Below are 221,312 nucleotides of genomic sequence, written 5' to 3' on the forward strand. Positions count from 1 at the left end.
CCTTCCTCCCCTGCAAGCCCAGGGCTGGATCCAGGACCTAGTTCAGACCCAGTGACCACTACTGGACATCTGTGTGCCCACCCAGCAATCCCAGGTGGGGAGAGCCTTGCAGTACCACACCAGGCTCATCTACCTTCCACCTTGCACTCGTGATCAGGCAGGTTCCCTGCAGCCAGGAGCACGGTGGTGGACCTGGGAACGCTGGTGCTGCGGGCCGGCCGTGGGCCTGGAGGTCTGCAAGGGATGGGGCTCAGCCACTGGGTAATGAGCCTCCCTCATTGCCCCACTGAGGCTGACTGGGCTTGCTGACATCCAAGCTTCCTAGCCCAGAGGATTAGGGACTAGCACTGCTGGTGACTTCTCCTGTGGGTTTGGGGAAACATCTCAGGAGGATTTTGGTGCCTGCCTGGCAGCTGGAGGCAAGGGGAGAGAGATGGTTTCCAGGTCACTCGACTTGGCCAAGCAAAGCATGAAGAGGTGTTTGACCAGACAGTAATTGAGTCTTAAAATGTTGGACATGAATAAAGAAAGGACATGCACTGGGGCATGGTGAACCTGGCAAGAAAAAACATCAAACAGGTGGGTTAGGAACAAGACTAAAGGAGTTACTGTAATTTTTCTGGTTTCTCTACCAATAGACCATGGGGTTTTGTTAATAAGTCATAGATCTGCAGAAAAACAGAGGCCGGGCAGGAGCTCTGGAGCTGGGACCTCTGGAGGCTCCTCCTCCAACTCCTGCTGGATCAGGTTGCTCTGGGCCAAGGTTTTCATATCCCAAGAGAGATATTCCACAGCCTCACTGGGCTCCATTGTTGGATCACTCTCATGGAAAACACTTTTTTTTTGCTGATATCCAACTGCAATTTCTCTTCTTCCACCTTGTGCCCATTGCCCCTTGTGTAATCTCTGAGAAGAGCCTGGCTCCGTCTCTGCTCTGGCATTTGCCTTTGCTGGACTTGGTGAGGTTCATGATGGACCATTTCTAGGGCTGTTATTGTCTGGTCTCCTCTCTGGATAGCTCCTGTTATTGATTATGGGGGAGGAATTTAAACTACTGACACATCTTAATACAAAATCCCAGATTATGACAACAGGGAATGTCTTCAAGCAGTTAGGAGACACATGCCTATATACACTAGTTTATGCTTCATGCAACAAGATGCACAGAATTCTAGTTTTTATTTTGAAGTTTAATAGCAAGTTTTAAAGCAAGGTTAGTTTAAGGTAACATTAGAATCTGAATGAGAAGGGAAATACATGATATTCTCATGGAACTGAACAGCAGCAGAAGTTTAAGGTGAAAGAGAAGGTTAACCCTTAGTTATAGGGTGATTTAACCACAAATTAGAACAGTTAATTTATCTGCGCTGAAAATGTCCATCTCCTATCCCCACCCATCACAAAAATAATTTGGTTGCATACTTACTTAACAACCCCCTCTATATCTATTTCTTCCACCTGCAATTCTGTATTAACCACGTGCTATCAAATATAATGAAGAAAAAACAAGAACAAAACAAAATCTGAGCTTCCTTCTAATGGCTACCGAGTTTATTAACACACACACATTAATCCCTGAGGCAAACAAGGAACAGAAATGCACAGGAAAGACCTACTGGCATCGTTCAATGCTCTGTTTGTCCAGCAGCCCTTCCCTTCCATGTCCTGGGACCATGCCCAGGCTTCTGCAGCAGCCCCAGCTTTGCAAAACTGTCTTCCCACCAATGTCCCCTCCAGAGAGATGACTTTTTTTTCCCCTGTTCACCACATTTCTGAGTATTTTTTCTTGCAGTTACCCAACCAGTTGGTTTCTGAGGGAAAACAAAATCTATGCTCACAAGCCCACATGCAGCAGCACAAGGGAGTTTGTCCCAGAGAGGGAATGGTGCTCTTCAGCCAAGCCCTCATCCTGCAAAACCTGCAAAACCAAGCAGAAGACCAACCCCAGTGTGTCCACATGATCCTTTTTCCCCCCTTGAACGGCATAAAAAAAATTCATTTCCGTTTTATTTCTTGCAATGGTTGTGCCCCTTACTGGCAGACCACCAGCCTCCTTCCCTGGCACATGCAGTGTTTGTTACACGCACCACTACTGGAGTAAGGAACAAAATATCACCTGTTTTCATGCATAATAAAAACCTCTCAAGGCCACCAGATCTTTTCTGGGGCCATGGTTGAACTGGCAGAAGCCTATCCCTTGATGGCAGTGCTGCCAAGCACCCTGAGGGTGGATAAGCCCAAAGAGCCAGTGGTGAACTCCAGGTTTTCACGTCCTCAAGTGCTGCCTCTGAGGGAGCTGGCAAGAACAAATGGGAATCACTGCTTTGCTTTGCTTTGCATTAGTGGGCTGCAGGCTGGGGTGACAGGATTGGGAGGATCCAATGGAAAGCCACAACCGAAGCTGCTGCATCCCAAAATTTCATCGTCAACGTGAGGCTTCCTGACAGCCGAACGCCTCCCCACAGCTGCCTCTCATCGACACAACACGTGGTGTGAGTGCCGCCTTCCTGAGGTCACGCTGCAGTGGTTTCACACAGCAGGGATGAGGCATCCTTGTGGGATTTGGCAGGCTCTTGCTGGACCAAATTCAGGATGGCCTCAAGCCTGGAGCCGTGGCTCCATGAGGCTGTCCTGCCCCGGGGAGAAAACTGCAAAGAACATGTGGTCCTGTTGGGCCCCCCATGTCCCTTCAGGTGCTCATAGTTAGGGAGATTTAGGAGGAAGGCAGGGAGTGCCAGCTGCTAACCCATTTCAAGCCACAAAGTTATCAAGGACTTGTTGCCTTCATTTTGGTTTAATTTTAGACCTGCTCATTTTGGGCACATTCTCTGAAAATACAGTCCATAATAGAAAGGAAAAGATCTTGTATTTATTGCTAGAAATGGACATGTTTTTTACCTCCTCCATGTTCTAGCCAAGTCATCCACTGCCAGGCAAGGTCCCTGGAGCCCCTTGGAAATGATCTCAAGGACTTCTGTGGTAGGACAGTGACTCCCCACAAAGCCTGCCCTGCGCTTCTACCCCTTCTCCAATGGAAGTGGGTGGATTTCATCCCTTTAGTTCTTGCCTGCTGCACACTGGACTTCCCAGCCCCATCTCTGCTGAAACAACCTTTATCACAGATTCTCCTGCTTAGTAAATCCTCTTACTTAAGGCCATGTTTGCTTCCCTTCCTTAGTTAGAGACAAAAGACTTTAGCTGGAACCCCTGCTGAAATGTTTTCTTCATGCTACTAAATAGTCACGGAGAAGCCAGATTGAACATCAGAAAACAATTTATTTCTAGTGTCCACACCACTGCACATCGGTGTCCCTGCCCAGTGAGGGGGAGGGTTGGAACTTTAAGGTCCCTTCCAGCGTCAACTGTTCTTGGATTCTATGATATTGCCACCATAATCCCATTTTGGTGGCAAAGTCAGAATCTCAGATGCTTTTGGATGACCTCACAGCTGTTCAGGCTTTGCTGGTGGCAGCACAAATCCTCTTGGAGCACTATCAGCTGCCATCCTTTCCAACCAAGATGGGGGTGGAAGGGGTTGAAGTTTGCCCCCAACACTGTTCTTTGAATGTTGGATGATAAATCTGTTAATTGTGAAGCATGTTTAATGTTTTGTCAATTTCCAAGGACATGCTTACCCAAGTGCAACCCATGCCTTCAGTGAGGTCCTGAAGGCTTCCTGAGGGCAGCCATGGTCCATCCTGGTGGGCCAGGCTGTGGCAGCAGAGAAAACACCTGGAGAGGAGCAAGCGAGCAACCTCATGCCACAGAATGGGTCTCTTCTCCAAACCAAAGTCATCCAGGAGGTCTCCAGCAAAAATGGGTAGAAGTGAGGCACAGTTGTACCTTGAAACATCTTGAGAGGACACAGTGGCACCTCCCCAGAGAAGGGATTTTCCATTTCTTGATCAGAAATAGTAACTCCAAGGCTTGTGAGTCCCTGCCATGCTACTCTAGGCTGTCTGAGGCAGTGAGGGAGGGGATGACATCTACGCCCTGGTTGTCAGGCAGCATCATGTCCTGGGAGGGCATCAGCACTGCTGGAGGAGACTCAGAGGGGAGTGGTGCATACTTGTCCCATTAATCGTTTGCCACACAGTGATGGTTCCTACAGCAGCAGAAGTGAGTGGTCCCAGTGCACATATTTTGGTTTTCTGAAGCACCTTTCTGAGCAGAGGGACTTTCTGCCTCACAGTGTGTGAGTAGGAGGCACTGAAACCCATCCAGGCACAGATGAGCCCTGTGCTACAGCCTGAGTCCTCCTGGTCGGGGAAGCTGCTCTCGGGCTGGTCTTACTCATCTGGCTGCAGCAGACCTCTGGCAGCTTGTAGAAAGCCATCCACACCTCCATTACCCAAATTCATGAGTGCGTGTCCATGAGGAGGTCCTTACAGAGCTTGTAGGGGTAGCAGTGAGGGCTAAATCTCAAGGTCCTGGCTAAGCTTCTTACCCAGCAGTGAAATTGTGCCTTGAGTGCAGCCATGAAGGGTGAAACATTGCAAACATAAAGCCAGACCCTTCTGTCCTGGGTACATTTTCATAGAGGAGGTGTCCTAAAATTTTCAATCCTGGTCAAGTTTCCACTGGGGTTGGCACACAATGAGCCCCGAAGATCCTTGCCCAAAAAATCCCACAATGAGTAATTGCTAAGGGTCACTGCTCAGGACCTCAGAAATAGAGCTCAGGCTAGGAAAGGTCTCTGAATGACAAGATGAGGCCAGGGAGCAGCCTGAGCAAACAGCCTCATTCCAGCAGCAGAGAGAGCCACAGCTGCTGAAGGACAGGAGACCTAGGCTGCCTCCCCTGCCTTGGGCTATGCTTATTACCAGGAGCATGCAATGCCATGTGCTCCAAGAGCTGTATTTTGCCCCATCAACAACCCCTGAAAGCCAACAGCTTTTCCCATTCTGCAACTAGGTCCTGATCAAATTCCTCCAAAAATATTTAATGGTTGGATTCAATGACCTTAGAGACTCACTGATCTTTTCCAATCTGTGATTCTGTATGAAGGTGGGTGCTTCAAAGTCAGGCTTTTCTCCTCAGCTAAACCATACCTGACCTGTCCAGGAGCACTTTCCCTTTTTTCTCCCTAGTTTTTTTAAACTCTGGGGTAGAACATGAGTGAGTTTTATCTTCTGCTATGTGTCTTTGCCGGAGAAATCCAGAAACAGCCAGAAATGTTTTACAAGCTTATCAAAGGCAATAACTGTTCTCTGCTTGAGTGAAGAGGCTTTCACAGGAGTTTGGCTGCACTGATGGGGAACTAGCTCCACAATACAGGCGTGGTCCCCGAGCTTTACCCGTAGCTGTGGGAAACGACCTCACATGCTGCCAAGTTCAGGCTGTGCAGAGACGGCAAAGGCACCACCGCATCGCAGGGTGCGAGGAGCCGGCGGGAGCAGGGGGCTCCCGCAGAATACAAATTCCACTGAGAAGCCAAATCCTGCAGCTTCAGCAGAAAAGTTTGGGAAACTGTTAGGAAGGGCACGCCACGGGAGCTGCGGTGTTGCCAGTTGGAAGCCGCAAATAAGGCAAGCAACGAGTTGATTTACTGTGATGGCCAGCATGCTGGGCCACACTCCGTTGTGTGGCAGGAGGGGACGATGCTGTCGGCTTTGTCAGCCACAGAGATTTGACCCAGTGCTGGGAGGCTGAAAGTGCTCTGCGTGTATTGTAGATACAGCTATATGTATAATATGGCCAAGCTAGCCTGAGCTTTGGCATCTCTAGTCCATGCTCCACCACACTGGGCTTTGAGACAGGGTTTGTCATTTCTGCCTCTTCGGGAAGTTTGGGACTGGAAAGAAAGTTTAAAAAAAAGACATTTTTTTCATGCAAAGGGGAATAGGCTGAAAAAATCAAGATCAGAAAGTCAAAAGGCCATGCAAGAGGCTAAACCGGCAGGTACTACCTCTCCAGGGGACGTGGCATTTTTGCTTGGCGCTGTTCCTGCTGAGCCTGGAGCTCAAGGGGCTGGTCCTCAGCTCGTGGCAGCTCTGCCCAGCCCAGCACAGGTGCCAGCTGTCCTCCTTGCCCTCTGTCCCAGTGTCAGCGCTGAGGTGGCTGTGCTCCAGCAGCTGCATGGCACCACCAAACCCTGTCTCCAGCTGCAGAGCCACCACCCTCCCTTGTCACAGCCACCTCTCCCTGCCCCCGGGTGGCTCCGACTTCCCGGGAATGCAGTGGGGTGCTGCGGTCTCCCAGCAGGCAAGAATCCGCATGCCAGACCGTTTGGAGAGCTCATCCCTGAGGGAGAAACGTCCCAAAAGCTGGCATGGCAAAGCAAGAGCTGGTTCAGGCAGCCTGCAGGGCTGTGGGAGCACCACCCTGTGCCCCTGCTTGCCTGGGGTCCCTCTTTTAGGGACTTCCCATGAGGAATGCAGTTATCCCAGCCAGTGATTATGGGCAGAGAATGCCTGCAGTCCCCACCACACCCCAGCAGCCCCTCACAGCCCTAGGACCAAGGCTGTCTGCCCTGCAGGGCTGGGCACAGCAGCACCCTTGCTGCTACAGACAATTTTTTACCTGCCCAGCAGCAGCACTACCTTGCAACAGGCATTAAAATCCTGACTTCTCAAGTGAATGACAGCTCCAGGATCGGGCTGTAGCTTCTTGGGTCTCCCCTACCATGTGTTGGTTGCAACTCTGTGGGACAGTAGATTTCATCTGACTGTCTGGGAAGTGGGGACACAAAGCCACCGAGCTGGAAACACGACAGCTTGTCAGGAAATAAGCACAGGACTTTTTTCCGGAGATGGAAGTTTGATGAGATCAGCTCATGAATTCAACCAAAGGCACAGAGCAACTTCTGCATTTTTTAGAGTCCTGGAAGATTAGAAGCTCCCATAAACTTTAATGAGATACTTCTGCAAAACCATTAGTAGACGCTGTTGAAAAGCAAATTATAGCCATTTATGGGGACCTGAGAAACTCCCGCAGCTATTCACTCAACGAGAGCTGGCAAAGCAGCTTTCCTTTCAAATTTCATAGTCCCCTTTGTCAAAAACTTCTCCTTTCTCTTGTCAGGCTTTAATTAAATTTGCCCAGAATGGATACATTTTTCCTCCCATGCCACTTGTCCAGGGGCCAGCCTGGAGCTGGATTAGCCAGGCAGATCACCCGCTGCACTCCAGGCACCATAATTCCCTGGGGAAAACCACGGTCCTGAACAAACCCAGGCCTCACCTGATGTCTGAAAGGATGATGTACCAGGTGGCCTCCAGGAAGCCCAAATGATGGGCAATTGGAACTTTTAAAGCTAATTTGGCAAGATTCCTGATCTAATCAGAAGAGAGGTGGATATGGCTTTTGAACATATCAAATGGCTTTTAATGCCTTTAATGAAACCTGGGGAGAGAGTAAATTTCTTAGCTGCTTGACTGACCTTTTTAAAAAAGGCACAATACATCTCAGCCTTTCCCAGAGAAGAGAGCAACTCCAGCATGTCACCCTTCACCTTCAAGATTTGTCTGCAGGGCTGTGTCGTTACTGCAGCTAATTAGAGACTTCAAGCTGATTATGAGAATTGCAGTAAGTGGAGTTACAAAATCCCTGGGCCTGATACTCCTTAATACAAAAGCCACTTTACACTGACCCAGCCTTAAAATACCCTGTGATGATGCAAAGTGCTCTTAAAGCAATTGGGATCTCCACATGCATTCCGAGGGACTGGCACACATCGCAGACCACCAGCAGACGAGGCTGATGGGGCTCTCAAAGGCCCCATCTGCCCCCAGGGTGAAATGAAAGTGTCTTTCTGGTCAAAGAGAGTCAGGTCTTTCACCACAAACTAAAACAAAACAAAATATATTCAAGCAACTACCTGAAGAGCTGACTGATATGGACCCAATAAAAGCAGAATAAAAATGTTGCTGAGTCCATTTGCAGGTACCTCTGGGGGTGTCTTAACCTTAAGAAGCCAGTAAAACTTCCCCTCTGAGTCGACTCTGACGAACTTGCATCGTTGAACTCTCCCTAAACTTCAGATGTATTTTGAACTGGGTACAAACCTGGAAAGAAGAGCTCAAGTTTTCCATATTAGTGATACTGAGAAAGGAAAGGATCATCCTATGTTGTTTTCAAATAACTCAAAGCAATAGATTGTCCACAGAACAACTGTTGAACCTAAAGTGCCAGGGATGCACCTGTGGCCTGGAAGTGACCATTTGGGTAACAAGGTGCCAGTGCATGGCCCTAACAGGGAAGAGCCACCCTCCTCACAACAGGGGGGATCCTACCAGCCCCAGCAGCCCCATCCTCACGCCTTGGGATCTCCCAGAAGCTGCCAGTGCTGTGTACCAGGGCAGAGGACTGCACACACGTGGCCACGATATTTGCAGAGAAAGGAAGCTGCAAGGGAAGCCTTATCTCTGGGCTAAGCACAGCTCCAAAAATATGACAGCATATCATGAGGCCCATGACCCCGGTCACCAGATGTAAGGTTACTGCCGTGGTGACATTTGGATTACAGCATCATCTATCACAGCGTTGAGTCAGCAAATAAATGCAGCCAGTGGTTTACATTTCCCTGCCGATAAAATAATGCAGGAAAAGCATTTTGCTGCCAAGTGTGTGCCATCCAACCCCAGCCCCCCCTGGGCCCGTGGGGCAGGGAGGGAGGGAGGGAGGGAGCTGGGGTCTCTGAACATGCGGGAATGACACCTCTACTCACCCTGAGCACCTCGAGGTCCTGAGTACCAGCATCAGGGTGGCACAGGAGCTTACACAGAAGAGCCAAACTACTGCATTCCCTCCCACTCACTTCCCAGGGCAGATCAGCCCTGTCCTGTGCAGAGGCAGCTCTTGCCGCTTGGAAGTAACCTCTGATACATAAAGGAACGTGAAAATCCAGACAAACCAGTATCTCCAGCTGGCAGTATCGGGGACCTCGACCCTGATGGAATGGCTGGTGGAAACTGGGGCTCCATCTCCTTCAGACCGGGCGTCCTGCTCTTTCCAGAGCCAGCACTTCGGGCAAGGGGAAACCTCCGTGGTCACCTTTGCTCAATGGCAGATAAAAATCTTAGGAAGGACTTTTCTCCTGCAGTGGGAGGTTCTGCTGGGGAATGGGTATGAGCTGTGGGATAACACAGTGCCAGCCCCACACCCAGTGGGTTAGTGGAGGAATGGGATCAGCCCCGCTCCCTACATAGGCAAAACCAGGGCTTTATTGATGCCAGGGCTTTCAAAGGAAAAATTATGGTTAAGTGGGATGAAGAGTTGAGAAGCAACCTGTTTTTGCATGGAGGGAAGAGATGCTTGTGTATAAATAAACACATTTATGTATGTGTACAAACATTTTCCAATTTAAATAAAAATACATGTTTACATGGCTTAACAATCTCATATTAAAACAAATAAAAAGATGTAAAGATTTCTTCATGTCCTGAAACCTTCCTGTTGCCCTCACCTGCCCAAATATTTGATCCAGAAGAAATGTTCCAGGAGAGAGAGACAGAGTACGCCAAAGGACAGGCACAGCTGGATCTTGGAACACTTTTGGATCATGTCCTGGTCACAGCCAATACAAAAGATGCACGTTGACAGACCTTCCTGCAATCACTTTGGTGACCTGTAGTTTCCTACTTTCTCACATTCATCCCTCACTTTTCTTCCTAGGACTTCTGTCTGCAGATATTTCCCACTCTAAACCTAATTTTTCCCTAACCACTGTCTTCTGCCATGATGTTTTCTCCCGCTTTCCTTCTGTTTCCCTTGGGTAGCTCCATCCTTTTCAGCTGCAATGCCTCTTCCCTCTCTGTTCCCTCTGGACCAGCTAGAAGGATGATGGTCCTGGACCCCTTTCTTGTCCCAGATGGAGGAGGATCATTTTGGACCATGAACAGCTCAGGGAGCACTTCCAGGTTTGCTGTATCTTTGTAGGAAGGCTGTCCCTAGCAAGCTGGACCTCAGCTCAGCTATCTACCCCTCTGCTTTATGAAGAGCAGTGTGTCTAAATTCAAATCCATGTTTTTCCCATACATGAGGTGCTCAGAGCCTGATCTGGGATTTCTTCTAAAATAAGGACCCAGCTGCTTCTTTCTGATCCAGCTCCTCTGAAGCTCAGGAGGGCTTAGATGGAGAGTCCACATCAAACCAAATCCAGAGACATCCAGCCATGTGCGAGTTAGCAAGCAGAGAACACGGAAACAGAATTTAAATTATCAGGGCTGTACCTTCCACTGTTGTAAATCCTGCAGTTCTGCTGTGATTACGTCTGCAGCACGGGGAGTGGATCACTCATGACTTCAGCACAGCCCTTCAAAGCATCCCAGCCCACAGCTCGGCTGGTGACCTTCCTCCAGGGCAGCTGGGATGTGCCTGGGGGCTAAGGAATGAATGTGTTTACAACTTGCTCTTTGCGACTTGGCCCCCAGCACCAAAAAAACCATCTCAAATGCACGTTCCCAGCTTGGACAGGATGATTGTGGAGCTGTGTCTAACAAAAGCATGAGGAAAAGGAGCTGCAGAAATACTCTACAACAGCTTCTGGTTTCCCAAGGCGAGGCGATGCAAGCTGCCAGCTCCCCTTGACAAGAAAATGTCTTTGCAGGAGGAACCACTCCATCAACCCAGTCTGGACCCAAAATTCCAGGAGGAAAAAGTCCAAAACCTCTACCCTGGACCCACAGGCTGTTTTTACACCAGCATATACTAACTCACACTGCAGAGGTGGCCAGGGATATTCCCAAATGATCACCCCTGTAGTTATGTCGTACCACAGCCACGACAGTTTCAGCCAGGCCAACCCACCCTGTCCCAAACCATTCCCAGCACCCCTTCTAGCTCTGTGATGGGAAAAGGGGTGTCTGAGTAGAGAGGGCATCTTGTGTAGGGAAGAGATCCCTGGTGCCTTTGGTGGGGGCACCTAAGGAGAAAGGCAGACATGGCTGGAACTGCCACAGAGAGAAACATGCTTTGAAAAGAGTCATCTGCAAGTGCCAAGGTGGAGCAGAAGCAAAGTGAGAAAAGAGGCGTTTTTCTCTCTGGCTCAATTGTACCTTTGCATTTGCTCTCACAAGTGCACCAGCACCCAGCTGAGCCGCCATGGAGGAGCCAGCACGGAGGAAAACCAAGCAAATCTCTTCTCCAATAAACCCTGTTCAGAGCAGAGCTGCCACTGTGAATGCACATAAATAATAGTAAACCAGCATGGGAAAAATATCTGTGGTTGCCAGGCAAATTAATGTCCCAGCATAAACAGCAAATATAAATTAGCTGAGGGTGCACACACAGGAACACAGCCTTTGTGGGGCCATGGGATGCTTCAGAGCTAAACACCAGGCAAGGCAGCAATACTTGTTGTTAGAAAAACTGGGCTGGGAATGAGGGGTTCTGGCATGGGAGGAGTTTAGCGGTGCATGGCTCCCATTAAATCTTTCCCACATGTGTTTTAGGTGGAGCTGTAGCTAGCTGGGCTGCTCTGTACCTTTCTTCAAGCATGTAATAAGGTAATGTCTTGTAATTCCTCATGCACAGCTTTCCACAACTTCCAGGTCAATCCAGCACTCCCGTTTTGCTCTCCTGGAGCAGGCTCTGGCTGTGTCCCCTGTGGTGTTTTGAGGCCAGGCTGGTCCCATGAGGAGATGGTTAAAAGGCACCAGAAATAGCAGGGGCTGTTGAAAAGGCAGCTCTGTGCTGGGAAGGCTGCAGACGGACTTCAGGAAGGGAGGGAAAGCTGCATTACAATCCTGGCATTGATGGTCCCTCCTGCTGAGTGCTCCTTTCATAGCTGGCTGCAGAGAAGGGAGACAGGGAAGGCTTACTGAGCCATCCCACATCCCAGTCCCACCAGCTCCTGTGGCATTGGTCTTCTTGTACCCCTTTCAGGTGGGGAGGAGAAGACAATTCTGCTTTTTTTCCCCCTTAAAAATACATCCTTGTTGGACTCAGCAGCGTGCTAGGACTTCAGTGGAATATTTTCAGTGGCTGTGAGTTGTCCTGTGGTTAAATAACAAACACAGCAGTAAAACACCAGTACATTTTCCTAGTGGAGGAGACAGAGCATCTATTGTCATCAGTCCTTAAGAAGTGCTATTCTTATTTGCGGTCCCTGACCTCCTTTGTTATCCAATTGTCTGTTCCCCAAATGCTTTATTGGGAGCAGATGCCAAATATGTGCCATTAATTCTTACCATATATTGTTCTTTTGATATTCTGCAGTTGCTGTCAATGAAATGAGAAGTGGAAATTAGCTGGCCAATGCTATTCAGCTAAAGAGATTTCATTTCCTAATCCTCTGAAGAAGGGTATAAGCAGGCGACTGTACTCATAAGAGCAACATTTGGACTGAAGCTGTAAAAGTGGATCCTTCATAATTAATTCTGTGCCTAAGTGTTAAAAGGAAAAATGCACGGAAGAAATTGAACACCAAGAGGAATTTAAGTTTTAAAATGCTGCGATGATTAAAACTCTACATTGCCTCCCTGAATTGTACAATCATAGAATATCCTGTGTTGGAAGGAACCCACAAGGACCAAGGAGTCCAATGCTTCCTTCCAATAATTCTAACAGGAATTTTTCTGTAAAATACAATTTTTTTTCTGAGACTGACTTGTAAATTCGGACTTTAATGAGACCCACTACAGGATTCACCATTTTCATGGGAAATTATGGGGCTAGGCATGTCTGGACTTTAAAGTACCCACAGAAAACTGCAAGGAACGCTAACCAAAATCTGCTCCACAGGGGCACACATCCAGCTGGTATTAAAGAACTGTGTGCTGCTACCAAGGGGCAGCAATCCCTGATGAAGCAAATAAACCCATCTGTAGTGTCCTGCATCCCAGTTCAATGACAGCACACGTGTTTGACTATGCAGAGACAGAATTTGGCATTTCACTACCATCACATGGAAAACAACTTTAGTATGATAATTGTGTTGATGCCAAATCCAGACAGAGGGTGACTTGTGTTTAATTTTCCCAGTATAACTCAGCAAACTTCTATCCACGAGGCTCCACATGACTTTTTTCATTAAGCTGTACAGCATGTACCAAGCCCCCTGTCTTTAAGGTGACATTTCAAACCCCTGTGGAGGAGGGACAGTTGTCAGGGCTGTGATTAAAATAGATCCTTGTTTGTTGGCGTGATTTTTCCTCAGCTCCCGGGAGATGTGGCAGTGAGCCCTGCCACTTCTCCCAAAATGAGAGATGACCCAGATGGAGGCACATATAACATCCTGCTGCATGCTCTCTTCCAACCTGCCCTTGTTTGCACTCACTATTTGGGCTGGTGATCACCTGCAATCGCCTTTCCACTTTTTCATTGCACAGGAAGCAGGCAGGAGTGTCCGGCAGGTTGGCACAGCCCTTCCACCTGCCGCGGGCAAACCCAAAGACCTGGTACCACACAAGGCCAAGTGCAGTGGTTTCATGGGAGCACCAAGAGCAATAATTCAAGGTCCTAAGGGTGCATTTGTTTGCGTTTACGCAGTTCAATGTCTTTTGGAGGACTGCAAGGATTTGTAGGGAACCTCAGAGGCTGACGTCCCACATCGTGTCCATTACTTGGCGCAGCCCTGGTGGTGAACTCAGCTATAAATAGAGCTGAGCCTCCAAGGCTGAGCCCACTTAAGCTGCTCTAATGCAACACCTGCTAATCACTGGCCCCGGGGTGAGACAGGCATGTGGAGCTGCCCTGCCAGAGTGGGTTCCCAGAACTAATGCTGGAAGACAAACCATTTTCCAACGTCACTTTTTCAAACAGAATGAAAGGGATGAGGCGGAGCAGCTGTGGCATTTGTCACATTGGACACTGAGACCTTGAAGATGCTCACATGCTGGCAGAGGCAAGGCAGAGAAGACAGGAATTTTGCAGGGGAAAATGAGGCAAAAAGATTTAGTGACTCTTAACCATCTTCTTGAAAAAGCTCTATAAGAAACTCCAGCTATTTGCTGAATTAGAGCTGGAAAAACAATGTAAATTCCCTTAAAGCAACAATCCAGGATGTGTCCCACACTGTGGAGTGGATTGCTCCTGCGCTATAAACTTAAAGGACAGACTTTGTTGCCACCCTTCTCCATAGATGCTTTTTCACCAAATCTCACTTTGACTTTGGTCAGCTCCTGACAGGGATGTGACATCTACCATTGTCCAGACCTCCTCAGCTTGCAGTTGCCCAAGTGTCTCAAATCTCCTCTTTTTTATCTTGTCATGTATCCCCATTGGGTCAACAGCTTCCTTGGAGAACAAGCTATAAAAATACCATCTCCTTTCTAACATTATGTCTTCCACCTGTCACCCACTCCTTTTCTAAATCCTCAAAAGTCAGGACCAGTATTTTTGGCTGAGGTGGCAGCAGACAAGACCCGTGACTCCGTCACACGTCTCCTCTGAAGGTGAGAGCTGACGAGGGCTGGGCAAATGCCAGCGCTGGAAACCAAGGTTGGCTCAGCCCCAGCTGATCTGCCTGTCCCAGATGGCCATGGATGACTACGTCTGCCCATCACCTGGCAGCCCTGCAGAGTGGAAGGCCAGGTGAAATAAACACAAATCAGCTTAAATATTGCTTTAGAAATTCATTAGGTAGTTAGGAAGAGTGGGTTTTTTGATTTTTGCAACCAGGGAAATTCCTGGTTTTTCTTCAAATCCAGCTCATTATAAAGTGGGACAACAGCAGAGAAAGCAAAACTCACTTTTGTTAGTGATTTTTCTAGGAACAGCAGCTCCCAGATTAACTGAGTTTCTGTTATCAAAGGGACTTTGATAAGTTTAAGGTTTCATTCTGAGTGGCACCAGGGCAGTGTGTGTACACTGTGAACAGAGGACGCGCTCCCCAGCTCCGGCTTGTGCCAGAGGGCTGGAAAACTCCCGGTGATTAAATATTAACATTTATTGCAGTGCCTCCACTTTGTTCTAGATCCAAAGCAAGCTCTTTCTCCCAGGAATGCGGTGGTTGTGGTGAGCTGAGCAATGTGGGAGCTCAGTTATTATGCACGGTACTGATCACGAATAAAACCTTCAGTGGGGCTGAATCCATCCTACCATTTTGGGTGGGGTCATTAGCTACAGAAATAACATAACAACATCTAATCTACCCTTGCAGCTCTGATTTAACCTTGAGATTGGTTTGTATGCTTTTTTTAATTACAGTTCTCTTCTGTCTGCTCTCTGGCTGCTTGGGAAAAGTTGTTATGTGTCTTTGAATGAAACTCTCCAGGCAGAGAGACCCAAACCATTCCTTTCTCCCGAGCTGGCGTGATTTCCCTTAGAACTCTTACAAAGTGCTTCATTGGAGCATCACTTCCAGTTTTATGTATGGCAAATAAAATCTGGGTTCACCTGTGAAACAGTCACTTCTTAAATGATGCAAATTTGGAATCAAGTCATAAAAAACAGGAGAAAGCCACATAAAAAGGAAGGGCTGGTAGATACTGGATGCATTCATAGTTAAGGTCTTTCTATCTTATGATCTTCTTCTCATTCCTCTGCTCTGATGAAAATTGATGACCACTTCAAGTGCTCCAATGTAGTGGCAATTATACAGCTACAAAGAGAGAGGATGTTAAAATAGTTATTGAGGGCAAACAAGCAGAGCAGGATTGTGCAAATTCACCTCACAACCCTGTTATATCTTCCATGGCGTGACAAGACAGAGGTGGGGATGGTGTGGATTAATAATTTGCTTTTTCCTTTCCTCCCTCATGTAAATGTAATAAATCTCTGAAAAACCTGTGCTCATGTGTAAAATCTAACACAAATGTGTTCACCCCAGGGAGTCTGGAAGGGAAACAGTGGTTTGGCCAGAGTTTGTATTTATGCTATTGATTCTGTCAAAGCTGCATAAATGGAAGAGAAGCCTTTCAGTCTGAGTACCAAAGTGCAGCCTCCGTTTGATATAATGAGCACACATTTTCTGGAACTGTGGTACCCTGGGACCTGCCTCCTTCCCAGTCTTCTGGCAGGTCAGCTCATGGGCTCGGATGACCCTGCCTAAAGGATGGTGGCCTGAAAGGCATTGCAACATTGTGCTTTTGTGTACCCAGTGTACCTACCACAGCAGGATATGAGTCAGGAGAGAAGGTGAGGCACGTCCTGATTGCTCCACGTTAGTTAGGTGTTCAAGAGCATGATCTGCCTTAGACAAGCAAGGGTAGAATATCACATGGGAACAGCATGGATGGCTTGAAGCTACTTTCTCCAGCTCAGACTCTAGCCTCTTCCTGCGTTGTCTTTTTGCTGCAGGTGGGGGTTTGGCTGGGTTTCCAAGCAAGCCACAGCCCCGGGGTTGCTGCAGGACACACCAGGCATTCATGTCTCAGAGAAGGATCCAGCTGGCATCTGCTGACCTCCAGCGCCTCTGCACACCTGGATGGAACTGGCCATTAGATACTGCTGGCTGGCTGCTGAAACTGTGCCCAAAAATGGAAGAAATGCCTGTCCCCTGCCCCTCCAGACTCTCACCTTGAGCTGTGCTGGACCCCTGCTAGGTCCAGAGGAGGATCTCGCTGCAGAAAGGGCTGTGTGGGAATAAGGACAAGAGCCTTCTCCAGCACAGAGGGTCCCTACAGACCCCAGGTGCTCCTTACTGAACCAAAAGAGCTGGCTCAGTGGGGATGAAAGGAACATCCTCTTTCATAGAATTTTGGGAAAGTTTTGTAAGCCCTGCCCCAACTCTGTGTCATTTCCAAGTGCAGGCTCTCCTGCTGTCACTGCCTCAGTCTTGCTTTTTAACCTGCACAATTTCCTCCTCAGCCTGCCCTGCAACCTCCATTGCTGGCTTTTGCCCAGACTCCTCCATGTGAGTGTCGATTGGAGTTGTCCAAGCAACACTTTTCCCTCTGTCTCTGCTCCCGTGCTGTGACTCCAGTGAGGCAAGGCACCACAACCCACCCCCCCAGCCATGCTGGCTGCCATCTGCACCCTACTTCTTTCCTGGCTGATTTCGTTTGCCTTGCCAGCGCCCAAGCAAACACAGCGGAGGCACTGCACGACAGGGACATTTCCCCTGCCACGTGCTCCCGCAGCTGTCTCCTTGTGGCCTTTGCTGGGGCTTGGTGGCCACCAGCCTCCCTCAGAGGTGTGCTGGGTGTGATGCCACTGCTGCTCATCTCACACCTGCCGGGTGGGTCATAAGTGGGCCAGGTCATAAGAGGGACATCATCCACCTGACACCTCCACGTTCTGACCTCTTGTCTGTCCTACTTCCATCTCCCACTAGCACCTTGTGTCCCATCTCATCGTCTGCTTTCTCCTTACCACAGGGCTAATTCATCCTCCTCCTCCATTTCCCTAAATTCTCTCTATTTCTGTCCATATTCCCCTTCTCCCAGATTTGGTAGCTTTTGGGATTATCCCTCAAACCAGCGTGGGTCTCTTCTGGCTCCTCTCATTTGTGCTTAATCAGCTCCTCCTAAGTTGAAGTGACGTCCTCATCCTCCTGGCCAGGTTGTCTTTCTAACAGTGTCACATATTTCTTTTCTGTGTCACCTCTCTTTGGGGTTCAGCTAGTGTTTTTGTGAGCTTCAGTCACTGGTTTCTTTGAATCATCTACTTGTTTTCTCCCATCTCTTGAAATCCACACTGTTAATTGCTGTTTCTGACTAGCTTCCTTCACTTTGCTTTCAAGAAGTTTGTTAACCTGTGCTACAGCCAAAAGCATGCCTTCTGTTGAGACAAAAACCAGGGAATTAATGAGCTCACACACACAAGGTTATTCTTATCACATTCTAAGATGGGGGGGAAAAAAAGAACAGATCTTTTATCTGGAGTAAATGAAAGAGGATCAATGCAAAAAGACACGATGCAAAAAGAAAAGGAAGGGTGCTACAACCAAAAATGGGGGGTGTCATTACAGATAAGTTGTTTGGACAGTACAGTGTTACCTACTGGAAAGGCGAAAAGTATCTTAAGACAAAGCTCATGAACTAACCAGGGGAAGATAAAAACTTGTCATGATGAAAAATACCAGGTGCTATCAATAGCATATAATGGACTGAAAAATACGTGGGAAAAGCAACACTGATTTTGTGTCTGGCCCCGCTTTTATCAAGGTCCATAACCAAACCCAGTCAAAATCAATAGCAAAAGTGGCTGGGAAACCACAGGGCAGGTTTGATCAGGTTGCATCTCTGTGGCTTTGATTTTCAGGTTTTGAGTCACTCAAACTGCATTTCTTGACCTTTTTCAGTTCGACATTCTTAAAAAATATATCCAGGAGTCCCTTTGTGCCGTGACACCCCAATGTTTGCCTTGCCAGTGAAATAAAAAAAAACAAACAAAAAACAAGACAAACATTGAGTAATCATTTATTTTTTTTTACAGCTCCTTTTTATTTAGTTGTTTGCCTGAGGATGTACGTGATTTGGGTTTTTGTACTCACTTCCCTGACCTTTCCCTCCTGCTTCCCAGCAGTGCTGCCACAATCTCAGGCAGAGGAGCACCACGTAGGAGCCACGTGAGTCAGGTCACAGATTATTTGCTCAGGTATCACTCCCTTTGCCAAGAGACATTTTACCCCTGGGTAGGTGTGGGCTTCATCACCTGCTCTGTGAACACACCATGAACCAGGTGACTCATGACATGAAAGAAGTGTTTGCAGTAAGAGTTGGGAACGTGGCAGCCCTTCTCTCATGGATGAAGTGTTTGGGGATTTTATGACTCGTACTTTTCACAGTAAGGAAAACTTTGCAGGCAATATTTCTGACCATTTTTTCCCCCTGTAGAATTCAAGCAGTTTTTCCATGATTATCTGTGTTGATGAATGTGTCAAGGGAGCACATCACTGGGAAGTTTCAAGAGGGGCAAGTGTCAACTCCCAGAGGTTTGGCAGTGTCACTGGTAGCCGGGCATTTGGAAGAGGAGCTGCAATAACCCCTTGGCTGTGGAGTACCTCCCCACAGCTGATATGGGACAGCAGTAAATTTGTGTGCCCCCTTCAGCTCCCTGTATTCCCTGTCAGCAATTTCCATGCCAAGAGCTAAGATAAGCCCACTTATCCTGTGGCCAAGGTCATTACCCGGGTTACAAGACCAGGTTGAAGGACCACAGACTTTGAGCAGAGGTTACTCTGAGCCTTGTCTCAATGCAGGTAGCATTTGGAGAGACCTTCCAGTAGGTTTTTTTTTTTTTGTCTGTTTGACAGCCTTTCCTTCTGTTGACTCCTCTAGTCTGGAAGGGAAAACAATCAGTGCTGAAGAGCACCACCATCAGCCAAACCCTGTCTCCTGTTTTAGCCTAACAGCCTCATTCAATTAATAGCAGGAAGGGTGGCAGGCCCGATAGTCAAGTGTAAATGTAGAAACTCTGAGGCACTTTATTTTCCCCCCCACTCACCAAAAAGAAATGAAATCCCTGGGGTTTTATACCATAATCAAATGTTTCTCTGTGCACTAAAATGAAGCATGCCATTTCTGTGCTTGGGTGAAAAGAAAGGAAAGGCTGGTTTCACTGGTTGGGCTTTTGGTTTTGTCTACCAAACAGCTCAGAGCTTCACAAAGGGCTCTTGCTTCTGCTGTCCTCTCTGCCCGAGAGGATTTGGGCTGCTCAGAAAAAGGCACAAATTCTGCATATTTTGGGACACAAAGGGAACTCCTACTAATCTCACCTTGTAGAAATAACCTTACAGCAGCAAGAACTGGTGCCCTCAAGACCCATTTGCTGTCATCTCCATAAGGAGTTAATTTGCCTTAATTAGCCCTAATTAGCCCTTTTGCTCTCTGGATGAAAAGACCAGGAACGAGGATGGACACTTTCTGTGTCAAAATGATCACTTTTGGGGAAGTTACTGTTTGGCCAAGAAGCATCATTTCTCTAGATCACTTCTGTGCCTCTGTCTGGCAAGCACACTGAGAACAGCAGAGCCGTGGGACCAGAGAAGGACAAGGAAAATGGAACATCTGCTTTCCTCTATACCTACATTGCACCTACTCCAGCTAGTGGTCCTAGGGAGACTGGGAAAGATTGAATCTTTTTCTCTCCAAACGGAAGGGGAGCACTGTTTCTAGCATAAGCCAAAAAACCACATTCACCACTAAAAACTAAAGAAAAAAAAAAAAAGGAAAAATAAAAAGAGTCAGAACTTCATGCCCAGCCCAGCAGAGATGTGTCTTCTACTGTGGCTTCCCTCCAAGTCGTCCCCAAGGCCGTGCAGCTGCCCTGTGGGGACACCTCGTGGCTCAAGTGGCACCTTTGGTTTGCCTTAAGGGATCACCTCTTCATTGCACCATGATCTGTGCAAAGTATTTTAGCTGCTAATGCGACAGCTGGGAGGAGAGACATGAAGTAAAATTTGGAGGTAGGAACTACAGGGGGCAGGTCTAGACCAACTCTTTTAGCGATTTTTTAGCATCTAGTGAAATTATAAGTGGCTGAGTTTCTTTCACCCTTTCAGATGCCCTTGACCAGCAGTGCTTGGCTGCTGTCCTCTCCTGCTGGCCACGAACGGCAGCCCAGCCCCACAGAGGGCAGGGGATGGAGGCACTGCGCAGGTGCTGCCAGGGGTTCACTCATGCGGATTTGGTTTGTGACGGCTGAGATCAAACACTTCACCAGATTTCGCTGTTACCAGCCTGGGCACTAACAAGAAATTTAATTTACCCCATGTCTAGTTTCAGAGTGATGCAGCCAGACAGGAGTATAGCATACAAGGAGCTGGTATTACTTATTTCTCTGTTTGTGCAACATGCAGAGGAATGGCCTGGCACTTGCCAAGAAAAGCCAACCTCATCTCCTTTGGCTTTGCAGAGAGAAATGGGAATGGCTGGTAACCCTGTTTGGCTCCTCCCTGCTCCAGATATTTTCATTCAGTGGTATCAACAAGCCCTAAACCCACAGAGGTGGCCTCTGGCTCATCTCCTTCATCTCTCCTCAGGAAAGCAGAGCTCCTGGTTCTCAGGAGAGGCAGATATTTATCGTGCTCTGCTCTGCACCAGCACCAGACCACACCAAAGAGAAGTAGAGAAGTTACCAAACAATGTTTGAGTTTCTTGTGATGGTATTTCATAACAAGGATTTATGCTTTTCTCTTGAAAGCCCACAAAAGTAGCACAGCCATCTTCACCTGGATTTAGCTTCTCCAGTTAGAAGTTAATGGGTCAGGATTACTTGTCTTGTGGTTTGCTTGCTGATGAAGAGATGGCTGAGTTTCCTGCTCCACTTTCCTCTCAGGCCAGTGTCATCTTGGTGCATAGCCATCCCACCTTCTCCAAAGCACTTGCAAAGGAAACTCTGACCTTGCCCTGAACAGCACCCTCCAGCCAGGGCTTTCAACTCCATTTGCAAATATCTGCTGCAAGAAGCTGAGGGGAAAAGACAGGTCATCTGGCTGCTGTGGGCTCCTGCAGAGCCAACAGCAGAACTTGTTTTCTGAATTTATAACTTGACCTCAAGTGCGGTATCTGCTGGGGAATGGAAGAGAGGGAGGGGCACCAGCAAGGGTAGCACCAAGTGCATCCAAAGGTTATTCTCCTTGTCTTGGAGAAGTCACCTTTCATGTAGACATCTCAATGGCATGGAGACAGGTGTCCACACTGGTGGGAACGTGGGTATTTCACCAAAACCTTCCCTCTCCTGTCCAAGAGTTTCCTGAGCCCCCAGCCCCTTGCAGAATGGGACTTGTTTGCTTTCGCATGGACAGGTATTTATTCTCCAGGCTCACAGGTTGAGGGGAAAAGTTCTCCCAGTGTGACTCCCTCTCTGCTAGCTCCATCTGGAGGCTCGAAGAAAACTTGCATGGTAAAATTATTTTTATTTATATTTATTTATTTTACTATTTATTTAGGATTTAAGGTGGTCTTAGCATTGATGGTTAGCAGAGCTGAAAAAAGAAAGCATCTGTGCAATTAAGTTTTTACTAACAAATAATTAAAGATTCTGTAAAACCAAAAAAATTTCTGGCTAGAAGACTGCATCTCTAGCTGTTCACTTTTCTATTTACCTGCAGTTACAGTGTTTTATTTTAAGCAGCTGACTGCTCAGCCTCTGTTCTAATTCAGCAGCATTTATCATGCAGCTATGCAAAGCTGCCACTTAAAGAGCTGTTGGAATGGGTTTTTTTAAAAAACCCATGACATTCTAAACTTAAAATATCTGCTCTTTAAGCTGCAAATAGTTACATTTATGTAACTTCCTCTTTTATTATGTAACTTCCTCTTTTATTACTACTGAGGTATAGCTATCCTCTAGGACTTGCTATTTGGAATTCAAAATGTATCTATAAACATAAGAAAGACCCCAAACTACATGAAATGAGGTGGGTGGGGGGGGTGGAGGGGAAAGAGGGAAAAAAAGAAGTAATTCTAATAAACTTATCCAGGACATCTTTTCTCTGTTTTGCAAATCCAGTGCTCTGAAAGCACTTGCCTGAGAAGTTCTCTTGGCTTCCCTTGAGGAAAGTGAGATTCAAACCTATTGATTTGATATGATGTGATGCCTTATATCTCCAGCCAGGGGCAAAGCTCTGTGGTGAGCATCAGTACAATGTTGATTTAGATTCATTTGTTAGATCTGGAGTTTCCAGCTTCACCTGAGTTACTGTAAGAAATAGCAGGAACAGCTGTACTGGGAGAAGAATGATGATGCAAGACAAACTTGGAATCAGTTTTTTGTTAATTTTGGGAAAAGCTTTATTTCTTCTCCCTCTCAAAAGAATTCTTGCTGAGAATGGAAAGAAGCACAGAAAAATCAGATTAGCAGCCTGCCTTGTGCAGCTTTCAGGAGCATGAAAGGAGGATTTAGGATGCAGGGATTTGGCACTCTATGACCAATGCCAGCCAGGCTGAACACTTTCCAGCCTTCCCTGGGAGCCTTTCTGCTGACACACAGACTCAGTCAGGAGCCCTAATGTTCTCAGCTGGTCCATCTAGAAACCTTCCAGAAGTGGATCTGACAATTCCAGCCCTAATTTCCCCCAGGATTTGTTCCTCAAAGAATGCTTGAATGTGTGCACAGGATTTGCTGCTTGAAGCCCTAACTTTTGTTCGCTTGGAGAACTAATCAGCAAGTAAAGAATGGATGTGAAATCCCTCCCTGCACAGGAAGTCTTTATGTCCTGAAAATACCTCATCAGTAACTGGAGAGTAACTTCCAATACAAGGAATATCCACCACGTGGTAGTTTGTAAGTAGCAGGATGATAAAGCATTTGGACCATGAGCAGATGAGAGATTTCCTGTTGAACTGGTTCATGGAAGTGTGGAGGGAACAGAAACAGTGCTTAAGACAGCCTGGAGTTACATGTCAGTGCAACTGTTAACTTGGGTTCAGTCTATCAGGAGAGAGAGATACTCTTATTCAAGTACTGAGATTAACTATGCAATTGTTCTGATAGAACAGTTAGTTAGAAGTATTACTTTACAAGAAGTGAGTTGTCTCCTGCAGAAGGCTGCTTTAAAATAGACATCAAAAAACCCTGAAGAGCCAGATCTTCCAGATTTTCTTTCTTAAAGCTTATTCCCTATATGGTGATGCCACAGTAGGTATGGCACAAAGCACACTGCACACCAGCAGCATTTATCATCCCCTATTTATGTTTATCAGGCCTGGATGTGCACTTTTTCCTTTACTTAGCCTTTTCATACCAAGTAACAGTGTGCAGTGGAGCCATCTCCTGTAATGTTCACTGCAAAACACCTCAATTTAAAATAAGATGTAGCATGATAATTACTGCAATGAATTCCTTTGATCCCTGAGCTGATGTTGAAATGAGATTTTACTGACTTTGCATGGAACACCAGAAGGCAGTCAACACATCAGCAGCTTTCCTTCCCTCCCTCATTTCTGCAGAAGTGCCCAAACTGTCATGAAAAGACAGATGTATGAAATTTTCTCCTGATAACTAAACTCTAAGAGGCTCAGAGGAATGAGAAAAACAGGGAAAAAATACAACTGTGTATACTTCCTGTCTATTCCTAAGACTGCAGAAATGTGTAAATTCTTGCAACAGCTGCTTCATAAGCATTCACGGCATTCACTCACCGTGCCCTGTCCCAGCTGTCCTGTGCTGCAGCACATTCCATTTTCTGAAATGCTTCTCTCCCCTTTCACCTCTATGTATAATAAGTCTCTGCTGCATCATTGTCACTGTACTTAATAGGTACAGTAATATTCTGAGAGCAGACTTATTTTTATGAATAAGCCTACTGATGTTTGCTGATTTATTTTATATTCTGGTTGGTAAATCCTCAAAGAAACCATTCAATTTGCTTATAATTCAGTTTAACCTTTCCTTTTCTGGTCAAAGAAGTTCTGTTTTTAATGAAAACAAACCAAAAAAGAAAGATGAGATGACTCCAGATATGACAGACCAAGATTTACTTTAGTACAAGGCAGTTCTATTAGAACAGGACAGACAATAACTCGGACAAAGGGAAATGCTAGTCATCATGAAAGCTTCTTAAAACTAGTTTCCCTCAGTTTCCTAAAATAGGCTTTCAGGGTTTTTTTTATCTTGTACTATCAAACTGTGTTAGTTACATAACTAAAACAAGCAAATAAAGCGCAACAGACTACTATTAGCCAATATCTGATTAAGCAACTTTTAATATTTTAACATTGTAAGCATAGCCAGAGTGAAGTGTATATACTTGAAGTCTGTCCAGTGATAGACTTGAGTCACTGAACTACTGGTGCAAGGAGAATTACTGGCATTCTAACTTCATTTTCAGTTAAGACAGAGGATGCTGAAGTAATCACGGACTAGGACGCATTCCAATAGTGCCAAATTCTAATCAAAACTCAGATTGTGCGTTGGTAGCCAAGGCTGAGGCAAACAATTATCCTGTACCATACACAGAAAGCAACTAGCATTGAACAGACAAAAAGTTTGGTCAACAAACTAGTTTTACTTCTTTAATAACATTTTGCTAATAACTCAAGAGGCACAACAGTACCAGTAAGCATATGAATTTTAAAATGCACAATGGCCACTGACAGTTGACTTGGATACAGTAATAGTGTTTGGTAGCAGACCTACAGACGGCTTTTCGATTCTTCCACTCTTAAATGATTTTGTATTTCCTCCTGACCTAGTCATGCACTGGAGAGGAATTCCACAGCAGTCTCCTTCTCTTCAGCTAATTCCTTAGCAGTAAGATCCATCTTCTCACGAGAAAAGTCATTAATAGGAAGACCCTCAACAAACTTCCAGGTCTTGTCCTGAGTGAAAACAAACAAATAAAAAGCCCTCCATGTAAGAACAGGCTCCATTCAGTCTGCATGAAAGAAACTTCGTGGCACAAGAACAAAGTTTATGGTCCTAAGAACCACATCAGGCAGCAGTTAATTTTATTTCAGATAAAGAATGCAACCAGCACCAGCTAGTCATGTCAGATTCTACTTGTCTACCAGCACTTAGCTGACACTCAAGTTAGCTTAACTTGGTTAATAAGAATCCTCTCTGTGAAAGACTGCTAAACCCTCACATTCCAGCAACTGCAGTCCCACACTGCTGTTAACAAGCTCCCATGACAGTTTAATAGGTCTTGCAGAAGATACATGGATTTAAATTCAGCCTAGTTACCTTGATCACAACAGGGAATGAATATAGCAAGTCTTCAGGAACACCGTAAGAATTGCCATCAGAAATGACTCCCATCGAAACAAATTCCCCCTGAAACCAGAAAAGAGACAGATACATTTTCATTGCTAGAAGCAAGCAAAATTTTCATCATTTTCAATATCCTTTATCTCCTATGACACAACTTACTCAGAAGAGGACAAGATTCTTTCCCCTGAACACACATACACTCAAGGTCAGCGAGGTGGGCACACAATCAAAGCATTAGGCAAACAAGCACTTACTCAAGAGCCACAGCTTACCGCAGGAGTGCCAAACCAGATGTCCCTCACATGATCACAGATAGCTTTGGCAGCTGACATAGCACTGGACAGCTTCCTGGCCTTAATAACAGCTGCTCCACGTTGCTGAACGGTCTGCAATTAAGAAAAAAACCAACCATAACTAAATTGTAAAGCAGCAAATCATGGCTTGGTCTACAGGCTGCTAGTAAATACCATCAAGAAAGACCATTGTATGTAATTATTTAATTTTATCAGTGAAGATGAAGCTCTTTCACTAAACAAACATGGCATACAATTCAGAAATACAATCTAGAAGAGTTTTGCCAACACAAGAATGTAACAGGATGTTTCAGAGGCTCATTCCTTAGCTTTACAGCTAGCTGACTTCCCTCATACCAACCAGATGTCTCAAGCTTTTCCCACCAGGAGATTTTGTGCATGTCAACAGTAACAGATGTCTTGAGCAACACAGTCAATTAAGGTCTTGTACTGAATACCAATGTGAAATACTTGGTGGTCTCAATCCTACAATACTTAATGCATACAATTCATTTAAATCCTGAAGAGTTGAATCTACCTCACCATACTCAAATTAATAGTTTTTAATTTTAATAGTTTTGGTAAAGCTTTATTCATCTAGGGCTTTAGTAACCCATTTCCCTCCATATTCCGCTTAGGTAGCCTGTGCTCTCGATCTATTAATACCACTACTTTGTTTTACTAACCTACATTATTATTTATTACCACCCTAAGACATTTGCAGGCATTTGCTAGATTCAGATTCCTTTTAAGAAATGATGCTGATGATGCCACAGATTAAGAACTGGAAAGTGTGTGTGTGTGTGTGTGTGTGCACATGCATGAGCAGGGAAAGAGTTGCTGGCCTTTTCTGGTGGGTGGGAAACAGCAAATGGATCATCCCACTTCATCTACAAAACTACCCCAAAAAGTCACCACAGTGAAATGGCAATGGTGCTTCTGTGTCACACAAGTTTCACCAGAGCTGTGATCAAAACTCTTTGCTGAATCATTTTAGCATTCCAACTGGATTTTTCTAGCAGGGTTTACATAGGCTTTCCTGCCTTGAATTTTACAACAGCAAATAACTGATAGCAACAAGATACCTGAAGATAGCTTATTCTAGTGAGAGAAAAGAGCTGCTTCACTAAGTCAATCAGTTACATTGTGAGCTTAGGAGAAATCAGACGGACAGAATGACCATTAAAAAAAAAAAAAGAGGTATCTTACCAGGATAAAGTCTCCCTTCAGCCAGCTGTCATCTTTTATAGCTTCATAGACTCCAACTTCCTTTCCTTTCACATTTACCTTCGCATGGTTAACATCTGGATATTGAGTGGAGGAGTGGTTGCCCCAGATGATTACATTCTTCACATCATTAGCAGTCACACCAAGTTTCAGAGCAATCTAATTGGAAATTAAAGATGTCCATTGCATTGACTTCAGCTTCTCAATTCACAGGCTTCTTTGAAAGCATTGCTCTGTTTGTATTTAGCAGAGATAACAGAATAGGCCCTTTTTACCTGAGATTTGGCTCTGTTGTGATCCAAACGAGTTAAGCAGCTGAAATTTTCCTTTGGTATGGATGGGGCTGACTTTGATGCAATCAGGCAGTTAGTATTTGCTGGATTCCCAACAACCACAACCTAAAAATGAAAAAACGAAAGATGAAGTAGGTATTGCTGCAAAACAACTCCCTCCAGTGAAATACATTGCTTGGCCTTCAAAGAAGCTATATAAAAGTAAAGTTTTCTAATCTCTTGGTTGTCTTCAACAAGATTGTTTTCTTAGTGCATCAGTCATAGTCACCCAATTTTCTGTAACTGCACAGAAAAATATTTTCCAGGTAGGTATTTTCTTTAACTTGACATCCAATGTGAAAGGGAACCAGACTTCTAGGGAGATCTACTGTACACTGATCTACAGCCTGGCTTCAAACCTCATGCTACCAGATACAGGGAAAGACAGACATGTGCACACTTTTCACCAACCACTTTTAAACACTTTCTGGACTGGCTGCCACTGCTTTATATAATTGCTTCATAATTAAGAATGCCAGAACAGTTACTTATCTTGATGTTCATAGGCAGTTAGAAGTAAAATACTGCCTCAACTCAGATCAATTTATTACTATGCAAAACTGATTTTTATTCATCCTTCATTTGTGCCTCCAATGCCTTATGTCAAGCTCCATATACTCTAAATCACACAAGCTGATCTGCAAACCTCTCTTTGTATTTCCCCTTTTGAAAGTGAGTTCAGTAAATTTTCCACTACTCTGCAATAGTTATACTGAAAGTTTTTATTCCAACTGTAAAGAAGCAAACACATCTTCAGAAGCAGTAGGAAGTTCATCAGCAGAGGAAGCAGACATTAAAAAGTCAGTTACAAAGCACAGTCGGAGTCTGGGTCTGAGATTAAGAGCAGTGGGAGAGCAGCCACATGATCCCATTAACTGTGCTGAAGGAATCTGAGAGAGAACAATTAAAATCTTCCAATGCTCCAAAGAATAAGATGCAAACAACCTAAATAAAGCTGATTTTTGTGCAATTGTAATTCCATATTGATACTGAAGTTAAGGGTCATTATGGTAAAGGACACAGATGGATATGAAGTAGGCAGCTGCATGTAGATAATTCAGTTCTCCCAGAGAAGAGAGGTAATGACCAAAAGACTGCTTTTTTTTTTAAATACAGTTTTATGGGGTTGTTTTTCAAATTGGAGGTTCAGCAGTTCAGGGTATGTGTGGAATACAGCAATACAATGTAAGACCCACCTTTTTCACCATAGAAATTAATGACTAAATCAATCCACCTATTTAACATTCTGTTTCTTATCTAGCCTTGACTGTGGTCTATTTTCCAGGGCATAAGGAAAGGAAAGCCTGCACTGAACAGGCTCCTGCTTGTGCAATATTCTTATACAAAGCATCCAAATCTCTACATAACAGAGAATTAATGTTTTAAATTCAGTTCCTATATTCACCTTGACAGTCTTTTTGGCATACTTGTCCAAGGCTGCACCCTGAGACTTGAAAATTTTCACATTTGCTTTGAGTAAATCCTTCCTCTCCATGCCCTCTCTCCTTGGCATGGAGCCAACCAGAATTGCTATGTCAAGATCTTTGAATGCAACTTCCTCCTTGTCTGTTGGAATGACCTCTAAAAAAAAAAAGGAAAGGGGGAAAATAACTCAGCAAGATAAATATTCATGGCGTAGTGTTAACGGGAATATTCTTTTGTCCATAAACAGTATATAATCTAATCTGACAATAGCACCACCTTCCCCTTCCAAAACCACCAAGTATAGTCATTTGGCCCTACCTCCACAGATTAACTACTTGCCAGTAAATGGGCTTTACATACAAATATTTATCTAAAGTGGAAAACACAGGAGAAATCTATGAAAAAGATACATTTCATGTGCCTCTATCCAAAAATGTATATATAAGTACATATGCTTTTCTTCACTTTTACAATAAAATTTCAGTGGCAAGTACCAACACAATTTAAGTTTTCCTGCCCCTTTCACAATTCAAAGCAAAGAAGGTTTGATTTGTACAAGAGCTGGTACCTACATACTTTTTTTGTCACGTGTTACAGTAATTACACTAACACCTACTTGCTCCCTTTCTTCTGCTTGTTTAAACTATCAGAACTCAGCTTGTTTACATGGCTTGAGGAGTGATTTTTTATTTTGTGTCCTTATACAGAAGATACTTGTAAGACTAAATTAGTTTATTTTTTTAAATTTAGCAATAAATATTATATATATATAAATAATATATTATTTATTTCACAGCTGGGCTAGAATACAATGCACATATGCACAAGTATCTGACAATTTCATGTCCAGGCTGAAACCCCAGGATTAGATGACATAAACCCAGGTATCTGCACTGGCAGTTCTGTTCAAAAAGGCTATACAATGTCATTCTTCCTAGCTTACAGGCTAAGTTAAATTGATTATATTCCACAAAATACAAAACCAAGGAAGGTTCATCCAAGATTTTCTTCTGCCTAACTTCCTGCCAGGGACTCATAAATGCAAGAATTGTACTGCAGCATCTTGTAGGTATGAGAAAAAATTGTTTTGGCCACCTCTGAGCAGCGGCAGAGCACAGTCCTGCAGCTCCATCACCACACCTTCCAATACCGTCATCATAGGGGTGATGTCCAGCAGCACAAGAATAAGAGGCTAGAAAGAAAGAAAAGGTTTAGTGCAAGCTGGGCACAATCTGCTTTGAAAATGAATTTGTCTTGTACTTGGCTGTTACCTCGTGCAAGATTTAAAACCCATTTGCAGAAAACAAACAACTTCAGCACAGCCACCAATTGAAAACTGGCGTAACAGAGCAGGACTCCCATTTTCCCCACTTAAAGAAGAAATTACTTGCATATTGGTAAACCATTCTGAGTGTCTATGAGGAAACTAGTGTCAGGCACTGCAGTTCTGACAGTCATTTATTCCCGTGCAATTCAGTGTGAGAGTTACCTGGTCTTTGCCGAAGACATCGCCCTTGGCAATGCTGTAGAGGAGGGAGTAAGCAATCTGCCCAGCAGCTCCAGTCACCAGCACTCTGACAGGTTCACCCTGCAGACAAGGAAATGACACAGCCTCATCCACAGCTCCACACCTCAGCCTCACACTTGTTAAAAATTAAGTTATTGCAGCAATAACGTTATGATTATTTAACCTGGATGAAAGCATGTGCCTAAAGGCGGATCAGCCCCAGCTCCTGGGATCACATTTCTGATTCTGCTAGAACCACCAGCAATTTCTCTGCTTGCTTTTACAGAAACAGACCAGAATTGCACAAACAACCTCAAGAATTGCTCCTGGAAAACTAGCAAAATGCCAGGAATAACAATGGATTTGAAAAACTTTGCATTCCCTTTAACAACATTGCCTTGTTAATGTAAGACAATACAGCATACACCCACCCATTCATACTTGAAATTTACTACAGAAATTTTATGAGATGTGACACTTGACTGGTTTTTAGATTCTTTCAATTTTGAGGGCTGTTCCTGTTAAGTATTTTGAACGCTTATTTGCAACCAAAGACTTATTAAATGCCAGAAACCAAAGAATCTAGTGGACTTAAAACTACTGCCTCACTAAACTGTTAGGCAGCAATTTAACTAATCCACAGACAAAAGCTACATTATGAACAAATACAGACACTACTATCCGTAATACAACCGCCTATTGTCAAACTGACCCAAAACTCCAAAAGACTAGGATAAGACTGCCAAAATGCTACTATATTGCAAATAAGAAGGGAAAAATTACTTGCCCCATAGCAAAACGCCACTTTGTTAAGCAGAATCAGGACTTGGAGAAATCCAGAGGTTATTCAACATTGCAAATTAAAGGCTGAAAGAGTTTGGCTTATTCAGTCTGGAGAAGAGAAGGTTCCAGGGAGACCTTATGGTGGCTTTTCAGTACTCAAAGGGGACTTATAAAAAAGATTAGAGCAAACTTTTTAGGAGGGCCCATTATGAAGTGACAGGGGGCAATAGTTTGAAATTAAAAGAGGTCAGATTTAGATAAGAAAGAAATACTTTACAATGAGGGTGGTGAAACAGTGGCACAGATTATCCAGATTAAGTGGTGGTTGCCCCACCCCTGGAAACATTCAAGGTCAAGTTGGACAGGGCTCTGAACAACGTGGTCTTGTTGAAGATGTCCCTGCTAAATGCAGGGGGGTGGACCACTAACCTTTAAAAGCTTGTTCAAACCCAAAGCGTTCCATGATTCTATCAAAATGGAACACGCGCTAAAGGACATTCATAACTCAGTATTTTGTAAGCCTGTTATTTGTATTTCCCTTTTTCCCTAGAGGCAATAGGGCTGGGGCAGATTGCGCTAGGACAGGAACAAGCAGACTGACCAGCCTGCTGGAATGCCAGGCCTGCTTTTTCAGATAATTAAAAGATGATCATTTGAGATACAGACAAAACACCAGGCATAACTGAATGTGAAAGAAGTGATTTAATTGCACTCTGGGCTACATTACGAAAAGCCTAAGCTGCAGAGCAAAGACAGGCCTTGCACTCAGTGCTGGTGATGTTGCAGATGGAATACTGAGTCCAGTTCTGGCAACCTGAGTTCATGGTCTGCAAGATGAGGCTGAGGGTGCTAGACATAGACTGGAAAGGTAGAGGATAAGGGGGTATCTAACAGCAGCCCACTACACCTTCACAGAGTGTTACAAAAATAACATTGCACCCAACACCTCTCAGCAGTGGCAGAACGGGCTGCAACAGCTACAAATCAGGAGAAAAACTCTGGATTGTGTGGTACTGCTACAGCAGAACAGGGTACCCAGAGAGCCTGCATAACCTTCACTCCTGGCAGCCGTCGAGACCCAGACCAAAACACCTATGACTTGATCTATCAGTGGCAAAAGTCTTGCTGTCAGGCTGCACTGGACAACCTCCAGACATGGAGCAAGAAAGAGGGCAGACTCTATGACCTCTACAGATCCTTTCCAACCAGCATTCCTCTCACTGATATTTATAGGAAAACCATGTGGGACTCTGAGTGTATTCTCCCTGCAGAAGTGACCAGCCAAGCACAGCTGCATCACGCTAGTGTTAGATACTTAAAAAAATGCAGCCACTTACCCCATTTTATCACATAGTACATAACACCAGAGCATACATGAGGAAGTTAAACTACTGAACTTGCAGATTTAGACCTGGCCTTCATTACAGGAATGATCTTTTAAATATCTCGTTACATGATTGCCCGTTACACGGTGTGGAAGTGCATTATTTTCTTTTGAACTTGTCCTGCTATGAGTCACACCCCTCCAACTTCATCGAAACTCCACTATGAGGGGGAAGGAGAGCAGACAATCAATTCTTGCTGGTTTAAATCTCAAAACTAGTTCTGGTACTCTACTCTTGAGCAGGGAAATGTACCATAACATCTGAATGATGATGAGAAGCATGGATTAAGATGCGTATTAAATTTTAAAGCCAACTTTTCAGCATGTTTCTAAGAAGAATCTACATTTTATTTATATAAATGGAACAACACTCTTTTAAGGCAGCTAACCACACTACTTAGTAAAATAAGTACTGGAAAGTTACAGGGCTGCAAAACCTTGGCCTTGCAAAATCCCCATCATATAAAAAGTGATCCCGTGCTAAGCTATTCCAGAACTCACACAAGTAGCAGGAGAACGCGTTTTCTTTATATTATAGGGGATCTGAAATCAATTGTGAATTGATTTCTGAATTTCCAGTGAACAGAAGAAAGATTTTAAAGGCTCTTTCTTCTAAAGTAGTGTCACAAAAGGGGGAAAGGAAAAGAGACTTTTTTTTCCATTCTGTGAACTTTGTAAGTCAGTCTGATTTAAACACAAAAAATGCCAACCTACCTACTAGCATTATGGTGAGTGTTCAGCATAACAACAGGAGACGGAGGGAGTAGAAGATAAAAAGGTAAGAGATAGGACTACTTATTATTTTTTTACTGAGACAAATTTAGCAAACAGCCTCTAAAAAAAACCCCAAACCTTCAATCATGACTCAGCTCCACCTTCTCAACATAATTATGTTTGCTTACCACCATCCTTCCTCTTGTCCCCCATTTGGGGCTGGAGGAGGAAAAAACATAAGCTAAAATAAAGTGAGGAGTGCTGCCTACTTGTTTTTCCTCTTCAAACCTTCAGTACATTGGATTCAGTACATTTCCCAGACCCTCTTAACCCTGCACCAGTTGTGAGCATTTAGCATCCAAGAAACTTTCATGTTCTCTCTTAAATCCAGTAGCTAGATTAACAAAGCAAAAATGTTGTGCTTCTTACAAAATGTAGGTAACTCTCACCATAAAACCTTACATCTCATATTAAAATTGGTGTCACTGAGTGTCTGAGGCTACTTTTAGAGAAATGAGAAGCTCCCCAATAGAAGTTGTAGGTTCCGGACATTCATCTCCAGGCGCTTTAACCCGTGACTTGGCTCCTGCAAGTCCTTCATGCTGTGGCAACTACAGGGGTGACCTTTAATCACTCTCAGGTATACAGGAACTAGAGGACAAATTAAGCAACAACTAACTGAACTATTTTGTTCCAAAGCCTTCCCTACTCCACATTCAACCGATGTATAATTGAAGCACTTCAGGAAAATAAAAGAGTAGCAAAAGAAACGATGAGAAAAAAAAAAGGATGAGGAAAAAAAAAAAAAACATCAATCCCCAGGTATCCTTCTTCATCTAAGCCAGCAAATGTAGGATTTCTCCCCCTCCTAAACTATCACAGATAAAAGCAAAGCCTCCAATATCAAGTGAGGAAGTCGCGGTCTTAACACCCTCCGCACACACCCTGGTTTAAGAACTCAGTGCCTCAGTTATATCTGTGATTATAGCTGATAGCAGCAGACCTAAAATATTAGCGCCATACCCGCAAACAGCACTGCACTGCAAAACTGATTCAGGAGGTTACAAAGGTAAATAAAAGATAACTCACAACCTATCAAATGTTGTGACAGGAACATCGTGACTGCACAAGTGATAGACTTTGCATTGCTAATTACAGATATGAGAGACCGCTACAAAAATTATTGCTGATAAACTTGTCTATAAAATACTATCAGCTTAACATTATTTCTGAATATTATAGCCAACTAAGCTATCCCACCTTGTTTTACAAGAATGATTTAATCATTAAAATAAATTTTTATCTCTTCCAAAGTCTAGAGTCTGCCTAATAAACTTTCCCTTTGCTCTCCCTTCTTTAGAAGGGAGATATGGTGACAATAAACACGTTTGGAAATGTACTAGAAAGTATCAGCAAGGCAGCCGTGCACTTGAAGAACAGCACCAGTGCTGCGGTTCAGAGACCAAAGCAATTCCAAAGGTACTCCTTCCTTAAGAAATGACCTTGACACAGGTTCCCCTGAAAAACTTTTTCCATTTCATCGAGCTAATGGTGGTTGCATTGATAGACAGATGATTTTATTTCAGAAATTTAAAGCCTCTGCCCAACACCACATGCATAATTTGAACAGCAAAGGCAAGATAAAAACAGTGACATTCTGAAAAGTCTGGACATCAAAAGGAGTTATAACCAACAGCTATAACTCTGTGAAACCAGCCTATTAATGTCATCAATGTTTTGTGCTTTGAAAGCTCAAATACAAACTAAAACTTGCTGCCATGTTGTCACTCCCATAAATCCATATTTTAAATAGAAAGAGTGGAAAAGTAGGATAAAGTTTACAGATTTTGGTATTTTTTAGGGTACAGCTGAAATAAGCCACGTTTCAGAGCATGCAAGCATCCTTTCGGTAGCAAAATACTAAAAGCGAAGTTTTGAATAACAGGGTATTGAGTCCAGAAAAACACAGAGATATTTTCATGCCTAGAAAGGAAAGCAAGGTCTCCGTGCAGGTTTGTCTATCTATGTATACATCCTGCAGAAAAGCAAAGCACTGCAGTTCACCTGTGTAACCTCACGGCAGAACTACAAGGATTCCTTGACAATCTGGAGAGTCTGAACAAACAGCTGGATTTCCGACAGCAAGCAGGGATGAACCAATAAAGCCATTTCACAAGCACTTTCCCTTGAGCTAACACAGAAGCGCACCAAAACCTTTCACGCCTCATGAACGAAGGCGCTGGCAGCCCTCATCTCCCGAAGGCAATGCCGCCAACCGCGGCGCCGGGAAAAGGCGCGATTACCCCTCTGGAGTGCCAGCCCCAGGATAGGGAGGTTCACTGCGTTCCGACGGGGGCACATCCCGACCTCCCCCGCACGGCCCTGGGGAGAGGCAGAGCCGCCGCCAGGCCGGCACCGACCCCACGTCCCCGCCTGGAAGGTCACCGCGGCGAGGCCTCCGCGGGAGCTGCGGTGAGCCCTGAGGCGCCGCCAAGCCCGGCTCCTCCGGGTGCCACGACCACTTCTAGGTCACCCCTGCCCCCCACTCCCCGGGCCCTCCCAGGAGCAGCGCGGCCAGACGGGGAGGGCGACGCCTTTTCGGGGTCACCTCCGGCCTGCCGAAGCCCGCTGCCCCGACCTGAAGAACCCGAGGGGAGGGGTACCGCAGCGGGCCGGGCGCGGTACCGACCATGTCTGCGGGAGCGGCAGATCCTGCTATTCGAGGTCACCTCTGCGGCGCGACTGCGGCCGTGGCAGCGCTGCGCCGAGGTGCCGTGGGAGGGCGGGGCGCGCGGCCGCACGCGGCCGCCTGGGGGCTGTTAGTCGCGACTGCCACCGGCCAGCGCTGCTCTGCTGCCGGAAGAACTACAACTCCCAGCGTGCTCGGGGGCAGCGCGCCACGCCCTCCCGCGCCATTAGCGGTTGCCGCTCCCCGCTCGCCCCCATTCATTGAAGAGCCCCGCAATGCTGGAGGGGTTAGGCCGTTAGGGGGCGCTGCGCGGATCCCTTCGCTGCGCGTGCGCGCTGTGGGGGGGGCGGGGGCTGCGGCAGCTCGGCTTCTCGGACCGCGCCGTGCGCGCTCGGCGGCGAGGATGCGGGGGGGGGGGGGCGGTGGCGGCGCATGCGCAGGGAGTGGCGCGCGCGGTTGCTGCGGGTGACGCGCGGGACAGGCCCCGGTGGCGCCGCTCCTGCGCCCGCCCCGCGAACTCGGAGCGCTCGGTGGGTGCGAGTGCGCGGCCGGGCCCTGCCCTGCCCTGCCCTGCCGGGCATCCCGGAGCCGCCCGCAGCCGCGAGCCCGGGGCGGGCAGAGCGTTCCCCTCGCGTTTCCCGCGCGTTTCCCTCCTCCCCGGCCTGTGGGGAGCTGCCGGCGCGTCCCGGCGCTCCAGCGCCTTGCCCTGGTGTGCGTCACACTTCATGAAATCCTGCCATTCTGTTGCTTGGTCCTTTTCTTTTTATTTTCAGGGAAAGCTGAGAGGTTGCCTGTGCTATTCCGCTGGTAGAACTGTGTGGCTGAACTAGCGACCTCTTGTACAAAAATAAAGCTGCTCGTTTACTTGTATTTCGAATTGTTGAGTGAAGTAAATTCCTTTGGTCTGGCTGACAGGGAGGCTGGTACTGGCATAAATACATCAGCAAAATACAGCTTCATAAACTGTGTTGTTAGGGTGTAAAAGAATGTCTTGGATAGCACGGCTGATTTTTCTTTTCCCTCCGATCCGGACAGGATTCCTTATTAGGTTAGTCTTTAGTGAAGTCTTACTTGTCCCGGTATTTTTCTGCAGGATTAGTTTTAAATCTTACTCTAGTCCTTAGGAGTAGTAGTATTTTTTTTTTTTTTTTAACAATCTAAGCAGCATGTGTACTTAGGAAATTTCTTCTTCTGTCCCGCGACAGAAAAAAGGAAGTTACTCCTTGAGGGCAGTGGGTGTAAAATGTAAATATTGATGCTTATCACGCAAAGTGTTCTCATTTCAGTGAGTCTTGTTGTCAGTCGTGCTCATGCCACAGCTCAGAGCGTCCCGTGCCTTGAACGAGTCTTTGAGCACCTGACAGCTCCTGCTGTACGGCAAACTGCAGGGGCAGAGTGGAGGAGGTACAGTAGCACTGGGTTCGTTTAAAATGTCGAGTATACCGAGTTATATCGGTTAATAACCATACGTTTTTAATATGAATGAAGACTGTACCCAAGTTCCCTTCTGGGGATGAGTTTGAAAGCCAAATAGCTGCAAGCAGAGCTGAGGGCTGGCTTGCTGTGAAGTGTAGGGAAGCTTGGTAAGGAGGAGGGAGCTTGTTTAACACAGTCAGAGTTTTCCAGAGTGTCCTAAGATGCTTTACCCTGGTGACCCTTAACCTTCTCTGCACCTGGACGTTGTACAGACTTAATTAACACTATTTAAGATTGTTTAAGATTTAAATATACACAAAACCTGATATGGACCCACATAAGGTAATTTCCACTGACCATAATTGGTTCAGCGTAAATTGATTTCTTATCAATTTTCAGCTAAATCAATGTTAGCAGGCTGTAAACTGATTTATCTGTGTCAGCATAGCAGATTGTATTGATTTAATGGATTTCAGTTAAGAGCTTAACTTGAAACTTTCAAACTTTCTTCTATAGGTGTGACTCTTCTTATTCTTTTCTGCCCAAGCTTGTGCTCCTTGAATTATTTGCTGTCGGAGATAACAACAAATCTTGTTACTTTGTGTTGAAAGTGATTTGTTGTGATTCAAAGCCGTGTGTAAATGTTTTTGTTTGTCAGAAGCATGTTTATCACTGTATTTTCAATCCCAGTATAATTAGTCTGAGGTGGACTGAACTGTCATCTGTGCTGATTTAACTAAAGATACTGTAAAATGTTGCCTCTTATGAATGTGGTGTAATTTTTAAAGTCAGCAAAACTTAACAATTCTAGTATTTCCTTCCTAAATTTTGTTTCTACTTGTTAAGCTTTAAAGTTTTCCAAGCAAAATTTAAATGTAGTTTCAAAAAATTTTCTTTAATGCTTCCCAATGTTTCATTAGTATGAGTCTTTCGTGTAGCACTGTTAGCCAAAAGGCTGCATAAATAGAAACATTGTGTGCGAATGAAGTAATGGAAATTTAGTGTGCATGTGAATTGGGCTCTTGGCTAACTCTTCAAATACACTTTGCAATTTTTGCACTCAAAAGATACTGAATTACGTGGAAATCGGTAATTAAACAACACACTGAAGTATTAAGATGTTTTAATCTCCTTTTTCTGGGGATTAAGTATTATATTTCAAGGCAACTAGTAGTTTTGATGAGTAGTCTGCCAGAATTATCTCCTCATTTTTTTTTTTAATATTTTAAAATGAATTATTCTCTGTTAACAGCTGGCTGTGTTCTTTTACTGTATTTTGGATGGGATTTTCTTTTACTTCATTGCCACCTATAGAAACTGATGAATATTTTTAGGTAAGTTTTTACACTTAATTTTCAATAATTTGTGAAGTTTTCTTTTTATCATCCTCTCTATGTCTAGTACAGGTTTTTTACTTACATTTACTTGCATTTACTTAGAATTGTTACCAAGTCATGTCTCTTGTAGTTAAGTGTGTGATATAATTAACATTTAAAATGCACAAGACTATGTAAGAAAGATTAACTATATAATGGCCAGGTTCAATCCTAGAAATGCCAGAATTGAAATAGTTGTCTAAATCTCTTCTGGATTATGGTCCAAGGGAATAATAGTAAGAGATTTTTCAGAAATAAAGTAAAATGTTGCAAAAAAATACTGAAATAGAATTAAGAGGATCAAAAGTTATTTGTGAAGTATGTGAGAAATCTATAATAGAATTAAAAAAAGATAAAGATATAGATATGAGCAAGAACTATTAAAATAGTAATTTAGAAAATTAATATGGGGTTGGGGGTTTTTTTTATTCCTAGTGCTGATGTCCAAAACATAACTTTTCACCATTCATTTCTAAACTTCAGTCGTGTAATACTGCATGGACATTACATGTCATGAAGAAACTGATCTATAAATTCCATTTATAATCCCAGTTTTCTTTTTGCTGTGGTGAAACCTTTCTTTCTAAAGGAGAAATTTTACTTTCCGTGTAACTGGTTTAATTTTTTCTGATGGCTTATTCTTTATTTCTTAATGGTTTAGTTGGTTTTTAAATTAAAGTTGGGTAATTAATCATTAATTGATTTCTGCAACCTTCAGCATGTTTTTAATAGGTAGCTAGGATGCAATAACACATCCTGTACTCATGTGCCTGCTGCCTATGAAGAGACACAAATGATGTATAGCTTGCTTGTAATATGTAATAGTAATCTTTATGAACTATTCATGAGTCAAATCTTAATAAAAATTGTGAACAGAAAGTTCTTTTTTATTTGTTTTTCCTAAGTAGGTTGATAGTTCAAGCAGATATTGTAGGTTTGGCAGCGGACACTGAGAGTTCAGGCCTCCTCTGGTGTGGGTGCATGGTCAGATCTGAGGTGGGTGGTCTGGTGAGCAAAAGAGCTCAGGGCTCCATCACTGACCAGAGGGGGTGGTGGCTCAGTGGCTTCATAATGGCACTCCCAAAGCTGAGGGACCCTGGAAGATCTCTCATCATCTACCACCTGAGCACCTCTTCTGGAGGGTTTTCTTCTCACAGTTGTTGCAAGGTCCAGGATATAGAGAATCCCTGTTTGAAAACAAAGCCAAACAAAACCAACCCACAAACCAAACAACCACAATGGGCACGCACGCTCGGCACAAAGACTTCGGCATATTGGCTGTAAATTCAGCAAAGTTATCTCTGAATTATTGCAGAGAACAGAATTCCTGGTGCATGAGAAGTAGCATTACTGGGTTCTTCTGCCTTAACACAAATATTTCTCTTGGTTGAACAGCAGTGTGTGGGTTTTCTAGTCACTAATGTGGCTGTGTGGAGGAGAAGAGGCAGGCTGGTATTCTGAAGAAGAGATGACCTGTGTAACAATGCAAGTTCTACCAAAGCAAACCTTGTACTCTTAAAGTTAATTTGTTGCAACATTAAAAGAAACCCAACCTGAACACCACCGCCCCTTCCTCCCACTAGATGTAAACATTAAGCTGATGTCTTCGTGAGTTTTTTAAATGAGGTGAGCATTTAGTCAAATGGGGAAACAGCTCCTACTGAAAAGAAATGTTTGCTTTTTTCTCTCATAGGACTTTCTTTTGCATTTGTTCATTATAACCTGATAATCAAGTAATACATTTTGAACAAGAAGTTAGCAACCATAACGATGACTTTCCATTTTCTAGGCTCAGCACAGAGGGGTGAATCCATCTGCTTCCTTTATCCATCCTTTCCATGTCAAAATGACTGATGAATGCTCTTCCAAGCCAAATCTCTTGCATAATTACAAGAGTTTTTCTTGTTAGGCTTATTTCTATGAATTATGGTCTCATAGTTTGCTTAAAATATTTCAGCTTGTTTTACAACATCCAGGTGAATTTGTTTCTGTACTTTCACAGAACTAAGTGCTTAATAACTGCCACTATACAGACTAAATTTTTCTCCTTTTCTTTTCCCCAAGAATTGAATACTGTTTCAAAGAAAATATCCCTAGAAATACGTGGGGAAGGAGAGTGATGTGTTATGGTGTTGAGTTTTTTGAAGTTAATTGTATAAAATATAATTCTGTACAGAAGGAAAGTACTGAAAAATTTTTATCTTAATGGCATTATTCACGTGTGAAACATAACTTTCAAACATGAATTTATCAGTAATAAGTGTAAGAGGCAACTAAACACTTTGTTTCCTGTGTGGAGGTTTTTCTGCATGTTTAACAGATTCATTTTGGTATCTGGCCTGCTTTTGGAAACCTTATCCAAACTGATTTTTAGGCAGCAGCAAGAGTCTATGGGTGGCTTTAGTAGCATATATGCTTATAGTACTGACCATATTCAGTGTCTGCTGATATTTGAGTAAAGAATGGATAAAGAAAATTTCTTCTTTCTGCTCACATAAACACAAGTACACTCTGCACATGCCTGTATTCATTCAGTTGCACACTGCAGGGCTAAACTACCCCATCTCTGAATAAAAGTGTAGGCCCCTGATTCGAGCTGTGTGGACTCCATTGGCCATACCAGTGCTGCATAACTTGGAGTTTCCTGTTTCTCAAAAACAGGCATGCACATATTTTTTTGTTGTTTTTTTTAGTTCAGTGTTGACAAGGGTTGTGTTGGAACCCATGAGAACGGTCCTCAGGTTCATGCTCTAAGAAAATGTTTGAAACTTTTGGACCTGTCCTGAAGTCCTTTAGAATTGTCCTGTCAGGCTGGGATGGTGTTGAGGAATTAGTTAATTTGAACTCAGGGTAGTCCTAATGTCTGAAGCAGCTTTCCAAGCCATTCTGAGCGGGGTTAGCAGGCTTCCTGGAAGAGAGAGCTAAGGAGTGGGTCTGCATGTTCCCAGTATGAATGAGAAGGGAACCATGGCCATGGAAAATTGGGAAATTGACTGCTTATATCATGACACAAATGATGGAAAGGTGCTGCATCTTTGGATGAAGGAGGCTTCTCCATGAAGAAATCAAGCAACAGGAATCATGATTATAGTTAGTGTTTTTCTAGTTTCTTTTTAGAATGATACAACTATGCCTTTTTGCTCAATTTGCCATCTACCCTTACCTGTAAAGAGTAGCCATGGTAAAGCACTAACACAGGTATGATGAAAAATATTGGACCTTAATTGGATAAAAGCCTTTTGAATGTTTTGAGTCCTATTGGAAAGGTGTTACTCTTGCCAATATAGTGGAATATATACTTTTAATAACTCGTGTGCGTTTGTTTCATGACCAGTAATCCCATTTATTTACAGTAATGGGCCAGATACTGTTTTTCGAGTTGCTTGCTGTCTGACTTGGGAGAATATAAAATATTTCTCTGAAATGGCCTTTTCCTTTTATAGCTGCCTGACATCTAGGGTCTGGCCTCAGTGTATATTAGGCAAGGGAGTTAGAAATACACCACAGTTAAATTACGGGTTTGCATCTCCAGGTGGTGCGTGAATTCATGGTTGAAGACTGAAGAAATTAATTTTGCTAAAGCAAGAAACAACAGGACATTAAGCTACTATGCCAGCTTTAGATGTACGCTTAAAAATTTTTTGCTGCTCAGCATTATTCAGTAATCTTTAACTCAAATTGCAGGAAATATTTGAAATTCCATTCTAACAATATCCAACAGAGAATATTAAAGAAGCATTAAATTTCAAATGCCTGAGGGAAAATGTTCTCTTGCAACACCGTGGGCATTTGGATCTCACTAGTATATGCAGTATTATAGCCTAGTATTATGCTTCACTTGGTCTAAAATGAAAGCGCAATTTTAATTCTATCTCCAAAAACTTGGTATACTGCAGTGAAAAATAATTTATTTGAATGGTTTTTTTTAATACATTGCAACTAACTTTAAAGCTTCCTCATATAATACTCCCACTATGGCTTTTTGTAATCTGACCCTTTCATTAAGACTTCAAATATATTCCCAAGGACTTATCTCAGTGCTTTCTTTGCTAATTTACAAGTTATAAGATTCCAAAGTTACCGATGAAGTTTCTCTCATTCTATGCAATTTTTCTCTTAATGAGACGAAACTTTAGAGTATCTTTGTAAATATATAAAACACCAAACAGAGGAACTAATACACTCTTAAGAAACAGGTAATATGCAAACTCAAAATCAGGTTTAAAAATATATACACACAATTCTGGGCTGGGTAGTTTGGCAGACCCATTAGTGAACTTATGTCAAAAAAATGCTAAATAAACCTGTGGGGTTTTATAACCTAGATATGCTGTATTTGATAGCAAAGCTATTTTGGAAGTGAATCCTCAGTTTACAAGCTTTGGGAGAAAGAATAAAAATGTATCTAAAAGGTTTATAAAATCACTAGTTGAACATATTTCTTACCACCTAAGAATTTCAGTATTGCCAGAGCAAGGAGAAGTGCTGCGTTTTTGTTGGAAAAATAAGATCTGTGGTCATTAGAGAAATAGTAGGGCTCTTTTCCACCTGCTGCTGGCTTTTTTTTCTCTTTGCACTTGACTGTCGTAGACAGGTATGTCCAGGAGAATGTGAATATTGTGATATTTCATCCCTTCATGGAGTTTCACAAGAGGCAGGTTTTTAACAGTGGTGGGTCAGCTGCCTGTGAAATTGGACTACTGTGACTTGCCTGACAAACTAGACTGGGGGGAATGTGATTTAAGGACTTGAAACCTGCAGAAAGAATTCAGAAGAGCAGCAGAATGCAGATCGTTTATTTGTTCAACATAGCCGTGTGGGACATAAATTAGTGAAGTTTCATTAGCAGTATCATTTGTTTAACTGCGATGCTAGGCTCTGTCCTTGCCAAATGAATGTCACTGATGTCTGTAATGAAAGCTGGGACTCCACTGCAGTGCTGGTGGACACCAGCTTGCCTGCTGAGGGCCACTGGTGGGCTCTGAATTGCCACATTCCTTTTCATGGGAGCTGAGACCAACTGAAGGTTGATGAAGTGCCTTTTTTTCCATTGTAGTTGGTCCCAGGCAGTTGTACCTGAACTTCTGAGTGAGTAGAGCGATACATTATCTTGTACTGTGTAAAATCTGAGAGATGATTATCTATTTGAATGGGCCTCTGAGAAGGCAGGAGTATCCACTGCACTGTAGTAACACCATCTGTTTGCATAATTTTTAGATAGAAAAGACTAAACTTTTAAAAACTGCACTTGTAAAGAACAGTCTGCATTTTTGAAGGACACTTAGGTGGTTTTGTAAATATTGAGCCTGTCTTGCTTGAGTAATGGAAACCTTGTAAAATGCATTAGAAGTACATGGTGAAAGAATAGGTCTGTATGGATTTCAATATCAGTCTTATTGCATGGCATTATTTCCAATTTTATTGTCAATTTTTAAAAATTGTATTTCTGTCTTAATAGTTATATTGATTGTTCTTTAAATAGTAGTATAAAGAAAAGTAGGCACAAATATATAGCTTAATGTACAAAGCTCTTTCTGCTCTTTCTCACCTGAGCTGTGTATTTAAGTAGATGCTTCCCAATCCATTGTTTGGCCAGTTTTTGTTCCAATAACTTGATCAGATGCAGTGAATTGCAGTGAGTTGGCTGTTGCTTTTATCACAGAATGGTTTGGGCTGGAAGGGGCCTTTGAAGTCCAACACACTGTGAACGCCTTCCACTAGACCTGGTTGCTCAAAGCCTCATCCAACCTGGCCTTGAACACTGCCAGGGTTGGGGCATCCACAGCTTCTCTGGGCAGCCTGTCTCAGTGCCTCACCCCCCTCAGAGTAAGGAATTTCTTCCTTATATCTAATCCAAATCTACTCTCTTTCAGATAAGAACTTGGTCTTGTCACTTCAGACCCTCATGTAAAACGTCCCTCTCCCCCTTTCTGATAAGCCATCCTTTAAGTATGAGTAGGCTACCATAAGGTCTCCCCAGAGCCTTCTCCTCTCCAGGCTAAAACCCCTCTAGTCTCCCAGCCTTTTAAAAAAGGGGAGTTGTTCCTTTCCTCCAAACTTTTTTGTGGCTCTTTTCTAGACCCGTCTCTAACAGGTCCATATCTTTCTTTGCCGGGGGCCTCAGAGCTGGATGCAGCACTCCAGGTGGAGTCTCTCTAGAGCAGAGTAGAGAAAAGGAGTCCTCCCCCTCGACCTGCTGGCCATCTTTCTTTTTATCCAGCCCAGGATACAGTTGGCTTTTTTTTAGATATTGGAAGACTTCCTTTGTAAATGTAATTAATACATTGAAATTGAGACAAAATTCATAATGATGTGATGTCAGTGAATGAGGTGCAGCTTGTGACACAATTTATGTGAAAGCTCAGAATGCTCCTGGGACACTGCTAGCAAAGTCCCCTACCTCTTAGGAGTGCTGTTAACTTTGTTACTCTTCAACTGGTGGCAGAGGTCTTTTCCTGTGGAATTCAGTCTGAGAAAACTTGTACTGGAAAACTTGTAACAAAGTGTCATTCTTGTGTTAAAATACAAAATCAGGACAGCTGTGGAACAGTGACAAGTGACACTGGTGGCAGTTTCATTTGAAGAAATACTCAGGTAGTAAGCAGACCTTACTCCTTGGGACTATTTCAGAATAACTTGATTAAATGACTTTTCATTAAACAGCAAATGAAATATTTAGATTATATAGAGATCTAGCTAGAGTAGCTTCTTTGGCATCTGTCAGTGATGATACTTAACTCCATCAACTTTTTCCCCTTGCTTAGAGGTTTTTTGATTTGTTTTCTGGGTAGAATTTTTTATATGTCATATTGGGAAACCCCTTAAGTGTCTTTTTCTGTCTCTCTCCTTTGTAATATGTCGTGTCCCTGTTTAGTAAATCACTTAATAAATTAATTCCACTCTGTCATGCTTGTTTTCTGAACACGATTACCAAAACTGCAACACACTCAGCTTCAGTGCATGGCTGAACTCCAGTGCAATGACACACGATGTGCAGGTGGTTGAATATTCCTTAAAAAGCAGCCTGTAAAATATGCCACCCATAATGCCAGTGAATAAATGACAACTTCAGCATGAGTGTTCTTTTAAAATGTGCACCTTGCTGAGGTTATTAGTCACTCTGAATTCAAGGACATGTGAGTGCAGACTTTGCATAAAGCTTGGGGAGTGGCATACCTGTGAAGTGCTGCTGCTTGATTTTCAGAAGATGGCATGCTGTGAATTTTAAAACTCCCTCATCGTGGATGAAATGCAGCAAATGTCATTTTGTAATTGAGGCCATGTAAGTTAGTTATTCTACATGTATTTCTAACAATGAAGTTTCAGAAATCTCTTTGTTGGGATCAAAGAAATGTTATCATCATGGAAGGAAATACTGCAGTACTTGCTGAATAGGGCAAGGAAACAAAATAATGAAAATTCTGCATCTTTTCTAACATATATATAGTTGTCATCTGTTTCATGGATTAGTGTGAAGATTATGCTGTTGGCCTTCTGTTTAAAAGTAGAGGAATAATGATAATAGCGAAAATATTTCTGCTTCCCTTAACATGAATGTGGATGAAAAGGAAGCATCACACAGAATTGTAGCAGCAGCTGTGACTTTAATTTGAGCAAACCCAACTCAGACAAAGATTTCAGGAAAAGAAATCCACAGATAAAAGTGAGGCAGACCCTAATATTGTATCAGTCCTAAAAAGACTTATGTAAAATAAAGGCTTGTGTAAAATACAGAAAATACTTAACTCTGCTTCCCCCAGCTGCAGCCACTTAGTTGTTTTGTTTTGCTCTGCCACTTGGGGTAAGTTAATTTAGTTGTATCTTTTACATATGTGAAAATGGAAAGAGCCAAATGTTGCAGCTAACTGGAATGGTCAGTCACAGCTCTCCTTGGAGAGAAGATATCTCCACATTGCTCAGAATTTAAAGCATTTTTAAACAGTGTTCATAATAAGTGAGAGATCCTGGAGGAAGTTGTGGTGGGGTGACCCTGGCTGGACACCAGGTGCCCACCAAAGCCACTCTCATTTCCCTGCTTAGTGGGACAGGGGAGAGATAATACAACAAAAGGCTCCTGGGTCAAGATAAGGACAGGGAGAGATCACTCACCCGTTACTGTCACGGGCAAAACAGACTCAGGGAAATCAGTTTAATATATTATCAATCAACTCAGAATAGGATAATGAGGAAATAACTATGTTATTCCTGAGGCAATACCATCAATGCTGCTAGGCTCAGTCTTGTCCAGCAGTGCATCCCTCCTGGACCCATCTGGCATTGGCTCTGCTGGACATGGGGGAAGCTTCCAGGAGCTTCCTCAGCATCCTTCCCTGAAAGCCCCTGCTACCAAAACCTTGCCATGCAAATCCAAAACAGAAGTGTTTAAAATGAAAGAAAGCAAAAAGGAGGAAATATTATCTTTGTGCTGGAGATTGTAGTCCAAAATTTGTAAATGATAAAAATTTCTTTGGAATACATGGAATTATAGAATTGCAAAAGCTGATCTATAATGCAGTCAGAGAAATAATGGTAATGGGTAACTGCTATGATTTTTTAAAATTTTTTTCATTCTTCTAATATTTTTTTTTAAGCTTCATGAAAGCAGGTTATTTGCCGGTGATTGACTGTTGCTGTAAAGGCATCCTTGCATGTCCATCTGCAGAATAATTGTCAAGTACTAAGTTGTGTGCTCAGTATCACTGTTTCCATTACATTGCCATTTACCTGTGGTGTAAGTTGGAGGCTCGTGAGAAATGAGTTGGTAGAAAGAGGGGGTCAAACTGTGAACTGATTAATAATTAGAAGATCCGAGCACACCACTTGAAATTTTTTGAAGTTGTCTAATTCCTTATTATTTCAGTTTTAAAATTTTATTATATACTGAGGTAGTCAAGCTTCTGTGAGATCTCATATTTTGAGGAAAGGAATAGAGAGAACGTGTACCATTTCAGTGGCTCTTCATAATTTGGGGCTGCCAAACCAATGCTATTCATGCTGACATCCTGTCTTTTCAGACACTTAAGTAATGTATATTGAGGTAATTAAAGACAACTGCTTGTAATAGCAGAAAATTATTATAATCATTTTGTTTTCCAGATAACAATGCAGATTTATAATTTCTGTGACCACATCCAGTGTTTTACTACCAGAATTGACAGGGAAACTATAAATAGTTGTTATTCCATTATGCTAAATGTCAGGGGTATAAATCTAACTCCATTTTATTTAAAAATCCATGAGGACAGGTTTCATCCGTATTTTAAATGGATCCACAGCAGTTAAACCTAAGCCCATTCTTGGTTTTCAAAAACTTTTTCATGTTTTGTCACACTTGTTGGTCACAAGTCATATATACAGCTTGAATGAGAATGAACACTCTTTGAAGGTTTTAAAATAAAACTTTAATGTCGAAGTGAAAGAAAAGCAAGTTTCAAAACGCTTCCATGTTGCAGTGATTACATCAGCTAGCTCCAAGCTTATTATCAAATTTGGTTACTTGTATGCTATTCCCTCATGCTCTGTGACATTTACAGGATTCCTATAATGGCATTTTCCCCTCCAAAACTGGGAGGGCCTTTGCTGGCAGAAGCTGTTTTAAAAACTATTAAACAAACAAATTAAAACACATCTTTCTTTCAACAACATAGCCTGGGTGTGATGCAGTCAAGAGATGCATTTAGTTGTCAGTAACCGTGGAAGGTGTAACAAAATGTGCAACTTGGGCTATACCGGAGAGTTTCTGTTCAATTAGACTTCCTTTTTCTTTGTTAATCTTTGTGGCCGAAAAGCTTCGTCAGGGTGTAAAGACCAGTCATTCATACAGAGGACATTCATATCTATGATTGTTAATCTTTGATGATGTTACCTGTTTAGAGGTCATACAGACATAGTGAAGCTGTATATGCTGTGTTGAGAGTTAATGCAGATTATTCTGATACTGTTCACACTAATTGTACCATTGCCAGTTTCTTTATTATGTTATGTGTTGTTATGTTTTCCCTCTGAACTACTGCAGGCTTTGTCAGTGTAAATTTTGGTTATGTACATAATACTGCCAGTTTTAAAGACATTTCACTCATTACTTTAAAAACATAACTTTTTAAAGTGATGTAAAAATATCTGGGTTTTCTAAGTATAATTGCAGGGGTTTTATTTAAAGCATTTTAATCATCTACAGTTTTGCCTGTTAGCAAGGTCCTTTTATCCTAAGAAACTAAAAGTGAAAGACAAGCAAATGGTTTGAGATTATATGGATAATTAAGTTAATGGTCATGAAATAGAACCTGAGGAATCAAAAACTGTGGTAGAGGAGCATTGAGATGGTTTTCTAAATGCTGAAGGGTTTGGATAGGACGTGCAGCTGAGTGACTGAGGGAATCACAGCCTCAGGGGTTTACTCTCTGTCTTAAGCCAAAGCTGAAAGCACAGCAAGGAGAGGCCCCACCTTGGCCCATTGTGTGCAGCCCTCTGACCACAGAGGTAGTGCAGGTCATTGGCCTCAGAAAGGACCTATATTGGAAATATTAAACAGATTCAATTCCTGAACATCTGTCCCTGGTGAGGAAGCTGCTTCTCTGTCCTCATCTCCCAAGTTTCCTGCTGGGCTTTTGATGCTCTTTTTGCAGGTGTTAAGTTGCCGTTCATGGGGCCAAGTGCTTACGTTTAAGTCTTGGCAATAAGCCACAGGACAACCAGAGTGCGTGTCACTCAGACAACTCCTCCTTCTTTTGAAGTTATGAAAGCATAAATAGGGTCCCCTTGAAAAAGGCACCTGAACGGAGTAGCTGTTCTGACAGAAGTTGCTTGGTAGAAAGAAGGAAAAGGAAGGAAACGAAGTCAAGAGGGCTGGGAATGTGGTGCATTAACACCACCATGCACTAGAGGGCCCAGCCTCCCTATACCCATTTCCCAAGAAGGAAAATGGGAGTAGGCTGAAGGAACTTCTGAGAAATTACAGTAATATTAGGAGGAGAAAGAGCTGTCTGAAGCCAAGAGGGCTCAAAACAGGACTGAATGTGGAGAAAGGTGATAGAGTGACAAATGCATTCAACCTGAAAATGTAATCAGACAAGCATGTTCCCCTGCTGGAGAAGGGATTTAGCAACTTTGAACTCAAAATCATGTGATTTTTCTTCCTCCTCCTGGCTAGATTAAAAAGGGGAGTGATGTTTTTAATATTATATCATGCTTAACAAACCATTGCGTGCTGTGTCAAGTTCATTTTCCCTATCAGCTCTGGCTAAAACCCATTGCTATCTGTAGTCTAGCCTGAAGGTGACAAGAGATTTGAATCATTGTAATTAGGCACTCATCATGCTGCAAAAAGATACAACTATCTTGATGAATCAGTATGAAAAAAAAAAAGCTGTGGTTTTTTTTCTTTTTTTTCTTTAACTGCCGTTGGTGCCTGGGAATGTGAGAGCAGAAATGAGCTCGGCAAGAACCGATGTAGTTTCCTCAGCACGGCAACTATTGTCCTGCTCTCTGTGCTGAAAAAGTTGAGTGGTTTTTGCCCCTCCAAGTCCTGCTAACACCTTCAAGTGTTCTTGGACCTCTCCCAGGTTTTACTTGACAAACATTTTCATGTGTGCCACTTCTTTCTGATTCTGAGAAGTTCACAAAAATTCACTTTCCACACTTAAGCAAGAGCTGTGAAATGAGTTATTGTTTGCCTTTTAGTATTGTTGCTCCAGGGCACACTTCTGCTGTGAAGTATAAGTGATGAAAAAGTGATTCTGCCTAGGTTTGTGGTTGGATATGGCAGACACGGGGTATAAGGAACTTTATCCCTCTGGGGAAAGACATATGCATGCACACCAAAATGTAGGTTTTGTGACACTTATTACAGCTGCTTTGTATTAGTAATCAAATTTTGTACTCATTTTTGCCTATGTTTAAGAAAAGGTGCAGAAAAAAATCCTGAAATGCATATGGCTTTCACCAGATAGAGGTGGCATTGCTATTTTCACCTTTCTTTTCTGGGAACAACGAGTTACCCTTCATTCTTTTTCTCTGAAGATAACTTTTTCTTATCAGTCATCCATGCATCTTTCCTCAGAGCTTGGATAACATTCCTTTTGATTATTAAGATGTTGCATTGTTCGAAAATGAATCAGGGAATGCCGTTTGTTGCCCAGTAGCATGCCTTATGGACAGTGGAGTCTTGTCATAATCACAAAGTGTCAAAATTCAGGATTCTAATGCCAATTTATAAGTGCTCTAGTTTTCAAAAGTGAAATGTGACTATGGATTTACATACTTATTTCAGTAGTGGCAGTTGAAATGGGATAACATACTTTGGGAGGAGCAGGGAGCAAGCCGTATGTCGCTCACCCTACATGACTACCCTGTAATAGATCTTTCAGAGCTTTGAAGAGTGGGTGTTTTTAATGTCTATGTTGTATCATTTAATGGATAATTTTAAAAAGTTACACACTTTTTCTAGTCAATGTTAAAGCTAAAGAGATTTGGAATGTACCAAAAACAGATTTCAAGCTGGGGTTTGTAAAAATTTACTCTTTTGGAGTGAGCAAATACTAATTCTCTTGGTCATAGAAAGTGTGTCTTTGTCTCTATTGAGATTGTAGTTAAAAGCAGTTAATACAGTACTAAAATATTTTATATATATATATGTACACATGCATATACAAATATACTAGAATTCATTTGGCTTTGCAACCTTAGATATTTAACAAGAAATGCACCTGAGAGTGTTCATGTCTTCAAATGATGAACTAAACACTTAAAGTAGCAGCCCTAATTTCCAGATAGACAACAGATGCATCTATATTCAGAACACTGTTATTTCCCTTCTTGTTTTTTTATCACCTGACTTATGGAAGTAAAATCTGCTGAGTAAGGACACAGCATTTTTCTTTTATTACCTGAAAAGACAGTCTACCTTTCAGTTCCCACATTCGTTTTTGGAGCTTGTTGGCTGATTTGATAGATTTGGTGAATGAGGTAGAGATCTTAAAAGCTCCAAATGTGAATGTGTTTCTTTAATATTTAAGGAAATGGAAATTGGTGTTCCCTTCCCCAGACTGCTCAAGAAAAGACTGTGACCTGTAGTCAAGGATTTTTTTCAATCTGACCTTTGATATCAGTCATTAACTATGCAGGTCCTGATGGTTGAGAAGGCTCCAGAGCAGCCAGAGTGTGCTGCTTTGTGCTTGGCTGGCACCAGAATTGTGTGTAGTGGCAGAGGAGAGGAAGGAAAAGGGAACTGAAGGGCATGGCTACAAAGAAATGAAAGAGCTGAATGTAATGTAGATGGAATTTGGGAAACTAGAGGGAAAAGTGAGGAACCTGACATGGAGGTTTGGGAATATGGGGTTGGGCTTGTACGTCAAACATATATAGAAGATCAGACAAGCTGCAGTGCCCCTTACTGTTTTGTCTGTCCTTTGGATTACATTTTGTGGCATACAAGAACACTGAAAATAAATTTTTAAGTAGTGTGTAATTCTTGTTGCCATTTTGTTTTCAGTTTGATTGCTTATTCATCATGGGCGATGTTTCCCTTGTTTTCTGCTGACAGAAGAATGCCTCCTTGTTCTTACATGTTGATATATGGCTTCATTTGAGGGAGAATGTTGGTGTTGCCTTTAGCACAAATGATGTATGCATTTGCATTTCTGGAACACTTTTAGAGTTTCCCATTTTCTTTTATCTCCTTTACAGAATGAGCAACTGTTTTCTAGTTTATCTTTTCTGAAGATCAGCATAGATTGTTGATTACAGAGTGCAATAAATTAACTTGTCGACTTTTGCCACATTTCATGTTTATGTTATATATCTGAACAATGTTGAAGATTTATAGAAAACTTTAAAAATTAATCCGAGATGTAAACGCTTGAGAACAAAAGGGTTTTTTTTTAAACTGGATTTTATTTCTAAAACCTGCTACACAAAATTGCATGTCTCTATCTAGAACAAGCTTTTAAATTTTAATTGCTGAAGGGGTTTTCAAGTGATTTATTAGACATCTGACTGCAAAACTGAAAGTGGATAATTGTAATCCTATTGTTGTCTTTTGTTTTGCCTAAACCAGAAAAACCCAGAATTTGAAAATACAGTGTTCATTAGAGTAAAAATTACAGATTTTTATCATATTGTGTTCTTCAGTTTGCTTCTAAAGGAATTTGTTTTCTTACTATATTGTAAAATAGACTTGAAAAACTTCACTGTAGTCACAATGTAATTTTTTTTTTTTTTAATCCAAAATTACTGAATGTGTGGGAGAAATTTGTAAATTTTACTTTTTCAGTAATGTCAGGTGAATGACTCTCTTATCCACTTGTGGGCAGCATTATTTTGTTTTCCAGTTGCAATATATGGAAACAGTTTAGTTCTTGCCTCTCTGTTCCATTTTGGCCTTCTAACCAGAACGAACACTTTGGACGCATCAGTGTTCTGAGCTGGAAATATTTACCAAACTAAGCCTTTTTCCCACAAGTTTTTTGGAGTGAATTCTTGAATTCCAGAAGAAGAGAATTAGGCTAACTACTTTTAGCAGACAAATTTTTGTTTTTCATAAAGAATAAACCATTCCCAGTCAAGTCACCCATTTCCCTTTTTTTTCCAAATCTCTTGGTCTGAGGTCTCAGAGGAAAATCCATGGAAATTTCCTTCATGGTTTCAAGGGACCATAAAGTAATTAAAAAAAAAAAGCACAAGAGACAGGCATTTAGTTCGTAGTTCCATTTTTTCGTGTGTCAGTTGGTTACATGTAGAATTTCAGTTTTATCCTTTCAGATTTGAATAGATTCCCATTTTTCGTCTTGAGTTCTGTTAAGCAGTAACAGCCCCTGAATTCTACCAAAAATCAAACAAGGCCTTTTAACAACTTTCTGGGAGGAAAGGTAAGGGTTCTTCACCTGGTCTCCCCCTGCCCCACTGCCTTCCCCCAAAGAGAGCCTTTCTTTTGCCCTTGGGCAGTTTTTTCCCATTCCTTTACCATATAAACTTGATGACATGTCTCTGGATGCATTTTAAGGGATCCCTGGGCAAGGGGCAAGTCAGACCTGAAAAAGGAAAAGCGTTCTTGCTCCCTAGAAATGAATTTGGAAGTTTACCTATTATCTCAAGGTGGTTTTTGTCTTTTAAAAGCAGCACCTAACTTTTTCTTTTTTGTAGTCTTTCCATCTCTTCTGGAATGTTCATTCCTAAATAACTCATAAGTTTCCTTGCCTGTTGAAATTTCAAGAACTCTGCTAACTGTGTTTTCTTTCTTAGTGGTGTTTATTTCCCGATGGCTACCTTTGCTTAGAATTTGTCTTGAATTTGGACGCATTTTCCAAGAGCTTAGTTATCGGATTTTTACTGTGGGTAAGATTGACAGCCTGAGGTTCTTTACCATAATTATTTCTTGAATTGTCCCATAAGTTGGAGGTTCCTGTGTTTTGGCAGGGAAGAGATCTGTGTCAGTACCTCTTCTGCATGTTGTTTGGGTTTGATGTATTAGAAACTATCAAATACCTGAGTTTATTGTGGTGGTGTTAATGATGCAAGCTGAGAATTCAGCCTGTCTTGTTTTGGAACTGTGGCTTTCAAGGTTTTTAAGTGTTTTTAAGGGTAATTTTAAGTGTTGGAAAGAAGAAAAAATAGCAATTACCTTTTAATGGACACTGGGATCTCTCCTCCCTGTTTGCATTGAACATGAGTTACCACAGGCATGGCTCTGGGAGATTGGGAATTACCAGCAAAATCCCAGCGATGGCTGCTATGGAAGAACACAGGTACATAGGAACATTGTAATGCATTTAAGAATTATTTCCTTTTAATCCATAGCAAAGGTCACAAGTTTCATAAGTAGAATGGTAAGAACTTCCCTGAAGTGATGGTGGGGTTGTTTTTTTTCTTTCTTTTTTAAATGGCATGTGTTGACTCAGGTTGAGCAAAAACCTGGGCCTGGAGGAGAAAATTGCAAAGTCCTTTATGATGTAATAGACTTTTTCTTTCTATTTTTCAACATATAAATTCCAGATATTCTTGTCTGCTTAGGATTGTCTTGATAACAAATAAGCTGTACAGTTCTTGGTCATCTTTTTTTCAATGCTGTTTTCTTGTACCTCACTTGCTTTATGCAGCCCCTGTGTCACTTCTGTGAGAGAATGACCGTGATTATTTTAGCAAAGTTTCTAAACTTGGTAAGGGTGGACTCCACCATTTATTATGAGTCCCTCATTTGGAACATCCTCTTCAGGGCATTGCTGATGAAGTACAATCCAAATTCTTTGTCTTTAGTATCATGAGCCACCAATGCAGCCTTTGTTCTCCCAGTGTTGCTGTGTGAGAAGCCTTCCCAAGCATAGTGCTATGCCTCTTCCAACAAAGTGGATTTTTGGTGGGCTTTCCCCACTTTCTATCTGCCTTCACAATATTTTCTCCCTCTTCTATACATGATTAGTGAGAAATAGGAAGATTTGAGCCTTATGGAGAGGGAGTCAGGTTGGCTGGAAGTGAGAAGTGGCATTTGCATTTACAGTGTTTGTTTACTGCCTTGGGACGACATCCTGGAAGTTTCCCATCTCCGCATGTTTGCTGACATATGTACTGAGTTTGCTTAAAAAAATGGTAATAAAATAGAACTTCCTTATACAGATCTTTTCACTTCAGGTAAGTTTTAATGGCATCTATATTTTTGCTCTTGTTCTGGTGACAACAATGTTATCAAGAAATTTCATAATATCAAGAGCTACAGAATATTGATTATAGTGGAATAAATTTTTAAGTTATCTTTGTGTTGGGAATAATTTCTATTTAAATTGCATGAAAGTCAGTCTTTATTGTAACTTGGAGACAGAAAAAATATATTGAGAAAGCTTTGAACAGACTTTCTGATGCAGGGCCAGCTATGTCAGTTTGTGATTAGGTGAAGTTCCATGGATTCATTAATGGGACTGGTAAGAGGACTATTGTTATGGCAATATTGAATTTAAACTTTTATCTGTTCTCATTGGGCAAAAAATTATTGTAGCAGATTTGAAAATGGGAATTTCACCCTATGATTTTGTTTTATATAAATATAAAAGTGTGCAGGTGTTTACAGGCCAGCAAATGGGTACAACTGGGTCTCCATATAAGGTGCTGGTTTATGAGAGATATATCAAGAACTGTGTAGTATGAACGGGTGCTTTGAGGCTTAAACTGCAACCAAGCAAAAATGTGCAGCCTTCCCCTTTTGTCTATAATAGGGTCGACATTGGGAACCATGATCCCTTTGATCTTTACATAAAACAGATGAAAATGCATAAATTGCTTCTAATCAGAGATGAATTAAAGGAAAATAGCCTCCCGGAGGACAAAGCACCCCAGGCACCCATCAACAGCCTTACCAAATGACAGACCTGGAGGAGACTTCAAAGCTGCAAACACAACTGCCAGTGAAATCCACCAAGAATCAAGATGCCATTTAAAAAAAAAATAATAATTTTCACAGTTTACAAGTGCCCAGAACTCTCTCTCTAAGAAAAAGTGACAGAAACACACTACATGGACTTGCTTTTTAAGCCACTAAAGGTTCTTTTTCTTTTAGGAGACTTGGTAAAGGCAAGACTTGCTTGTTTAATTTAGTCCAAAAATGTGCTCAGACATGACAAACATTGGTAATTTTAGTGTCAGGTAGGGTTTATTCCATTTGAGTGGCATATTGTTTAGAAGTTGAAGTATATGTTTTAGTGGAAGCAGATCAGGCGTTTATTGTAATTGCTTCCTTGGTTGTCATCTTTATTTGTCCCTGTGAACACAAGCATGGTTAACATTCCTCAAATTGCACAAGAAGGAGGAAATGTAAATATCAGGTTTGATTTTGGAGGGGAGGGAAGGAAGATTTGAAGCAATAATTTTATTATGAGCATTTTCTCTTTGTGAAACAAGGAATAACTTTATCCCGAGTTAAATCAGAATTCAGATCCTCTTCTAGCTCAGGTAATTTATTAAAATATTATTTAGATAGTAATATCAGTAATGTTAAATATAAGAAATAGGCTTGAATAAGGAATATTGATTGCTGGTTTGTTTCAAGAGAGATAACCTAAACATAATTTTTTACAATTTTGTTAGCATTCTGTTTATGAGAAGATACCAAAACTTAACATTTTTGAAGATAGAGACTAACCACAATTTTATGGAGTACTAAAATACCACTTCTGATAAAGACTGATGTATTTCCTACAATATAAATATTGTTTTAGGAAGGATTTTACCTGCTGCTAATTGTATACTTTGCTTATTTGTTGTGTACAGCATAACATCTGTATCCAAGCCCACATAAATTTCAGAGTCACTTAGTGGCATAAAAAGAACAAATGACATTTCCAGATATGTCACTGACAATGAAGATGTTCAGCGGGCTGAAGGATTTGCTGTAGGTGAGATCAGAAAGGTTGCCTAATTCATTTTGTAAGAACTTACTTTCAGTTGCTTCTGACCTTAATTACTGTAACAGAAGTATGTTATGTTTAGAGCTCTTGATTTTTGGAAGAAGTAAAAAGATTTTGCCAGTCTGTTTAAGGATGAAGCTAGGAAAAATTGCTGAGGACTTTCTTTCTCTTAACATTTTTAAAGGTTTTCTTCTTGAACACACTGATATCTCTGTTCCTTGGAGCAGACATTTTAAATAGGTTTTGAAAAATTGGAGTTTGTCTTTGGCTTGTGAGACCTTCACCAGTTAGCTTTCCAAAGCTTGCATCTTCAGTGAATGCACTTTTCTCTCTTTTGGGCCACTGACCCACCTGCACGTGAATGAGCAGAAATTGACTGCTGGCAAAACAGGCATAGCTGGACTTCCTTCACAAAGACTGATCCTGACTGATCCTATCAATAGCTGCACTGAAATGGCAGAAGGCTGTAAGGCAGAGCAGGAAGCCTGCCTTGTTCTGTCAGGTGGGATGAGAGCTACAAAGAGAAGAAAGTGAAGTCTGAAAATGAAGAAAAGAAAAATGTCTTGAATAGAGAACTTGATGGCCTGTAACACTGCAGAGCAAGAGCCTCTCTGGTTATGGACTTTTATGAAAAAAGAGGTCTTTGCCACAGCTTACACAGAGAACTGTCCCCTTTCCCTTAGGTTTTGCTGTTTCTGCCTGACAGCAAAACCATCTCTTATATTGAGTCACACTGCATTGACTGATCAGCATATAAAGCCTGAAAACAAAGTCAATCATTCTTTCCCTTCGTGAGTACCTCTAATATTTTTGCAGATAATACGCTTCAGCGCTGCTGTTTGTTTTTCCTATCTTAAACTTTTTATCATTTTGGATCCTTTGAATTAGACAGGGCCTTATGTTGTTGGGACTTCCATCTGTGTCATAACTTGGCAAAGAGAAATCTCAGTTCACCCTGAGTGAAAGTGGGTGTTGGAACACAGCAATAGTGTTTTCCCTCTGTGCAGCATCAGGTGGCACAGGTACAAATTGCTACTGCAAGGCAACACAACAGTTTACCGGGCTTTTTTGTTTTTTAAGAAGGAACTAATTTCCTTAAATCCCCTTTCTGAATGCAAGGGAATTTTTACTATTTCTTTCATGTTTGCTATGTAAATCTACTTGGAAAGGAAGGATCATGTATGATCATCTGCATTAAGCAATCAGCATGATGGACTCATGAAACTCTCAGCAATATCTTCAGGCTCCCCTTAAGGTGGGTTGTATGTGTTAATCAGCCAGTGAGTGCCAAATGCTGCTGCTTCTAGACTGGGCTCACAGGGGCATGAGATGCCTCAGGGACCTGATGCACAATCTGGGATGATTTATCTTGGGATGGTTGTTGTGGTTCTTGCACTGCCTCTGCTTTGAGAACAGTTCAGTTGCTTATGTAGCAGCTCCACAAGGTACAGTTGGCAAACTAAGGAAAACTGAGGTTGGTGCAAGTGCACCATTGGCACTGAGCTGTACCTTGCATCAGTGCAGGGCTGTGAAATCCCAATTTCACAAGTAGCTTAGCCACGCTGCAACAGGGTGAGAACCCCTTTGTCGCCAAGGAGAAGAGAATTAGGGTACAGCTGGTATGAGCTATTGCATTTGTCTGGTGATAATCTGCCCTCCTCAAGAACTGGCACACTGAACTAGAGCAATTGTATCCTTTAGCCTTTCCCTCAATCTTTTAGTATTCACATTCAAAAGCAATGTAGACAAAGAATAAATGATTTAAGACCTTAAGTACTGCAATGTTTGGCTGTACAGAGAAGTCCAGTTCACCTTCTAGATACATCCTCCAGCAGCAAAGATATTTCTGAAGGAATTTTTTTACAGGATTTCTCTACCTGCATGGAAATCAGGGTTTTTGCAATTGGGATTTTTCTGCTTCTAAAGGACCCAAACAAAGAGTTCTCAAAAACTTCTAAACTTCTTCAGATCTAATAAGTTTCTTTGTGTTGAAGAGGAGTCATGGCTCTGGCATGGATGCAAATGCAATTGCATTTTGCATGCCATCAATGGCAGTTCTCTCTGATTATGATAATTTGATCAAGAATATGTATTCAGTTTTTCTGCTGTTCCATATTTACTTTAGGAATTGGATAGTGGTAGTCTAATGTGAAAGGCCTTCATCCTGGCATGGATGTGTAGTCACTGCCATGCTTCTGGATTTCATTGTAGGAGCCCAATCTTTAACAGCTTTTAGTATATCTGCCTGTCAAAATACCATTCTTCTTCTTTTTCTTCATCATAGTCTTTGTCATCATCATCAACTTGGTTAGGAATTTGTCACCTTTATGGCCTTTCAGTCTACAGAGATGGAATGGTTATCGTGTGGCCTTGTGTTCATTTGTGCCTAAATTTGCCTTTTCATTTTCGTTGGACACAGTATGCCTCATTTTTCAAGATTGTGACCAAGCAATGCAGTGAATTTAAATTTTTCAGATTCCCTGCAATCCCATTTTATCTGGGAAGGACAAAGATGTTTGTCAGAGTCTTCAGTTTGTTCACTCCTTTGCCTTCAGCAGCTGAATGGATAGCTATAACTGTTGATAACCATGACCACTGATAACCATAGCTCTGTCCCCAGACTTTTCTTCAGAGAGAAAAAAAGACTAAAAAAACCTGCTGTTTACCTGCCTATAACTCACTGCAAGATATCTGGGGCATGCTGAGGTGCTGCTGCTGTCTTGGCCTCCCAGAGGAGCTGGCAGAGGGAAGGTTGTTTCCCCTTCTGACCATATGGAGAAGAGAGAACAGGCAGAACAGAAGAGCAAAGCCTGCAAGCATGGGTTGGTCTGTGAGGAACATGTCACTGTGAGATGCCTCTCATTGTTCTAGCCTCCACTGCTTATAAAAACAAGTTGAACCATCCCAGATTGTAGTCTGGCATATTAATGTAAACTGGGACTGGTTGGGGTTGCTCTTAATATGCCAGGCTTGTGCTTGTTCAGCAGCTCTTATGCAATATCTGTGGTACTGGGATGCAGGGGGCTGAACAGTGGGGAAAAGGAATGAGTTCAGATGTCTCAGGGTAAATAATTGGTAGAAGATAGACTTGCTAGGTCACACTGTCCACTCAACTTCTATTGCTGTACTGGGGAGAAACAGGACTGTTCCAGGCATATTCTGAGGTATCCTCTCCTTGTAGAACTGTTGTGCCTAGCTGACTCCAGCTGAAAAAGCCTTGCCCATATCAGTGGTTCCCATTATATCTCTCCTGAGAATGCAGTTTTAAGAGGCATCTTTTTGGCAGCCCTGCCAGCTGACACAGCTCTCATTCTGTCCTTGCATCACTAGCATAATTACACTGGCAAGCTGTTTGTAGGGTTGCTTGGTGAGCTGGTTCATGGAATTGAACTGGTTTTAAATGGAACCTTTTCCTTTGAATGCCTTATAAGCATAGCTGAAGGAAGATCAGCAGCTTTGGCTTTTTTAAGAGACGTCTGTTGTCAGGACCTTGAAACTCCTGGAGATCCTTTTAAGGTATAATGCTAAAAAATTTTGGCAAAAGGTGTGCAAAAGCCTGCACAAGAAGGTTCCAGAAAACTGGTGTTTTCATGATATTGGTGACTCAAGAGGATGTGTAACCATCATATCAGGAGCCTCAAATCCTGTGCAGTGGAATCTCTTGCAAATATCTGAGGAAATATGTAGGTATTTTTGGACAAAATTTACCTTTATAAATTCTGCCTTTGTTTATATTGAGAAAATGTAACTTGAGTAGAGCCAGTAATATAAAAGATACAGCTGGGGTTTTTGTTGTTGTTGTTGTTGTTTGGTTGGGTTTTTTTTTAATAAATTACATTAAAATGGAGAAGAAAATAACAGGTGGAAGAGTAGAATAGAGAGAAGGATTGCACCTGAAGCAAGGGTTAGGTTTGTGAAGAGGAGCATATGAGATGTAGAAGAACCATTAACCATTTAGATCGGGAAAAGTAGGTTATTCTGAATCCCAGAATCCAGTGTACATTGGATTAGGCCTGGGAATAACAGGATGCTTTTATTGGAAATGAGGAGCCTGAAGAGCATGGCGCACAATGCCTTTAGGAGAGGGCTCAAAGGATTAGGTACTGCCAAATCAGCACTGAGAACAGGGACACTGGAGCATCCTAGGTAGAAATGGAACTTTTGTGGATGTTATTTGCTAAATAACAATTTTTGATTTCTTCTACTGAGCAGTTGTGAACAACATGGTTGTTTTTCCCAACAAAGGTCACAGATTTTTTTTTTTAAGGTCCAGCCTAGGTATAATAGTGGTGTGTTTCAAAGACCCTGTAAAATGTAAGCAACTGAACCATTTTTTCTGCAAAATTACCTCACTTTCCACTTCCAGAAAAGAAAAGTCAGCCTGGTGAGGCCTTACTTGTATTTCAGCTCACAGAGCTGAAGATTTGCAAAGTTGTTCACAACTTTAAGTAGAGTTGTAAGATTAATAAGGTGGTTTGCCACTTCTAAATGGCAAGACTGCCACCCTGGCCATAACAATAAAAATTTGGGCACTGGATGACACATTTTTCTAATACTATAATGTCTGCCTTTAATCTTTTAAGTAAACATTTTTTCAAGGCTTATATTTTTGAACTATCTACTTCTTGGGTAATGGTTTAAGATACATATATGTGTAGCTTGATTTTATTTAACCAGGCAGGTAAATCCTGCTTTAGAGACAATTTAATTGACTTTGACCCCAAAATAGGTCATCTATCAGGATCTAAGCATTTTTTTGTACATAAAAAAATCAGGGACTAAATTAAAAATATACTTGCAGAGGTTGTATTGTACATAATTTTGGTCATGAAAGCCACAAATTTAAACTGGCAGAAAATGGGATGAGTCTCATTTGAAAGAAATAGTTATATTGTATCATATATTTATATATTACAAAATAACATTAAATATTTAATCACCGTATTTGATATGTTTGTTTTGAAATAAGTTTAATTTTCATCCACTGTGAGTGAAAGGCATGAAGTTGAGGTCAGTGTAAGGATTGGAAATTGGTATTTGAAACACAAGGTGGTGCCATTGTGTAAAGTTGTGCTTCTGTGGAGTTTCTGAAGGCAGTGAAGGTGAAAACGGTGTTTAAAAACTTGTGATACATGTGTACAGAGAAGTTAGCAGTTTTAAATGAAAGATTTGTAGCCCAGGATGAAGGGGAGTGTGCCTGGAGTTCTGGTTTTGTGACATGCGGAAGGAAAAGGGATCTCTCAGGGAAGAGCTGTGTGATAAGTTGGTGTTTTATTTTGACTTTAAGTCTGCTTGCAAGTATTTTCCTTTTTTGGTTTCAAAGGGGGAAAGAGAACTTAACTCTCAGTGTGAATCTAGGAACCATCTCCTAGCAGCTTTATATTGTGAATATATCAAAACAAGCTTCCCTTGTGTTACTTCAAATACACCCTAAAATGCCTTAGGATTAAAGCAATCATCTGTAATACAATATCTGTGGCTCATCGTTGATTGGCTCAAAACATGAAATACAGCTTTTCTTTCTTGGAACAGTCAGTGTGTTTCCTTCATTGTCTGCTTTACCAAAATTCTGCATTCCTTGTCTAATCCTGAGATATTAAAATAATTAAGTGGGATAGTCACAGTTTCACTAATGAAGCATAATTGAGCTTTGGAATACTTTGATATTAAAATTAAAAAGAAAACATAAAAATGGATTTGCTGAGCATATGCACATTATTCCTATATATTGCTCCCTGGTTTGGGCAGTAACTGTGGAGCTGGCTTGCCTAAGGACACTATGGCTGTCCTGCTAACAGTTTTTTCAGCCTGCAAATCTTTATCACAAAGTGTGTGCAACTCTGCTTATTGCATCTGTGAGAAGAGTTAGCTCGAACCAAAGTAATCATTATAACTTTAAGGTGTGAAAATTTGATTGCATCAGTGTTTATTCTTTTAGGTAAAGTGGTCAAAAGAAAATCAAAGTTTTGCAATAGCTGTTCAGATCTGGTTGCTGTATGTAAATGATACATATTTAATTAATTTGTTGGAAGAAATGTGTTTGACTTCATTCAGCAAATGCTATAGAATGATTGTTCCTATTGAGTCAGATAAAATGTTATTTAATGTGCTTTGTTACTTAAATATATCAGGTCCTAATAACAATTTATGTGACCTAGAAAACACCAAAGACTTGGCATCAATTTTCAAATTACTTCTTTCTTTCAGACCAAGAATCCTGTACTGTAATAATGTCTTACACACAGGGTTGCTTATTATAGATGTTGCATGCACTTTAACTGCTGTGCAAAGCACCTCTCCCATGTAATTACACAAACATATTCTTAATTAATATGACTTGTGTTAGCGTGATCGAGCAATGGAATATTTTTTAGGTGTGTGTTTTGCAATCCTGAATGAAGGCTGACAAATGTGGAATGTAGTTACTAAATATCACACATCTCATGAAGAAATCCTTGGAAAGGACAAAAGCCAGGACAGCTGTGAGACTTCATGGCAATGAACTACCTTTAGAAGTCCTCAAACATGTATTGATGCAGGAATTGCAGTGTCCCAGGCTCTTCCTGATCCTTAAGGATCTGTATAGAAAGGTGTTGTCAGATATGAAGAGCACTTGGGGAAACTGGAATAGTTTGTTTTCTCCATGTGGAGTAACTTGACTCTGTCCAAGTGAAATGCCTCTCTATAACTTCAGTGTGCTGGAGTGATGTATTTTGTACTCCCTGCTTTTGTAATTTAACCATGGGGTATCCTGGAGGTAGGGCCTATCGTGCAATGTTGTGCTACTCAGTTCCATGCTCTGGATCAGTTGCGCTTTTTTTATGTGTTTATGCAATTCTTCATATGTCGATGCCTGGAATACTTGCAGAAACGTTGGAATTGGGAATGAAGCTGGAAAATTTATGGTTCATTTCCCCCTGTCCATTAATTTTGCCGTTCCATTTTGAACTGCTGTAAGGCAGCACAGAGCATATGTCATAGATCACGATAATCATTAATGGAAATGAGATTGCGTATGTTTAGTCATGTAGAGAGATGCTTTTGGGCATGTGATTTCATAAAACTTTTGAAGTTATGGCCATACAGCTACCGAAGGAGTAGGAGCAGGTAGGTGAAGAGAGTAGTTCCTTCCCCAGGACGTTTATCAGAAGCCACTTTGTTTAGTGGAGCGCTACTTTAGGGATAGATCAGCTAGTTGCTGATATACATGAGGAAGCAGTGTAATGATGCACAACTGGGATGACCAGTGGTGGAAGCAAAAATTCAGTGTAACACAGGCCACTGACCATCTCTGAACTCACTCCAGTGAGTTAGGTAGACAGGGGAGCTCCTGGCAGTGCCAACAGGCATTTTGCCATTCCCATCTGAAGACTCCCTCAGTTGCAAATCAGTTGAATATTGAGAAACAGCTGTTGGGACTGCTGTGGAAATTTCTGATGCTTTTAGGGAGGAGGCTGCTGTGAAATGCAACAGCAGTGGGGATGTTTCATAAATAGAGTGCTCAACAAATCTAAGTGATACCGGGTAGGCAAATATGCCTATCTTCTCCCCTTCTCCCATTACCCTATGCAAACAAAAATCTTGATGGGAAAAAATATTTTATAGGATGCCACAAGCAGACATGAACAAGCAGGTATGAACAAATATACTTAAGGCCTCCAGCTGATACTGCCCATGTTCAGAGGAGAACAGATGTCAGCAATTTAGTCGCTATGGATAAACCTGTGCAAGGTGTCTTGATACTGCAGTATGTCTTGAGGCAACTTCCAGGAGATGGTAAAGACTTGTGTTCCGAAAACCACTGGACAAAAAAAATTGAGATAACAGTGCTGCTGTTTACCAGGATGGCATCCCTCTCTGGGGAGGCAGCCATGGAAAGGGAACACCGATTGTGCACCACCAGGAAGGAAATGCTGGACGTGGCAGTAGGCATGCCAAAGTCTTTGCCTTTTGTTTTCTCATGAGCTGAAGGTATGAGAAAGATGTGGCTGCTGTAATGTCTGTGTTTCTCATAGTACTGAGAAGACACATTCCTGCTTGTCTTTAAAGAGAGGTTTCAGCAGGTCTACATAGTCTTGGAGGGTGCACAGGTATGGATACAAGACCTGCTCAGATGTGAAGCAGTGCAGTGAGTGACAGGCTGCCTGAAGAGTAGGTAGGAATGTGCCTGTAAAACCAGAAAACTAACAAACATGCTCTATAAAATTATTTCTTTTCATTTACAGTGACATAAAACATCAAAAATTTAGCTCAATTAAAGTATGAGGACATCACTTCAGGGAGGTCAGCTTAAGTGCCCTATCTGTTTGAATGTCTTTTTTTAGACAAACCCTGTGTTCTGGTGATTGCCCTTCCTCATAGATGTATGGCTTCACTAGAGCCATACTCATTTGGCTGAGTTTTCCCATGACTGCTCAATAATAGTACAGAGGGAAACCCACAGAGAATTAATCCAGTCATGGTTGTGCTAATTTCCAAAGAAGCAACTGAAAATAAGGGGAGTTTGTAATAAATGCAATATAAAACCTGTTTACATGACTAATTCTCCTCCCCACCCCCACCAGTCTGACCTTACCTCATTCCAGATTTCCCAGTTCGAGCTGAAAGCATTTTTGTGAAGAATGCTACCAGGAAAATTCCCTTTTTTATCTTGGCTATGAAAGACTTGTATGAAAGACCTTTCAATGGAAAGGGAGAATCTGTCTAAATGTGTTGCTGTTGAAAGAGGATTGGTTTATGGTCACATAGTTTGATATTCTTAGGAGGACTATACATTTAATCTTTGATCTAGAAATGATTTCAAGAGTCTGCTCATAAGCTAAAAGAATTTCTATCTAAATGTGCCATCTTCAGCTCCAGGTATAACCAGAAGAATTGTATTTTTTTCTGAGTGAGTTTTCTCAAATATGGTTTCACTGGATAATTTCAGGAGGTTTCCTCTATCTTCATTTAGCTGGTATATTATTTTCAGATAAAACAGTTTGTACGGGCTCCATGCAAATGATTTTTTGGTTCTGTATACAGGGAGGAAGTAGACTGTCCTCTTTGAAATTATAGTGGCAACACCAACACACTGTTTCCAGGGCAGATGCATAAAATTGGGTATTATACCTGATGTGTTCCAGTCTGATCTCCAAGAAATGTCATTTTAAGGAAGGTAAGGTAGATCTTTACGTATGAAAAGAGTGTTACTGAAGATTTATTCCAAATTTTAGCAAGTGAATATGATTTGAAGCACTTGTTTTGGTTCTTTTTTTTTCTTAAGCTGTCGTGGATCTTGAAATGATGAGCTCAACTGGGAAAGTAAACTTCTAAATTAATATTTTAAAAATAGTAAGGGTATATTCTTGCAAATGGGAGTAGAAAAAATGATAGCAATATGTCCCCCACCCCTGCTTTTCAAAAACAGAGGGCAGCTGCTGGTTTTGGTCCCAGAAGGCCTTCCCACCTTTATATTTTCATAGTTAAGGTAACAAACATCCTCCACCATCTTTGCACAGTGCCTCAGTCACTACTTGCAGAGACTTCTGTTGGCCCAGTTGTATTTTGGCTTTTTGGTAGGGATATAGGATAATTTCCAATTCTTTCAGACTATTGGCTTTCCTTAATAGCCTGTATATTTAGTATATATATATTAATAGTATCCTTTCCTGTATATCTTCAGAAATATAAGTATAAATACATGCTGTTCTCAGTGACAGTGAATACTGTTCAACCAGTGTTTGTTTAATGATGAGAAAAATCCAATTCAATCTATATATTATTTTTGGAAAATATGCAATTAACTAAACTCAGCTTTTATGCAGTAAACATGCACTTTGGATAATCTGTTCAATGAGAATAATGCATCCTGATATGTAGAAGATGATCCATGGGGGGAAAAGATACATGTGCATAAGTCAATTATTTGAGAATAGAGTCCTTAATTTCTTCAGGCTCTATAAAAAGAATTTTGGCATCTGCACATATTTATTTTAGAGATATAGGGGTAAATCTTCAGCATAGAGCATGGGGAGTTAACCATGGAACATTCATTAATGTTAATGGGATTTCTATGGCTAATTCCCCACACTGAAAATTTAGCCCAAAGAGATTTGAAAAGTGATGTTGAGAAGCAAGTTGGTCGGTTAGTCTCATTACTCTCATGTTATTAACTGCTCTATCTGCCACTGGCTTTGTAAGAGCACTGAGATATTACACTTAACAGTTAATAATAAGGGGCTGTATGCTAAGTACTCATTCTAGTGTGGAGCTAAAATAATGCAGTTATATGAGCAAATTTTGGATATTTTCATTTAAAAAACCCCTGCAAAGCCATAGGATAAAAGGGGGAAAATACCTATTAAGGCATATTTTTAGACAGCAGAAATGGTTTAAATTTCTAGTACAGCTTTAGCACTAAAACGATTTTTTATTTTCTTACATTGTATTTTACTGTTGGGATACAACTTCAGAGCTGGCCAAGTTGAGCAGAGGATTGAACCCAGTGACTTCTATGTTCCTTCTAGCATAAATTAGTGCAAGATTTAGACCTAGTATAACATTTTTCTTAAAGCCTTTTTGGACTAGTTTTCTTTTGTAAAAGTTAATTGAGATAAGAGGGGAAATTTAGTTTCTGTTTAAATTTTGAAGAATGGTTGGAACATGGGAAAACATAAAAAGCTATTTCATCTACTAAATGGACAACATTGTTTTAAAAGGAAATACAGGCTCCAATGAAAAAAAGATTCATGATGCTCTTTTTCTGTGTTAAGGATATGCAACACAGAATGTATGTGAAATGCGAATATGTGTGTGTGCATACACATATTCACATTTATCTTTTTTTTTTTTTTTAATCTTACCAGTTTCCCTTGCTTTTTAGGGGAGTTGTTAAATTGCTCTTCCAGTTGTTATTCAGAGCAGTCAGGAGCCAGCCATTAGAGGGTGCTTCTGCACCAAGGAGCTCTCTTTCCTTGAAACCCAATTTACTTAACTTTAAGTGTTTGTAGATTTAACAAGGAATCATTTTATGTTTCCTAGAATTACCCATTTTCTTCTTTAATTTGCATTTCTTCATGAAAAACTGTTCTTGGAATTCAGAGGATTAAGATGCAGATAACTAAAGGCGATTGAGAGAAGGTGGAATTATTCAAAACAGCAAAATTATAACATTTCATAATTGTTACCGTTAAAAGAAAATACACACGGACCCCATGCAAGTGAAAAATGGGCTGGTCTCTTACCTAATTAATGACAGAGATGAGCATCTGTACTTTATAGCATTTGCCACATTATTACTGCCTTGTTTAGAAATAGATTCGTTCATTATAACTCCACTGGATATATTTGCAGCAAGAGTAGTAAAATAGATGCAGTTTGCAAATTTCTGCCATTGCTAGTAAAGATTTAAAAATAAAACTCTCAGTACAATACAGCTGGGGCTTTTTCTCTAAAATCATCATGATTCCTCATTCAGTAGCAAACTTAAAAATGCTCTGTCTCTGCTGTAAGAAAGTGCAGGCAGCAGAGTAGGGAACAGGATTTATAGCCATTTGTCCTAGGAATACAAATTTAAAGCCTGCGCTTCTGACCCAGGACGTTGGTGCAAGGTGAGTGAAGGAGAATGGAAATAAAAAGATTTCTAAGAGAAAATTCTGCTGTTATGGAATCAGTTCCTAAGACTGATTGAATAAAAGCCATTAAAATTCAAAAGTGGAACATAGCACAAAGCAGTACATCTCAGTTCTATGCCCAGGAATGGTCACGAGCACTCAGCAAAGAAACCTGCCACCTGCAAGTCTTTGTTAAAGCCAGCCCGTGGAGATGGTGATTCTGAAAATACTCCTCCCAGAGAAGCTGATACATCTTTGCACTAATTTTCAGATTCAAGGTAAGGATTTCTGATATCCAGCTGCTTTTGAAAGCTGCCCAAACTTCCAAAGACCTTCTCGACTAAAATGTTGGTTGACAGCTGGAGGAACTGGCACAGAGCTTGGAAAGGAAAGGAATCAAAGCCTTCCTCAGGAGCTTCGTAAGGAGCCATGTAGCCTCCTAAACCTTAAAAAGGGTAGCCAAATGTCCGTTCAGGTGTAAGTGTCCACATCTTTATTGCGCCAGTATATGCTGATATGCTCATAGTAGCATATTTATACAAAGGGCTGCTGGTACTGCAGTCTCCAGTTCTACATGTACAGCACATGATACCTTTTCTGAGATTGTGAGGACCTTTCTTCTCAAAAGGCAATGTTTACATTGCAAAAACACATAGAATTAAAATGGGTGAATCTCCCTGATGTCATATTCACTAACAACTTGGGAATTTAGTATTTGCATATATATTTAAGTAATGTGAATTTCAGCATCAATGGGTGTGCTTTGTCAAGCTGACATGCATTGTTGTATAACTAATTTAATTCTAATTCTTCCAAGAGATTATTTGATACTCATTTATGTTTCCTTTATCTGTTAAAGGGTGCACATTTTTGCTTTAGTGTCTGCACTGTCTAGTTGTGACTCAAGTAAATTTTTTTTCAATTTGAGAGTGGAACCTAGGCAAAAGTAAAACATCTTTCTTTAGCATGGACTGAACAGTTGGATACTGGGAATTACTGGATATCCTGTTCTTTCTATTTAAAATTTGGACCTTCTGAATGAATACACAGGTAACTGGAAGCATGTGAGTGCTTTAAAGGTATTGGTCATTGAAGTTTATGTCATGTGTCATTTTAAAGGTAGTTGTTCATAGATTTTCAAAAACATTTTTAGATGAGACCTATGAAAACAATATAAGAAAATACTAAGGAAATCTGTAATGCAACAGTTTATAATGTTTGCCCAGCAAACTTCAGCCCTGATCTGATGTGTTTGGCACTATCCTTGTGCAAATCAGAACAGTATCATACCTTGGAACAAAATATTGGTGTACAGGCTCCTCTCACAAGGAGCTTGGACCATTCAACCCAGTAGTAGTTTTTCTTCTGAGCTGAATGATAACAGGATCCAATTTTAAGTTACAAACTTTGAAAGTGAGCTACATGGATTTTTCTGCTGGTAGCATATTTGAGTAGCTGTTGTAAATCACTGGTTGAGTTCACAACTAGTATTTTAAAATCAGAACCAGGAAGCAATGATTGAAAACAGGGAGTCTGTCTAATCTTACAGTTTAGTAAGTTAATTACACCTTCTGTTATTATGCCTTATCATTTTAACAGGATTGATTCCTTCAGTAAATATTTCTCGTATTAACAAGAGCTGCTTCATATGACTTTTTTTTCCAATAAGTACCATCAATACATGAGTTAATGATGGGAGTAGAGAAAATAAGCATTGTAATGAAAAGAAAGGATAGATGAACAAATATACTGGATATTCTAAGTTGTGACTAAAGATAGTAAGGAGACACATATTCTATTTCTGTGTATCTTGTCTCCTTCAAATCTGTCCACTAGAAAAACACCCTCAATATACAGCTGGACCAGTAAGACAATAGGCCTGAAGCCAGAGAACACATCACCAGTATTACCTGAAAAGATAGGGGGAACCCTATTCACATTTCTCTCTATAATTTGACTATATGTTGGGAAGATGCTGCCAGCCAGCTGGTTGTTTCTGAAGTATTAAGAGTTGCCTAAAAATCCATTTTACATTTCAATTTTCGTTTAATATATAATACCTACAACTTCCACCACGACATTATTTTACAGAAGCTAAGATGGGCTACTGGTTCATACCAACCAGAAGTTAGAGCTCTTGCATACATGAAGCTGGGGCTGGTGGTTGAAATTGCCTCTCCATCAGTATCAATATCTAGTATACCAAGTAAAGTTACTGTAGTGTTCTGCTTTTTCAGGCAGATGAAGCTAATCATAAAGTGGCACCTAACAGTATTTATCCAATGGTGATAGTACTACTACCAAAAGGAAAGTTTTCCTTAAAAGTGTGGATGCTATCCGTTATCTGTGTGATCTCTTGCAGATCCTAAAACTCGATTTCTCTTTACTATAGATACTCAGATTTATAGGAATGGTGCTGGAAGTTAGTAAATCTATTGTCATTACATTGTAGGACAGCTTTGAGACCAAAACTGTTTTAAATACTGAGCAAAGGCAACTGCAGGGATCTTACTGACAGCTGGTCTTACTCTGCTCCCATAAGAGGTAGAATGAAACTGATCTGAGCTTTTGACCATTTTGGACCTATCTTGTTTGCATTTTTAATGAGGTAGTTTTCTGAAACTAACTGTACTTATAGACTGATTATTTTACCATCGTGGTTCTCTCAAGGGAGGTAGAATAGTTTATAGTTCAATATTAAAATCTGTGTATTTTAGTTTATATACAACCCCACTGCTCAACAGTTTCATTGTAATTATGAAAATGCTTAAACAAATGCATTTTTTTCTTCAAAGTTATTTTCCCTATTGCATATCTGCATAATTAGAACACAACATAAACTATACTGTAACATTACAATCAGGAATTAATTATTGTAACATGAAATTTTCTTTTTTTTTCTAACTGCAAAGGTGAGTATGGCTTAAAATTGAAAGAATACTAGTCTTTTTCATAGAAACTTGTTTGAAGATCATAAGAGTACAAAAGAAGAAAAGCTTTTTGTTTGTGTTTGCAATCAAATCTTTCTTAAAAGGAAGTCTGACACACAGGCATTGTCGTTCTTTTAATATTACATTGAAGAAACCAAGATACAAGTCTCACTGGATTAACTAGAATTCAAGTATAGGAGAAAAAAAACATTTAAAAATAAATGCTCACAAACAAGAATCTCAATGAGCCTTGCAAAAGGCTATTCAAAGGTGATTTTCAAATATTAGTAAAGCTTAATTTATTGCTTGCCTAATTTATTGTCTGCATCTAAACAAAATAGGTCAACATAAAATAGCTACTGGAAATTATTTAAATATAAAAACATTCTAAAAAGGAATGCAAAAACCAACATTTAAAGATGTTGTAGATCTAAAAATAATCCATTTGTTCTAGTAAATTTATTCAACTCACAATATACTCAGAAATACATTTCTGTTTTTTAAAGGCAGCTTGCAAATTTACAAGATTTATAAATTAAATCAATGTGTTTACCGATGTTCTTTAGACAATTCTTTAAACACATACTCAGTGAATATGAATAAGGGCCAGAGCTGTACAGTTCAGCAAGAAATTGGTACAGCACAGAAATGGAAAACTAAATAGTTGTTCATGCTGTATTTTCAAGTCCTGCTCTGTAACTGACATCTGTACAGATCTGGTTAGCTGTGTGATAGCTAAATCTGAAATACTGCATAAAAATATAGAAGAATTTTATTTGTTTAGGTGCAAATATAGTTAAAATTCAGCCCGAACTGTGGTTTAACCCATTGCTTTGGACTTAATGTTGTTCTGATCACTGTTTATTTCATAGCAGCCCACGCTGCAAGGCAGCTGATGAACTAAGATGCCAATGCATAGTGGCATAAATGGACAGAAACAATTTAGATCTGCTGTCTGCAGCACTGCTGTAAACCCACATATTTATATCATTAATTTTCAATGAGAGCTAGTGTTCTGAGTTTAAATACCTGCCAGTATAAACTTCCTTGCAAACAGGAATTGCAACAGTGTTAGGGCAGTGGAGCAAGGACTTTTCCTGTGCTTGGATTATTTGCAGGCCCTTCCACCTTCTTTCTGCTTAGCTTAAAAAAAAAAGATATTTTTGTTTTCTTCTCCTTTGGCTGATGATAAGAAATAACTGTTACAAAATTTTATGACCTCCTGACCTTTAGTATTGAAAAATTGGGTTATTTACAACAGCAATCACTATCTAAAAGATTGTCGTAAAACAGCTTGACATTCACTACTTCTGTAATTGCCTTATGTCATGTGTCAGCACTGGATATCTGTAGTTTGGATCACTTATCTATTATCTGGTTTATATAAAGGCCTTCAGGGTCTTTATCAAAATGTGTATATGAACTTTTCACTCTGTGAAGTAAAAACCCAGGTCAATTATATCTATTTTCTGTGACCTTCTTAACTTTTCACACCCACTCTGTCTGAGAGTTCTTACAGATTGTAATACTTGCCTGCAGTATCAATTGGAGAACGCTTCTTAGCTTCATTAAGGTTGTCAGAGGTGTGGCTGATACATAAACTCAAGTGTCTTCTTGACAAATGGCATTACCTCCCTCAAATTAATTCTGCTTCACCGTTGTTAATCTCATTATCTGTTCAGTTAATCAATAGCTGTCTTTCGAAAGAGCGAACCAATAAAGTGTATTGGAAGTGTGTTTCTGAACGCAGGAGCCACGGCAGTGTGGCAGGAGAATTCAGTTTCTGCTCCTGTCATCTTCTACTTGAGTGATAACTCAGCAAAAACCGAGCCTCAGTTTTGACACATGAACAATCAATTTGGTGGCAACAAGTTACCCCATATAGATTTTCTGTAGAATTTTTGCACGTGTTCTTGAACTTCAGCACCCTCTATCTAGTAGACAGAGTTTTTAGTTCAGAGCTCAGAGGACGAACTGGACAGCTGTCTAAGCCAACAATTCCCGTTCTGAATAATGGCCTGTGTGCCTTTTTTTCCCAATTAATTGTGCAAGAAATAATTGATATCAGCTGGAGATAAAATGTTTGTTCTGTTTTACAGAACATTTTTTACAACATTTACAGATTTTCAGTGTTCTTACTTTGTGCCAAATAATCTTAATGTTCTTTAAGGAGCTCTACGTATATTTTATAGTTAAATATGTAAATATATTAAAGTATGAAAACTCAGTAAATAGAACTGTCATTGCAAAAAAGAGGATTATTTTCAGGCTCACAAAACAGTAAAACAAACCTCACAAAAAATAATTTAATGGAACATGATACAACTTCACAGCATATGGGAATAAATTTGCAATGTATAATTTTCATGCCAGAATTCTTGAGTTATCAGATAATGTATTTCCTTTCCATGATTATTCTGCAAGCCATATTTAGGCCTTTCTTACAATAGAAGTTTCACTGTGTATTCAGATACAGACTGCTCTTGTGTGTTATTCACCCATCTACAAAATAGTTTTCCTATTTAGATTGGGGAAGTTAGAAAAATTAAAAGAATTTGCTTCATTCATGTGTTTGGCAAAAATATTGAGTCATCAGAGTCTGAAGAGAAAAAAAGTAGCAACAGTAAATATTTGCCTAGAGATTCAGGTGTACAATAATTGATCAACTTTTTATTTGTGTTTGTTGAAAATATTCTTAAACCAATATTGTACTATGAACTACTATGCACTGAATAGATTTATGGAAGCATGCCTGTATTTCTACTTCTTGAAATCAGAGGTTGGTCTTAGTGACAGGGGATCTGATTTTCATTTATAGTACAAAATCTATACTTCCTTTCTCAGTGGAAAAGGGATTTAAAGGAGAAGTAAATGAGTATGAGAATGAAGCCCACTGTGCTGCTGAAGATAGCCAGGATCTTGGGCAGGGGGTTTCAGTGCCAGGAGCAGTAATTGTGAGAAGGGACTGGCCTAGCCTCAGAAAGAAATAGCTGCAGGTGAGGGGTTAGAGCTCAACAAGCCTCTGAGAGAAAGGGAGGAAAAGGAAGATAAGCCCAAGCCTGCTTGTGCCGGGGAAGGTGCAGTGGGAGCAGAGGTATCAGGGAGCCAGCACAGTGTAAGAGTGGGGACTACCAAAGCCAGCTTGCAGTTGCCATTACAGAATGGATTAATAGCCCGTTTGATTCAAATTTGATCAGGTCAGGCTTTTGCTTGGTGTAGTCATGGTTTTTGATCTGATCAGGAGTGACAGACCAGCATTCACTGTTGTGCTTAACCACAGTCCCACTGGAAATGAGACTCCAACCCGGGTGCTGTTTGTGAGGAACTGCAGGGGTCCAATGATGGTACACACATCTCAGGCTTTGCCACTGCAAAGTGAAAGATGGAGACTAGAACCTCTACTTACCAGAAAATAAACCCAAGCTTCTGCAATTAAATGAATGAAACATTTAAGAATGCAGTACCAATAGCTTATTTCCTGCATAGGTGACAGAATTACTGTCCCTGAAATCCAAAGAAAGGAGGGTAGATCAGAATGCCATCTTGGCACCCATTTCACTTTTAACGTAACTAAAATTATGTGTGCTATTTCTGTGCTATTTCTACAATGCCTTATATCCAACCATTTGTGGAATTTAAAAGTGGTGTGACTAAAAATTCAGATTACCAGTGGGCCCTTGAGCCAAGGCCTTACAACCTGGTTGGACTCCTGTAGTTAGTAAATTTCTACACAGGAGCAAGGGACTGTTCACATGTCGCAGATGAGAACTTTGCTAGATCATCCAACAGGGCACAAAACAGCATTCCCCAGTGGGTGTAGAACTATGGAAGAGCAATCAGGGCCTGAGCTATCCCTGCATGTTCCTCAGTTCTGGTCCAAAGAGTCTTTCCTTGTGCACATCTGCAGACTGGGTCAGCATTTTCAGGAATTACATATTTTTGATAATTTCTTTTGTGAGAAAATAAATCAGATTACTTCTGGCTAATTTAGATCAATGGATTAAAAACTGAAAAAGGTTAGACAGACACACAGACATAAGCATCATTTTCTTAAGAAACTAGATTAAAACTATCAATATATGTGGATAAATTAAGCGTTTTCCTGTAATTGCTGTGCTGCTGACATTTGGTGTATGAACTTGTAGCTGTGAAGGAAGAATCTGGATGGTTTCTGCTTAGTGCCAGACTACAAAATGAAGTTTTAAAAATTCTCATGATTTTACTAACTTTATTTCAGTATGTGTTTTATTATATATCAGACAGGCTGTGGCTTCATACAACTATAAAAGGCTGAAGCCTGCCTTGTAAGACTGGGAGAATATTTTGCATTTTTTATTTGTGGGAACATGATAGAGAAAAAGTTTAACTGGTCTATTTTTAAATGAATAATTACACTAAATTTTAAGTTGATGTAGCTAAAAATGTAAAAGATAGTATGTCTAAAATTTTATTTTATGTGTTTTACATGAAGAAATTGTATCAACATAAAGCATACAGCAAGTAGCTACTGATCTAATGCAGGTAGTTCGAGAGTTTAGAGTTCTAAACTCTAACTTCCAGAGTCAAATACTACATTTTTGAATCATACTTGTGCTGCATGGAGTTTCTCTCCTTGGTGAAGGAGAAATTGGTCACAAAGAGGAAGAAAAAACAGGCAGTGATTTCTACTCCAAATATTATGTCACAGAAATAGGGAAGTTGTTGTAGGATGACTTGATGACTTACCTTGTTTGTTGAACATTAGATGTCTGAGTTAAAAATTAGCCATTGTGAGTGAGCTGTAGCAATGCCAGAGGTTGGATGTTAACATTTGCGAGGTGGAGGAAGAGAGACAGAGCTAAGATTGAGAGTAATCTGCTCTGGCATCTATAGCTAGTAGAGCTATCGTGTAATCAATCCAAAATCAAAATCAAATTTAAAAATATGTATTTTTGTTAATTCATTGGAGCTATTACATTTTCCATTTCTCTGAAGAAAATTAGACCTATGGAACATGAAAGCAATCCGGATTCTGCACCTGGGATGGTGCAGCCCTGGATGTACAGACTGGGGAATGAGAGGCTGGGGAGCAGTGCCGTGGAAAGGGACCTGGGGGTCCTGGTCCATGGCAAGTTGGATATGGATCAGCAGTGCCCTGGCAGCCAGGAGGGCCACCCCTGTCCTGGGGGGGGCATCAGGCACAGCATTGCCAGCTGGGCAAGGGAGGGAATTGTCTGGTACTCTGCTCTGCCCTGGGGTGGCCAAACATAACAAAACATTAACCTATTAAAGAGTGTCCAAAGGAGGGCAATAGGATGGTGAAGGGTCTGGAGGAGAAGCTACTGAGGTCACTTGTTCTGTTCAGCCTGGAGGAGACTGAGGGGAGACCTTAGTGGGGTCTTCAACATCCTCATGAGGGGAAGACAAGGGGTAGGCGCTGATCTCTTCTCTGTGGTGACCAGTGACAGGACCTGAGGGAATGGCCTGAAACTGAGTCAGAGGAGGTTTAGGTTGGATATTAGGAAAAGGTTTTTCATCCAGAGGGTGATAGGACACTGGAACAGGCTCTTCAGCCTGCCAGAGTTCAAGAATCTTGCAGGGCCAGGAGTTGGACTTCAATGATCGTTGTGGGTCTCTTCCAACTCAGGATATTCTATGATTGTGTGATTCCATGGAGTAGGAGAACACAGAAGGGCAGCCTGTGACGATTTTTATAAAATAATTCCTGGTACTGTATTATTTGCCAAGAAATTCTGATGCCATGTAAGTAGTGAAAATGGATTCTGCAGTATTTTCTTTTATTTGGCCATTTTGTCCTGTGCTCAACCCCTCATCTGAAGCACCCCATCTAGTACATGTACAGATGCCATTGCAGCAGTTTTGTGACTTTGCCATGGCATAGAGGGACCTGCTCCTGACTAGCTTTGTATTTTACCTTGCTTCCACTCCTAGGAGTGTGCCCCAAACGACATCAATATTTTGGAGGGAATCTCCCTTGTTTATTGCTCTTTCACTTGGAATGCTAGGTTTTGGGAGAACGTTTCTGGGCCCACCTTCAATGGAGTAGGCAGATGGTCATCAAATGCTGCCTTGTATCCTGGCAGCTGTGGGGTTTACTCTTCAAGGGACACTTCAGATAATGTTGTCACATTATCTGCACGTGAGGGGAATGGAAAGAGCGTCACGTCCATCCCGATCGCGTCCTGCTGGAGCTGCTCCAAGGGTGCTAAGCAAACACGCTTGGACACACTGTGACACCATAGCTGATGGATACTCGCAGCCACTCACACACACACAGAGTCAGACAGCTTCTGCAGCGTCGCGGGGGTCAAAGAGGTGGGAGGGGTCCTTTGTACGGAGTTCTGAGGGGTTTATTGGGGTCCCCGCTTGAAGGGATCCAGGGACAAAGAACGCAGAACACTGCAGGGTCTGGGGTTTTATCCAGATTGGCACCGAGGGAGGGGCAGAACATCAGAGCCAATCCTTTCAGGGCCAGGGGGTGGAGAGGATGTGGGGTGATGGGACAGTGACCAGTGGGGAAGGCGAGGGGTGGAACAAGGGATTCAGGAACCAGTGGAGCATCAAGGAAAGGGGAACCATCTAGAACATGAACTTAAAAAGGGTAAAAGGGGGTGGTCTTAGACCTCTGAGCCTGCCCACCAGCGGACCTCCACTGTTTTGGGGCTCTGTGGCTTCTTGGTCATTCCTGCAGTGTATTCAACCACTGCAACAGTCACACCAGGCCATGCTTCTGGTACATGAATTGCAAAGTTCAGATGGTCTGTTATAGTCAGCATCTCCTGTTCTCTAGCTCTAGGTTACTCCTAGTATGTTTTCAGAGGTGTTTTTGGGATGCACTCACCTTGGGAGCTGAGCACTGCCTTTCACAAGTACCCCACTCTCCCAGATGACTATGGAAAGAGAAGAAATCAGCACCAGCACCTGGATCACTCAGACAGTGCATAGTTTCTAATTATTTGTCACAAGAGAACCTGTATTGGAGGTGTCGGAGAGGACTCCTGATATCAATTTCAGCATTTGTTGATGTTATAAAGTGGCCGGGCAGTTATTTTCTGGATGAGTGGTTACCAAACTGAAGATTTTTTTAAACAAAACAATCCTCACACAGATACTGGCACAGGCTGACCATTGCCAAACATCTCCATTTGTCAGTAAGCTTTTGCAACCACTAAAATATCCCTGTTGTTTGTGGTGACATTGTGAAAGCAGACAGTAAATGTTGTGTGAACCAGAGCAAGAACCAGCTGTTAAACTGAATTCCAGTTTTACCTTAACAGGGGAGTTATTTCAACCCCTTTTTCCCAAATTCTAATCAATTTTAAAGAGGGAGGGATAGAATCCTTAAAGCTCAATGGGAGGAATTTTTGTATGTTTTCACACCTACCTTCTTTGCAATAGCAGGGCCCAGCTCATGGAGTAAAAGGAATATTGTAAATTCTGAGAGGCACTTTTCAAATACAAAAAGATCACTTTGTCGTCATCATCTTCATTCCCATTGTGCTGGAATATAATGATGTGGGAAATGGTAGATGTAGTTGCACAACTCTGAAAGTTGGCATGTATTCCTTCAAAAGGAACAAGAAAGAATAATTCCTCTGAACAAAGTATTCAGACTTGACAATGCCATATTGTGTTACAAAAGCAAATTTTCTCTCTTTTTTTTTCCCTCTGTAGAATATAACTAATCAGAAGGTATTTCAGATTAGAGTTTGTTAGACTGGATAAGTATTTTCGGGCAGTTGTCCATTCTCACTGGCACAACAGTAACAAGCATTCCAATAATTAGCTGGTTAGTGAGTGCTCAGAGTCCAAGGAAAGGGAGAAGAAAAAATCTCAACTCTCCAAGATTCTGGTAATTGATTAATCTCTTCTGCCTTTTTCGGTACATGGAGAATTTTGCTTCCTCTTGGTTATTCAGTGTGGAACTGACAGGCTGTTCTTTAGAAGTCTGGGTTTTTAACACTTTCTTACAACATTTCTTTTTTTCACATTTTTGAGGACTAATTTCTTAAAAGTATGCATCTTGAACACTGAGTATTTAGTGCCCATGTGAAAACTTGCTTCTGCTTTTTTGGCAAGTTCCCTCTGTGTGTCTGACAGCGAAAAAAAGGACTTGAAAGTCCTTTCTGACTTTCTGTTGGGAAGGCACTCAGTAGCATTAAAGCATTATGGGATGGCTTTATATTCAATAGGAGGAGGACACAACTAAAAGTGTCCATGGAGCATATATACAAGAGCTTTGGAATAGTTTGGGGATTTTATGATAGATTATCTGTCATGCCAAAGTCTTCTAGTCTTACCTTGTGTTTTGGGTTTGTGCAGCAAGATTTTGGTAGTGAGGGGAAGAGGGGCTGTAGGGGTGGCTTCTGTGAGAAGCTGCTGGAAACTTCCCCCATGTCCAACAGAGCCAGTGCCAGCCAACTCCAAGAGGGATCCACTGCTGGTCAAGGCCAAGCCCATCAGCAACAGTGGTAGCACCTCTGGGATAACGTGTTTAAGAAGAGGAAAAAGTCACAGTGCAAGAGCAAATTCCAGGCAGAGTGGAGTGAGAATATAGGAGTCAGTCCTGCAGAGACCAAGGCCAGTGAAGAAGGAGGGTGGGGAGGTGCTCCAAGTGCCAGAGCAGAGCTCTCCCTGCATGGTGAGGCAGCTGTGCCCCTGCAGCCATGAGGGTCAACAGGGGAGCAGAGATCCACCTGCAGCCCATGGAGGACCCCATGCTGGAGCAGACAGCCTTAAGGAGGCTGTGGTCCCATGGAAAGTCCGTGCTGGAGCAGGCTCCTGGCAGGACCTGTGGCCCTGCGCTGGGAGGAGCGCACACTGAAGCGGGTTTGCTGGCAGGAGTTGTGATCCCATGGGAGACCCATCCTGGAGCAGCCTGTTCTTGACGGACTGCACCCCATGGAAGGCACCCACTCTGGAGCAGGGGAGGAGTGTGAGGAGTCCTCCCCTGAGGAGGGAGTGGCAGAGATAAAGTGTGATGAACTGACTGCAGCCCGCATTCCCCATTCCTGTGTACCACCAGAGGAGAGAAGGTAGAGAAATCAGGAGTAAAGTTGAGCCCAGGAAGAAGGGAAGGGTGGGTAGAAGGTGTTCTTAAAATTTTATTTTATTTATCATTATCCTGTTTGGTATTAAATTAAGCTGATTTCCCTGAGTCAAGTCTGTTTTGCCCATGATGGTAGACAGTCAGTGATCTCTCCCTGTCCTTATCTCACCTTGCAGCCTTTAATTCTGTTTTCTGTCTCCTGTCCCACTGAGCAGGGAAGAAGAGCAGTTTTGGTGGGCACCTGGTGTCCAGCCAGGGTCACCCCACCTCACCTTGCTTCAGGGCAGATGTACCTTCTCTCCTGCTGAACAGATAATCTGCCCTTCGAAGGTGTGTGGGTTTTGTTTTAGTCAAGCCATGATAGGATTTTGAGAAGCTCACTCAATTTGATAACTTCCTGTTAGTGAGAGATTCTAATCTAGTATCTATGGGCCCTGGGAAATGCAAGTTTTGTTTCTCTTGCTAAAGTAAGTAAGTACAAAATGAGAAAACAGATAAAATTACAACGTACAATCTCCTTTTACTTTAGTCTACATGTAAAAAGAGGGGCTGCCCTCATCTATATTTGTACCAAAAATTATTCTCTTGTTCAACAGACCACCATGCTACTAATCCTGCATTTTTTTCCAGACCTCATTCTCACCTAAGATGAAGGTATATTCCATTTACTAGGTGTGTGTTCTGTGTTGTGAGCTTTTTTGTTTGTTTCTGCTATTTTGTTTTTGTGGGGTTTTTTGATAGAACTATGGGATTTACTAAGTCAGCAAGACTTTTTGTACATTTGAGGATCAGTGGAAAGAAAATGCTATTTCCACTTGGTGCTATTTCAGTGGATTAGGCAGTTCTTCAAACACACACGTTAGCTTGAGTGATAATACCTCAAGGTCTCCCAGCTTCCTTGGTGCTGCCCGAGATTCGTGCACATATTTTTCATCACAGCACTCTTGACATAAAGGTCTCATCCTCTATGTGATAGAAATTCTGCAATCATTATCTAAATTGATTCATTTTCTAAGGGGCACTCATGGGAACCAAATGAAGATTCTACCTTAAAAAAAAAAAAGTTTAAATATAGTACCATACTAACAGTGGTTCTAAAGGTTGCTGCATTGTGTGAACACCCCTGCCCAGTCCAGCTTTCAGTGGATCCTCAGGTTTAACAGAAAAAGTGGAAGTAATTGTTCTGGTGGCCCATTTATGACTGCTGGAAATCACTCAGGACAGTCTGCTGGTTACTGTGTCTAGGAAGACTCTCAATGCTGCTTTGAAACACAACATGTCCTCCATCGGGAATAGTCAGATGGATTGTTCAAAAAAACTTAGCAAGCATTTAATAATAATGTGCATGATACTTCAACTCATATTCTATATGCTTCACATCTGTCGTTTTGTCAGTTCTAATTGATGTATTCTAAGTGGTTTGGGTTTTTTTTTATTTAGAAAGGCATAATTTGTTTTGATACTATAACTAATGCCTGCAAATATTGTGTTCAAAACTGTTTCTTGACTATATCGACACTTCCCAATGTACAGAGTTTAAAAAATTTGGCCTGAAAGTCAAATTCTCATATCTAAACCAGATATTTAAGTAGTGGATTCAGTTTTGCATATGTCAGGGTAATAACCATACAGTAAAAATAGATGATAATGTGTATATTAGAAGCATCAAGCACAAAGTTATTTGCTTTATAGTGAGAGCAGTTGTACATTTAAAGAAATGTTGATTTCTCTCTGTGTATGATGTGTATATATTCATATTACATTACTTAGCCTATTTTTTCCCATGCATTATTCATTTTAATTGCGATTAAAAACTACAGCTTACATATAACAAAATATCATTGGTGCTAGGTTCTTCTAGCACTTAGATTCCAAAATATTTGCAGTTTCACTGGTGATAGAGGGTAAGAAATTGGCTCATGCAGCTTCTTTCCTTCTTTTGCTAGTGCTAAGGCTCCATATGTCACCAGATGTCCTTCTGCCTGACGGAGATGTTTCTGTGGTCTTTGAAGACCAACTTGCATATTAGAGGTGAGCTGTTACCTGTTACTAAAACAAAACATCGAAGCTTATTGATGGATATTAAACTAATATAAAATTCTGAATACTCAAATGAAGTGGTTTTTATACTTAGGAGAAAGAAAATCAGCAGCAATACAGTGTTCGAATTCGGTCAGCTTCTTTGCTTTTCTTGTCATAGAACTGGAGCATTGTTTCAAATAAAAGATGTTAAGATTATATTTGACTGGATGTATTTCCCTTCTCAGGAAGCTGTGGCCTGCTTTGCTGTGGGCTTCAGTTTAATGACCAGTTTGGGTCAATGGTCCACAGTCAAGTGAACTGCAGAGGCATTGTGATTTGTACTCAATGTGAAAATAAAAGAATACTGCATGCTCTGGGTATTTTACATGATTACTTGAAATCTCATACTTACAAGGATATATTTGTCTTATTAATTGATTGTTCCAAAAGACATGTGACTAATTACTAGCCATGTATAAATTACCTTCATTCATCTTGCCTTGCTATTCCTAAAATATAGTTCTAAAAAAACCCCAGTGGTTTATAAGTGGACCGCATCAAAATATTATTTATGACACATCATGTCAATTGTACCATACAATAATTTTGTTGAAATATTATTTTGAATGATCAATTGATATTCAGCTGAATGTTATTATTCAAATATTGACTCAGTGTGCCTTGACATTCCGTCTTTGTGTGAGAACTGTTCTATGTCAACAATAGCATCAAAACATCAAAAGCTCTATTTCACAGAAAAATCTGATGGTTTAAGTAAAAACACAGTTGTGATTTATTGTAATTAAAGCTCTGCTGTGGAGTACTGTGCCTATTTTCCACTTTTGACTTTCTTGCTTCCATTTATTCATTGCCTAGGCACCTCATTCAAAAATTCGGAGGCAGAAGGGAGGATGATGTCCTGGTTTAAAACCTGCCTGCCATTTCAGTACCTTCCCACATTTTTTTTCCCTGTAAGGAATTTCTCCCCATGGAATATTCCTGTCTGACTTTAGGAGGACATGGATGCAGTGACTAATTATTTTTAAATGATGCAACATAATGCTATACTTGGACCTACCCAATGGAGCTTGCCAAGGCACCCCTAAGTCTTTACATGTCAGCCACATCAGGAACTGACTGGTGGAGTTGCAGTCCTTATGCAGCTGAAACATCCAAATTTCTTTGCCACAGGAACCAAGTAGACAATAATACCTGTAGATTAGGAATATTGAATCCTTTGAGAGAGCGGCTTTATGAGTTCTTGAATCTTAAAAAATACCCCAACCTGTTGTCTTTAGCTCAGCTGTGTCAGGCATCAGAAAACATTTTAAGTTATTCCAAGATACACTTTTCACCATGATCCTTACCTTTCCTTCTGAAAGAACACAAAATACGCTAATTAGGGAGGTGGTAAAAATACTTTTGCATGTGTGCAGCTGGAAGGGAATCAAAGTGTATTTAAAGGAAATCACAGCTCCAAATAAATGTAAGGGCTTGTCACATCCTTCTTCATGCCTTGTCTGCTGGTTCTTGAAAGTCCTGGTGGTATTCAGGCTGTATACTGTGCTTGTGTTTTAACACCTAACACTGCTTTAGCTGGCAAAAATTGAGGTGCTGAACTTTGCTTTCTAAGTTGCATTCTGTTTCTAGTGTCACATCCATAATTTAATGTATTTACATTTAATTGTACAGATGAAGACATTGGGATCCACCAGTACTATGACAAGAAAGAACCAGGTAAAATATAAATAACCATAACTGAAACTAAACAAAACTTCAAGATGTTCAATTTTTGACACCAACTGCTTGCTCTTAAAAATGCAGCTTCAAATTTCTTGCTAGTATATGCCTCTGTATTTCTATGGGGTAAAGAAACACAGTTTTTCTACCCCAGCTTACATAGGAATATTTTAAAACTTTTTAAACCACAGAAGAAAAAAAAAAAATAAGGCAAAAATATTCACATAAAACAAACCGTTATGTAACTAGAAACCTCACTGGGATTTCACACCCTGAATTCTTACAGATTTTAAGATATTTCGTGTCGTGTGGAGCCCAGTGCACGGCCGGGTGATCGCCGGGATCCCAACAGAGGGCATCTCTGCCTGCTCTCCGGAATGGCCATTCCGGGGCGAGCGATCCCTTTCCTTTATCTGATTAATCATGGCAATCCTGCAAGTCTCCCCACGGGCCGAAGGGGCTGTGGGGCTGGAGTTCCGCCCCCTTTTCGCCCGTCCGAGTGCTGTGTTTCACACGCGGCTGTGCTGACGGACCGACGGACCCGGCTCACCTCGCTCGGTGCGCGGCTGTGGCAGCCTTTCTTTCACTGCGAATTTAAGATATCTGACTTGCAGGGTGAAAGCATCGGGACTGCCTTGATTGTTTTGGAAATTTCTGTGTTTTATCCAACTGTGCTAGTCCTCTCTTTAATATTAATATTTGCTGACAGCAGTTGTAAGGATTAATTCATCTCTTCATCCTCTTTCCTTTAGCATCACAGATGAAGCACAGTTACTTAGAAGAGAGGCAAAAGCTAGCAGAATGTAAGGATATTTTCTGGGTTTCTTCTTACAGTAAGACCAAATTGCTAATTTGGATTAGTGATGCCCCTGGAACAGCATTAAAATAAACTCAGACTGCTTCCAATGTAACTTTCTGCACATGTCATCTAAGACTGACGATCACAGAACTACACAGCCCAAAACAATTGAAAAATTATAATTATTCCATCCTGGTATATTTGCGATCTGTTTGGTTTCTTCCCGTCACTAAGGATGGTAGTGTGTATTGCTTTTCAAGTCTATTGTCAAAAGGAATCACAAAAATAATCCAGATTTTTCTTTATGAAATTTACTTAGCAGATGAGCAATAAACATTTTCCAAATCATCTCTTGACTTGCAACACCAACTGCCTTAAAACTGAAAATTGTAACTAAAATACTTTCAGCCAAAATCAAATTCCCGATTAATAATCAGCTGCCCTCAAAGAACAGTTTTAGCTTTGAATCATTTACACTGTCCCTGCATTACGTGGTTAAAAGCAGTTTCAGTTCATGCTATCACACAGCAGTACTGTGACAGTTAAAGATTTTTATAGTAGTACAACTTTTCTTTAACTCGAGTTTTACAACTTCTGCTTTGCTCAGAGCTTTCATTAATGTTCAAACATTATTACATGACAACTCTGAAAAATCTAATGATTTTTTAGACAACTTCACAAAGCAATGTCTATGCTGTTAGTTTATCCAAATGAAAATTCCCATGGAATTGTGCATACATATGAAGGCGAAATGTGATCTGCAAGGATTAGTTCTTTCCAGCACTGCTAGGTGTGTTTGGAGCAGGTTGGAGCCCCGCTGGGGATGGGTGTGAAGGTGCAGCCATGTGGCAAATCCACACCCGCTGCAGAGAATTCTGTGTCAGACAGGATCAGTGCAGCTCTGGGAAGGTGAGGGAGGGTTAGAGGCAGGGAGGAGCCTCACAGGTTTGCATCCCTTGTGCTCAGTGTGGTGCTATCCCACAGGCGCTGCATGTGTGAAAGGAGGAGCAGGCCCAGATAAACCCTGTCACCAGCAGCCCCAGTGGTGCCTTTTGCACGTGTGACAGGCAAAAGGGACTCAAGCTGCTGCACCTTGTCCCTGGAAATGCAGGGGTGCCCCCGGCACAAAGCCTGCACAGCACATTTTGGAAGGAGGAGCACTGGGGAACTTTGTTCACAGCTGTTGATTTGTACAGATAGTTTGGTATCTGTCCAGGCAGTTTCCCATTTTGCATATGTGGATAAATATTCCAGTATTTATGAAGGCACCCATTGAAAATGTGATCTTACATGCCTAATTAATATTATCATAACAGTTCCACCAACGCTGGCTTCAGTCCAATGAAACACAAAGAGAAGTTGTATGCTGGTGTCCTCTTTTGTTGATATATGAAATCCTTCATTTTTTCACTCTATAGCACTTCTATTGTAAGCTCCTTTTTGCAGGGAGGTTTAAGCATAACTGCTAAGTCATTCAGTCTGGAAGTTGGCATACAAACTGACAGCTTGGAGCTCAAAACTTTTCATCAGGTTTCCTTTAAATAGGAATAGGTTATAAACAATGTGTTCTAGTTTCTCATGGTTTTTATTGTACACTTATGAACAGAAAACTGCTCACTTTTAAATGAAGAAATTTCACAAGTTATTAGAGCCTGATTCTCAGCCATGAAACAAGCCAATTATTGGCAACTCCAGAGGAAGCTTTGCCTCCTGGTTGCCAGAATTAATGTATTAGGCCGGAATTTTCACAATAGTGTGCTGAACACTAATAAATTTGTTAAAGGACTTCAGCAGTCATGCAGTTTCATCTTTGCTTGACTTGGTAGATTGTTCAGACCAAATTTTCAAGAACACCCTATAAATAACTATACTCCATAAGTTATGGCATTCAAAATTGCTTGTTGTTAATACTTCTATATATGCATATATTCATGCTTATATATTTTGCAGACATGTTAGTGCCTGCTTTTTTAAATTGGGCAATGAAATGTTAATTCAGAAGAATAGAATCTGTTTAGGATGCTTGAAACTTGAAACTGAGTTAAAGTACTGAACAGCAGATACTTTTTCACTGCAAGTGCTTAGCAGCTGGGTGAGTTTTGCACACGATTGCCATGGGGAAGTCATGGTCAGTGTGGACAGAGCATGCTGACTGTTCCTATGACTGAGCCTTCCAAAACCAGATCCTTTGGCAATAGAAACTACAGCCATTTCCTTCCAGCTGTAGGTAAGTTTTATATGTAAGGTAACTCATAGAAATCTTGGAGTTTCCACAGAAAAGGAAGTTCAACTCAAAGAACTCTTAAAAATTACAAATATAAATGTATGTTTGTACACACACCTACATGTATATATATACAGTCACTTATATATACACGTTTCTCTACCTTGTTTATTTTTCTTCTCCCACTTTTATTTGACAGCTCGAGATTATCCTTGGATCCTGAAAACCAAGCGACCAGACAAACTGAGAGATGCACTCAAGGAGGTAGAGGTATGGTTCAGAAAGTTTTGAGCACAGCAACAGCTAATCTGCTTTTCAAACCTCTTTCAACAGCTTTAATTTTCATAAAGATTCAACTCTCCCAGTGATGATAAATGTGCTTTTGTCTGGTGGGCTCTTCTAAAACAGCTGCATCTTTGTGTGGCATTTTTCATCTGTAAACTTGAAAATCAGAAGTCTGTTAACTGATAGTGACAATGTGTGCTGCCAACTCCACTCTCTGTTTTCTGTTGTCCTTTAGGACTTAATGCAGAACAGTCCATGTGTGCTGAGCAAATGGAAGAACAAACATACCTGCCAGGTACAGTGTCATCAAAAGGTCTTGCAGTGTTCAGTCAGTGGTGCTGAAGAGCCATTCAGTGACAGGAGCAGTAATATTAAAATGTTAACAGAAAAAATCACTGGATTTTTAAAAATATGTTGGCCCTTCTTACGTAGATTTGGTTTATTTAAATTTCTACCCTGAAATACATGCCTCAAGTAAAAAGCCTGGGGTTTATCAACACAAAGAAATTACATTAAAGGGCCCTGAGTCTGTGAGATGATGGTGATGATGATGATGATTACTATTATTATTGTTAATTATTGTTATTATTACTATTATTGTTTGGGGAAACTGAAAACATCCTGTACCTCAAAATAGTAGGCTGAGGGAGCAGCTATATATTAAAATATATAGACAGAATCTGTGTTATATTATTTTTATGTCTTAATTATTTACATATCTGTCACAAATCTTTTTACTTTATGCTTGTGTAATATGGGAGGGAAGTTGTAATTCTAAACCAACTAGATCATTAATCAAGTCATGGAATAAAAGATATTGTGACATGTGGCACACATATAGTTATGTTCTCCAGCTATATGAGTTCCACATTTTGTGTACAAGAAACCCTTTTTCACATCCTCATTAAGACAGAACAGTAGGGCAGGGAGGAGAGCTGAACATGATGTGCTCCACAATCATGTCCTTCTTCTGAAAAGCATATGTAGTGAATTTTATATGTTTATACAACCTTCATGAGAAAAATGCATCATATTTGAAACTGCTTTGGCATGTGGAATACTTGTCAATATTACTGTTTCAAAAAAGGAATTTTGTCTTCTAATTTTTATACTTTTTCAGACTCATAATTTTTTTCTTCTTATTCAAGTAGTTTCAAATGTGTGTCAGCAGAATGTTTGTTAAATATCGGAACACTGTACAGCTAAAATTCCAGAAATGCCTTGAAGAATAGCAAAATGTTTAAATACTTGACATGCCAGATGGTTTGTAGTCTTTTCATATAAATTATAAAAATATGGTTGTCTAAGCTACATTTGCCTATCAGATCTTACTGCTAGTAAATGTATATCATTCACATACAAATTACATAGTATACATCTGTGAATGTTAATCTTCTAGAGCTGATTTAAATATTAATTGTATGCTAATTGGGGGAATAATTTTTTCATGTCATTATTGTTCTGATTAGGAAAGAAATTTGGTTAAGAAATACTAAGTCAATTAGGTGTGAGTGCGTTCATTTGCCTCCCAGTTTGCTGTCTTTTCATTTGCTCTCCCTGTCCATTCTCCCTTTATCATTTTCCTTCCCCTCCCATTCAGCAGCAACCACCTGCAGCGTATACAATACATACTTTGGAAAAGTAAACTTCTTGCCAGGATGTGTCATCCTGCCTTTACAATATAACACCTTTGGCTCACTATCAGTTAAAAAAACTCTTCTTTATTTTTTGAATTAGCACACTCTAAGCTATTTCAGGCTTACATCAACATGAATGAGATGAATACAATTTAACTTATTTCTTCTACAAGATGGAAAAGAAAAGAGATGGGTGTTTTCATCCTAGTATATTAGGTATTGAACCATGTAAAGGGGTAGTTTAATAAATTTAGTATTTGAGGGGTTTTTTTAGATGGCTGCTAAGGCCAGAGTATAAGTGATTATATAGGTTATAACATAACCAGAGTGAAAGTTATAGATAAAAATCATAGTCATTTCCCTGTCCTTAAATTCTGCTTTTGGTTTCTCAATCTCAAAACAAAATGTGTTTTGTTTAATAGTGACTGATTATTGAAGTCTCCAACAAGGGTTAGAATGTTTTGCCAAAACAATTGTGTTATTTCACTTTCTGTCTTCCTGAAAATAAAAGACCTCCAGCAAATGAAAATAAAATGGAGAAAAATGAATCATTTGGAAGAGTCTAGAACAGAAAAGCTGTCTTCTATCAATTTTGATGTCAGATGGTTTGTTTTTCTGCTGCTCATCTGTCTTTGAGCATTTGGCAGCAATAATTGGACTGTACCTTTTCGATGCAAATGTTCTGAAGCTTCTGGAAAAGATGTTGTATATTTATTTTTTACTTCTAAGTAGAATACTAATTAACTGTTTCAGCAGAGAGTGTTTACCATGCAATGGTGTCATCTGTGGCATAACACTGCTGTATTCACAGCCTTTTTTGGATGAATACCAGAGCTAGTGGTAGGGAGTCCATGTTTGCATTAACTCTGGAGAGTTAAAGCAGCATTACAGACAAACAGCATGAACATGTAGGAAGTTACCCTGATTATCATAATTTCAATGTTTTGGGCTAAATTTGAGTATATGGTTTAATTATAGTATCTATTTTGCCTTTGTTTTTAGTAGCAATACAATTTCAAATAAGCTGCTTTATAGAAATTAAAATATTTAACTCAACAGCTACATTTTCCCATTTTTCATTAAATGTTTATCTGTAGCTGAAGCAGGAGCAGTTCCCTTTGTATTGTAGTAGCAATGTGGCATCCAAAAACTCAATGGCTGCTGTACCTTGAGCAAGACAAATGGAAAGAAAACTGAAAAGTGATGCAATGAAAACAAGACTATTCTTTAAAAGAGTAGTATGATTTCCCTTAGATTTTGTGAAAAACAAGCATAGGGCTGCTTCCAGTGTCCCTTCTGTAACCTAAATACCACTATTCTTAATTCCTCACCCTTCCTCCAGCACTTCCATCTTAGAACTGGCCCACAGGCAAAAATTGGCGGCTGTTATTTTAAACACGCATCAGCTAAAAATAAGCGTGCTGTCATGTTAACTGTTTACATGCAAATGGCCAATTAGACTTCATGCATATGCCCCAGAGACAAATCCAGTTGTTTTGCCTGGAGATTATCTTGTCCATTGCATGAGTCTATTTCTCAAAGTTGGCTTTTCTATACGAATTTGCTTAGAACGACCATAATGATGGCCTGGCTTCCTACCTTTCTTAGCGTTTCATTTTATGCATCAAAATTTATCCTATTATGGGTTTTTTTGGGGCCCAATCAGTGCATTGGAAGTTTCATATTTTCTTCCTTGTCCATGGCCAAAAGAACCCCGATGGCCTTTATTTTTGCAGTCCTAAGTATACATTCCAGCACTGCTTAGAGCTTCTGAAATAGATGATGTGGCAGTTCATGTAAACATAACCTAGACAGTACAGGGAATTTTGTCAAGGAGCTTGCTCTCATATTTAAAAGACCTTAGTTAAATCCTAAAGGACTGAGGTCTTTTCTTTAGCTCTGTTCCAATAGGATCTGAACCCACACCATTTCTGTACGGTACTTCTGACCCCCAACTTTGATGACCTGTGCTGAGTTGTTGAAATAATCCTGTAATCTTCAGTTAGCTGATGTCAAAGGAAAATAAATAGACCATAAAAGAAGGATGACAGGAAAAAGACAAGAAGTCTTTACAATAAGATGCCACTGTACTCCTCAGCTTTCCCTGCCAAGGAGTAATGACCTGAGCAATTAATTTTATCAGTATGGTTGAGTTTACTCAGCTCAGCTCTGGCTGCTTCTTTTCTTGGTCTCCTTCTCTAATTCTCTGGAATGCCTTGAAGTTTTGCCACAAAATCATGAAATCTTCCTATGAAATGATGCCATTGGTTAAGGTCTGGTTTTACAATATAAGGCAGTAAAAATAAATGAGATCTGGCTGAAACATTTGATTTCCAAATTTTTTCAGTTTTACATTTGCATTATGATGTTAAATTAAACACATGCCAACATTGTCCTACATTTTATTGTATAAAAGCCAAGCACTAGCTATGAATCATATCTGTTACCTGCTAATGAAAAAGATTTATGTATACTTTGTTAACTTGTTTTGATTTCATTTAGTTGTATTTGTGTTGCAATTTATGTATGTATATAAATAGTTTTTCTATTGCCATTGTCAACATACTTAGAACTGGATTCTGAACTGAGGTCCACAGCAATATTTTCTGGCTTGTTCTATCAGCTACAATGCCCATTAGCAAACTGATTTAGCAAGACACATGGTGACATAACACATTTGATACCAAAACCAAGACATTCTGTCTAGAATACATGAGAAGCCAGCACTCATCCCCAATTACCAAGAGGAACACTGCCCTCATATTAAATTCTTTTGGTTGCTTTTGATCACCACCATTAATGTGTTGTGTGGTTTTAGATATTTGGAGCTAGAAGTACAAATGCATTGATTATTGTGAAACAGTAACGTGTAACAACAATAACTTCATCTGTAGTAAGGCATGCAACACCGTAATTACGGTGGGGTGGCTAAGAAAGCAATCTGGAATGAAGAGGTGGGGGAAAACCCTGGGAACCTGCTTGAACAAGAATTGCTTTGCAATTCTCTTCTCCTTTTGCATATTCCTTTGTCAGTTGGGCTCTCTAAGGGAAAACAGTTTGCAGCAATATTTTTTACAGGCATATTCTCTCTTCCAATTTCAATCAGATAGAAGCAAATCCTGGCTTTGCTCCACAGGTATCTTTTTAGGTAGAAGGGCTGATAAGCAGCTGAGCTGCATGAATGAGGAGTCAAGGGCTCAGGCTTCTGAGGATAAAGGGATCCACTTAAGTAGATGCTTAAGTTGTACTAAAGTCCATAAGTCATGAACCTGTACTTAAGTCCTTTGCTTAATAAAAACTAACTCAAATACGTATTGGAGCACTTTGCTATTGGGGAAGGGCTAAGTCTTTCCCTGAGTATCCTCTGCTGCTTATGTCTTTCTTGCTCAGTGGAGAAAAACTTTTTGCATATAAAATACGTAATCCCTTCTACCAAAGTCTTCACATTCAGCTCCTCAATAACACAGAAATTAAGTGGCCCTTCCTTCCCAGCATGTAGAATGACCAGGTGTCCAAGCATTTTACTCAAACTGCATTCAAGTACAAAGTTTCTGCCTTATTCTTCCAATAGGTATGAAGTCATGTTTTCATATTTTATTTAGGAATGCCTTGTGACTGTTTAAGCTCTGGAGATAACTCTTCGATTTTATTTTTCCCATCACAGTACTTCAATCTGAAAAATTTATGATGTGTTTCATCATTGTGAATTTCTTTCCCTAATTTAGTATCTGTTAGATGGAATGATGTAGTGCCTTGTGTAAATAATGCCTCTTATATTGGCTTTTATTCCTTTGCACTGATGGGCTCTTCCCTTTGGAATTGGATCACTGTGTATCGGTGTTCAAGCCAAGTTTGCAATCTTCCCTATTTGCTTTATATTCATTCTTGCTTGTGATTGGACTGCTCCCATCCACCAAAATATGAGTTTAACTAGTCAAGCTTATGTGTAACAGCACCTAAATCTTATTATCATGGAGCAGTCTTTGCACAGACTACACAGAATGTAGCAAATTGAAATAGTGGGTTCAATTTGAGCACATAAATATTTTCTCTTTTATGGAATATCTTTGATGGAAGATAGCACAGAATCATAGAATCATTTAGGGTTGAAAAACCATGTAAGAGTGAGTCCAGCTGTTAACCTAATGCTCCCAAGTTTATCACTAAAACATACCCTTAAGTTCCACATCTACATGTCTTTAATACCTCCAGGGGTGGTGACTCCGCCACTGCCCTTCTTTCTTTAAGTACCTGCTTGTACTTCATGGTAAACTCTAAGAACTAATTTTTAAAAAACTTCAGTTCTAATCCAAAGATTTTTAAAGGGAGATGGATGAAATCCTAACCTTACATGGCCATATAGTTTTTAAGGTCTCTGATTAACTTTTTAAATTTAGACTCTGAAGTTCCTAGAAGAATGAATTTAAACCTATGGACCAACCACACTAAGTTATTATAACAAAAATTGGTTAAATTACAATTTAAGATTTTCCCAAGTGTCTCAAACTTCTGAGGAGAATAATGGGAAAGAAAGTTTTGCTGTAAAATGAAAGAAGGAGGGAGCACAATGGGAGAAACAATAAAAGTCATGGAAATGATTCTACTTTTACCTACTATCTGTTGTTCTGGCATGCCATAGTGATATGTAGAGATCTATACAATACTGAAAATCCATAACACTGGTTTAATGACCAGTTTCATAGATGCAAAGCAAAGCACACCCATTAGCACAACATTTTATATGTATATAAATGTCTTGTCATGAAAGACTGGAGAGGTTTTCATTGATTTCTATTATAGCTCTGTAACAGGTGTGATTTATGCCATTACCAGGAAATTAATACATAGGCATAAAGTGAATTTATACCCTGACTGCCCCATCCCTCTTGTTGGCACATAACACTGAAAGATTGGGGGTGTTTTACTCTCCCCTATCAGGCTGATATCCCTTCCGTAATTTAGAACTGAGATTTCTAGAGTATTTATGTAATTTTGCTTGATTGTTCCCTACATCACCATTTGGCAGCTCCTGGGTTTCAATCCTTACTTTTTCCAGCAGGTTTTTCGGACAGTTATAGCCAACTGTAGTCAAACCTTGCTGGACTTCATGTTGCCAAGTTGGAAATAAATTGTGATTTTATCTAATCTAACTTCAACATAAGGACAAATTGAAGTTTTGAAAGATTGTAATAAAAGCTGCATGAGTGTAAGCGTGTCTAACATTTTTACTAGGACAAAACCTTAAAGGACATCCATCATGACAGGGAATATTGAAACATTGACTATATGTATCTGTCAAATTAATGTATGATTAGACTTTGGCAGGATGGGAACTGATCATTTGCTCTTAGAAATTAATTCTACATCACAGATTTTTTTTGTTTCTGTTTCACACATTACTAGACTTTATTTTTAAAAAATGTTGGTTAAAGGTGTTGGAGCAAGAAGGTAATTTCTTTAAGTACACTTGTTCTATTCCTTGGAAAGCACAGAGGTATAGTAATATAGCAAAATATGTAAAACTGAGAGTTTCCATAACTGAATTATCAGGAGCAGAGCATTGCACAAGGGGCATGCCCAAATAGATCACTACATTCCTGTTCCTCATACTTTTTATTTATTATACAGTCCAGTGGATTTCACTGCAAGAAAGTTCTAAAGATTATATTGCAACCATGTTTGTCTCACAGCTCCAGCAGAGAACAAATGGGGTTTTTTTCTGCCAAATTCTCCTACAAGAGCAAGTGTTTCTTTAGTAGTTGAGTTTTTTAAAAGCACAGAGATTTCTTTAAAAATCGAATGTTAGGTAGAAGTAGGAGCTGGAGTGCCAGATTCCTGGCCTTTGATGGGCCCTCTGGACTTGTCTGCAGTGGTCTTTCCATTGAGAATTCCTTTTATAGGCTTTATTTTCTGAATTCCTTTGCTGTAGTAGTTGCATTCAGAAAATGACTAATGGTTTAATTATGCAAAAATAAATGTTTTTCATAACTCCTCCCACTGAGCATTCTCTCTCTCATAGAAGATATTGCATAAGAAGGAGCTGATAAATACTGTAACTTAGTATTCAAGATTATATGTCATTTAATTTAAATTAATTAGGCATGAATATTCAATTAACTTTGAAATAACCCTCTGACTGTTCTGTCCAATAGTTTAAATTCTTTCTTTCTAAGAGAGACATCTATAACATTATGTCAAGGAGTGAATGGATTTATTGGGAGCTCACAGCTATCTCTGTGGTAGGGTACAATTATTTAATTTAAACAATATATGAATGACCAGAAATAACAAGGATAGCAAAAAGGTGCTGGTTTTAATCTGTGATAATAATATAGAATTATATTAAACCCTACTTTATATGTTTTTACATGCAGACTATGCAGTTACTTTATACAGAAATATCAGGTCCATGGATGATAGAGTGATCAGTGTAATTCATTCCCTCATTCAGAACAGAATTTTGATCTCTGTTTTTAACAAACTAATTCAGTACATTTTATGTAACGTTTGGGGACTTAGCTGCTTCTTCAAGAGTTCAGCAATTGTAGTTCTTGTGCCCTTATAATTCGGTGTCATGTTGCATCTCTCATTGAAAAAGCTTTCAAAGTCATTATAAGACATCTTCACGTCAATGATAATTCATTTTTGTAATTTTGAAAATCAGATTACTACGTAATGGACGGCTGCTAATACGTACCTTAGAATGTTTCACTTTATTAATGATTTCTGATGTCTTGTTTTCTCGCTCTTTGGATTCAGCTCCTCTTTCACTCAGGTGCTTTGGTGTCCCTAAGCCTTTCTGGGCCACAGCTGGAGAAAGTGGTGATTGACAGGACCCTGGTGGGGAAGCTCATCTCCGACACCATCAGTGATGGTAATTACACCCATGTGCAAATCAATTGCCTACATTAACAATAGAGTAGAGAAACAGTATGTCAACAGGTAGACTAATTATTGCCACTGGGGACTTGCAAACTCAACAAGTAATTGCATGTAATGCTATAGTTACAACCCTCAGGACTAAGAACACTTTAAGAATAATATTTAACATCAAAGTTTTCAGGCTTGTCAAATGCTGCATGGGTTTCTAAAATTCCATTTCTTACACATTGTAACCGCTGTGAACATGCCATTTGAACTTGTCATGTTTATTTCGTAGGTGGGAAAATGGGACAGAACCAAACATCAGCCAATTGAATAGTTACATGGGATAAAGCTGTTATTAAAAAAGGCTGGATAGCATCAATTATGTGGAGGTGTTCTCATTCAGTTTCTTGATACCCAGAATCTCACTGCTGTTATTAACTAGTGACTGCTAAAAATTAGGTTTTCATTTAATGCAGAAGAAAACTTACAAAAACATCCCTTTTTCCACAGCTGTATGATATGACTCATATCATTGAGAAATCAACTGGTATCTTGGCTTCTGCACAAGCAGGAGTATGAAATTTTGGTGTGAGCCATATTACATGTGCACTACCTTCCAAATTCTTTAAGAGTAGACTCACATTACATCCTTCTAGTAAGAATATGAGCTTAATTCTGGTTTGATCTTTAATGATTTGTTTTTCTCTCTACCCAGGCATCTATTGTATATTGGCCTAGTTTTTTAAGAAACTACAATACTGTGTCCCTCTGATCTTATCAATATATAGTAGTTTAGTCTTGAAAATTAGCATTAATATAACTATGTTAGTAGAATCTTTATTTATAAAAAAATTTAACACTGACCTCATTTTTTGTTAACTAATTACACAGAGAGCACAGAACATGTTTACTATCTTGTCTTCTTTTTTCACTCTTCACCTTAATTACTGGACTACTAATTCCATCTAGATTTTTTTGCCCTCTGTTTCTGGAGGGAGGATTTCCTACTTTCAGGTAGGAAAAAAATTAGGAAAGCATGGAATCTAATGTTATACCCAAATTGAAGTAGTTTGCGGAAATTATTTGGAGTACTTTGTCTTTAAAAAATAATAAAAAAATAAATTATACGTATCATGCCTTACCTTGGCTTAATATGTCATAGAAATACAAATATTTGTTTAGGAAATACTGCTAACTAAAAAAGCTTACAACTAAAGCAACAATAAAGCAACAAATATGTTTTGCTACATTTAGACCACTGTATTTATTACATAAATAATATTATATAATGTTTTGTCCTTATTTTCACTTATTCAAGATTTTCTTAAACCTCCATGTTTGCTAATACCCAGGTCTGAAGGTGAAATAAAATTGCCTCTGTTCAGTAAAAGCAAACCACTCAATAACTTTCATTGCAATACAGTTTTTATTGTCATGAACAATAAAAGAAGATGCTTTTGTTATCCACACAAATAGTGCTCAAAATACAAATTTTTATACTGAACTATCCTTCCATGAGAAACATGAGATAATGTTGTCCTAGAGGAAATTAATTTTAATTCAACAAAATAGCACATCTTTCCAAATCTGACTTCAAATTACATTTGTGATTATAAAGTTGCCCAAGAGAAATTCTACATTTAGTACAAGAAGCCTGTATAAAAAGAAAAATTCTTACTTCAGAAATGGATAAGGGTTACAATGTGCCAGAATTACTTATGAAATGTTGTAATTCTCATTCGGAGTAGCATGTCCTCTTAACATTTGGAATAAAGGTCAGACTGTGTGCACAAAATACAGAATTACTACTGCTTTTATAATCCTCCTGCGTCTAAGAAAGTCCTCCTGATTCTTATTATTTATAGGCAAAATTTCATCAGCATCTGAGGTGTGCTGCAGCTCATCTTTAACATAAACTATGTCTGTGAGGACATCAAAATATTTTAACTGTGTACGTACATATTGAGGGTACCATGTTCAGTGGTTTTCAATTTTCATGTGTGTGCAGGATCTCAGTTCTAGCTTCTGAATCGTCTTATCAGATGCTTTATCACTTTTTTTTTTCCAAAAAAGCTAGTGTTGATGTTACATTTCAAAGGCAATTATTTGGCTCTAAACTCTACCCTTTAGCATTTGCATACCAGCTACTTCAGAGTTGTGCCAGGACATGACTGTCGGAAAATGAAAGTGGTTATAAATCAGACTAAAGAAAAGCAAAGCTGAGTAGCCAGTTTTCCATGCTTATATGTAAGACTAAACTGTCAATCTACTTAAGGATATGTAAAATTTAGATTTAAGAATCTGGGATATTAGTAATAAATGCCTTTTTTTTTATTTTGTTTTTCAGAGGTTATTCCACAGAGTTTGGTTTGTTTGTTTCTAAATCTGGTTCCACTTTAATTGGCATTTTCCTCTTAGGAGAGATTTCTGAGTTTAGTCTGAGCTCAGCTTTCTAGATTTATTTTAAACCAGCAGTGATTCTTCAGTGATCTGGTACTGGTACTACTTACCAGATCACTGAAGTATGACTCACTTCATACTCAGACATCTCTTCAAGTGTGGGTGCTGCTTGAATAACTGGGTAACACTTGGGAAAAACCCTAAATACTATTTTCTAAGTAATTTTCATTGTCAGATTAGTTAATCACTTTTATGTTGAACGAATTTGGTCTAGCACCCCCGTATGACAACAGTGGGGATTCCACTGAGCTTTTCCAGACTTCAAGGGAGTCTTTTCCATCTTGGTTGCTTATATTGTTTGGGTACCCCCATGTGAAGCTTTCAATGAATTCATAACCCCTTGGAAGCCTAATCCTGCATGTAACAGTCTCCTTGGTGTCTGCAGCAGCACCAGGAATCTTGCAATGTCAAAATACCAGATACACCTCCAGTACTAATTTGCTTTTATTGCTCTTAAGACAAGCTAAGTTGTATGAGGTGCATTTCTGAAATACTGGTGGATGTAACCATAGGAAAAAGAAAATACTGAAGGCTGAGTACTGAGATGAAAATTAATGTGGAAGGGCATAAAATGTATATTTGAATGTAGTGGCAATTTGATATGAGATATGTTTTAGGATATTGCAGGGCTTTCAGTGTAATATTTAAGACACTGTCTTGAAAACAATTGCTTTTTGCAGCGTCTCAGTGGAGTGTTTGTTTTGTTCCTAGAGACAGGTATTACAGTGCTGACAATTTTTTTTTTTCAGCTGTTCTTACAGACAATTTCATCATCTTGTCATTTGAGGACCATAACCAACTCTGCTTTATTCAGTTTACAAAGACAATGGATTCTCCCGATGTAAACAAAAGACTGGAAAAACTCTCTTGTTTGGACTTTAAGGTATAGATGCCAATGGTGACTGCAAATGTTGCAGGAACTATACATCATGAATCACTGGTGTTCACTGATACTGTGTCACAGCATAAATTGCAAACCTTTATATAATTGACCAGAGCAGCTCAAACTCTAAAAATGGCAATTACTGAAAAGTTGAAAAATATTACAATGGCATTCTGAGTTAAGGAGTTAAAATACTGGGGGGATCCAGATTTCTACTGTGTTTATTTTCAGGCTCAGACACATATTTGAGTTATCCCTCCTTGACAGATTACCTTGTGTCCATTGAGCAGCAATAAGTGACCCTTGGCACATTCTTGGCATCTAACAAGCATGAAGCAAAGTCTGTAACAGTAAACCTCAGTGTAAAAGATTTAAGTTTAATGTGTTTTACCCCTTGTTTGTTGTGGGCTGAAAACACACGCACGGTCAGTTACTGTGGCTCAGCTGATAGACACAAACACATGAAGCTCTGATAATTCAGTCTTCTGTCTGAGCTCCAAGACTGTTGTAATTCTTGGCAGAAATCTTAATTTCCCTTCTAGTCACAGTAATGGTGTTGTTGGGAGTGTTGCTTTTAGAATTAAGCCGCCGAGTAAGGAGTCAGGATATAGAAGCTGAGTTTCTCACCACTGGCCAACTGTGTGTGTGACCTTAGGCAAGTGACTTGGTGCCTCTGTGTCCCAATTGACTAGTTACACAGTGAAGATTGAAATACTCCTTTTTTGCAGCACTTTTTGTGTGAGTGTGTCTTCACTACAATGACAGCAGCAGCTGAAAGGTAGCCTGGAGAGAGCTGAGCTGGCTTTAAACTAGCCAGTCTAGAGCTCAGTGGAAACCAGCTCATCTCAAGATGAATTACATTGTGTCTTGTATGGATTGATCTGGGTAGACATAACTTATTTCAACCATAAACACTTTGGCATCAGGACACCACTTCCTTAGGTAGAAGTGGTTGGTGCGACAGCAATATGAAAAAATAATTAGCCAAAGCAATTAACTTTGAACAGTTGAAATAGGGAAGGGGCTGCATCCAATTCACTGCAAGAATGAAGAAGGGTCAAGCCTTTTCCCAAGAAATGTAGAAAGATGTTGTGAGCAAAAGAGAAAGTTTGTATTTATTTCAGACTGGATAAACATTAAAGAAAACAATCTTATGCTAGCAAATATTTTCCCCTTGACAGCCCCTCAGTAATTTACTTCCTCACATAAGGGAGCTTGCATCCGCAAGGCAAGCTTTTTAAGGATGTGTTTAATTTAAGTTTTGCCATAATGTGTTTTAACTTGCTTGGTAGAAATACTTTCTGCTAGGATTAATATCTAATACATTTTCCAGGCTGTTTCAGTTCAGGGCCTCTTTTCAGCAATGGCTTGTGTTTGCAAGATTGATCCAACCTCTGTAACGTGGATTTGAGACAGTTCACTGTTCACTGGGAACCGAGCTGATACATACTTTACTTGAAAATGCTGTGCCTTGTGCCTGGCCTGTGGTGTTCATTGCAGCTGTGCTTTAGGAGCGAGTGTGGTGTGTGGTGGGGCTTTCTTCTTAATAGCACTAAAGTTTAACGAAGAAGCTGTGGTGAACTGCCTTTGCCATTGAAGTGTGAGGGCCACAGCTTCTGACTTAATGTTTAGAAAAACCAGAAGTATCTGCTGCACTCCTTAATAGGGTTGTTAAATTCAGTTCTTTGCTGACACAGCTGAGCTTCTCAAAACACCTCCATGCTCAACGTTAACTTTGCTTTCTCTTGAAATCAGTGGGAATCGCTGTGGAACATTTCTTTGCTAGCCAAAAAAAAGGCATTTGCATTTTTTAATTGAATGTTCTTTTGTGTGAGGCTTGCTAGTTAGGCAGCTAAATATAATTTTTATTATCTTTGGAATTCCACCAGTGTGAGACTGCAGAAAGTATTATTCACTTTTGCAATAATATTGTGTCAGCTCTCTGCATTGATTTAGAGTTCTTCATGGCTGATTTTTGGTCAAATTTCAAAAGCTGAAAGATCACAGACACAGCACTAATGTCACTCTCAGTAGAAAAATAAGATTGTCCTCAATTGCAACTGTACAAACTTGTAATAGTATGTAACAATATGTAACAATAACAAATGTTATTGTTAAATGGGGGTTTAGGGAAAAAAATGGTTCTTTAGAGTTGGGGTTTTATTTAAGAGAAATTGAATGAAAAAGGTAGCATGCACTGGTATAGAACTAACACGGGATTAAAATCTGGAGCCAAGATTCAGGAAATTTGATTATAGCCTTCATTTCTGCCTCTGACTTTTGGTGTAGCCTTGAGAAACATAGTATTTGGGTTTACAGTCCCATTTCTAAAATGAGGGAAGTGTTTGTAATGGTATAATTAAATTTCTGTCATATTATCATTGTAATGATAAGCAACCTCACATTGTTCAATGTCCAGGCTCATGGTGGGCAAAATTGGCAGCAGTGTTGGACTGCCAGAGTTCTGTCAATAATAAGAACAAGTCAACCATGCTTTCTTCCTCACAGATTGATATTTGTCCAAAAGTTGAGTTTTTACACAATGCATACCTAAATGAATGAATTAATCTCTCTTATCCTCTTCCTTTCTAATTGATACCACCTTGAATTTTGTTTGCACTTTGAAACAATAAAGGAAGACTTATTCTATAAATCACTACAGTCTTGAAGACCAGCAAAATAGAAAACAAACTATTATTATTTACGTTTTCTGAGTGACATGAGTCCATGTTTGCGAGTGACATGTCTAATGCAAGACATTGAGGTTTACAAAAATTTGTGGCTGTTTTAACACCTGAAATTGTTATGAACAGTTAACAGTACAATACAGGACTAATTAATACATGTGGAAGTATTTGTTCTTTTCCAGACTAATCAAGGTGTTGTCACCAAATTAGCTATTAGTATATAGTTCTAATTCAGGTAGCAGCTACCTGCTGACTATTGTGTATGTTTTATCTTTACCCGTTAAAATATTTTGACAAGTGAAACACAGGATGTTCTGAAAATACTGACCTTTTGCAAGTTTTTCCTGTCTGTGTTTTTAATCCGTTTCAATTTACTGAAGGAGACTGAACAAGGAGTTAAATGTTTACCATGAGAGAACAACATTGGTAATTACTTTGATTTCAGTTCCTTTTGATGTGTATTCATGGGATGAAGAGGTCAATAATATTATGACCATGCAAATAGAAGAGGGTTCTTTTTGACCATATAAAAAACAGCAAAGGATTATTAAAGCATTAACCTTGATTTTAATGGCCTTGGTTGAGAGCTGAGATCACAATTTGGATGAGCCTGATTATTTACTAAATACAATACATAAATGCAACGGGTTCTTAACACCCATTGCACTCTGGCATTATCGCATTACTGCCAGCCTTTGTTGCCTTCCAGACAGGAATATGAAAGCAATCTGTCATGTAGTGAGACTGGCTCCAGAAGCATTTCTCTGATAAGAAGACCCCCTGCCCTTTGCTAGTGTCTGGTCCAGTAGGCTTAGCCATGCGCTTAATCCCCAGAAAGTGGTTCGATTATTGCTGACCAGCAATGGCAAGATAGGTTTTTTTTCCCCTAGCTATCAACCTTCCATTAATTCCTTAAGCAGAAATGCGGTGCAATCTATATTTCCTTGGCATGTGTCACCCAGATGGTGCACTGCTCATGTTTTCAAATAACCATGCTCCAAATAACAGAGTTTGAATAATAAATTCCACAAATCCTTCCTGAGAAAGAGGCACAATTCTCAAGAGCTGCATAAACTTTACGCATGATGCTGTAGCTCATCCACATTATGCAGAAAAGTATATGTTCTTTTGCAAAGCGGATGTTTGTGTTTCCATTCCTTAATTTTGGGAGGAAGAAAAAAGATATATGTTTGCTCAAATACTGTAGAATATATTTAATATTTGATTATGTCTTAAACACTAGCCTTAGCTCCGTGGTCAGCTTTGCAGAACTTGTCATTTAATATGGCTAAGCTTAAATCCTGTGTGGAGGTCGATGCTGTCAAGCAACCATGACTGTACATTTTGGTATTGATTGGAGTCATTGCAGTAAATTCCTTCTTAACTCATATTCCTTTCCATCCCAATCCCCTCCCCACAGATAAAAGAGTGAGCATGTCTTTCTGTCTGAGGAGATATTTTTCATGTTTACAGACAGCCTATATGAAGATATATGTACGCAGCGCTCTGCGTATATATACGTTCTTTCTCACACATCCAAAGTAAATGCTCCCATTTGCTCCTACTATGCTATTTTATCACCTCAAATATTTCCTGAATTTTTTTCTTCCATCAGATTTCTTATGTTGATATACTTGGACCAGAAGGTAGAAGGATGAAACGTCACCTGGCAATAAACTGTATGCAAGATATGGTCATTTGCTGGTGGTCAGCAACTAGTGATGGAGCATGGCCTTGGTCTCCTATTTCCTGTCAGAGGGACAGAGCCAACCTATTGCTATTAGGCTGTGCACATGGCAAATTGGAGGTAAAGTGATGAACTCTCTTGTTACGTGATTTTTTCGGGTTTGCTAAAGAAAGAACTATTCAACTTAAATGCATATTCAAGTAGATATAAAGAACAGATATTATTAAAACATAAGACAGGAAGATCAGCCATTCTAATCTTAAAAACAAAGGTTTGTTACTTAACAAAAAAGCCCCTTATTTACTGTGTTTACTATTTTCACATCAAAACTGTCAGCCTGAGAAGTGTAGCCAGTCTTTGTCATGGAACAGCTTTGGTGCTGCTAACACTGAAAATAAAAGTGTCAGAATTCCACTAGAAAACTCTAATATGAGTTAGCAGTTGTAACTGTTGCATGTAAGTCTGATGCAATTATTTTACATTGTCTGCAATGTTAACTGATAGGCAATTTACATCTCTTTCAAGTGTTTTTCATAAAATATTACCTATGCCCAGATGGTGTTTAAATTTTTGTTATGAGTATTGATCAAATCAGGGACTGATATTTTTCTCAAAGGAAAAGTTAAAACTCCCCATCTGCAGGTGGGAATATAAAGTATGAATTAGGACAAAGCTACAAGCTGACCCTGCTCCTGGCACTTGCTTAGCTTACCTTTATAGGCAGATGTTTTCATTTCAGCTATTTAATTTTTGTTTCATCTATTTAAGAATATATTAACCCAATTTGTTAGGTAGAAGTATAAAAATGAAGTTATCTGGGCATACTCTGAAAGATCTGGAGTCCAAATTTCAAATGTAAAAGCTTTTCTGGACTAACATCTTGTATAGATATTTCTGTATTTGGAATTTTATTTTCGGTTTATCTTTACCCACTTCTAATATGGACTAAAATGGCACTGACTCTGGGAGAAGAGCGCAAACTCAAGGATGAGCTGTGCAATAGCTGTTCTGGATTAGCTATTGCAGACTATTTCCCTGTAGGGAAAACCCCTAAGTAAGACTTAAGAATAAGCTACTCTTACGAACAGCTTCCTCCTCTCTTTAATTAGGGAAGATGTAAATGTTTTAATGTCTTGGAACTATTACTTTGTTAACTAATATTCATTTAAGTGAGATCCTTTTCCCTTGGGATTTTCTACCTATTGAAAGTGAAGAGAAAAGATAGTTGAGACAGCTTTTCTTTTCTTATTTCTGTCATTAGTCACTGTAGAATTGAAGTTTAAATTACCTCCAGCTCTGCCTTCTTTACTTCTTTTCAATTGACCTCTCTCCACTTGCGGTCATCTTTGACTCATCTCTCTCCTCTGCCTGATCTACACCTGCAGTTCTCCATTCCCCCTGCAGCTAGGCCAAATCACATAGAAAAAATTACTCTGGGAGCTAAAATGTGTGGCTGTTCTTTGTAAGCTTTTCCAGCCTAGTCTCTGTGCCAGTTATTATGAAACTTCATCCTACTAACATTTCAGACCTTATTTCCTACCATGACTTCTGTATGTCCAGGTTCTGACAATGACATTCCTGTGCCTTTTTTTTCCTTCCCACATTTTCCAGAAAGCTCCCTAATGCCAACATAGCAGTTTGTAGTCTCTATTTTCTATGTTTTTTAGAAACTCTTAAGAAATTCACAGAAACCACCCTATCAGCTTGAAGCTCTCTGTGTTTCATTTTATATGTTTTAGGGAGATTTCCAAATCACAGCATTCCCCTGCATCTTTCAATACACCTTGTTTTGTCCTTTTCTGGTTTAAACTCTAGTATAGTCCCAAGCACATCACTGCTGCTTTAAACAGTAGTGGTAATAAACATTCACTGAGGCTTTAGGTCTAAAGTCATAATCATTTTAGTTTGGTCCATATTGTAACAGAAATATAAGAAAATTCTTTTTAAAAGCAGCACTGCCAAATTTGACTGTTTGGTTGCTTTCCCCTTTCTGATTCTTTGCCTGTACTTGTCTGTTTTAATTCTAAGATCTTCAGATTAAATTTCTTTTCCTGTATTTATCAATAAGTACCAAGCACTATTCCAGGGCTATGGAAAACTTAGTCGTATATGAGTAACAAACTGTCTTGCTGGTTGTCAATTAGGCTGTTCCATGAACTCAGCTCTTGGATGCTCAGGAAGGCTCAAGTCACTCTGCCTATATACTTAGCCTATATATCCATGATGTGTCACGCATGGCACTGTTTGCTTGAGGTTTTTTGTTTGATTTCTGTGGCATTCCTTATGGGCAGGAGGTAAATTCCTGGGCATGGATGAGAGAATGTCATAACCCAGCTCTAGAATTAGCATCAACACACAGTCTGCATTTAACTGAGGTGCATTTTTCCCCTACAGTCTTGGAGGGGAACTTTAGCTTAACACCTTTAACTTCTGAAGGTCATTTAATAGCTTATACATGAGAAAAAGCATAGTTAGCATTTCTAAAGAGCTTGTAAACAGTTACTCTCTAGGTCAGATACCACAAAAATACAGTGCTTCTGTAATCATGCTTATTTTTCTCTCTTTGCCTCTAATCCCTTGCCATTTGTAGTGTTCCTCACGTATAGATTTGAAATAAAAAGTGGACATGCCATTGTTATTCATGAAAGTAAATCCATGTTTATCCTATTTGACTAGTAATATTAATTTACTCCCAGTAAAAGATTATTGTCAACAGAAGAAGAATGAGAAGCGTGAACTTACTCAGTTTAGAGCATTTATCAAAAAGAAGTGTAGTGAAGTAATACCACCAATATTTTACTTGAAAATAGTAGCATCAGTTGGATAAAATAGCATCATTATCGAGAATTAGGAGAAAAACAGAAATTGCTGAATAACAAGACCGAGAGGAGCTGTTTGGCATGTTGGGTTTATGAATCCAAGCCCAAGGAAATGAGTGAGTGCTCCCCACAGCCATCACCTCAGTGCTGACCTACAGAAACCACAAAACGACCTGCCAGCTGCTGCCATTCCTGTTGCTGGGGCAGGGCAAAGGCAAATGGGCACTTACTTGATACTACTTCCTGCCTGGAAGAATTTTCTGAGTGATCCTGGCTGCCCACCAGAAGAGTGCTTATTAGGATGAGGACAGGAATAGCTCTGGGATGAGACAACTCAACCCCTCATCATGATCATCACCTGTAACTACAAGTTCTGTGTTGGGATGATTCACACCTCACATGGAGTGTTTGGGATTGTGGGATTGTGTACTTCAGCAGCTTTGCAATTCAGGGAAGGAAATGCATTTTACTTTATAAACACACCATAAATTTGATTTGAATTTTGCCATGTGGCATTATATTTTAGCACTTACTACTGTTAAGGCTACAGTAACCTCTATTCCTCTACAAACAGAAATAACTTTTTCCTTACAAATCTTGACTTATTTTACTGATTTTTCTTTTCTGAGATCAGTGTTTCCTGTGTTGAATTCTGTGAGGTGGTGAATGGTGAAGAATTGTCCCTTGCAGAAACAAAAGTGCTTTTCTCTTTAGCATGTGACCTTGCTTTGGTGTGCAATGTTGCTGCAGAAGTATTTGTCTGTTGGACATTTGTCTGCTTTCCTGTGTGCATGGGTTTCCCCCAGTAAACTCACCCATTCTCTAATATATTTATTTAATTATTAGGGTTTTGTTTGGTTTATTTGTTTGGGGTTTGTTGGGTTTTTTAACGTTAAAGTACCAACAATCAAAGAATGTTATTTAAATTGTCTCCCTGTGGAGATAATGCTGGCATTTTGATTTCAAAACCAGAAGAGGAATCTTCCAGAAATTATTTCAAACAATTTGCTATGAATGAATAGGATCTGATGTGAAATCATCTTTGGATTAAATGCTTTGGGAGAAAGTCGTGTTAAAATCAACATGAACTTTATTCTGCAAACACAAATTAACAGGAGGTGCTGATGCCAGGGCTCAGTTAGTGTAGCACTTTGCATTTGTCTTCACCATTCTTATTTTCACTCCATTTAGTGCTAGTAGGAATGACTGAAATTATACTTCAATCTTGTGGAAAAAATAATTTCCCTGAGAGAGAATATTATTTTTCTTTCTCCCAAGAGATAATATTTAATAGTTATTGCTTTCACATTGTGCCTCGGATTTGTGAAATAAGCACAGCAGATCTTTTCTGTGTGAGCTGTCCTACAGTTACTGGAGTGCTCAGAAAAACATCTACCCTGTGTGTGTGAATGGCTGAAATACCTCTCACACACATACAGCAAAGAATGTGAAATCCTCAGTTTCACATTGGGTTAGAAGTTCAATGAATAATACAGGATGAAGATGATGATGATAAATTTTGAAAGAAAATAAGAATAAGTGTTGACTGGAGATCTAAATAATAAGATTGCATGTAGGTCTGTAGATACAATGCAGCCAAATAAGTAACCTGGAGTAGGAGCCTTTCATTTTTATTTAGAAATGTTTCAAAGTAGGGGTTTTTTCTTCTTTCATCTTCACTGTGCCATATTTAAAACTATTTTGCTCTGGTGTGCACCGCACTTCCCGCTTTACATTTCTAATTAAAATGTTTGTTGCTATTTGGAACCTCACTGTGTGAAATTAAATAAACACTTTTTTAACATCCATAAAATAAATCAAACATTTTTTTCTCATCTGAAAGACACACAATTCAGTCACAGCAAGCTTATTTCTCTGTTTCTTTTGTTTTCTTTTTTTCATCTGCCTGGTAAGCTAATTTTCTGCTGAAAAACTACTGGTTAAAACTCTTACTTGTTTTGCTATGTGGACTTTATCTTTTCCCAGCACTGTATGCAAAATACTTCAATTTTAAGTGTTCAAAGATTTTCACTGAGAAGAGTGATACTGCCCACACAAGCTAGCACTATTATTTCTCTCAAACATAAAATGAAAGAGAGTGTTTTAAGTAGCATATCAGGCCTCTTATTTACAGAGATTAACAGATTCCTTTACTTGGATTATTATGATTCCTGCCTCTAGGATTCGAGAACCTGGCAAATGTAGCATCCCTCATCCTGCTGATGAGCCGATGCAGAATCCAGGCCAGTACTGCAAGGGGAAAACAATATAAATGTGCAGTAGTGGTGCATGACTGCTACATTATAAAGGAAATATGTATAAATTACATGGACGGTATTTAAATGCATGTACTTTATTTTTGTATCATTCATGTCATAAAACTTCTAAAATTTTAATTATTTATGTATTTATTTTAGCGAAAGTAATTGGTTTTACTTCATACAAAATACTTCCAGAAATCTTTTCTTGCAATCCAAGGCTAAGTGCTTAGTCCAAGATTTATGGGAAGTATTTAACATTGAATGGACTCTACAGCCTGCCATGTGGTATTACAGCTCCGTCTTTTCAGATCCACTGCCCTGTCCCGTCCTCCACAAATCTGACATTTGTTCCACCCTTTGCTGAGGAAACTCCTCCAGCTTTTGCTTTCCCATCCCATACAAATGTTTTGTTAAAATGTTTTGATGTCACCTTTCAGGGTTCCAGAGATCTGCTGCTCATCAGGAAGGAATCTCAGCAGATACCTTTAAATGGAATGCTAAAGCACGATATGCACTATATTTACTACCATGTGGCTACTTACCAGATAGAAAAACAATTGGCAGAATACCATCTTCTTGGGGAAAAAAAAAGTTTTGATTATTAGACTTCTTATCTTTCAAAAGCATTGTACTAGCATTATTAACATTTCTGTAGTTGTGTGTCTCTCTGCTTTAGTTTTCCAGTTAGTGGCATGAAGAATGAATAATAAAACTAATTTCTGACAGAGAAACCCAAATCTTCCCTCTCAGATGGAAGAGAATATTCATTTTTCCCCTTCAGGATGCTGAATACCAGATACATTCAGCAGAACTGGAAGGCAGAATGAAGAGGTCTCTTGGTTTGGTTCTCTTCCTGCAAGAGGCACATGAGGCCACTGATGCATGAGAAGCAGCTTATCTGTTCCAATCTACAGAGAAATGTTTCTCTTGTTTTCAGCCAGAATATGAACAGCAGTGTCTAGAAAGGTTTCCTTTAAGCCTTATGTGTTTAAACATTATGCCAAAACCTAGTTTTGAAAGGCAACAAAGAGTTTCTGTCCTTGCAGGAACTTTTTCCTAGTTTAGAAATGAGTTATATACAGCAACCAGACCTACCCTAGACTTCATTTCAAGGGTTTGCTCTCAAAATTATGTGAAGCTAGGAAGCTTCTCGTCTCAAGACTCATCAGATTAGTCTTCCAAAATGCAGGATTTTACTCCCTTTGAAATTCAAGGTAGTGATCATCATTTTGTCTTTTGCTCTAAGAAGGAGGGACAAAATTACAAATTGGGTACAGTTTACTTGCTGACTCTCAAACAATCATATGGAAACATTTATTTTTCTGTGACTATTTCCATTGCTGTTTTCCTCCAGTCACTTCTATGGAGTTGTAAAACCCGTGTTTCACATATTTTCCTCTTTATTGCTGTAACCTTCAAGGCCAGTCTCTCTTCAGAATTTAATAGTGCTTTCAAGCTCTCACCTCTCATATATGCTTGATTATTGTGTAGGTCTTCATGACTTTCCTGTAGCTTTTGAAGAGTTGTCCAGAGAAAAATACTGGTTTGCGTCAAAATATGTAGCAGAATAATGCAGTACATTGAAACCTGCCACAGGAAGACAGAAATCTGAGTCCCAGAGGGCCTCAAGGCTCATTTCACTGAAGTTATGGAAGCTTTGAAGACTTGCTTGGGCAAGATTTCTGTTTCACACATTTGAAAGGGAGCTACCTGGGTGTCTGTACATACTCTTAGGGAAAACTGCAGAACAAACAGTAACACTTCACTTTGTCTTTATTTGGGGTTGGAGAGCTCTGTGGTCACAGTAATACTTTGTCCACAATTACCTCTTTTAGGAGTTTCCTTGCCATGCACTTTAACACCCTAACACACTTCAGCAGCTCTAACATCTGCAGAGTAGTCACTGCAATGTTTTGTGGGCATAAAATGATTACTTGCAGAGGCTGAGGCATTGGTGAGGGAATGGTTGAGGTGAGAAAATGTTTTTCAGACTATAATAGTAATGTAATCTTTTATTTCCTCTTTGATACATATTTTCATGGATCTCTGTTGAGATTGGTTGATGTGGTTTTCACAGGTTGGACTCATTGGCTCGTCTAAAAGTAGCAAAGATTTTTGTGTTAATTGTCATCTGGTTTCCAGCCAGAGAATTGTAATAATCCTTTTTTTCTTTCTTTTGAATGAGAAACCCTTTTGCTGACAAAATAAGTAAACTGTCAGAACAAAATATCCTATCAGTCCGATCAACATCCCAAAAAGCTTGTTTATAAATTTATCAGTTAGTTTAGAAGTAATGGGTGGTATGCCAAAAAACAATCTGAATTTCTTATTCTCCTTTACAGGACAAAAGGCTAAATTGCATGTTCAGTTGGTCTTGTGATCTGTGGAAATCAAATTTAAATTGCTCTACCATTATGTGTGCCTTTCTGTTTTCAACCTGAAATTTTTAGATTTCCTTCCTCACCCTCTCTCTACCTTTTAATCACATTTTTTACCCTTTCTGTGCTTTCATACCACCTGGACTCAAGGGGCTTCCAAAAGTTGTGGCAGGTCAGCAGCTTTAATTTACAGTGTGGAGATTGTTGTGGGAATACCTGAGGGCAGGTTCGGCTCAGGTTCACATTTTCCTTTCAGTCTTTATTTCTGCATGAACAAACACCAGCAAGTTTCTGACTGACTTCCACTACTGTCATTCTTCTAAAGACACAGGTTTTCTCTCTATTTTTTATGAAATAGCTTTTCATAAGCTCATCTGTAACTTAATTACAGCTGGTTTTTCTCCCATGGTTTCCCTGCTCAAATCCTGTACAACAGCTCTCATTCAAACCTATTTATCATAGTACATGAATCTTCAGCCGTCTCCACTGCTGCCTCCACCACTTAAGGGTACTTCCCATGTTTCACACTACAGATTCTTGCTGTTTGCCAGCTGCTGTCTTTTTATCACATTCTGCCTTTGTGTTCCTCCTCCCTTTAACTATCAAGTACCCCATAATGGTTCCCCCTTTTCTGCTATCACAAATTCATTTTTTCTTCATCTAAAACTGTATGGCACCGAAGAACATCTACCACCTACTCATTTGGCAATGTATAGCAGGTGCTGTTTTAACCTGCCATTGTTTCTACCACTACAGTGTAATATTTTCTGTTACCATGGCCCAGAGCAAATGATCAAAAATGCTCGATGCTCAGAGTAACTTACTATAGATTTTCCCTGGAATTTTGGGATTTTTACCCCACCCCCCTTGTGAATAGTTAGTTATTCTTTTATATCAGTCATCTGCTCCTTTCTCCTCTTAACATCACTGTTAGGACCATCCCCTCTTTTATCTTCTGTTCTGCTAACCTGTTACATTGGTCCAGACAAACGAATATGGCTCAAAGTCTATTGCAGAGTTCTTTTTATCAAATGAATTAAACTTTTCAATGTTCAAAGAGTAGATTTCAGAGCTCCGTTTCAAGAATGCCTGTTTGTGACTGACCCACACGAAAGCGCATTTGCAGCAGTCTATTTTTAAGAGTAAATCACTACAATGAGTACCAAAAAGGCTTTGGATTTTTGCCAGGTGCTGAGCTATGTCCGCACGGAGTGGGACCCCCTCGATGCCAGGTTCAGCTCTGTCCAGCCCGAGCAGGTGCTGACGGTGGAGCACTCGGTGTCCTCAGCCAAGGAGCCCATGGCCGACAGCTGCGTCTACAAGTGTGTCCGGAACAGAATCCAGTGCACCACCGTCACCAGGATCCCGCTGCGAGCCAGGGCCATCAGCTGCTGCAGAGATGTGACGGAAGACAAACTGGTGCTAGGCTGTGAAGACTCGTCAGTAGTTCTGTACGAAGCCTACAACCAAGTGACTCTGTTGGCCCAAGCAGAGCTGCTCCCTGCTGTAATAACCTACCACCCCTCCGGAGCCGTGCTGGTGGTCGGCAGCTCTCAAGGGGAGCTGCAGCTTTTTGACACAGCACTGTCCCCAATTAAAATTCAGCTCCTGGCACAGGACTATTCACCTGAGGCAACTCTGCAATTCAGTAAACACTGTGAAGTGCCCACCAGCCTCATCCAGATCCAGTGGGCTGCTCCACCAGTTGCATTTCCCAACCCCGACAGCATGGATATTCACGACCTTTTGTTGGTTAGATTTGACAAAGGACCCTTGGGAGTACTTCAGTTTAAACTTGGTAAGTTACCAAGCACATATGTTGAACCTTGAGCTGTCAAAGAAACATCTGTACCCCATAAGGTTTGGAACATCCTAATTTTAGATATATGAGACCATAGTCTTGAAAGCAGATTGTTCCAAATATACTTGAAGATACCAAGGAGTTCTTTATGCTTCACAATAACTTTATACCTTTTCATACAGGGTCTGACAGAATAGGACCCTGATCTGCTGTCTAATCAGCATCCCATAATATTCCTCACTACTTCAATAAAGCATAACAATTTTTCATCTGGAAATTTCATTTAATCGGTGGCATATAATTTTAGGAATTGTATTCATTCTGTAGTAATAACCCTTACAAGTTAAAATAAGCTATATTTAATAATAGAATAGTAATGCTATTTTCCTTACCGAATTTTTTTTTTGCATGTATGATGTATATTTGTCCAATATTCTGTTCTTCCTGGCTTCAGTACATGAAATTGCACCTTTTCTTCCTTTGAAGACTTTCCACAGAAGAAGGAGAATTTTCATAACCTTCAGAGCAGTTTGGTCTCTCAATTAATTTGCAAGGACTTGTGAATAGAAGAAGTAATAATGCTAATTTTAGAATTTATATAACACTTCTCATTTTAGGTGTAAATAGACTTTAAAGAGTAAAACCACAACTAACTTCCTTTTACAAGCAGAAAAACAAGAAGCAGTAAAGGAAACCTAAATGGCTTTCCAAGAGTTACACAGTGGCTGAATTAAGAATAAAACCCCTGCAGTGGCTCATCAGTGAGAACTGTATTCATTTCATTCAAGTCAGGCAAGTTACAGTGGTGCGAGCCCATTGTGAGAGCTGAAAAAACAATCATGCTTAAACCCTCTGACTCCCAAGCCTGTGTTTCAGCAGGGCAGACAGCCATCCTGGAAAATTTCAGCATTTTGCCCATTGTCTGTCCAAGAAAACAGGATTACTTCTGTAGATCTTCATGGGAGTTTTTAATGATTCTTTTGTATAAAGCTATTGAGATTAGGAAGAAACCTCTTTTATAAAAAAAAATCAAAAACAAAAACAGCACTCCAAAAGACTCAAAATAACAACCTGGGTGATAGTAAGATTTGAAGATCTACTTTATTTCTTTACTTAATGAGATATACACGTACTTCTGTGGGGAAAAATCTGTCTTAAAATTACCACAGACCTAAAAATTTGAAAGACTGAATTAAAAAATTTAACCAAGTGTGCCACTGCAAGAAGAATGTTAGCAACAAAAAAATATTAGATTGACTTACAGTTGTGTACTTTTTAAAAAGCTGATCCAGAATATTGCTATTATCTAAAAAAACTATTTAAAAACCCGTTTACAGGTTACCATTTATTTTGCACTTATTCGCTGCAATAAGTTCAATGACAGGTTTGATAGTTACAGAGTACCCCAGAACACTAATTATAACAGCTATTTGATGGTTTTGTGCATGTTGGCCATTTTACAAAAAAACAAACCCTCTAAATTATCTCTGTCCTGATTTGGCTGGGATGGAGTTGAGCAAGAGGCACTCTACCCACCTCTACCTTGCTTTTCTTCAGTCCTCCCTGGTGAGGTTTTCTCACAACAGCTTTCCACAAAGCACAGCTTTCCCCTTGCTATCTTTAGCACATTTATGTTCTTACCAAGGCAAGCAGGCTCTCAGTACAGGGATTTAGAGGCCTTTCCTGCTAATTGCCAGCTTGTAAACTTAATTGGACTGTCTCCCTGGGCACCGTTCCTAAATCAATTAGGCAGTGAGTTGGCTGTCACCTCTTTTTCCCAAGCAGGTTGCCTGGAAGCGCACCACCCAGGAGAAGTCAAGCATCCGAATGGGAAGATGTTGACCTCTGCAGCTGAAAGTTATCACATTTTAAAATTCATTCTGTATAATTACTGTAAAATCTCTTCTAGGAAGAAGGCAAAGCTCTCTCCCTTCTTCCCTCTCTCCCTCCTTGTAGTCCATCGTGCAAAAATGCACTGCTCTCTATTTCATCCTGGTGTTCAGCTTTACACCTCATCTCCTCCATTTGCCACAATGCCATGGGAACACTGGTGGTTAGTGATTCCCTCTTCACAGTCTCAGCAGTTTTTAGGTTTCTGCTGTTTAAGAAATAAGGCAGAATAAATAAATAAATTAATTTATTGCATTAATAAATTATAGCAAAAATTTAGGAGCTCATGACAACAAGACCCAGACAAGTTTTCAGGACTGAAAGAAAATCCATAAGCAATACATGGTTTGGAATTGTTTCCCACAGAAGTCTGTTAAGAAACTGTCTCAGTGAGAATAGGAAAATATATTTTTAACTACCAGCTACATTATGGTTTTGGACCATAGTTCTGTGAATCTCCATTGTGCTGTCTATGCAGATTTATTTCAGGAAAAAGTCAAATATACCCTCAAACACTAATGACAAATATTTTTGGTGTCTAATGCCAGACTCATTTCAAAAAGCGGCTTCTTGTCATTGATGTCAGATCTCAGATAATGCCAAACATGGTACTGGTGCCAGTGGTTCAGAATTGCTGGCCTCTAAAGGCATTTTAAATATATTATTATATTTAGTTAATATAAAAATAAATATTTTCATCTTCACTGAGAGGTTAATGTGGAGATTGCCCAGCTCCTGTAATACTTTAAAAACACTAAACATTTAGGTAGGAAGAATAAAGTCTTCCATAACTATTAAATATTAACAAGTAGAACATGTCTGTTACCCAGTGTCCATAGGCTTTAATACGTACAAATATCAGGTGAAATATGATAGAGAGCCTTTCTTTAATTATGCCCAAAAAAATTAAGTACTTCCCTGTTACAAATATGTAAGGTTTTTCCTCAAAAACATCAGTTCTTTATATTCAAGTTCTCAGCAGGTTACTTCTTCTCAAGCTATAGTCAGATGTTTTCCTCCACTTTTTTTTTCCTCACTTCTTATTTTGCATCACAAACAGTGTTCACATTTTTGAAAGTTTTGTGAGGTATGTTTTATATATAACAGATCTGCTTTTCTCTGTTATCAGGCTTTCCCCAGCCAGTTCTATGGTTTTAATACCAGTGTCAAAATTCAGCTTGTTCCCTTTCTCATCAGAACTTTTTCCATATGTTTAGTTTCAACAATCAGAATATAAATTGAAAAAATTTAAAAAAACAACTATGTTTTTATTTAAAGAGAGAGAAACAGTAAATTTATTCTGGTCTCTTTCTAATATTTGGAGGAGTACTGATAAAGTACTCTATCAGAGCGACCCAAAGTGAGCAGAACTTGCTAAAATGCCACGCGTGGCCTATGCCTATGATCATGTGGTTAGTCAGAGACAATAAAGAACATTACTTCCTGCAGCTTTTCAGTCATCTTTTCTGTTTAGAAGCTGACATCTACAAGTCAAGAAGCATTCTTGTGGCAAACTTGTTCTTGGTTTCATGTGCAACTTGTTCTTGGTTTCAAAGGTCTGTAATATTAAGATGTTGATAACTTCCATGGTATCCCCACAGAAAAAATGCTCCACTTAGAGAGTATTGCGAAGCTAGAAGGAAGTTCCAGAGCAGCTGCAATGTGGAGAGTAATTGAGTAAGAATTGCTTTGAGGTTGGAGCTGCTCTACACTTGTATGCATAGATACATCTGTGGGAGACAAATGCTGGGGTTTAGTGTTGTCCAGCAGTACTTCCTACAGGAGGGAGACGCTGTGAAAGTGAATTTATTGCCTACCTTACAATAGTGATAAACTGCAAATAAACTTGTTCTACTTTGTCTAAGCTGAACTTCATTTCGTGATGTTGTCACCTGTGACTTTTGGCTGCATTCATTCAACATCCATGTATGAAGTTCACTGATGATTTTTGTCTGCTGTCCAGCACCCTCAGTCTAAGTATACCAAAATAGTAAGGTGCTATCTCATATAAAAAATTCGATACTGAAACCCATCAACTTAATTTTCAATTATAGCAATTATTTTTAACTGTTCTGAAAAGGAGTCAGCTACTGTTTTACATACTCTGTGTAAAAGTATAAACCCATTATCTCTGGTTGTAATATTTCTTGTTGAAGGTGTGATCACAAGAGGACAACTGGGCCCTGTGGAAATCATCCACCAGTACATTCGTTATGATGAGATACAGGAGGCAATTAATGTCCTGAGCACCATGAACTGGAACACGATGGGTCAGCAGTGCTTTATCTGCCTGAGTGCCATTTGCAACCACCTCCTTAAACAAAAGCTTACACCAGCCAGAGAAGGTAAGAGACTGTTTATATTTCTAATGCATTTTTGTGGTGTCTTGGTAATTCGTGTGTGGATTATGACAATGTATTTATTGACTGTATAAAGAGACATCCAGACAGTCAGCCAGATTATGGTGCCTCATAACCACGTGTCATTGTAGACAAGTCATTTCAATAAAATCTGGACCAATGTGTTGACTACATTTTAGTTTGTATCAATAGTGATACTAAAATAATGCATATTGTAGTATATATATACTGTAGGCATTTCTTAATGTATATAGCACTAACATTATTAACTATTAACTATAGCACTATTATTATTCATTACATTCTGTCAATTTAGCTTATGTTACAGACAAGAGTTACTTAATACAGGATTAAAATGTTTGTGCTATATTCATGCTGAGACAGCACCAACTTAAGGAGGGATGTTTTCCTGCAACGGGGACAAGAGATTTTAGTATGTTTTTTAAGGTGCTTTCAAAGGGTCATTCTTTCATTACAAGATGCAAAGGCCTTGAATACACTATCCTCTGCTGCCTCCTTTAGGATTAAAGCATTTGTCCTCACTGTAATCTAGCCCCCTGCAGCAGTAGCTAGGGTCCCTCAGAGAAATTCTGAGTTTTAGGTTTAGCCCCATCTCTGCTGAAGCGTGGTGTGGTGCCTTCCTCTTGATTTGCTGTCTATCTTGAAACTCAATAGACTTCAAGATTTTGAGTGCCTTGATTTAGTGAAGGTGTTATCTTCCAGTCTAGCAGGCAGACAGCTGGAGACCAGGCATCTTTTGTGGCAAAAGAGAATACTTAGGATTCTGGTGTGTTTGATGATAGAAAAACTCCAAGGTGTCCTACATGGCTGCCAAGCCATCAGTTATCCCATTTCGTGGGGTCTGATTAAAAAAATCTCTGTGTTGCAAACATGACATATATACTCTAAATAAAACGTGCTTTGAAAAGGACCTGTGAAAAGGGCTGACTATGAAACTCTTCTAAAAATATTATAAACAGATATCTGTGTTTCCCCCATGCAGCTCCTTAACACTGTTTACAGCAGAAAGAATTTTATTCCATCCAGGAGTTATTCTATCTAAGTCTAACAAATTTGGCATGGTAATTTGTTTTCTTTTTTATTAACAAAACCCAGTGGGACCTTTTATTTATAGTAATGGGGCAGTTATCTTTGAGATCTTTATCCTGCCTTCAACATCAAGCTGGGCTATTTAATGAATGTATAACTGTGCTAGTAGTTACTCATATTCCATGTTGGTTGAAATATTTCAGAAGTACAAAACATGCTGTCAAGAAAACAGCAATGGCAAGAGACTATGCCTTGTTTTTCTATTTTAATCTAAATTGACTGCTGCTTTGAAAGAAAATACCTTTAAAGTCCGACTTATCTTACTATCTAGATTGGAGATAACATGAAACTAATTTACTAACAGTTTGCCTGTGTAACTAACACAGTACTATTAGCACATTTAGTGCTATCAAGCCTAATAAAATCAAATGTAACTATGCTTGGAAGTAAAGAAACATTATCACTAAATACAGAAATTCCTAGTTCAAACAAACATTAGTAACGGCAAATCAGTGAGATTCTGTCTGCCTAATGAGACAATAGGTCATATTTTGCTTTTAAAACAACATAAATATACAGCAAATACATATATAGCAAATTCTCCCTTTCCTGCCTATAAGACCTCGTACTACATTGTTAACTCTCAAGCAAAAGTTGAAGGGCATAAATATTATTGATCATTTAATTTCCTTTCAGCTAAGCATGTGGGACACAGAAGTATACTGTATCTTTACTTGTATTGTTTATAGTTTTGTATTAAAAACGTAGAAAAATGCCTAAGAGCTTGAGCTGTGGAGTATAGCAGTCAGAAAGTATTTAAAGAAGAGAGAACTTGTGTAACAAAAGGGCTTTATTTTATTGATTACAAGGGAGGTTATCCTGTTTCCCACCACTATGTGCTGTCAAACCCTTAGGGTTTCTAGACTCTTTTATTTAAAATTTTTAAAGAACTGTGGGCCGAAGGAGGTTCCTTAGACCTCAAGGCCATCACAAAGAGGGTTCTGTTACCCGCTGACCTAACACAATAATCCCTGAAAAACTGAACTCCCTTGTTGTTTGCCTAAGAGGACAAAGACGGTTTGAGCTAATTGAGAGTTGATCTCTACTGCACGATCTTGTTCAAGCTGTATTACTCTCATGAGTCACTTTTAGTTGTAGGCTGCTGGTGAGAACTTGATGTGTTATAGACTTCTTTATCCTTTTGATAGCTTTTGTTGCTCAAAGTCATTGTCAGCTCTGCCTCCAAGCCAAAGTTCTTATGCACGTTTGTGTTTGTAAAATCTGTCATATTTTAATTCCATCTGTCCTACAACAACATCACATTTCATCGCTGTTTGAGGAATTTGACTGACTGCAAACATGAGCAACCTGTTGTAACTGAAACTAATTCACTTGTTTCATTGCTGCTGTGTTTGAATTCCACAGCACAGCTTGAGGCAAGCCTTGGAACATTTTATGCTCCAACAAGGCCTCTCTTGGATAGAACTGTGCTGGAGTACAGGGACCCCATCAGCAGATACGCAAGAAGGTTCTTCCACCACCTGCTCAGGTGAGTGACAGTTTCAACTTCTATCAACTTAAAATTGATTACATATTTCAATAACTACCTACTTTAATGTGGTTAAAGTTTTCCAAGAGGACCACCCCTGAAAAAAATGCATTCATTGTTAATGTTTGTTTAACTTGCACTTTGTTCCTTTCAAATAGAGTAATGCAGATAAAGTGCTATTCAGAGCTCTTCTGTCATCAATACACTTAAAATGAATCACCCTTTCCCGTTTAGCTTGATAGAAAAAAAGATAACATGCTTCTGAGAGATTGATATTCACCAACTGCTTGCAGATTAGCTATTGAAAGAGCTTACAAACTTGGAGAAAACACTGAGTTTAAAAAGATGCTAGAACACAAAAAAAAATTGCATGGTCCAAGACATTTTTGTCTTTGCACCACTGAAATCTGAGAATTTTGTTATTCCCACCTTTAAAACTCTCATATTCATGTTCCAGTAATTTTCAGTGCCATTAAAATAAGAAGAGAAAATGCAATGTTGAATTTGTCTGTAAATGATATAGAATCATAAAATGGTTTGGGTTGGAAGGGACCATATAGATCATCTCGTTCCAACCCATCTGCCATGGGCGGGGACACCTTCCACTATCCCAGGTTGTTCCAAGCCCCATCCAACCTGGCTTTTAACATTTCCAGAGACAGGGCATCCACAACTTCTCTGGACAACCTGTGCCAGTGCCTCACCACCCTTACAGTAAAGAATTTCTTCCATATATCCAACCTAAATTTCCCCTCTTTCAGTTTGTATCCATTACTCCTTCTCCTACCACTACAGTTCCTGTCAGAGTCCCTCTCTGGCTTCCCTGTAGCCACTTCAGGAAGGTTACTATGGGGTCTCCACACAACCTTCCCTTCTCCCCACTGAACAGCCCCAAGTTCCTCACCTTGTCTTCACAGGGGAACTGCTCTGATATTAGGAGAGACATAATACCAAATTCAGCAAGAATTTATAGTACATTGGTTTACAGTTGTATTTTTTCAATCCATTATAGATATTGATATGCAGCAGTTTAACCTGTTCACCAATGCAGCTGAGACATTCCCTTTGAGATTTATCCAGTGGATGAAAATAAGGAGAAATGCTGAATGATACAATGTTTGTAACACCTTGTTGAGAAGGAGTGTAGATGGACATAGTGAGAAGACTTACAATGCACCCTTTTGCAGTGATTCATACATTGTCTGCACAGGCAAAGCAAGTTACTTTGATAGCATAGAATGTGCTTTTTTTCAAATCTAGAAGAAAAGTATTCTATATTTTGTCTTCTAGATTTTAATTCTGAAGAGAATCATCTTCCTAGTAAACAGGTCGATTCCAGTGGGGAAATTATTCCTTGTAGAAGAATGATCCAATATTTGTGTAATATGTACCAGTCTTTCACTGGAGTTTTCTTAACATACGTGGCCACAACAGTGGGTACAAACTCTGTTATTGCCTTTCTCCTAGAAACCAGCAGGGAAGATGCTGTTGTGGCAATGGCCAACTTGTCATGGCTGTGGGCCAGTTGCCTGCAGAGGACAGATGCAGGAAAAATGCCTCAGAGATTGCTGAGAGGTATAACTCTAGTGCTCTTACATCTGCAAAAGAAAGGTGTATTCCCTCTGACTCAGGATTTGCTTCCAAGTGCTAGTAGGCATGCAGAGGCATGGGGCCCTGGCTAAGCTGCCAGCCCTTGAGGCTGCAGCTGAAACACTGACTCAATCCTCCCGAAACAAGAACCTTCAGTGTCAGAATGCTGCCTGGACAGTGTGGGGCACAGTAGGAAATTTGCACAAGAGTCACCTCATATCTTTTACTTCCCACTGTAAAGCAGCCCTGGAACAATCTACAGTTGTGGTGATTTTTGGAACAAATGTGTGTTATTTTGCTGTTTTCCTGTTGTCAAAGGGATTTGTATTCGACCAAATCAAAGTGACAGGATCATGTGATTGCTGCAGAACAGATGGTAATGCTTAAAGCTTATCTCAGAAGACATAATCTAAGTACAAAATTAAATGTTCAAATACGGGAGATTTATCTGATAGAAAGCAAGGAAATGATGTTCAGAACTGATGATTATTGCATTAAAGCGGCTGTGCCTTAATTGGTGTTTATTTCCTTTTAGATGTTTTCTTAAGTGACTAGAATGATTTAAATGTAGGCTAAGCAGAGAGAACTACAGATTTGTTGGAGAGCAGTAAACCATGGTTCTGGGTGAGTGAATGCCATCCAGGCATGATGCAATGTCTAGGAGGATCATAGGGAGGCACAGTGCTCACTAACTCAGGCACATGAAAGTTACAGCTGCTGCTATTATACCTCTCTGTGATAGACCAGCAAGGCAAGGCACTCCTGCCAACCTGATTTTCAGCTGTGGGTTCAGAACAGGAGGAAAAGTGAGAAGGGAATTATGCTCTTGCCTTCTCAGGTCACCATGTTATGCCCATGAGGACACCGAAAATGGGGAGTTCCTCCCTCTACCTGTTTGGCAGGGAAAGCAAGGTCAGGTAACATGGGAGGAATACAGAGATGCTGTAGGGAGAAAATTTGTGTGGCCAAAGCTCAACTGGAGCTGAAGCTGCCCAGAACTGTGGGAGACCATAAAAACAGGGATTTTTAAATACATTAATATCAAAAAACAGTGCAGAAATAACATCAGCCTGTTACAGGATGAGGATGGTCACCTCACAAACAGGGCCATAAAGCAAAGATGTTTAATGCTCTTTGTCATCAACACCAGCGACGGGGTAAGGGGGTCCCAGTGACCTGAACGGGGCCCTGAGGACCATTCCAGTGCTCCAGCTGGAGCCCCGTGAGCCTACAGGGCCTGATGGGATTCATCTGAGAATACTAAAAGAGCTGCCTAATGTCATTGTGAGGCCTGTCTCCATGATTTTTGAATTGTCTTGGGAATCTGGAGAGGTCACACCTGAGCAGAAGCTGGCAAACATTAAACATTGTCCCAGTTTTCAAGAAGGGCAAGAAGGATGACCCTGGAACCTGCAGGCCTGTCAGTCTCACTTCACTGCCTGGCAAACTATTTTGATTTTTGATTATTGAGGGGGAAACTGAAGAACATCTGAAGGACAATTCACTCCTTGGTCACAGCCAGCAGAGCTTCATGACAGGAACGTCCTGCTTATCAAACCTGATTTCATTTTATGACAGGGTAGCCCACCCAGCTGATCAAGGGAAGCCAGTTGATGTCACCCTTTTGGATTTCAGTAAAGCTTTTGAAACTGTCTCTCACAAGATCCTTCTGGACAAAATGTCCATCCCCCAGCTGGACAAACACGTCCTCTGATGGGTGAGCTCATGGGTGGGGCAAAAAGGGTTACAGTGAGCAGGGTGACATCAGACTGGGGACCTGTCACTAGCAGTGACATTCTTGGCCCTGTGCTCTTCAACATCTCCATAAATGAGTTGGATGCAGGACTGGGATGGATACTGAGCAAGTTTGTAGATGACACAAAATTGGGATGAGCTGTTGACTCCCTCCAAGGCAGAGAGGCCTTGAAGAGAGACCTCAACGAATCAGAGAGACGGGCAATCACCAACTGTATGAAGTTTACAAGGGAAAGTGCCAGATTCTGCATCTGGGACGGGCAACCCTTGTTGTATTTATAGACTGGGGAATGAGAGGCTGGAGAGTAGTGCTTTGGAAAGGGACCTGGGGGTCCTGGTTGATGGAAAACAGTGACCTGACAGACAGGAGGGTCACTTGGTTTGTTCAGCCTGGAGAAGAGGAAACCGAGGGCAGACCTCATTGTGGTCTTCAGCATCCTCATGAGGGTAAGTGGAGAGGCAGGCACTGATCTCTTCACTCTGGTGACCAGTGACAGGACCCAAGGGAAAGGCCTGAAGTTGTGCTGGGAGAGGGTTAGGTTGAATATTAGGAAAAGGTTTTATACCCAGAGGGTAGTTGGGCACTGGAACGGGCTCCCCAGGTCAGTGGTCACAGCACCAAGCTTGACAGAGCTCAAGGAGTTTTTGGACAGTGCTTGCAGGCACAGGGTGTGATTCTTGGAGCTGACCTGTGCAGGGCCAGGAGCTGGACTTTGATGATCCTTGTCAGTCCCTTCCAACTCAGGATATTTCAAGTTTCTATGATTCTATAATTTGATTTATTCACTTTTTTACCCTTTTTCATTTACCACGGAATATTTGCAGGCTAGTTATAAGTAGCTAATGTATCTTTTCCGAGTGATTTTTTTGGTCACAACAGAAGACTTGGATGCAGAAGCCCTGTAAACTGAGATGGTAAACTTGATGCAGCATTAGGGGGCATTTGTTACTCTCTTGTGAGTGTGAGGAGACAAAAGCAAAGTGATCACTTTGTACCCTACTGCAGCAACAAGTGGAGGAAGAATATTGCTTTCTAAATTATGTGCAGTAAAATTGTGGCTGATATTCAAAATGTATTTCTTGGCGTAGAGTAGGGCCTTCTGCAGTTCATTGTGGCTTCAGAAAGAGCAAGCAGCAGATTCACAGAAGTTAAATCTAGAAGATAAGGAACTAAGGAGAGGAACTCAGAAGTTTGGTAGGAAGAGCAGGGAAATGGGGTTAGAAGCATGAGTAAAAGACAAGGTGTTGGGGACAAAGGTCTGAAGGCAGACATGGGAATGTACATTGTCCTGCAAGAAGGGCAGAGTGGTAACACAGAGCCAAAAGAGGGGAAGACAGCTTAGGATGTGTGTGGTGGGCGGTAGAGGAGACCAGACACATCAGGGATGGACAGGGAAGGGCAGAGTCTTTCATACAAGATTAAAACATTAAAACACTTAAATGTTTCTAGATCTAAATCTGAAAAATGTTCATATAAACAAAAGTTTTCACCCCCTCTCTCACTTGCCTTTGAATGCCCCACCAATCTGCCTTAAGCCTTTTTAGAAGGACCAACTCAGGGGAGAGAAATATTAATTCATTCTACATGCTGAGACAGTCTTTGACCTGCCTGCTGAGTCTGCCAAAAAGGTGCCAGTTATTGTTGTACTTTTAAAGATGTGAGTGTCTGTATTTACTGGAATTGAGAAATAGTTACCTTTCTGGAAGGGCTATCCTCACCTAGTAATAATCATGTGCCAGTGATTTTACTCTTTACTGTAGGCCAAAAGGTTGTATATTCAGTTGCAAATAACTGGAGACATCCATTTTCACATTATCAGGGAGATTATAGGCTATCTCTTTTTCTACCATCAACGAGGTCAGTTTCTAGAAAACACTGAATGCTGTGATGGCAGATTCCCTCTTCAGGCATGAGGGAACTTTATAAAGAAGATGCTCCATCTAAGTTCAGGTAGGCAAAGGAACACTGGCAGCATGACTGAAACAATCGCAATTAGAAGGAAGGAAAATTCTTTGCAATATATTGGACTCAGCCATGTTACTTGTATCCATCATTATAAAAGCCAAGTTCTTAAATTTGCAAACCACACATCATCTTCAGCTTCCAGTAAAATAGAAGCTTAGAGCTTTGCAGGTATAGGCCCTGAATGTAAAATGTGGAATACCTCCAAAAACAAGCGTTCAGTATACAAAATTAAAATTAAAGGCCTCTTAATTATATGCCAGGGATCCATTACAACAGTATTTATGGAATGAATAATTATTTTCACTCTAAATTCTTATCTATAATTAAAAAATACAGGAACTGAATTACAAGTACAGAAACGTATCTTAGGTGTTCCTTGCCACTTCAGTAGCACTCTGCTATTTTATTATGATGTCACTGCTTATAATAATATAACGCATTATATCATTATGTAAAATGTTGAGCAGAGGTGGATTTATTGGGAAGCCTTGGGGAGCTGTAACCTCCCTGCCCCCACCCTTTTGCTGCATGTATTTGTGTGACGGGGGAGTGGCTGTGCCACCTCCTGCCTCTGTCTGGCAGCCTCGTGTCGCCATGTACGGAACACGGAATGGGATGGAGCAATTTTTCACTCGTTAACTGTGGCATCGCTGACTCATAGCTTTGCTTCACTCTGATCAAGCATTCGTAAACTGTACTTGTCATATTTTCTAATGCATGAAATTATCTTGTTTCTTTGACACAGACACGCGGGCACAAACACACGCCTGCTCTGTTGTGTTCCATTTTTTGAGTGAGAAAGCAGGGCTAGAAAGTAAAGTCTGAAATGCAGCGCAGGAGTTGCAGAATTAAGATGCAGCCACAGTTCCATGGTTCTGCTGTGCCCTTTCCTCTTTTGTAATTCTGTTTTTGTGTTTGTGAGTACCCAGTTTAAGGATTGTTTTTCTTTTTTTTTTCCCCTACATGAAAAAATACTGAGATTCAAAACTGCTTGGACCTTTCAATCTGATAATTTCATTAAGAGAATGTAATTTGGTTTTTTTCCCATAGTGCAGATATGTTTCCCTACAAAGCAAAGCTTTGTTGTAAATAACAACATAGTGTTTTTTCATCTTTCAAGAGCAAAGTGCAACTCTGATCACATTCACTGGTAGAATTTTGGATGGATTCATGAAAGATTCTCCTTTGTATGAATCCAAAATGAGAACCTCAACCATGTTTTTACTTTTGCTGTTGCCATTCCTTCACGAATCTCAGAAGTGTTTTATTCTTCCCACTGTTCTGTGTAAGATGCTACTGGATAAATGCAAAAATTTATCTTCATATTGGGCAGAACATTCATCAGGTGGTATGACTTTGCACACAGGACTTGATAGGGCTCCTTTGTAAATAAACACTGTTAAAAGAAGAGAAGGTAAGTGGTCATTAGCATCAGGAGAGACCTGCTTCCAGCCACCACTGATCTTTATGAATCACTTTACTATTCAAGAGTTCTGAAGTGCACTGCTATACTACAAGACAAGATGCCTGGACACAGACAGTTATCACTTAAGTCCAAGACAGCCTTTGAAAAGCTAAAATAAAGCTCTTTTGCCCTGCAGGTACATCACTAATGCAGTACTAACTACCCCTTGGTAAGCAGGTTCCCGTATCACTACACTGCAATCTCCAAAGTAGATATTCACTGTGAGTATTTCCATCCTAAATAGGACCCTAAATCAAAGGTGAAAAAAATGCCTCAGCTCCATAGGAATGGTTCCCAATCCCATCTGCTGCCAACTGTATGGAACTGAGAGGCAGAGTGAGCAAAGAGCTTTTATGATCCTTTTTAAGAGCACCCTAGAAGTAGAATCTATAATTATATTGGTACATAGTGTGTCACAAAATATGTATAAACATTAATGATGACATGGTTGAGGACTAAGAATGTCTTTTATATTCATAAGGTAACCTATTAGGCATTAAATTATGCCTTCAGATAAAATGATCATTGATGGCAGTCAGGTTCTCTATGGTGGCCACATGAACAGAATTCATCTCTACGGGAGTAAGTTCAGTAGTAGCATTTTCACTAAAGTCACACCTTCTGGAGAGGACTTTGAAGAGTCATTTTTTTGTCATCTTTTGAAAAACGATCAAAACCAAAGCTTTTCATATTACCACCGCACTGATAAATGAGAATTTATATTGCTGTGATGGAACTACACATGAAAAGATTCCCCTGGTTGTGCTTCTTGACCTGTTTTAGAAACAAGAAATAAAGGCACCTATTTAACAGAACTAGGTTATTTTTGCAGTTAAAGAGGTTAAAGATCTCTGAAAAAGTTTAGACTGTCTTTGCTTCAGTCCTATGTTGTTAATGATTTCTTTTCTTAAATCAGCTCCAACACAGTTTTCAATTTCAGTCAGGTACTTTGATGGTACAGGAATAACTCCTGGATTTAATTCTCTAGCAATGATTACAATGAAAGAAATAATGAGCAAAATATTGGGGTGGGGGGACAACAAATGACATGACATAATTGCTTGATAACAAAATCCCATGAAGATAAACCATGACAAATCTCTGTCAGAGATTTGGGCAAGATTTGCTGCCCAACCTAATGGGAGAGACACTGCTTGGGGGATGGGAAGAACGGCCCCTTACACACACTTAGAGCAGTCCCAGAGCTGCTATAATCTGGACCCACTTTGCACAGCCACCAACAGATGCAGTTTGGTGGCCCAGAGTGCCAGAAGTCATCCCGTCCTCTGCTACGTCGCCAGCCATGGGACTGCACTAGAAAAAAGAAACACGAAATAGCTACACTGGACTGATGTTGTTTGTGCCAAATCTATTCCCACATGCTGGTTAATCTGACTTTGATATTGCTACTTTCAGAAGCTGAGCCCACATTGAGACCACTGTTGTGTTGTTGTGTAACTGATAATCTGCCCTCGTAAGGTGGCTTTTTCCTACTGTACTAGCTGTGCAATTTCCCTGAAATCTTAAGGGCTTTGGGCATACACTGAGTGCAGAAACAATGCAAATATATAATTTTCATGGACAAAACCCTCAAAAATTAGTTCTTAACAAAACATATCCATCCTTGAGCAGCTGTTGTAAGTCAGCATCATCCTTCCCAGGTCATCAGTTTCTCCCTCTCCATCAACTTCACCTAGTAACTAATAGTATCTTCTTTTAGAGTGACACTCAAAAATCTCTGATTTGAGGTCCTGACCAAGAACTGAATTTAGGAGTTATTTTTTTCTTTGAAGTCTTTCCAGATCAATTCACGTCTCATCTCTTTACCAAGACACTTTTTCTCCATTCATCTTCAGAGTCTTCCTGAGCCCCACCATTACACTTCCCTTTACTGTATGTGGACCACCTGACAATATTCTGTTGTGAACTCAGCTCATCAGATCAGATCTTTCTCTTACTCCCTCAGCCTTTTTTCTGACTTTTCTCCCATTTCCATCCAGTGCCCTGCAGGAAGAGCTAACTGAATAGTCAGGCAGCCCTAGGCTGTCTGTCTTCACATGCAGATCTGCCTTTTATGGTTCTTTAGAACCCAAGAGCATGTGAAGGGAACACCATAAGGAAAATATAGAACGAAAGTCAGCAATAGTTGTTTGCCCAGTAACTGGATGTAGTGTCTTGGGGGTGCACCTCACCTCTCATGCCTTAATAATGTAGAATTTATGTGTCCTACATGCTCATCTGGGCTTCCTCTGTAGTTAGTATAAAGACATGGGCACCCAAAGGATGAGTAATCCCATCGAAGGGAGATGTCTCAGATAAGCGTGAAGAGTCAAACTCAGTGCCTATCCCTATCAATTAACTACAAAAGGAGCCTACCTAATTAGCTTAAATTAGCCATGTAAAGGTAAACTGTTTGAAGATAAATGGAATGATTTGCACTGTAAATGTCTAGCTCCTGTATCACATTATTACTGGCCAGTTAACAGAAAGATCTTAGATGCTCAGATATTTTCTGTAATAGAATGAGAGAGGCACATAGACTAAAAAAAAAATATATGAGGAAAGGTTTACAAAAAGATGCAAAAAGCAGACAGGCATGCAGATCTCTTTAAAAATCTCCTTTTGACTAGTTGGCTAAGATAGGAGAGGATGGGCATGTTTCTTGGTTTACACTTGTAAGAGCTGAAGTATCAACTAGAGATAATAGTAATATATGGCCAGCACTAGGTAAAGTTAATTCAGAATTTCTAAAGGTAGTAAAGCATAAAACATCTGAAATACACGCTGTGGTGTGTAACCTCACATTTAGAATGACCTTAGCACCTGAGGACAGAAACATGGAAAATATTAAGGCAGTTTTCAAAACAGTCTGGAGAGACCTTGGAGAGCTATGCCCTGTAAGTCCAGCCTCTGTACCAGTGAAATTAGTAGAAACTATATTTTAAAAATGTGTGAACATACAGACAAATAACGTATTGGGGGAGAGTCAGCAGGATTTCTGTAAAGGCAAGTCATGTCTCAAAACTCCAAATTCTTTGATGTCAGCAATCATGTCAGTAATGGATATCCAGCTGCTGCTGATGAAAGTTTGACCACTGAAGACCTTTTTGGAAGGTCTCCCACCAATATGTCTTAAAGAAACTAAGCTGCCATGGAATTAGAAGAAAGCTTCCCTTTCATAGATAAGTAATTCATTAAAAGGTAAGAAACAGAGTAAGAGTAAATGGTCAGTTGTCATGGAGGTCACCAATGGAAATTATAAGCATAGCAGATCTGTACTTAAAAGTAACCTGGCAAAGGAGCAGATAGTGAGCTGCCAGCATTTGCTAATGGTACTAAATTATTAACACTAGTAAAGATAGGACCTGCTGTGAAGATCAGCAAAAGGGCTTCACAGGATGCAGTGACATAGTGTCAAAATTGAAGATAACATTAAATGTAAATAAATTCAAAGTGAAGCACTTTGTACACAGTGGTGTGTGACTCCATGTGTAAACTGATGCAGTCTGAGCTCAACATTATTCTGGAAGAAGAATGTGGTCCTATAACTCTACAGCTATAAAATACTCAGCTCAGTGCTCAACAGAAGTACAAAAAGCACATTGCAAACTAGGAATTCTTAGAAAAGGACTAGACAGCAAAACAGTGAACTTCAGTTTAGCTGAATTTTGTGTGTAGTTTTGGAGTCCCATAATCTGTAAAAGGATATAGTAGAACTCAAAAGGTTTAGGAAGGGCAGCCAGGATGATTAAAGGCATGAAACAGATTTAGTGAAAGGAATGACTAAATAGACTAGAACTCCTCAACCTAAAGAGGAGGCAGCTGAGATAGAGATCTATTAAATTGTGTTAGGGGGAAAGAGCGCAGTAAATGACTGCTCACCGCTTCTTCTAATACAAAAACTGGAGGTCATCAAGCAAAGCTAACACGTGGCAGTTTCAAAATACAGTGATTCTTCACGTAATGTATAATTAAAATATGAACCTCCTTACCACAGGATGTTGTGGATGATAAAATTGTATGTGAGTTCAAAGGCAAGGTTCAGAGAAGAGAAATTCACTGAGGAACACCAGCCTAGAAACCACCTCTGGCTCAGCAAATCCCTGAACCACAAATTGTTGGAGCCTAGGAGACTACTTAGGGAAGTCTCACCATATGCTTGCCCTGTTCTAATATTCTCTCCTAGCTAATGATAAGGGATTATGTCAGGAGTGCCTTCAGTCTCAGCAAAAGGCTGTTCCTCTGTTTTATGTTCTGGACATGATGCTGTGCAGAAAAAGCACATCAGACTCAATAGTTTTCTATTTGCTCCCTCAGAAATGTGCCAAAATTCATACAAAGTTCCAGAGAATTGCTTGTCTGTCTCTTCTGTGGATGTGTTTGCTGTAATGGAGCTGTTACGTGTGGGAATTTTATGAGCATTTCCACTGCATTATTTTATTATAAAGAAATAATTTGGCTATTGACAAACCTAGATAGAAAAAGTAAATATACTCCAATGGATCCATAACTCAGCAAGTGATTCAAAATTTGGCCCTGCACCATGATTCTGTAAGTAGATATTTATATTTAGGCAGCCAGCTTTAGAAAATATTGTACTAATGTATTTTCTCCGAGAAGTCTTAGCACTAAAAAAGCACGTCTTATCCAATGTCAGGCATGAGGGAAAATTGGCCCTGTACCTCATAGAAAGCCAAGGAGGAAAAGGGCTTGTTCATCTTAACTTTAATACCAAATTTCCATCTGCTGCAGCTCGAAATGGCAGAGATATCACACGTATACAATAGGGATTTATTATAGAGGCAGCAACTCATCCTTAACCACAGCGATGATACTGGGCCTCTGTTATATAGCTGTCTTTAGTGTGTAGACATGCTGATATGTTTGCTCAATAAAATCCAGCTTTCAAGACATACTGTTAAGTTTACATGATCACCAGAGTGAGAGGGATAAAGCTGGAAAAGAAGAAAAGCAGAAGCGAATTAATGCAATAAAGGCTAGGATTTAACAGACAGGGTTGAGTAAAATAAATGTGAAACAACAGGTGTCACTGACTCTTATCAGCATTTTTAATTAACACCTGTTTTTAGCCCAGAGTACTTTGGAAGAGTATGTTGGAGTGTGTCTGTATTTAAAGATAAAGATAGGCTGTTGAGAAGTTACTAAGTAGTGAGAGGTTGGAGGAATGAAGAGGTTTGGGGGTGGGGGAAGCCTGTGCTTGCTGGGTGGGTGTTGGTTGCAGCTTAGAGAAACCTGAAGGAAAGCCACAATGATAAAATTGCAAGGTAGGGAAAGACTGCTATGGCAACAAAATATGTTCTCCTGAAGGAATATGAGTATGAAAAAGGAAATAAGGAGTGTAGGAAATTCAAAGGAAGTACAGATTACAAGAAAAGACAGAATCTAGTTTAAAAAGAAATAAATTGGAATAATTTTGATTTATGTAATAATATTTCATGATAGTAATGAATTTCTGCTATCCAGACTCTTATGGCACCTACTCCTGAAAATTTCAGAGCACTTGACAGGTATGAAAGAATTCTCATTCACAGTAGGAAGAGGATGCAGCCATACTCTTCAGTGGCCCATCCTACAAGAACCCAAGCCAACATGAATGACCAGCATCACATGGGAAGTGTGTGACATAAATGTTCATAGAATCAGGATCCTTAAACAAATATTTCTTCAGTGTAGGCATGAGGCAGTTCCAGAGTGTTACAGTAGTGCTGGTTTATAATTAATTTGAGCAAAGCTCAACAAATAAATTACGTATCTTTCTTTATACCTAGACCCACTGTTTTTTCTGGAATATTTCATACATCCAGACTATTTCTTGCTAAATATGTATTTTAAAGGTTTAAATGATCCCTTATTATTAAGCTGCTTCATTCAAAAATTAACTTGGTTTACTTGAAAATCTGACTCAAAATTCTGTCCTGAGAAGTGTGTAGGACAGAGTCACCTGAACTATTTCACACAAGAATACATATTGGTTTCCTAGAGCAGAATATCACTCTAGAAGACAGGAATCACATGGTAACATTATTAACTTTTTTTATGGTTGGTTTGGGAATGACCTCAAGATTCACAGCCAGTTAGAGCCCTCAGGGGCTTTCTCTTGCCAGAGAGTCATACTGTCTGGCTCCCCTTATTAGCTTTCTCTTTCCTCCTCTTTTTTTAATTTGGTTTGCTTGTTCGCTTTCTTGCTTCAAACCAGAGGGTACCCTTTGAAGTGAAGGACATTCAGTTCCAACAATCTATAAAGTTGTAGGTGGACTTCCTTTAGGTCAGAGATAGGTAACTTGATGGTATCCTTCAAGTGACAGAAATTTTGGGTGCCTTGACATACTTCTATTTCTGTATTTGTATACTGTATTTTCTCATGGTTATTCACTGACTTTACCTGAGATCTATTTATGCATGACCTTTGGAAGGTTCCATAAGGGATTTCTTTTTAAACAAGTCACTCAGGCCACAAATCCAGCACTTCACTTAACATACCCATATTTAGGGCTGTGGAAAATTATAGGTCATAAACCCATACGTTAATGCTTTGCTAAATCTGGGCCTGAAGGGATGTATAGATTATACCTGGACAATCTTTAGAGCTCCTGCATCTAAAATACAATTTAGGATACACTTTAGGAGATTATCCCCTTGACTCACACACACATAGACCCAGTGGCTGTTTCCCCATTAGCCTTTGGTGTGCTTTGCAGCACTTTCTCTTCGTCGGTATCTTAGAAGGTAACAAGGCTGTGAACCCTCCTCAGAGGTTTGTGTGGCCTGTTCAAAGGAGCTCATAATCTAAAAACACAGTGGCATAATAGCAGGAGGTTGGCAAAATAATACTGCTGGCATCTCAGAGGGTGGAGCTTTCCATTGATCCTTCTGCCACTTCCCTACTAACCTACAGAATCATTGGTGAATCTCAACCAATTTAACAGAGGGTAGAAGTCTCAGAAATAAGCAAATGCCTGCAAGTTTTGTGAAAATCAGCAACCAGTTGGGGTTAAATAGAATGCAGGAGGTTATCTGTGTCCCAAAAAGCTACAGCGAAAGTTCAGCAGATAGAAGTTCTGCCAATCAAGACATGCTGAACACCAAGCATGGTCCACATGGCCTCTTGTTCAAACCTTTGTTGGGAGGGAGCTGTGGATGCCCTCCTGGGAGAAGGCCAGTGTCATCTGGAGCGTGTTTTGGCAGGGTACCTTGGGAACAGGAAGAGTTACTGTGCTGAGCCTGTGTAGGAGGAGGTGTAAAATAGGTTCTTTGGAGAGTTCCTGGTCTTCAGGCTGCGTTCAGTTTTCTACAACCACCTTATTTAAAATAGGGTGTCCTACTGAACTCATTAGGGTAAAATCATATCAGGTTTTGGTTGACTTTTGTTTAAAGTGAGGCTTTTTGGTTGTTTATTTGGGGTTTTTTAAAGAAATTTGAGATCTTGATGTATTTCTTTATCTCCAGAAAGTCTTAAGTACCACTTTTTCAGCATTCAATATAAAATGCAGGATATAAATCTTTGACTAATACTGTACTTTATATATGATGGATTATACAGCAATCTAAGTCTTCAGAATTTACTGAAATTTTACTTTAAAGTATTTCATTGGAGGTCAATAGAATTTCAGGGCTGTCATTTTAAGGATCATTACACATGGGAATCTTTCCTGTGAAATATATAAGTCCTTTTAGCCCTGGTTTTGTAAATGGGCTCTGAAGCTGACAAACAGCTACATGCCTAAAGCAGTGGTGTTGTGTTCAACAGTTGGTCGAAAACCAGTCTGTCCCCATTTAAATCAACCACTTAGTGACCTAGCCACACACTTTTTAGGTTCTTTAACCTGATAATCTCTAATTATTCTGGCTCACAATTCCAGTGGAACGAGGTTCAGAGTCATTTTGCAGATGTCATTCTTTATTTGAATATTGTCTTATTTAAAAGGAAAATATTTCAGATAATGACAACATATTTTGAGGGGGGAAAAAAAGCATGAAAACCATTTCTGTTCCAAAAATTGCTGATAGGAGAATTTATGAGGAAACAGCTCCTTTTATGAATAATTATTATTATTGTGTTTAAGAAATGGGCAAGATGCCTAGAAATTGAATGAAAGAATGAGCTATTAAATTGAAATATTAAATGAAATAACTGAATTAAAAGTGATCGTGTAAACCCAGCAGTAAATTCTGGGAGCTGTAGCTGATTGAACATATTTTCATCATCTGTTTTGTATGCTTAAATACAATTGCTTGATGTAAGTAAACACTTGATTGATATTCTGAATACTTTAAAATCTGCATATGCATCATGGAATACTGAACAATTAAAACTTAATTTCAGTGTAGTTTGATTACATGTAAATTATTTCAATATTCATTTTTTCCTGTTCTGTTTGCTCAGTGCATATTTAATATCCACTTTTTGAATGTGTATCACTCTTGATTGGACTGTAAGATGAGGAGGACTCTGAAATTTCTTCCATTAAAAAGGATTGCCTTATAAATATTATTTGTGCCACAGCTCTTCCCCTGCAGATTATTTTCTAAATGTTGTGTACTCTTATTGAAGACAAGGAAAAAAAACTACTGCAGCCCTCCTTTATCAGCCCAGCACAAGGAATATGCTTACATGGTCGATGAGCATGTCTAAGAAGGCTTGTTGGTTGTAACTAGTCCCTAAAGAAATGTTTCCATCTTTTCTGCACTATATTGCTTGCCTGCATGAGCTCCCTCTCCCTTCCATTCCTCCTCCCTCCACATGATTTTTATTTTTTTTCCTGGTTCCTGGAGGTCTTATGAAACACTTTAATATTGTGGCTAAATATCACAAGTGTTTTCAAGTTGACCATTTTCAGTCTGAAAAATGTATCTCTATCTTTAAGTGACCACATTCAATTTAGGAGTTGTGGAATACAGATGAAAAAATTTTGCCTTTTTATATATTTGTAGAATATTTTCTAAAAACCAAAGAGACTTCTTTTTCCTTCTCTGCAGGCTGCAATCCTTACACATTTTTTTGATCAACAGTATTTCAAATTACTTTATTTCTGAACATTCAACAGAAGGAAATCCCAGGCATTTGTTTCTCTTATTATTTATGCCAGTGAACAGAATAGCCTTTCTGAAGTTACAGATAACATTATAGTTTTTTATTACTTACATATTTTAGTTAAAAATGAAATTATTTCCTGGCATCTTTTTAGTTAAGTCATATTCCCAAAATACAGGCAGGCAGCAAGTTTGTCGTCATGGAAGGCAGGTCTGGATTCTTCTCTGCCTTGACCATTTTTGACCTGCATGACCATTGTTATATTATTCACATTTCCCCTTGATTTCCTTGCCCATAATAATTTTTTATACTTTTTAGAAGTGCATATAATAACAGTATTCTTTTATTATATGAGAATTTGAAGTTAATATTGTATCTACGAAATGGCTTGCAGGGAAGTGTTTTCCTATGTGTCCTACATAGTTAATTGCAGTTTCAGAGTTCTAATCTTGAAGGTCATATTTCTGTTGCCTGTCACTTTGACCAAACAAGTGGCTGAACTTCATGGTTTGCAGGCGGATTTCCTTATCTCTCTTTTTCAAGAGACATATAAGTCTTGATTGCTGGAGTTATTGTGAACCAAGCAATAAGGGGCAAGGTGGAGGAAGGGGTGGGAAGACACTGTTCAACACCAGGACCCTGGAGATTGCATTTTAGGAAGCAAATATTGTACCTGGTGAATGTAGCACAAGAACAAAAGGAGGAATGTTTGACAGGGGGTATTTTGTTTGTTTGAGGAGCTGATAAACTGTGTGTGCTAACAACAGTAAGAAGTCTTCCCAGGGTAAAACATGCTTATAAACCAGATATTAGCTTGAGGTTGGTCTCATGCTGTATAGACCTCTCTCTAATGATTTCTGTACATTAAAACCAACAAAACTTTCATACCAAAGGATTTCAAAATTATCTTCTACTAAAGCTAGGCTAAAAAATGCTGGATATTCCTGACTGATTTAATACTGTTGGCCTAAGTAATACAAACTCTTTTTTGTAACATCCACCTTCTTTTAAAGCAATTCAATTTATAATAAATTATGAAGTAACTGTGATGTGATTTTTATTTCCAACACTCTTGGTTTGTGAAGAGCATTTTTAGGTAGTCTTTCTTTTTCCCTTTTTTTTTCCTTAGTACAGGTATGAAAATAATGAGCTAACGTCACACTTTTATGAATAGGGGCCATAATGAGACTGAAGTATGTATGTTGATTAAAGGAAAAAAAATCAAAATCTTGATGAAACTGCAAAGAAATGACAGCTTAAGGCCACGATTCCATTCTGCAAGTCAATCAAATGAAAAAGTTATTTTGCATTTTTTGGTTGCAGGCATTTTTGCCGTGGCTAAAGCAAATGTCATTCGAATAGTCTATATAGTGATAACTTCAGAAAAACAAAATAATGATACAGATATTCTTTTTAGCCAGTCACAGAACTGGTTTCTGTTCAGTTTACAATATCTCCTCTAAGTACTAAAAATGTGTGTTTAATCCATAATGGAAAAGAAAAATATGCCAGAAAAAAATACAAACACGATAGCTATTCAAGATACACATATTTTAACATGCACTTATTTTTCTTATTTAAAGCATAGCTTCAAAATTATCATTGCAAAACGAAGTAGTTTGATGGAAAGTCCATCACAGGAATCATGTTGAAAAACTTCAGATACACGGACATGCATGAAAAAGTGGGGGTGCACTGCCTGTTCCCTGGTGATCAAGAGGTTAACTTTAATTTATCTCTTCCCCTCCCTTAAACTGGTTCTGTGAGGAGGGCTGCAAATTAGTACTTGGAAGGCACAGCAGGGAGATTAGCTTTAGGGAGGGAAGGACTCCCCACTCCAGCTCTTAGGAACCTCACCTGGAGAGTGCATTTCCTTTTCTACTTAAGCTAACATATTATGCCTTCTTGTCACGAATGTTATTCCTTGAGGAAAAGTCCTCTCTGGCTCTATCTTGCAATCTGATGAATCATTCCAAGTGTGCGGTAGAAGAGAGGAGAGTGATAAGGCTGTAACAGGAGGGAGCCAGGAAACCGCTGAGGCTTTGGCCAGGAACAGGAATCCTGGTGTGGTGCATCATATGGGACTACTTTCCCCACCCAGGGGAAGGAGGATTCCCACCTTTCCTCTTATTCACACTGGCCCAAGGAGGAGCTGCAGCTCTGCCCACTGTTTCCTATGACACCACCAAGGTACAGAGCTGTACAAATTCTGGCAGCCATGTGATGCTGTCTGACAATATTCATTTGACAAACACAACCTACACCTCTCCAACTCTGAGAAATTGCACTGCTGTTTTTTCCCCACTGGGGCAAAGAAGTCATCTCCTTCCCAAACTTCCAGTGTCTACACCTGATCCATTGTTGAAATCATTAACAGGTGAAAAGGGGGAAACGTTACCCCCTTTGTAATGGGGTAAATACAAAATCATTCTATATGGAATCAATCTTTTACGTCCCAGCAGAAATAAAACTGGGGTATTTGCATTTCTAAAAATAATCACCAAATCTATTTTCACAGCTAATCTTAAACAGTTAAAAATGTGCAATAGAGGAAAATGTGTACAGATAGACTCATTTTCTCATAATACAATGTCACATATTGATTATCCACGCCTAGTATAAGAGAGACATTAGCCCAATGCAGAATTTTCCATTGGAATTAGCATTTCCCAGTGCAGTGTTGTAAATATCCTCAGAAAGCTTCTGATGGATGGCTTGTGTCCTCCTGCTTCTGTGGAATTCCCAGGACTGCACACAAGATATACACAGCCTTGCCCAGTGCCTCCATCCCGTGCGGGTATTTGCTGGCACTCCCAGGAGATGGTGTGTGGTGTCTGGGTAGGATGAAGGGGCCAGTCTGTCGCCACAAATGGAAGGAGCTGTTGTTCAGCAAGGCCTCAACCCACCAAAGGAATGGTCCTTAAAGGTGAAGTTCCACATCCACACTGCCCCCTTCCTGTTCTACTGCATCTCTGGGTCATGCTCAGGTGGTGCCTTCTAGAGCACATCTGGAGGTAATTTTTGCTTGTGATTTTGCTCTTTTCCCCATTGTTTTACTTCATTGATGCAATCTTTTTCACTGCAGGGTCTCAGAAAACTCTCAGGAGTCTGTGCTAATACTGGGCTAAGGTAGTTATGAGACAAAACAGTTGTCTCATAACTCTACTCATAGTCCCCTACCTCTTTTAGTCCCTGAGGATTAATGACTCCACTGGATTAGCATCTTCAGAGAGCTGTATTGAGAGGTCTGCAAGGACAAAACTCAGTGCAAAGTTCTACAGGGACCTCTGAAGTAATGTGAGATTTGGAATTAGTATTTTCTGTAGAGAATTTTGAGGTTCCTACCAGCATTGTTGGGGATACTGTTATCTGTGTTGTGGTTGGTATCTTTGTAAAGGATGGACTTGTTAGGATCTACAGGATCTTCAGCTCCCTTCAGATTCAACCAGATCAGATGGGACTCGACACTGAACCACTTGGTGAAGGTTTGAAGCAATGAAGAAGGTTAAGGGTAGTCACTGTCCCACCCCACAGTTCTTCAATCTGAGTATAAGCCTATCAGGTTTCTCCAAAAAAGCTTTGGCATCACTTTTGATGAGCATTGAAAGACTTTGTACTTTGTACGTTAGCAAAATTTGTTGTGACTCTTAAATTAACCTCATCAAGCAACAGGTTTCCTTTTTCTTTCAGGTATCAGAGGTTTGAAAAAGCGTTTCTGCTTGCTGTTGACATTGGTGCTCGAGACCTGTTCATGGTGAGTTGTTTCTGGAGACAGAGGCTGTTGGAGGATGTTATTTGTCAGCTTTTGCATACATTAAAACTGTTCCAGGTCATTTGCAGTCTTGGACACATACTGAAGACAGAACTGTTCTACCTTTGCCATCATGAAACTCATCAGTAGGAATTAAGTATCTTTTGAGTCACTGACATTTTCCCCAGCATGGCCTACAGGCTATTCTTAATTTTCCAGGAGATATTATATGTGTTTTTAAACTTTCCCTTTCTTCATCTGACCTGATGTGGGTGAATGTCATCTTTCACTCTAATAAGCTTATACATTTCTAATCCATTCCTTTAAGTCCAGCTGCTGAGTCCTGGACACAGGAGCTGTCCATGTCCTGGGGATCCTGAATGCTCTTAGTGTGTCTCTTGGGGTTTTGTGAAAAGTGACAAATTATGAACGCTTCTGCTGGTACTTTTAAAACAACAAAGCTCAGCAGCATCAACACAAGGGTTTTAACATTTCATGCACTCTCTGCCCCCTCCCATTTAATTAGCTACAAAAGTAAAATTAACCAGCTCTTAAAAGGTCCTCTGTGTGAGCGCTGCAGGAGGTTCTTGTTTTATAAGATCTTGCCCCACAATGTCACAGTGAGGTCAGATGGACAAAGCCAATCGTGCTCTCCTAGTCTCTCAGCATGTTGCTGATCCACAGCTGATTTCATTGTTTTCAAAGAAACAATAGGAAAGGGCTTGTTGAAAAAAAGGCCCTTTGAACGATTCGTTTGCTTGACTCTTTTGCATAATGAAGACATTCTGTTGTTTAAATTAAGCTTTGACACTAGATGTTAATATCATTTATCCCATTAAGTCACTTGCCCTGCTAGTTTGATCTTGATATTTAAATTGTATGTTAAATTACACAATTAAATCCTGCTTTTAGGGGTTATGAAAATTCCCTTCTAATTATATAAAAAGTTGTGTGAACCTTTTGATGTTTTTTTCACGGCTCTAATCATCTGGCTTGTTCCATCTAATTAGAAAGATGTGAATACTGCGATAAACTTTCCTAAGTATGCATCAAAAGAATGTGATGGAAATGTCAGACTTTTAGGAAATTCATTACATGTTCTATGTTTATTCCCCTCAGTTTTCCATCTTTTTGGATTCATCTCTTTCCTTTTCTCTCTTTATTGAATGTAACCTCTTCAATACAAATTTTATACCTAATCATGCTAAGCACTGCTGCAGCCGCATATAAGATTCAGACTGTGGTATGCCTGGAGCAGATTAAAGCTTTTTGTCAAGGGCTCTCCCAGTGTACAGATAATAAATAAGCCCTAATTTTAGCCATTCTGACAGAATAAATGTTGCAGCATTTGCCATCAAAGGCCCTCTCTCATATGACTGAGAGCATTTCCTACATGATCTTTTTCTCTTTCCTTCCCTCTTCTGACAGCAGGATTGAGGGAGCACCTCTGTACCAGGGTGGAGAATGCCAGTGCTGGGTGAGGAGATGGGTGCACAGCTGCTTACAAGAGGGAGGGACTGTCAGTACCTGGCTCCGCAGGTGATAGATAACATGTTTTACTCTCTCCAAAAAGGCTCTCCAACTTTCTTCAAGAGGAGTTTCAATGTTCACAGACCAATTAACTCCATCCTTTCCTACTGTTTGCCTTTCCTTTCCTCTCTCAACACCTACTCTTCATTTCCCATCCTACCAATGCCCTTAAACATAAATGTATATTTCTGAAGAGTTCCTCATGGCTTATGTTACTGTGAGATCAAAACCAGTTCTTTAATGTCCTCGTTCTGCTTGCATTACCTTTGAGATTCCTCATAGTTTCCCCTAAATTATGCAAAAAGCAGCACACATACCTGCCTCCTCTGGGGAAATGTCCTTTTGCTAATTCATCATCTAAGTCAGTCCCTAATGAGCAAACTTTACAATAAGCTAACAGTGGTACTGCTGCAAGACCACTAAGTACAGGACTCAAGAAGTTTAAACATGCATAGGTCATTATTTATTTGTGCCATGGTAATTTCTAGGGAATTTGGCTTCATTGTGCTTAATACTGTGTGAAAAATTAGATAACCTGTTCCCTGAAACCTTGCAGTCCTTCTAGGTATTAGTGTAACAATACTACTGCTAAACAAGGGCTGTGCATCCCTCACTTCTGCTTAATACTGAATGATTCCTATATATTGTTTATGTAGGGCAAAATGCGATTAATAATATACAATTTGACTTTGCATATATTTAAAGTGTTTTTATCCATTTTTACAACCTCAGATAGCTCTAGGAGTCGCATCACCTTATTCCCAATTAATTAAATGGGATTTCAAGAAGAAATAGTAGTCGAAATAAAGATACCTGATGACACAAGCAAAATGAGAAAGAAAAAAATCTGTTTTTTAAAGGGGGACAGAGAAGGAACAAAAAGAAAAGGATAGAGAAGAATGGATATAACAGAGGTTGAGGAGGATGCAAACATTGAGTACCCATCACATGAGGCTTCTAAGGAAATGTCCTATATCTTTGAGAATTTATCCTGAGCATCAATTTTACCAAACAGGGCTCTACAGCATTCCCATTATTTGTTTTGAGGTTGAAAAGAAGTTTGAGAGAATGCTATCTGGGGGCTAATTTCTTTCAAAGAAATGAAAAAGAAAAAAAAAAGGCTTAAAACTACAGCTATAGCGTCACTAGATGATGCCATAGCAAGACACACATACACTGCTGTGTCTCTCCCGGAGCTTTACCCTCACGTCACATCCAAGTCCATCAATTAATCTCATCTCCTACAAAGTTCAATAAAAAAATAAAACTGAAAAGGACATATCACGAACAACAGCTCCATTTATTGGACAGTGACTGATCCAATCTGTGACAGAAAAGATCAAGCAGTGGAAGGGTTGTTAGCTTGAAATCCTTTTATAGTGCGTTCCAGCTCTCAGCTGCTGAAAATTCAAAAGGCCATCCCATGTACCAAAGGTAGCAAAAAATGCAAGGAAAAGACACTTTAATAAAACTGTCAGATCTTGGGTGATACACTGATGAGGAAAGTGCATGCTTCGAAGAAATGTTGGAGTGTTGCCCAGAAATATCCTATAGACAAGTGCACATCGTGTTTCAAGTGACTTCTGCTCGCCAACGGCCAGCTCTGTGAGTCACAAAGGTGAGGGCAAAAAGGAAGTAGTCCAAAAAGTAAGCAAACTGTTAAATGATAAAATAGAGCCCTTTCAGCAAGCTCCTGATAAGCAGCTGGAAATTGTTTTTATTGTCACCATTGTGTTTGAGAGAGATGTGATCTTTGGACTGATAAATTCTTAGGTAATTGTGTGAAAAAAAATCTGTCATGAATATGCAGATAATTTAATCATTTTTATGTCATTCTTTAAAGCACCCTGCAATCTGGTGCTTCTTCTTTCTGTTTTTTAGTTTTCTAGTTTAGTTCTGCTTAGACAGTTATAAATTCTTTAAAAAATCCACTTTCTCTGATTTATTTGAATGAGAAACACCTAAATTTTATCTGAAATGGTCTAATAAGGAGATTTCATATCTGTAGTATTTTCTTTCTAAAGATGGTTTAGAGATGAGGCAAAGACTACTTTTTTTTATTGTTCTTCATGACAGCAACTCAAGGAACAACAAAAAAAGCCACTTACCAACCTACTGCTAACCTTTATTTCTTACAAGGCCCCTGTTAGATAATGATGGATGTGTAGCACCTTTAAACGTCTTTACTCGAACCAGAAAATGGGCAAAACCAAGACCTGAAATAACAGCTGCTTTGATACACAGAGAGTGCACAGGCTCTTCACTGACAAAACTTCATCATTTGCTGCAGTTGTTTCCATCCAATCCCCAAGCTTACTATTTGAAATTGCATGGAGGAACACAATACTTTTCATAGTTTAAGCTACAAAAAGACAATCATTAAGCATTGTCAGAAGGTATTTTAAATAAGTCTGCCTATACATCCAAACCTCTGTAAGTTCAGACTTGTCCAAGAGCCCTTGGGTTTTCTATTGTTATCTAAATAAGCTGACAATATCTGCTGTTTAATCTTCATAGAAATCATACCTTTCTACTCAAGCCCTTTTCTCCTGACAACCAAGTTAGACCTACAAAGAGAGGAAATACAGAGTTCGCCACAAGTTCGTAACCCATTACTTTGCTCCAAGACACTTGCACATTTTTAAGTCACACCTGTGTTTGTGATGAGAAGACACTTCTGTCTCCTGCAGACTGCAGATCCTGCAAGTCAGTTCCAGGCTTTCCTGTGTAATCAGTCTCAGTTTCCCTAAGATTTTCACTTTTTTTTTAATAATGTTGTTGTTGTTGCTGCTATTGTTATTAAATGAGGGGTTACTGAAAGCAACATGTCCTTCTCCTAACACTATTACTCTCACTTTTTCATCTAAACTTCTCTTTCTAAAGTCACTTTTCCTGTAAGAGTTTCTGTCATATTGATGCAGGTGGCAGTAAACTGACATCAAGAAGGATGGTTTCACCTGAAATCTTCCACATTAGGGAGAATATAGTTGCTTTTATGGCATGCAGAGGTCAGTATTTCCAGCAAACACTCCTTTTCCCTTTAAATTCCTTCATGCAGATGGCTTACAGAGCAATGGGATGACTCAAATCTTTGGATGCCAAATGGCACCTTCAAAAAGTAGTGGGGGAAAAAGACTTTGCCAACTGTTCTTGGATTTCCCTCACTTTCTGTGTCACAGTTCATGCACAGAGCAGCATGTGTCTGTGATGCCAAATGAGAAGGGGATTAATTGTCTCTTGATTAATGGTCAAGAATGAAAGTTTACTTTGAGGACCAAAACCAAGGGCAGTGAGACTGTAGTTTGTCAGTGGGAATATATTCTCCCACAAATAGTTCTATATGTACTCCAGGTAGTTTTCACCTCAAATATTAACATGCAATAAAAGCCTTGACTTTGGTAAGGGCATGCAGTGTTGGGACAAGGGGGAATGGCTTTAAACTGGCAGAGGGTAGGTTTAGGTTGGATATTAGGAAGAAATTCTTTCCTGTGAGGGTGGTGAGGCCCTGGAACAGAAGTTACCCGGAGAAGCTGTGGCTGCCCCATCCCTGGAAGTGTTTAAGGCCGGGTTGAAGAGGGCTTGGAGAAACCTGGCAGAGTGGAAGGGCAGGTTGTCCCTGCCCAGGGCAGGGAGTTGGAACAAGCTGATCTTTAAAGTCACTTCCAACCCAAGCTATTCTATAATTCCATATAACGATAAACCCCTGCTGCAGCCCTCCCATTTTTGACTCTAGATAAAAGACTAGATCCAGATTATTAGCAGCTATTCATGCTAGACAACATTTTTAGAAAGCCCCTTGTTTTTCAGGAGTCACTGAGGAGTCATGTTAACTCTGTGGATGTTAGAACCATTGAGCAGCAGCTATTGCTCCTATTACCTCCAATATCAGCGCAGGGAGGACCATCATCCCCTTACCCACAGAACAGTGAGGGTAACGACTTTCAACAGTGAGTGTATGACAACATTCAAGCAAAAGTTAGTCCCTAAAAGATGGAAACCTTCAAATCATAAAATCCTTAAGGTTGGAAAAGGCCTCTAAGGTCATCGAGTCCATTACTAACAGCTCCATCGCTAGACCATGTCTCTAAGCACCATGTCTCTAGCACGCTCCAAATACAGGCTGTCAGCCAGGAGAGTTCCAGTACTTCAGATCTGGTTTACACAGAGCCACCTCCTATCAACTCTCTTTTAATTCAACAGAAGTTATGTTAAAAGCAGACGGATTGGTTTCTTTCATACACTGAGTCAATAGCTTTGCTTTTATCAGTGCATGATTGGTCAGTGTTTTATCCATTGCTGTATTCAACAGCACAAGTAAGGAAACACATTTGCATTGGAGGCAATTAAAATGTAATGGTAGGTTCATCAGTTCCATCTGTGTTTGTGATCTAAATAATAAAAACCCTCTTTCTTTCAAAATCCCTTTTGTTGCTCCTTTGAGATTAATTTTAGATTAATCTTTTTTCTTCTCCTTTATTTCCAAAGGACATCCACTACCTTGCTCTAGATAAGGGTGAATTGGCACTAGCTGATGTGGCAAAGAGAAAGGCTAATGACATTGATGCAGAATCAATAACTACTGGAATTGGTAAGAACTAATGGTGTTTAAAAAGCCCTTTTGTTTTAATCAATACTTGTCCTGTAGAACATGGTGTTGTATTTGTAGAGGAGTTATTGTTTTGATTACATTGTTTTCTTTGAAAGTGAGACCAGATTTTTATTTGTGACTAAAGAACAGTATTTTTATTCATAACTAAAGAAGGAGGCTTATAAAAATCACATAGCTTTGCCTTCCAGTACCCATGTGAGGATAGCTATGAAGCAAAAAGATTTATATGGTGGCTATATACAAAAGTTCAGGCTGTACAAACTGAACTGAGTGCAAGAGGTAAGGGACTGAATCTGAAAATCATTGTTCATATCAACATTAAAGGCCAGGCATGGCAATCTCACTGACCTCTAAATATTTGCTGGTGCACACTGGAGTCACATCCAGCATTGATGCTTTGGCAGCACTTGGATGGAACATTTCCTGATGTGAACACAGGTTCAGATCCTGGCTTTAAAGCAGCAGCTTGGCCTGCAGTGGGATTCTTGGCATTCCATAAGGAGTATTGATGCTAAAGTTGCAGCATGTGACTAATAGCTAAAACACAGATGACTTTTCATGCAAGGGAACTCATAATTCATTCACTTTCTCCTTGTGTTTCTTCTGAATTTACATGAAGATATGTATGCAAGCACATGAGACCATTCTGATTTCATGCCTTATAGCATGAACCAAGCAGAAGGTGTGTATGTCTGGGGAGCTGACCTCCATTGGAGACAAAGGGAGAAAAACCCACAAAGCCTAAAAATGTCTGTATAAAACATGCACAGTTCTGTTTTGCTTATTCTACTGCATCATTGGCTATTAGAGGAAAGCACTGAGCTTTTGTCCTTGTCCCATGCCAAGAAGTAGAATAGGATTAAAACTCAGAAGGTTTTTTTGTGAGTCAGAGTCACAAAACCTTTGAAATCTTGGGTAACATGGGATTCTTTTGGAACTGTACATCTCCCTGTTTACCAAGAGCATACAAGGGAATGCCACTCCAGTACATAGAAATGCAGAGAGGCCATATATGCTTTTATGTGGCCATTTCTATAGATTGTATAAATCCATGACTTTCAAGGCTACTGCAATACAGTATCACCTCCTTCCCTCTCCACCAGAGTAGGAATCAAGCAGTGCCTCTCCTGAACTCTTCTCTTCAGGGTCTTTCATTTTCATGCTCAAGTCACTTAAAGCTTCTTTTCCACCACAACTGGGCCTTTGGTCAAGCCGTTTCACTGCTAGAATTCGAAAAAAAGGACATCTGTTTAGGTCATCCCTTAATGGGAAATCTTTAAAGTGTACAGTTATATCTCCCTTGCTTTCTCTTCTCTTACTTCTTAGGTATTTACCTGCTGCACCAAATATAACTGAGATACCCAGGACTTGCCTCTGATTATTATCTATTCTCTGACACTTAATCCAGAAAATTTAAAGTCTAATCTGTATCTTAGTGAAAGCCCTTTGTAGCATTGTAGACACATGTGCAGGGAGAGGGGTAGGGGAAAGAACTGAGGTGATCACAGATGCCTTCCTTGCATATCAAATGCCCTACACGTGTAACTGCAATTCAGCTACAAATGTGCAGGCACACAGTCTTCCCCTCCTCCAGACCAGTCCTAAAGTTACCTCTGCAGTGCCCCATTAGCATAAATTATTAAAGTCATTTTATATGATAAAGACTTTTGCTGAATAATTAACTATCAGAATGATTTAAAATACTTTTCAATGCCCCCAGGGACAAACTGTCACTGAGATTCAGTCTCTAAACAGTAATGAATTTGCATCCAATTCATTTTACATGAAAATAAACAGGAATCTCCCATGAGTTTGTTTCACTGCAGGTTGGATCTCACCTTAAACATGTGAAATCTCAGCTACAGGTTTTGTTTTGTTGTACTTTATTCCAACGTCCTCTCTAATGATGTTTTCATTTCATAAACTGTTGTTGGCAAAAAAGTTGACATGAGGTATGAACTTTGTGGACCCAATGCAAACAAAAGATGATAAGTGCTTTATATGTAAATTGCTGTATTTTTCTAATACTTTGAGAGGGGGAGATAAAATCATGCCAGAGCCAGAAGTTTTAAAATGCTGTTTCATACAAGTCTGTGTCCCCTGACCACTTCCTAAGCCCAGTCCTCTTCAGCTAGTCCCTGCTCTCTGGAACTTCCAGCCATTCCGTTCACCAAGGGTCACACTTTCCCCCAAACTTCTTGAACACCCACTTTGGGCTTCTACAAGAAGACAGTAACCTAAGCAAAGAGGGGCAGCAAGGTGCAACCAGTGCTACTGAGTTTATACTGGACACCTCTACAGCTTATTTGGTTTATATATGTTTATATATATATATATCAGTATAATATTTGGTCTTAAATAGTAAAAAAGTGAACCATTTTCATATGTCAACATCTGATGAAGTTTCCTGAGCTAGCCCATCCTCAAACCTCAGCTCAGCACTGCTTGAAAATGAGTCAATGCTTCTGGCTGATTCCCAAGTCTTTGAGAGTGCTCCATCTTGCCCCAGATATATTTAATTTGTCAAGATATTTCTGTGTACAGGGCTCACTTCAAACATAATATATTTCAAACTCAGACTTTCAGGAAAAGTTTCAAGCCCCTACAAATAATGTAGGATGACAATATAATTTCATCTAAAATTTGTAGACGTCATCCACAGTTCTATATGGGTAGATTCCTCACATATATTATACCGAGATTTGTGTCAAGATAAAACTAAAAAGAGGTTGATTGTTTTAAGATTTTCTGAATTTTGGCTCTTCTCAGTTCATCATCACATGATTGCAGTTCGCTGGACACTGTTTTGAAGAAGCCACCTTCAAAGCTAAGGATATCTGAGGGTATCTGGTAAAAACACCTGTAGACATCCAGAGCTCAGTAGTTAGGTGAGAATATTGCTGAGCAAGAAGAAGTGTCAGGTGAACTATGGTTTTGGCAGAATCAGGTATTTTGTTCATCTGATTAAAATCTTCTGAGGATAAGTATTCTCATAAGACTTTATGTTTGACAGCCTGTAAAAATGCATCTTGGGGGATGAAAAGATTGAAGTAATGGTATTGTACATCTCAGAAATGGCATTAGCTATCTCCTCTTTCCCTTTTTATTTGATCAGCAGACCACTGCCCATGGATCCTGTGGTTTCTTCTGCCAAAGATTTTCTGTTGAGTTATTTCTGTAGTAGATCCACAAGTTCCTTAATGAGGTCAGGGAGTTCTCATTTAGCCTTGCCTAAAATGTATGCTGCGCTCCTCATTTCACTTGATTAAAAGAGAGAATAAATAATGTATTCAATATTGGCATATATGTAGGTTACTAATAAATTCTGTTTATGAGTGTAGCCTGGCATATACTCTCCTGGAACAGCATTGTCTGTGGTGGAAGAGTGAGTCTGTTTGGTGCTGTAAAGTGTAGGTTGCTAATGTAAAACCTGAGTTGCAAAGAACTGACATGGCAGAGCCTGTTAAGAAATGCCATAACTAATAATGATCATGGTGGTGAAGAGCTCAGCCCTTCAGACATCATTGCTCAATGAATATCCAATGAAGAGCATATGTAGGCAGTGTCAGAAAGTTTCCCAAGGCCAACTTCCAACAAATTACATTAGGGCCTAGCAAGGTGATTTTAACCTTCAAATCAACAGCTTTCACCCAAAAGGGATTCATGTTGTGACAAGATAGATAACTGCTGCATCGTTGAAAGGCAAATTGGGAAACCTTGTATTTCTACTTAGAATTAAATTCAGAATATTAGTAACTCTAATGTTTAGGTAACATTTCTAACAGAGATATGTTAACAAAAACACTGATGTTCAGATAATTGCATTGTTCTGAAATGCTAGATGGGACTGACTAACATTTTGGTGGTTCACTGATGTCTCATGAAAGTGCTTGAGGTTTTTCCATTTAAAATAGAATTTTAAAATATTTCTGGAAGTATTCCCTACTGTTTGCGAGATAGGGAATCTTATCAGTTCTCACAGAGACTGAAGTCTAATTTCCCACAGTGTTTGTAAAATGACATTTAAAATGCAGGGACCCTAAATGTTTCACCTTACTGGCAAGGAACGTCACCAGTTTGAACCCTAAGTGGAGAATTAATTAATTTTATCTTATTTCTGTGGTAGTGTTTTTTATTGAATGGCTTACATGTTCTTTGTGATAATTACTAATGACACATCCTACGGTGCTTTGTGTGAGATGCCAGTCTGGTCTTGCATTACAGTCTGCTACCTCCAAATCACTTATCATTTTCTCAGATCTTCCCCTCTTCCTGACAGTCCTGGGGAGCCTCCTTGCATTTGAAGACCATGTTTAGAATTGTCCCCTGTATTTGTAACCTTCTCTGGCCCTGCATTAGCCTAGTTGGTAACATTTCCTTCTCTGATCCATAATGACTCCTTTCATCTCTCAAGGACTTCCTCCTCACCCTCACATACCCCTCTGACACTGATGGCAAAGCTTTCTTCATTTCCTGCTCTTCCTTGGCACATGCAGCTTTCTCTTGTCATCTATCAAATTTCAAGTTAACTGAGAACCTTGGCCTTTATTTAATGACTTTTATTTCACTGTATAACATGTTTACAGCATGCTTCAAAGGTATTGTCCCAGACAGAGGTGAACTGTGATGTGGGAAGGCTCGGGGGACACTTATTTATGCTACAGTTTTTTGGAGCCTGCCCCCTTCAGTGTAAGTGTTAAATCTCCCATTTATTTATTTATATTTTCAGTTTAAGTCAATCAAAACCTCTGGCATCAAACCCTTTGCTTTTATTTTTCTAATAATGTGACTTTTTCCCCAGAGAGCCAGAAAAACATTTTTAATGAAAAATGTTTTCTAAGTATGATTGGCAGTTCACCTATGGCAAGAAATTCGTTTCCATGAGCACTTTTTAAATTTTGTGCCACCCAAGATGAGTGTCTTTGAAGATCCATAGTAATTTGAAATTATTTAACTGTGCTCATATATACACTCTCTTGAACATATCAAGCCACACACAGCACTTGACACAGAGCCCACTAAACACAGTTAAAGGATTTCCACCATCTTCGGTGGGCTTGGATGGGGATTTTAGCAAGCAACAAGCTCATGGGGAGGCTTGGCATGGCCAGGAGTGCTGCCATCTGCAAAGACCTGGTCTGGAAAGACATGCTACTTGGTGTAGAGTGGCTTCAAGAGGAGGGAGCAGCAGCCAGCACCCAGGGCATGGCATCCTGTTTTTAAATTTCCAGCTGGTAGTGAGGATTTTACTCTCTTGAGGGTTACAGGTATGTACTGCTCCCCTCCTTGTGTTCTTTTCAAGAAGTGGGGTCATTTGTTTTACTTGAGGTCTATAGTAATGCCAAGCTATTTTTGGCTCCACCTCATCTCACCTCTCCTCTTGCTTGTGTCATGGTGTCAGTTTTGATCTATACCTTCCCACTGCTAGACAGCTTTGCCTGAAGACATAATCCTCAGCCCCTAATAATTGTAAGTACATCAAAAGCTAGTTGGTTTGCTTAGCTGCAGAGGTCTACACAAAGATCTGTGTATCTTCACTTGAAAGAGATTCATAGTTTTGTGTCAAGCTTTAGAATTATCATGGCCTTCCATTTTTTTCCCTTCCTTATAGTGACATATTCTTTCTTGCCCACTACAGAACCTGATTTAAAAAGCACAACTATATGCCCAAAATGAAGACACCTTCTCCTTAATATTTTAATTTTAATGATCCTCATATTTTGTAATGTCTTCCAGCAGTAAAATTATGCCCTAGTGATTATGAAAAAATCTTACCAGAAATCATAGATTAACTACTTTTTGCCAGCTTTAGGGGCTTACATTTTTTGAATCTATAGCTACATACTACAACTGATTTATAAACAACAACAAAAAAATGTCAATATTTCCAAATTCTAGAAATTGAAAGGAGTTGTCTGTATCTGATATGGTTTTTATCCTAATAACAATTAGGATATTGCAAGGCATGTCAGGTCACTCTTCTCAGATCTCTTCACTATAATTCCATCTTATCCCTATAACCCCCAGACAAGTTGATGTACACAGACAACAGTGAATGGATGACACTAATTACCGAGTAAACAACATATTTTCAGTGGCAACAGATCAAGAAGGAAGTTTTAAAAGTAAAAGAAATTCACAGAGCTACACCTTGGGGGAGGATGTAACATGATAAAGAATAGTTCAGCATAAAAGATCTTGAAGGGATGCCCATGGCATGGCATTGAAGTGAAGAGAGGCAAGTCAATACGCAAGCTGTTGACATTGTAGCTAGGAATATAAGTAGGAATTTGGCTTCTCATCACTGACCTCAGTCCATAGACTGTAATAAATTTAAACAGAAAGTACACATAGTTAAAATAACTGTTGAAAGAAACTATCAAAGAAATTGATGCATGGAAAGTGTCTTTGCATGAAGACTGAATGAATGCCTTTCTGGGAAATAGGTCTTAGCCAAATACAATTTATGCAGTAGTCAAACACATGTCTGTCTGGCTTGGTGTAGGATACCTGGATGAAATTTAATAGCCTCTAATTCACTGTAGGTCAAACTAGATGATTTACACTATATCATTATAGTATAATATTCATATGTTCTGGATTCCACTCTTGCCTACAGCTCTGTGAAAAAGCCCCTGGTAAATCTCCCATTAGCTTCAAAAGGCCCACATGTGGTCTAAAAGACTGCAGTTAAAAGCCACATAATATATATGTAATATATATTCACACATCTCAGAGTATGCACGTGTGTGTGTACATAAGTGGGTGTTACATTTACACATACACAGCAAAAATCTGGCTAGTCATAAAAATAGCTCCAAATCTGAGCACAAGCCAGAGGAATTATTACGTATTTGTATTTTGCTTCATGACATCACAAAAACCACCGCTGCTTTTTTTTTTCTGAAAGAACAAAAAGTAATCACAGCAGGAGGTGCTTTCATAATTACTGCAGCTGGCTGGGAGCTGTGGATCTGTGTGTTCACGGTGTGTCAGGGACATGTTTGTCTCACACACCCTGGAGCCATCCCTCAGCCTCTCGCTTTCCGATAGGGAACTCGCCAGTTGCATTTCTGCGCACTGAAAAGCGTTGGCAAACACATATTTGCATGGCAGTTGGTATGTGTTTTGTCCTGTTTGCTCTGCGTAACGTAACGTGATGTGACAGGCTGTAATTCATCACATCAGTTGCATGACAGCAGAGGAATTGGAAAAGAGGTGCAATGGTGGGCCAATGCGAGGTGGCAATTTAATGTTGGGTTGTAGTCTCTCAACGGTAAGGCTTTTTAGAACGACCTACCAAAGAATTGTCTCCAAGCATTCCCTGTGCAGGTGAGTTTTAGAAGTAATGATCAGGCAGAGCACAGTCAACATCGGGAGAAAGCTGAAGATCCCTGTACTTGGAAGGAATGACTCTTCTAAATATGAAAACACTTGCACATCTGGTGTCAGATCAAAAAACAAACAAGAACATTGAAGGACTGTTTATTTCCTCCTCTTTCACTGCACTCTCCAGGCACACCACAGGTCCTTATGTGGGAATACTGTAGAATTGCCAACAGGCAAAATCAGAGGTTGAGGCCGTTTTCCTCCAAAGACTCCTACACAAGAGACTGCTTGACAGTTCACCCCTAAAAAATTCCCACAACAAGAGTGAGGGTGTTTGATAACCTGATGTTAGTTCTTGTTGAGTGCTTCCAGCCTAAAAAAACCAAGTTCCCTGTTAAAATCCCATCTCAGGACTGGAACATTCTAGTCAGGACACGGCTGGTGAAAGCCATAGGGAAGAGCTCAGTGGGGCCTGAGGGTGAGCTTTGCATCGTTGCTCTTCTCACTCAGGCACTTTCTAAAGTGTCAAACTTGGCCAGAAGATGAAAAGAAGGGAGTTGTCTAAGAAAAACCATTGGTGAAAAAGTGATCCGCAATGCCTAGCACAAGGCAGTAAGTACATCCAGAATTAAAGACTTCTTTCTTTCCTCAACATACACTCTGTATTTAATTTCAGCTATTTGAAGTATCTTTTCCCTAAATATCCTTCCTTTCGGTCTGCACTGAGACTTCAAAGTTTTTACTTTAAATCTCGGTGCCATGAAACTTCTGCAACTCCCCAGCCCATGCATGGGTAATACCTGCCCTTCAATAATATTTTTCACAGCATTCAAGATACGAAAATCGTGCTAGATTTCAAACTGTAAATTCAGTCTTAAAAACAGACTGTGAGGCAGTTGGTTATCTCTGCAATGTTGATATTATGAAATGGCACAATATTTCAATATGATGAAAAGATATCATTAATGATAGCTTCTAAGCATGTATGGTGTTCACTTTAATTAGTCACTTACTGCAGTCACACTGCCAGTGTCCCACCTTTTCATCTTCATGATAATCAAAGCTGCAACAGCCGCTTGATTTCTGCCTCCTGCCCTCCCAGCCCAGGGACACCACAACATCAGTAAAAAGTTAGGGTAGGGTTCTCACATAAATTAGATTCCATGGATTAACCACTTAACTGATAGCTTAAAAATTTTCCCTGTAAATGTCAATATTCTTTCCTGTAGATTTGTGTTAAAAACCTAAGCATGGCTTCTCTATTTTTTTTCAAAAATTTAACATTGTTTCACAACAACTGCTAGCTTATATCTTTTTGCTTGATGAAACCTCTGCTGCATCTTACTATGGTTACTCATTTACCTCTGCTGTATTTCTCTTGCTAATGTTCTTGCTGCTAAAATCCCCCCTGGAGACCTCCAAGTGATGAAGAGCAGATTCTGGGGCCATCCCAGAGACCTTGCAGAAAAATCCCAGAATGTGATTTTACATCACTTGGTAGATGCTGGTAAACCATCAGGAGCCTTACGTGAACTCACCCTCAGACTGAAGGATTTGGAACCCAGTCCTAAACCATGTTTGAAGTTCACTGCTGAATTTCACCACACCTCTGCTTAAATAATAGGAACTTTTATCAACCAGATGGAAGATGATGACTACAATTAATTATTTATTCTACTGCGTAGGATGCACTGTGGCTGAAGAAAACAGCTACAAAGTGCTTACCTTAAGCCCTTGCTTTTAGCCACCAAAGGGCAAAATGTTTAGTTCATGAAGGCACCCTCTGCTGCAGTGTGAGCCCACATCACCCTGTTCACTGTGCTGCCATTGCCTCGGGTATGTAAAGGAAGAGTTAGCACCACACTGATCACTGTAATGAACAGAATTTTAACAGTAAAACATTCTGGAAAAATTCCTCAAAAAGTCATGAAAGAAGCCCAGCCTTTAGTCAGTGCCTTGTTTTCATATATTGTTATCAACTGCCCCATCCTATTCCTGTGTTTATTTGAGAGTTTTTCTGTCTACTCATTGGGATTAGAAACAAGACAGCAGGTAAAGAACTGGATGTAATTAGACTTTTACAACCATCACCAAGCCACTGGATGACTCTGGCCTGCTCATTTTAGCCTTGGATGGTTTTGCTTTTCTTTGAGGACTGCGTGAGCTCTCTGTGGCAGGCTGCCCATCCTTTCAGCACCATCCCATGCCAGAGCCCCTCGCTGTCACTTCCCACAGGCTGACCACGCAGCCAGATGAAGTCCATTTCCTAAGCTCTCTTATTTTCTGTAATTTTTGCCACATAAGGTGAAAGCACACCCCTGGGAAATCAGCTGTAATCCTCTCGTTCGTGTTTGCCATTAGGTGTCAGTGTGACAACAACCATGGTACACAAAGGCTGCACTGGGGTGTGCAGGCATACCACCCCCATCCTAAACTTGTCATTGTCCACTGCGGAAAATACAGTGTGAAACTGAGGGGAAGGAAAGGCTGAAGAAAGCAATAAACATTTTATTTCCGGCTGTTTTTCCATCACCTAATTGAAATTATTTACTAACAGATTAGTCTGTTTGCATTTCATTCAGCGTGTTTCAGGTTCCCGGTGCTGCAGTTGTCAAAGAAGGGCAATATTTACAAAACCAGGAGAAGAGTTTCTGCACACACTGATCTCACCCTATTTTGGGGCAAAAGAAACAGTCAATATTATCAGTAATTTCCAGTCAGCAGGGGGTAAACTGCTTTGCCCAGTGCAAATGTTATATTACCTGTGTGAGTTGAAACCTGACAATATTGGTGCTTATAAACGGGTCCTTAACAAGTTGTTTAAAATACTGTGTTAGAAATTACAACTGAAAGTTCCACTCATTCCAAAGAAAAGAATAAAAAACTTAAAAACTAGTTTTAAAGCAACTTTTTGTGTCAGAAGTCCTGCCTTCTTTTGGTGCATCAGTGGTATGTGTGATGAAGAAATAGTCAAATACATTACATATATTAAGAAGTTGTAATTGTTTTTAAGCAAGGTTTCAGGCACTTCCCAAAATGTAGTGAACAGATTTTGGTTGCTTGGGAGTTTTAAAAGTTTTAAAATAAAAATCAGGGTTGGGGGGGAAAAAGTCTTTTTAGAAGAAAATTAGTTTATAAAATATTCTCCAGTAGCAGTATTCAGAATACCTCGAATACTTGTAGGATAGTTTTTTTTTGCCTTATGTTTGGAACTGCAAATGTTTTCACCATTAATTTAAATCAAAATTTGATCAGGTCAACATAATAGCTAAATCAGCTTGACCTTCACCAGGACCAGAGAATATGTTGTGCCAGAAGATCATTGGGATTCATCTTTTCCTTCACCTTTTCTGCTTTGAAAGGGAACAGGTTCTCAGCATAGCTTCAATTTGATGTTGGCTTTTTTTATACTGATAGATTAAATCTCAAGTAGCACCATGCTGCTGTGATAAGCATCTGAGCAAGCTGCCTTTTCTTTTACCGCCTTCCAGATTTCTAGTAACTCCACGGCACAGGAGTGGTTAGTCCTGAGCATGCCCAGGGAAATCCTAGCCGGGACAAGAATCCTCAGGTACCATCTCGGCTACAATTCCCCCAGTTGGGCAGTTGCAGGTCTCTTCGTGAGATCAAAGCCTTCCGAAATTTGGTAGCCATGCCCCCCCTCAATTTGGGGATGAGAAATGAAAAATCTCATGTGCCAATTTGATGTTGTCCTTATAGCAGATAATTATAGGTTTTAAGAATAGAAAAGATGCCTGATTAAACGGCTCCAGCCATCTGCTATTGCAAGACTGTGAAGTAATCCTTGACCATTTTCATATTAAGAGTTGCCACGATGATGTTCTCCCACTGCTTAAGCCACTCAGCTTGCCTAGAAAGCTGCCTCCTTTGCTCTAGTTTACTGGCATCCTAACTCTCTTTTGCTTTGTATTATTTTAAATGGCAGTGATTAAATCTTTAAAATTCGGTGCTCTTGGGGGGCTTGAAAGTCCCTGCTGTATTGCACATCTATTTTCACTTCAGAAATATAAATTGAAGAGCTCCTTATTTTCACATGTGGTTTCAGATCAGGTTCTTCTTCTTGTTTGTGGTACAAAGGGAGCAGATGAAAAGCCAGCTAGGCAAGCAGTTTTAAAAAGCCCAGCACTGGTCACTGTGGCTGCTTGTACCCCTGCTCCATTGGGGTACCAGGGGAGGCATAAGAAGAGGCTCAAGGGCCAGGCACAAGCTGCTCACATGGCACTCTGGTTTAGGTGATCCCAAAGGTAATTTTGCTGGTTTTGAAGCAAAATCATTAGTCAAATAGGGCTGAAATCAGCAGAGAGCTGTAAGCCTGCTTTACGCTGAGCACTGTTCTTACAGAGGGAGTGTTGCTTCAAGCAACTCTTTAGAGATCAGAAAGGATCCTGGTGCCAGGATCCTCCCTGCGATGGGCTGAGTTCCCAACTGCAGCCTAAACCAGTCCAAAAATGTGCTAGAAAACATGAGGAAGGGTTTCCACCTGAAGTCAGAGAAGAGGCAGAGGGAGCAGAGTCAGGCTGTAAGGAAGGACTATAAGGGCACAGGAGTAGCCAGGCAGAAGAAAACATCTCTGGACGATGCACATCTGTGTGAGAAGGACTGGTGGTGGCATGTAAGGAAGGAAAAGGATCGCCACGGCAGTGCAGGAAAGTGGCAAGATGCCTTTGTAAGGGCAAATTTTTCCCATTGAACATTAATTGCTTTCCATGGATACAAATGCACTTTAAGTGATAAAAGGAGTGGCTGACAAGCAATGCTGTATTTAGCAGATATCAGAGAATGCAATGTAGGTTAATTACCTTCTCTTAAAATTAATTTTTTTTTCCAAAGAGGTGAGCATCTGTTTGAGACAGAAGCTAATCTCCAAACTCCTGTTGTCTACTTCAATGAGAAGAGGAGTAAGAAAGGGAATGAGATGGGGTGGTGAGGAGACAGCAGCAGGAGCCATGGTGACTTTTTTTCCCTGGCATCAAGGTGTCAGGTTTTTTGCATTGCTTCCCATAGACTTTCCTCTTGGTTACCTTCAGAAGCACAAGCAACACCATGAACTGCCCACAGCTCCCTCCAGGGCTTTGAGCTTCCCAAGCGGTGTCCACAGCCGCTGCTCCTGCTGACACAGTTTATTTAAATAGGCAGGGAGAAAGTATTGGTGATTGCAGGAGGCAGTGTATAGTGTAAACTACCTCTGTGAGGTTTTAAAAAGGAAAAAACACTCTGGTATTCGTGCCACTCTGTAATTGAGGGATATCAGTCAGGTGAAGATCTTCCCAGGGAGTGGAAGGAACAGCCTGGGAATGAAAAACCCACAGTTCCTACAAGGTTGCGTTTCCCCTTCAACAGGGCACGTGAAGTGTAATGTGTCCCCTTTCCAAAGCTGTTTTCCCTCTAAATCAGTCTCTTAGTGGGAAGAGGTGGGAAGGAAAGTATCAACCCATCAGTCAGGGTTCTCAGTGCCGACAGGGTCACATCAGCTTCTAAAGCCTTCGGGCACCCAAACCACAGAGTGGTTATCACAGCAAGTCTGTGCAGCAAAGCACTGCAGCAGGTGAGTGACAGGATGCAAATATCAGGGAGGACCTGCCCCTGTATCTACTTCAGTGCCTTTTCAGCCACACCTTTCTGGTAAATTGTAAAATGTCGGTCAGGGCGCTCTGGAGATGGGTAGAACAAGGCGTGCTCATACCCCAACTTCTTTTATGACCTAGTGCCTTGAGGTGCATTTAGAAAATGCATCCAAGTTTTGTCTTTTATTATAGGATTTAGTCAAGAGATACTGAGCAGAGCACTGTGTAAGTCTCATTAAGAGAGCTCAGCAACAGGATATTCTGTGATTCCAGATTCCAGGATACCTTTCTGCATATCCTCTGTGTGTGTATATATGTGTGTGTGTATGTGTGTGTGTGCAAGCACAGAGTTTGCATATATACACATCACAGTAAACTTTGAGGGTTTGTAGGTTTAAAACAACGTGTTGGTACCAGCTGTATAGCATGTTTTCTATGCATTACATCAGTGTTCCTCATTTTCTATGCAGAGACACACACAGACCCTGTGAAAACTTGGCCCTTATTTTACAAAAACATACCTGAGATATTACAAACTTAGCATCCTAAAGTCAGTATTTTTAAAGTGACTGGAAAAATTACGTGAGAATTTTCAGGTTTGGTACACGTTAAGCTCATTGATATCAGAGTAAGTTTAGTCCATACAACCTTCCAGCATGAGTAATTTTTTTGTCTGTGAAACCCACTGACTACAAACACATTAACTGGCAGGGATTAGAAAGCAATATTTTATAATTTGCGCTTTATTTACAGGTGGTTTTCCCATTTTTTCTTTATTTGGATTAGGCAAACAACTGGTCCCAAGTTTTTATTCGTTATAAGAAAAAGAAAAATCCTCCTTTTAATAGGTGTGTGCTTCACACTTTTCAATAGCATAGAATGTTTCACTTGGTCAGAAAGCTGATTTAATTTACTGCTAGGTTAAATGTTAAAGGTTTCAGTTTTACGACCATGAATTCTCAAATTAAATTCAGTGCATTGCTTAAATTTCTAGCTGCAGTGCATTTAGCCTAATTGCTTTGGTAAGTTGGGTGCTTAGTAACTACTACTTCTCTGAATTTTCATCTTTAAAGGCGAGCAAAATAAGCCTGAGGGCCACAGGTGGGCTAGCCTGCTCTTTGGGATTCACCTGTGGGGTCTTTGGATATCTCTTCCAGTCTGACTGCATCCTCAGACCATATCTGATGAGGCTCTTCTGCTGACAAGGGAGAGCATTTAAACACCTGTAGGTTTTAGCTATTTAAGCCCAAATCAGTTTTGAAGCAACAAGAAAGGCTGAACAAAATGGTTCAGATTTCAGTCAGTTGTCAACTAAATGTGTGCACTGGGCCTTTAAGTATTTGGCCAGACACATCTTGATTGCTTGGCTTTTGTTTTCACCCTTGGAAAGTCAGCTGGATAATGCCCTGTAGCCAAAGTCTATTCTGTGATGCTGTAAGTGGGCTGGGGATGCCGGGGTGAGGGGAGTGTGTGGGGAGAGGGGAACTGGGTGAAGGGAGAATTAACCAAAAACAAAGTTATATTCATGTATTTCCAAATTTTTGTGAGCTGAGGTGTTTGCAGTCATTTTCAGTTTTCTTGCAATGTCAAATATAAAAGTCATAAGAACATAAAATGATCCCAGTGATGCAATCTTTAAGGTGGGCTCTTTTGGGGGATAAATCACAATGCAAACACGGAGGTGATGGAAACAATCAAGGAAACTTCCACCAATGGCACCCTCAGAGGCAAGCCCTGAGTGTCTGGTTTTTTCCTCTTTGTTTACAGTATTTTTAAGGCTTTGAGTTCTCACGCAACATATATGTCATTAAATGGCTGATTCCTCTTTGCACACGTTGTTGTGATGGCCTGTGGCAACCTGAATTAATTGTTTCAGTAGTTGATGGTGGTTACTAGCCGTAATTATTATAATTTGCATTTATAAAAACTTCTTTCATCTAAGGATCTCAAAATGCTTTTGCACACATTTAATTAAGCTTCACAACATCCTGTGAGGTAAGTGTCAAGAGTGTTGTTACATCCATTTTTACACAGGTTTCTCCAAGAAAACAAGGTCAGTCTCTAACGTGACTGGTATTTGGTTCACATCACTCTTGCACAGGACGAGTGGCATGGCTGCAGGAATTAGGAATGCTGATCTAGGTCACTTTGCATCTCCCACATGGCTCTTGCTGCTGCCACGCTGTGTGGACACACACACTAAGCCATAGCAAACACAGTCAGAGCAGCCTCAGCCCAGATTTCCAGTCTGAGGTGGCCCTTTCTCTCCCAGGAGCACTCGAGCAGCAGAAACATCTTGGGAAGAAAAAGAGATAAGCACCCAACACGATGCATAAGATGACAACCCACCTTGCAAAGATCTGTTCTTTCCACAATTTTCTACCTTAGCATTTAAGCCTCTCTCTGCAATCTGCACACAGCAAGACAGCTTTAGCCAAAGCCAAGAAAGCAGCTGCAGGCAATGTAAAGTCACCCTTTACCAGCCACTCGCCTGCTCTAGAAGAGGCTGCACACACTTCACCTCCACCCCCTACCAGCCTTAGACCCAACCCTATGGGCAATTAGCAATTCTGAGATCTACTAAATCCTAGATTACCACTTGACAGATATTTAAAAGTGAGGATCAGCTGAAGTAATGTAGACTTGGAACTTGGGGAGAGAGAAGTTTTTCAAAAGCTCATTTCTTTTTCAAACATATGACTATGTTGTTTAAATTGAACCTAGCTCTCTGTAAGGTCTGTTGATCACCATAATAGCCCTGAGGAAGATAGGTCTAAGTAAGTGCTTGCAAATTGAGTAAAGAGTCCCAGGCCATACCTTCATGAGTTCTTTACCATCCTCATCAATTTACGTTTACATAAATTGTTTACATGTGGCAATGACCAGATTAGCTATTTGGAAAGAACTCTGCCTGTGGATGCATTTATTCCAAAATAAAAGCCACTTTGCTTTTCTAAATTAAGCGCACTTACAGGTAGAGAATGATTATTCTGAATAACATAAGAAAGTCATTTCATTCCTAAGTAGGCCATTGAGCAGAAATATTCTGAAATAATCTATCTGTCTAATTTCTTGTGTTGATGCTTTTTAAGGCACTGACAAAGTCACAGTTAGCAACCAATATTTTTTTCAATCCATTGTTTTCTTGGAGAGGGTGTGCCAGTCCAGGGCAGAGTCAAAGATTCTTTTCTGTTCCCCTGAGTTCCCCTGAGTCAATGTACAGGATTTATTCTGGTCCATGTCTCTGTTGTGGGGGAAGGAACGCCTGGCAGCCAGAGGAGAAGGTCTGGCACAAGAACATGCATCATTTTGTTTTACCTGATGCTGTCTACTTAACCTTCATCGGAAATGGAGCAGTCATTGGCCTAAGCCTGCATTCTCACTTGAAGCTTTCTTCTGCTTTTCTTCTCCTCCAAACACGTTCATGCCTGCTGTGGCACAGAAAAGAAAAATATGGCAGCAACCATACTTGACATACATGACAGAACACAATGCCATGGGAATCCCAGCATCAGGCCCTCAGATGGGTTTTTATTGCTGCTACCATAAAGCTTTCAATAACTTCAAATGACTGGTTTTGGGGTATGTTTCTTTATTTGGAAGGGGGGGTGTAAAAATTCTCCTCGTGTTATCTCATATTGCAGAAACTGAGACTAGATGGGTGCTACATTATCCTTTTTGGACCTCAATCACTCCCAAAGATTCAAGATGAACTCTGCCTGCCCAGGCACCAGAGTCAGTGCCCCAGGGAATTTCTTCATATCTAAGGGATATGCAGGATGTGTACTCGCATGCCCTTGCTGCCTCTCAACTCCAGCTGTACATGAAGTTTTGCTTCAGGAACCTGTACCTCCAGTATTGCATTATCTTTTTCAGTCTCTGTCATCAAGAGTTTAAATACAGTTCAGATCAGTGTTAGTGGCCCAGCTCCAAATGAGGAGAATTGCTGCAATTCGTTATCTTGACAAATTAACTGGTCTGAGGCAATTCCTTTTTGAGAGAGATACAATTACCTAACTTGTGAACTCTAGCCTTGCTCCAATGCTGTGGCATAGTTATGCACCTGCTCAAAAAGTGTGGATACTACTTTCCCATCCATAAGTACAATTCCTGCACTAGGATTTGATTAAAAAAAAAAGGCTTTCTGAGGACCAAGGTGTCTGATTGCACAGGGGATGGAAAATGTGGGAAATGCAGGGTCCTTGTCACCAAATCACAAGAGAAAGGACTGGCACAGAGAGTGTTCTATCAGAGAAACACACACCACCGGTTGTCCCATCCTCTGTTTCGAGTCCATCTTCCTGATCCAGTGGAAGAAGGTGGCTTTCCTGCTCCCAATCCACCACAGAGCAGCCCATTCAGACCTAAACCAGATTATTTTTGGGGGAAAAAAAAATCCAAGGTGTTTTCTCCCTGGCATTTAGGCAAGAATTTGTACTTTAAGTCGTTCAGTCTTTATATACCTGGAGGAAAATGGGTTGCCATCAGCACTCCACTCTTGGTGTGGACAGGAGCTGGTGCTCCTGGGAAGGCAGAGTGACCTCCAGCCTTGCCCTCACCTCCTGGCCTGGAGGACCAGTTCCCTTCTGTGTTTTCTACCAAGCAATAAAAATACATCCACAGTTACACATTGTTCTTCCAACCCAACGTGGGCAGATGCACTTCTCATCCTCTTCCCTGTGGAAAGCAACTCCTTTTGCCCCTCAGCCATAGCTCACCTGTGGGCATCATCTTTTCTTGTAAAAGAGCTCCCAGATGCTAAAAGATATCCCATAACCATTCTTTTGAACCACTGCCTCTTGGAAACTGTTTGGAATAAAGCTGTCCGGCAGAAGGCTTGTGTTTGCCTAGAGCCTCTTTGTATGGACTTGGTGGCTGGGAGTTTCCTTGAGCTCCTCTTTGAACTCCAAGCCTTCAGCATCCAAAACATTTAACCCTCAATTTCTTTTCTGCTTTATCAGTTTGGTCAGCTTCCAGCTGGCAGCATTCATTTGCAGGCTCCCATTCTGCATCTCGTGTTTGCAGATACATTTCTTTTTCAATTAACCCCTTGAAATGGTTTTCTTCTCCCCGGAGCCTACCTGCCTCCGGTCTGGCCGGCACTTCTCCCTGCCCTGGATGCCTGAAGGGCAGAAGCCAGGAGTGGAGGAGCTGGGTCCTTGAGCTGGAAGTGCCAAGCAGAGGGTGTGCCCCATGCACAGGCGTCACGGAGAGCAGCTGAAGGAACACGCAGGTTCGGCAGCGCCGGCTTTGCCCGTTGTGGGTTGGGGCTTGCAATGCCAGAGGCGCTTTTGCCTATGTGGAGTCTCTGGAGCATCACTTATGAATAATGAGAATGCTTTCGCTGGGATGCTCGGGAGCACGCGCCCACATTTCCACTGCTGCAGCCTTCGCCCCAAACAATGGGAATGTCTCTGCTCGCCAGCAGCTTTTCCACAGCTTTGTTTTAGAACAGCTATTTCTAGAGAGTCACCTAAAATGAAAAAGAAAAAAAAAAAAAGAAATAAACAAAAAAGAAAAATAAAGACCGTGTCTAAAGCATCACTTAGCAAACAAAGACATTGCCTCGTCGCCAGGACTGTCCTCCCTCCTGTGCTGGCTGTAATTGCTGAGCAGTAGCAGCCATAGGTTGCTCATGCTGGCACTCCAGCTGGTTCACAGGCATCCACAGGGAGAGGAGAACCGCTTGCCCACTGCCAGGATTGTCCGGCAAACTTCACATGGGCTGGGAAACCTGATAACATGTAGAGGTGCGGCATCTCTATTGCTGAGACACCAATCAAGCCTTTGAAGTGCGACGGCCCGCAATTGAAGCAAATCCTTGGTTATTCAGTCTCTTTCAGCTGGAGACTCATCACGGCTTGGTACTTCCACATCTGGATCACCCTGTAAGACACACCTTCTTTTTAAAATTAATTAATATTGGCACTGCTGGGGTGGTTCCTAAGGAGCCCGATTGCTTAGGCTCCAGGGAGATACAAAATTAACTATTCAGACTTAGTGGTTAACTTAATGTTGTGCCTGATTCTGGCAGAGCAAATGAGTAGTAAAGATTGAAATCTCAGCCAAAGCTGGTAAAGACTCAGCATTTCCATTTGCAGAAAGTTTTAGAGCCAGGTTTCACTGCAGACTGCAGAAGACTGCTAAGTGAAGTATAACTGTGTCAGCTACAAAAATAAAAGCAGTTGTTTATAAATATTAGCTACTTCTTTAGTTTTATCACATAACTTTTATATTAATTCTTAAATTTCCTGGCACACCCACTAAAACATTTTTGCTGCTGCTAATACCCCTACTATCCAACTAGTGAAATAATGACATGTTATGCTACTATTAAGGGTTGATTCTACTAGTAGTGATGCCTTATCTTCTCAGGCATCAGATTGTTAAATTACAACAGAACTGGGAGATATTCAGATTTAATTTCAGAATTAATCTTATCCAGCTCTTTAAACTGTAACAGCTGTTCTCAATGAGTTTGAGAAGTACTATAAAACCAATATTTCTTCAATTTGTCAAATGCAAACATGTCAGCCTTGGGAATTAACAAAACAACACAAAAATAATCTAAAAATAAAAATCCATGGAAAACTAGCTGAGAAGAAGCAAAGAAATTTAGAGTTACATTTTTCCACTCTCACAAACAAAGCTCTGTGGTTTCCCTGCAGGATTTTGATGAAACGAAACAATTTTATTAGAATATGTTTATTTAGAAAGACGTTTTCAGGAGAACAATTGTAGCCAGAAAAAAAGAGCTGACCAGACTCAAATCAGCAATGGAAGTTCCCACTGATTTTAATACCAGAAGAACTTCATGCAGTGGTTTTAGAAATAGCTTTGTGTAGAGAAAACCTGGGATAGAATTATCACAACTTGATAATGTGTGAAATCATGCCCAATCTCATGCCTTCTGCAGCAGTTATTTGCCTTTAAAAAAATCCCCAAAACCTCATAATATCATGAGAGCTTGCTTTCAACAGGTAAAAAGAAACACTTAAATGAAAAAAAGTTATTCCATAATAAGAGGAGATATGAACTTATTTACATAGAATTAGCTATTCAAGAAAAAAATTAATTTGTTTAAATGCCTAAGAGAAAAAAAGTGTGATTGTTAGTAAATTCTACTGTTTTACAGCACTCACTTGAATTAACTATTTGCATTTCTCCAGACCCTTGATTTGTTTTTCTCGGAAAAACGCTACTATTTACCTCGTTTTTTTTTTTTTTTTTGTAAAAGAGCAATGCGGCTGAAGTCTGTGTGGTTCACTGGGAGTTTGTTGGCATATATTTGCAATTCTTGAAGCAAAAAAATGATATTTTATCTTTAGAAGGAGTTACATTTTTTGAACTTATTGAATTTTTCAGAGATCAGCATGAAGAGTTCTGATTAAATGCTTGCTTCAGCATTTTAAAGGCTTCTTGTGTCCCTGTTGCCTAAGGAGGTCGTACACGAGGATTGCTCTGTAAACATCAGATTGTACAGAATTGGCTCTGCGTACCATGCCAGGCACACAAAGAGGAAGTCAAATGGCTTATCTCTCACTTATCAACTAGTTTATTTTTCACGCCCAAAAAAGGCTGCTACAAGAGCAGCTGCTACTTTGTAAATAATTTAATGGCTTCTGTTAAGTAGAGCTGTCAATTCTGCAAACAATATTAAAAGGAGATTTTCATTTTACCACGGATTTGCACGTTCTGAAATGCATTTTTATCCCTGAGAGTCCAGTGGAGGATCCTGGAGAATGGAAACAGCTTCCGATTTGCAGACACAGATTCAAAAGAGAATAGATGTGGTTAAATAATGACAGATGTATAAGCCGGGAAGGCATGATATCTCATCACCTGCATGCATTACCTAGAGAGCATCCTGCTCATTAAAGCTTAGGAAAACTTTGAGTGGACTTGTAAAGAAAGATATTTGGCTCTTTCTGACAGATGTAGCAATAGCAATTACCACGAAATTTTGGAAATGCAGAATATGCATTGTGTCATTGTGTGGTTGGGCGTATACACAATATTATCCCAATATTGATCACGACAAATGGGAATTTTTTTAAGATTTTTAGCACAAAAAATTCACATTATTTCATCTGATAAATTACTTTAATGATGAAACCACAACATTAGCATAATACCAACTCTCAAATTTTTAAAATGCAAATTCAGATTGAAATCCCCAGATCCTAACATGTTAAGCAAATAGTAGGTTAGAATTTAAAACAGCAACAGTTTATTATGCAATAAGCCAAAGGAGTATCCCAGATTGCCTGAATACAAAATCTTGGGTGAAACTTGTGATCTCTCCAGTGCTAGCACAAAGTCAGATTTCTGTTAAACACCAAACCCTAGACAACGCCCTGATCTAAATGTGAGGACCACCACCCTCTCCCAGCTCTGTGACATTGTTGTCAAAATCCTTCCCTTTCTAATTAAAAGTGGGATAGTCTAGTTTGGGAATGGCTGTGTTGTTTAAACAGTGTCCCTTGTGCATTTGTTTTTCCTGCTTTAGCACTTCTCACAGGGAGCAGAGTCCATGTCCCACAACAAAAATATTTATTTCTTTGTTCTATAGCTCATATCTGATGGTTTTGTGGCTTTGAACCACTCCTGGCATCTGATCCTATCAAATGCTCCACACTGCAGCTGTATCTCCAGACCAGAATAGGTTCAATGCTCATAACTTGAGGTCAATTTCAGATATTTATTTCAGATACAAAAGTGCAGAGAAGTCTATTTGCACTCCTGTGGGTAAGAACCCTGCTCTTCCCCTGGTTTGGTGCTTGCAGATGACAGACTGCTCTGTTTTCCATGAGGTTCCCATGGATCCAGTAGCATTATTTAGCAAGGTGTAGCTGTGCTGCATCCACAGCACAAAATATAATTATATGCATTATATGCTCATGGCATTCATATATTAGAAATGTGGCACACAAGGACTCTGTATGTCCAAATTGTAGCCCACTCCAGTTAAAAAGCTGCTGGGTACCACCTGGAGCACATGCATGAGTTACGCTGAAGTGATTGGTGTGAGGACTGGGATTTACTCAGTTCTGATTCTCGGCAGGGACAAGAAAACACAAATCAGTAGTGTGATGGAAAGAGATCAAGACAAAGTTGACCCAATTCTAATTTGTTTCTTTTCTCAATACACACTCCTCTTTGAGCTTCTCTCAGGGTTTTATGTTCTGAAATGTCCCCACTCCTCGGAGCTGGGTCAGCCTCAGAAGAAGTCATGGACATCATATATTGGTAAAAGTTTATAACTTTAAGGGGGTAAGTTATGTAGGCCTTAGATGTTACTGGAAAAAGAAAAAATATAAAAGAAAAATTAATTACATCTGCTTGACTCACCCTGTACATCTGAGCTTTGACATTTTGCAAATTAAAAGGTTTAATGTTCTCTTTCTTAACAAAATAAGGCGAAGTGGAGAGGGAGGCTCTTCAGGACCAAAGACTCAGTTCCAGGTGGGAGCACAGCAGTGAGAGATGTGTTCCCAAGCAGAGGCTGTCAAAGTTTGTGCCGCAAGACCTGCAGTGGATTTTGCCTAATTATTTTTTTTCCCCCAATCAACAGGAATTTTGTTTAAGCCCTTTCCCAGAGTTCTTCACGTATATGAAAAGCAGCTTCTCCTGAACCTCTATAAGTTCTCAATATTGTTCCTCTCCTTCTCTTGGCTTCTCACTCTGCCAGGCTCCAAGAAGAGCTGCCCAGAGAAACCTCCCTTACTTGCCCTGGAGTTGAGTTTCTGAGATGTAAAGCATTGCCCGTCCACCTATTTTCTCCTCTGCTTTTATTTCTCTTTGGATTTTTTAATCAAGTTGGAGGGGAAATTGCACAGTGCTGGCTTAGCACCTTTATTTATTGTAGTGTGGTGTGCTTGCTCGAGGTGTGCTGCTTTCAGCCAAGTTTTTCAACTATTCCCACATTGCTCTGCCTGTGGGAAGCAGCAGCACAGACAGACAACATCAGCTACCTGGGAAAGCCAAACCTTGCCACACTTCACCCTCCCTCACACCACAGATGCCAGTAATATTTAGGTGACATGAAGAGTAGGAATAGTCCACAGCAATCCTACAGCACTGGATTTTTAGGACTCAGAGGTTCAGAAACACTTACGAGGAGATTTGCCTTCCTAAGCCAGCGAGTGTTCTGGGTCTCCAGACAAAATTCTAACCAACAGTGTGGCAACCCTCGCCAGGGTGTTACATCCTCCCCACTGTCCATGGTGCCACCATGGGTATCATGCAGATTAGCTTATACAGGATCCAAGAAGGCAGAGAACAAGGGGAGAAAAACAGGATTAGAAGAGGAAAAAAATGCAAAAGGGTCTTACGATTTTGAGAAAAATCTTTTAAAGTCTTTATCTGTAACAGGATTTTTTTTTTTCCTTAATCCAAACTCTGCTAGCCTGCGGTTTGATTAAATTTTTTATTGATTTATTTAAAGTCTCACACCTAGAATATGCAATTCCTTCTCTGTATTTTTAAGTGGTTCAGATATTTTTAAACAATTTCCTTTTCCAGAGGGCTCAGACTGGAATTTGTGAATTGGATGCCCATGCTTCACCTACTGAAGACTTCAGGTCTTGATTGTGAACCAAAATATTTTAAAACAAAGCTAAGGGAAGTCTTTATTTTTAAAGGAAAGAGTTACAGATACCCTTCTGGGGAGCTAGTCCAATTGATAAGGCTTTGATCCCTATGGCAGCAGGAAAATGCTCATGTGCAGCAGCCTTTGGCAGCCTGCTGGACCTTCTGTAGTTGACAATTTAGAGAAGACATTTCCTCCTCGCTAACTACAGCCAATATACACTCAGTCTCTGTCTTTTAAAAACTCTTGGACCTGTTTCTTGTTGCTGCTCATTGGCTACTGGGCCTCCTTTTCAAGGGAAAAGCCAAGGGTGAAAGCTGTGGAAGCATATGGGTTTCCATTCAGTTTGATCCATCTCAAGAGAGGACACCCTTGTCCTTATGGACATCCAAGGCAAACAGTTGGCAGCTTGGCTGGTACTTTCAAACTAAGTAAGTGTGACACCATGTCTTGATTCTTCTTAACAGAACTTCTGGGGCAGTCAGACGAAGAAGACCCATCTTTCACTGACCAATCTCCAGAGCAGGGAGGAGGGTGCAACCTGCCTGCTCCTGGCCCTGCCGACACACCACCAGTGCAGAGCTGCTCCGGCAGGTGAGTTCTGAATAGTTTTGAAATGTATGTTTGATATTCTGAACCTTCCTGGCAACTGCAGTTGTTGTCTGCATCACGACTGCAAACACAATAAAATATTAAGACCTTAAGGAGGAACTAAGAAAAACCTGGAAGCCCAAAGGACACGGCACAGGCACAAAGAAATCTCCAGAAATAGACAGTTTGCAAGCTTTTAACACACACTAGCACAACCATTTTCCAATTAAATTGTTTGGGCAAAGGCAGCCTTGCTTGTTGAATATGGAGAAAAGTGAAATACAGCAATGGAAATGCAGCAAATTAACAGTTGCAGGTGGTGAACAGAACTTTTAAAAACCTGACATGATCTTTGCAGATTTCTGTAAGCACATCTCTAGCCTGTGATCAAAACCCCTGGGAAGATCTTTTGAGAGTGCCCTTGTTCTGAAGTTGATTCAAACCTTGAACTTAGCTGTGAGAGAAACAACAGCTCTGATGACTGGGGTTTTTTCCAATGCTTTCATTGCACACCACCTTGCAAGGGGCAGGAAATTAGAAAGAAATAGCTCTTCTGCAAAGATTCAAAAAGCATTTGTTTCTCTTATTTTTCTTCATGCATTCTTGGTAAAAAAAGAAAAAAACCAGTTATTTGTTCCCATTGAGTATATATAGTATATAGACTTATTTTTATTTTCTATGCCTACTGCATGTAGGAATGTTTTTAGTAAATCTGATGTGAGTATGCCATTGAACTTCCACATTGCATTCATCCCAGCCACTTGTACATAACTGTGCTGAACACGCTGTTCATGTGGGCAAAACACGCATTTCCTTCTCTTTCTGGAAATCTGTATGTTAACTAGTTTTCTGTCTCCCTCACATGGGCACATTGAGCTTTTCCAGTATTCAGGGTTATATCCATTTTGCCAGCTGCACATCATGAGTGAAGTATTTCTTTTATACATTGCCTACAACTTTTAAGGCACGGGGCACGCTCTAAAGCTTTCAGAGCTATCTAATGGGTTTGGAGGTGGGGCCTACCTTTAAAAGTACAGTGCACAGTTATTCCTTCTTAACTTTTGGGATGAAGGTACCACCATACTGATATGGGCAAACAACATAGACGGTCTCCATGCTGCAGACTACATTGTCTCCAGAGGGCTCTCCAAGCGCTCTAAGAAAAGGAGCTCCTTTAGCAGCGCACCAGAGCAGAGACTAATCCCAACACGCCTCTGATCCCAAGGTATAAACACGCTATCCTCCCTCCCTTCAGCTCACCTTTTCCCTTTCGGAGGTTGCTATGACTCACACATCTCTGGCAGTCCCACATCTGCCTTCGTCAGGCATCTCGGGAGAGAGACTGAGAGTTCAACTTTGCTCCGACTCCTGGGCTCCCCACCTGACCACGTTTGCCTGCACCTACCCAGGTGGGTCACCATAAGCTGCTGAGCCTCAGGAGTGGTTCCTTGCAATCGCCAGAGCTGCATGAACAGCTGGGATTTCCCAAGGTCTTTGGTTGCAGAGCATAAAGCAAGCTCCCACCCGTGCACCAGCTCCTCCGCCTGCGGACACCTGGAGATGCTGCTGACCTCCGCCGGGAGAGGCCGGAGATTTTGATTGCCACTTGCAATGCTATGAAAGAAAACTTCTCACGGCTGTCCTGGCTGGCCGCAGCTGCTTGAAGCCTGCCAAGAAGAATTTAGGTTTCGAAGGCACTCCCTGTGACAACACCAACCATCTGGGAAAGTCACCTGCTGAGGCACAGGTGACTCCAACAGCTTCTTCCCTGTGCTTAAAGAAAGCCACAGATGGTTGCAAGCACCCAACTGTGGCTTGGTTTGCCTCCAGTTTCACAGAGTTGCTCTTCTACAACACGTCTGCTGCCAAGTCTGCATCAGACTTCTTCATGTGAAGAAATCTCTATAAAGAAAGGAAGTTTTAGTTTTGGGACCCTACATAAATAGGGCTGTTCTCTGTTTTGCGGTCATTGCAGTGTTTAATCTCTCTGTTCAAGATACTCACAGCATTACCAGAGTTTTCCAGTTTTGTAATTGGCTTCCTCTGGGTAGCAGTGGTTCTTTAAGTTCCTGTAAGACACCACACCAGGACTTTGCTGGTGTTCAGCGAGAGAATCCAATGGCTGTTCTTTCTTCTTTCAGAGTCTTTGAAAGCTGGTACATCTTTGTACCAGCTAGTCACACCAATTACTACATTACTGCATTTCTAACACAACCACCCCTCTCAGTCCCAGATGCAGTCCCAGATCTGTATTTCACTCAACTTTCTGGAGGCTCATCTCCAGCACATACTTCTTTCTTTCTTGTATTTCAGCTTTTGGGACAGCTGAGGCATATCTCATGAGTTACACCTAGGCAGAAGTCACAAGCAAGGGCCCTGTGAAGACTAGCAGAAGACACTTATGTTCCACTTGCTTAATAAATCTTGTTTCTGATGCCCTTCAGGGCATTTAACATCTGCATATGTGTAACTGGAGCCCAGTTTTCAGGCTGTGTGATTAAAAAATCACTTCAACTAACTCTTCACATCATCACCTCCTTTAGTTAACCAGGAAAGCCATAGTCCGGGATGAAGACAGGGACAGCAAACAGATGGAAAAGGCTGGAAACAAAATAATCATTTATAAAACAATCTCAAGGATTTATTTCTTTGAGAACTTATTCTTGATTTAACTCCATGATGTTTTATGGAAGCAGCAATCGTGTTGCTGCCAGTGGAGAGCTGTAGTTAACTTTCTGAGCCAGACACACACACACAAAGTTATGGGCAGCAAAGATTTTGGAACAACTTTCCAGAAAGCAGCGTTTCATTTGCCGCCTGATTTCTTTCACTCTAACATAAAAAGCACAGTTAAACACCACCAACAATGCACAGTCCAGTGAATAATTTCTTAAGATAAAGATAATAAAGACCTCACCTCCGGTTTACATTTGGCATTGACCATTGCCTTCTCTCCTTCCAAGTATCAGCTATGTTTTAGCCTGGCCATTCTCGTCCTCCCATTATTCTTGTTACCTGTTTATGAAAACATTTTGATCAGCATTACCCTGCAGCAGAAGCCTGTACTTGAGGAGAGTATTTTGGATGTTTTAGTACAGAGGACCAAGGTAGCATGCTGATCCTCTCAGCCACACAAAGGAGCTGATGACTGCCTGTGAGCTTTTTTCTGGATGAGTCAACCAGTGAGTGCCTGTGACCATGCCAGAGCTTGGCACCAGAGTCACAGAGAGCTGTGACTGTACTCACTCCTCTGCCACTGGCCTTGGTAGCTGCAGTGTGGGTTTCCTCCCCATCAGTGTGTCATTCTCTTTCCTTACCATAATGTGTTGTGGGCTTAAATATCTTGCATTTGTTGGCGGTGTCAGGATGTGCGTGAGGCTGGGTTGGAGGGGTTCATAGCTCATTATCCATCTACCTAGTCCCCATCCCCCAAACCAGAACTATTCCCATTTTAATTAGGCTATTATTTTAGTACAAGTGATTAAGATAGAAGGCAAAAGTGTTTATCATCACAGTGATTTTTATTGTAAAACTTTCTTGTTGTTATGTACTTAAAAATACACATATTCCTACTTCTCTACAAGGTTTTTATTTAAGCTCATGAGCATGTCTGTATATTTTGAATCTGTAGCATCACTGAACAAACCTCAGGAAGCATTAACAGCATCTTTTGGATCTGTGTATGTTGGCTATTAAATCAGCATAGAGGGAGGGAATTAGAGTTATCCCCCAGCATCCCCTTTTGTGTGCCACATAAAAAACGACATTAAATGAATTTCTTATTCCTACTTGACTGCTCTGTGCAATTAAAGGAAGCGTTCATCACCGTTATGGCACTTCTGTTTGTTCTTCCACCTTTTTCAAAATCTTCTTTAACCAGGAAGCAAACCCAGTCATAAAATAGCAGGAATATAGGCTGAGAAATAACGTCTGCCAGGTCCGGGTGTAATCCTACCAGCTGCTCTATCTGCCTGAGCAGTCTTCAGTTCCAAATTAACTGTATTAATAGGTGTGATGCAGGGATGTGGTGGTGTGGTGTAGGAAATTCATGTCAGAAGTGGGATCCAGCAGCTCAGCAGTGCTGCTCCTGCCTGGTTGCTGCAGCCTTCCTTCTCTTTCCTTCTCTTCCTTCTCTTCCTTCTCATTCTTTGCCACTGCCAGCCCAGGAGCTTCATGTGCCTCAAGAATGCAACAGCAGGCAGATACAGATGGCTTTGTGCAAAGTTGCACTCTCGATTTCTACCTCTGTAAAACTGAGATAATACATTACCAAATTCAGAGGGGCAAATTAATCAGTCAGTGTTCATACTGCACCTTGAAAACACAAAATTAACTCTTCTTAGCCCATAAGTGCTTGAGATACATCCAGGTGTGCTCCATGGCCTCTTGATTCTAGACAAAGGTCCTCTTGATTAAATTAGATTGCTAATGTGTTAACGCATTAGCACACTTGAAGAAAGAAAAGTTTGAAAAAGCAATTTGGCTTCATCACATGAATGGTGTGTATACTTAATGAAAATTTTTCCAGCATTCACAAAACAAAGAAAAATCAATAAAATGTCTGCCAACTGTTCCACTGAAAACATTTTATAATCTATAGCACCGGGAATCCCAAGCCAAGATAAACCAGCGCTGCTGACAGAAAATACTGACAATTATTTTACATTGATTCAACTTGGCCCAGCCCAGACTGACCTTGTTTATTCATCTCAGTCTCTTAATTCATATTAACTTGGCATCAAAATGGGGCATGTGGCATGTGGGCTGAAGACCCATTTCTGTATCTTAGATAAATGTAGTGCGTTGAGTACTTCCAGTGCCTTGAGCTCTTAGGTAGATTTATATGCATTAGACAGAACTGGTTAAGTTCCTTTTATCCCCGCTGGGCTTTTCATGTCTGTTGACTGTAAAACTAGAAGCTCAGTAGAGGCAACATCTTCTTCTAAGCCTTCGGATACACATGAAATCCTCCCAGTACTGGTCAATTTTAAAGACACATCCAAAGAGGATGGAGGGTTTTAAGCTCTTTTAAAATATAAAAATAGAAGAGGTTATGGCAATTTGGCAGCCAAAAAAGCAATTTGCGGGTCTCGGCAGAATCCGAGGCCGTGTGTAAGAAAGCTGATCAAGACACTACGCAGGAGATAATGGGGTCGAAGAGCACAAGAATCCCCCTGCTTTTGCAACCAGCATAATCTGGTCTCCAATGAAGTTTCTTAGTTTCTTATACTGAACCAATAAAGCTTAGTGTGATGGGAGAGTTGCATTACTGCAGCTTAAAAATGTCTCGAGAAAGCTGGTGAGGAGAGGTGCTTTTAGTTGCTTTACATATGCCCAGCTGCTTGCATAGCTGTTGCCTGACTGGTAGTGGGAAGAAAAACGCACAGGCAAAATCTGAGTTTTTCTTTAATTATTTATGTTGTCATCAGTTATAAAGGGCTTTTTACGCCTGGAATGTATTGTTTGTATTATCAAAGCTGAGTGAGATTTCACAGTGTGGCAGTGAAGAAATTGGGTGCTGCACAAAAGCGTTCCCATTTTTATTCTCACAGCTACACTGCTGTCATACTTGAAAGCCACCCTTGAGTAAAACACTGCTTAAATCATGACTACATCCACAGAGGACGAAAAGCTACCCAAATGATGAGAATCCTCCCAAAAGAGTTCCCAGTTGGCCTGGCATTGGGTGTTTAGTTTATTTTCTCTACTTGACTCAGCCGTGATGAAGGCAATGCTCCCTTGGACTTCATCAAGCACTTGGCAGGTTGTGGATGGCAGGACAAGTGGCGAGTCAGCGAGCTGAGATGGCACAACATGGCCTCCAGGTTTCCAGTTCCACTGCACTGGGAATGGATTGCCTTTCCACAAGCCTGTGTAAGCAGAGATTAATGATGAGTGAAGAAACCAAGACTAGCAAAAACAAAAAAAAAAAACCAAACAAAACCAAACCAAACCAACCAAAAAAAAAAAAACAAAAAAAAGAAGAAAACAAATCCATCTGCATTTTCCATAACACATAGCTGGTGCTTTCCTTCCTGCACCTCCTTCACAACTTGGATTTCGGTGATGAAAGGGCTGTAGGGACAAAAATTACAGAAAATCCATGCTGTATTTTGGGTCTGATATCCTCCTCTCCTGGCATCTGCCCAACTTCCTCCATGCAGGGCTGCCAACAGTGCCTGGTGCCTGCAATGTGTGTTGAACATCCCCAGCCTGTCCTGCTTAACAGAAGTGTAATTGCTCCAAAAAACACCAGCTTTATACCTCATCTTTGAATGACAGGACAGTGGTGGAGCAACTGCATGGCCAAAGGAGTGATCCTAGTGACGCTCAGTCAACAAACCTAATGGCACCTGATAGAAAAGAGCTGCTGTTTGTAACCAGGAAATTACACAGACTGCTGTATACTTGAAAAGATAGAAAACAAACAAAACAGCCTTCGTCTGCTCTGCAGTGTTTCCCTCTATCACTTCTGTTTTGTTTTTCAAGACCCACCAGCCACAGACAGGCAGGGGGCACTGAGCCTGGAGCGGATGGCCACACCACCTCCCTGATCAGGAAAACCTTCTCTAGCAGCCAGGAAGGTAAGCGAGTGAGTCTCTTTCAAATATGCTCAAGGGGATGAGGCTAGAAATATTGGTAATTCACATCTTGAAAATTCATTTGGGTCCGGGAGGAAAAACAAGGCAGTGGCATTGCAGCATGAGCTTGGTTTGTGTATTCCTGGCAGGGGGAGGCAGGAGGACTCAGCCCTGGCTCATGGAAGGTAGAATAAGTCAACCAATCACCTGAATCTCCTTATCTTGAAGCAGTATCCGTGATTTAACAAAAACAGGCAGGGTTTGTTACTCTCAGCCGTCGTGGCTCTGTTAGTCTGTGCAGGAGCCAGCAGCAGCAGAGCCTCCCCACTTCCGTGGCTTGGGAAGGAGCAGCGCACGTGGCTTCTGCGGGGCTCTGGAGGAGGCAAAGGGGCTGCCTTTCTTCGACAGCGCCTGGTATCCCCATCACAGCAGAGCCCAGGGAGTGCCGCAGTTCAGCAGAGGAGCAGTCCAGCATGAGAAGGTCATGGTTAAAGAGCTATCCCGTGAAGGCAGCCAGGCAGGGATAGGTCAGTGTTTGCACAAGGGGTGAGACGAGGATTTTTATCTCCTGCCCTGTCCGGGTGTCCCATTGCTGTACCGACAGGTGGGTAGGAATGGAGCCAGTCTCCAGGCACAGGGGGGTGGGGTGATTCCTACAGCCACAGCTGAAGGAGATAGTTTCATAGAATCATAGAATAGGCTGAGTTGGAAGGCACCCATCAGGATCATCGAGTCCAGCTCCTGGTCCTGTGCAGGACAAGCCAGTTATGGATACACTTCCACCTTGCAGTGAAGCCGAACTAGCAGCTTGCCACCATCTCAATGGGACAGTCCCGCTGCCCCCTCGCCACCTTCTTCCCCCCACATTCCCGGGACCACGCAGGGAGCTGACAGCACATTAACCCAACCCAAAAAAAGTTGTTAGTTTGCTTTCCCATGGGCTTTTGTCCATCCCATGAACTGACCTGCCCTGTGTGGGGATTAGAAGGCACCACAGACAGCACCAAGCGAGGGGCAGAAGGACACTGCCTGCAGCAGGACTTCTTTTTGATGTTGGCAGCTGTTAATTCGGCTCAAGCTGTAACATGAAGCCTCATCCTGAAGCAGCTCCTGCAGCAACCTGGCAGCACGCAGACTGCAAAGCCTTCCCAAGACAGGAGGAGAGCACTCAGGCAGGCAGCCCCTGCCAAGCCCCACCACCCCAGCGCTACCCCACTGCAGGGACAGAGGTGTCCTGCAGTCATGACTGTCCCAGGCTGCCCATCCCAGTCCTGCAACAGCTCTCCACCGTGCTGGGACTACGTGGGATCCCTGATCTGCTGCTGGCCTTGCATCTCCACACTGCCTCATCCACAAAAATCATGGTTGCTTTAACTTGTTGTGGTGTTTGAGGGAATATATGTATCCTACGTGTATAGACTTGTATAAACAAGTATTGTAATTCATCCATTGAATAACATGATATAAAATAGCTTTGTTTTATCAAAAAAGTGAACGTTACATAATACTTCTATTTGTTTGGGTTTTTCAGTGAGTTAAATGGAATGTAAATAACATGGTGGGTGTTTTTGTTGTGTTTTGTTTGTTTGTTTTTTTAAGGAAATACGAGAGCCATTCCTTCAGAGCAGGTAACCCATTTCTGATTTATTATTTTATTTCTGCTTATTATTATTTACTCTATTTTGAAGCTTCCTGAAACTCCCCAAGCCTGTCCCTGCAAGCTGTCTGCCTGCAGGGCTCTTGCTGGAATTGGTAGAAATGCTCCTGTACGGTTCTGCTAGAGTAGGGCTTCACCTGGTGCTTTGTATGGAGCACAGCACATAAAAGTCTCGTCCTCCATCCACGTTTATCTTACATGAGCTAACCAGCGCTTGGATTGGCACTTCCAAGAGGAAGATTGCAGGGAAGAGGAGTGAGATGCTACCCTGTGGTTTCATTATAACTCTGAACTGATTTAACTGCGAGGTGCTGCAAATAGAGGTGGTCCATCCCTTCCCACACTGCCAGCCTCCAGGCCTGTGTTCTCCTCCCTCTCCCACACAGGCTCCCACGCTTCCAGCCTGCAGGAAACTCACTGGGGAGGGAGAGAAGGAGAAGACTTCCATGTGGGCAGGGAAACACTACCCTGTCCCCCAGATCCTACATCTGCCATGGGGACATTCCCTCCCAGCCTGGTTTGGGATCCCAGGTGGTTGGGAGTCAGTGGGGTGCACATAGAGCACAGGCAGAGGGCGAGCCTCTCTCCAGAGCTGGTGAGTCAGCAGCACGCAGCACAAACGCGCTTCCTCAGTTCTACTTCTAAGGAAAAATTAAAAAAAAAAAAAAAGTAACAAATGATAAAATAAATCTTGTGGCAGCATGGATGAAGGCACAAGAGCACCTATGTTTTAGCCTCCTCCCAATTACAATTCCTGTTTAAACTTTTATTTTTGAGGCCAAAGTATTCAGTGTTTGGCCTCAGTGCAAACAGATCATTAAAAAAAAAAAAAAGGAAACACTTCAACCTCCCAGCAGAGCAGGATGGCACTTATTTATTTCTTTCATTACAAAACCAGCCTGTGCCAAGTAAAATTGTGCTCTAAGAGCTGTTCTACCAGTCCTGAAGCACTGAGGAAGAACACACAGCGGCCCCACCTCTGCAGCTTCCTGCAGGCCCCTGTGCATTTGCACTGGGTGGAGGATGGGCAGAGCCTGGGGACCAGGTGCCAGAGTTCACCAAGTCAGGGTCGCACTGATGGGAAATACTCGTCTCCCAGGATCTCCCCATTGGCCTTTGAATGATTTTGGTGGCCTCAGGACACAGAGTAAAGTAAAGCACAGCAGCAGTGATGGTCTGAAGACATTGGTGGGATCCCTGGGTTTGCAGCTGAGTTAGCCAGCAGTTAACTGTTCCTTCCCCGAGCTGTGTGGAAGACCTCCTTGCCTTCACATAAGCAGTTGAATTAATAAACTGAGAAGTTAATTTGAAATCTCTGACTATAACAATGAAATCCACAAGCCCAAAGATTCAGGCTATATAACAAGAGTGATGCACAGAAGAAAGTTTGCCATTACATCGTTAAGGACTTACCCAAGGGAGTGGTTAAAGCATTCTTTGGTTCCAAAAAGTTACTGCAGCTGAGTGGTCACTGTTGCTAAAAGCTGGTGGGTCAAAGTATGACCTGTGTGACCTGGGAGGAGGTGTTTTGATTTCAGCACACATTGCAGAGCTGCTTATGCACAGGAAAATGGGGCACCTCTATCCGAGCTGCTCTGGACCCAGGGAAGGGAGGCAACAGCTGTGAGCTGCAGAGGAAGATGGCTGGCAGGGTAGGGGGAGCCTGTAGTGCACACCAAGAAAAGACATCCATGTAACACTAACTTTATGCTTCTGTGAAAACATTTCCATCAACATTTTGTCCTCGCTTTGAATGGCATCTGGAAATTCGGAAGTCTTGCAGCAGTTGGGTGCTATCACAGGAACCAGTACCCAGCAAATCAGAGCAGATCCTTCTAGCTGGACCGACCTGTGGCTTTAGTTCAACCCATCCCAAATCCAACCCAAACCCACCATCAGCGGCTCTTCCCCTGGACACCACCAGCAGCCTGCTGCATGATGGACAGCCCATCCCCAAGGTCCCACTTTCACCCCCCTGCTTCCCCAGGCTGGCATCCCCCTGACACCACTTCCCGCATGTTGCTTCAGCAGGAGCTCGCACAATACTGGGCTTGGTGCCACCCAAGGGGAGCACACCCAAAACCCGGCCCTTCTTACACAGGCAATTCTGCAGGAAGATCTCTGCAGTTGTGAGCAGGAGGATTTGCTTTGCCCTCCTTTTCCAGTTTATTGGGGAAAGGCTGGAGCCAGAGGTGACCTATTCCAAGTGCAAATGGCCACGGAGACCTCGGCAGGGATGGATCTGACTTGGGCCTGTCTTCTGTAGGTGCATCACAGCATGTGAACTCTCGCTGCTGCTCTCAGCTATGAGGAAGCTTCTCCTCCCTGAAACTACAGAGATCGTGCAACAAACTGTTCCCAGTGACCTGCCAGAGCAACTGGCTGTCACACAGCCAAGCAGTGCTCAAGCTGTTGAACAAGATTTGTTTTCTGGAGGAAAGCATTAGAAGTGGCTCAGGGGCAAGACTGTGACTACCATGGGGGTCACCTGTGTCCCTCCAGCACTAGCACAGGTCACCTGTGTCCTGCCTGCAGCCCCTTGGTGTGAGGCTGATGGTGGGCAAGGGCTGCTGAAGTGTTCTCAGCTGGCAGTAGGACAAATGCAGACTATGTGGCTTTGCCAGACTGGTTTTGGTCTGGCCAGAGGATCCCACCACTGAGCACGAAGGTGGGGATGAAGACAGATGGTGGAGGAATGAGGATAAGCTGCAGCTTTCCTTGCCCTATGCATGGCTTGTGTGGGTATGGCTCCTCAGGCAACAAGGTTGAAGCGAATGAGAAGTGAGCGTTCCATCCACAATACTTGGAGTGGCCAGGATTTGGTGTTCATGTTCTGTCCTGTCTTCCAGGAAAGGTTGGAGGGGAGATTAGGGTGGCCTGGAGGACTGTGCTGCCTGAGACCTGGCCCAGCCTTGCTGCTCTGAGCAGGGTGGCCCCAGAGGTCCCTCCTGGTCTGCGTTATTCTGGAATTTGATAATCTTGAGCAACTGTGTAGGTTAGTGCAGAGTCTCCATTTAGCAGCCCCCCGACTTGGATCAGTGAAACCAAGGCTCCAAACACCCTGGTCGCCTACCTTGGTACAAACAAGACCCTTTGGAAAACTTTAATCTCAACTTCTCTCTTGTTCCTGGACCAGAGACTGATCTTCTACAGGGCAACTTAAGATGCTGGAGCCAATGGCTCCTTATGGCTGCCAGATGACAGTTTTAATATATTATCACTCAGCTGAATACCTATCAGCCAGAATGGTTTTGTATTATGCTATTCAAGGAAAACAAGGCATTCCCAGTGAAAAGGAGTAGTACCTACGGATCCTAGCAACAGGCATGTCCTTCCACATAGTCATTCCTGCAGCCTGGAATCAGGCAGTCTTCATCTGAATAAGACAAGTGTTTAAAATAATTTCCCGGGGCTCCTTCATTTATTCTCTTCTCTCCCACTCTTGTCCTTTCCCACCTTCATCATGCCCTTGAGAATAATCCCAGGAGAAAAAGCATAGCCTCCTGGGAGCAATACAGCAGCACGGGGAAGAGATTTCTCTGTATTTCCCACTCCAGGAGAGTAGAAGGATCCTCTGTTCTACCTCAGACCTGTGGAGACAGAGCAAACCACTGCCTCCATCCTGCTATCCCTGCAGGTCTGAGATGACTTAGTGGATTTTCAATTACAGGGTATGCCTTCCCATACCGCTCCTCCCTTCGCCTGCTGGAGCGGCACCACATCATTACTATGAAAAGCCCCACGATCTGAACTCTCCAGGGCACAAGTAGATGCTCTCCTGTCAGGATATTCATGTTTTCCTTCTCTGAAGGACTAGCAGCTCATTACCATAGAGAGCAGTGCTGCAGTGCTGGCTGCCCCTGTTCCTGGACAGCCCTCTTCCTGCACCATGAAAATCAACTCTCATCAAATTATTACGGCATCTTTTATTGCCGGGGTGATACATCAGAAAAGATGCAGGTATCAGAGGAAGGTTCCAGTCATTACCACTCTTCAGCCTTTGATTAACATTAAATACTTCTACAAGCTTCATGCCACATCACAGGCTTCCCACGCGACACCACCAGGTCTGCTTTAGTGTGACCAGAGAGGTTTGCAAATAGGATTTTTTGAAAAGCATTTTTTAAAAAAGCGAGTAGGTAGGTCTGCAGGTCTGGCTTCTTGTTCACCTCTCCCCAGACAGAGGCACAAATCACAAACCCAGGTCAGATACCCACCTGATGCACTCCAGACTCTGCACCTTGACAGAAGTAGACAGGGACCTACCCAAAGAGCCTTGAATTTTTAAATGGTCAAACACGGTGTGGGGTCTTTTTCCAGTCTGCATTTGCCTGCCCCACCTACTCTCCTGATCCCCAGAGCAACCACCAGCAGAAACCCCTCCCCATAAGGCCCTGACACAGCCCAAGGAGCAAAAGAGCCACCCATTCTTTAGCTTCAGCCACTGATTCTCCTCAGGGCTTTACTGAAAAAAAAAAGCATATTTTTTGAAACCTCCAACAAGTGTTGTTTAGAGAGAAAGGAGGGCCCTCAGAAAGCTTAAAGCCACCCAAAACCCAAGGCACATACACACAGCCCCACCATGAGGGCTGCTTCCAAGTAAGGCAGCTCATAACCTCCTTGAAGAGAGAGGTGCCTTGCTAAGCACAAGTCTCAGTGGTGAAACTGTGCCTCAAGTTTCCACACTGGAATAACGTGGTGGGGTCTGGATACAAGCACTGGTTCAGGTGGGACATCAGGGACACTTTCATATCATCTTCAAAACACCTCTGAGGATTTTCAAGGGGTTGTATTTTGGCAGGGCCACCTCTCACCATCTCCCTGCAAGGGAAGAGCCAAGCCATGGGCTGGAAACTCAATGTCCCTACAGAGCTTGTTTGGAGCCGTTGTACTTTTACTACTCCCTCCCTAGGTAGGGAGGTTGTGGAGGGAATGCTGTTTTGGAGGGAGATCTCTATCTCTGTGGTGAAGTGCACATGCCATGAGATGGAGCTGCTGCTCTGGTAAAGGTTCCTTTTGAAGCTTCAAGAGTTAGGAGATTTTTTTTTCAGTATTCCTGAAGTCAAGGAGCCAGGGAGTCACTCACATGAGTCCTGTCCACCCTCACCAGTGCTCCCACAGCCTGACACAGCCCTGACAGCCACCTCCTGGAGCCAAGCCCACCCCCTCTTCCCACACCAGACAGCATGTTTTGCCCTCTGAGACAGGACAAACACACGTTTCCCTTTGTTTCCAGCTCCACACCTAGTTTTTTTCTTTGCATCATGAAGGGCTGGCTACTCATCTGTAATTCAAAAGAAAGCAATGACTCACTAGACTACATCGCTTTCCAAGGCAAAGCATTTCATGCATTTCGCAGGCACGCTAGCCCGGGTTAGGAAATAACCTCTGCTGGTGGCACACATTCTCCCCATCGCCATGTCCTCTGGCCCACAGGGCTGGGGCTTCCACCCTGCACAGGCACCAAGTGCAGGACAGGGATTTGTGCTGAAATCATGCATTTGCATTGTGTCAGGAATGCAAAATACCATCCCCACTTTAAAACCTGGCTGGCCACACGTTGGCATTAACCCAGCCTTGTGCTGTTCACAGTATGTTTTAATTAAAAGGTAACAAAAACCTAAAGTTTCGCTTTTGCCAATAAGCTTCCAAGCACCAGGTGAGGGGTCTCAAAGGCAGGTGGAGACTCAAGTGCCAGCTCCTCACATCCCTGGGGACACCATGCACGGTCCCTGGAGCTGCAGCCCCTGGTTTTCCCAGGAGCAGCAGGGGCAGAGCATCTGTTTAAAAACAGATGGGAAGTGCCTTACCTTGAATGACAAGCCAGTCTTCACCATTTTGGGGCTACATCCTTCATTCCCAGGCCAAACTGGGACAGTGTCTGCAATTGTCTCTTCTCCCTGGGTTGGGGTGGTATTTTGATACCTGTGTTTCCATCCCCCAGTGCCTCTCCCTGCAGCCTGCCTGATCCTGCTTGTCTTTCCCCCGCAGGACACTGGAGACAGCGGGTCTCTCCAGATTGTGCACTTTGGGCTGGTGTGACTGAGCTGCCAAAGTAAAGAAGAGGAAACCTCACCGAGGTGGTGAAGTTCACGGGAAGTCCTTTGGCAAATTTGCAACCGGCCCTGGATCTGACCACTGGCAGATGACAAAACACCAAGCTTAGAAAATATCCTGCCCTTAAGACCTCCAAATTATTTCTGAGTTCACATGGACATGTCCATGCACAAAGTGCCCTGTGTTTGCTTGTGGAGGGCAATTTGGTGACATTTTCATCAGAGATGTCAAAAAAGCAAGTAATTGCAGATCCCCAGTTACTGTACAAACTCAATGGTGAAAAATTTTGTGGGGTTTCTTGGATGAATCCATAAGCTTTTCAGGAGAAAGTCTGTAATTCTCTATGCATTATATGTTTTTACAATCTTCACTTGGAAGCAGATTTGAATTTCCGCTTAAGGCTCTGAAAACCGTCTTTTGAGATACCAGCAGATAAGATCTTCACTCAGGATACCTCTGTGAAAGAGCAGCCTTTCACAGTCGGCAGCATTTTTCAAAGAATGCTCTCCATTTTCATATCTAGATATATCATCTTAGTTGAATAACCATTATTTTGCCTTGAAAAAAGATGCGGAGCCTCTTAAGCATCATTCCACTGGAGTCCAGATTTTAATCTGCCTCCTCTAACCACAGAGAGAAAATGCACTGAGAAGGGAACGTAACCTGTGCCAGCCCTCTCTCTTTTATTTTCTGGCAGTGAAGAGGGGCGAGCATAATCGCGGGTCCTTTCTCCCTCCACCTGATGGAGCGCAGAGTGTATGGACATGGATATTCTGTACTCTGTCATAGGCACAAGTGTGGGTCAAGCTTGAATTTTTTGGGGAGCACTGGGTGGTTGAAACCCAAAGCCAGTAAGCTTCTTGAAGTTGGTTTTATGTGGTGAACAAATCTGTATGATGGACTGAAAATGAAAGCACAATGTAAAAAAAAAAAAACCCACAAGCCATTAGAAGTATTTTATTAACAAAAATTCTGCTTTTACCCAAATAAAATATTTACAATCCATTTTCCCCTATGAGTCAAAATCCTGCTGCCTGATGGGTGATTTTGGTTGCACCGTTTCGGCATTTCCTCCCAATCCGTGCCTTTCCATGCGAAGGAGATGCTTTGGTTTGTGGTTTGAAGGGAGCGAAGGGGTTGCAGCCCATAGGGTTTTGTACGCTCAACAGGGAAAAATAAATAAAGAGAGCTTTGAAACAGAGCAGCTGCTGCCTCGCCTCCCCACGCAGAGCCGAGACGGTGACGGCCCAGCTTGTAGAGGAGCGTGCCTTTAATGTCCCACGGATTGAAATTGCATTTCTGGAAAACACAGGGCACGGCGCTGGACCGCGGTGACAGGGGGCTTGTTCTGCCTAAGAGGCTGCGACACACTGCCTTGCCATACAGCTATTTTGCTGAATTGCAGCCATATTTCTGTCAGTACAAGTGATGGTCTATATGAGGGATTAATCTGACACCAGACAGTGATTCTTAATCCTTCAGTATATCATAATCTATTTACTTTGCATGCTAAGAGGATTTCAGCTTAAAAAATATACAGGAAGTGATACTAGAAATGTACATAAGGTCCAGAATGCTGTTTCCTAAAATTGCAGGTTTTCATTAAAAAATATCCTCACATGGTTTTCTTGGAAAAGTCCTGTCTGTCCAGGAAAAAAAAGTGTTGAATAGGGATTTAACTGGAAATAGGCAGATGTTTCCCTTTAGGCTTCAGCCCTGTGACCATTTTCACCCTTCTCCTTCCCCACAGCATTTTGTGCTCAACAGTGCAACATAAAAGGAGAGCTCTCCAGCACAGCAGCTTCCTCAGCTGGGAGATTCACCTGCAGACTTTTTACTGACAAAATCAAAACAGGTTTGGAACCAACATGGGATTTTATGTGCATTAATTGCTGCTCAAAATGTATGAATTAGCAGCGACTGGCTAGCACGGAGGTCAGCACAGGGAAAACCACAAACCAGTGGTTCCTTATTCAGCTGTAATCACCTGTTTTCTCTGCACCCTGCCAGGAAGGCTGCCTGCAAAATAACTGTAATAAGTCGTGTTAGTGGGCATGCACGACTCCTGAAACTTGTAACAGAATTTTTAGTTACAAATCTTTAATAATTTAAGACATGCTCTTAAATGGCTTTAATTTAAACCATTTGGTTTGAGTTCCCAAAGCATGTCTTGCACCCAAAGAGGAGTTGGTCACTCCAGACAGCAGCAACCCTGTCCAGCCTCTGCCCACCTCTGCATGGCTCGCTAAGGGTGTTCCCATCATCAGCTGTCCCAGCTCCCTGCCACACGCAGGATTCAACGGCAAAGCAGGGACACAACCCAGAGCAAATGCTCTGATGGCAGCAAAGAGGTCATTGATTATTCCAGGTCCAGGAAGCACCAGTGTAAAAAGCTAAGGGCAGCCCAAGCCGGGGAATGTTCTCCCCTCTGTCCCTCCTCCCGCTCACCCCAAATCCTGGCCCTTCAGTTCCTGGCAGGAAAGCCCCCGGGTGCCTTTGGAGCAGCGCTGCCGTGCAGAGGCAGCTGCCGGCCCTCGGGCAAGAGGCAGGAGCTGCGCGGGGCTGGAGCCGGGTGACCCAGCCCTCGGCACTGCGGCCGCAGCTCCGAGCTGCCGCAGCAAGTGCGATTTTAATTTTAAAATAAATAATAATGATAGCCGTGCGCCCAGCAGCCTTCTTGCTGGAGAGGTAAGGCACGAGCCAAGTAGGCAGCTCTCTCAGAACCGGGTTGCCCTAAAAAGCTTGGCAATCCTGCTGGCGCCTGCCCCTGGAGCCGGGCACCAGGCACCGTGCCACCTTACCTGCCATGACTCATGCTCGGGATGGCAGTGCCTGCTCCAGCCTTGAGGAAGCCGACAGTGGGAGAAGTTTGCGAAAGAGGGAGGGTGCTGGGGCCCCCCAAACCCAGGCATGACCCTTCCGAGCCCATGGTCGGCCACCAACAGGCAGAAGTCAAGTCTTGCCCACCCTGCTGGCACTGACTGAAAAAAAATTGAAACAAATGGAGCCAAGAACTGAGGGCACAGCCATGATTTGCTGTGATCTGGACCAGGTCTCTGTGCCTCCAAAGCCACGTGCATTGAGCAGCCAACACCACGCTCCAGGTCCGTGTGAGTGGGAAAAGAAAATGCCCAAATTGCAGTGTGGGAGTTGCTGGATAAACCACTGATCTATATGTGGTGCTGCAACACCAACTCCTGGTGTTGCTGGTGCCTAAATCGGGGGGGGGGGGGGGGGGGTGGGGGGGGGGGAACTGGGGGTACACAAGCATCCCTTGGAGTCCTAAACCCCAAAGCAGAGCCCCGGCCCAGCCCCACTGTGGGGCACTGGATGAAGAGATTTAGGACCACATCACCAAAACCAAAATTCAGGCTCCCCTCTTGGCTGTGTCTCTCAGCATCGCTGATTTACCGAGTTAACATCGTTTTTGTTTAAAGAAGACAAAAGGTGTGTGTCTGGGGGATTGTGTGTCATACACCTGCTGGATCTTATCTCTCCTTTGCTCACTAAATCTGGGAAGGCAACTCTGGTTCATTTTGTGGCCAGCACAGATTTTTTTTTTTCCAGCCGCAGGAGGGCTGTGATAACTTTTTCCCCTTTAAAGGAAGGGCTTGGGGATGCATAGACCGGTGCACCTGGACCCAGCACACATGGACCTCACTCAAACTGCCTGTACAGCCACACTTTAGTGACTGCAGAAGAGAACAATTATTTTATAAGTATAGATGCATTTTTTAAAAATACTGACATACCTTCTATCTATATATATGCAGAGAAGGAGACAACAAGGAAAAGAACCACTTAAAGAAAAATCCCCTAACATTGACTCAGTCACTCGCCCCCTCCCATAGCTCCCTGTTGCACCGGGGAGTGCGGGAGGCCTCCCCCGCCTCGGGGCTCTGCCATGGCCACGACCCTGGAAGGATGCGGGTGGCTCCTGAGGCTGATCCCACTGTTTTCCCACCGCAGCCGCATCATCACAGTGCCAGCCCCGTTCGCTCTCCGCCAGGATGCTGGAGCGGGGAAGCGGGGGCAGGTGGTGCGGGAGGGGAGATGTGAAACCCTCCCCAAAGCGTGGAGAATTGAAACCTCTCACCCCACCGCGGTCCCCACTGCCCGGGGCCGCCTGGGGACACCAGGGGTGGGGATACACGGCACAGCCCCGGAGCTTCCAGATACAGTGGGCACTACTGCAGGGAGGAGTATGGGAATTTGGGGAAGCTCCCCGAACAGTGCATCAATGGCCCAAGCAGGGGAGCAGTGGCCCCGCGGGTCCACGCATCCCCGGTCCTGTGCAAGTAGGAACAGCCCCAGCTCCGACAGGCAGCTTCCAACAACTGAAGGGAAGGTCTGGGGAGGGGGGGGGGGGGAAGAGGGTGAGATTGTCACGAGAAAAACTCATCTCTCTGTCTTCGCTGGCTGGACCGCAGCCGGCAGCGGCTGAGGGTGGTACAGCCGGGAGCCAGGGCGGGAAGCGCAGGTGCGGAACCTGCACAGTGGGACAGAGGTCCGGCTGGATGTCCGAGTGTCCCTCACTCCCCGCCACCGGCACTCAGGCTCGCCCGTGGGTCCCGAGTTTGGGGGCCGCCCCACCGATCCTGGGGGTAAATTGCTGGTTCGGGCAGCGTTTGCCCGTCCCGTGAGTCCCATCAGCACCACGGGGCACCAAAAATCAGTAACCAATTAAGCGTCAATTAATGTAAGAGTGGGTCCCCAGCCCGTACCTGCAGAAGCGGCGGTGGGTCCCCCCTCCAGAGCACTCGCAAACTCATCACACACATCCCCATCCTGCTGGGACCCCCCCCCAGAAATATTTCCCAGCTCCTCATTCCCCCCCAGGGCAGTTTTATGAGGAAGAGGAGGCGGGAGGGAGGAAGGAGAACAGAACACCACTACATTTATTAGTTTAGATTTTATTGGGGTGGGCGGGAAGAAAGGAGGGGGGTTGCCTTACAGTTGAAGGGGTTACGGCATCAAAAGTCACACGTACACTGTCCCTGTCCCCGCGGCGGGGCAAAGCTGCCGGGAAGCGCCAGCCCAGGCGGGGGAAGCAGGAACGCGGGGCTGCAGCCCCGACCCGCCACAACGCACCGACCGACACAAGGGGCTCGAAACAACCAAAACGAAAACCAAACCAAAAAAACACACTCCGAAAAGCCGTGCGCCCCCCCCTCCCCAGCCCCAAACCAGAGCTGCTTATCCCTGCAACCCTCCCCCCAAAAAATAAACCAAAACTTTTTTTGCAGCTTTCTTTTTTTTTCTTTCCTTTTATTTTTTTTTTTCCAAAAGTTTTGGGTTTTTTGGTCTGCAGGTTGCGGATCAGCTGGGCAGCCTTTCCCTCCCCCTTTGCCTCCCTTCTGGGCACCTCCCATGGCTGCTGCCTTCCCCCTCACCCTCAGCCCCAGGACGGCACAGCCAAGCCTGTGCAGAGCCCTCGAGGATGGACGGAGGACGTGAGACCGGGAAAGATTCATTTCTTAAGGAAGAAAATCGAAATTAAAAAAAGATTTTTTTTTTTTTACGTTCTGTTCCATGTTAGACTCTAGATAAATGCCAACCCAACAGCATCAACTAAAAATAATCGTGGTCACTGGAACGGACCGAGTATTTACATCATTCCTGCCGCTCCCCGCGGCAAGAGGCTGTACAGGACTGGCAAGCCGGGGCTTCCGCACCCGCAGGGGCTGAGGGTCCCCGCACAAAGCTGGGGGGCACTGGCAGGGCAGGAGCCAGCCTGCGCCTCTGCCCAGGGGGCAGCAGGGGACACGCTAGGCTTTTTAATTTTTTTTTAAACTCCTCTTCTGTTGCGTTTAAAAAAATAATAATTATAATAAACCTGGTGGAGTGGTGCAGGAAGCAAATAAATATCAGTCAGTAGAGATGGGGGTGGCAGGACCTCCCCAGGGCATCGCCACTGCTAACGAAGAGGGAGGAGGAGGAGGAGAAGGAAGAACCAGAGTCCTGCCCAGGAGGCGGTGGGGAGTCCCCGGGTGTGGGGTCAGTGGCAGCTTGTGGGGATGGTGATCGGCCCCTCACAAGACCTGGAAGCGCCAGGACGCCTGGTCCTTGTAGTCAAGGCAGTCGGGGGAGTTGAAGTTGAGCTTCCAGGAGGCAGCAGCGGCAGCGGCGGGCTCCTTGTAGTCCAGGCAGTCGGAGGAGTTGAAGGGCAGCCCTGTGCCGCCGTAACCTTGGTGGTGGTGGTGGTGGTGGTGATGGTGGTGGTGGCCCGAGCTCTGGCTCAGCGGGTGGTGGTGGTGGTGGCCCGGCACCGAGGAGGGCCCCATGGGGCTGAGCTGGTGGGGATGGTGGTGGGAGTGCATGGGCGCCAGGTAGGAGCTGCAATCCACGCCCCCGAAATAGGACGAAGAGGGCGGCGCAGGGTAGCCCTGGCCGTACCCCCCGCCCTGGCTGTAGGACACGGGGTAGGAGGCGGAGGCGGCCGAGGCGGCGGGGCCGGCCCGCTGCATGCAGGAGGCGGCGGCCGGCGGCAGCGGCTCGGGCACCGTCACCCCCGCCGGCGCCGCGCCGGGAGAGATGGAAGCCGGGCTCCAGATGGATGACGCCGGGGTGCTGAGAGAGGCCGGGGCGCCCACCGGGGCTGAGGAGGCCGAGCTGGAGGAGGAAGACGAGGCGGAGCTGGAGGCCGCTGCCGGCGGCGTGAACTGTCCGCTGCTCTCCGAACCCGAGCTCTCCCGAGCGGGCGACGATTTCTTCTTGGCCGGACGGCTCTTGGCCCCGCCGCCGCTCTGCTGCTGCTGCCGGCACTTGGCGCGGCGGTTCTTGAACCAGACCTGCAGGGAGAAAACGGGGTGCAGGGGAGGAAGGAGCGTGGCGGGGTGAGCAGCGGCCCAGGCAGCCCCAGAAGGGGCTCTGCAGCCTGCGAGCACCCAACCACCCTCACGCAGTTCTCCCAGTACCCACGCCCAGCCACTAACACTGTGCACCCCTCGCACCCCCAAATATAATCCTACCCCTGCCTGGCAACCCAGCCACCCCATAACCTGCCAAAAGCAAGGATGACAGGGGTCAAAGGCTGTGGTGTCCCAGCTCGTGCACATCCCTGGCACAGCGACAAAATTTGGGGGACAGAGCCTGCGTTGGGTGCTGCCTGCATATGCCACCCCTTTGGGTATCCAGGGAGCAGTGCCCACCAGAGGGAATATGTCTGAGAAACACCCAAGTGCTAGGGCTGCTATGCCCTGGAGCAGGTGGAGGGTGACAGAAAGGTATTAACGAAAATAAAATTAATACAAGAGGATAAAAAAAACAAATGCTCCCTCTTCAGCTGAATATCCCCACAGTGGGACAGAGAAGTGGATGGGAGGCCACATGCATCCCTGTCCCAAGGAAACAGGGATGAGTGTGGATGGAGCACCCGGTCTGAGCGGTGCCAGCTGAGCTGGGGTGGCCCTGCATCCCCTCGTCCCACAGCGGTGCAGGATTCCCCCACACAGGTCCAGTACCTGGACTCGGGATTCGGGCAGGTTGATCTTCAGGGCGACTTCCTCCCGCATGAAGATGTCAGGGTAGCGGGTCTTGGCAAAGAGTGCCTCCAGCACGTCCAGCTGCGAGCGGGTGAAGGTGGTGCGCTCCCGCCGCTGCTTCCGCGGGGTGGCTGCGGGATGAGCACCACCACAGCGGTCACGCTGGGCCCCCACGCACCTCCCGCACGCCCCGGCACGGGGGGAGCCCCGGTGTCCCCGGGGCAGGGGCCTGAGGCGCACCCCCGCTGCAGACCCCAAAGAGCAGCAGTGTCCCCCACACCCCGGCTGCCGGACCCCATCCCGCTGCGGGCAGGGCGAGGGGCACAGTGCTGGGGAAGGGTCAGGCCTGGCTCTAGCGGGAACTACGGGGAGATTTCGTTGTGCTGAAATAAATTACTTTTTTTTGTTGTTCACTTTGAAACTTCTTTATCCTTAAAAATCCCTGTGAAAACGAAGAAACCCCGGGAACAGGGGGGAAAATTCATCTAGACCCCAATCTCCCCAGGCAGGGGTGCAGACAAACCGGGGGAACCCAGCCCACAGCCCACCCTAAACCGTACGGCCCCACCAGCTCTTCCAAACCCGCATGGGATGGAACTTTTTCCCCTCCGCTTGCTGGAGGATGGTGGGACTGGGGGGCCGCGGTGCGCGGCACTCACCCGGATACCCCACGGAGGGATGCAGCAGGTCCATGGTGGGGCCCGTCAGCCCCAGCCCATTCATGCCGTAAGGGGGCTGTTTGAGGTAAGACATCATGCTAGAAGCCGGGCAGTTTCCTCCAAAGTCCCGCAGAAAAAAAAAAATCAAAATCAAACCAAATCTATGGGGCGGAGAAGGGGGATATGAAAAGGGAAAAAAACCTGACACAAAGAGCCGCCGAAAACACCCCAAACAAGAGGCAAAAAAAATTTAAAGCCAACGACAATTAAAAAACGGAGCACAAAGTCGGTATGAAAGGAGTTTTTTCCGTTCCGTCCCGCCGTCACCGCCGCGAGGTCCTCGAGAGATCGCAGGTGAAGTGAGAGAAAAATAAAAACGAAGCAAAAAAAAAAAAAAAAATTAAAATAGCGACGAGGATCGAGAAACAGGCGGATTTCTTCCCCGCGCAGAGGCGAGGCCGGAGCGCCTGGGGAGAGAGTGGAGAGAAGCGGGTGAGGCTTCGGCCGCCCGAGTCCTGCCGGGGGCTCCCGCGGGGCTGCGCCCACCCGGCGCGGGGGCTCCGCGCGGGCGGCTTCCGCTTGTTAATTTTATTATTATTTTATTTTAAACGAAAGCGAGTCGCGCGCAAGTGCCGAGAGGCAACAGTGCCCGGCGATCGGGAGAGATAAAGCAATTATTTAAAAAGATAATTGGATTAGGAATCAAAAGGAGGTATCAGAGGAGGGAAGTATAATTAATTTAAAAGCGAGCAGACGGGGACGTTTTAATTAGAAATGGATAAGAGTTAAAAAGGGGAAAACGAAAAGAGCGCTCCGGCAGCCGAGCGGGCGACGGGGCCGGCAGCCGGGACGGGACGGCGGCGGGGCCCGCCCGGGGGGCTCGGCAGGGCCGGCGGGGGGGGACACGCACACGAGAGACCCGGCAGCGCCCGGGCTCGGTGGCAAAACGCCGCAGATAAACGCGGAGGGGAGGAAGCAGCGGAGAGACCCCGGGCGGTCCCGTCGAGCCCCGGGGGCAGCCCCCGCTGCCGAGGGTGAACGGGGGCACCCGGCCCGAGGGGAGGTGGATGCCGGGCGGGGGTTCGCGGTGCCCCCCGGTAGGCCGGGGCCGGGCGCAGGTCGGGTGGCGGCGCCGGGACCCGGCGTTGCATAACTTTGTCGGGGACGCGGCAGAGCGGGCCCGTCCCGGGAGGAGAGAGTGGGGAAGACGGGGGAAATAAAAGTGAAAAAGAGAAGAGAGAAAAGAGGAAAATCCCGAGGCAGCCCCGGCCCGGCCGTGCTCACCACCCCTGCCCACGGCGCCGCGGGCCCGCTACGCTCCGTCCCGGCGCCGCCGCCCGCCCCGTCGGTGAGCGCGGTGCCCACCGCCCCCGCCCGCCTCACCTGCGCGGCCACCTGCGGAGCGACTGAGCGCCCGCCCGACGGCCGCGGCGGGGGCTGCGCGGGGCAGCGCGGGGCGGAGCGGGCGGGGGGCGCGGAGGGGGCGCGGCGGGGGGAGGAGGGAGGGGGGCAGGCAGGTGAGAGGCGGGCTGGGGAGGGGGGCCGGGGGGGCGCTGCCCGAAGCCGAGCCGCGCACCCCCGACTTGTCGGGGTGCCCGCGTTACCTTGCCGGCGGCCCGCGCTGTCGGGGCGATGGAGCCGCGGCCCTGATGAGGATTGATCACCTACCCCCGGCCCTACCCTTGTATGTGCGCGCAAAGCAACTGCGTAACCAGCCCGGCGCCAATCCCCGGCCGCTCCCCGCCTGACTGACAGCCGCCCGGGCAATGGCAGCGCGGGGCGACGGCTCGTCCGCACCGCCCCGCGCCGCTCCGCGCTCCCCCGCGCACCGACCCCGGCGCCGCGGAGAGCCGGCCGGCCGAGCGAGGGGTGCAGGGGGCGGGCGGGCAGGGCTCCGCGCAACCTCCGCGGAGAGGGCGGGTGGTGGGAATTGTTGGAGAAGTGCGGAACAGAGGGGGGCCGCTCCGCGCCCGCGCAGCTCTGCCCCCTCCCTCGGGGAAGCCCCCCACGCCGCTCCGCGCCGCCCTCCGCGTCGCCCTCCGCGTCCCTGCCGCCCGAGGAGATCGCAGAAAAAGTTTCGGCCGCCGCCTTCGCCGGCACGGAGGGCGCTCCTGGGGAGGGGAGGCGGTGTCGCGGCCCCCCCATCCCGATGCCCGCAGGCTCTCCCAAACTTTGTGCTTTAAAATCCCAATAAAACTACTGCGACCGCACCTTTCCCCGCGTGTCCCGAATTTGGGGGCTCCGCGGGGGGCGAGCGGGCGGGGACCGCACGGGAGCGGCGGGGAGAGGGACGAGAAGACACGGGGCCCTCCGCACCGCTCCGCGGGGCCCCACTCCTTGCTCGAGGCGGCGGGGTCGGGGCGCGGCGGCCGCGCAGGCGGCGGAGCGGCCCCGGACCTCTAAAGAGGCTCCGGTGCGCAGCTTTTGTTGGTCTCCCCAAATCAACTCCCTCTAATAGCAGTGGAGCTGAAAGCGAGCTAATGTTCAAAGGCGCTGCCCGCCGGCCCCGATCGGAGCGCGGTCTCCCGGGGGGAAGACTTTCCCCCCCATTTTATTTTGTTGTTGTTGGAGGGTTTTTTTCCCCCTTCTTTTCAAATCTTTTTTCCTGTGCGAGGAGGGAACCGTCTAAGCCGGGCAGGAGGGAGCCGATGAGCAGAGCGAAGGAGGCTAGCAAGCCCCTCTGCTCTCCCGCAAAAGTCAGCGACACGGGCACTTCTCCCCGTAACAAAGGCGCCGCGGCCCATTCACAAAAAAGCAAAGGGAGGAGGAGGGAGGAGGAAGAGTTTGCGGGGGCAGTTCTCCCCCCTTCCAGCCCCTCTGCCCCGTTTTGCCCCGGTCCTGCCGGGGCCGTTCCTGGCTCGGGCTGCGCTCCCCCCCGCCCCCGCCGCCTTCCCATCACTTCGCCCCGCCGGGGCAGCCCCGGTCCTGGCGGGCAGCAGGCCCCCCCGAGGCTTTTCCCCCGCACACACACCAGGGGGTATCTATGCCCCCCCAAGCCTCCCGCAACTCCCGCGGTTGCCCAATCCCCAATTGCAGACGCCTCCCCGCAGGCTCGGCCGGGGGCTGCGGGCAGGGCGGGCGCGGGGCTCGCCACCCCCCCCGAGGTGACGGTCCCGATCGGCGACTCCGATCCCCCGTTCCCTCCGCCGGACGGAGCCGGCGCCCTCCCCGCTGCGCCCAGGTAAGGTCGGCGGCAGGGCGGGACCTGCGGGTGGGCAGGGGGCTGGGCTGCGCGACCCCGGCCCCGGCGAAGGGCAGGGGCAGTTCGGTCCGGCTGCGGGGCGGGGGCCTCCTGCGGCCGGTTTGCCGGGCTGGGGGCGAAAGACGGGGGACACACACACTTATTTTTCCCTCGGTCTAGCGACTGAGTTACTTTTTTCGCTTTAAAAGCTAGGCAAACACCGGCCCCCCTAGGCGAGGAGGATGCCCGCCCGCGGCCCCCCTCGCCCCAGGGACAGACCCACGCTCCGGGGCTCAGCAGCTCCCGGTGCCCGGCTGGGCAGGCAGCGCCGCGGGCTTTGCCGCCTCTCCCCTCCCGAGCCTCCGCCGCGCTCCGCAGCCGCGGAGCCCTCGGAGCGCGTTTCCTCCCGTCCCCAGCCGCTGTATTTTTACGGGAGGGCAGAAGAGCACGGCGGAGCCTGCTGCTCCAGCCCCCCCCCCGGTGCGGGGGTGCTCCGCGCATCTTCCGAAACTTTGCATGGGGCCAAACCCACCTACGGGCCCCGGGGCAGCCCCCAGTTTCCCAGGCCGGTACATCCCGCGGCACCGGCGGCCGCTCGCACAAAACCGGGCGCTTCTCTCCTCCACGGGGGACTTTTTCTGGTGAGAGTGGGAGGGCGGAGCGGGCCGCGGGCCGCGGGCCGCAGCTGCACCTGGAGCCGTCGGCGCTGTTGGGGTTCCTCGTGGAGCGGCCGCCACAACCCCGCAGGGTTCGGGCTCCTTCCGCCAGCTCCGCTCCCCGCGGGTGCGTTCCTTGCGCGCCCGCAGCCGGGCTTTGGCCGCGCATCCCCCACGCCGCCGGCGGGCGGCATCGGCCCCCCGGGGAAAAGTTTTACCTCCCCCTCCCCGAGCTGCATTTTATTAAAATCAAACGAAAAACTTTTCCGTCCGGTGGGTTTCGTTGCGCTGGCGAAGCGGCGGCGGCCGGGGCGGCTCGGGGCGCGGAGCCCCGCTGCCCCCCCCCCGCCCCCGGCCGGGATCGGTCCCTTCCCGCCCCCCAAGCCCCCTCGCCGGCCGACTGTGGGCGGGAGGGGTGAAGGGAGTTTCCCAGGTAAAGAGAAAAGCGGCAGTTACGGTAAGAAAGATTCGGGTTTTATTGAAAATTTTATATATGACTCGGTGTTGTAATAAATAAACGAGACGAGCTCCACGAAGGGACGATGCGAGCGCGGGACACGCTTGGGGGCACACGGACGGGGCGGGGTGCAGTGGGGAACGCGGCCGGGCGCAATAAATAACGCGGAGCGGGCGGCGCGGTCCGGTTCGGTCCGCAGGGGGACGCGGGTGGGAAGTGCCGCGCTGTCCCGGGCCGGGCCGGTCTCTGCCCCGGGCTGGGCCGGTCTCTGCCCCGGGCTGGGCCGGTCTCTGCCCCGGGCTGCCCCGCTCCGCTCGCAGCCGCTCCCAGGGTTTTGTGCCAGCTCTGGGGGAGAAGGCCCCCGAGTAAACCAGAGCAGCTCGGCTCTCCTCCCGGGGAAATGTAAAACTGATGTAATAAACCACTGGTAAATACAGCACATTTTTAATAATAACTGGGGTGGATCTGACCTAACTATAAAATGTAGGTAGCTTATTAAGTATTACATATGGCAGGACTAGATGAAACCATTCCCAATGATTTTTTTTTTTCCTATATCCCCCTCTCTAATCCTATTACGACAAAAACATTTTTATTTCAAAACTCAGCCCTCCTCCAGCTACAGAAACCAGGACAGACTATTTCTTCTCCTCCTTCCGCCCATCTCCGGCATCGCCCGCACGCCAGGGGTCTCGGCGATTCCATTTCCAACGCTTTCGGCAGGAGAGCTGAGCCCACACGGAAATCATGGGACAACGCGAGTTCGCTTGAATGGAAAACAAAAAACAACGGAGTGGGGCCTGGCGCAGCCTAGATCTGGCCTAAGAAAATGGAAAAAAGTTTAATCTTTTTTTTTCAAAACATCTTTTTCTTTTTTTTTTTTTTTTCCCAGTCTCACGTCGGCATTTTAAAAACATAAGAAAGCCGCGCTGCGATTTCGTTGCCGCCGCGGGAAGGCCGCTCACTGGAGAACGCATTTCTCTTCCTTCTTGGCCATCTTGCCTTTGTTTTGCTCGAGGGTCCTCTCCAAATGCTCGTCCTCTTCCTCGGCCCTGCGGAAAGAGGCGGCGGGAGGCGCGGTGAGGGATTGCGCGGGATGCGCACCGGCCCCGCTCGCCTCCGAGGCCACGCCGAGTTCCCCCAAGGCCACGGTGCCCGCGGACGTGGACCAAACTTTCCGTGGGGACCGTGGTGACTCGGCGGGGACCCCCCCCCTTTGCCCGACTCACTGCTTCTCCTGGGCGTCCAGGTCCCTGACCAGCGCGTCCCGTTTGTTAACGAGAATAACGAGTTCGTCCAGCAAGAGCTGCTCTCGCCTCTTCTGCGCCTCGGTCTTCTGCCAGTCTGCGGGAGAAGCACAACAAGAGCAGCGGTGAGAGCCGCGGCCGCCAGCGCCCGGCACAGCCAACCCGGCCGGAACCGCGCCCGCTGCGGCCCGGCCCGGCCCGGCTCGGCACAGCCCAACGCAGCCTGGCACAGCCCGACCCGGCCCGGCACAGCCCAATACAGCCTGGCACAGCCCGACCCGGCTCGGCACAGCCCAACGCAGCCTGGCACAGCCCGACCCGGCCCGGCACAGCCCAATACAGCCTGGCACAGCCCGACCCGGCTCGGCACAGCCCAATACAGCCTGGCACAGCCCGACTCGGCCCCGGCCTCTCTCCCCAGCGAGGCTATCGCGGGGACAAGCGCAGCCCGGCGGCGTTTCGCCCACCTTGGTTTCGGGGAGTTCAGCAATGATTTGAGGGTCGTTTGTGTGGGGGTTTCTTTCCTTTTTTTTTTTTTTTTTCTTTTTAGTGTAGAATTTGTTTTGTTTTCCCCACGCCTGTGCCTGCTGGCGGGCATGGCCACTGCCAGGTTTGCCCTCCCGGAGGAATGCCCGCTTCCCGCAGCCAGGCTCCTCTCTGCGCACTCCTCGCCCGCTCTCAGCGGCTGGAGGAATCTCACACTGCGCACCATATGCTCCGCAGTAACTTTAAAGGCAGGTATCGCTTAATTAGCATTTCCCACTTTGAAGTAAAAACACACTTGCTACAGAATATCGCGGGGCCCCTCCACCCCCGGCGCTGGTAGCCAGCGGCGGGCGGGCCGCCTCGCTATTCCCAAAGGGATTCCTCTGGCCGCGGCCCGCCGGAGCCCGGCCCAGCCCGGCGCAGCCCCCCGGGGCCGCCCGCAGCCTCCGGCTCTCCAGCCAGACCGTGAGGGCTTGTCGCTGTCAGTCAAGCCCCAGCCTTCCCCGCCTCCCTCATTAAGAAGGTAAACAATGAAAAGCAGGAGCAGTAGATTATGAGGGAGATAGCAGGACAATTGAGGAGCGGGAGGGAAAGAGGACACCAGCTCCAAAAAAAAAAGAAAAAAAAAAAACAACCACCGGGAGAAGCCATCGCCACCGGCCCGGCCGTGTCCTCCTCCCCGGCCGCGCTTCCCGAAGGCGAAGGGAGAGAGGGTGCAGTCCTTTTGGCTTTCTCCCCCACCCCCCCCGCGCTCTCCATTGCCCTGGGCGATCATGTTAAAACTCACATGGCTGGTGCTTATTCAGATAACCCGAACAATGCTCCCCACCGGTTACCATGTGAATCTTCACAAACCCCGCAAGAATGCGGTGGTTCAAATCCCCCTGACCCCCCTCCAAAGCCAAATTTATTCAAGACAGCAAACTGCTCAGAAGCTTTATGAAAGCAAGTGGTGCTAGAGGGAATTCAGCCTTGTATTTACAAATTAAAAATTAGATGCATCATCATGCAATAAAGGTTGGAAGAGCGGCAGAAAGGCAGGAATGTGTAACCGCTTTTATCGCGCCCTCCTCGCCGTCTGCCTGGGCACACGGGCCCACGAGCGAGCCACAGGAAAAGCAGCACGCAGGAAAACCCACGGCGACACGTGTGTGCAGGCACTGCGAGCAGCGAGCACGCACGGCCGGTCCTGCAGGCAGCGGGGGAGCTGCTGCGGTGCCACCAAAGCCCTTCCCGGAGCACCGGCCTGGCAGGGCACTGCGGAAACTTCCCGGGAGTTTCTGTTTTTTCCCATTTTTCTCTTTCTTTTCCTGGTTCTTCTTCCTTTCCTTCCTCATTTTCTTTTCTTTTAAATGTGTCCTTTCCCTTCTACCGTTGCTAAGGAAATAATTTTCCAGGTGTACACAGATTAGAAGTGGAGTTAGCAGCCAAAATTACTGGTAATCCAAGCCACTTTTTTCCTGCCACAAAGCTGCTTTAATTTCGGTAGCAGCCTTTTAGGTGCTACTTCTTGGAGCAGTGTCTCGATTTTCACTGCTGCTTCCCCTTCTGCTCCTTTTGGGCAAAGCTCCTTCAGTTCAACCCATTTAAAACACACTGCTCTGCCACTCTGCAAGTCAGAGCTTCCCCAAACCGCAGCGTTTTGCCCCACAAATAAAGCCCCTCACACGCAATGAGATCTCAGCATGACAACACCACCCTGAAAAGGGACACGGCAGCACGCCAGACAGAAGAGGAGAGAGACACACATGGCAGAGGATTTCAGGGGTGTTTGCTTCCCCCCAGACGTGGTCCCCAACTTTCAGGTTAACTTTCCCCCATCTTCAGCTGGGAACCGTGCTGAGACTCAGGCTCCCCGGCACACCTGGGCACACGAAGCTCTGGATGAAAAGGGACTTGAAATCCATCATCTCTACCTGGACTTTATTTAAATTTTTGCAATTTTGATGGTTTTCACTTATTATTTTTAAAGCTTTTTTCTTTTTTTTTTTTTTTGTTCATCCCCTGCTCTCCAGCTGCAGCAACAACTTTAGTTTTTGAAAGAGCAAACAAGTCAGAGTATTTCAGTACATGTTTTGCCCAGTCCCTCACTATTTTTCTCTGTTAAATCCCTTCCTAAGTGCTACAGGTTTTGTTGCTTCATCTTATAGCCCTGTGAAGTAAATAATGTGCTACTAGGATTTCATGGAACCAAACTGTGTATTTGTTTTGGATTTTGTTTGTTTGTTTTTTTCTGCAGTTGCTTATTATTAATGTTTGAAATACGCCATGGGAAAACCTGATGGCAGAAATACTCCCTTGCAGTTTTACTTCCATTTCTAGAAAAGGAGTCTGCCTTTCCTCCCCCCCAAATAAATAAAAAGTCAAGCAGCAACTGATTAAAAGGGGAACTGACTTTAAGTATTTAAATAGCATTTTATAGGTGACTACTTTGCAATTTTGTTTTATCCAACAAAATACTGCTGGGCAGCAGTTTTGGGAAGCATCCCTATGTTTAAAAAAGAAACTGTGTTCAAGTTTGATTCCTACCTGTTGTGCCTTTTAAGCCAGGATTACCTATAACACCTGTCACATATAGTTACCCAGGCTGACTGCAGCTCTGGGAAGCTACAATATGGGCTGTGATTAATTTGAAGATTTCAGAATAATACTGTTATAAAAGCTACACTCTGGACAAAAATAGGATTAAGCTCTGAGGCTGTATATGAGCTAAAAGTGTTGAAAGCTAAAGCCCCTGTGCCACCACTCGCGACGGGCAGTTTAAAATGACAGAGTTTGCTAAATTCACATTGAAGTAGAAATGTTTTCAATTATTCATCTTCATTGACTTCATATTGTCTTTTCCTCCCCCCCCCCCCCACTGCTTAAACTGATAATTACTTTGAGCAAACAGACGTCCAGTTCCCATAGAAATGCTTTAATAGAAATGGTCGAAAGTTCTCTTAGTAAAACCTTCAACCTTGCCACTATAATAAATAAGCCCGGCACTTTGATGAAAATTAACACTAGTTTTGTAAAGAGCACATTGGGGGATTGCAGTCAGGTCTTATCTTTAGTTCCAGTCAACTAGCAATCCTGAAAGAGTTTGCATCATCATCAGAGCAGGCCATTTGATAGGATTCTGCTGCTGAACCTAATCAATCTATGGAATACTGTGGCTGCGCGGTGTAACAAAGCTAAAATAGATTTACAAATGGGGTTTTAGAGGATAAGCTCCTCCACAGGATTACATATTGATTTTAAATATAAAAAGCTTATCATATAAACCATAACTACAAAAATAGTGAACCTATGCATAAATCCTTTTAGAAGAGCACCCACTTCAAACTATAAGCCAAGAATAAATCAAGATGTACAAAATCCGAAAGAAGATCCATTTCTTGGGCAGAAAATGAACACACCACCCGAAGGTGTGCAAAAATGAACTTATCTTTTCTAAGGAGGCATTAAAACTCGACTGAAAAAAAGAAAAGAAAGGAGTGAGAGGAAAGGTAGCTGAAAGTGAGGCATCTCGGCACTTGGCTGCAGCCGCAGTAAAAACCAGGCTCTGAAAGGCAGCACCTTGTGTACAGGAGCAGCTGGCTCCAAACAGCCAGGCAGGACGCCTGGGGAGGTGCAGAGGTGAAAACGGACCCCGTTTACCTGCATTTTCTTTGGCCTGTTAGTGAGGGGGTTCCGGCCTTTCTCGGTCGGAACAGTCCAAGAGGAACACTTTCTAGCTGGAAGCAGGCAGTGCGTTAACTCCCTCTTTCTTATCTCTACGGCTCTGTGGGGGAGGGGGGGAGTATGCCTTTTTTTTTACCACCCTGGGTCATTCATGTGCTCCTCGTGAAGTGCCGTAACCCTCCAAAAGGCCATTCAGCTGCCGGTGCCTCCATAGGAGCGGCCGGGAAGGAGCCACTGTCTCCACATCACTGAACATCCTAACGGGGAGCACCTCCGGCCGCCAGCGCTGCCCGCACGCTGCCCAAGCAGGCACGGCAGAACCGCCTTTATCTGCCATCAGCAGGCTCCCACCTTCTGCAAAGCTCTTTTCTCTCCTTTTTTTCCCTGTCATCAACCAGCTAAGTAAATTGGTTGACAGATTTTTAAACAGCATAGTCACGCGTGGAAGAGTTAGAGCAATTTACCAAAACAGTAATTACCACCTTTCAAAGACTTTTCTTTTTTAAGTTCCAGTTTGGGTTGGTGTGTTCTGCCTTTCTTTTAGAGAAACAAACCGCTCCCATCCTGTTCCATATATATATATGTGTGTGTGTGTGTGTATATACATATATATGTATTTTTTTTCCTGCCCATATATTTCAGTTCTGGAACTGGTGCTGGTAAAACCGACATCTGCCTTTTCAACTCTTTCAGGGAGCCCAAGCATTCATTAGCAATCGGCTAAATGCCCTCGGAGCCGACAGCGCTGGGCTGTCTGGGCAGCCCTTGCTTCTTCAGAGAAATCACACTGGAAATGGTGTGGTTTTAGCAGTGCTTCCCAAAAAGTGCATCTTTGCATCTTCTGAATACTGATGCACCCATTGAGAGGCAAGACGACACAAAAGCGTATTTTGAGTTTTCACAGGCATTTTCTTGGAAGAGTTTCTCCTTTAATATGTTTTTTGGGTAAAAGCAGATAACTGTTAAAAGTTCTAGAAGACTATCAATAACCTTATTGAGAGTTAAAATGCTAAATGAGAACTTTGTTGCATAAATAAAAAAATCCCCCAAAATAACCCAAATTCTCCAGCACTTAGGTTTGCTTTCTAGACCTCTGTTTACCATATCACCAATAGCAATATAAAAAAGAAAGTAAAAAATGAGAGAGAGGAAAAAAAGATGATTTTCTGGAGTTCGGGCATCCCTCTCTGAACTTACAAAAAGAAATTAAAAAAACATTTTTGTTCCAGACAATGTGTAAATGGCACAAGCTGCTAGACATTCAAAGGCTGCTGCTAGGACATTCCAAGGCAGTATACATCTATGAGGCAATTAAACATGGAAAGTTTAGATTTAAATTCAGTATCTCTTAGCTCCTCTCTAGTTTAGATTATTTTACATTTTAAGTATTTCATCAGTATGATTCCAAATTAGTCTGGCTTGTCTCTGCAGACAGCAATGTATATATTTATGACTCAGGATTATCCAAGAATATACTAAAGATAGTCTTATGCAAAAAATATAACCACAGATGGAGAGATATGAAAAAGCTACCTGAAACCTGCTGCTTTTTTCCAACAAACTTATGCTCCTAGTGAAGTCTCCAAACTAATTAGAATTGATTTATTATGGATCAGGTACCTTATCAGGTGAAGAAAGAAATTACCATGGACAGTCAAAGGGTTGAGAGGTCAATACAGAATAGCAAAATCAATTTGCATTGATTAGACAAAAGGTCCATTTTACAGAGCCCAAAGGATTAACTTTAAAGCAAACATCTTTGAACTATAAGGCAGCATTTGTGACTGAGAGGTATAAGCGGTGCAGCATTAGAAAACACTTAAGATATTTAAATAAGAAAATAATGCAAGCAATGGTTTAAGCTATCTGGATGTTTATTTTTTATTATGAATCATCCCAAGGATTATTGTACAATTTGCTGGAAAGCCCTACGGAAAGGATGCAATTGTTTCATTTATCCCGTGTCAATCTTTCCCTGAGTGTTACCTCCATTCAGGTAAGGTGACTAAACTGGGGAGAAACTGCAGAGACGGGAGAAACTGTGCAAAGGATCGCACTAATCCTGCTGGTGCAGGATTCCTTGTGAGGAAATATTTACTTGACAAACGTAGTGTTTTACCACCAAACCCAAGGAGACTTTTTTCCCCAGTGAGATACTGTTGTAGAACAGGTCTGAAACATTAAAAGGAAGAGGCCCTCTTCTGTGGGTCACTTTTTCCTTTTTCTGCGGCACCAAAAGCAGCACGATGCCACAGGAAAGCCAAGAGAGCACTACTGCAACAAAAAATTGTAAACCCCAGACACATTCTCTACCTCCTCATCACTTTGTTTTCAAAGTTTATTGCAACAAGACCATACCTCCTTGTCCCGTATCTTGGATATTTAAAAAAACTTTTTTAATCCGGAAGAAAACCCAAGAACGGGATTGCAGCCTCAGCACATTTGCCGTGTGTTATCACTTGAAGTGATGCAAATACCAGCATTGCTAATGGGCTTCAGAAAAGCCTCCACGTTTGGTTCTTTCAGGGCCCAAACCCGTCTGGCAGTGAGCACTTTCCCCCCTCAGTCCCCAGCACTGCTCTTACCTTCAATAGCCAGCATTGCTCGCAGCTCCCGGTTCAGCAGCTCGTAGCGCCTTTCTAGGTCATGTTCTTTTTCCCTAGGCAAGTTGCAAATGTTCATCAATATGTTAATTACTAAATCATTAAACACTTAAAAGCACCTTTAACTTACATTGATTTTAGGACTCGCAACTGACTTTTCTCTTTAACTTTAAGCTACTCCAAACAAATGATACACAAACTTAAAACCCGGCTCAGGTGGCCTATTCAGTAACAGGGCCTTTTCATTTCATGTAAGGTCAGCTTTAATTCTGTCAGTTTAACTCCACTGTGCTACAGGATGCAATTATTTCATATTCATCTCTGGAGCAGCTGTTGTGGAATGTCCGAAGTATAAAATATTCCCCTAGATCTAATGAGCAAATTCCAGCATCAACCTATTCACCAAAATAATGTGACACTGGAAGTATTATTCTATATACATTCTGCCCTAATCAACAATAAAAATTAGACAAGGGATTAGAAAGCTTAATATTTTGCAGGTAAAATCCTCTGTCAAGTTCAGACCCAGCAGGAGATAGGTGAGCAGAGGCTCTTCCCAGGGAAGTATGCAGGCATCTACACTAGGTGGCATTACGGAAAGAAATATCATCAAACTGAAAGAAGCTGGAAGAGAAGCACTCGGGGCAGAATGTCTCTACGAACGAGCAGCAACTTCTCCCTTCCTCAACACTGCTAGTGAGAAAAGGTTCATTTGTCCTTCCTTTGCAGTATCAGTGGTATCACTGCACTATGACTGACAACCCCTCAGCAGCCTGGTGCTGTTGAACTAGAGATGGGACTGAGGATTTTCTACAACGCAGGTAGTGACTCAAATTTGTCTCTCTCTCTGAATAGACTTCACCCATTTCATCTGAGGCACAATCCAAATCTATCTGTGCATTTCTAAAATGTAATTTTATTCTACTGTTGGTCCTTTGAAAATGTAACAGTGCTTAATATTTCTTTAATTTCTTTTTTCACAGCTCTGGCTAATCTTGTGTCATTGCACACTTCTCATTTTCAAGTCTGAAATATGAGAAAAACAAGTTACTCAATGTGTAACACATCCACACTACTCATTTTTGAGGGGTTAATTTTGAAGCCTAACAGGAAGAGAGTAAAAAAAGTTTTGCATCTATCTGAAGGGTAAATCATCCTTTTGTAAATGCATATGTTCATCTGTACTTACAGAAGAGAAAGCTGGTTCATTCGTCTTATTAAGGCATTCTTCTTATTAACCAGCATGAACCACTCCTGCATCATAGCTTCTTCTTCCTCTGTGTTTCTTCCTGCAATCAAAAGAACTTCATTACTTAGGTGGCATTTCACAAATGGAGGTATGTACTTTCACTTCAGGTTTTGGAGTATCAGAGTTGCCAGTATCACTGAGCATGACAAGGCATATTCTCAAACGGTAAAAATATCATATGACTGCAAGTCCTACCTGCTTTATAAATAATTCTTAGAAAGCGGCCATTCCCCAGGACACATTTTAGTGTTTTTAACCATGCTGATGCCCTGACCTAAATAAATACCTTTTCAAAGGAGCGTGTATTTCAAATTCTCCCAAATGAACTATATAATTGCAATGCTTCCAGTGAAAAAACCCTTACTGCTGGAAAGATGTATGGTCATCACCAAACACAAAAACAATCCCTGTGGGCAAGATCCACCCCACCCATGCAAACCCAGCACAGTCAGGATGATGTGGCAGGGATCAAAGTAGCTGCAGAGGAGATGCTAATCCTGAACTCTTGGCCAAGATGTGGGCACCTGATCAGCCTCTGTGTTCATGGCCACTCTTCCAGATGAGCTGGGAAGAGCTGCTCCTTTCCTCAACCTGCAACCCAAAGGGAGCATCTGCACAAATACAAATAGTCTTGGGATCCAGGTACCCAAGGGTCCCCATGTGTGTATGCATGGACTAGCACCCCTTTCCCTAGCCCCCATCCATCCCAGGCAGGATCAAGATCAGGACTCTCCATAGCCTACCTGCAGGCAGTGCTAAGCTCTACCAGACCCTCTAAGAGTCTGTGTCACCACCTGTGCACCATGAGTGAAAGGCAGATGAGTGTGCAGAAGGCTCCTGCCTGTGCTTTCCACGTAGCAGGGCTGCTGAGCCAAATTCCACTCTCTCTGAGCTCAGGGACTAGGATGAAGTCCTTTGTGGAGGCTGTGCTTCTGTGGAAACCTGCCATTCTCATCCCTCAAGCTGACCTGAAGAGCAAAGGCTATATGGTCCCTACTGAATTGTGAAACTCACACATTTCATAGGGTTAAAACTAACCTAGGAGTAAACTTGGAACAGAGGCAAAGCAGCATGAGCTGGGTCTTCTGAGCTTGTTTCCCAGCTTTGGTAGTGCGTCATTGGGAGAGTGTGGGGAGATGTCTGAGTTTAAGCACCTTGTGTGCAATATGGGAATAATCACCTGTACTGAACGTGCAAGGGTGCTAAAAGTTAATTCTTTGGTGTTTGTAAAGGTGTTTGTAAAGGGGTTTGAAATCTCTGATGCAAAGTGCCGCACACTTGGGGATGCTACAGAGAATAGGATCCCTAGTGGCAGAGAAGCCATTTCTAGCACCTGGAGCTGGAAAGGCTTCAGAAAAATATTGTTTTGCCCTAAACCAAAGCATTCAGTTCCTGGATGGGAGTGTTTCAGATGCTTGCACGTAGGAGCTCACCATGTGCATGTTCACACTCCAGTGCCACAGTAGTGTGCAAACCCAGACCTACATGGAGAATCACACCCTCACCAGGCTATGAGCCTCCTGCCTGCAAGGAAACGTTTCCAGCCTTCTCCAAACTCTTTGATTCCCTCTGCCATGGCCTTTGGGCTTGAGGCGTTCACACAAGGGCAGGAAAAGGGGATGAATAGGGAAGCGGGTCAGCTTGGGGTGGAACTGGTGGACCCACACAGTAAAGAAGAAGTTCTAACATTTGGCATACTCTTCCTTCTGATAGGAGACATCCACCCATACCCACTTATCCCCCTGGGAAGTGCCTGGTTGGTGAAACTTCCTGGAAGGGGTGCTTTTAGGGTCACAATTTGCTAGCAGTGAGACAGGAAGGACAGAGCATCCCAAAGCGCAGATGGACTTGCAGTGCTTTTCCAAGCAAAAGCAGCAGGGTGCAGCTCCTGGGGCAATGGAGCAATGAAAGAAGTAGTCTGACATGTAGAAATGCTCTCCCCCAAGACCTCCACTTCAGGTTTTGCGCATAAAATATCACACCACAGCATTTATAACAATATTCAGCAGTTCAGTGCACTTTGCTGGTGAGTTACAGATCAAAGGCCTTGCTGCTGTACTGGTACATCTAACAGGGTCTGCTTTTAGAAGCAGATATTAATCAGCACTACCAACCTTTTGTTGAAATGCACCAAGAAGTTGAAACTTATTCAGGGGAGAAGTCAAGAAGAAGGGGACAGATTGCTTTTTTTTTAATCCCTGCAAAATGACCAGTCTATTCTGTAATGCATGAGATTTTCCACTAGCAATGCGGCAAAGTTCTCACAACCAGACATCCGTGGCTGCAGTAACATTTCAATCAATTTGTTAGTTTCGGGGTGGACTGGGATGTCTCGCTGAAAGATTAAAAATACAAGCCCTTGCTGCATTTAATTTTGCAAGCCTTGAAAAAGAAATGGGAGAGATAAATGTCTCCAAAGTGTTTGGCTCCATGGTGGATCTGACTTCGTTGACTTTCGTACCATGCAATTTCAGGTTAAGAATATAAACTTAAGATATAATCTTCTTTCTATTAATGCATTCCTCCTAAACAGAGTTAGTTGCAACATATAATGAGAAAAGATCTGGGTAAAGCTTGGAGCTGTCGTGTCAGATCTGCACAGGTGCCTATTTTAATATATCCATGCTGACACCAAAGCACATGCAATATCCATAGAATAGACTGGTTTAAAAGTGAATTAACAAAGTCTTGATTGTTTTTACAGAATTTTAAATCTGTTTTTGTATTCGCTTTGGACCCATGTGATGCCCTGACACCGGTCATGTGATATCGGCTGCGATAGGCACAAATCCCCGGGCAGCAACAAAAGAAGAAAGAGCAAAAAAGAAAAAGCTGAGAAAAAGCTTGCAATTTGGAAAAAGGCCAATTTTACCCTGGCGAAGGCCTTTTTGATCAGTGAAATGACACATGTGTGCAATATTAATAGTAGTCGATGCTGATATTTTATTTGTCGACCGTCAGCTTTTAAATTCTTGTGCACGGAGCTGAAACAAATTCTTCCCAGGCAAGCAAAATAAAGATGAACTCCCATATATAAGAAATTTAAATAACTCTTTGGCAAATACATTAGCATTAGAGCATTACTTCATTTTTTTTACTTGGTGAAAGGATGCTCATGAAACACTTTCAACAAAGAAAAACTGAGTGTTCTTACTGCAGTGATACTGCAAGCTAAACTCACATTTACAATTTCTAAACAAAAAATTTAGAAAAAGCCTTTCTTCACCACGGGTTCACTCTGTAAAACCCAAGCTGCTGCTGGGTGGTTGTTGCTTCCACTTTCCAAGTGTAAAACAAGTACTCCATTGACTTGCTACAAATGCTTGAAAATTTAAATTGGGAAAATATCTGTGTTGTTCTCGGGAAAAAAACCCCAACAAACTGTACAGATTATTTAAATGAAGCAAAAAACCCATGCTTGAGAACAAATCGATCCCACACATGCAAACCCCTTATCTAAGCCAGTACAAGATGCTGAAAATCTATAAATAGCCCACAGATCTTAAACTTAAATTTTTTCCATAATACATGCATTACACTATTGTTTTTGATAAACAACAACAACAAAACCCTTTTAAAGCTAGTAAGTTGGACCATTACAAATTAATCCTGACTTTAATAACTGGTTAAAGACCCCTTCAGCTTTATAAGTAACAAAAAATATTAAAGCCTGTGATCACAGCGAGCTTTTCTCATTTCTCCTCTAACCATTTGTTATTTAATCCAATACTAGTAATCCAATTTGTCCATCAGACTTTTAAAGGGCAGAATGCAACTTCTCCAGCTTAGACACTTTTCAAAGTACAATATATTTTTCAAATGAATGCTGGATGTTTCATTTTTTCCCCAACTGTTCCTAGCTCTAATGTATGAGGAAAAAAAGAACAAGATGAACATTGTTCGTACTGATTAAGTAAGAGCTCATTAAAGAGCTGTCAGTGCTGTACTTTGAATATGCATGAAGCATATAATCAGATCTAGTACCGTCACTAGAGGAGAATACGGTAAGTACAAAGGATTGATTTAATTACTTAGAGTGGGCTGTGGTGGTAAAGCAGTCTTGTTAGCGCAGAAAGAAAAGGAGGTTGTATTCTGGCACGGTTAGGGGAAAAAGGCAGTTTTAGCTTCTGCCACAATACCTAATCTCAGGATAAAGCACTTTACATTGTAGCTTAAAATGAAGACTGCCAGTTTTCTAAAAAGACCAGAATTCATCTTATCTTGTTTAACCTCATCTGGTTAACTATCTAGCAGAACATATTTATTCTCTTTAACATGTAATTATGCTTATACCTTTTTATCCTATAGTTCAATAATGACTTCTGAAAACAGTCTTCAAATAAGAGAGGGTAGTGCTGCAAACATCATATGCATGCAAACTGCTCGGTAAGAGATTTGAAAAATGCAGCACCAGAAACTCAGATGAAACAGTGAGTACACGCGCCTTTATGTGAAAAGTCAATACAGTTTTTAATGTCGGACTTTAACCTGAGGAGGCTTCTGGCAGGGTTTCTCTCATTTATTTTCTTTTTCCCCTCTTCCTTTCTGCCTCCCCCCCTGCCCCCCAACTCCTTTCTCTTCCTTTTTTTTTTTTTTTTAATTAATTCATTCTTGTTTTATTCTTCCTCTAGGAATCTAAGGGAATTCTCTCACATCAACTCCCAGTGCCATTTTCTAATTTCATTGTCTGGCTTGAGTGGTGAAGGATGCGTGCTCTATTCTTCTCTTCACTTGACATCTACCAGAACCCTCCTCAATGATTAGGAATGAGCCCAACACCAAGCCTCAAATAGCACAAGACATTAAATTCTGCCCTCAGATACGAGAAACTCCTACTGGCTTCTGAGTCGCGATTCCAAGCTGTAATAGCTCCTGCTCAGGATTCAACAGAGGCTGCAGCATAAAGTTTGGTAATTTTGTCCCTTACCAGAACAAATTTTAGTGATAGCCAAAGTACTGATAGCGAGAATTTTAATGATAGCCAAGAAAAAGAAAAAAACAAACCACAACCCCAAATTCCTTTCCTTTCTCCTGTGGCTCATCACACATACTCCTGGTTGTTATTTGAAATCAACTTGAGTCAATTTTCTTCTACAATACTCAAGAAGCGCGGTAACAAACACATTACCATTTTTTGAGAACAATGCAAGCAACTAGCTTATTTCAATGTTGTACAGCTTCCTGGCAGTCTTTTACAAGCACATCTTCCTTCATATGCTTCTGGATTTACAAATGGATTTTTGCTTACACTGTAAGCTAATTATTTCTTAAATTATTTAAATAAGAAGCATCTTGACAAATGTCTCTTCTGAATCAATTTGAAAGAACATTTTTTTTTCCCTTTCCTGCTGAAAGTACTTTCAAACTCAGCCAGCTACCAGTGTATGTATGTACCATTAGACCCATTATTTTTAAGCCTTTTGGGCAGCTAGACATTAGATAAACCCAATATGGATTAACATAGTAAACCTGTACATTGCTAAGAAAACAGAGAAGAAAGTGCTACAAAACACTGAGAATACCGCTTAAAAGGAAGAAAAAGCAATAACATGCAGGGACAAGATTAGTTTACAGTGTAAATGGATGAATACAGTAACTCCTCTACACTTTATGGCATCGTAAATCTGTCAAGATAAGACAATAGATTAATATTTTTTTTAAAATCCTTAAATGTAAATGTATTTAGCTGTTGTGCAAAAATGAATTACAACCTGTGGAAGATAAATATTAAAGGGTTTACATCAGCACCCCAAACCAGCCCATTTGGTCTGGCAAGAAATAACAGGTTTACAGAAATAACTCTGTATGCCATCTTAAGCAGTAATTGTTTATAAATTTTATTTGCACTGTGTGTAGTGTGTGTGCCATGGTGTCATGGTTAAACATAGAAACCTTCCCATGTCTCCCCATTTACCTCAACAGAACTACATGAAAAACAACCTGCTTAAGACAGAGCCCATTCTTCATCCATTTGCTGATGTTTACACACAGTTTTAAAACAGAATAGAAGAAGCTTTCTTCACTCAACACACTTGGGTGAAGAGGCCAGCAGGAGAATGCCAGTGCATGGGAACTGGAACAGGGCAAATAACAACAAAAACTGGCCGACTTCGCTCTGCTCCTCTTTCTGGGCTATTTTGTAGCTGACAGAAGCTTGGTGACTACTGAGAGCCGTTCAAATGCAAGTGAATTCCACAAATTTAATAGGAAGGTCTTTTGAAAACGTACCCCACTGTCTTTATTTGTCTGCTTAAAAAAAAAAGTTGCATTTACCCAATCACAGGAACGAGTTTTTACAAGTTTCTGTATTAGGAGCAAGTGGACAGATTGGCTTGTTTACCTGAAGGAGAACATGAATGGCAAATAAAGAATAGTTCTAGGATGTGTCTCATCTTGTCTCGTAAGAACCTGGGGAAATTCACTGAAATTGAAGGTAGTGTGTTTAAAACCGATAAAAAGAATGATCTTTCCTCAAAGCCTCGTCATTTACTGGTAGAACTCATTGCCACGAGGCAATGTTGAAACTAAGAGCTCAGCAAGAATTAAAACCAGGCTGAATGTTGAATATGGAAAGGCAAAGCTGTAGCAATAAATATTCAAATAAACAAGTGAAAAACTGCGGGAGGTAGGAACTGGATCCTCCTGCTTTAGGACACAAGCTAACCTTTAAGTTTTAGAGGTTAAATTAAATGTTCCCTGAGGCCAGGTTAGCCTGTAACTGGCCCCTGCACAGATTCTTGCCCCTGTCTGGGTTCAACCCGCACCTGTCCCACTACAGTAGAGTGTTCTGGACCAGACTGTGGGGCTGATCGGCTGTGGCCATTACAGTGTCACTGAAAGGAAACACGGGAAGGGACGAGAAACGACGCTGGGTGTTTTAGCTGACCAACCTCACATTGCTAACAAAGGCTGGTGGAAGGTCTCAAACGCTTCCAAGTCAGCAGCAGACTTCCCACTGATTTTAACAGTCTTCTCACCTTGCTCACTGTGAACGCTTATGCACAGATGAGCTCTTGTTTTTAACGTGAGTTACTGAATTTAACAAATACTTAAGCAGAAAAGCCTATACTCACAACAGATATTTTTTGTAAAGGGGAGTTACACGAGACCTACTGCAAAATGCCTCTGACACAACTGAAAGCTACAGTGAAAATTTTTAAATGACCAGTGGTCCACAATTTTTCACTGAGTGAAAAGTCAGTCATCCCAAAACGGATGTGGTTTTTTTGAAAAATCACCCTCCTCTGCTTTCAGAGGGCTACCTTTGGTGGAAAACCTCAGAATTTTGGATAAAATATTTTTTCCAAGTAATCAGTGTCAAAACAGAACCCACAACAGACACCTCACAGCATGAATGGATGGGCTGTTCCACCTTGAGCTTCAGGCTTCCCATTTGAGATTACCACGCCCAGCTTTCTTCCAGAATACTTCCTCCTTTCAGAGCAGGAGGACCTCCTCAGTTATTAAAAAACACTGAAAATGAACAAGAAGAGCCAGCAACAGATAAGCAAGTGGAACTGTTGTTTAGATGATACTTCAGAACTGGTAGCTAGCAGATGAAACCCCAGCACAAGGTTTTGAGTCCAAGCTGGATGGGAAAACGCCTAAGAACATTAGAAAGGCAAATTCATGGCCACTAACTTGCTGTCTGAGAGCAGTTGAGAAGGAGACATTGATGTCCACACAATGGAGTCTCATAAAGGTAGGAATCGACTGCCAAGAATCTGCCAGGCAGAGTTACATTGCAGCGCATTGTCCGACTCTACTGCAGCCCCCAAAAGTACTGTAACCCTAATGAAACAGAGCTGCCACCACGGAAATGCCTTTATCACAAGCACACATCAAGTTAGTTTTAATATCAAGCAGGAAACTTGTAATTTCTTTGGTTTCTGAAACATAAAAAAATCAGAGAGGCTATTTAAAATTTTGAGAGCTGTGTAAACAGAAGGTCAGGGTTCTGATCACATCTTGGCACGTGCGGGGATTTGTTTACCTGCAGTGGGACTGACTCACAGGAGCACAAACATTTGTGGCCTGCAATCTGGGCAGCCTAAAATTATCACAGGACTGGAACTTCCACAAAAGACAAATTGTGGAAGACAAAATCTGAAAGACCACTGATTTTCTCTACATGATGAGTCAACACAGCGCCCAGTAGAAAATAACAGAAAATCAACCAAAATAGAATGCCTGGGCTGGATAAAGATTATGAATATATTTTAAATATGGGACCATCAGTCCAGACCAAGAAACTTTGTTCCCCAAAATTCAAGCAACAAGAGGTGAGATTCAACTGAAACACCTGGAGATTCCTCTAAGAAAGTGATGCCTCGAGGACAAGTGTCTGCAGGGAATCCTAGCACTGAGTAAAACCAATGCTGGTACTCTTTGCACCCAAATTTTCTCATGTAGCACGATTTCAGAAGAAATTTCAGCACAACAAAACACGCACTATTAACTGATACACTCAAATTTTTGAAACAATGGAAAAAATGGTAGCTCATACTTGGAAATCCACCAAGAAGGGGATGATGGTCTGGCAGATGAATTATTTCACTTGCAGATTTACAAGCAGAGTTGGATGCTTTGTTATAAGTGATAGTAATTTCTCTGCAGCTTGTAACTACTCCTCAGAACAGTTAACTGCCTGTTTATGTGGCAAGTGATGGCTGGGTGAGATACTGAAGTGAAAGGCCATCTACCTAAAAGTCACTGGAGTGTGTTGTACTAGGTAGCATATTACTCCATTTTTACCAAATGTTGCCTTACTTCCTTCAGAACATACTCTCCTGGAGCTGGAAAAGGGTGGTGGACATTATAAAGTTACTTCTTTGATGGACAGGGCTGGATTTAATCCAAGCCTGAAGTGAGATGATGGTTGGCAATGAACGTGACCTTGTATCCGTGTTAATGAAAACGTGTTCTCTTACTGGGAGTTAGCAGGTTTGTACTTCCGGGATCCAAAGCTTCCCAGGGCTAACTGGGTGAGTTCAGCTGGGCTGAGGTGTCCCAATGCCCCACAACTTCCAGTTTTGACAGAAAAGGTGGTTTTGGTGGTAAATGGGAGAAAACTAAGAAAAAATAACAGTGGTCTCTGCAGACAGCAGTGGCACTCTGGGCCAGGAGCCTCGGGGTGACCAAAGGGTCTTTCTCCTCGCCTTCCCTTTGCAGCGGACACTGATTGTAGAGAAAGCTAACTCCAGGCAGAAAGCCAACGACTATGCCCACCACATGAAAGAGCATTTATACTGCAACACTACAAAGAAAGATGGAAATCAGTTAAAAGAAGCAAATGTCTGTTGGGTCTTGTAAGACTTTTGGAAGGCTTGCAAGTCTATTCATAGTGCCTAGGGCTCTCCCAGAGTAGTCTCCTGCTATGCGGGCAGTGCTCTACTTGGACTCTCTTCTTCAAGCTGGCTTCAACCTGTTGACAGGTTCTTTGAAAGCAATGATGAGGCTACAAAAGCCAGGGAAGTGCATGGAGAGGAGGTTGACTTATTGCTCAGTACCTCCAGCCAACGGGATTCTGTGTTACTTTGAGAAAAAAATAAATATGGTCACTGCTGCTGCTGAGCCGCTCTAATGATTTAATGAATTTGGCCTGGGAAGGCTGAACATGCACGCTGCCCACGTTTGGTCTTGGAAAGGTCACCTCCCGTGAACTTTTGCCTACCAGTGCACAGACCTAAGACTGAAGAGATGTGGTGAATTAGGGACAAACTCCGAGGCTTGTTTTGTGGAAGCTTCTCAGCTGTAGAAACACTGGGTAATTGGAAAAGTATGGTCAGACAGTCTTCCTTTACCGAAAGCAAGTCTGCTTTGCAGAAGCTTAATAGCAAGAGATGGATGGGTATTGGAAAGAGTTTGCCACTAAGAGACTGTGGAGACAACATGACAGAAGGGAAACTGGAGAGAGGTTGACAAGCCTCAAGAACTCTAGATGTTCTCAGTTGCTCATAAAATGCTCTGGCAACTACAAAATGCGTAACTGGGCAAAAATTCATGTATGTGTTTGTGATCTGGGCCCTGAAGACTCCTGTCCGAAAATCAGCTTGCTGGTGTGCCAGTTTATGTGCATTAACAAACTCTCATGAATGACTTTGCACTGTATGTCTTAGCAGGCATCTCACCAGAGCTCTGCGGGCCCCAGGTCACCCAAGTCACACTTGGATGCAACAGAGAAGCACAATTGCCATATTGTGAACGAGACCTCGATCATAGTGTCATTGCACTTCTTTCACCCAGGGCTTTGGTAGTTGTCAAAACTCCCATTACCACAGCCCTGGCAGCAAGTTAACGTTTCTACACAATGGAGAGAGACACATCTCAACAAATGCTTTAGAGTATCACTTTGCTTTCAAAACAAGCAGTAACTACCAAGGCATAGTTTTGTGAACTGTTATCATGTTAGAATAAAAATCTTTTGCTCATGTCAAAAATCTTTCCTTCCACCCAACACAAACTGCTATGAGTAATGTCCTTCCAGCCTCCTAATTGTTAGGCATTTCCAACAGAGAAAGTTCACAAACCAGCAGGGACCCAAACCAGTATCACATATGTATCATTCACGTATCTAGAATTTCTTTGAAATGCTTTCACTCACTTCTTCTGCTAAATGTAAAAAGACAAGCATCAAAAATGTTGTTTACAGTGATACTTTTAAATTTTCTATCTTGCCAGGAAGGCTGTTGTTATACTGTCCTTCCTCTTGCTCTGCTTTGGGATGTGCATCTTTGTCTTTCACGACATGGTTGGTCAACTCATTACCATCTCGTGGTTTGGCAAGTTCTCGGTTCACCTGAGATTAATCATGCCGAGCCAAGCACAACAACAGTGCAGGAAAGCAAGGCTGACAAACTGCCATAAAACTTATGGTGTTACTGATTCATCCTTCCTCATTTAGGCAAGATATAAAATATATGAAAAAACCATGATTTTTTTTTTTCTCCTTATGTACACGCACAGATATTTTTCATACTGTCTGCTTGCAAGCTTGAAGAGGTAACAAAACTAATTTTTAAATTCATCTCTCAGGCAAACTGAACATTCATCATTTTCTTCCCCAAGCCCTGACACTGGTGAATACAAATCTGCATTTACTTTTGGGAATTCCAAAGAGAATTGTGAATTCAATTGTTTTTGAAAGATGAAATTTGGCTTAGGGAATAGGATGCCTCCTCCTAGCTCACCCCTCCCTACTCTAGTGCGGATTTCTCTTGCAGACTGGGCGACTCCAGTAAAGAGCATTCAAGATGGTATAATACAGGCTGGTAAATACAGCTCGACAATCAGGGTTGTGAAGGTGCAGAGTATATAAGGGATTTATTTTTGATAGTGAATCTATACACATATACATCATCAAGCCCCCATTGAGAAGCAGACCACTCCAAGTGATTAATACAGCTAAAGGGGGCAAATAAGAGATCAATGACAAAAATCACCTGGTAAAAAAAAAGTAAAAGGTGTTGCATTAAAAGGGCTTTTACTTTGCATGCGAAACAATACCGAGAAACCTGTATTTTAGCACTTGTGCTCAACAAGCACTCTAAAGTATGTCGGGATGAGAACAGAAACCCATCCTTTCTAATAATCTTGTGACAAAAGCTAAAAGACATCATCCTATTAACTAGTGATCTCAACTGCTAATGCGGAGTACTTCCTGGTGTCTTTTATGTAGAATGCCGCTATTAAAAAACCACTAAACATTCACTGTGAACAACACAGAATCATTCATCTTTTATCAGCATCTCTTGTTAGAGGAGTACGAGAGGGGCTGAAGGTGTCATTGATATTATAGAGCGGAAATTAATCAGAAATTTTTCTCATATTTTCCTCATCACACTCATTTACTTTTGTACAAATTTCCCCCTGGTAAAAAGTTCATACCCAGCCCCCTGTTGTACGCTTTTAAGTTGAGAATATTCAACGAGTGCGTCAACTGAAAGGCACCAGGTCCCAACACAAAAAGCATTCGAAATTCTCATTTAGTTGTCTTTATTTTGCTAGCGCCATGTGGTCCTTGAAGATGTAGAAAACACGGGAAGCCGAGTAAAGATCAGAGCAAGCTCATTAGCATTCTGACAAAATTGGAGTGGTGGAGATGTATAGTTTGCCTAGTTTGTCGTTTTGAAAGCTACCGGTGGTAAGCTTTCTATTTCATTGTGCTTTTGTCTTTTTTTGGGGTTTTCAACGCAGCGGGGTGGTTGTTAGCCTAGGTTTTCACAGTGCATTGTGGGAACCTTGCCTCACATTCAGCCTATATAGTATCATTTGAGTTCAAGTAAAAAAAAAAAAAAAGTAATTTTTTTTCCTATTTATTTCATAATCACCTATGCTAATGCATAATTGTCATCTGGCTGTCAAAGTCCATCCTGCCCAACACCTGGTTTATAAAGTTAAAAAACCCCCAAAGCCCCCCAAAATCGCAGAATAAAATAAAGTCTGAGCTGTATTTAAAAATAAAACCTTTTAAACATGCTCCTAGTTTTCTTCAAAAGACAAGATAAGAAGAAATTAATTTAAATTCCACTGTTTACAATAAACTAGAAATGAATTCGAGACAGATCCAGTTGATTAGAATTCAAAGGAGACTCTGTATAAGAGCCTCAATTCTATTTCAGAGCCTCTTGAAGGAAAAATGGGTTTATGCTCCAGAATTATGTAAATAATGAATTACCTCTTAGAAGACCTATAGAAGTTATTACTCTGGTCATTTTTTCTTTTCTTTTTTTTTTTTTTTTTTAAACATAAGGCTCACTTTGAAGGGCTAAAAGGGCTACATTAATGCTGCTATTCGACATGAACGTTTCCAAGTTGCAATGAAATGGATAAAGGTCTTTTTGGATGAATTTATCTGCTAAATCCTTGTGGTTGCCCTCCTATCTCGGATGATGACCCAAAAGAATGTCAACAGCTCATTTCCCAGAGAGCTGGGAAGAGTCACTACACAAGCCATAATCTGCACGTTCTCAAAGAACCGTTTCAAACATTACATTTCACAAGCCGTTTAAAGAGATTTTTTTTTTCCCTCTCATCTCCACTATCCTACCAATACTTTGGACATCAGTGCCTTGGAAATGAGTGCTTTAACAAAGTTGAATCGTGACTTTTTACGTATTGTGTTGGTGGGTCGGGCATACACGCACGCTCGTACACGCACTGTGCAACATGTGAGTGCCCACGGGTTCCCACATGCTTCCCATCCACATCACCAAATTCTAGCCATGCTACAGCAGGGACAAGAACATACTAAGACTAAATATATATCAAGCCACCCCTAATGTACCCATCAGATTTGTTTTCTTTTAATATAATGAATTTTAACATAATATAATTTTTTAAAATAAATTAATATAATGTGTGCCAGGCTGGCAAATCACAGATATCCTTTTAGCAGGAAAGAATAAAACCCAGCTTGGAAGGAGATACAACGGATCTAGGTTTCGAATACAGTAAATTTCACAATGGAGTGTGGACTCAAGATTTCTTTACTTAGCAAGGGGGAAAGGATAAATATTAAGGGAAAGAGCTGCTTTACAGAAAACTTTCAAAATTCTTTCTTTTTGTTATGCATTTGGACAGCATCATTATCTCTGCCGTCAAAACAGCCTGGGAGCTGCAGGCAGCCTCTGCTGAGCAAGAAAAGCAAATGGTCAGGCCAAAGAGGTCTTTAAGAAAACAAACAAAAAAAAAGTACAAGAAGGTAACTGCCTGAAAACAGAAAGCTCTGAGATTCCCATGTGGATTGACAGATCTAAATTTTTCCATCATATTTATAATCTAATTTCACTCTATGCCTCTCATTTCACTCATGTGAAATACAAGAAATTTCATCACAGGAGATGTTGCTACATTTGAGTTACACGAGGAACTATAATCCCTCCCCAAATAAAAACAACACCCTAACCCTGAGAATCAAATAGCAGTTTTACTCTTAACCTAACAAAAGACAGAATTTTGTCAGCTCCAAGATGCTACCTTTATTTCAAATCTCCATTTAAACACTCAGTTCCTTTTCACTTGAGTTCCAACTCCCAGCAGAGGCAAATAACCTGGAGACTGTTATCTGCACGACAGTAAGGGCAACCGAATTATTTCCTATACTTTGCCATGTGCTTATAGCTGCAAAATTATTTATCTCCTTCACTGCATTCTACCACGAAAGTTTCCTCCAGAAGAATCGCCGGGACCAGCCATATCAAATTAGAGGGCAGTCAGGAGTGTCTAAGTCCAGCTTTAAAACAAATATCATAACAATTACTTAGCCATATGGAAAATAGGGTACGTCTTTCCTGAAAGCTTTTATATATTTTCTATCTCAAATTTCAACTTCATTAGAAACTATTTCTGACTAGCAAGCTGCAAGATTGCTAAATATCTAACTGTTAACCCACCATGAAGAGACTCTTTTGAATGGCAGAACTTTTCCAAGATGCAAATGAACAATAATCTAATTTTGAGAGTAAATTAACTGAAGGATTCATTTTAATATCTTTCAAAGTCTCCAAAATGAAGTGGCAGTTGCAGGCTCTGCAATACACACACATATGTGCACTCATGCTCACGTACACAGACTGACACGGCACCCCCACTACACCCACTTCCATCCTCAGGAGAACTCACATTGTATTTATGTTTAGGTTCTTATGACTTAAAGGCCAGATGTTTCACAAATGACCAACAATTGGAGGTTAGAATAAATTAATGACTGATTTCTGAGCTTTGATGGAATTAAGCATACTTCTTTTCTCAATGTGCCATGTGAATGTTTGCCCGTTAAACTTTTTTTTTTTTTTTTTTTTTTTTTTTTTTTTTTTTTTGACAAGTGAGGCCACCCGGCAGAAAACAACTGATGCAAAACCCAGGAGTAATCCCTCTGTTTAGTTCAACACTGTGGTTAGCCTTAACACTGCCTCTATTATCCAATGGATTTAGAGAAACTTTCATTTATTTGTTGGCCTCAGTCTTCCAACTTTGTTGCCTTCTTTAAAGGACCCAAGACCCATTCCTATGTAAATACATTTGCATAGGGCCACAATGAAACTTTCTGGGGCTGGGATTAAACTTGCAGAACTAGATAGCTGTGCTGCGCATATTTGTGATCTTCGTGTAAGTACTTTCCCAAATACATATGAGTGAATGAAGCTGATGTCCACTCTGGCTACAGGAGTTTAAAAGAAATGCCCCATCGAAAACTATGGACCCAAGCCCCGAAGGCTGAAGCAAGCGGCAGAAACGGCACTCAAATGTGAAAGTACAATAAATGGAAAATGAACAAAAAGTCCTTTTCAATTAGGAGCTGCTAAAATCAGCACATTACTTGCTGCAAAATGTCCTCTCCCAGCTTGTTCTGGTAGGACAAGAAGGATGCCTGGTGTAAAAGTGATGATTCATAGCCACTTGCATTTCCCCTTTTTTTTCTTGCTGCCTCTGTTTATACAAAGTACCTAGGGTATAGTGTATTATTATAAACTGTACTCAATCCAGCCTTCTTCCAGCCAAGGCAAATAGAAAGCTTTGCATCCAGCAA

General features: G+C 42.0%; 4 protein-coding genes and 1 long non-coding RNA gene across 27 annotated transcripts in view; 1 reads left to right on the top strand and 4 right to left on the bottom strand.

Moving 5' to 3' along the window:
• Positions 1-3,256: 3,256 nt before the first annotated feature.
• LOC109146181 lies at positions 3,257-8,730 on the bottom strand. The gene is made up of 2 exons (XR_002048071.3): positions 8,669-8,730; positions 3,257-8,006 (listed from the first exon to the last, which is right to left on the bottom strand). It is a non-coding gene; the product is annotated as an uncharacterized LOC109146181 (long non-coding RNA).
• A 15,503-nt stretch (positions 8,731-24,233) lies between these two features.
• On the bottom strand, positions 24,234-35,942 carry MDH1 (malate dehydrogenase 1). Its single transcript, XM_039568548.1, has 9 exons — positions 35,837-35,942; positions 30,249-30,347; positions 29,855-29,951; positions 28,740-28,915; positions 27,278-27,400; positions 26,985-27,161; positions 25,755-25,868; positions 25,456-25,545; positions 24,234-25,091 (listed from the first exon to the last, which is right to left on the bottom strand). The coding sequence occupies exons 1-9, from the start codon at positions 35,837-35,839 to the stop codon at positions 24,966-24,968; spliced, it is 1,005 nt and encodes a 334-aa protein (XP_039424482.1). The 5' UTR covers positions 35,840-35,942; the 3' UTR covers positions 24,234-24,965.
• A 338-nt stretch (positions 35,943-36,280) lies between these two features.
• On the top strand, positions 36,281-185,041 carry LOC104696613 (WD repeat containing planar cell polarity effector). 12 transcript variants are annotated; one of them, XM_039568549.1, is made up of 19 exons: positions 36,281-36,366; positions 38,505-38,586; positions 82,534-82,618; positions 84,302-84,346; positions 85,102-85,152; positions 87,572-87,642; positions 87,893-87,952; positions 96,054-96,168; positions 99,371-99,504; positions 103,807-103,998; positions 112,525-113,134; positions 117,184-117,372; positions 119,863-119,986; positions 139,505-139,568; positions 145,581-145,683; positions 169,677-169,803; positions 176,290-176,384; positions 177,981-178,009; positions 184,030-185,041. In XM_039568549.1, exons 3-19 carry the CDS (start codon positions 82,558-82,560, stop codon positions 184,078-184,080), a joined length of 2,121 nt encoding a protein of 706 aa, XP_039424483.1. In that variant the 5' UTR covers positions 36,281-36,366; positions 38,505-38,586; positions 82,534-82,557; the 3' UTR covers positions 184,081-185,041. The 12 variants fall into 12 exon arrangements, with proteins under 12 accessions (XP_039424483.1, XP_039424484.1, XP_039424485.1 ...); XM_019292817.2 differs by lacking the exon at positions 36,281-36,366 and adding an exon at positions 36,419-37,240; XM_019292816.3 differs by lacking the exon at positions 36,281-36,366 and adding an exon at positions 37,784-38,341.
• Positions 185,042-189,705: 4,664 nt separating this feature from the next.
• Positions 189,706-194,009, bottom strand: OTX1 (orthodenticle homeobox 1). 2 transcript variants are annotated; one of them, XM_039570027.1, is made up of 4 exons: positions 193,843-194,009; positions 192,239-192,705; positions 191,559-191,710; positions 189,706-190,886 (listed from the first exon to the last, which is right to left on the bottom strand). In XM_039570027.1, the coding sequence occupies exons 2-4, from the start codon at positions 192,333-192,335 to the stop codon at positions 190,128-190,130; spliced, it is 1,008 nt and encodes a 335-aa protein (XP_039425961.1). In that variant the 5' UTR covers positions 192,336-192,705; positions 193,843-194,009; the 3' UTR covers positions 189,706-190,127. The 2 variants fall into 2 exon arrangements, with proteins under 2 accessions (XP_039425961.1, XP_039425962.1); XM_039570028.1 differs by lacking the exon at positions 193,843-194,009 and adding an exon at positions 193,622-193,665.
• A 2,518-nt stretch (positions 194,010-196,527) lies between these two features.
• EHBP1 (EH domain binding protein 1) overlaps positions 196,528-221,312 on the bottom strand; it is a 211,591-nt gene continuing 186,806 nt past the window's right edge. For all 11 annotated transcript variants that reach the window (XM_039568463.1, XM_039568461.1, XM_039568460.1 and 8 more), the window contains 4 exons: positions 205,724-205,823; positions 204,517-204,590; positions 197,762-197,876; positions 196,528-197,584 (listed from right to left, as the gene is read on the bottom strand). In XM_039568463.1, coding sequence (XP_039424397.1) covers positions 197,494-197,584; positions 197,762-197,876; positions 204,517-204,590; positions 205,724-205,823 — 380 coding nt within the window. In that variant the 3' untranslated portion in view covers positions 196,528-197,493. The remainder of the gene's footprint in view (positions 197,585-197,761; positions 197,877-204,516; positions 204,591-205,723; positions 205,824-221,312) is intronic.

Source organism: Corvus cornix, chromosome 3 (genome assembly GCF_000738735.6).
Source record: "Corvus cornix cornix isolate S_Up_H32 chromosome 3, ASM73873v5, whole genome shotgun sequence".
NCBI lineage: Eukaryota > Metazoa > Chordata > Aves > Passeriformes > Corvidae > Corvus > Corvus cornix.

Coding starts and splice junctions, on each gene's coding strand:
- MDH1 (XM_039568548.1), bottom strand. Junction 29,952..30,248: donor ATGTCTTCGGCAAAGACCAG/GTAACTCTCACA, acceptor CTTTCTTTCTAG/CCTCTTATTCTTGTGCTGCT. Junction 25,092..25,455: donor CATTCCCTGTTGTGATCAAG/GTAACTAGGCTG, acceptor GTTTTCACTCAG/GACAAGACCTGGAAGTTTGT.
- OTX1 (XM_039570027.1), bottom strand. CDS start 192,335: ATGATGTCTTACCTCAAACAGCCCCCTTACGGCATGAATGGGCTGGGG. Junction 191,711..192,238: donor TCCCTCCGTGGGGTATCCGG/GTGAGTGCCGCG, acceptor CTCATCCCGCAG/CCACCCCGCGGAAGCAGCGG. Junction 190,887..191,558: donor TGCCCGAATCCCGAGTCCAG/GTACTGGACCTG, acceptor TTCTCCCTGCAG/GTCTGGTTCAAGAACCGCCG.
- LOC104696613 (XM_039568549.1), top strand. CDS start 82,558: ATGTCCTTCTGCCTGACGGAGATGTTTCTGTGGTCTTTGAAGACCAAC. Junction 85,153..87,571: donor GAGGCAAAAGCTAGCAGAAT/GTAAGGATATTT, acceptor TTTATTTGACAG/CTCGAGATTATCCTTGGATC. Junction 113,135..117,183: donor AGTACTTCAGTTTAAACTTG/GTAAGTTACCAA, acceptor TTCTTGTTGAAG/GTGTGATCACAAGAGGACAA.